General features: G+C 39.7%; 7 protein-coding genes across 12 annotated transcripts; 4 read left to right on the top strand and 3 right to left on the bottom strand.

Moving 5' to 3' along the window:
- Positions 1–5421: 5421 nt before the first annotated feature.
- Positions 5422–9913, top strand: LOC118820089 (T-box-containing protein TBX6L-like). The gene is made up of 9 exons (XM_036588218.1): positions 5422–5520; positions 5674–5830; positions 6075–6177; positions 6744–6908; positions 7684–7830; positions 7918–7988; positions 8085–8176; positions 8286–8490; positions 9049–9913. The coding sequence occupies exons 1-9, from the start codon at positions 5505–5507 to the stop codon at positions 9467–9469; spliced, it is 1377 nt and encodes a 458-aa protein (XP_036444111.1). The 5' UTR covers positions 5422–5504; the 3' UTR covers positions 9470–9913.
- Positions 9914–15501: 5588 nt separating this feature from the next.
- crkl (v-crk avian sarcoma virus CT10 oncogene homolog-like) lies at positions 15502–23981 on the bottom strand. Its single transcript, XM_036587891.1, has 3 exons — positions 22748–23981; positions 20837–21296; positions 15502–17353 (listed from the first exon to the last, which is right to left on the bottom strand). Exons 1-3 carry the CDS (start codon positions 23056–23058, stop codon positions 17219–17221), a joined length of 906 nt encoding a protein of 301 aa, XP_036443784.1. The 5' UTR covers positions 23059–23981; the 3' UTR covers positions 15502–17218.
- A 3852-nt stretch (positions 23982–27833) lies between these two features.
- Positions 27834–42912, top strand: med15 (mediator complex subunit 15). 4 transcript variants are annotated; one of them, XM_036588540.1, is made up of 18 exons: positions 27834–28013; positions 29749–29836; positions 29945–29996; positions 30100–30123; positions 30241–30402; positions 30593–30826; positions 30947–31246; positions 31459–31539; positions 33610–33714; positions 34267–34385; positions 35870–36003; positions 38030–38164; positions 38248–38311; positions 38398–38464; positions 38613–38773; positions 38949–39115; positions 39209–39307; positions 42523–42912. In XM_036588540.1, exons 5-18 carry the CDS (start codon positions 30370–30372, stop codon positions 42657–42659), a joined length of 1836 nt encoding a protein of 611 aa, XP_036444433.1. In that variant the 5' UTR covers positions 27834–28013; positions 29749–29836; positions 29945–29996; positions 30100–30123; positions 30241–30369; the 3' UTR covers positions 42660–42912. The 4 variants fall into 4 exon arrangements, with proteins under 4 accessions (XP_036444433.1, XP_036444431.1, XP_036444430.1 ...); XM_036588538.1 differs by having other exon boundaries at positions 30528–30826; positions 31462–31539; XM_036588537.1 differs by having other exon boundaries at positions 30528–30826.
- A 34-nt stretch (positions 42913–42946) lies between these two features.
- On the bottom strand, positions 42947–48505 carry si:ch211-222n4.2 (uncharacterized protein LOC101885505 homolog). Its single transcript, XM_036588542.1, has 7 exons — positions 48033–48505; positions 46508–46555; positions 46122–46239; positions 44326–44536; positions 44123–44223; positions 43301–43357; positions 42947–43210 (listed from the first exon to the last, which is right to left on the bottom strand). The coding sequence occupies exons 1-7, from the start codon at positions 48145–48147 to the stop codon at positions 43069–43071; spliced, it is 792 nt and encodes a 263-aa protein (XP_036444435.1). The 5' UTR covers positions 48148–48505; the 3' UTR covers positions 42947–43068.
- A 4878-nt stretch (positions 48506–53383) lies between these two features.
- smpd4 (sphingomyelin phosphodiesterase 4) lies at positions 53384–63837 on the bottom strand. 3 transcript variants are annotated; one of them, XM_036588506.1, is made up of 20 exons: positions 63740–63819; positions 63149–63251; positions 62978–63064; positions 62307–62443; positions 61756–61831; positions 61557–61653; positions 61397–61449; positions 61149–61300; positions 60869–61001; positions 59332–59403; positions 57974–58063; positions 57000–57145; positions 56762–56852; positions 56533–56633; positions 56206–56369; positions 55875–56080; positions 55412–55642; positions 54411–54542; positions 54184–54312; positions 53384–54079 (listed from the first exon to the last, which is right to left on the bottom strand). In XM_036588506.1, exons 2-20 carry the CDS (start codon positions 63191–63193, stop codon positions 53756–53758), a joined length of 2466 nt encoding a protein of 821 aa, XP_036444399.1. In that variant the 5' UTR covers positions 63194–63251; positions 63740–63819; the 3' UTR covers positions 53384–53755. The 3 variants fall into 3 exon arrangements, with proteins under 3 accessions (XP_036444399.1, XP_036444400.1, XP_036444402.1); XM_036588507.1 differs by having other exon boundaries at positions 53756–54079; positions 63776–63837; XM_036588509.1 differs by lacking the exon at positions 57974–58063 and having other exon boundaries at positions 53756–54079.
- A 1320-nt stretch (positions 63838–65157) lies between these two features.
- On the top strand, positions 65158–70448 carry exd1 (exonuclease 3'-5' domain containing 1). The gene is made up of 3 exons (XM_036588872.1): positions 65158–66407; positions 66471–66699; positions 70266–70448. The coding sequence occupies exons 1-3, from the start codon at positions 65158–65160 to the stop codon at positions 70446–70448; spliced, it is 1662 nt and encodes a 553-aa protein (XP_036444765.1).
- A 63860-nt stretch (positions 70449–134308) lies between these two features.
- On the top strand, positions 134309–259636 carry si:dkey-112m2.1 (transmembrane protein 132C). Its single transcript, XM_036589092.1, has 9 exons — positions 134309–135216; positions 180203–180346; positions 216083–216269; positions 232281–232424; positions 243650–243858; positions 246516–246527; positions 249726–249990; positions 253886–254077; positions 258209–259636. The coding sequence occupies exons 1-9, from the start codon at positions 134309–134311 to the stop codon at positions 259319–259321; spliced, it is 3174 nt and encodes a 1057-aa protein (XP_036444985.1). The 3' UTR covers positions 259322–259636.
- The last annotated feature ends 28722 nt before the right edge of the window (positions 259637–288358 follow it).

Here is a 288358-nt window from a genome sequence, read left to right as displayed (position 1 = left end):
TGTTCACATATGCAAAAGAAACCATGACTCAGCGGTCTGAGTCCACTTCAGACGCTGAAACGGCCCAAGTGTGAAAACGCCCTTACTATGGCTGCCTAAGACTGCTGCACAGTACTGTAGTCAGCCCAACACTGCCATCTGGTGCTCAAAAGAAGGTTTTACTAGTACACTACACACTAAAAATGCTATTTTAACTTTAAAAACACTAGTTACTGGGCTAGCTTAAATTTTAGAGTTAAATGAATTTCTAATAGTAAGTTAATAGAACAAGAATCTGTGTCTTAAGGTCAATTGACTTACTATTTGTAGTTTTTTGAGTTAAAACGCTGTTTTTACAGTGAAGCTATAAATAGCAAACTGCATGGGAAAACACACAGAGTTTTTATGTTCTTTTCGATTTGCACATCAGACAAACACATGACCAGTTTCTGGATTTGCCAATCCAAATATTTGTTAATGAACTGTTATTTGACCAGTGTCCAGTAGATGATGCTGTTTCTTTGAGGAACATTTGAAATTGGCAGCACCCTAAAAGAGCTCTAGTGTCTTCCACACCTTCTTGTTAACTATTAGCATACTTAGAAAACTTCACCACTCAGTTTGAATCACTGTTACTTTTCTCTGCCTTCATTTGTAACTTTAACAAAGCAGCATTTCTGCATGAGTCAGTTGGACCACTGGCCTTTGGCTGACTAAATGGCCCAACCCAGAAAACACTAGCCAAAACGTGTTAGAAGATGGCTTAATGTATGATGAGGCATGTTGAGGGTGGAGGGATTCATTGCCTCAGGCGCAGGATAAATTCCAGCAGCTCTGGCTGTGCTTAAGTCCAACAACACTGAGATGTCTCAACATGCTGCACCCAGGATCAGCTGTCTGTGTAGATGTTCAAACATTACACAAGAAACATTGAGAAAGGTAGAAGGCAACCAAACTGTTACTCAAATACCTGCCTTTTGTGCACTCTAGCCCATTAAACAGAACTATTTGAGACAAATGGCCCACATTAAAGTGTGATCATGACACAGAGACAGTTCTATGGGGACCGTTTTGAGTGCTCATATGTGTGAAATTGTCTTTTTTGAAATGTCCATTGTTCAGTGGAATGTAAGGGGGGCTGAACTGTGATTTTATATGGGTGTGGATTGTTTTGAATGGATTTGTGAATTAAATTTAGAATAAGTTTTATTTCACCAGGTATGTTATACATACAAGTAATTTGTACCTCAGGCTAAGTGCTGATGCACAAAATCCTTCTATTCTGGTTTTATTAGATTTTAGTGCAGCGTTTGATACCGTTCACCAAAAGATTTCAATCCAGCGTCTTGAATGCTGGGCCAGTCTCTTGTGCACAGTTTTAGAATGGTTTAAATCATATTTAAGTAATAGACAATTCATGGTTTCACTTGGAAATCATTCATCAAAAAGATTTGGCATTTCTTGTGGAGTCCCTCAAGGTTCATTTTTAGGGCCTTTGCTTTTCTCTTTGTACATGCTACCTCTAGGTTATGTCATTAGGAAGCATAATCTAAATTTTCATAGCTATGCTGATGGTACCCAGTTATACATTTCCATTCCATTAAAGAAAATTTTTCTACAATTAAATCACGAAAAAACTTAAATACTGATTGTTGGTACAAAAACTCAGAGGAAGCTGCTTTATGAGAAACTTGGTTCTTTAGCTTCATATACCAAACCTGAAGTATGAAACCTGGGTGTGATCTTAGACTCTGAGCTCTGTTTTATCCTGCATGTAAACACAGTCACTAAAGTAGCTTTTTATCATTTGAGAAATATCGCTAAAATTCAGCCTTTTCTATCTCAGAGCGATGCAGAGAAACTTGTTCATGTATTTGTTACAGCAGACTTGATTACTGTAATAATCTTCTTACTGTACTTCCTAAGAAAACAATACATCCCTTTCAACTCGTACAAAATGCAGTAGCGCGCTTCCTAACAAAAACAAAACAGAGAGATCACTTCACTCCAGTTTTAAAAGACCTGCACTGGCAGCCTGTATCTTTTAGGATTATTTTTTAAGGCTCTAAATGACCTTAAAGCACCACTTACATCACAGAATGTCTGTATGTTTATGTTCCAGCACATGATCCTAGATCTGCAGATACTGACCTTCTGCAAAATACAGGAAACATGGAGAGGCTTTGTTCAGTTATTCTGCTTCTACTGTTGAGCTCAATTCCACATTTTATTAGACAGTCAAGCTCAGTGCTCACTTTTAAGAAGCATCTAAAAATGTATCTCTTTATCTTAGCACTTAATTAAAACTCTACATCTTGTGGTATTTATCTTTCAATTTGATCTGTTATTTTCTTATGATTCTAAATGAATACTTATGAATCCCCTACCTGTAAAGCATTTATATATATATATATATATATATATATATATATATATATATATATATATATATATAATTATTATTATATTACTATTATTAGTGAGTGTACACATATAGCCATTTTTTGTCATCCAAAATGACTAATGAACCTACACGTCTTCAGAGTTTTTAGATGTTGCTAATGGTAAAGTAGAGGTAAATCTGGAGAAAAAAATCTTTGGGTAGTATTTTGTCCTACAACTTTCGATTTTTTATATGTAATGTTGTTCATGGTAAAATAGTGGTAAATCTTTAAAAATTACCACTATTTTATTTTCTTTGGGTACTACTTGCTTTCTGTGAGTTTGATAATGTTTTAAACACTTTAGACATCTGGTTCCTATTACTACCACTGTGAGCAATTCTATCTTTGTCTAGTTTCTCTAGAGCAGCGCATTTCACATCAAGCCACTCTGAATGACTTTGTTTACATCTTAACTTTTTAATTATGCAGAAATTTTGAAAAATTGGTGGAATTCCCCTTTAATGTTTAACATATTAGACAGATGAACTAAATACACTGAGATTTTTTTTTCAAGGATCCACAAGTAGTGGATATATAGGTCTGAGGAAACATATGATACATTATGAAATACAACATAACACAGAAATTGTTATCTGTACAATAATCCAGTGCTGTAACAAAAACTGAGAATATATGTTTTGCTGCACTGAGCAATAGAGCTCAGCAGTAAAGGGGGTTCCTTGAATTTCTCTGAGTGGTGTCAAAATTCATATTTATCAGTCTTTCATGTAGGTGTTTCTACTTTGCATATTATTATTCTTCCTCACCCTCTCTCTCTTTCTCTTACTCTCTGTCCTTTCATTTGCTGCACTCACACTAAAACCACCTTCCTTTTGCCACTCCTGTGTGGAGAACAGAAACAACAGCATGTTTTACATGCTCTGGGAAATAGTCTGAGAGATCAGGAGGTTGATGATCTACTCAGGATTTAAACAATTCCAACATAGGCAGAGTTATTAGATTCCAAGATATAGAGCTAACCAGTTGAATCTTGTAAAGCACTTCTCTGTCAGAGGTGAAACATGCTAAGGCAAGATTTAAGGCCTCAGATCTTGTCTAGACAAATACACAGACAAATGGATTTCCAAAAGCCACTCTAGAAACAGACCTCAAACAGTGATGAAGAAGTAGTAACAAAAAATGAGTATTGTCTGCACATTTAAAACACACTTTGTCAAAAGTGAATTTCAAGCAATGAGTCTTTAAAAATGATATTTACACAATACCCTAATTTGGTAGATCAGATTTTGTTAAATATACACCTCTCCACACCCCCAAAAATGGTCAATCAGCCATGACATGTTTAGTGTGCAAAGTTTGCTTCTTTAGTTGTGCACTAAAGCTACAAGGCTAATGTAGCTAACACAGTAATAGCCACTATTTTCATAACATGCACACTGCATGCCTAAATCATCACACATTTGTCTCAAAATATAGAGTTGTTAAGTGTACTTAACATACTTAATATCTCACATAGACTTATACTTATGTGGTTTCTGACACTGTATGCCATACTGTTACCTATAAGAATGGACAAATGTTGCACAGCTAAAATAGGAGCTGCAGTTATATGTAGCTTGAATTTTGTATTATATGTAGCTTCCATTTTTATAGTAAACAGCATGATATACAGTGTCAGAAACCTCATAAGTAAAATGTCTATTTAAGATTACTTGGCAACTGAGTTAAAGTAAGGTAAACACATCATAATTTGCATGATGCTAAATGGGTGGATATAAGCTTCACTTGTTAGCTATTTTAGCCTGGTAGTTGCAATGCAAACCTAAAGATGCAAACTTCTTACACTGCACGTGATTTCGCTCAACATACAATGGACTATATTTGGGTTAAATTTGAGGAAACTGTGCAAATAAAATGTTTTGAGCAACTGCTTTATGAGAAATGAATGCTCTCTGCCAAGAATTCAGTGTTGTTCTACGGAATGAATTGAACTGATGGAGCTGATTTTTCTCTGCTGTCTGGCTGAAAAGCAGGGAGGATATGCTGAATCTGTGTGAATGTTCTTCCATAGCTCCACCATCTAACCACTTTGCATCTGTATGGGCTGCAGACAGGGCATTTCAGGCCCAGACTGTCGTCACAGGACATCAGAGGACCCAGAGTGAGTTAGGCTACTTGTGGATAGCTCCCCACCTCCCCCCGGCCCTTGGGCACTAACTGGCTGCTAACTGCCAGCTCCATAACAGCTCTCTCCGGCCATGGCTGCATGCTTGATAGGATTAAGAGGGCCATCTCCCCATTGTCAAGGGCAGACAGTACCCAATACACAACCAGGCCACTCTGGAGGGGGTGGGGAACTGAACTAGAGACACTGCATTGCTCCCAAGCATACCTGATATGGGAGACTAAAGAGAAAAAAGATAAAGACAAACATGTCATAAAAGTTTAAGGGCAAACAACTATTAGCTTTAAGCTTACAGCAAAATACGTCTTGTAGTAGTGACCACTGGTAAACACTAGGGGGCAAAGTGCATTCAGTTTTCAAAAATAAACAAAAAATCTGTCAGCATAATATCCTTAGCATAGGAGACAATCTTACAGTGTCTTTGTATTGATATTAGGTTGCTCTGATTAGAAATGAGGGATTCCAGTGATGACAAGTGATTCCAACATGATGAGACATGTCTGTTCACATCCCTCCTCACCCCCTAGTGACATAAAAATATAGACTAGTCCTTTAAGCCATCCTTTTGGAGATCTTTTCAGGTTCCCTTTAACCCCCCCCCCACCTCCTGCTCTACCCTTAAACAACTACAGACGTTGACCCCCATTGCTAATACAGCACTTCAAAGTCTGCTAATAGGCCCCCCACTCCCTCTCACTTTTGCCAAGCTGACCCTGCCCACGTCAGCCCCAGGCCACACCCACTCAGTGAATGTCTTTAAACTCAAGGTTACGCCAAGCCTATGGCCTGTCATTGCTTTAGATGCTGACCAAACTTCTACACCTCCTGGAATCTTCTGCATTGTTTTAAGGCTTTTGGTTTGCTGATCCACAGATTTGTTTTACCACTGCCAATATTAACTCACATCGAAGGGTAGAATTAACCCTACCTGAAGAATGCAGCACATTACTGGTGAGTACCTTTCTGGAACACAATCCTCATTTTATTTTAACAAGAAACAGATATAGATATAAACTCTGGAGTTGACTCATTGGTGGTTTACAATGCTATGTCAGTACTGACCATGTTATCTAATATCAGTATTTTTTCTTTTAAATTATCTAGACTTAAAGCATTTATCTACAGTGAGTCCATCATCCTCCATGGCTCGTGCAGCTGACCCCTATCAGCACGGAAACATTAGGATGAACCTGGAGTACTCAGAGCTCTGGAAATCCTTTCATGAGATTGGGACTGAGATGGTCATAACCAAATCTGGCAGGTAATGATGTTAATCAGCAGTCAAATTAAATATCACAAGAAAAAAACGCCATATTACAAAGTGTACTTCTAAAGATCACAGATGTCTTAGGTGTGAGCTTTTCTCAGCTATGTGTAGCCATTTTAATAGGGCAACTGCTCAAAACACTTAATGAGTTAATGTGACTGTATCAGTTCACAAACCTGTTGAGACCCTCATGTCCACACTTTACTTAATGTTTCTGATATCTTTCTATACAATATAGGAGGATGTTTCCATACTGCAACGTCAGTGTGTCTGGACTAGTACCCTATGCTAAGTATGTCATCATGGTGGACATGGTGCCGGTGGACAGTTCTAGGTACAAGGTAAGCAAAAAGCAGTGAAAGGTTAATCATTGCTGCAATTACAAGGTCATCAGATGCCTCCAAACCTGCAGTTTTGCACGTAGGCTTGGAAATTTTGAAATAAACAAGCTAAGGTAGAAACTTTGGCTTTAACCAAACAGGAACTAAAGCCCCCAGACCTATTCCAGAGTACAGACGGCAGTCCTCCTGTGGAGTGGCAATCAGGGCAGACAATGAATATCAAAGGCTATTATCACTTCCTGTTTTTCTTCCCTCAGTTAGGGGTCCAATCAAGTCCAATTCCCCTCCACTCCTCTTAATGCCTTCCAGTAGAGCAATCAAAGTCTATATAGGGCAATCAACTTACTTTACATGAGGTGACCCTCCCATTCCCAGACGTTTGGCCATATGTCTGTTAAGCTCTCACTTTTTCACAGGTAGGCACTTAGAGCAGAAAGGGTAAAAAATACTTATTATGAAGCTTGTGGATTGCAAGTAGGCCTACTTAAGTGTCCAAGTGTATAATAAATCAAAATTATTTGAGTACAAAAGTGCATTTGTTAATGTTAGTATTTCTTTACCTGCAGTGGAATAATGAGCAGTGGGAGGTGGCAGGGAAAGCAGAGCCACAGCCCCCCTGCAGGACATATGTCCACCCAGATTCTCCTGCTTTGGGCAGCCATTGGATGAAGCAGTCCATTTCCTTTCTCAAGCTGAAGCTCACCAACAACCCATTGGACCAGAGAGGCCATGTAAGAACACAACTTTATAACAACATTAGAGGAATAATCCAGTATTTTCCCACTTAATCTGTGTTAATCTCTTAGCCTCTTAATCTCTAATCTCATCTGTTGTATGATTATTGTATAGTCAACAACAATATGGATAATACCTTCAATGTGCAAAAGTATAAAAAACCTGAATCAAAACATTGCTACCCAACGGACAATGAATATGCTGCAACTTCTATTATGGGTGCTATTATGATACATTCTTTAAAAAGATGGTTCTTCAAGGGTTTTTCGGTAAAGAAACGTTCTATACAGAACCATGAACACTTAAACAACCTTTTGCTTGATTACAGGGTTCTTTGCATCATGAAAGGGTTGTTCAGATTGATATTTTCTTTTTGAAAAAGGGTTCTATATTGCACCAAAAAGGTTTTTTTTTTATTATTACAAACTCATATCATAACAATAGCAGAACCCTTTTCAAAAAGGTTCGATATAGAACCATCTACAGCACATTCTCCATCAATCTAAACAACACTTTCATGAAAGAACCTTTTAATCATGCAAAGGTTTCTTTGAGTCTTCATGGATCTGTATAGAACCATTCTCTTTACTAAAGAACCCTTGAAGAACTTTATTTTAAGCTTGTATGTCAATTTGATTGTCTTTGGTAATCAAATATCTGCTACAGATTCAGCAGTTAGATATTAGGTTGATTAGTTAGATTCTAGTGTTAAATTCGATCTATAAACTGTATATAGAATGTATTTGTCTGACTTAATTTCACCCTCTCTAGATCATTCTGCATTCTATGCATCGCTACCAACCTCGCTTCCACGTGGTGCAGGCTGATGACCTTTACAGCGTGCGATGGAGTGTCTTCCAGACATTCACATTCCCCGAAACTACCTTCACTGCAGTCACGGTCTACCAGAACAGCAAGGTCAGTTCCCTCAGTAATATACAGACATAAATACCTCCCTGCTGAGAAAAACAATAACCTAAACTGATTTTCATTTCACTTCCACAGATTACAAAGCTGAAAATAGACCACAACCCCTTTGCAAAGGGCTTCAGAGAAGAGGGAACCCATGGCAAAAGGTAAGGAGAAAGGTCATAGATGCCATAAATGTCAATAATAACAAAGATTTCATCTTAAGGATAAAATGTAAAATATATTTTTTAATCCGCTTGAAGGCACAGAGCACAGAAGAGTCAAATTTGTCCGGAGAGTTCAGCTAAGAAATTGAAGACTTCAGACAAGGAGCCAGAATTTACATGCTTTTCAGGTAAGGGCCTTATGTCTGCAAAAAAACATCAATAGTTCCATGCGATTTGAAGAAAACTGGAGAAGAACTGAGTGATGTTAATTCATATCCATTTCTTCCACGCAAACAGATTTGCCTAGGCTGCCATATGACCCTCATAGAGAGGAGTCAGAAGGTTTGCTACTCTCCAAAGAGGTCCCCATGGCCCAGGATGAGCACATGTCTCCTTGGGGAGGGGAACAGGATCCTGCTCACAGTCTGCACGGTGAAGGAGCAATGGACTACAGCAACTCTGAGCAGCTAGTCCCAGGACAGGCCAGTTACCAACCTCACCGGTATGTCCACTATTATCAAACAGTAACTTCACATTCTTTGAGTACATTACATATATTACAAACTTCAGGATAATTAAATTGCTAAAATGTAAACAGCGTCATCCAGAGTGGTTTAATGTGGAATGGTTTATTGTAGAGAAAGCAACTGTGATTTTCTTTACAATGGTGGTGATAGGAACCAGAGGTCACAGTGTGATGTAGCTTCAGATACTTCAGTCATCTGGTTCCTTTCACCACTCTTGTGAATAATTCTGACTCAGATTGGCAGAACGGCACATTTCACAGCAAATTACTTTGAATGAACAACAATTAACAATTGAATTTAATTTATACTGGTCCACACATTCGCCCTATTCCAGATTAAGAACTGAATATCTAGTACGGGTGTGCTGGGATACAGTAAAACAGTGGACCCTCTGAAGGGCCCTGAGGATTGAATTGGCAACCACTGAGATCATAAAAAGCTGAACCATTTTAGAAATATATTTATTGCATTTCAGAGAAATGCAAAGACTTTTTTGTCTTCATCACCTCATCATATTTATGTTTTCCACACAGCATCCATGAGTTCGAGAGAATGCCTTCACCCTCCCCTTGCATAGATGGCCAAGTTGACCACCATAGTTTCGAGTCAAGATCCACCGACATGGCCACTGTCCCTGAGCAAGAGGTCTCTAGACCCCTGCCCACCATGAACATGGGCCCCACACAGTGCAGAGCTCTGGACTTCTCCATGACCCACAACATCCCTGCTTGCTCAAAAAGCAGGCCAGGCATTAGCAGTCATCCACTATATGGCCATTACAACACAGAGCAACCTTTAGGCCACTGGAGTGGTGCTCTACCCGGGCAGTACTCAAGCCCTGCTTACCCTCATCCACACCATCTCATGTCAGAACACAGCCTGCATCCCTCTGGATATCACCATGGCAATGTGGCTGAGTGGAGTCAGTACTCTCTCTTCCCCTACTCCTGCTGAGCAGAAGCACTGGAACAAAAAGACAATCAGTAACTAGACTGAGACCAAACCAATAGAAAAGAGCCAGATATGAAAAAGACTTTCTTTTTTTTATTTCTGTTATTGCTCCATTCTTCTCTTGCATCATCTGAAAACATAAGAGGACAAGGCAAAAAGAAACTTTTTTTCCCTTTTTCTCTTATGTCTGAAGACACCGATGACAGAGATACAATGTGAAGGACTAGTTTGAATGGACAATAGCAGACTTTGCCAAGGCAAACCACATAACGTGGCTGTATATGTGTGTGAAAAAGAGATTTAAAATGAGCCCAGATGTGCTTATCTTGTACATGTAAAATTAGCTCATAGTGAAGAATTACTTGTTTCATTGTATCTGATTAGAAATGTTCTAATTGAATATTGCCCATTCAGAAGAAATAATGCAATACAATATTGAAATAACTCTGTAAGTGTATTTGACTGTCACACTGAAAAGGTCTTGGTCCATACACAAGTATTGGTTTACAACAAGAAAATATGGGGTGGTAGAAAAGGGTAAGCGTAAGCAAACAAGACCTCATTGCAGTCAATGTTGTGGTAATTAGGAGCTTGGTGTTAGATCCTAAATAAGAGCCACAATTATGACCTTCTCTTCGGTGCGTAATTGTTAGCTGTGGCCGGGACTTTTACTGAGGACGTGGCTGGATGGGTCTGGCCTACTGGTCATCATTTAAGCAGAGCTTATGTCAGCCCACCAAAAGCCACCCAGATAGTTGTAATAGGAATAGTGAGTACACTTTAGCTTGAAGGATTTACAAGCTTGTTACATTTTACATCTTCAAATCAACTTAAATTTTTTTATACAAAATTAAATTCCCTGCAGCATCTTGTGTGCAACATACTACTTTACTAAGGCATAGAACTAAGACATGATTGGAAGATACAGATCAAGCCCTGTACAGAGTACTGTGCAAAAGTCAGAGACCACCATTTATTTATTTAATTTCTAGTTAAACGGCCATTAAGTACAAGTTATTCATTTTTCGGCACCAGGAAAAAAGCAGGAACATTAAACAGAAGCGTCAAAACCTAAATAGCAGTTGTTCAGGAGTTATTGTGTCCAATCTTTGCCTTTATTACTGCTTCCATTCTTTTTTAGAAAATGCTTTTAGTTTTTAAAGAAATCTGCAAGGATAGTTTGTAAGTTGGTAGCATTTAATGCTTCAATACAAGTGATCCCAAACACATTCAGTGATGTTCAGGTCTGGGCTCTGGGGTGGACAGTCCACTGTTCTGAGAACATCAGCAGCTTCTTTGCTTGATCTGCAAATGTTTTTTGTTTGTTTCCTTTTCTCAGTAATAGCTTCATGACAGCTACCCCTCCTTATAAACCCATAGCTTGATTTTCTCTTAGCTTCTCTTAAGCTTTAAGTACTGTTGATCTGATGATTTTCTCTATATCTTTTAATCATTTTTTGAATTGCAGTTTAAGAAACCTGTTTTATTATTATATTTTACCTTTCCCTTCCTTATGCAAGAAGACTATTTTATATCTAATCCTCAGAAATGTGAAAAATTAATAATTTGTACTTAATGGTTTTCACTGGAAATGAAGGGTGGTGTCTGGCTCTGGCTTCCTAGGAGCAGCACTCGGAACAGTGAAAAATGACTTGGCATATCTTAACCCACTTCTTACCTCGACTCCTCATTTTGAGCAGAGATAGTGACGAAGACATACTGAGGTTGAGCGACACCCAGAGATGAGTGAGCTCTCTAGAGGCTGATTCATGGCCCTGCACTGCCCCAGATCCCACAGCGAGCAAGCAAGAACCATGCTAACACAGCACGGCATCATTACTACAGCAGACGGCGGCAGCATATGTCAATGTAAATGTTTAATCGCAAAGGCTTGTAAATGGGGCATGAAGGTTCAGTAAGGACATTTAGTCCATCTACTACTAAATGATTTCACCCACATACAGTGGTACATTCATATGACACAGCAACATTTACCATTAACATAGAGCCTACACATACACTTATTAGAATACCAATATTAATTTGTAGGATTGGGATTTAAAATAACACACACTCTGAAGAATTGGTAACACCATGCCCGGAAGCTTCTAGAGATTCAACTGAAGCATGCGCTGGACTGGATGTTCCAATTAAAATGCTCTTCAGACTGCACCTTGCTCAGATGTGGCACAAGTTCAGCTGTTCAGCTGACCAAAACTAATTGAACAGGCTAAATATATCCTCATTTCTCATAGAAGCAGACGCAGGAAGAAAGTGAGAGACAGTTAACTGTTGTCTATGGGATTAAAAGGGAATTTTTATATAATTAAATAGTTAAGATGTAAACACAGTCACTCAGAGTGATTTGATATGAATTGTTCCATTCTAGAGAAGCCCACAAAGAGTTGTTCACAGTGATGGTGATAGGAACCAGATGTCTGAGGAGTTTAATGCCCCTGAAAGCTGCCTTACAGAAAGTTATTACATGTTAGGCGGATAGATATATGCTGCTTGATATCTGACACATTGTCTTATGATAGTTCTGTGATGATTGCCTGATGGGAGACATTGTTTTACAAAAGTTTTAAGCTTAATACATTTTTTAAAATCCATTGCAGGCAGAGAGGTGCATGTGGTACCACTATATTACCATTACCAACATTAGATTCCATTACAAACATAAAAATTCAGAAGGCATGTGTAGGTTCACTGGTCATTTTGGATCATAAATAAAATGGCAGCATTTATATAGCTCTTATCACCACCACTGTACAGAAAGCTGAGTAGTTTCTTAGTTTCTTACAATGTTACAATGCATAATTTCACATCAAACCACTCTGAGTGACTGTTCACATCTCAGTGATTTTTATAATTCAGTAGTGTTTCCCTTCAAGAAAAGAAGCAGCGGGAATACAGGAATCTGAAGAACCTAGTATGCATACTTTTTTTCGAGTACATCCAATTTATTACTTTTTCATTTCAATCTTCATTATGAGGTCTAATCCATGGCAATAGAATGAGACACAGAGTCTGCTAGTAATAGGCTACAAAATGCCCTTTATTGACCCATGTAGTGATGCAATATGATGAAGGCCTTAACTAAGACTAAGGATAAAGCATTTACATTGATTCTACATAAAAATATAACAGAATGAGCAGAATTTTCAGAAATTATATGAGGAGAATAATGACTTATTTGGTCTAATGTAGATGGCAACGTACTAAACGGAGAGCGTTGAGAACAACCAAATAGAGCTCAATGAGTGCAAACTAGTGGGATTTTAAGGAAAAATTAACATAAAGCATGAATTCAGCACAACCATTTCAGAATTTGGTGATTCCTCCAGGGACGAAACAAAAAGAGCCCTGGTTGGATGTTACATAATCTGGACCATCATTGAATCAGGTACATTCTGTGTTGGATTGTGTTAATGGGAACTAAACTCCTAGTGTAACTGTTTAAAAGCATGAGAAGAGTAATCTGATTTGCCGAGAAGATCCTAATTAATGACCACCCCCTCCTGTTTCTATTCTACTTCACTCTATCCTTTTGCTTATGTGCTTTTGGAGTCACCATCTTCATGTTTAGACATGCACCAGCTATTGTGCAGGTCTTTGACATTGCCTGATGAAGACAGTGCCCTTACTGCGGCATTAAAAAAAAGTTATTGCTAGAGAAACAACAGCTAGTGACATCCAGAAAATGACGGGATGCTTGGTATAGCAGACTGTTTGAGGACTGTTTCTTCACCGCAGCTACTGGCCAACTTCAATCTTAAAATCAACACTTTCAACCAAGTACCCAGGTGTGAGTGGTGGGGGTGGTGAGGGGGTGCAGAACACATCCTAGCAGGCTGAATGCTGGTGCCATTAGACAAATGGGGTGAAATTACCCCAAACTGAGAATGGAGGTTGAGAGGAGGTGTGAAACAACCTGTTTACTTCAGATTTCCTTTTGATCAAGTTCAGTTCAATGCTTGACCTTCCCATTTGGACACGTACCTCACTGTCTCTACATAAAGCATGAGTGGATATGTGAGTTTAAACATTACTACGGCTAAGATTTGACTAAGATCAATCATCACGCTACAACTATAAGTAGAACTGTCAGAAGGACAAAATCCATGTGCCTCTAATACTTTGTTGACATTAACTTTGTTGCTTGCTTTAACCTAAGAGTATTGGCCTTTAAGAGCATTGTAAAAAGGCAGGAGTTTGAAACTGCTTAGTCTACGTCAAAGCACAATTTACCAATTAAAATAAGTGGAGATGCACCAATGGTAGCTCATTGTCGCCTAAATGTTCCGCTCTTACAATTAGTGCAAACTTCAGTTTAAAATATCAGTCAAATCCAAACATCTGTCCATGCATGAACAGCAATTATCTTCCATTATCAATATCATTGTGCATCTATAAAAATAAGATCACAGTATTAAACAGTGTTAGGCCCCATAAGCATATAAAATGCACAAAGCAGAAGTGCGCCTTGTATCTGGAATGCCATTATTTAGTCTTCGAGTGACACCCAGCTCAGAGCTTCTGAGAAAAACTTGTGGTGCATCAGTGTTGCTCACTTGTGGTGAGTAAATGAACAGCCAGTGTGAAACCATTGTGAAAAACAAACACCAGCACAACCTCTTTTAGTGTTGGGCAATAACACTCAGTGCATTTTGTATTATTTGTTTCTCTGCTCATTAACTGACTGTAGAGCTAATCAAATGTTTGATTTTCCCCAAATACATTATGTGCTGGAGTGTTACCAAGCATAGATGTCGTGCTAACACCTTTTCAGAAACATGAAACAGCAGCCCCTTGAACTTATTTACCCACTAAATCGAAAGACTGAAAAGGCTGAGTGACAATTGCGCAATTGCTATTATTTTTAGATTCTCTAATGCAGCGCACATCAGCCTGCAAGACACCAGCCACATTCACAGCCCCACAGTCGGATGCTGTCATGCTTATCTGCACCTGTTTGTGCAAATCATCCAAGCAACGAGACCATCTGCAGCCCATATGTCCTCGTCTCACCCATGTCATCACATTAACTAGCTTAACAATGCAGGCTTATATCTTCAATCAAAAAAAGAAGCTGAAATCACACCTTTGGGCAATACTAAATCTAAGCACATCTATTATAACTAATTAGAAAAATCTCTCCCATTTTAGGCAGCACATACTAAAAGGTGTCAATGAAATTGTGGTGATGTGTATTTTGCTCTGTCATTGTTACATATTGGTTTTGTTAGTTTGTTTGTGCGGGAGGTGGTTTGCCACAAAGGACAAACCTATTTGTCAAATGACTTCTTGTGTCCTCCAGAGGGCAGTGCACAGACCCTCCTATGTATATTCCCTTTCTGTCACCAGTTGCTACACAAAGTTCTCTGAAATAGTTGAGGCACACTGCCATGATCTGTCCATGCCAGCAGTGCAGGGAACACAAGCACTGCCTTGACTCCCAAACAGCTCCTCCTGAGAGCCCTCACAAATAGCTGTGGAAAAGAGGATCAGCACGGCACCATCCTCAGCACTGCTTTTCCAACTAGCTGGACCCACACATGTATTTTGAAAAGAACATGTACGCAGATGCCAAAACATTAAAGCTTACAGCTATATTCCCATTATCCTAAAGCCCAATATAAGCCACCATCTCCCACATACAACTAAACAACTACTAATACAATTTTAACAACAGCACGAAAAAGAAGCAAAGTCTCTCCTTGAGAAGTTCCTGTAGGTCATCGGCGCATAGGTTTCTTTTCTTAGCAACTTCATTAAGATACTCTAATTACTTCCTTTCTCCAGGGCACAGCCACCATCACAAGTGGTGCTAATAAAGATTCAGAGATTGAGTAACTGTCCTCTTGTTCCAGATCCAAAACTCTGTCCGCAGACAGACACACAGACTGCCTTCCACAGTGTTACATCTTAACATCTTGTGAGGATCAATGTGTCAATAAGACAATCAAAACATGCCTCTCTGACAATGACATTTGGATCTCTGTCTACATCCATAAGAAGTAGGAAACAGTCAATTAAGAGAAGTAAACGTAAATTTTATTTACTCGCTCTGTACATGATGGGTCATACCAGCAAGGGTGTTAACCATGGGAAATATTAACATGTAAATGGTATAAGAAAATAAAAAGGCACAAGTTTCCATTTTCAACTAATGAGACCATGTGGATACTTAATGAAAAACAATGGCACAGTAATACTGTTAATGTCATTAAAAAAGGAAACATTTTGAAAACTTAAATTATTTGAGCATTCTTGAAAAAACTGGGGTATTGCTTGATAACGATTAGCCTAAAACTGACGCCAGGAGAGAGAAACTATGAATAGGTTTATTTCACTGATGCAATTGGAAAATAAGTTCAACACTGAGAAGAAAACAAGATGACACAAAGCAGCATTAGACCTAAGAGGGAAGAAACCTCTTGGCCAGGAGGTCATGCACAGAGGCCACCAGCAGGCATTTTATCCCTTTTTAGAAAATCACCTTCGGTTAAAGATTTTACAACAGTTTATTTCAAACACACAGTAAATGCTCGATTCAACGGCTTGCTTAAAAAGAACAAAATCCAGGGCTGAATGCTGTTGTTACTACACTAAATTAAAAATTTTACAAATGAGAAAATTACATACTGTATGTTGACTATTGTTTAGCAGAGAACTGCTGATGTGCAATATCAGCTGATGACAAAGCAGGTGATATTAAATTCTTCTGACAGTGGGGAAAACAGTGGGGGCAAAAAGGCAAGGCAGAAAGCCAACACAAAACCCAATTCTCAAAGGGTGCATATACTACCTCATGATTGCTTGTGCGAATGTTCCTGCTTGCATGAAAGGCATAGATTAGGTGGCGATTTCATCATAATATTCCAAACCTACTCTCATGTCACCGAGTTATCGTGACTAGACTCTCAGCTAAGCCCTTCACCATTCTAAAGTTAAAGCCTCCAAGCCACAACCATTACATTACACTACACCTGATATTTACATATCTTGTGTTATTATGGCACAAATGAAAAGGCTACAACTGTAGACTAGTTCCACATACTCTACTTGTCAGGAAACAAAGGAGCACTGAAAGTCTGCAACTAGACTGCTTGACACACAAAGGTGAATGAAAAAGAATTAATATTTCACTCAAAGGAACCCGTCACTGCAAGACTCACACCTCTCACCGCTCAGAGCTGTTCATAAACCTGTTACTCTCTGCAGCAGGGACCAGTCAGTCTCACAAGCGTTCAGCTTTACAGAGGGGAAGGGTGTGTAAATTGGACCACACAAGTTAAGGGCTGGCAAAAGCTCGTGTACTCCAGAAGGTTTACTCGTCTGCTTCTCACTTTGAAGAATTTCTATTCCCTTTCTTTTTTAACAAAATGTATTCTCTCAAATATGTTTGGCTTGCAAACAGTCAAAGCTAGCTTTTCAATAAAAGGCAAGAAAGACTAGGCGTCACAGAGTGAGCCACAGCACTCACATCTCACCTTGGCACAGGGACAGATGGCCGACGGCATGGGACTAACAGGACATTTAGGGCAGACAAAAATACTGATTCGCCTGTAACCAGGGAAAGAGATTAAGAACTGTTTGAGTTTGGAGCTGTAAACAGTCAAAAGCCGCGCAAATGGTATGCTCGAGAGACACGCTGTGGCAGAGCCTCAAGCAGGCAAGCGCGATTCAGATGATGACGACGTGGGGCAGTCAGCAGGTTGAGAGAGCGCCGACAGAACAAGACCCAGGTCATTCACTCTCATCTGGGTTTTGGGAATCCAATATTTTCACATGGGTGAATGGGAACAAGCCTCTCCGGCCATTTACTTCGCCTTCCCACTGACCACTGATGTTCATCCGTGTCACTTTCACAATGTCGCCCACCTGCGGAAACAGGACAACAAAAATTAATTACTCAAAATTAGCTGTTTACATTACCATGTGCTTTCCATTCACCTGAAAGTTGTGGTCACTTATCAGCTACTGAGAGAAATCTTCACTACTTTCTAGAACATTTAAGAATGTACAGATAAATGGCATCCTCACAGAACAGCTCTCTCCTCACATCTCAATCAAGTAGAGACATAAACCACTCTGTAAGTATTAGCCAAATTATAACATGTTTACATTTTGGGATAAAGATCTAGGGACCTAAATTCTGTGGGACAATGTTCAGAAAATCTGCAACCCTTACAAAAAGTTACAATTACATTTGTACAATGTACAATTACAATTACATTTCAACACCAAACACATTTTTAAGTATTGTTTTTTGAATCAACACTCATGATGCCCATAACAGAAACACTTGCTGGGGAGACTCCTCACCCTGACGGCTGCCGATTCAAATATAAATCATATATAAAATAAACGTCATTACACACTGCACTCAAACATGACACACTCAAAACACATGGTATAACAGATAACCCAGAAGAGACTGTTTTCTTGAAGAAAACAGATCCAAAAATAGTTGCTCTAATTTCAAGCTTTCTGCTTTAGACCAGGACACATTGGAGTGCACACACTCAAGAGAAAAGAAAAATAATGCAAAAAAAAAATACGCAGGGCTGAAACTACACAAAACAGACTGAATTTCTGGATCTTAAATATTTGTATCTTTTAATAACTTTACCTGTCCAGGTTTAGACAACACAAACTATCACATAGACAGAGGTTTTCCTGTTTTATGACAAAGACCCTATAAGGTGATAACTACCAAACCCTCCTCAAAAAAGCCCCACATTTTTTTTTTTAAATCAGTGTGTCATCAGACAAACAGTCAGCCCTTTAGTAGGCAATGTACCTATTTAGTGCACCATTTCCAGACAACTCAGAAAACAGTCGTGGCATTTATCCCCTTGGCCTTTTCCCCTCGTTTTGTGGCACCTTGGCGCTGTCTGCCAAGAAACATCACTACAGCAGTAATTTGTCAAAAAAGACCAAGCAGTTTTGTTAAAATGCTTTGTAACAGAGTTATAATAAATAAGGATAAAAAGCTAAAATCAACAGGAGGCATTTCTTTATATCCACTACATTAGCAATAAAAATGGCAATATTAAACCAATGTTCTCAACAATGGCTCATGTGGTGCATGGCCTACTCGTACACAGGTGTGAGTGGGATAGGACAAAGATTGAGAAAATTTTGAATGAGGGCAGACAGGTGAACATAATCAAAGAATGAAAAAACTGAAAAAGGTTTTGAGGTCACCCGAGATTTATTTTAAGAAACTAGGTAATAACTGGTCACAGCAAATATGCTCCACAATATTCCACAAAATATTTTCTTTTTATATTTCTCAAAGGAAAGTATTTATCAAATTAGTTGAGTTGCATCATGTTAGACTACTTATGGCCAAAATCAAGTCCTAAGAGAAACACACACTTGTAGCTATGATTCATTTTTTAGCCACTTAATTCATCACTTCCTCATGTTGGTAGAAGCAGAAATCTGTCTTCTTTTTATTGACTGAACTGGAACAGGGGGAAGGGAGCTGGAACTTGCCAGGTAAGATGATAGCCAGGTAGAAAGAATGGAATCCCACTCGGCACTCCAACTAGTCCTGAACTTTTTTTTATAACAGCAAAGCATTATCTTCAGCATGATTCAAAATATTCCATGCTCTACGGGAGCTTTTCTTGCTTTTTTAGATAATTAGTTGAAATATCTATAATTTATGGGAAAAATTTAACAATATTCACAGAAACCAGAAGCAAAAACCATTCCTCCGTTTGTCGTTGTTTATGCTGATTGAAAAACATTATTTTTAGACTGATAGCCAGTGCTAGTGGTGCAGAGCATTAAAATGACTATCCAATCACTTGTACTCCAGCTCATATTCTGAGAAGTTAACTTTTCAATTAAACAGTACCCAAACCTAAAATCTATTTAGTATGCTGTAGTTTTGCTATGTAGCTATTACTTGAAACAGCCATATAAAAATATACATAAGTAGGAACAAAAGGCAGTGAGAGCAGAGATTAAGGAAGCAGAACAACCATCGATATGACTGGTCAAAAGGACTTTCCTGGATTGGTACATTAGCTTTACTGCATCATAATTAATTTGCATAAGGTTAAGAACTTCTCGGCTTGACACTGTCGCATAGCGCCTGCCCGTCACCAGTGTCAGATATGGCGCAGACTTCCTGAGAGATTTGTAGATTGCTAGCACAATACACAGACAGAAAAACCAAATGAAGATCACAAGAGGCTACTAGGTCAAATTCATAGGGTCGATATATAATAGGCCACATAACGACTGAGAGACTGGACAGTATGCTTCACTCTTTTTACGAGGACGCACTCATGTGGAATTGTGGGCTGATGCTGATATTTTATATTTTTCATGTGAATATCTGCCGATGCTGATGCATGAGCATTACGAAAATTGTAATGCTTTAATACTAATTAGCCTAGGTTAGCATTACAGAGAAACATAGCCTTTATTTCTTTATTTAAAATCAATAAAATGCAGATATTTAAACGCAGTGGTGTTGCTTTAACACTCTGCTCTTTCGCAGCATGATAAATAACTTATCTAAAAACCTGTCCAATGCAGCTTTTTCTTTTTAAAACAACCTTCTGCCAATATCAATATGATTCTGATCGTGCAACCCTACGCTTCTTTCATGGCATTACAATACGATTCAACAGAGCACAAAAAAAAAGAAAAGCATACATGGATCTCACAAACATATGCTATGTGTGGTGTGAGTTTTTAGACTTCATTCTTGTTGTGTGATACAATGTCTTGTCAAACCTTTATACAAAAACTTTCCCTAACATACAGAAGGCATAAGTTCAATTAGTGTTTCTAGTTGAGAATCTAAATATTGCCAGACAGTGACCCGTGGGCAGGCAACCACAATCAATCTTGGCTCAACTGACAATATCTTGGGATCAAAATCATTTTCCCTTTCAGCTAAAAAACTCCTGAGCCACCAACAAAAACAAACAAACAAAAGAAAAAAAACACTGTTCAACACATCACTGCACCTTCTACACTCTCATCAGGAGGGCCAAACTGAGACTAGTCCCCAAGACTTGTATGATTATGAACATTCATGTTTCCTTTAAGTAGTGTAGTAAAAACCTGTGGAGATTTTATACACAGGGAAAAGCAGCAAGACACTGTGCAATGCTATGGTCAACATTCAGCTTCTACTGGTATGTCACATTCAGACATTAGAGTCTCAGATCCTGTTGCCTGTTAAAAATAACACTTCAACTTCCCCTTAGGTAATAATCACTTCTAGAGGACAGCATGAGAACGGAAAAGCTGAAATACACCTTCAATTATGACTACAACCTGTGATACTCTGAAATCATGTTATTTGTAGGGAATAATGGATAAAGGACCTACCTCTAGTGCTAAGGCGGTCTTGTCATAAGCACAGGGCACTCGTTTCTGGATGGCTCTGGCCATAATGGGCCCATTCTGCATGGAGGGCAGTGGGTTGATGACAGCACCAGGTGTACCAGAGGGTAAAGGAGATGGTGTTTGAGGCTGAGCATAGGCATGTGCAGGCTCGGGGATACCGTAGCTGTTAGAGTTGCGGGCACCATGGCCTGGCTGCCCAGGATGGGGCGATGGCCTTACCAGCTTTTCAACATAGGGTACAGGGATCATACCAACACGCCCTTCCCTGTTCTTGGCACTCCACCACTGCTCCTCAGGCTTGTCCAGGATAATCAGGATCTCACCCTTCTTGAAAGGAAGGTCCTCTGCATCACTGCCAGTGAAGTCATAAAGAGTCCGCACATACTCCGAATTCTCATCTCCAGGTCCACCGATTGTCTGTATAGGACCTGTGCTGGGGTACCTGTTGAAACATAAAATCAAGCTGACAAACATAGATAGGCACAAAGCTAAAATGTCATTTAACCTTATTCATTCCATGCGTAGAGGTGGTGCATCAGTATCAATTAGAAATTTAACGGCATAACGTATCGTATCGCAAAAAAGATCATTTTGTATTGTTGTATCGTGATCTGCATGTTAAAGCTTGTGGCTGATATGTTACCTTGGGGTAACATATTAGCTTGTGGTTTCAGAATTAGATTGGAAAACTAAGACAGCTTTTGTTTCAAATATATACTTTTCTAATGACGCATGCTCTAATAAACTAAAACATTAACATAATTTGCCACATTTCCAGCCAGTCTTAGTCAAATCAATCAAATCAAGACACCACTGTATCGTTGCAAAGTGAACTATGAATTTTGTGAATCGTTATGCCCTGATTATGGGTATTTGTATCAGGTCAATATCAGGGGAAATAAAAAGAATGAATCGAATCCGTTACTTTGGCAAATGAATCCTGAAATGCCATACTGTCACACTGTGTAATGTGATGCTGTTTCTTCCTGTGGGGTTATAGAGCGTTTGAGACTGATAGCCTACTTTTAGGTGCTCATCTTAAGAGATTCAATTAAAAATAGACACTTTTTGGGCTTGGTGGATTTTAAAGGAAAAATATATGATGAATATCAATATCGGCCAATACTCGAGTCTTAAATATCAACGCTGGAAAAGAAAATGCGGTATCATGCCATTTCATGGAATTGTGAAATTACTGATTCCATGCTGCACTTTTTATTGCCACTTCCTAAAAAAAAAAAGATTAATACTGTATGTGTATTTAGAAATGATAAGTGTAACACAACTGAGTAGTGCCACTAAAAAAATATACAGAATACATTATAAAGTTTCTTATCTTCAGTCTGAATATTGCACTACAGCCAATACAACGTATTCCTTTGGTGATGTATTGCAGTTTACCTCCAAGACTGCATTAACCAGGTCACTGGTGAATGAAAAGCCCATCTGAGGCCAAAAATATGCATCTAGATAACAGCAATTGCTGTACTGTGCTTTATGAGCATACTGGGCAATCTAAAGGGTTCCTGATGAAATTTCCATTGTGCTCTGCTTAATTAACACATGTAAATAACAAAAAACAAAAAAAAACACAAAGACCCGCCTTTAAATCATGCCACATGCAAATATGACGTGTTCAGCTGCATCTTACAATGAGTTGACAGGTAATCACGTTTTTGTCTATAAAGGGCAGCACCAATTTATGCAATGGTAAAGGAATCCACTGTCAAGTGCAAACGTGTTCCTATGAGGGCTCTATGAGTGAAAAATAGGTCATAATGTCCACCTCTGCTGTAAGTCTGAGAACAGAAATTTCCAGTTATTTTCACTGAAAACCTAAGAGAAAGAAACAGAAAACGTCACGGTTACAGTGGGCTAGCGTAACGTGCTTACCTTGGTGCAGGCTCTATCAAGGTAGTTGTGTCCAGGTAATGTATTTTGTAGAACTCCAAAAGCGCGGGCAGATGTTCAAATTCTTGGTCGCCTATCTTGAACCTCTTGCTAGGCAAAGAGTTGATGATATAGTGGGAGACTTTGGAATTCTCGGACACCGACAGCACGTAGTCACCAGGACAGGTGGACGAATCGCGAACCAAAAACATGCCATGTCTTTGTCCCTGTAACCTACTCTGCGTCTCCTGCCTTGAAAGAGACCCGAAATACCAACTGTTTCGGTCCGATGAATCGAACCGCGCCGACGACATGTCTGTTGTGAAATAAATAGACTCGAAGCAACAAAAAAGAGGTAACGTGTATATATATATATATATATATAATTAAACAATAAATTAATCCTACACCGTATCGAAAAGGTAACGAAAGCCTATAAACTGTGAATATGACCTAACGTTAATAGCTCGGACACTGAAGAGACAGCACAAGCTGAAGCGCAACCTGATGGTTCACAGACAGGCTGCGACTGGCATGAACCAACTTTGTTGCATTACCATCGCTGTGTTTTTGACGCCGACAAAGGCAATAGTTGTACGTTTCGCTTTGGTTAAAAATCAAAAAACAGCCGAACCGTTAGTGACACAAATCAAGAGAATACCCATTAAAGTTCCCCTTTTTCCGTTCCCTCTTCCGCGAAAGTAGCAGCTAGCTAGCTAGTTAATGAAACAATATTAGCTAGCTAGCTGTCTCAGCCACTGTCACTTCACGAAAGAGAAAAGGTCGCCATAATATTTGAATAAAAGCCAGTCTACATCACGGTACCGAGCGATACAAGGCAGACGCTTCCATTTATTAAGTCCTTGCGGAAATTTCACGAAAAAAGGCACAAAAGAGCGGTTTGTTACGCTTCTGCTCCGGCTAACGCGGCTAATCAAGACTCCCGACAGACTTCAGTAACGTTAGCTAGCTGTAACAAAAATGGCGGCCTGCAACACGTCTTCACACATACACACAAATGAATTCACAAGTTAAGTAGCTATTTCCTTAAAATATCAAAAAGTTTTCCACCGTGAAAGTATCACCCGCTGCGTACGCGCGTCTTTGACCCCGAAAAAGCGACCTAAGCACGGCCTTCTCCGCTGAATTTTGTTTCTCCGAGTTAGTATCAGGCGGCTTCAGCCTTCTCGTCTACCCACTAGATAGTGAGGTTGAGAAATGGCGACTAGAGGGCGGGTCTGCTCGCTCGCTCGCTCGCTCGCTCCCTCTCTGCTGCTGCTGCTGCTGCTGCTTCAAAACGAGGAAAATAGGCGTGTGAGGCGCGGCATTCCTCCCTAAATCACCATGCTGTAGTTGTGGCGATGGTGACTGACATCCCTGATAAACTGTTACGAATTACAGTAAATACACATGGTGGAGATTCAGGCCTAGACCCAACTTTAAAGCCTGTAACGCTTAAACTGCCACCAACAGTGTTACTCTACTGCGCTGGTTTAGGTTAACAAGGTTTTAAAAATCAGGGCATCAAGTTCAATATGGCTTTATGTCTACCCAGTTTTAATACGTAAAGTGGGCCCAAAAAAGCATTGCACCCAGAAACTTAAATAAACTGCTATATACATCAACCGAATATAACATTATCATGAGTTTTCACAAGTTTTTCATTCTCAGCACCACAAGAAAATGTTCTACAGTAATAATGTAAGATCTCTCCAGTGCTGCATGATGCATCTATTATGATCTAGTATATTTTCACCTATGTTCCTGTAGTATAGGCTATTTTTTTCACGAGGAATGATAAAATTGCTTAAAAATAAATCTTTAACATTCTTACTCTTATTATTATTGTTGTTACTTCGTTATTATTATTTTCTGAAAAGATGTGTGAATTATTACCCTTGAGCACTCGTGTCCTCTCACCCATAGGTTTTCATCAAGACTGCAGTGTGAAAGTAAGCAAGTAAGCAACCAAGCATTAATGAAGCACACTGTGGTAACACAGGTACACAGATGGGTGACAAATGAAAGAAAACAACCTTAATAAAATGGCTTAGTTAGGTGTTGAACCACTATAGGAGCCAGAGCAGCTTCAATGTGCTTTGGCATAGATTCTAAAAGTCCCTGGAACTACTGGAGTGATGGAACATCTTTCTTCTACATGATGTTCCCTCAGTGGGTGTTTTGATGATGGTGGTGGGGAGAGCTGACTAACATTTTGGTCAAAAATCTTCCATAAGTGTTCAGTTGGACCAAGATCTGGTGACTGCAAAGGCTGTTGGATTAGATTTACATCATATTCATGCTTATCAAACCATTCAGTCATGTTCACCAGACATGCACCCGCCCACTTGTGGAGAATATGGCGAAAAATGACTCATCTGACCAAATCACTTTACTCATCTCTGTAGGCCAGTGCTGATGGTTTTTACACCACTATATGTGCATTCATCTTTGTAATAAGGAGATTGCACTCAACACTGCTGTGATATCTGCTCTTGCTGACACAGTCTGATCACTTGCTGCATCACACTAATGCTCACAGAATGTGTTTTCAACCACAATTTCCAGCCCTATTTAGTGATGCCTTTTCAATAGATCTAAATGCAGATGTCACTTTAGTCACTGTTCCTGTTGAAACATTAGCCAGCTGAGCCGTTTTTGTGAATGAAGTCAATTTGAGCTTTTGTTGTTGCCACCTCAACCTAAAAACAAGGTTAATTGGACCTGCTCAACATTTTACATACACCATAGAACACAATGGCTAGTATGCTAATTGCTTAAATGTATCATGCAGTGCACCTGCAAGCATCTGCACTCCTTATGTTTCTATACTCAATTATTCAGGTTTTTTCTTCATCACTTGTCTGCACATAAATTCAAAAATACATTTTTAAACTACATTAACTAATTTCCCACTGTGGATAAAGCTAGAAGATTATGCTCTAAAATGTCAATAAAACAATTTAATAATACAGTGCATAATAACAACAACAACACTAATAATAATAATAAGAAGAAGAAGAAAAAGAGTTTTAAAATAAACCAATTTGTTTCTTTCAAATGTTTATTTTCTTTCTTTTGATATAATTAACACCTAGTAGAGACAAAATATTGAAGCCTTCATTCTCTTTTTTGGCACAAAGAAAGATAATAAAATATGTAGTATTGTGATACATAGTTAAGTATTTAATAGTTTAGTAACACTACTGTTAAAAATGCAATTAAATAAATCCAACCTGCCAACTGACCTATCTAGGCACCCCGCCCACACACACACTACCCAGTCCAGACTGCACATATGGATGCTATTCCTGCTGTAGTTTAAGTGTTTCAGGATGATTTTGATTCGCACAGTGGGTGTTCTCTCCCTACTCTCTGTATGCGACACAGAAGGCTCCATCCTGTCCTTTTTACAGGCTTGGAAAAAAAGTACCCAACAACCAGGGTCCCTGGGGTTGGTTGGCATGGTAGGTGCAAAACATCAGTCTCTAGCGGCCCCCTTATATGAGGCCTCAAAAGAGTTTCACTGTAAAAAAGGAGCAATGCTGTAACTTTGTGTCAGATGTTTCTGTGTGTGTGTGTGTGTGTGTGAGAGAGAGAGAGAGAGAGAGAGAGAGAGAGAAAGAGAGAGAGAAAGAGAGAGAGAGAGAGAGTGCAACAAATAGAAAAATGGAGGTAGAGAGTAGGGAGGTCAAGGAAAGAAAATGAAAAATCCAGTACATTTAACCATGCTTTATATCTGAGACCCTAAAAAGAAGATAATATTTTATTATTTACATTATAATTAATGTGTAGAATTTTCTGTAGAGGACTTACATCACCAGGTTAAAATCATGCTTATTAGCAGTTCTCTCAAAATGAGGAAAAGTCATAAAATATCAAGCTAATAAAATATTGCTAAGTATGTCTTTTGATATTTTAAAGATGGTCTGGACCCCAAACAAAACATTTTACATTTAATGATGTACACCCACTTTGAAGAAATTCATGTCAGCTAAATTCCCAACCCAATGAGCTGGATAAGAACATATGAAAAGACAGCTAGTATTAAAGAATGTAATGGTGTTTACTGTTGTAAGTAGGTATTATTTTGAGTCTATGAACATTACACAGCAGAGTAGTAACATCAAGTAAATATTAAATGTTTAATTTCCTATAGCAGCTATACTGGTTTGTCTTGTGTACAGGTGATGATTTATATGATCAAGTGCTGTCATAACAGTGATGGACTTAATGTAAAATGGATTTACTCATTATGTTTATTAGGAATGGTGATTAAATAGTCAGAATGAAGCAAGAGAATTCATTCATGCTTGTGTAATTGTTACATCAAAGGCCACAGTGGGAAAGGATTTTTTTTTAAATGTGAAAAAATAGTGTACTGCGCATTTGTTGTGGAGAAGGCCCATCTGTTTTTAACAGCAGAATCCAAAACCTTGATGTATTCTTTGAGTACTTGATGCAGTCAGTGTGACTCTCGTTCAATATACTGTGTGGTATGTTAACTGTACTTTATATTTGAGTAGAAGAGCATTCAGCCTTTCTTTCACATAACTGTACTTCTCCAAAAGGGCACCATGAAAATCATTAGGAAACTGTAAAGATTCACAAACATCACCCACATTTTGCCTGTGTTTGTTAATTAGGCCCAGTACTGTGACAGATGTATCATTTATTCTAAGGTAGACTTGCACATTGAAAATTTAAAAGTGTTTTAGCTAAATTTAAAGATGAAATAAAAAACACTAAAACATATTAATAATAATACAGAAAAATCTTAAGTATTGAGTAACTTCTAGAAGTGCAGTGGAACAGAACAGTGGAGCATCTATCACTGTAGGAAGGGTAATTTGCAGTACTCAACATAAAATATCGAAAGTAGAAGCGACAAAATGAAATAATAACAAGATGTGAATGAATCAGATGTAAGCGAGTAGAAAAGTAGATTACTTTTCTCATAGATTAATATAATAATTATATAATCGGGCAAGTACAAATTTGAGTACATATGACTGTGTAAACATAACGAGTTACTATCCACCTCTGGTAGAACCGGACAGAGCCAGTGGAGTGGGTGGGAGGGAGGAAGGAAGTTAGCTAGCTAGCTAGCTAGGTAGGTAGGTAACTGGCTGGCTCAGGGCAACTCAGTGGCTTTCGGGCGGCAGTTGATTTCACTGTACGGCCTGTTATCAGCTATGTCTGGTATGGAGGTCCCACCTGATAATGACTGGAGGAGTCCAGGATTTCGGCAGAAAGTAGTGGCACAAATGTAAGTCTTCTAATTGATGCACGCAAGAATGAATCAGTTCGCGCGTTTCAACTCTAGTTACTGGTCTCCCAGCTAACGTTAGCTAAAGCTAACAATATTGGCTAGGTTAAACTTAAATAGCTAAAAAGACACGAGGATATACGACACCACTAATAAAATATGACAATGTTGCACTCGCTACGGTTTAGCATATGTGTCGACGTAGATAATAAGCTAGATAACGTATTATTAAAAGCAGGTCTTTGTGAAGTGAGCTAGCGAACGTTAACGGTAGCTAGCCTGTTTGTTTTTCCAGTGCTTTTTTACGTTAGCTAGCTAGCTGTTAGAAAAAAGTACCTTCTTTCCTGAAACGATGTCTTTGGGGTAGTGTACAATAATTGTTATCTAGATTAAGATATGAGTTATTAAACACATGGTTTTCCGTGAAAAGATTCACTTGTTTAGCGTTAGGAATCGTTGGGATGCTAATTAGGTAGCAGCAACCTGACAAGAAGGAAACTACATAACGTTAACGTTAGAAGGAAAGTGTGAATCACGAATTCTAAACATAAAATATACCCTGTGAATTTTGTTATTTCCAAATTTGTTGACATTAGTAGCTTTTGCTCCTTCTGTGGATCTGCTGCTGAAACTTTGACTCACCTATTTTTTCAGTGTGAGAGAACGAATGACTTCTGGTCCAACTTATGTGCTCACATTTTTAACCCTGTCAAAATTACTTATTCCTTTAATCTCAAAGATATTATTTGTTATTACAATAACTTTACTAACAAGCCTCTTGAGCATATTGTTAATTTTTTCATTCTACATGCTAAATTCTTTATTCATAAACAGAAGTTTTCAAATTCTCAGCCAACCCTGTCCCTCTTTTTAGTGGAATTTAAATCACTACTTCAGTCCTTACATCTTGTAGAAACTAAGAAAAATAATAGATTTTTGAATTTCTATGACCAGCTTTATGGAGAGACACTTGATTAACTGGCTTTCTTCTTGTGTGTGTGTGTGTGTGTGTGTGTGTGTGTGTGTGTGTGTGTGTGTGTGTGAGAGTGAGAGAGAGAGTGTGTATATGTGTATGTATGCATCCTCCTGTATTGTTCACATATTTTTATATGGTGTCTGATAATGTTTTGGTCTGTATATATATTGTATATTTTGTATATTCTTTAAAATAATTAAAAAAAAAGAAGAGTGAGTAGAGGGGAAGAAGCTAACAACAACCAAAAAAAAAATCACAAATTCTAAGTTGGCTGTTGTGTCTCGGACAATAATAGGTGAAGTGCCTCATTTATTTAGATGTAACGTTAAACATATCTATGAAATATTTGCTAGGATGCTACTTCGCAGTATCACCCATCCATTCCAACCCTCGCAGTCTGATTTTCTATCCAATATATCAAGTAATACCACGTTTAATATCTTGATTTCAGTGCCGATACCAGTGGCTTTAAAAGTTTTTATCAGCCCGTCTCATGTGGCTGTAAGTGCCTGTATAAGAGGCAGAGGGAAAGGACGGTATTTCCTGTTCTTGATTTGCTTCATTGTTTCCCCTTTTCATCAATGACACATTCAGTTTCATAAAAAGATAAATATTCAATGTGAACACTGTCATGTGTGACTCAATTCTCAAACGTCAGGACTGGAAACATATATATGTATATGTATATGTGTATGTATATTGTGTGTGTGTGTGTGTTAATTCTGTCTAACACACGCTGTTGTTGTTATATTATTTCAGAGAGGAAGCCATGAGAAAGGCAGGGACAGCACATACAAAAACCAGCAGTGACATGGAGAATCACGTGTTTATCAAAGCTAAAACAAGAGTAAGTAACACCCTTTGTGGCTCATATGTGTTACAACCAAAGTCTTTTGATGTATGAACACTTTAAGATGGCAGTGGACAGTCTTAATTTTATTATGCATGTCAATAGGAGGAGTACCTATCTCTGGTTGCAAGGCTGATCATTCATTTCAGAGATATCCGTAAGTACACTTAAACATTTGTTTTGGAAATCTTACAATTTATGCAGTCTGTACTAATGTGATTGAGCTTACATAGGCTGTTGAACTCTTTCTTTCTTTTTAGATAAAAAGGCACAAGGTGGACCTGGTAGGTGAACTTTATCAGGAAATAAAAAAAAAGGGAAAAGCTAAATGTACAGCAGTTGTAACATAAAACCCGGGTTGATTAGCAGAGTTCATTTTTGCTCTTTTCTGTCCACATTAGATCCAATGAATGCTCTGCAGACACTAACAGGTGTTGGTGGAGGTGGTCCTGGTACTATTGGCATGGGGCCTCGTCCTGGAGCTCCAATGGGTGGAATGGCGGCCATGGGACAAATGCAGATGGGCCAGCATGCCATGCAGGGAGTTGCAGGAAATCAGCAAGGTGATAAGTTAACGTTTGTTGATACTGAATGTGCACATATACTGGTAATAGGCATGAAACACATTGTTTCTAAAGTTTCTTCCTAATTCTAGTGTGTATAAATACATGTTTGATTTCTGCTGCAGCTGGGGCACCAGGGCAGATGCAGATGCAAATGACACCACAGCAACAACAGTCTATGCAATTTCAGCCTTTTCAGGCACAGCAGCAGACAGCCATGCAGGCGCAGCAGCAAACATCCTTACAGCAGAGTGCTATTCAGCAGCAATTTCAGGCCCAGCAGCTGAAGCTCCAGCTGCAACAACAGCAGCAACAACAGCAACAGCAGCAACAGCATCATCAGAATCAACCACTGCAACACCAGAACCAGCAACAACAGGCCCAGGTGCAACAACAGCAGCAGCAACAACAGCAACAGAACCAGGTCAGGAGAGGATTTAAACAGTTTTCTCCTTAGTTCAAATGTTGCCAGTTGGTCAAGATATATTTGTTTCTGGCATTGTTTGTTGTAAAACTGACTATGTAAACGTAAATGTTATTCCAGTTGCACCAGTCTAGACTTCAGCAGCAGCAGCAGCAGTTAGCCCAAATGCAGATTCAACAACAGCAAGCTCAAGCCCATGTACAAGCCCAGGCTCAGACCATTCAGCATTTGCAACAGCAACAGCTACAGCAAGCGCAGGCCCAGCCAGGTCAGATGCCACACCACTCCCAGCCACCTCAGATCCTTGTGCCCCAGTCTCTGGCTGGACAGATGCCCCCTGGACAGCATCAGGCAATAAGTTCACTCAGCCAGCAGCAACAGCAGCATCAGCAACAGATGAAGATGCCGCAGGCATTCCAGGTGAAGATTGCCAAGCCTACATTCAAAAACAACCATTAACCTTGACAAAATATTTTGGTCAGATGTGAAGATTTGTGTTGGCAAATTTGATATAGATAACGCAGTGTTTTGTAAATGTATCTGTGCTTTTTTGTGTTGTAAGACCACCAGTATTCTTATGTCTTACATATCCTTCTGCGTGCTTGCTTGTGTTTTGTTTATGTGCATCTCAGCAGGCTAGAATGCAGCAGCAGCAACCCCAGCAAAACCAGCAAGCAACAGCTCAGGCCCAGCTTGCAGCAGTGCCCGGCCCGGTAAGAGCAATGCAAGCTGTAGTGGGGACTTGGATAAGTGAATGAATGAGCCTGGAGTGAAAGCATGCCACCAAAATGAACATTAATACTTGATGAATGATTTTCTTTTGGTTGTTGTTGGATGTTGACCTGTTTTGTCCTCTTACCTGGGTAATATTAATGTTTAAAGGAAGAAAAGAGAGGTGTGACACTGCAGAATTACTGAATTAGATGCTCTAGTCTTTATGCTTGGGTGACTGCAGGGCACCATCTTTTCCCAGGAATTGCTTTGAAAATGGTTGGAAGAATTTAGACAGTAAGATTTTCACATATCACATTCGCAGCTTAAGCCTCGGGCGTTTATGATTAGCTGCTAATGGCAGAAACTATAGTTAATGACCTCCCTGGTGCTAAGGAGTGGGACTACAGAAAAGAGCCTCATGAAAAGAGGCCTTTTCCATTAGTTTGTCACCTATATGGTAACTAACCCACCCAAATGTCACACTAACACACCTAAATGTCTCTCAAAAAGTTCCCCTGTCTGTGTATGTTCTAGCTCTGTCATTCCTTGAGGGAATGATAACATTCATGTCGCTTTCATGCATTCATACTGTCCCATATGTGTGCCTTCAGTTTGATCCAAACTCGCAGAGATGGAATGGTGTAAAATCATAGAAATGCCTCAAGCAGTAGGGAAAAAAAAGAAATACACAAACATTTTCAAAAGGTTTATAGGTTGAATAGGGTCTTATTTTCTCTTGCATTATGCGTGCTGTGTTTGTGACTAACAACATGACTGCATGCTTGCTTTTTTGAGTTAACAAGCTCTTGCTGCATACACTTCAACATGTGCTTGAAACAAGCATTTTGTGACGGAATACTTAAGGATTTTTCATGTTTAATAAACTTTAAGTAAGTGCTGTGATATTACTGTACTGTTAGTGATTGTATGCTTTCTCAGTCACTAAAATATAACTTAATTTGGGCTGGTTCAAACTGCATTTTATGGGCCTCGAATAGGTATTGGTATTTCTGAATGAGTACTCAAATACTCACTTTCAGAATCACCCTTAAAGCTGTATTTGTCATCATTTTTAAGAACGTTTGTTACTGCAATTCAAAATATATCCAGTAGGCGGCAATAGTGTATTTATAGTCAGAATGAAGCCCATCTTCTTACCTGCTGTGTGTTGCTTTAATACAGAAGTGTACACCTCCAGTCCTGGAGGGCCAGTGTCCAGCAGTTTGCCGATTTACCTACACAAACACTTAATTGCACTTATCTGTTAATTGCCAGATTTAATGGGTGTTTGTGTAGGAAAACCTCTTAAGCAGTGCTGGGCACCAGCCTTCCAGGACTGGAGTTGTTTGCCCCTGCTAGAATAGAATCTGCTTTTAATGCCCTCTCATTCAAATCAATTTATTTTATTTGGCTAGTTTGCTGTCTTTGTTACTTTATGAAAAGCAGCGATTAGGGCGACATACAGGCCATGTTGGTTCCAATGCATCATTGAGCCATGATTTCAGGCCCGCTCAAAAAATCCTGGACACAAACATGTCGGAAAAAAGTTTAACAATATAACTCCACAAGTACAAGTTCTACATGGTTCACAGTCTTTTCACTTTTTTAGCAGTTATTTTCTAATGTGTATAAAGTGTTTAGAAACAAGTGAATTTACTTTACACAAATTTTAAAAAAGACACAGGGATACACATTGCATCTTCCCCTTGTCTTGCATGGTAAACTGAGAGAGAGCATGCTGCCCATTGGCTTGTTGCTTGGAAATTTTGACCAGCACATATTCTGACCTGGCAGCAGTTTTTTTTTCTTTTTTTTTCTGTCTTTTGTGTTAAGGACGAAAGACACAATACTGCCATGCGGACTCATAATTCTTTTTTTAAGCATGACCATTTGCATATACGAATGTGTTATGTGTCCATGTTGCAGTATGTATGTGCATCTGTGCTTGCAATCTTCATGAAATGATTCCTGTTTGCATGTGTGCATGTGCTTCCTCTCATATCCGCTGATGCACTGCATTTATTGTTTTGCTTGTGACATGTCTGTTGTCCCCTCTGTCCTCCTCAAAGATGATGCCCCGTGTGATGCAAATTCAACCCCGGTTGCCCCGCGCCACCCCGAACTCTGCCATTCCTCCAAACCCTGCTGCCATGGGAGGACAGCAAATGCCACAGGTATTTACACCAGGGCTGAGTGCTGGCTTCCAGCACTGCAAGCCAGTAGGTGCCTACGTCTGTGGCTTTGGACTGGAGTTTGACCCCCCCCACAGAGGCTGTCCATGAGCCACCCTTGTCATTACAGCCATTTCCCTCCCTTTTCCCCCATGTAAACCCAACCCAGGTTCACAATGAGAGGTTTTTTTTTTTTTTAAGTCACAGGTGAAAGGTAGTGTGTGTGTAAGGGCTTGGACTCTAAGAGGGTTTGCCTCATTTTCTGAACAAGGCATGCAAGCAGTGTTATGTATACAACATTTTCTCTTAAATAAAAATTCGGTACAGGTAAGTGGAAGCGTAGATCTCAGATTGGTTGTGTCAGAAAGAGAGGAGTGAAACTATTGGATGGTGAGAAGCAGACTTAGACTGGTTGTACAGTGCCAGTATATGATGCTTCGCTGTCTGCAAGGGCTTATGACCTTTAGGTTTTTCATAGTAACAAATACAGTATCACTGTGCCACTGTTGTCACTTGTGCATGTGTTAATTTTTTTTGTTTCTGCCTTCTTAACAGAGTCAGCCTATATCTTCACCTTCCCCAGTTCAAGTACCGACGCCCCAGCCCCCTATGCCTCCTCCTCCTCAGCCTCAGCCCTCTCCACAGCCCCCCTCTTCACAGCCCAACTCTGTCAGGTAAGAGCCTCTGCACAGTTTTTCTAAGGCGGTCTGGTTTAGCTGGCCAGTGAGTGCCGCCCATTAGAATGTTGTTTCAGTATATACTAACTAGTTAGTTAGTCCCTCTTTATAACAGCGAGTCATTTGTTGCTGCATTCAGTGCTGAAATATGCATCCACTTTGTCCTTTTTTGAGTGTTGCAGCTACAACATACAAACAATGTTGTTGACATTACCACAGTGGTCAAAATGGTTTGTGGGCACTGAGCGACATCCCTTTTTCATGCACTCTTTTTCATGCACATTTCAACAACAGAGATTTATTCAGTTAGTTAGACACCACATGGTATCTTTAGTCCAGGACTGACTCTGATTGGCAAATTTTCACAATTGAAAATGCTTTTCAAGTGATTGACTGCATAGGTAGGCCTGTGCACAGTGACAGATAATTGAGTTATTATAGTAATGGCCCCCAGGGAGTGTAAAAACTCTTTTACTGCCAATTAAAAAATGTTTGTTTTTGTTTGTTTATGTGTTATTTATTTCATGCAAACCATAGAAAGACAGCAGTATTCCCACATGTAAGCATAACTGAACTTTTAAACATTGGGTGATATCCCATATAATACCACATTTATTGTACTTAACATAGACAAGATTGTTTTAGATGTTCTAGCTGGTTAAACCCACTGTGTGCGGCAGTCAGGTATCATGCCTGTACAAAAAGCCATCTCTATGGTACAGTGTTAATTTTAGGACCTCACACCACAGCAGTTAATATTAAGATTCAACTCACGTGGTATTGGTGTGTTTTCTACCATGTCCGCTTCAATGTAAAGGACGGTTGGAAAATTACAAGATGAAATGGAAAAGTAAAGCAAAAAAAAATCCCCCTTAAACCCGGTTTAACCATTTACTTCGGTTATTTTCCACACAGTTACATGAACAAGAAGACTCAGTTACCGGCGCAGACCTGGGAGTTGTTGATTTGGTAGAGTGAGAGGGAAACTGTCAATCTTTAGCCTTTCCCTCTTGCTCTAGAGTGATAAGAGGCCTCCTGATATTCAAATGTGTTTGATTTTTGATACAAAAAATATTAATGAATACTGTGCTGTAAAATGATAGGCAATGCAGTTGAACAAGTGATTCAGGCAAAAGCCAACGAAAGAGCTAGGAGAGAGCACAAAGGGATGTGTGTGCATGAGCTATATAAAAGAGCTGCTTGTTAAGTACTAGCAAATATGTTAGGGCTTTGTAATAACAAGATCTTCAAGGCATTTTGGAAAAGACGTTACGTGTGATATGCTTTCTGTTTTTGAAATCTGTTAGGATTTTATTGTGTAGTGTATGCCCAGCTTCGGGGACATTAACTAATCTTGGCTGACCACTGGACTAACTGCTGTAACTTTTCCTAAAACCAAAGAAACAATGTTTTTTTCACTATTAGTGTAGTTCTAAATCTCAATGAGATGAGGAGGATGATGAAAACTGTATCTCCTTTAGCTCTGGTCCAACCCCTTCCCCGGGAGGTTTCCAACCCAGTCCCTCTCCGCAGCCTTCCCACAGCCCAGCAGCTGCACGCACCCCACAGAGCTACCCCATCCAGGTGTCCTCTCCAGGATCTCTTAACACCCCAGGTACAGAGCAGTCTTAACACTACAGTTCTCTAAAAGCAGTTAGTAATTTTTTTAAGCAGGAGTTCTCAACCTTTCCCACTCCAAGGCGCACATGTCTATAAAACTACAAAGAAAACCAAACTTTTTTTTTAAATAAGTTTTCTTTTTCTTTCATTAAGTGCTGGCACTAAAAACCTGAGAATAAGGGCCTGAAAAAGACCTGGTTCTGTTATGTCTTTGTTAAGTTGACGGCTTTGTTTCACAAACTAGTCATAAAATCAAATAACAAACAAACAACAGTGTAATAAAGGGGTCGTATTTCATTTATCCAAATTTAAAATTTCCCATCTCTTCAACTGGAAATGTGCAGAGTGCACGTATTGTTGCTGAAGCACAGAAAACAGGCCTGCTCTGACATATTGGTATGTATTATGATATTACATTTTGTATAGATCTTTGTATATTTGACGTGCATAACTTTGCTTGCCAGATGCATAGTGGGGCTCACCAGATCGTTGCTGATGCATTAAGGTTATGTTGAGCTTCATGTTAAGTTGTACTTTGCTGGTGTTATGCTAAATTCTGACTCCCCATCAGAATTCAACTCGATCAACTTGATCTGCATGCACATCCCACAGGCATGTGGAGGCTACAGATTACATTGGAGATTTCTGTTGTTTCTGTGTAATTAATGGTTTATCTTTTACATTTTTTCTTGACACAAAGCAAACAAAAAGTCTCACAGTAATAGTTTAATGCATTGAACTAAAGACGTTGGTTTTTAGTGCAGCACTCAGGAGACTTAATGCCTTTCAGTCATAATAATAATTATATTAAGAACACTGTGAATGCAGCAGCAGTTTACAGTTTTAATTCTCAAGTCTGGAGCAGTAACACCCTTGCTATAATCAAGTTCACCTCTGTTCATGCGGCATTACAGTATTACGTTTTTTTCTTGTCATTTTGCCATGAAATGGTGAGAGTCCAATATGGGAGTCCCAACACCATACTGTTTCATTTCTTTGTTTTTGCAGATGGAGCAAAGTTGTGCATGTCAAATATACAAATACCCATACAAAACATAATATAGCCTAACAATATGCCAGAAATATCTTCTCAACACTCTTTTTGTCTTTAGCATTTTTTAACCATGACTGTCTGTTTTCTGTGCTTTTGCAGCCATACGTGTGCTTTGCACATTTATTTCCAATTGAAGTGACAGGAAATTTTAAATTTGTATATCTGAAATATGCCCCATTTATTCCATTGTTGGGGTTTTTATTTGATTTTATGATTATTTTGTGAAACTAAAACAAAGCTATATTTTGATTTCTCCACTGACAAAAACAGAACCAAAAACAAGAATCGGCTCATCTACTCGTTTTTCAATACTGATTTTTTTTAAATGAAAGTTGAATAACCAAAAGAACATGGACTAAGGTCCGTGTACCTTCTGTTCATTTGATTTTCATTTTAGAAACCAGTATTGAAAAACAGCAAATGGGTCGATTCTTGTTTCTGATTCTGGTATAGTCAGTGGAAAATCACGGAATAGCTTCATTTTACAATTTCACAACCTAATCACAAAATCAAATAACAAACAAACAGCAAGGAAATAAAGGGTCGTATTCTAATGATCCAAATTTAGAATTTCCCATTATAAGCGGAAGTAAACGTGCAGAGCGCAGGTATCTCAGAAACCACAGAAATCAGCCCTGTGGATCTGGTGTATTAATTTAAATCAGTAAAATCGACCCCTTATTCCATTGTTGTTGTTATTTGTATTTTTGATTTGTCTGTGAAACAGTAAAATGAAGCTATTTCTTGTTTTTCGACTGACAGTAACAGAATCAAAAACGAGAATTGACCCATATTCTCGTTTTTCAGTACTAGATTTTAAAATGAAATCAAATGAACAGAAGGTACACAGACCGACTGATTACCATACCCATCTTTTAGTATATACTGAGGTATTCATTTTACAAGAAAGTATATTATCACTGAAAATGTGGTGACATTTTATATTTATTTGCCTATTGAACTCCAGGCAACCCCAGCTCTGTGATGAGTCCGGCAGGTGCTCCACAATCAGAGGACCAGCTATACATGGACAAACTCAAACAGCTCTCCAAATACATAGAGCCACTGCGCAGGATGATTAATAAGATTGACAAAAATGAAGGTATTTTTCATGCATTTTTTCCCTTCTCCTGGTGTTACATTATCCTGTTTAACAATTACTCCATTTTCCTGCTACCCTAACAGACAGGAAGAAGGATCTGAGTAAGATGAAAAGTCTGCTGAATATTCTCACTGATCCCAACACAAGGTGAGCATATGTTCTTGATTTATACTTTCAGTTTAGGAGATGGAAGGTTTTGGAATAACCTTTTAATTACCCTTCTCTTCCACTAGATGTCCTCTAAAAACACTACAGAAGTGTGAAATAGCCTTGGAGAAACTCAAGAATGACATGGCAGTGGTGAGTTGTTTATTGTTCTGCCATTTATTATTATTTTTCAAAATATTTTTTTTTTAATTTAAGAATATTTGTAGCATAATCAACAATATATAATTCATTATATTTACTTTGTATGTATTTACAATTAATTTATTATATTGTTCCTCAGCCCACTCCACCTCCTCCAACAGTGCCCAGCACCAAAAAGCAGTATTTGTGCCAACCCTTACTGGATGCTGTCTTAGCAAACATTCGCTCACCAGTTTTCAACCATTCTCTTTATCGAACGTTTGCTCCTGCTATGACAGCCATACACGGACCGCCAATCACGTGAGTGAAACTAAAATCACTTTGCTTTGAAGTAATCTCAAAAATGCAGTAGCCTCATTTCATGAATTAACATTCTTACAATAGAGGTGATTAGGTAACAAGTTAGACTCAAAGGATGTTTGATGAACAACAATACTGTTATATAATTTCATCACCTCTCTCACTTCCCATGCAGAGGGCCTGTAATTCCTACTCGTAAGAGGAAGTATGAAGATGATGATCGTCAGACCATTCCAAATATACTGCAAGGGGAAGTAGCTCGTCTCAGTTCTAAATTTCTGGTCAACCTGGACCCATCCTTCTGCAGCAACAATGGGACAGTGCACTTAATCTGCAAACTGGGTGAGTCTGAATGTGAAAAAATGGTCCTTCATGCAGTCCTAGGCCCTTTACTTTAAAATAATATGATTTCTTTCTATCGTCTTTGTTTTTCAGATGACAAGAATCTTCCCAGTGTTCCTCCTCTCCAACTGAGCATTCCTGCAGACTATCCAGACCAGAGCCCTCAGTGGGATGATGACAGTCATCAGTATGGTAAGAGAATGTACAGTTGTACTTACAATTCATTAAGGCTACTAAAATACTGCTCAGACAGGATTAGTTTCACATGAGGAGGTGGAGTAATGTAATAATTATCAATGTTTTTCAGCGATTTTAGCCCTGTCTGCCATGTTAGTGATTTTCACAGACTGCGCTCATCAGTAAGGCTTTTTTATTTGTATTTTTTTTAAGGGTTTACCTACTATAGAAATAATGTAATGTTAATCACATGCGGACTGCCATGTCGCAATAAATATTCCATCATATCCTGTCAAAAAAAAAGTTATTGGGTTTTTTTCTGAAGTATAGAAGCACTCAAAGAAGCATTTACTCATAATCGCTGTGGCACATCAAACCCATATGTACTGCCCTACCTCAAGTGCACTTTGAATATTAAAATAGTTTTTTTTTATTTTATTTTATGCATCGAATTTTACTGTTGGTTCTAAATTCTCAAGATAATGACACACTGTATTTACTCAAGATAGATACATAGTTAAATTAAATTATGATTAATTTAATGCTTGGACATTTTTCTATTTGTGAGCAGATGAACGCAGGGTTTGTCCTGCATAGAGAATTAGGAGGCGGCCACCTCTGTTAGATTTTGTGCCGCCTTCTATGGAGTTAATTTTGTGCAAAAATGTATGAGAGAAGATTGTGATGTTTGAGAATGGAATATTACACTTTGAGAGGACAACAGTGCTCTGAGTGCGCAGCTGATGAACTTGAATGCACCTGTCAGCACAAAGTGTGCAGGTAAACACCTTTGGATTTTCTCAGCAAAATACTCAGGTTTCACTCAAACCTTGAAAATTGCTCAGTGGTGCTCTTCACATTGAAAACTCATACGTGCACAAACCTTTCTCAGGTTTCACATCTGCTCGATGTAAAACGTTTGAATATTTGTGTCAAAAGTCCAGCCAATCCTGTTTTTCCAACCAATTGCAACAGGGTTTACTGAAAACGTGCATGATGGTTGGTCAAGTCGAAGTACGAGGAGGCCAAAAGTGACCGCCCACTTTTTCAGCGGCTCTGCTACCAGAAGTATAAATCCCATTAATTTTCTGCAGACATTTTAAAAAATCCTTGTATGAAGAGTTTTAAGCACTCAACCGAACTAATCAGCTAAGACATAAATTATGACATTATACAAATAAAATCCTAAAGCAAAAAAATAAAAAAATAAAAAAAATGAACAAAAAGGTAAAGGTGCAAGACTGCCAATGGTTTCAACCAAATATTTTTACTCCTTTTTCTGTCAAACGTGTATTTTCTCTTTAGTGTTTATGTAGATAATAATGTTTTTTATTATCATATATTTAAGTTTTATGTACATAACATGTTTCCAATTCATCATTAAAAGTTTTAAAAGTCTGTTTATTTTATAATTACTAAAAGGAACTTGAAGGGTAGAGAAAGTTTGAGGCAACATTAATGTGTAAAGAGGATTTTTCTTTGGCATTCAACATTACGCTTCTTGTCTGTGTATTGACTGTGTCTGATAGCCTACTGTTGGATCAGGGTGGAGGAGAGAGAGGTTAGATCGCAGTGCGATGAACAACATATTTCCCTCTTTGCGAAAGTTGTCCTGTTATTCCTGAAACGAAGCAGATAAATCTGGGAGAGAAAACATACATCTTCCACATGAGCTAGTAATTTTAATATTACACAATTCAGGGCATTTTGTCGTCTAGATGATTTTATATATTTTGCAGCGTGACATTCCAGTTTGATCTGTGTGGAGTTCATGTTAATAATATTTATCTGTAAAAACCTTCCACAGCCCTGTACTTGCTACACTACAGTCCACTACATGGCCAGACTCTGATTTTCAGCTCTCTGAACTCTATTCTCCTCTATATCCTTAAATAAACACTTCATATCTGACAGTGAAACTGCACTGCTGCTGCTCGCTGACAGAGACCACTTTGCTTCCACACAGTTTGAATCTCTGTGGTAACCGCGACGTCAGATTAGTGATGCTCACTTTAGGATGAATGGGTAACATATATATATATATATATATATATGTTTTTTTTGTTTGTTTGTTTTTTTTTAACAAAAAACGAGGGCATAAAACGTGATTCTTCGAAAACAATGTTCAAATCAGACTACTGGAACATATCATCATCTCACAATCTCAGAGTTATGGTACGTCTACGTTGGCTGGATAAAATATTGTAGGTAAAAATCTAATTTCCACTAAATTCCAATGACTGAACGCAACTTGACCAATTGGCATAAAGCTGCTTAAGAAACAGTGTCATGATTGGTGTAATGACAGGAACAACCCATCGGAATCTCTTTTTGGGTGGGGTTTTGACACAAACGTTCAAATGTCTTACATTGAGCTGATTTGAAACCTGAGAGAGGTTTGTGGAGTTGGGAGCAAAAATAGTTTGTGCACACATACGAGTTTTAAATGTGACAAGAACAGCAGAGCAAGTTTTCAAGTTTTGAGTGGAACCAGAGTGTTTTGCAGTTAAACAGGGTAGCGAGTTTAAGGAACAGTAACAGCAGTTTATGGAAGACTGAAGGGATGGGAAAAGAAGTAATTAAAGAAAAATTACATAACAAATATGGTAAAAAAGGAGCAATGATTTGGTTAAAAATCTAATGGAGAATTGGTGTAATACTCATACTTGGCAGTTAATCACTGTGTGATGTAGGTCGTGTTTCTGCAAAATGGACCTCACCAAAATTTTTATCCTAGTTATGGCCCTGGGTAACACTTTTACAACAGCTTTACTCTAAAAGTTTCAAAAACTAATATAAAATAGTAATTTTAAAAAAATATTTTCAGAGCTAATTATTAGAACTAAAAATCGCAGCTTGTAAAAAGTGTATGCATGAGCCAGCTGAAGGCACATGTGTGGATGGTACCACATCTGCCTCATTTTGAGCCGCCAGGAAAAACCCTGGAACATATTGCATATGGAGCTTTTTTTGGTGTGATGATAGTGTGTAAATTAAGTAGCCGTTGCCTTTGTAATACATTACCCCACCTCCCCAGTTAATCCTGTCTGAAAAGTAGACTGACTACGTCTGTAATAAAGTAGTAATTTGGCGGGATTGCTAGGTAAAAGTGAAAGGTAGTTCTCACCAATTAGTTTTAATTGCATAATAAAAGTCTAAATACATTTTTTTTTCTCTCTCCCTCCCTCTCTCTCTTTCTCTCTCTCTCTCTCTCTCTCTCCCTCCTTCAGAGGCTAACCCATTCTTGCAGACTGTGCATAAGAACATGACCTCGAAACTCCTTCAGCTTCCTGACAAGCACTCGGTGACAGCCCTGCTAAATACTTGGGCACAAAGTGTGAGGCAAGCTTGCCTCTCTGCAGCTTAGTTTTGGCATTTTCCCAACAATAGCTCTTTTCATCAATATAACCCATTATAGTCACACCTTTCCTGTCTAGTTGTGCCCTTGCACCTGCTTCTGTGAAAATGGTGAGGGGAATTAGTTATTAGGAGTCATTTTTTGCAGTTGAGTCAATAGCAACTTCTAAATGCCAGAAATGAAAACTCTACCTTTGAAATCATTTGTGCATGAATGTTTTTTTATTTACATCAATAAATATTCTTTGCTTCACTAAAGTACACTTACGTGAAACCTTGAGTTTATGAATCAGCCATTCAGTCCAGTTTTAGCATTTAGAATTTGAACTGTGTGAAAGATTCTTCACATTTCTTCACAAACATCATGATTTACTTAGCTAATGTAGATAGCTTGCACATTTGTGACCTTTTTGCCTGTTTCATGTTACTGTTCTGCGTAATCGGCTCCTCTGCATAGCACGGGTTCTCCTCTGTCTCTCAGCAAAACTGATGCTGAGGCTTTGTTTGAGGGCAGGAAGAATCATTCTGTCCACCGTGTTGGCTTGGCACACTGGTCTGTCCCTACAAACGGGAGAGATTAGGTCAGTATAATAACTCTAGAGCTAACTTTAAGTGTACTTTGTATAGCTTTTGGTACAAACTGCAACTTACAGCCCTCTGGACAGTGCGTGAAAAGGAAGCTTTGGGAACTTCTCTCGTTCTTCAGTTCTGTCAAGAAGGAAATTGTGAAGAATAAACCTTTTTCAGTTTCTAAGTCGTCACATTTGGCTGTAAATAGTAGTGTATCAAACTTGCGCCTGCATCGTTTAACAAAGTGGCAGTGGAGGGTTGCCGGGAGCCTGTCCTTAAAAAATTGTCTTTCAACCTCAGCACAGTTATTAGGAGAGGAGAGTTTGACTTGGCCAAAGCACGTTGCTCAAAACAAACATTTGAACTTTGGGTGAGCCTGCGCGTCTTCGTGCCCTGAACACCACAACCAACACAGACACAGCATCGTATTTCTACATTACAGTAAACTAATCACCAGGCTGCTGTGGTGACAAGTTTCTTACGGTTTTTAAGCAAACCTCTGTGATGACAGGATTGTAAATACGCTAGTGAATAAATGTTTATCTTGCAGCTGAGTATTTTTAATCACAGATGTGAGTAAATCTGTCCTACTGTACAGCCCACATTTGCTCTCCAGTTCAGTTTTACCTGCTATTTTTGATCGGTTACCACATTGAAAGTGACACATGACAAGCAGAGCTTTTTAGCTAAAGTTAAACATTTTTAAACTTGAAACTCAGATAAGGCTGTTTAGATGAACTATTGGTGCATTTAGATTTGCAGCAATGATTTTGGGCATTGTTTACAGCATGACCGGAAGCCGTTTAACGCTACTATTTATTCTTCCGCATTAGCGAACACGGAAGTGTGAGAATGGTCTATAGGTTTTTGTTGTAAATAAAGACAACAGGGGAATTTGTTTACCTTTGATCATCAGCAAGATAGGCTTTGGTCAATATGTAATTCTCTGGAGTGATTCTCTTGTTGAAAACGATGTCCCTAAGTACAGCCTTGATGCGGAGTATCTGGCAGAGGCACAAACCATGAAGAATGCTGAGTTGTGAGACAGAATCACAACCTGCATACATAAAACAAAGAGAAATGGGAAGAAATATTACTGCACCCACTTCTTGGGACTGTAGGCTGTTAGCGTTGTAGAGCTGCCGTATAATGACTTCACACTCCTGCAGGGTGGGGGCTCTTGGGGGCTGGGATGGGTTGCAGTGGATTCTTAAAGGGTGTAAAGAGGTGATGAGGCCCCCTTTGGCCACTGAGACCAACTCAGGCCCACCTGCTGTTGTGGTCTCTGAGGCATCCTCTCCATGTTTCATCTGATGGCTGAAATGTTAGTTTCATAATCAAATAGAAAAACGTTCATCCTAAAAGAGGAATTCCTTTCATTTTTAAAAAGACAAACAGCCATTCAAAGTGGTTTGTTGTGAAACCATTGGCCCTGCAATTTAGTCCAAGACTAGGCTTAATCCATGTCTGGGGAAACTAGCCCTAAATGGTAACAAATTTACTACTCAATGTCTGAAATATTGTTTCAGCAAAAAAAAAAAATAATAATAATAATAATCCATTCAGGGCTACAGAGGCAGAGAGGTGCATGGTCCCTAAAGAAAACTTGTTTTTTCAGATTAACTACTTTGTTTTACCATCTTCAAAATTACATATTACACAGCATTACACTCAGAACTCAGAATATGAAAAAAGTCTGATATTTTCTCACAACAAACTCATCCAGAGAGTGTTGGTTACATCTTACCTATTTAATAATGCTAATTATTTACAGTTATTGTCCTATGTGCATCCTTTAAGATGGCATCAAACGGTAACTACTAGTGATGCTTGATACCAATACTGGTATCAGGCCAATACTGTGGTCATTTATTCCTACTCATAAAAATTCACCAATACCATCATCCGATACCCACTGATGACATAAGCTGAATGTACACTGCCACACCAATGAACAAACGACTCGGTGGTGAAAGAGGAGGGTCCTCTCAAATAGAGAAGTGTTGCTGACTCTGTGACAACTGGACACAAAGTCACTGGTCACTTTAAACATTCCTCTGTGGTATATTCCCGCCAGACCTACGCTGTCTGATTTTTAGCCTGTTATTAAACACAATCAAAACTGCTTTCCCGAAAACGGGGACAGACACAAAAACTAGAAAAACAGAGGCAAAAGAGTTGACATTTCCTACCAAAGTCCGTCTAGGACTTTACTCTGTTTGACTGAATAAATTAGGTATAAATGTTAATATGCTGAAATTTTTTTTTTTTGGAAAATAGGCCATAGAGAGACTGTATTGTCCTGCCATGTACAACACTGGCTGGATTAGCTTCAGTGCACAGTGTTCGCAGCTCTGCTCAGATACTCCTTGCTCAGTCGGTGCGCAGTGTGTTATTTTGGATGAAACAGCTTTATTTGAAATTGTTTATGGACAGAGCTGTCTGTAGAGCTGCATTTCACGTAGCATGAGTGTTTTCATACAGTCTGAGTATATAAATCATAAGCTTAAGAACAAGATTTCTGAAATCACCCAAATCTTTAGAGGACATTCAACTACAGCTCAACCAGCCAGACAAAAGTCTTCAGACATAAAACTCCACTGCTTGTCTGATGAGGAACAAAACCCGCTCTACTCCACTGCAACGCTGCTTGATCAGAGGTAACTAACATTGCATAGTTAGCCAATTCACGTCATTTAATATAAGCTAGAGTTTAATGATTTAACCAATAAAGTACGTTGCACTCATTTGCACCAACAATTATTTAATTCTAAGTAGGTTACTCACTATGGAATTGGATTCAGTATAAAAAGTATGTACTCGTGCTCGGTCGGTATCAATGCATCCCTAATAACTACTTCATGTGACATTAACATGGATGCACTGAGCGTGCCTTGCTTACCCAAGGTTTCCATCTTGGGGCAGGTGTATATCTTCTAGTGTCTGTTCAAAGTAGATTCCTTTCTGTGACTGAAATGTATTGGACTCTGGCCAGTGATTTTGTCCTTTGTGACTGGACCCTGAGCAATTGGTGAATACAAAAACACAATGGAACATACTTTCAAATAAGATTCAACTAAGCAGAATTATCTAGAACAGTGGTTTTCAATCCCAGTCTTATAGACCCTAATGGACTGTACTTGTGTGTGTTTTTGGGTTTGCTTCAAGTTATAATTAAGGCCTTTGGGAGCCAAGCCAGATGTGTTAGAACGGGGAAAACAAGTACAGTGCAAGGGACTTAGGACTAGGAACCAGTGATATTGGTAAAGGTAAGTGAAAGTATTTTACTTTTTCTGCAGGACTCTGGAGGCTCCATGATCAGCTTGAACTGCAGGTCTTTGACCCCACATATGGAAAGAGAAGGCATGGCATTGAAAAGACCATGAAAGACCCCACACAGCAGCTTTTAATCTCAATTAACACAGTGAGGTGTCATGTCACTCCTTTATCACGAGCATGAGAGATGATACTTTTCTTTTAAGCTGAAAAATGTCCTTGTGACGGTGGGAGGCCAGTCATTCACTGGCACAAAAGTGCCGTAAAGTGATAGCACACTCTGCCACCCGCTGAGGTTATATAACCCGTTCTTTCATTTTCCTCTTTTAAACTTGATCACCTGCAGTCACTGCTATAAGGTGTCACTCTGTCAACAGGTGCCACTTCCTCACAGCACTCAGGAGGCGATTAAATGTCAATGAAAAAAAAAATCTTTAGGGAAGGTCCGGACATATAGAACAAAATATAACAACAATACATTTTTCATGATTCACAATATGCATGACATTATTTAAGGTGGAACAGAAAAAAGAACCGGTAGTTGCATATTTAAAAAAATTGCCATCAGAAACAAATACAGTGATTTTTATTCAACAATTCTGCACTAATTTTGCTCTCTTTGTCATTAGACATAGTTGCTCAGTGCTCATTCAGTACTGATGATATCCACGATATGTTGATGTAATTAATCACAATAACTATCATCATATTGCCCATCCCTCTTTTAAGATGGATTAAAATATTCTAAGCTTTTAGACAATAGGTGATACTTTACTAAGTTCTTGTTCCAGTTTCCGACAGTGCCTATTGGTGCACTCCTTGAAAATAAAGATTTTAAATATTATAAATTGGCTAATTAGATGAAAATGGTAGTCAAATTCAATAGAATTCATCAGTTTTCCAATAATTGGCAGAAAAAAATGTAAACAATAGCCAAAGTAAAAATTACAAAAATAGCTTTTGTGAAAAAACTTCTTATTTTTATTTTTTTTATTTTCATTAAAAATGTCTAAGATCCAATAAGATTTATTTCAAAAGAATTTCTGCAGAATTTCTAGAAGAAAAAGTACATTTGGACAGTTACTGCAGTTTACTGCACTACAGAATACTAAACAAAAGTTTTACATGTAAGACAGTACATGAATATTAGACAAAGCAAATTTATCTTGGCAGAAACTGTTCTATGTATTACCAAAAAAGGTTCTATGACTTGTAGCAATAGTGGTGCTAGACTATACAGAACCATTTTAAATATATCCTTTGAAGAACCATGTACCACAGGTTTACATTTATGCACTTAAATGGTTCTTCGAGTTATCATGGTTCTCTGATAACTAATGCCTTTGCTAAAGAACCCTTGAGGAACCATTTTAAGGGTGTATATTATTACAGAAATGCCAAACAACACTACAGACTTTTGTATACAACAGTTCTTGTTATCGAGATCGTACAGTAGGACGAAACGAAACCAAAGTGTTTCATCGCTGCGACAGATACAGGGGTTTTACTCGTTATGAGCCTTTTGTAAAGAACTCACCCTTGTTTTGTCGTCTTAACCGCTCTATCTCCGAGTGCAGCTCTCTCAGGGTTTCTCTGTGCTGCTGCTGCAAGAAATCAATCTTCCTCTGCAGTGACACGGCGACCGCGTCCATTCCGAGGAAAGAAACAGCCTCTCCTTTACAAAGAGCTGTTCCTTTAAAAATCACAGCTGCGCTGATTTCCCCCAGTCTGGTCCCTTCAATCGCCTTCAAACTGCTCTTTGTTAACGCTGAAATCTCCGGTGTGACCGAAGTTCAGTCAAAGGCCTCTAGAGACGTTTGTAGAGTTTAATGCTCTCCACTGGTAGATTTGATGTTACTTTTCACAACGTTGTTTGCCAAACCACTGACAAGAAACGCGTAATCTCCAAAGCTGAGTGGTAACAGTGAAGTTCAAATGAAAGACGCTCTCATTAGAGAAGCTGATTCCAGATCAGAGGAGGACTGTCTGGTCTGAGCGCCTCGTTCTGGTTCCTTCCTCTCCTCTCCTGTCTGTTTACACACGTTTCTGTGGTGACATCAGGATCAGCTCCAGTAATCAGTGCCGCAATACACTTCATATACCTACAAACACAGTGTATAATACTACGGAGCCCCGGTGATGACATCGCTTATGAATAAAAATGTGTGGGAACGAGATCCTAATGCGTGGCCACGACTTAGTAAGGTGTGGGAATGAAGTAATAAAGTTGTGGCCATGACTTGGTAAGGCGTGGGAACAAGATCATGCTTTACTAAGTTGTGGCCATGCATTAGGATCTCATTTCCATGCCTTACTAAGTTGTGGCCATGCATTAGGATCTCATTCCCATGCCTTACTAAGTCGTGGCCATGCATTAGGATAGTATAATACGGAGCCCTGCTGGTGACATTCTGTATAAATAAAAATAATACGTGGCCACAACTTAGTAAGACATTGGGACAAGATAATTAAGTCATGGCCACGACTTAGTAAGGAGTGGGAACAAGATCCTAATCCGTGGCCACGGCTTAGTTAGGTGTGGGAACGAGATCCTAATGTGTGGCCACGACTTAGTACAGCATGATCCCGTTTCCACGGCTTAATTATCTCATTCCCATGCCTTCCTAAGTCATAGCGATGCTTTAGGATCTCGTTCCCGAGCGTTAATGAGGCATGGCCACACTTTTTTTTTATTTATATGGTATGTCTTGCCATCTCATTCGAGAACTCTCTGATTGTCCCGTCAGCAGAGGCAAGAAGTCTTGGTGTGCTTCTGGATGGCCAGTTATCGTTCTCGACTCACATTGCGAACCTAACTCGGTCATGCAGATTTCTGCTGTTCAACATCCGGAGGATCCGACCCTTTCTCTCTCGAGAGAGGCCACCCAGGTGCTAGTGCAGTCTCTTGTCATCTCAAGGCTTGACTACTGCAACTCGCTCTTGGCTGGTCTTCCGATGCAGGCCATCAGGCCTCTGCAACTCATCCAGAATGCAGCAGCAAGACTCATCTTCAATCTCCCAAAGTTCAGCCACGTCACCCCACTGCTGCGCTCCCTTCACTGGCTTCCTGTAGCTGCACGCATCAGATTTAAAACCCTTATGCTTGCCTACAAAGCCAAAAATGGACCAGCCCCTCCCTACTTGATGGCAATGGTCAAATCTCGAACTGTACCACGAGCCCTTCGAGCTTCGAGTACAGCTCGGCTTGACCCGCCATCCTTCAAGGCGCGTGGAAGGCAAGCATCTAGACTGTTCTCTGTGCTGGCACCCAGGTGGTGGAACGAACTCCCACTGGCTGTCCGTACAGCAGAGTCTCTCGCTATCTTTAAACACAGACTGAAGACACACCTGTTTATTCAGCACTTAAATGAGCACTAAATTAAGTATTGATTGTAATGTATTGTACAGCACTTATGTATTGTATTGTATTGCACTGTTCTGTGTTTAACTCTGTCCCTTTTTCACTAGGTGTCAATGACCTTCTGATTCTAGCAGTATCTGAGCTTAGGACTGGCTTTCTCTCTAACCTATTGGTAACTAGCGAAGATTCTTTCTCTGGATAGACAAAGCACTTTTTGTAAGTCGCTCTGGATAAGAGCGTCTGCTAAATGATGTAAATGTAAATGTAATGTCACCAGCAGGCCTCCATAGTATAATGTATTGGCTGTATATGTATTAACGTGTATTTCCCCACACACAATAACTGTAAAACCGTACACAGACAAACACAAAGAACAGGCCAATGCAAACTCTAAACAACATTCAAAGTAATTTGTTATAACACAGGGGAATTACACTGATTTTTCAAAATTTAAGGAAAATTCAGGGTTGTGATGTCTACAATGCAAACTTTTGGTAGCACTTTGGTAACTGATTTAGACACTTTGTAGATACTTAATTTACTTTGAAGTTACATTCAACTAAATATCTACTAAATTGACCATAGTTTCTTTAACTCTAAATCTGGCTCTAATCCTAAACCTTAACCTAAACCCAAAACCTAAACCCAACCCTCACCCTGATCCTAGCCCTAACCCTGATCCAAATCCTAATACTAACCTCACCGCTGTTTAGAATCAACTGAGTTTCAGCAGATAGTTTGTTAATAGTTTGAACATCTGTAGATAATCTACAGAGGACTACACTGTTAGAAATAAAGGTGCTGTGCAGGTACATTTTTCATTCAACAAGGTAAAAACAACATAAATGTGCCCTCAAAGGTACAACCGTGGTTTCAAGGTCCAATTGTGTACCTTAAATATGTTTTTCCCAGTGAAAAAAAAAGAATGTTTTAAAACGGAACAATAAAATAAAAAGCCTGGAGACGAGATGAGGTGTGTGGAGTCAGTACAACTTAGAAAATATAATTTCAATGGATTATGGTACAATTATGTTCCCTGACTAAAGCTTCTGAGATGTACCCTTGAGGGTACCACCCCAGTGACAAGAGGGGTACTGCCCCAGTGACAGTTTAGTACCTTCATTTCTGAGAGTGTATAGTGGACTATCCAAATAAAGTAAGAACAATTTTTTTTCTTTTTTTTTACTTTTTGAACTTTGCTATCCAAAATGACCAGTGAACGTACACGTGAGTTTATATATGTAATGTTGAATGTTGGTAAAATAGTGCTAAATCTGGAAAAAAAGAAATTTTCTTTGGATTCAATTTTGCCTGTTTTCTCCATGGTTTTTAAAAATAAAAAAAAAGTCTCTCAAAACGATCTTTCATTTCATGTAGCTTTTACAGGCATTAAACTCTTCAGATTTCTGGAATAGAGCATTTCATTGCACATCAAACCGCTCTCCATGACTCTGTCTACATCTTAACAGTTTAATTATACACATATCATTACAATATTTTAATGTTTTAATACTACTACTTCAATACCACTGGCTTCTGGAAAGAAAAAGAAGCATTAAAAAGCTGAACGGCTTTCACTGACTAAACGCCAGAGTGCAGCTCCTGATAGAAGGCATGGAAAAACCAGAGGGGGTTTGGACTCAGGTAAACCAGACAACACCAGATGAGGTCTGAGAACTTTAAGAGAGGTTAAAGAAGCTCAATGACAGAAGAGATGGAGGATTTGGTGAAGACAATGGCTGGAATGATGATATGGTTTCAGGATAAACTGACTGGATGATTTCAGTGTTTGAAAGAGTGGAAGAGGTCATGACTAAAGAACACCAAAGGATGCTCACCACACTGACTTTTGTCCAGCAGCTGCTGGAAGAGAATTCCAAACTGAGATGAGGAGGACAATGGAGAGAGGCAGCTCACAGAGCAGCAGGTGGAGGCACAGTCTGTTAAGGAAAGGAGAACTCCAGGCTATGTGAGAACACCACTCTGGATAAGGAGCCTGAAGACATCAAAACAAGTTTACACTTACATGCTCAACGTCCTCCTCTTTGTTAATGAATCAATACAAAATGTGTGCATTAAAATATGTTAATCAAAAATGTTGTAATGTCATGATACTGATTCTACATTTTTGACAGTGTAGACTACACATGTATACTGAGCTTTGCTACAATTCTATTTGTTTTTAGTGGTAGTCTCTGGTAGTGTTTAAAAAACTGTCCTAATAAATAACCTAAACCTCAGCCCGTGGGTCGAGCTGAAGAGATTTTATAAGGATGTATCGTCTCCAATCCCTTATTTACCCCACCTCATCCAGCAGAGTGATCTTTTTTTCCTCTTTGCTAAAGGTGCCAATACTTGTGTATCTGAAGGCATTGTATGTGTATTTGAAGTCAGTTTTTAACCTTCAGTCAAAATGCTGTAGATTTTCTGTTTATAAAATGAGAAACTACTTGAGAACAAAAAGAACTGAAGAACTATTAGTCCTGTGATATTCTAAGAGCCATCTATATGTGCAAAAACTGTTTTTTGTTAATTAACAGGCCATTTCAATTAGCAGTAATCGGGCTTCATAAAATGACACTAAACAAACACCGGCTCACCCTGTACATTTTAAAGTTTTCACTATAATTAAGACACAACTGTGAGGCATTAATATGAACATTTCCTTCACTTTTATGCAGCTTTTCTTAAAAATGAGCTAAAATGCAAAAACAAAGTCCAAAAATGCTGTTTTACTATCATGAGTATACAACACTGAACTACAAATGTACTTACGCATTTTAGCTTGTGGTGAGACAGGAATTTGGCCTCCTAATATGGGCCTCATTCACTAACCGTGCTTAAGAAGAAATTTCTTCTTAAATGCCACTTACGCAGTTTTCATGAAGATTCTGACATTCACCAGTGTTTTCTTATTTGGGATTTGTGTCCAAGTTAAGAACAAAATCGACACACTTAAGAACACAAATGATGACTTTTTCTTGGGACCTTTCTCAAGAACTAAGAAAAAACTTAGGAAGGTATTGGTGAATGAGGCCCAATGACTTCATTAAACAATTGCCTAGGTAGGCAATTTTGTAAATTCAGATCATTTGTTAGCTAATGTGCAGTACTGGATTAGCACTACTGAATGCTGTGAATGCCTCTTACAGCTTCATATTAAGTTAGTTTCACGTTTAGTGGTTTGATCAAAACAGCATTTATTACTTGACTTTCATGTTCTTGAACTACAGGCCACAAGTCATTAAAATAACTCTTTTCCACCTCTCAATGATATTTATTTCATTGTTGATTCATTGAGAAATTCATGAGATTACATGGGGCCTAAGCATTCACTTTTTTGTAGCTTATTAGAGTTGGGTGTGGGTAACGACAGTTCCTTACAATAAACTACAGACAGCCAGATCATTGTTGGATTTCCTAAAGACCTTGTTACACTTGGAAGCTTCAGATTGTGCACTGCAGTTTCTTTTGAAGCACAATCATAAACCCTCACAGTCCAAGTAAGACTCGTTTCAGAAGGCTGCTTTATACTGAAATCAGTTTATATCCAAAATTCAACAAACAGGACATTCATTAGGTATTTGTTAATACTGAAATGTTGAAAAAAATTACGCATTTGAACATCCTTACATGCAAGTGTACCTTACATGGACAGTAAGATTTACAAATGTAGCATCACACAAGAACATCTGGATTTGGTCATCATAGTTAAAAATTTACTAACAGAAACTGAGTTAAACAAGTGAATTTTCCCTCCAATTAAAAAAACATGAAAGCCTCAAATCCCTGTCTTTGACACAATAAATACTCATCCTCTCAATGCAAACGCTTGTAAAAGAGACACTCCTTCATATTTACAAAATTAAAAAAAGGACAAAAAATGTTTCATTGGACAGTTAATGAGCTTTGAGTTTATCAGCAAACACAATCAAAAGCAGCTCATAAACAAGGCTAATGACCAGTACGAGGGCAGTGCTTGAGAGAAGACCAAATGAGAGTAGTGCAAAGAGCAGGTAGAGTAGTAGCAGCAGGATGAGAGTGCGGTAGCTGGCTAGACCTCGCAGACTGAGACGTGCCCGCTGGGGACACCCTCTTGCTTGCCGTGTCGCAGGACTCCTTCGTCGCTGCTCCACAATAGCTGAAGAACTGGTTAAGTAATGTCTACCAACTCGACCCAGCAAATCCTGCCGAGAGCACAGCGCCTCCATGTGATCTCCCCACTGTGTTTGGAAAAAAATATATATAAACTGACTTTAATTGCTAGACTAAGGAGAAAAACAAAGAACACTTTCCAAAAAAGAAAACACAGGTATAACATACATACCCTATCATTAATAAAGGAGGAAACTTTGAACAGTAGCCGGACCAAAAGAGCATTTTCATAGCTTCTAATTGGCTGAAGTTCTGGATCTCCTCGATATTCGATCTCAAATCGGCGAAGACCATTTATGATCTGCAAGAAAGCGAATACGAACACAGTTATTAAATTCTTCTAAAAAGAAATGAAAAAGGAAAGGCGACCTGTTTTAAAAATGTCTATAAAAGTCAAACCTGCATCCGGCCCAAATCTGTGAGCACAAGGCCATTTTCACTCTGGATGCAATCAGGAAGCTGCTTGAACCCTCCATCATCTTCTGTAGATGCCAGATTTGCCATCAACTGAGACAGCTGCCCTGAATTCAGCTACATAAATAAACACCACCATTAAAAAATTAATCCAAGGCTACATATACAAGCCTCATTACTTTAAATCTGATTTTTCTCAGATCCAATCTTTCTAACTTGATGGTTCACATTTGCATGGCTAAGTGATTAATTTCTGTCATTAAGGTGAATGAACCTGTCCCATGAAATGATCTGCATGCACACAATCAACTCAGTAAAACGTAAATAATCTATGTACATCATGAACAAGCACACTAACTAGCAGCTAGTCATCATAATTTGCTCTGAACAGATTTCAGCTATTCATTATTATAGTGAGACGAAGGAAAAATTGGTCAGACTCATTGCTTTTGCAGCATTTACTGGCACTCACTAACTTGCCACTAGGGCTGAATATTTGACCTTTTACATACTTAAATTGCAATTTGAAAGAGTGCAATTTTAATTACATTCTAGATTATATATTTTTCAAGTTTTAATCTAATAATAGAGCTCGTGAACTGGAAGTCTGGCACACTACATTCAATGCATGTGCAGTGGGGAAGACACAATTTCTGATGTGACCATTCTCATTAAGGTTACATGGCCATGAATCAGATATGTATTTGATCTAGAACCACATATGCAGGCCTTAGATAAGATTTGTCACATTAAGACAAAATATTAGATCTGTGCCACTTTAGCCTGGTAATACGAATGTAAGAGAATCCAACTAATCACTTCATCTATAACTTTTCATTTGCCCATGGGGAGTTACTGAGGGCTTCTACGCAGGAGGAAAAAATGGTCCAAGAATTTTTTTTCATTTTATCAAACATCCCATTGTGCATAGATGTGACTGTTATAGCTTTGTGTATTACATGACCATAAGTGATCAACAGACTGACCCGAAATATTTGACACAGGTAGTCCAGGGCTTTGTCCAAGAACTCATGAGTCTTTTTAACACATTCTCCCATGTCATCAGCCTCTCCTCCACTAAAGGTGTAGCTGGGATCAGAGGAGCCCACGCTAAACCATGAGAGGAATGAGTTGTTTGCAGCCGCTTCAGCAGAGTGATCCGATATTCGCTTGGCTGTCTGACGGGCCTGGGCTATGATCTGGATCAGCTTTAAAACCTGCAGAACATCAAAGGAATCATAATACAAACACAATTTCACAATCCCCTGCATATCCTGATGCCTGTCTCAATCTCAATGGTCCATGCAATGCTTTGTAAAAATGATGTAATTCATCATTAAAGCCTCTTGTCATTTAGGCCACAGAGAGTGTTATGTAATATGTATTACCATTAGCAGAAGAGATGCTAAAATTATTATTATTACTATTACTATCATTATTAGTGCTCACCACTGCACGCAGCTCACTGCCAAACATCTGCTTGTACTGGCAATCCTGCCCTTCCAGGCCATACACATGACTTTTGACTTTAAACACGGCATCTGTCCCTGCAGGCTGGCGGGAGGATAGGAAGCTGCCACTGTGTGCAGGTGTGAGGAAGACCCGTGGTTGCCGGTGGTGAAGGACATGCTCTGGCTCGAGAAATAACTGCTCTCCTGAAAGGATAAAAAGCATTCAGAAAGGGTAATGCACAGCCTAGACAGAGACAACTGCACAGCCAAGCCAAAGAAAATGCAGACTCCCTTGATTAATAGTCTCCAAGTAAAATCTATACATTTACCTTTGTGGATCATTTCTGATAAGTTTGGCTGGGCAAAGACTTTGGCTACCCTGAAGACCATCAGTGCGTTTTTGGCATTGACAAGATCTGTGCGCATAGCTCGATTGAGGAAACCCTGAAAGAGCTTTGTGTACATGAGCAGATTCTCTTGAACAAAGGAAGCCCTGTTATTTAAAAAAAAAAATGATTAGGCCAGCAACATGACTGGACGCAACCTAAAAATATGTAACTGAAAAGCAAATGTTGAAGATATTTGTTGTACCTCTATTTCTCTAATCAAAATGCAACTTATTTTACAGTGAAAGTATCCACAAATGTAGAATTTACCATTTGTCAGGGACAGTTCTGTTTTGGACATCTGTCTGGGGATTGTTTTTCTCTCCTGTGTACCTCCAGGGCTGGATGTAACTCAGCCATGTTTCCAATACCTGAAAACATAAGACCAATAAGCCATCACCTATCAGACATCTAACTGTTAACATGACACACCAGTCAATATTAATGCATGTTAAACAACATAAGATAACCAAGACTGAAGAGCACAACAAACACTCACTGCTCTGAAAGAGGCATCCAGAGGCCAGTGACCAAAGCAATGCTGCAGGAAGACATACAGCTTCTGCTGAACAAACCTCTGTATTACCACCCTGTGAGACCCAAAAAAACACAAACTGAGATACTGAAGATATCGGCAGCAGGGCTATTTCAAGCTGCACTCAAACCATCTCCCTTTAAGACTTATATAGTTATAGCTTCAGTTTGCTGATAAGGCACAAGCTGGCTGTGGCGCCTACCTCTTGAACTCTTCGAGGGGACTGGCATGAGAGTGAGTGGAAGGAGAGGAGGCCTGCTCCTGTTTCAAGCTGTTGGAGAAGGCGTGCAGGTGTTTGACGAGCAGACGGACCACCAGTACGTGCTCTTCTGTTGGGCTGAAGGGTTCCTGTTACATCATGCCCACCAATACATAATCACAAAATTAATACTGGCTCTTATTGCATCATAGCATCTGAAATGTACATTTTGCCTTGAAGATTGTATAGCCGGGTTGTCAAACCTGAGTTCCTTCCAGGCCACAGCTCTGCAGAGTTATTGCTCTGCCTCACTGAAAGCACTTATCGGCTAATTAGCATTCCTGGGTTAAATTTGGTGTGTAAGAATAGGGAAAATAATCTCTGCAAAGCTGTGGCCTAGGAGAGACTTAGTTTGACACCTCTGGTCTATACATTTAAACTCTTGATAGCAAGTTCAGTAATTCAATATTGCATAATATATAGAACCTTTGCAAAAATCAACAGTCAAACTTATTTGGTCATTATTAAAGGACAGACAAAAATGCATCTGTCTGGGCAATTTAGGCAGTATATTATGTGAAGTGTAGTAGTGTTTGTATACAGGCTACAGTTGAAGAGGAACACTGAACACAAACCACAAACACATAAGACATGGCACCACACCTTAAATAAAACAAGCATGCATTTTGAAGAAAGAAATGAGATACCAGAAAAGCCTCTTACTTATCTTCAGCATCAAACTTCTTATATAACTTGAGCTCCACACCAAAAACAAATTTGGTCATCTCTCCACAATGCTAATTATAGCAAGCATCACAACTACAGGAACCTTAACTGTACCTGAAAGGTCACGTCTATTTTGCATTGCTCATGAATAATACCACTATTCCCTGGCCTTCCATCAGGACCCCTCAGCTATTTTCCCCCTTACGTTACCTCCAGGAAGCCCATGGAACTGAATGAAAAGGTAAAAGTACTTGGTATGTGTGGAGGGTCCCAGAGCCTGGTGGGGCAGGGGGTTGGCACAGCATGCTGGACATATTGAGGCGGTACTGCAGCAACGCCAGCTGAAGGACCCATCACAAAGTGGGAAGAAGGAAGAGGAGAGGAGGAGGAAAAGAGGAGAGAGGAAAGGAGTAGGAAGGTGAACATGAGAATAGAAAAGAAAAAAAGGATAGAGTGCAATCCAAGAGAAAAGTTGGACGAAGTAAGAACCAAAATGGGGGTGAATAAGAGGGAAAGAAATACAAAAAAAAAAGGACCACAGAGACACAAATGCCATGAAAATTAGCTTGATGCAGAAGTCCTTTTCACAGATCAAAGTAAATATTCACAAAGGCTTTGATGATGCCAAAATTATATAGATTAAATACAAATTCATTGTTCATCCTCAATAAACCATTAAGCAACTACTGTCCTTTAGGACAGGTTAGGTTTAAAACACAGAACAGGAAAAGGAGATTCTGCATCTTATTTATTTTATTTTTTTTTTTTTTACAGATGAGTCATTTCTGAGGCAGTCGCCAATTTACTGTTTTGATACTGTGTCACTCTGAAAACTACTGATAAATTATTTTGTCAAAAATGCAATGTATATTCTAGAGTAAACTGGCGATTACCTATTAACCTCTGTTAAAATGCATACGAAGGCAAAACATCTACAATGCTTAGGGCTGACTGGAGGCAGGCTAATTTTGATAAACACTTAAAATACTATAAAAGCAGACTCACAGAATAAAGTTCACCATAGCAGCTCAGAATCCAGAGAAGCAAAAAAGCTTACAAACAGTCTACAGCCACAAGAGAGAAATAGAGACCAGGGAGCCAACACAAGACATCATGCTTAAAAATGCCTTTGCCCACATGACCAAAAGTAAAAAGGAAGGGGGAACAACTAAGCTGACCACGTCATAGCAAGCCTTTGGATGCTCCAACATCCAGTTCATAGCTTTGTATCCCACCCCCTTAAAGAAATCTAATCTACCAGCAAAGAATTGAAGAAAAATGCAAAGGGATATGCTCTATTCAGCAAAACAAACCCAGGCCCGTGTAAAGGTTGAAGGGAAAAAAAAAAAACTGCATGTCATAAAAATCAATAACCTAGGCATTACACTACACCAGCCACTGACCAAGAGCAAACTGAAGTGGAAGATTCACTCTGTGTTTGCATGTGAATAAGTGTGTCTTCATTTAGCTTATGAAGTGGGTGAGGGATTCGTGCAGCGATGCCCATGTAGCAGAGGTTGGGAGCATGGTTGTAGGGTGGAGGTGCTCAGCCAGTCAGCCGTGCAGTGGAGGAAGAGTGGTGGAGAAAAGAGCTGTGCTACAATCTTACCTTCACCTGAGGGGACTGTAGCTTCTGGTACATCTCCAGAGAGTAGTGATGAAGCCACATCTCCACAAACACCTGCAGAGACAAACAGGAACAAGCTCTGAACTATCCGAAGTTGGCTTGCTTTATCTTCCCTTTCCACTGTTAATGTTAAATTACTTATCATACCTTTAAGCCTTTTTCCACAGACACCATAATATACAATTTCTGCCTGTTTCGGAGTTTCTTTCATAAATCTATGCATTTTTTCTTCAATAAAGTTATATGGAATATATTTAAATGGAAATGTGTGACTTACAAAACTGAGAGCAAACTGAATTATCATCTTTGTCAGTAACTAAACACGTCAACATTAACAGTGTTTTTTTGGGTTTAAATTTTTTTTTTTCTGAAGTTGTACACGATTTTTTGAGATGAAGAAAGCTGTAGTTGTGTTTTCACAGCAGGGGATACTCATCCCTCCCTCTTTACCCCTCACTGCTCACTAGCAGCTCAACAGAGTCACACCATCACACACAGAGAGCCAAGAGTGTCGTACTTAATACGATAGCAGAGTTACGGAGAAAACATTTTATTTAGTTATATTAATTCAAATAAGCTCAGAATCATTCTTGAATACCAGTGCCACCATAATGCCTTAAGTTAATGTGAACCAGTAATCACAATGTGTTTTCCTCTCATGACAAATTTCTGAGTGAAATATGGCATTGGGAGGTCTTCCAGCTAGCTCAGCATTTTCACTTGATAGGTGGGCATATTGGAACGGGAGGTATAACAAGATTTTATTGGTTAATTACTTCACTGAAATAAAAATCTAAGATACTGAAAGAAAACCCGGTTCACACATTCATACAATAGCCTCTAACGTCAAAGAGTCAGACTAGAGGTCTGCTTCCCAACCGACTGGAATTGTATAATTGTAGTTATACAATTTTTTACTTTCAACTTGGCTCGGGTTTGTTTTCTAATGACATTCGTAGTAGATTTGTTTGTATTTGAAAGAATATGCCTACGTAAATTCTGTGCTTTCAATCACCTCTCTTGTGCATGTTCTCTCCCTAATACAGTCTAGTTTGTGCACAAAGTCAATCTGACCGTTAGTCAAGGATAGGGAAAAAAAAAAAGAAAGCTTACAAACTGAACCAAAGACGTTTTCATTGTGTAAATGTGATGATCTGGTCGCTAAGTCAGACTAAAGGCACACTGTGTGTCTATAGCGTCAAGCTCATGATAGTACTTCAAGCTATGACAGCAGGAGGACTGTCACTTTGTCCCTTCAGTGACACACTTGCCATGATGCAGCCATTCCCCTGCAGCCACCAGCGAGAAGCAAATATCAATGTCAGAATACTTCCTTGCAACATTTAACTCAGAGTCGGCTACAGCAAGCGCTTGGCTTTCAGAACATGCCTGTAATAATCCATTTGGGTTTCAAATTTAGCAGTACCAGTTGGGTCAGGTCTCAAAGTTGTGGGTATGGGTTGGGTTTGGGGTTAAACTGCATGTCTGTGCAGACCTCTGTAGTTGCATGAGCTTTTACCTGCAAAAGGGTTTCAGATCTCCAAATCTCCTGAGCAGCAGGGTCAGCATTGACTGAGGGCTGATGAGAAATGTGACGCTTCAGTAGACTGGTGCTGTGGACACCATAACCAACATAAGGCACAGAGGGAGACCTAGGACACAGAACAATCCAAATCAAGTGTGTTGATATAATTTTATTTAGATACATTTCACAGCTCACCCAATGATGTCTAACCTAATGTCACTATGACCTGGCAATGCATGAAAGTACTTTTTATACAAAAGTGATTAAAAAATACCTTGGAGCAGGAGGGGCCACAGATCCTCTGGGATCAGAGAAAGGAGATGGGGGCACGTTTCCCTCTGTGGGTAGGAAGTGCTTGAGGTAGGCATCAACAAGCACAAAGTAAGCACTATCTGAACAGCTCCCATGCTGGCCAGGAGGGTAAGTCTGAAATTTCAGATTTAAAGCCGTTTAGACAGTAAGTTAAAAAAAGTAAAACAGTTAAATTACATCTACTCAATAACAGACAACAGACAAACCTACCTTTGGTACAATGAGACTGGAGGCAAAGTTGAACATGTAGTATTCAAAGGGATCTTGGAAAGATTAAGGATAGACAACCATGTGTGAATTTTTCAGAATGAAGTGCCAGTCTTGAAACATTAAATATACAAGTGGTTTATGCATTTACTAAGAGACATACTGAGTGTTAGCAGGCCTGACATGGGAAACTGAAGTTTGTTGTGAAATAGGGGGCAATCTGGAAGAACACCCTCCTGAATGGATGCTTTCACAGGACCCTGTAGAGAACACAGCACTGTTAATACAGCATCTTTTGAGATGAAGTGCTAGAATATAGTACCAGATGTTTGCTATCTAAAGTCTCTATTGTTTGTACTTACCGGAAGATAACTAATTGGGATCTCATATTTGTAGTCCTCTGCCTGCAGCTTGTACACAAGCTTCATCATGGGGCCGCTGTTGGAAAGACATTACAAACCCTGTCATGTAAAACGATTATGCAAAGACTTTCCACGCTATATTTTCTAGATCAGGGCTGCCCTAAGTGTGAACCATGAGCCATAGCCTGTGAGGATGTTTGATTTGGCCCGACAGAAAGTTACCCTAATCCTACCCTCTGATCCAGTGAGAGAATACACATATTTTGATTTAAGACCGTAACAAATATTTACTAAATTCTTATTTTCTTACTTAAATTCTTATTTGAAAACCATATTCTTAAACTATTCCAACAATAAACTGTAGCAATATACTGATATTTATAATATGACAGAATTCCTTCTTGACACATACCTACCTTCTTTATTTCTATATTGTTTGGCCCTCAGCCCACCAAAAATACTGTGTGTGAGTTTGGAAACCCTTGTTCTAGATTGATTTCATTCAAACAAACAACACTATGAAGGAAACTCTAAGAACATGCAAAGCTGACCTTGGGTCAAGGAAATCCATGACTGTGTTGTACTCATTCATGCGAGTATGCAGAAATCGCAGATTCCAGCCGACAATGACCCCATCCAGGCTGCCAAAGATGCTCTCAACCAGCCAGGGAAAGATGAGATGCAACTCCTGATTGGACAACAGAGTCAAATTTAAACTATCAATGTGGTGTACACAACATTTCAACCACTGAGAACAGAGAGTCTACTTATTCATGTCATGAATGAGCCTCACGAACCTACATTTCTAACCTCTCCAAAAATTTCACCAATATGGGTTGAGCATCCCTCTCCTAAAATCAACCCCAAACTACTACAACACCAGACATATATTCTAATCCAATATGAATTTTACTGTTGAGGTCCAGATTTGATTAAACTTTCAACAACAAAATAAGCCACAAAAATTACAAACCGTAGAATTTCTGAGCAACTTAAAGTACTCATTTGAGTAAGGTTGTGCATAAGCCCCTCTCCGTCTCCGCCCACTCTGCTCCAATTACAAAGCACCCAGATATCTGCTTTTGATTACTGACAGGTATTTCCACAAAAGGTAAATCACAGACCCCCAGATGAGACTGGGCATCTCAGCGATAAAGTTTTTGGCTAAAAGGTAACACTTGGCTATGTCACAAATACCTTATGTGTATGCAGTGTAACTAACCTTAGCAGGATAGTCATCTATCACTTTCACCAACTCCTGGCATCGCTGAAGAAGAGGCTTGTTGGTCCAGTCTGCCTTTAGATTTGCCTGCCCAAAACGTTAATACAGTGAGTGGAGCATCTATGGAACTGTTGTTTCACAAAAGCAAAAAAATACAACCTTCATGCCTACCAGGAGATAACTAACGTTAGGCTGCTGTATAGCTGGCGCAGCCATTGCTGTCCTCGCTGCTGGTGAAGCGGCGCTGCTCACAACCTGCAGTCCAACAGCGCACCTGAGGAGGACGATGTGTTCAAAGTGTCAGTGAACGTTAATCAAAACACAGAGCGAGTTAGCTAAGCTAACTACCTAGCCAACAAAGTTTGACTGAAACCGCATCTATGAAATAGGGTGCTAACGCGGTGCTTGCTAACTTCTCTAACGTTACTTTTCTGAGAGTCGGCCATTATAGTCCGAAATACAGAGGGGAAACTTTCCAATTTTTAGGTCCAGTTTTACTCAGACAGCGACGAAGAAAGTGTCCACATGCGCCATGCCGTTAGCGAGTTAGTTAACAAGCAAGCTAACATAGCTAACACAGCTAGCTGAGCAGCGAAATTACGTTCAGCACTGGTACAGTTAATATCAGCTAACATTAGCTTAGGTTAACCAACAGTATTATAACCTCAGCCAAACAAGGAAGCTCGGGAGTAAAACCAACGATATAACCACTTTACACGAAAAGGGAAGGAAAACAAATATTAATATGAATATATTTATTACCCCGATCAGTTCACGGTACAAGATTAGTTCTCTTACTGAACTCCAGTGAACCGCGTCTACAGCCACACAGGTTTGAACGGGTGGTCTGTACTGTGGCGTCACGTCCTGTGCAGGACGACGGAGCGTTCTGTGCAACAGCGACACCAACCGACAGCACAGTAGAGTGCAGGACGGACGACCTGTGAAAACCTGGTGTTGTTTATTTCCCTCTTTCTTATAGCACACCTTTTGAGCCTTTAATCCAAAATCTCTTGATAACTACGGAGCCCTGATGATGACACCCTGTATAAATAAAAATAATGAGTGGCCGCAAGGCGTGGGAATGAGATGATTATGTCGTGGCCATGACTTAGTAAGGCGTGGGCAAGACTTAATCATCTCATTCCCACGCCTTACTAAGTTGTGGCCACCCATTATTTTTATTTATATAGGATGTCACCAGCGAGGCTCCGTAGATATCCAAAATCCACTCTGAAAAAGTAAAACTAGTTGCCTTTAATACAAGTAAAAAAGTAATAAAATGTTCCTAGTAGGAAACATATTTTAGCACATACAAGATTTGTTCTCACCATGGACCTGTGCTTTTCAATGTTTTTAATTAATTTAAAAAGGAAAAAATATTATTATTAAAAAAATAGATTATTAATACAATAATACAATAATTTAATGTTAAATTAAAAAAAAATTTACATGTAAAAAATTATACACAATTACACGTTTTTACTTGTAGATAGAGTAGGGCAGAATTTGCATACGTAACAAATGAGTTTTCACTAGTGAAGACCAGGATACACTGACGGCACAAACACCAACATACTTCTGTTTGCAGTTGTCCTTTATGTTGTAAGTTCAGGAAAAGAATTCACGACTAGAGTGAACAGGAAGAGTAATCAACAAGTATGGCACACCAACCAAACGTTTGTGTTTGTTCGTGTTTGTCCCGTTGGTGTACTCTGGCCATCAGAAATGAATTTGAACATGTAATAATTTAATATTCAAATTTTTACTTGTGATTTTGTTTTTCAATATTTTTACTACTCCTAACATTTACTAGCTCTAATTGAGTTTCTTGTTCTAAAAGTGCTTCCATTTTCTCTACACGGAGTTTTGCACTGAAGCTTTTGTTGTTGTTTTTTTTTATTTATTTTTATTTTATTTTTATCTCCAACCTTGCAGAAATGTATTATCTAATAATTTGTGACGACAGCGCCTCAAAGAAACGGACACGGGGTCTCTCAGCAGTCGGGTCATAACGTGAAGCTGAACGTTGGAGGAGTCCCATTAGCCTTTTGCACAACGTTATTGTAGATCTGTTTCCCAGCGGTTGAAGATTGCTAACCTAGTGTACTAGTGTTCAACGCTCTGCTCTCCTGTGAAAACATTTATCTCCACTCAACTTCCGTCGAACCATTTTTGAAATGGCGTCTTTGGACGACTACCATTTCTTGGAGGGCTTTAAGAGACAACAAATAAAGCTAACTACGAAAGGTAGTACGTTCATTGGCGTCGTTCAGCGCATTAATCTGAACAAGACAATCATTTTAGAGGACGTGGTCGAAGTAGAAAGTGGTAGGAAGCTTCCCGGAGCTAAACTCTTCTTTGGACACGAAGTCCTGAACATAGAGTTTCCCAGCGTTTCCAGAGGAGATAATGTGGGCAACAGTAGAGACCCTGCCAGCCTGGGCCAGCTGTGTGTGGCTGAGTTCCAGCCATACAGGCGCAGACTGATAGTGGATGATGAAGATGAAGAACATGTGAACTACGTGGTCGTAGACGAGTTCCATGAGAAGTTTGGTCCTGCAGTGATGCACATTAAGAGACAACAAGTGATTGGGATTGGAGCTGATGGAGTTGGTGTGTTCCAGCACGAGAGGCTCTGTTGGCTACAGATTGCCACCAAAAACAAGGTCTATCTCTTTGACATCCTACTGCTTGGGGGCAGAGCTTTCAAGAATGGGCTGTCCATGATTCTGGAAAGTAACCACATACTAAAGGTCACTCATGACTGTCGCTCTATTGCAGGGTGTCTGTTGGCTCAGTTTGGAGTGAATCTCACCAACGTGTTTGACACCCAGGTTGCTGACATCATGCACTTCTATTCAGAGACAGGAGGGTTCCTGCCAGACAGGGTCAGCACGCTCCAGGAGGTGGTCAGCTTTCATCTGAAAATGCCCCTCAGGCACCTTTCGTCTCTCAGGATCAAGACCCAGCTCACAAGGGAGGATAAAGAGGTTTGGTATGTTCGTCCTTGCCCAGTTCCTCTGCTGAAGGTCATGGCCTTGTCAGTGATCCACCTGCAGCCTTTGCGTCTAGTGCTCCTGGATGCCCTCATGAGTGACTATACCAGCCTTGTGGACTCCTACCTGAGAAGCAGCCAAGACGAGCCTGTGCACACGCAGCACATTGGCAAGAGTGGCTTGGAGCTTCCCAAGGAGCTGCGAGAGCTGGAGGTGATTAGGGAGGAGCGACAGGAGTGGGCTGTGAACCATTACCCTGTTACCGAAGACGGCCTCCTGGAGCGCTACAATGTCAAGCCTTCCTTGGAACCACCAGATCCTCAGAGTGTGGAGTGTCCTGGGCCAGAAGAGACAGCCTGCCCTAGGCCATCTCTGCTAGAAGGTGAGTCAGCCTTTCCTGAGACATTTCCAGCCCAACTCACCAGAGCTAGGTCAGCGCAGGATTTTACTGATTTCACAGCACTGGGTAGAGGGAAGCCACCAGATAAAGAGAGCGCCCCCATCACCACAGCCGTCCCTGTGTTAGGAAGAGGGTTTACCGTGTTGCCGCCAGTAGAGGCTCCCAGAGAAAGTCTGCTGCGCAAGGAGAGTGAGCCAGTAGTTCCTGATGGTCTGGATTCAGTCTCTCATCTCCCTCTCGTCTCCCTCATGGCAGGTGTGGCCCAGAGGGGGTCCCATCCAGCTACTGCACTGTCCTTGGGCAGAGGGCTCTTCAACACACCAGTAGGCTTGGCCTCCGCTCGCAGTCTCTCCTTGAGTTCCTCTTGGAAGCCATGTTAAAAAGGAAGTGTGGAAAGTTAATGACTTTGTTTTAAACATCTTGTGCTTCAGTTTTTAGTTCGTTTGGTAAAAACTGTGAGGTCTGACATAGAAGCAGTTATTTTGGTTTGTTAATCTATGTGGTTGCCTTTTGTAAGTCATAGCTTGACCAAAGCGTTGAGGTCATTCTTGTAGTTCTAACAAAATGACATTTAAAGCACTTGTTGGATAAAACATTGAGCCTTGGCATGCCATTTCTCATTATTATTTTTATTTCAGATATATTAAGTCAAGTGCTTCACTTCCTTGGAGAGTACATCTGAACTGCAATGCCTTGTTATGTAGGTAGGTGGCAGTGTTGCCCACAGAGTGAAAAAGCATCGCTTTTCCAGAGTTTAATCAGTTCAGTTAATGAGTGAGATTCTGATAAATTGCTTTGAGTGTACTGGAGTTTCTCTGGAACATATCACAGCATAATGTGAATCCTGTGATGTACCCGTTTTCATTGTGATCTCTCATTACAATAAACATTTGACTTCACATTCAATGACGAGCCATTCAGTTGTAGTAAATATAGCCAGTGGTCTACAGCTGCCCAACAGGAAAAATTTATTTTGATGTCTTTCATTCTCTCACAGAGGAGCCTGAGTTCGTGGCTGAAAAAAGAGAGTCCATTATGAACCAGTCCCCGAGGCATGGTCATTTCACAATATAAGCTTCCTTTCACCAGAAAAAAAGAGCAAAAGAAGGAAAATGTCTCTGCACTTTAGACTATTCTCCAAGTCTTTATGCCATTCTAAACTGTTAAGTGCCTATAAAAAAAATTCCATGTACAGGCACTTTACTGCATATAGCGCACCCCTGTTTAATTCAAGTGTATTCATCCTTCACAAATACCCTTGGAGCATATTGTTCGGCTGAAAAATTGCACAATGTGTTATAGTGATTAATCAATGACTGGTTAATTCCATTACATTAAATTATAGCGCTTTAATCATCTCGTTTTATTGCTGTGATATTCTAGTTCAGTTGACCAGTGGACGCCTTGGCTTTGATGGACATTTAAAATTTGATGCTGCTGTGTGAAGTGTCTCTCTATTTTTAGTCTCTTCTGTTACAAACTAATTTGCTTTGAGCCCTTCAGTTTCAATGTTGAGGGGAAAAAAGAAATAGAAAAAAAAAAATATTGTCAGCAGTGTGATAGCGCTGTGATGACGCAATAGATGTATACAATATTGAAAGTTAACTTTGATTCTGAGCTGTAAATACTTTGCTGCTGTTGCTGTGCCTTTGCTTCACCCTTATGGGAATATGGAGCTTGAATTATGAATCCTATGGCTGGACATGTTGAACCAAGAGTTTATATAAGCGTAAATCTGTCAGGTTTGTTTTCATTGGGTTTTGTGAGGTGTGGGGGAAAAAAAATCTATCAGGTTATTTTTATGACCGCAGGCATGGCTGGAGACAATTCTCCTGTCAGGAAAGCATCCCAACCCCACAGAGACTATACTGTACTGTTCTTTAGGGATAAACAAAAAAGCAACAAAACAAACTCTAATGCAGATGAGCAGCTTACAGTGTCTAATCTGAAGCAAGTTATGAAATGGAATGAGACAAGTGAGTGAAAAGTTTGTCAGCACAATAACAGCCTTCATTACACACTTGATGCTGCGTCAGTCAAGCTGATGTCATCAACAAAGCCACTGTCTACAGCACAGAAGCCTGTCAGATCACACAAAGCACCAAAAACTTTGGTAATTAAGAAAACAGTTGATTAAGCATAAAGAGGGTGACAGATTTGAAGTTTTGGGATACATTATCATTACATAAATTATGAATTCAGCACCTGCAAATACACCACCATTCAAAAGTTCGGAGTCATTTGTCATAATTGTTAGCAAATAATAACTTTATTTAGATTAAAATGTATGTTATAAACTAGACACCAACATGTAAAGTGTTTTGGGAACAACAAGAAAGCAAAAACTAGCAAATTATTATTAATATTAAATAATATGCTGTAATTTTCTATTTCTAGTTTTTTCTCCTTACAAAACAACTAAATTGCTTTTTGATCAGTGAGATTTGGTCACTGGTTTTTGAATATAAGGCACTCTATATAACTTATTGTAAATTTATTCTCATTCCTATACAGCATATGTATATGTGTGACTATGTATACCTGTGTGTGTGTGTGTGTGTGTGTGTGTGTGTATGTATGTGTATATATGTATATATGTGTATATATATGCGGAACAAAGTTGGTTTTACATTATTTAAAATCATCATTCCAAACTTTTTTACTGTAATACTTCACATAATATATCTTACTATAAATTATTTCACATAACATAGTAAACAACATGACAAAGAATGAGAGATGCTTTTGTAAATTGCAAACTTTATACAAAATAAAGCATTTATTACACAGAAGCATCTGTAATTGGCAACGATAGTGATAGCATAATTAGACTAATCATTTGTTATAGGTATTGCATTATTAGGTACAAAAAAAAACCCTATAACCTAACCTATAGGTTAAAAAAAGCAAGCCTAAATGGCCTTGTTCATACCACAATAGACTGAATGTCAGCCCTGAAATAGATTAAAGAAGTGTCAGATTATTTCCTGTATGATAAAATTAGCTATAGCTATAGTGCACATACATGTATGGTGACTATTTGCCATTGTGTAAGACACTACATCAATATGAAATTACACATTATGAAAAAACCTGCTTTGAAAGGTTGTCACAGAAGCAAAAAAATAAATATCCTCTCATTCTGCCCTTAATGATTGTTTGAGACCCCCTAGTGACCCCCTAGTGCTTTCAAGACAGAGCTCCTTTGAGAATCAAAAATAATGCTCACAAAAAGGACAAAAGAGAGACATGAAATATGAAGTTGCTCTTTTATTCCTTATTTCTTTGTTGCCCAGCACATGTTTGCCACATCTTTGGCTGCTAATCAGCTAATGTTAATGCAGGCTGTATTAAATTATACTGTGTAAACATAGAGTAACAAGACAGTCAATGACACATTCACTCTTCCACAACGCCTTCAAAGCAAGGACGGTAATAACGTTTTGTGTCCATAGATGGCCTTCTCCTCCCTTATGATCTAATTAGGAAGATAGGAAATTACATACCTCTGCGCTGTCATGTTTACTCCGGCAAGACTTGTACTTCCTACCACGGAACGATCCCCAAAGATTTCCACTGAGACGTGTTATCGCATGGTCTCACTTGCACAACACTGTTATTTGTTCGCCACGCTTCGCTCTGCTGAGGGTTAAACGTCTGCAAAATTCCACACAAACTAGACACTTAAGTAATGAAAAGATAGCTTTGTCTTTGGCACTGATAAGAAGACAATTGTAATTTAAGTTTCCTCTCTCTCTGGCTTTGTGTTATTTTCTCTCTGTTTTTCACCTCCACTTCTTTCTGAATTGTGGAGCAGACAAAATAAAGGCATCTGCTGCAATTCCATCCCCATTGCCCCTGTGGCAAATTGGCCCTTTATCAAAGGCAGGCCTCATCTATCAGCGCAAAGACGGGTATTGAAATTGCTCTGCTGCCCACAAATCAGGCCAATGGATCAGCCCTTATCTGGAACAAGGCCGTCATCACTCTGGTGCTGGGCAGAGCACAGGAGGGACAGAGGAGGACGGCACAGAGACCTTTTTCACCACTGATGGATGTGACCTTCCCTTGACCCTTGGACAGCAAGATCACTTGATGTGGAAGCTAACCTTTGGTTAGTAATGAGGCCTATTCACTCTTTCTTTCTGCTTTGTCTTCTCCTTGTCGATGCGGAAAGATAAAAAAGACATTTGGCACAGAGGGCAGGGAAGGATATATATATATATATATATATATATATATATATATATATATATATATATCAAAGCAGAAAGGAATGCACTGTCATTTTAATCAAATGGATTTTCACTGTAATTTATTTATGATCTATTTTGTACTTAAAGAAAAAAGATCTGCACATCCATCTATGTAAAGCACAGACGAAATGAAGACCAAATCTGTAATGTAGAAACTTTGGAAAACGGAGAAACTTTGCAGTGTATAGAGACATACGATGCGACTTGTTTTTGCATCCATCTTCCTGGAGTTCTAGATAGCTGTAAAAGGGCCCTTATTCTGCATTACTCTTGTATTTTTTTTTTGTTTTTTTAACCTGAGGTTCACTTACAATGTTTGTGCTGGTACCAAGAGCAGTCATAATTCCTTTATACATGACCATTTTCCAACCTCTTTTTATCCCTTGGAATTAAACAGACTGCCTTTAAACTGCTGCAGGCTCAGTAGGTGTATATATGTAAATATGATGGTTTGCATAACATCACAAAAACGGTGAATTTAAAACAGGCTGATTTTGCAGCTTAGTTTCATATATGGACTGGGGAGTGAATGGTTTAGAAACCTTAACAATGTGTACATGCTAAATCAAACTCTTTTATTAAAATGAGGAAATTCAAGTATTGAATGTTTGAGCAAACACAGGTACACCATGATTTTGAGCTGTAGTAAAATTTCTTGACATAAGACTGATGACTTCCCTGATTTTTTTTTTTAACTTCATTACATGTAATGCCTACAAGTCCTGAGCCTTTGTGTAATGATCACATTACCTTTCACATTACCGATCGAAATGAATGCAAATTGGTAATCAGAAAGCATTTTTCGTCCTTACAGTGGTGTGAAATGGGGTATCCGGTGGGGTGGGTCATGATGTAAACATAATTATTGGTTAATATTCTTTTTCCATGCCAGCTGATGTATGTGATGCAATCAGAACTTTTCAAAGGAGGCAAAAGTTACATCACTTTGATCAAAGATTACGGGAAAACAAGAATTTTGCCATTTAAAGATGAAATTGGGGAAATGAACTAACAAGGTGAAAAATGTCAGATTTTAGGTTGACTTTAATTTTGTACTAATCTCACTTGACCTCATCCCATCTTATCACTTGGTTATTGTTATGTATTATTTCATTATTATATACACCGATCAGGCCTAACATTATGTCTTTGTTTCTATGCTGATTGTCCGTTTTATCAGCTCCACTTACTATATAGGTGCACTTTGTAGTTCTGCAATTACAGACTGTAGTTCATCTGTTTCTCTGCCTACTTTTTAGCCCCCTTTTACCCTTACCTTTGTTCTTCAGTGGTCAGGATCCCCATGGACCCTCACAGAGCAGGTACTGTTCGGGTGGTGGATCATTCTCAGCACTGCAGTAATACTGATGTGGTGGTGGTGGTGGTGTGTTAGTGTGTGTTGTGCTGGTACGAGTGGGTCAGACGCAGCAGTGCTGCTGGAGTTGCATGATGTCATTAAATGCAGCTGTTCAGGTAAAACGTATCCCAATGAAGACTTTCAAAAGCAACCAATAAACGTGACACATCTCTGTAGAGGAGTTTCTGTAATGTACTGTTTGATATTTAATTACTATTTGATAATTTATTTGATGTATAAAAAAGTTTGATGTAAAATATAAAAACTGTTAAAGTTTCAAAACATACCAATCACTCCTCAGTCCATATATGAAAACTAAGCTTCAAAAACAGCCCATTTTGAATTCACCATTTTTGTGATGCATCTGAAAACAATGCATGTTATTATGTGCCTGTTTAGCCCCTCCCATTCACACTGAAGTTATAAGGAGTGTTCCAGCCCAAACAGATTTTTGAATGAGGCACAGCACAAACAGGCCAGCCAATCAGAACTGAGCTAATTTACGTATATCATTCTTAAAGACACAGTAACATAAGCAGTCTGTTTAATTCTAAGGGATAGAGCGGTTGGAAAATGGTCATGTAAAAATGCATTATGACTCTTTTGCTACATAAAACCACACTGTGGAACTCAAGGAGAAAGATAAAATACAGGACAAATGTAGGATATTGGTCCTTTAAAGTCAGTTGCTGAGACATTTTCACACCCCACTTTCCACAGTCCATCGCAGCCAGCCACAGTTGTCGCCTACTTGAACTAAAGTAGTGAAGCGCAGCAGGTCCCTCACTTGCCCTAGGTGCTCAGAGATCAGTGGAATTATAATGGAATTTGAAACAGGCCATTCTAGGAAGCTGTAGCCATTTTCCCCACTTTGTGTGAGGCGTTATCAGCCTCATGGGAGTGAAGAGGGACCTTCCCACTGTTCAGAGTGAATGTGGCTGGCAGGGAAATGTGTGGGGTAGAATTTGACTGGCAGCGGGAGCCTGCAGAGAGTTAAGCGGGTTGTGACTCAAACTGGCTGATAAGAGGTGGGATTCATAAATGGGAGCATGGACCAAAATACATCTATTTTCCCTTTCTATTCTCTTATCAGCACCACGGGGTGCCACTGAAATTATCAGCTGGAGAGCTGATAGCAGTCCATCAGGAGCTCGATTCACCACAAGTAAATGAAAAAGGGCATAAGTTCAAAGAAACTATGACACACTTGCATCACTCTAATGTGCAATGTATAGAGGCAATTACATTGTCACGAACTGTAAGATATTCAAATTTCTGCATTTATCCATATTGACTCTTTTTCTTTGCTTTACTTTGACACAGTGAGTAGGCCCATAGTGCATTATTACTACTGCGTGTAGTCAGTGTCGGGACAAAACTTTGTATCTCCAAAACGGTACGTTTATAGAAGAAGGTAAAATGTTTTAGTTTAAATATATCTTAACTAATGCATTGTTTCTTCAGGAATGCTAATGGAATTTACATAATACGGCCAAAAATATGTGGACATCTGACCATCACACCTGAATAAGCTTGTTGGGCATCCCATTCCAAAACCATGTGCGTTAATATGGAGTCTCCTATGGCTGTAACAGCCTCAGCTCTTCTGGGAAAACTTTCTGCAAGATTTTGATGTGTCTTTGGGAATTTGTGCCTATTTGGTCAAAGAACATTTGTGAGGTCAGGCACGAGAAGGCCTGGCTTTGAATCGACATTGTAGTTCATCCAAAGGTGTTCAGTGGGGTTGAGGTCAGGGCTTTGTGCAGGCCACCTCCAAACTGTGTCTTTATAGACTTCGCTTTGTGCACAGGGGAACAGTCTTGGTGGAGCAGGAAAGGGCCTTCCAGAACATGTTGCCACAAAGATAGAAGCATATAATCTAGTCTAAAATGTCTTTACATGCTGTAGCAGTAATATTGCCCTTCACTGAGTGCAAACTTTACTGTTCATTCCAGTAGGTAGCGTTTTCCTGGCGTCTGCCAAACACAAATTCATCCATCATGACTGCCAGATAATGAAGCGTAATTAATCACTCCAGAGAACGCGTTTCCACATGAGTTCAGTGGTGCTTTACACCACTCAAGCCAACACTTGGCATTGCATTTAATGATCTTAGGCTTGTGTGCAGCTGCTCAGCCATGAAAGCTCATTTCATGAAGATCCTGATGTATCATGAGTTCTTGGACTTATGTTGCTTCCAGACTCCGTTTGGAACGCTAGTCAGTGATGCAACAGAGGACAGGTGATTTTTACGCATTACGTGCTTCAGCACTTGGCAACCCTGCTCTGTGAGTTTGCTTGGTCTACCACTGCATAGCTGAGCTGTTGTTGTTCCTAGATGCCTCCATTTCAGAATTATAGCACTTACAATTGACTGGGGTAGATCTAGCAGGGCAGAAATTTCATTAACTGACTTGTGGCACGTTTAAAATCACTGAGCTTTTCAGTACAACCCATTCTAGTGCCAGTGTTTGTAGATTGCATGACTGTGTGCCTGATTTTATATACCTGCTAGCAGTGGTGTGGCTGAAACACCTGAACTCAATTAGGAGGAGTGTCCACATACTTTTAGCCATGTAGTGAATTTTGGAACTGTGTATGATTCATTGTTCATTGTTCTCTAGCAGCTCAACATAGAGACTTAACAATTTCCACACAGAGAGCCAACAGTGTCCTAGTTAATCTGTAACTAAGGATAAAATATTTGAATATGTTAATGAAAAATATCAGAGTCGATTTCCACTCCGCTGGCAGAATGGCCACTAGGTGGCCTGCAAAAGAGGCTACTGTTCCAAGTAATTTTAGACCCTTTCTATTGGCCCATTTGTCATGAAATGTTCACAAAATGTAAAGAGCACTTGAAGACCTGGTATGAAAAAATTGGGGTCACAAAGTTTTAATAAGGCAGCAAAGATATGCAGGAGCATATACAACACGTGAGGGCCCTGTCTACGTGAACATCTGAGACAATGTTTATTACTATTCCTTATGTAAAATATACTAAGTTTGATGAAAGAGCAGTTATGCATAATTTTCAGTCCCATTATGTTTCATTGCAAAGATTAAAACATAATCATAAAACAATATATCCCCACCAGTTCTGCAGGCATGACACTGAATAAATGAAACACATGTTTTATATCATGCCAGCTGAGGAGCGATAACTGTGTGCAATCTTCATTAGTGATACGTGAGGCTGCATACAGGTTCATTATGCAGCCCCTAATCCCAAATGAGCTGCATCTCTGAATGAATTAAAAGCAGCAACTTCATTTACTGCCTCTTTGTGGAAAAAATGAAGATCTTGGTTCATCTCCTTTCTTCCAATGGTGAGGTGCAAGAGTGATAATGCAGTCTTAATGGGACAGGAGGGGGTCGTCACAGAGCAGGCGGTTCGTCTTCAGGTTCTAATGATTATTTTAGCTGAGTGCTGTAATTGGGTCACAGACTGCAGTAAGCTTGATCTGGAAGTGTGTCGCCCTTTGGATGTTGGGGAGCAGGGTGGTTGCGTTTAATAGTAACTAATTCAGACCACAAATCCACTCCACCTCTGATTGTAGCAACAAAGATCAGACGGAATGATTGCTGAGCATCAATAATTAAGGTAACACTAACAGCTGAGCTTTGAGGCTCTTTTCTGTAGAGAACAGGCTGCTTTAAAATCCATAAGCCTAATGAGAACTGCATGTCATAATTTGCGAGTTATCATTGCCTGAAAGCTTCCAGGCCTCTCATATTAAAACACTGTTCCAAACAGTTTGCAAATCTTCTACCATTATCCAGCTTGCTGAAGGACAAAACAAGGCCATGATGAGTACAGACTGTTCACTCTCATGTCATTGTTAATGTAAACATTTGAATATTTGATTCTCCTGTCTTGACTGCGCAACTCCCTAAAGACCAAACATGTCAGCAGACGATGCTGTGAGCATTGATCTGTATTTCCATATAGGACAAAAAGGTTAATGAATGATGATGTAAGCAAGAACCTTCATCTCATTCTGTAACACATGACCATATGCTTCAACACCAGCATGCCATCACGACATCATAAACATTTTCTGTTAGAATTACATATATATATAATTTTATGACAAACTGGAGAGAGGCCTCATGCTTGCTTTAATATCAGCACAGATGCACCATTTAATTGGGTGTTACTGTCTTCTCTATTGCCTTTATATCAACAGCTGTATCTTAACAGTAATGAACAGCAGAAATGTCTTTCCAGCTGCTTCCAACCAGTGTGATTGATCCTTTAATATTCATTTGAGACCTGATCTGGGTAGTAACTAACTACATTTACTCATTTACAGTGACATAAAAAAGTAGTTGCTCCTATTCCTATTTGTATCTATTGCTGCGTATTCACAGTGAATGCATTTAGATCTTTAAACAAACTAATATTAGATAAAATGAACCTTATTGAACACAAACTACAGTTTTTGTTTAATTATTATTGCAGTATATAAGGAGCAACATGTGAATCAACCATGTGAAAAGTAACTGGCCCCTTTAACTTAATGAGTTTTGTGATCTTTAGCAACCAAGTGCAACCAACATTTCCCATTTGATATCAGCCTCTCACAGTGTTGTGGAGGAATATGAGCCCACTCTTTAATTCAGACATATGGGTAAGGTTTTGAGCTTGAACTACTTGTCTGTGGCCCTTCCACAGCTTCACTATTGGGTTCAAGACAGGTCTCGACAAGGCCACTCCATTTAATTTTGTTTCTTTTCAGCTATTCAGATGTGAATTTTCTTTTCATTATCATAGAATATTGTCTTGCTACATAAACTAATTATGTTTCTGCTTCAGATGAATAGATGGTCTCCTTAAGAATGCTCCAAATCAAAACAGAATTCATGTTCTTTTTTTTCAAAAACAGCAAGTTGTCCAGGTCCTGAGGCAGCAAAACATCCACAAACCTTCCCACTCCACCATGTTTGAATATTAGTATGATTAGTATTCCTTGGTTTACTTGCTTTATGGCAGATACAAAGGGATATGTGGTGTCTAAAAAGTTACACTTCAGTCTGGTCTGTCAGTAGAACCTTATCCCAAAATGTTTAGGGGTTTTCAAGGTGTTTTTTTCTTAAAATGTGAGACAAGCATTTATGTTTCTTTTGATTAGCAGTTTTTTCTGCCTTGCTGTTCTTCCATGAACACCACTTTACTCCAGTCCCTTTCTTGCTGTGGAGTCATAAACACTGACCTTAAATGAGGCTACAGAGACCTGCAGTTCCTTACATGTTCTCCTCAAACATTTGGTGACTTCCTGGATGATTTGCCTCTGTGCCTTTTGGGGGAGGGGATTTTGGCGGACGGGCCACTCGAGAGAAGATTCACCAGTGTTCCTAGGGTTCTCAGTTTGTATATAATGGCTCTTACTGTTGTTTGGTGATGTCCAAGAGACTTGTAAATAGTTATGTAACCCATGATATATTTCAATGACTTTTTTTCTCATCTCTTTTGTATGCTAGTAAATGGTTTGTGGCAACTGTATCACTCTGATGGCAAACCTCAATACAAGTGAAGTTTACAGTCAACAAGGCTGGCTGCATTCAAGCCTTACTCTTCAGCTTGGTGCATTTGTTGTAACTCAGGGGGCAATACTTTTTCACACCGATGACTCACATGGACATCTTTGCTTCTTAAATAAAAAAAAATCATGAAAGAATCATTTTTAAAATGAGTATATGTGTGAGTAAAGTACATTTTACTCAATTACACCTCAGTCATTCACAGTTAGTTTCAAATTATCTTTTTATTCTGTTGTGTTAGTTCAGCACCTGTTCTGCTTTGCTGTGGGGCTGTTGGACATCTCTTGCTCTTTATTTTAAAGCAGAAGGATCCGGAAAGGGGAGGAATATCACCTAGCAAACTTCAATTCCTATGCTGATAGATGCTGGATGTACTAATAAGTTCCACTGCAATTCTAGTGAGACTCAGTACTTGAGTAGTTTTTTTGGCCTGGTATTTTTGTACATGTCCTTCTACTCAAGTTGTTTTTTGCTGGGCTACTTTTTCTACCACTCGAAACCTTATTTCAGTCAACAGTAACAACAGTGGATTTAGAGTACTCTACCCACATATTTGATAAACAGGCACAACCAAACAGAAAAAATGCTGCACATATTTTACAAAGCGCCATTGCATCCTCCAACATTCATTATGTGGTATGACTTGGTAACCGCCCACTTTACTGTCAAATTATATATGTATTGTTGGGTCCGCTGAAAAGGTCATCAAGGGCAGTATCCTGTGTGTTGAGGAAGTGAGGAAAGAAATAGGTTTACCTCATTTGTACCCTGTTGTAGTCTGTGATGGGCAGCAGTTTCCAGGTTCTGTTGAACAAAGGGGCCTTTAATTCTACATATTTCTATTGAAAATGAAGGAAATTTCATGCACATTTCAAGAGTTAGTAGGTAAGTAGTGAGAGCGAATGAAAGAGGATTTTTTTTTATGGAGTTTTAGAAGGTCATCTCGCTGACTTTGGTTCTCTTGACGGACAAACAAAGCAGGGCCAGGCCTGAGGGACATTATGAGTAAACAGCCTTTGTAATGGGCTCTTAATCGGACCAGGCAATCTGGAGAGAAGGGCCCCAAGCTGTGCGGCACCAGTGGCGAGCCAGAGGTGACTGTGTGGCGGTTATTATTAGTGCTATCATTGATCAGACAGGGGGAGCGCTGTGGATGAAGTGGAATGATGGATTTCATGGCTGCAGCCCAGTCACGGCAGCTGTCAGGGCCCAGCGAGGGTAGGGGGAGGGTTAGGAGGGGAAGGAGGAGGGACCGCAGACCTATGAGACGCCCTCCATAAAGAACTGTGGCAAACTTTGGAAGACATGTTTTCTCCAGACTCTCTGAATTTTTCATCCTCACCGTTTTTTCTGTCATACTTGACACTTAATGGTTTTCCTGTTCATCTTCTTCTTTCACCCCCTTGTCCCCCATTCAAATGGGAAGCGTAGTAAGGCATTTGCATCAGTATCCGACACCTTCAGCCAGTCCAGAATCTTTTTGTGATGTCGCTCAATCTTTAGGATTCAGCGACATAATGGATGGCATGGACAGAATTATGTGGTGACGAGCCTCTCTTAACTTATCTGTGCGGCTAGTTCAGCTCAGGCAGCTCCCTCAATCACTGTGTCTCTCAAAGTCACCTTTAAACTCCAGCCACATGATTACACAACTGTCAAACTCAGCAGAGTGTCATTACAAGATTTATGAAGCAACTAAAGATAAACATGACAGCTACAACCTAATTAACTGCATTGTTTTGAGGTCCAGAATGTATGATAATGAGAATATGAAATACACTGGAAAAAAGCATAAAATAAACAAAGGAATAAGCTGTGATAATTTCAAAATGGTCAAAGTTTCCAGCTATGGATATGCATATCATTTAAGTATGTAATTAGCAAACGCATACCATTACTGACCATTGATTTGCTAAGACGTGTAGGCCTGCTAGATGCCCTCCAAAGGAAATGGTTAAGGAGTGCCCTGCCCATTAAAACATTTATGACCGAAAAGTCTCCCATCCACATCAGATTCACTAGAGCGAACCGAGCTTAATTTATATTAAACCAACTCAGCAGTTTGATAGCTAAGGACAAAGGTCCTGGATTTCGAACGGCTGAGTTTTGGTCACTAAGCAAGAGATATTCAGACCCCATATCTCACATTCTTAAAGGAACAAAATTAAAAATGTAACCAACACTACATCTACTCACATCCCACAGCAGTACTGCAGTAGTCTGTAGTGTGAGATTCTGTGGTTTAAAGACTGGGATACCTCCTCTGATCATGGTGTGCTGTGGGTTGGACTTTTGGTGGCATCCATTTTGTCCTGATTAAAAATAGAATTGCTATTGTCTTTATGATTTTGTTTGACAACTGGGGTAAAAGTTACATTAACATTAGCTTGGTTGTATTTGTTAGCCTATAGCTTAGTGGCTAGGCTAGCAGTCAGGATTGGTTGACAATAGGCCAGAATACCCTTTTAGGAATAAAGGTGCTAAAAATGGTTCTTTTGAGCAATGAAAATAGTATGGGGCTCTTCAAGTCCATTCCTGGCGTCAGTGTCCAGCATAGTTTGGTAATTTCCTTGCTCAAACAACCCTCTTGGACTGGAATTGGGGAACCATTTTTGGTTCTCTGAAGAGCTTTTCTGAATGAGTCCTTAAACATTTTCTTTGTAAATGAGTTTTATAAAGTTTAATGAACTTCCACATACTGTAGATTATTTACACCAATCAAATCCAAAACCCAAATAAGAACCACATTTTGTTTCCTAAAGAACTTTTTTAGAAATGGTTCTTCATAGAGCTTCATTTGTAAAGAAGGTATGAGTGTGAGGAACATTTTAAAAATTTAAAGAACTTCTGCATAGTGTAAATGTTCAACACCATTAAAGAAGAACCACTTTTGTTTCCCTAACGAACTTTTTCTAGAAATGGTTCTTTAAAGATCCATGTTTGAATGTGAAGAACCTCCACAAAATGTAAAGTTTTTTTTCCTATAACCATGAATCCAAGCCAGGAACCCTTTGGAAAACTATTGGATTTGTCCCTTATATTCCTTATAAATAAATGAACCATGTTAAATATTTTAAAATAAAAATGTTCTACCCTGTTTTAGTTAATAGAACAGACTAGCTCATTGTTTATTTTACAGTAAGTAAGTCAGGCTATGAATGTCGATAATTGTTCATTTCTTACATCCAAAGCGCAATCTCTATTAATTTTACGAGGCAAGCACACCAGCAAGGCCTTCTGTTTTACAGAGTGGTGTGGCTGTCATTGAATCATTGTAAAATCTGCCCTACTATTCCTAACTGTTAGGATACAGTTTCTTAAAATCTTGACAATATTTAGCACACCCTCATGGTTATCTACGCTGAACTCAAGTTGATTTAATGTGCTACAAGTGGAACGAGCCAAAGCAGCCACTCGCGTCTGTCCTTCAGCAATATTTAACTATGATAAGTGCCGAGTTTCAAAAGACCTTTTGAACAGCACATATGCATCAGTGTAGTTAATATGGAATGAAAATAGGCCCATTGCTACTGAAGGAGACATCAAAGTGAAAGGGAAACATTCAAAAAGAGGAGTTCATTCGGGGTAAAAAAAGAAAGAGCTGATTTTATTTGCATGCAGTCTCCTTTTTGAAGGCCACTTCATTATTTCTCCCAAGGGCCTCCTCTTGTCATTCAGTAGAGGGGGATGTACACTGTAATGAATTAGAATCTTAATTACACAACAACTTAGCAACCAAATTAATCAAAAGATACATTGAAGCATGTGTTAAGGTGTCATCTATGGGTGAATGAACAATGGGCATGATTACCCCACTATTTGTAATGGTGATCAGGCCATTCGTGCACATGAACGTGGTGCAGTGCTGCTCGGACCTCTAGATATCATCCCTGATTTACCAGAAAGTTTTCAGCTGTAGAAAGAGAGCAGGAGGGCACAATCATGTATGCAGTCATACATGGACCAATCTTCTGCTAATGCTTGGGCAGATTATCCGCGTTGCTCAGTGAAATGAAAATCGAAAAATAAAAAACAAAACCCATGTTGCTAATCTGTGATAGCCTAACTAGATTTCCTCCCAAGGCCCTCATATGCTGTCTGCATGCCAGTAATGTGGCCTACCTTTCCGCTAAAAATGCTTGCCGAGCTTATTAGCATGCCAAGTTGAGGTATATCCTCAAAACTTTTTCTTATTAAGATCAGTTAGAATGTGTGCATTTTGTAATCAGGTAAATGGGCTTCGGCTATGATTATCAATAAAATGCCCTCGAAGAAAAAGAGTGGAGAATGTGATCTTGGTCTCCTGAAGGCTTGAAGGATGGTATTTTCTCTGTGAATTTGATTAGCCAGGCAGGAGTTTATTACCCTCTGTAAAACATTCAGCAGCTTAATGTGCAATAGACTCTCTTCTTTATGTTCTGCAGCAGTTCGCTCCCCTCATTATAAACATGCAAGCCCTGCAATTCAACACCCATTGGGTTCCCCGCAGTTCCTTCAGCTCACCGAGGTTAAACGCTTTCATATTTCACCCTGACAGCGGCCTGGACCAATGGGTAAACACTTCATCTATGTTCGACTCTGCATGTTGGATCCAAACTTTTAATGAATTTGTTTGATTGTTGAAGACAAGGGAGAAAACAAAATGCCAAAGCAGAAATTAACTTCTATAAAAGCGTTCCTCGGGGCTAGCAATGTTATGATATTGCACAAAAATGTAAAATATATCTAAAATATGATTCACAAGTACTCTTTCTGCACTGAAGAAGTGAAACTAAACGTTCCCAGCTGGACACCTGTTCCCCTTCTGCGTATTATTCCTCTATTTCACCTCTCCAGTCCTGTTCTCTAAAGTGCTCGGCTGTTATCAGCAGAGTCCTTCCGTGGTTTTAGAGGTGTCTCCAGTCTAAGCCGAGTGTCACTGATTGGGTTAGCTGGGAAAAGTTTTTAAATGTGAGGAAAGGCTACGAGGGGCACACTGCAATCTATTTGTGTCTGTCTTAGTTACTTTTGTGCTGGATTACAGGCTGCGCGGGGTGAAAGGCTTTTATGACTCAGAGAGCACCACCAGTGCTAGTTCAGAGGAGAGCAGTAATCCGCTCTCTTACCTTTTGACAAGGCAATAAAAAAGGACCCATCAAGGGCTCGACTGAAGTCCTGAGGCAGGCAAAAGAGAGCCCATGTCCCTTCCCTTTCCTGAAAGCAGTGCAAGCCTCTACTTCCGATTAGATTCCTCTAAACGGGCTTGTCATTACAATAGGAATATTTTCTACTTAGGCTAAATGCTGTGTAACATTCACACATTAGTGTCATTGATCCTACAGTAACTCCGCCTGATGTAAGTGGCAGATCCACTGACCCAGTCATCATAGAGATACAGAGCTGTGCAAAAGTCAGAGATCACCCTTCAGTTATTTAATTACCAGTCAAAACAGTTACTTACTACAAAATATTCATTTTTCAGCTGAAAAATATTCATCATTCACGCTTTCAGATTTTCAAAGAAATCTGCAGGGATTTTTTTTCCACACCTCCAGAGTTCAGTCTTAGAAGTTGGTTGTATTTTCTGCTTCTCGCAATATAAAAAATGCTAAACACATTCGGTGATGTTGAGGACTCTAGAGCAGCCAGTTCATTGTTCTGAGAACATCAGCAGCTTCTTTTTCTCTGCAGTCGGCAATCCCTAATTAAACCTGAAATATTTGAAGACATTTGTCTCAGAAAGGTTAGGATCTGTGACTGCTACTGTTGTCATTAAAAACATGTTCAAAACATAGAGCATGAGCCAAAACAACAATGATCCTAATACACATCTAAACTGAAGACCTCACAAACACTTCAATCACAGCATTTTGGTAATTTTTAATGATTTATTTCCAAGTCATTATCAAGTCTCTTTCTCACTCTTTGTACAAATTAATTTAGCCTGAGAGACTGGATGGTAACCTAAACAACATTAGCCTCAATTTGCTATTCTTGTGCACAGCTAGGAATAATATCATCCCTGTGGGCAAAGGTGATGTTGCCCAAAAAATAGAAATCATGCTCTTTGGTAATTATTAGTGTACTTATTTTGCCCATGAGTGTCTTTTCCTTTAGCTGTTCCCACAGGCATCACGGTAATTGGCTTGTGTAAGTTCAGAGATAAAACGAGTGACTTCAGGGAGTGATGTGTATATTAAACCCTGAACGTGACATCACATTAATTAGCTAATGTCATTGAGGTTGGCTATTTTTAAATGACACTGATAAAACAAACAAATTCAAATGTTGGGCAAAATTATGATCTCATTTATTTCCTTGGGTACAATTCCAGTGAAATCATAAAGAACCCTAGGGAGATCTAGCCAATGTCTATTAAAACAGATGGATGAAACATGACACAGAGACCAACAGCCATTATAATTGTATTATCATTGCCTTAACATGCAGTGGATGGTTATCATAGTCTCTCGCCTCATGGGGCCTGGCATATAGCACTGTGATGCTTCTCAGCATGCAATTATGCAGATTAATATTGGCATATACTGTTTAATATAGATTATATCATTTAGCTGCACTTAGCATCAAATTATTTATCAAGCCTATGAACACAAAAATCAGAGCACAATAAAATGGGAAGTTTTGTATGAGGTCCTGCAGAGTTTATGTCACTCTGTACAAATTCATTCAACTCATATTTTTACCATGATGACAATTAGTATTTCAGATTCCTAAAATTAAACCTCTGAACATTTTGTTCTCATTATGCGTGTTTTTGTAGTATGAAACTCTCTATATGAACTATGTAATGACCTTCTAATAGTTCTCTATACTACATGTATACATATTATGAATTTGACTTCACAGTGGTTCTTCTTTTCAAATTGTTTATCCTTACATAGAAATCATTCTGTAGTAAAATGACCAGAAATTTGCAGTAGCCATAACATCCACACTCTTAAAAGGCCCATATCATTTTTCTACACTTTTCTGAAATAAAAGACTTTGATTAGGTATGTAAACACTACTAAAGGTTTAAAATATATAATCCATTCCCTAGTCCATATATGGAAACTACGCTGCAAAAAGGCCTAATTTTGAATTAATAACCAGCTACATTTACCTGCCTTTTCAGTGTACAGCAGTGTAGCCCCACCCATTCATGCTGAAGTTATAAGGACTGTTTCAGCCCAGACTGCCTTTTGAATGAGGCACGATACAAGGCAGCCAGTCAGAACAGAGCTCATTTACATGTGTCAGTCTTAAAGGTGCAGTAATAAAAATAGCCTGTTTAATTCTAACAAAAAGAGGTTGGAAATGGTCATGCAAAAATGAATTATGGCTGTTTTTGGTACATAAACCCACACCTGTGTTAGAAGTGGTCCTCAGGAGAAAAAATAAAATGCTATAAAATGTAGGATATGGGCCCTTTAAAAGATATCAATTGAATGATTTAAGAGTATGGTTCTTTAGTAGTCTTATGCAGCATGATCCTAAAAATGTTACTGATCACTGTCGCACTCTCATTCTCTGACTTGTAATTATAGTGGAACAACCACGCCAGAAACCGTTTAAGCATTCAAATGGTTCTTTGAGTTGTCCTGGTTCTATTATAACCATTGCTTTTACTAAAGAACCCTTGTAGAGCTTGTTTTCAAGGGTGCATGACCTGCTAAGTGTGACTCTTCAGAAAAACAAACACCACCATGGTGGCATGATGGCGAATAATAAGTCCAGAAGTCTCTGTGTTCTCAGTATTAACGAGATAATGAGATCTCTCTGAAATCAGACCAGCACTGTCATGCGGTTAATGTGTGCATAAGACAGTTAGCAGCTCTCCTCACTCAGAGCCAGGCAAGTAATGAGTGAAATGCAGAGAGAGGATGCTGGAAAAGAGCAGGTCAGTCGAGACGTCTCTTCGGGGGAAAGGTCTTGCCCAGAGACTGATAAATGTTAATTACCTGACATTAGCGTTAAGAGGCAAGGGTCGTGGCGATCAGGCTGGAGAATGCAGTGAAACAGGAGAGAAGATACAGCAGTGGGAGCTGAGATTGAGTATGCAGAGACGCAGAGAGAACCACTGAGTGCGTGAGAGGTTAATTTCTTATTTCCGTTTTTATGGTCATTACTGTCATAAAGTGCATTACTTCACACAGTGAGAAGCAGATCTTTTCATTACATAGAAATTTTACATGGGCCTTGCTGCTGATCATTATAAGACAGCTGGTATTGCAATGCACTAGCAGTCTAATTTTGCTAACATCTAAAGAAGAAAGATCTCTGCACCCTCCGCATGGCCTATTTAGTTCATCTAAGTGACTGCTTGAGAATGTGATTCTCTTTAGAAGCCTCTTTTGCCCAACTCGAAACACATCCTTCCTCTATGACCTGACAGTAATTGTTGCCTGTGGTATGGGGTGGCATCAGATGTTTGTGCCAATGTATTCAGCACCATCTAAAATAGCAGGCTTTCAAGACTAAAACTAGGTTCAGTTGAACAACCAACAATGACAGAGCCACTCCCTTCGACTTGTGCTAAGTGACCACTAAAGGCCCCATGGCAGCTGTGTGTCTTTTTTGGTACTTTTATATTAATAATTGATATTATGGGTAATAATCAGAGGCAGTAATGCTTACAGCTCTGTAATAGGCTACATGGGACCATACATATGCCCACACATGTGCCCATGTTCACATGAGACCTGGTGTGTTTGTTACTCTAGACTTGCTGGTTTGTTTATTACACTTACATCTTGGCACTATAAAACTATGATATACTAATTTTTCAAAAATTCCGCATAATTCAGTCATTGAGATGTAAACAGGTTATCCATTGGTTTACTGTGAAATACAGAGCCAGTTGTTCACAGTAGTGGTGATAACTGGTTGTCTGAAGAGCTCAATGCCTTTAAAAGCTCCGTCAAAAAAAGTTATTGCATGGAATGGTTATGAACGCACTGCCTGATGCCTGAAATATAATTTAAGAAAAGTTTTGGGATAAAGTTTTAGACTAAAATGTGTTTTTTTTTTTATCCATTCATGGTGGAGGGGTACATGAAAGGCGATGTGCAGCAAAGTAGTCCCTCAAGATTTTCAGATTTGGCACTAATTTACCATCTTCAGCATCACAGAAAAACTGGTTATTTTGGATGGTAAATTAAATGGCTGTATTTGTGTTGTAGACATCGCGACCCCCATCATCACCACAGAAAAGAAATCTGAGTCAGTACGTTTCTCTACGGCGAACCACTTCACTTCAAACCACTCCGAACGACTCCTCTGTCGTCAGAGCAGAGCCGGTCGGGCAGAGCACGTTATGGTTCCCGTGATGCTTTGCTCACGCTTAACTGTGCTGGATTTAGTATTTAAAACAGTAAGTAGAGGTTTTAAGTTGCATTTTCAACTATGTGACATTAATACTTACAGGTTATATGAACTGTTAGGGCTGGGAGTGAGAGGCGACCCTCATCCAGGTTTGGGTCCTGAGTTAAACACCACCCCCACACCCACCCCCTAGCCCCGCCCCCATCCACCGGCGGATGCTAGCATTTCGGAAGGTAGCCCGCATTTTGCTTTGGACGTAACAGCAGTTGTTTTCTTTGGTGTTCAGCCTGTCGAGTCGATTTTAAATCTATGTTTGATATGGAAATGGGCTTCGAGTTGGCTAAGCTTCTCCTGTGCTTCCCAACTCTACACTTTGTCCACATCTCAGCAGCTTATTAATGCGGAAGTTTGGGAAAGTCGGTGGAATTTCCCTTTAATTTATATTAAAACGAAAGCAAATGACTTTCTGCTCGATTTGAAACTGTTTTTCAAGAGGATCCAATCTGTTGGGAGATCTGTCTGCTCTGTTTAGAGCTTATTAGTAAAAAATACAGAATGAAAAAGATTTTTTGAGATTAGTCTTCATAAAGGCTATAAACACAGCACAGCCAGTTGTTAATAGCCAAACGGAAATTTATGAAAGCTCAGGAAAAGCTTGTGGGAAAAAATAAATAGAGTTGCAGTTCATAGATGTGTCCACTAGAGGGTGACGTCGTTTCTTAGTGCGCCTTGAGCGAACGGTACCCCAGTCTGATCCCTCATTCACCATGAAGCTGTTTCAAATCGCAAATGATACGCTACAATTACTGACTAAGTGCATTTATGGATTACATTCATGGTCTTTCCGGTGAATATTACCATTACTGCATTTATTATTCTCACCAACTGAGCCAATTTCCAGTCTAGCGTGTCCATGCGTGTCCATCCGCGCGTAGAAGTTCAGCTCAGGTTGGTACAGAATATTCTGTCCTAATGAGAATAGGCTGCTAAAGGCGTTATTCATCGGTGTGCTGTGTGTGTGGACCCCCTCCCGCCCCCCCACCTCACCCCTCGTTCGCACACTGTCCAATCAGAGCGCGGAGTCTCCCCCCTCCATCCAGCTCCAGTGGGGCTGTTTTTTTGTGCCGAGCCCAAAGCTCGCTCTCATGGCTGTGGACTACACGGTGTGGACTTCACCTTCAAACCTAAGAAGAGTGTTCTGAGAAGAGAGGACAAACTTTTTTTGCACTGTGCCAGCTTACGTCCACCCTAACCCGCCCCCCGCCCCCCCAGTGCACCTGGAGTGAGTGGAGAGCAGTAGCCTCATTTCTTGAGACGCGCTGAAGGAACGACAATTAAAGGTCTGCTTTTGTGAACGCGGCTCTGTTTCTGTTCTCAGGCTGCGACGCTACCGGCTCTTTAAACGCGCCTCGGATGTGTTTCTGCATGGCACGGTCGACGGCCACATATTCTTCTCGCGTAAGTCTGCGCTACGCATCGCTTTCTCTCTCTTACGGCAGGACATTCCTTCGGTTGTTGGAGTTCGGGGGCTCTGTAGGCTGCGTATGAGGCGCTGGCAGGTTGGCGTTAGTCACAGTACTCCATAGCTTTTGCGCCACGCTCCGTGCGTAAAGGCGCACAGGGCGGCCGGACACCACCACGGAGGGACGCGGAACATCTGACCTGCGGACACCTGTGGCTCTGAGCAGCTCGAAGAACAATATTACCACAAACGAGGCAGCAAACTTATCTGTGTTTGGAATCAGTGGTGCTGCTCTCACTGCTTCCGTGGAACTAAACTGCTCTGGACTAGAAGACTGTAGTACAAGCAGTGCCCGTACAGACCTTGGAGTTTAGGCTAAGACTACAATGAGCTCTTCTTAACATGAATCCAACATCAAACTAATAATTTTCAAGTGCAAAACAGCCCTTTGGTCACTGATACAGAAATGCAGGCTCGCTGCATCGCTTTGTGACCAGACTCGGAAGGAATAACGCAGTGTCCAGAACCTTCTGACCTGTTCTTCTAAACTTCAGAGCGAAGATGAGGTGCACCTGCACGGCCTGGATCATCCTCTCTTTCCTTTGCAGAGGTGAGTTTGCTGAAGTGCTTTTCTACTGTAGCAGAAGCAGAGCCTCCTCTACTGTACTGTAGCTTGTAGCACTTAGGGGTAGACTTCATAACTCATAATCTACTGAACTACAGGGAAAACACACCTTTAGGTCTGCACAATATATAGTTTATCTGTTATCGCGATACTAGCAATACTGCAGTGCTGATACTCACAGGAGGTAATTGAGTGATACTTAAATATGAAATTGTGATGTGCATGTAAGCCATATAACAGATTGTGACATGCATGTTTTATTGTATTTTATAAGCATCCTAACTAAATCTAAGACCTTCCAGATGAGGTTTTTATGAATCAAGGCATTCGCATCAACAAACTGACTTAATAATGCAGGCCAGTCTTCATCCACATCACATCTAGGGCTCATTGATGTGCTTTTAGTATATCGTAGGGTATATAGCAATTGCAAGACATAATGCAATATAATTGCAGTATGATATATTGTCCATGTCTGATATTTCCTTTAGACTTTCAATTCTGACAGATATGCTTTCTTTTTGGTGTAAAGTGCTGGTGCCTAATCATATTAGAGAGTCCTTATGTTATAGAACAGGGATGCATGAATATGGGAATACTAGATATGGGGATCTCATATTTCTCATGTACATATTTGTTGATTTTTATAAAAATTAGGACTTAGCATACCTGGATTGGCATTATAATTTATCTGCGTAGGGTTACAAGTGCAGTAAAATTAATAAAAGTGATTTTAGCACCGAAGCCCAGTCGCCTAAAAGTCCTGCTCTTCAGAAGTACATTAGTATGTCTTCAGTTATCACTTAGAATTATCAGTCTAATCTATCCTGTCTAATCTGACCGCTGCCTTTGTTTTTTTCCAAAAGCAATTAACTGCTGATACCAATATGATTCTGATATCATCATCGCTGTAATAGAAGCCAAATGGGCTTTCCTACAAAGTGATGGATTCATTGAAGTTGTCTGATAACCTCTTTTTCTGGTAATTACTGTATTCGTTGGCAGAGGCGTATTGCAACTACATGCTGTTGACTTTCATCAATTTTTATCACCCCGTAAAGCAATCTGCCCTGTGTCTGAGGGAACATACTTTTCCTCAAGTCTCTCACCTAACAGCTGTAGTAATGAGACAGGGTGTTACCTCTGTGTGAGTCAGCCTGGGTGAGCATCACCAGAAGTGTTCATATAATTGATATTGATGATATACTTCCTTCCCTTCTGGCTTTAGCAAACGGTCCTGGTGAAGTTGTGGAAGATGCTATATAATTATTATATGGCATTTGAGCTATAGGTCTGGCTATAGATCCTGTGATACAGATGATAAGTCCAATGAAGGCCATGTTTGTAATGTAAATGCGATTTTCATAGGCAGGGGTGATTTGCCATGTGAGGAATTTTCTATGTTAATAAGATGAAGCACAAGAACGGTGGCTTTTCTCCAGAGGAGCCTCTACAAAGATAGATTGTTTTGGTGGAATAGGGGCCAAAATTAGAATTCTCATAAACAGAGAAATGTCATTCTGAGCCAAAAACAGAAGAAGAAAGAATAGTTTGATACATGGTTCGTTTTCAGAGAGGAAAATGTATAGCCTATATGTTCCTTTAGACATCATCACTGCCTCGTTCCAGAAATAAATGTGTGAATCATTTTCTCTCAAGGCTTGAATCACACTCACATTATCGAGTGCCCGTTTCCTGCGCTGTGCTTTGATTTATCAGCTGCTCTGAGCAAGCTGAAGAGCAGCACATTTGCTGTATTGGAAGAAAAAATAAAAACCTCAGATAGTTAAATAAGTAGCGGTGTGCTTTAAAATCGAGGGCCATTACAAAAAGGTAAATTAATTATGCGGAGATAGTTTACATGAGAGGAGTATATAAAACAAGTGCATGCAAAAAAACAGATTGATTCCCATCATTAATTTAGCAAACAGCACTACCTGCAGCAGTGAAAGCGTTTATGAGCTTCATAATATGGAAATAGAGGCCATAAACATGGGATCTGGAGAATAGCGGAGTACATTACTGTGATTGGCCCTCTTCAGATTAATGCGGAATCATTACAGGTTGCTTCTTCCCACAGTGAGTGATTAAACCACAAAGCTTCCTAGGTGATGAGAATGGGTGAGAAGAGAAAGCAAGCAAACAAACAAACAAGGCCCATGTTGGGAAAAGAAAAGCAGGTTATTGCGTTGGCCGTCTGCAAATGTTTTAGTGGCACCTGTTGTGTTGCCATTGTAAAAAGCAGTGAGACAATGAAAGGATAGTGGCTCCCCTGTGAGCTGGAACCGGGGTGCCAGCGTCATTACCGCACACGCTCGCCCAAACAACAAGGCTATTAAGAGTGATTACAAGAGCTGTCTGTCTGAGTGTGCGCTGATCTTTGGCTATGCAGAGACAGGGGCTTTAATCACCTTCCTCATAATGCAGGGTGGCTGCCAGCAACCTTCTGCTGCTTCCTGCTCGATACCAATAAAAACAAACACACGGACAGTGTGTGCTTGGACCCAGCCCAAATAAATCAGCAACCTCCTGACAGCCTGGCTAAGCGGAGCCGTGTAAGCTTCATGCTCCACACTTTGTTAGCTTTCTCCACTCTTTTAGCTTCATCCGGTCTTTCTTGTTAGTGTAGTTTTTTCCCCATCGCTTGTTTATTTATTTATTTATTTTTTTATTTCACCCAATCTGGAGAGCATTATATTAGGATGCAGTGTTGAGTTCACGCCTCAGAATTTGCATTATTATATCAGAGAATAGGTACGGTTTGCTGCTTTCAATTTGCAAAGCTTCATTGAAAGGAATCTTTTTCTCCTTCATGGATCTGTAGTAAAAGAAAGAAATTCCACGTTTCCTTCCATGGATAATGGAAGGGGGTAGGGGTTCCAAATGTGCATGCATTAGCATGAAAGTGGGACTAGTGCGCACAGCTTCTCCTCGGGAGCGGGCCTGGGTGTGCATAGCACCAACACACATGCTCATCACCACTACAAGACAACATCAGAGCCAGCGAGACGGGCGGCACTCAGCAGGCGGTCCGGACACATTACCATAGCTAACAGAGCATTAGTCAAACAGCTTACCATCCGCTCTCAGCTTCCTTGACTTCAGTGTGGCCTGAGAGATGGTTCACGCTCATCCCTCTCGCCCTCACTCTCTGTCTGCCTGGCTCTTGGGATGGGACTGTTATTCGATTGTATGATATACGCTTATCCAAAATAATTCAATATTTTTATAATTCTGTGTATGATTACTGTCTTTTAAAAAAGCCATAGTGGAACAATGCCTGCTGCTAGTCTCCCGGCAAAGCAAGAGCTAGGACAACGCATCTTTACATAGTAATAATTTGAATAGTAAACAGTTTATTCTGAACTAGTGGTTCTCAAACTGTGGGCCGTGGCACCCTGGGGGTGCTAAGTGGACTTCAGAAAGAATCTCTGAATTTGTATCTCTATTTAGTCATTTTTAATTTATCAGGTTATTACACTTAATTTGTCCATATCTATAAAAGGTGGTACTTGTTTAAAAGTGATAGATGTTATGAACTGTTAATAAAATGAAATGTTAATAAAATAAACCTCTCTTTATTCCCTAGAATTAAATGAGATATTTTTCTTGTTGATATATGTAAATGAGCTCTGGTCTGCAAAAAGAGTCTGGGCTTATAACTTAAATGGCAGGGCTAAACTGCTGTAGGCTAAATAGGTGCATATATGTTGGTATATTTTGGATATATGTTGGTACAAATATGGCGGTGTATGTTGTTTTTTTGGGAGGGGGTTAAGGGGAGAGGGTAAGGGGGAGCGCAGTGGCACTAACTGTCCACAAATAGCCCTAAAGACTAAAGACGTTTAGGAAATGCTGTACTAAACAATATAGTCAAAAAAGTGAAGCCATGGTATAGAGCAGTAGTTCTCAAACCAGTCTTCAGAGACTCCTACGTGGTCTGCTTTTTTGCACTCTCCCTATTAGGTAGGAGCAAAAGTCTGGACCATCCGCGGGTCCCTGAGTTTGAGAACCGCTAACATAGAACAGCCTTTTGTCTTTATGCATTGGCTTCTATTATAAATATGTTTTGAATCAGCAGGTTTTCTGTTCTCTTACAAAGTACAGGGAAATGCAATGAAGCTATTGTCTGTGGTAATCGTATGCTACGTTTTAATAAAGGCACTAAAAAAAGGTAATAAAGGGACTGAAAAGGTTCTTTGCGCGATGCCATAGAAGAATGGCTTTTGATTCCCTAAGGAAGCTTTCAGTAGATGATTCTTTACTGCAGTGGTTCTCAAACCAGTGCTCAGGAACCCCAAGATGGTCCACATTTTTGCTCCATGTCTGGGTGCTGGGTTGGAATTGAAAAAAGATGTGGACCGTCTTGGGGTTTCTTAAGGATCTGTTTGATATCTACTGCTTTAGAGAATTGTTTTTGTAAATGAGATGGGTGAGTCTGAAGAACATTTTAAAGTTTGAAGAACCTCCACATAATGTAAAGGTTCTGGAAAAAAACTTTTAAATTGGTGCAAAATGTTCACATTGTGTGAATGTTCTTTAATCCTTTAAAGGTTCTTCATAATAACAAATCTTTTATTTCAAACATGGTTCTTTAAGGAACCAAAAGTGGTTCTTATACGGCATCACTCAAAAACCCTTGGTGGCACCTTTTCTTTTTTAAGAGTGTAGCAGATGATTGACATAGAGATGATGTTACATGCAACAAATTGAGTTGAAAAGGGTTATTTATTTTAAAGAAACATCCATCGAAAGGCTTGCTACAGTATTAGTTCTCGAAACTGTCCTCAAGGACTCCCAGATGGTTCAGATTTTGCTCTATTTTGAGAGTTGGGACTGTCTGGGTCTCTGAGGACTTGCTTGAGAACCACTGCTCTTCTGTGGTATTGCTTCCAAGAACCCTCTTGGCATCTTTATTTTGAAGAATGTGGTAGTGCTGATGAGAATTTCATATTTATTTAAATTGTTCATTTTCAAAAGTGAGAGTCTATCAATATCATTCCTGTGGTGAAATAATTTTAGTGCTTTTAAAAAAAAATAGTACATATTAACAAAATTCTGATAATACAGATTACAATACAAATATATTTTGGTTACTAATATCGTCATAGAAACTTTTTATACTGCCCCATCCCTGCTGGCAGTGTGTCTGTCTGTCTCTCTTTCACCGTGTAAATATATTCTGCTCCTTTTCCCCACATTGCCATTCTCGCTTCCTTCTTCCTCCAACTCTCTAGTGATTCTGGTTCAAACACCTTGACTTCACTGGGGGAGTGTGCCAGTTTTAAAGAGCATCTGTCATCCTCCTGGCAGCGAGATGACACACAAACACCTCAGTGTCCTTTGTTAAGGCAATTAAGTTGCCTCAAAAGCTCCACTAAAGTCTAAAGTAGAGAATCTGGCAGAGAGATGGAGAACCAGTCCCATGACAGCTGTCTCTCCAGAGAGGAACTGCTGGAGGTCAAACTCTGTGTGTCCGGGGGGCTTGGTGGTGGAGTCAGGTTTGAAATGTTTGAAGTGTTTTGATTCAAAAGAGTCAGTCTTTTCTTCTGGGATTCACAGACAGTCCCCTTTAAAAAGCCTTCAGTCTAATCTAAAGGTTTATTGAAACATCTAGACTTTCATGTGTTTTAAAAAATAGATTATTACGAACTTCATTATTTGTAGATTTCCAGTCTGGAGAAGGATGTCCACAGTCTAATAACTTGGATCCCTAACGAACCTTCTAATGGATAGTTATTTAAAGAAGGTTTTGCAAATGATTTGAGAGTGAAAAACCTTTTTAAAGTCAATATAATGTGAACGTTCTGTATTGATCAAAGAACTCATATCATAGAAAACTGAATTTCCTTTACTTTTTTAAGTAAAAGAGTGTGATGTAGTGTGTAAAAGAGTTTGATGTGGACCATAAATGGAAACTACGCTGCAGTAACAACTCGTTTTGTATCCATTGTTTTTGTGATGTCACAAAAAATGATACATTTCCATATATTTGCCCATTCAGCCTATAGCAGGTTAGCCCCACTCATTCACATTGAAGGATTAAGATACATTTCCGGCCGGATTTCTTTTTAAATGAGGCACAATACACGGCAGCCCATCAGAACACAGTTCATTTACAAATATCAGTCTTAAAGGCACAGTAACAAAAAAGTAGGTTTAATACATTGGGACTAAGAGAGCTTGGAAAATGGTCACAGAAAAAAGAATTATAACTGTTTTTGGTGCATAAAACCACACAAACATGTAGACCTCAGAGGGGAAAAATAAATTACGAGAAAAATGTAGGATATGGGCCATTTAAAGGTTTTTCCTAGAACCATGCATTCAAGCCAGTAACTATTTCTGATCCTTTATTTTTAAGAGTGTACTGCAGCGATAACACAGCAAATAGGAAGTTTAACGTTCTCTATGCGAACAACTGAAAAAAAAAAAAAACAAACCACAGGAGACTATTGCAGAATATTAAACCTGTTTCCCAATTTTCAGCAACACTGCCTAGAGCAAGTGAATAGTGCCTAAAGCTCCTCCACTTTAAGCTGGAGAAATGGGATTTCACTCAGTAAAATCGTACAAATTAATTATAGACGTCTCTGGTGCCAAAAATAGCTGCTATGTTAGCAAACTTACAATGTTTCTGAGCATTTAGGAAAATAAAACTACTATTCTAATTTAGCAGACCTAGCAGACCTGGAAGAAACATCCAGTCTCTGAAAGTGGAAAGGTTTAATCTGCAGTGTCACTTTGACTCTCACTGTGCCTATTTGTGGTTCAGGTTAAATCTAAGGCTTGTGAAGGACCCTGTATTGTCCGAAAATTGCAATCTCCTCCTCAGACAGATTACATCTAAGAGTGAAAAAAATGATTCAGATTGTTTTTCTCCTCCATGCACTGTACCTGCGAGTTCTTTTATACGTGTGTGTATGTGTGTGCGTGTGTGTGTGGATGCACATTGTCTAATGGATTTCAAATCATAACCTGGGCTTGATTGCACCCAAAAAAACAAAAGACCTGTAATTGAAGTGCCATTTTATGCCCTCCTCCCCTTTATTTGTCGAGTCCTTGACTTTGCACAGCAATCACCATATAGTTCGATGTATTTTGTGGTCGGGAGGATTTTGACCTTCCAGCATATTCCTTTCAGTTGCATTTTTTGGCATTAAATAATATGTATACACCTGAGACAAAGCACATTAGACATTATTAGTATGCAGTTGCTCAGAAAAAGCATTTTCTGAAGGTGTAACAATTTCCATACAGTATTGAAACATAAGAAAAATGAATGTTCGAAATTTAAAACCATTGCCAATACGCCCTTTTCTGAGGGTGTTTCGTTTGGTAATAGCGCTGGAAGTTGATCCCAAAAAGCATCCTGCCCACAGTTTGCCCGAACCTGCATGCGCATGAGATATTCTGTCACTGTCTAGACAGACTGTATTAAAAATACATCCTTCCACAGCTGACAGACATTAGACAAACTACAAAGATGTAGAAAGTACATCTTATACTAAGTAAGATGTAAAGTTTGTAATGAAAAATTGGCCTACAATCAAACAACATTGCTAGTACCGAAATATCTACCCACCTGAAGCAGTTCACAGAGGAGAATCAGGTACAAACCAGCCTGAATTAGCTCTCCAAATTTTCTTATCAAGGTCAAATGTAATTAACATTTTACTCTTTATTTTTGCCAGATGTCCTTCTCTATGTCGTGGTTTTGGAATTGAGATTACAGGTAGAATCAACTCTTGGAAACACCTCCATCGATTCCTGCCACTTGGAACCAGAATTTTTGGAATCAAACAGCCCTATACACCAACTTTAATTGAAACCACTGTCAGTGATGAAAACTACCCATCTGGGTGCATCCTAACAGAGTGAAGTGGGTAGGGCTTTTTTATGTACCCACCAAAAGTTGTTTTTTTTTAAGTTACTAATATGTTTTAGCAGTTATGATTTACAGGGCTTATTTTGTTAGGGGGCTGGCACTGCAGGCCAAATTCTGTTTGAGCCCTTTTATTTATCTGACCCAAACCAATCTATGTAGTATTGAATTAGAGCTGCGTAGAATCAATACATTTTTCACACATGAAATATCATATATCGTATTAAAGGTGAAAATCTATCATTATATCTCATTTACAAGGATATTCCTGGCAATGAAGGGCTGCCCTCGTTGGGAAATCTTGCTGACATTTGCATCATTTGTGTTTTTCTACGTGGTTCATTCACCCTGATAAGACCCCCCATCCCAATTCTTTCTCTGACCCCCATCTGCCCTTCACCTCCCTCTTGAATTAAATTAACAACAGTGTGGAGGGTGCCGCTTAGTTGGAGCCTGGCTAAATTTAAATGGAAGCGAATCTGCTCTGCAGCTTTGCTCCTTCCAGCTCTTCCCCTTATATTACAGCCGACAGATAAAGCAGCACAGGCGGTGCGCATCTCACACTGCACCAAGCAGGCAATTTCCTCTCCCACCTGCTTCCTCTGGATCCCCCATGGTCAGTGTACCATGCTGAATCTCTCTAGCCCTGCATTTCTGTCTCTGCGCTACAACCACTACCCCACGGCTCTGAGCTTGCTTCCAATTAGGACAGTTTGCTCAACGTTTTGCTAATGCACACAATGCAGGAGGGGCACAGGTGTGGCTTTGAACCCTTTGCTGTCTTGATTACCCGATTAAACTGATCGTACAGTTCTCTGTGAATATGACAGTAAAGAATCTGAACTGGATTAAAAATCATACCTTCTCGATAAATCTGCGCTGATTTGTTGGCAGTTGGCTTGACGATAGCGCATGCTGGTCTCTGTTGTAGTAAGAAACAGAGCCTGATGGAAACACCCAATTATATGCATCGTTAGCCACATGTATTTTTTTGTAGATTAAAGCTTTTTAGAGGGATCCTCCTTTATCTTTTTTCCAATAAACTCTTTTGGAATCTTTCAGAGGCACTAAATGTTTTTTTTTATTGTTCTGTTACATCCATGGTTATTTTTTTGCCTTGATTACATTATTAATTGTTAAATAATCTGTAAATTATTCAGTTACTAATATGATCAACTGTAACAGCCCGCTGTACTTGCTTTTCGTCTCATTTCTGTTCAGCTGATCCACCAACTGTAACAACTTTTTCATTGACTATCATGGTTACTTTCAGCCTGACCCATCAAGACTGGATGACCCCCAGATGCTGTACTAAGCATATGGCTGTGCTGAGTCTGGCCTGTCATCAGGTCAGCTTTAAAACCTGGGAGATAAATCAGATTCTAAAAGCCCACACAGAGGGGCTGGAGGCCGGGGCCAAAGCCCCTGGTTTTAAATTGAGCCATAAAATCCCTTTTGTTTCGCTATGGGCTGTGGTGAGCTTTGAGCTTCATGCAGTGCATTTGCTGCAGGTAATTGGGCTCTCTGCACCAGTGTATGTGATCTCCATAAACAGCGTTTTGGCCTCTCAGGACGATGGAAGGGTTTTTTTCCAGCAGGTGGAGAGACGTCGCTGTGTCTTTGTTCCTGCTGACTGATGAGGAGGATGCAGGGTTGTGTGTGCTGGCCACTTATCCTTGATTGTGAGGTCTTAAACAGCTAGGCTTGGTTTAATTGCCATGCTGTTAGCACATTTTTTTTCTTACATGCTTCATATCAGATTACAGTTCGTGTTCACATTACTGGAGCATACATGTGAGGAAAGCATTAATTTGGCGGTGTTCTCACATGTAGAAAGCTGTAAGTAAAGGCTTCAGGAGTGCATAATGTAGCTCTGTCACGCCAAAAAGACTCTCTATCTACGGGAACAAAATAATAACAGATCTACAATGAAGATAGCTCTTGCACCAGATAAGAAATCACATTTTAAATTCACTTTCAGATGGACGGACAGATAAATACTTCATGCGTTTAATTTTTATTCAGTGACTGAAACGAAGTACTATACTGTGCACTTCAGGAGTAATTACCCTCCCCCCACCAGTCCCCCCCCGCCCCAATCCCATTGTCATAGATTTGCTAGCCTCTTTCATATGCTAATCTGATTAATTTACCCCTTGGTGAATTTGTCAGGTGAGATTTGCATCCGTGGGAGATTGACTCATCCTCTGCTGAACATTTTGAATCTGCACAGGAAGCTAATGACCACAGCACTCAGGGCCGCACTAAAGTCACACAAATGCCCTTTCTGATGTATGCTAATCCAAACACAAGCAACATAAGGGTTTTCCCTCTGGCTCTTTTGCAATTACCTTCCCCATGATATTATTAACAAATTTGTTCCTTTTTTGTGTGCGGAAGGTTATAATGGGCATTTAGTTGAACAGCTGTCCCCCACCAGTAGAGAAAGTCGTGTGCACATGGCATGCGGATATGTTTATCACAAGCATTTGTGGTGAAAGTACTTTAGCCTTGTAAATTAGCATCTAAATTAGAATTAATGGAGACTGCTGGTTGGGCAACTAATTTGTCTGTATATACTCACTTTTAGCCAATATCCCCTTCAGCTGACTCAAGATTATGATGCTGTCATATTGCTATGTTTGTCTAAAACAACATTATTTAGGGAAAGTTGACAGATGTGCAGTAGGGTGTGTGAGTTGAGTGTTTGGATTGCACTGCAAACGCAATACTTGTGCTGTCACAATAGATTATATTAGTAATTGATTAACCTACTGATTATTTTGATGATTGATCAGGAAATCTGAAAAGCCAAATAATAAAAATGAACATAACTGAACAATGACAAACCATGCTCAGCCTTTTGGATTATAAAATTTGCCACATGTTCGAAAATTTGTAGACATGTGCTCATTCAGCGATTCTTCTGAAATGAAGGTTGTTAATAGGGAGTTTGTCCCCTCTTTGCCGAAGCAACAGCCTCTGTTCTTCTGGGAGGGCTTTACACTAGACGTTGAAACATTGCTTTGAGGATTTGATTTCATTCAGCCTCAAAAGCGTTAGTGAAGTCAGGTACATGGTGGATGGTTAGGTTTGGAACTAATGAATGCCCATGGCAGCAATGGGTGCACCTTAAAGTAGCTGAATTCACTATTTAGAAGTGATGTCTGAGTATTTTTGGATATATAGTGTAGTTTATGGGAAAAAACAACAAAAAGGAAGCCTTTAAAAAGCTGTTTCTTTGTGTAAAGGAGACCAGAGAATTTAAACTTGCATTATTATCATGCAAATTGTTAATCGTTGCTCATTCATCATAAAGGTAATTTTGAAATAATGATTTTTTAAAATTGAGTTTAATTGAGCAATTGTGACGGCTCTCATACTAACCAAGGTTAAAAGAATAGTTCTGTGCTATTGTATTTTTGCTAACATTAGAACCTGTTAGCATTCATGGGTCCTTCTTCTTGGCATTGCTTTGTATGGGGCACCTCAGTGACGTTTCTGGGCTAGCATTTGAAGATAACTTCAGAAATATTTTCAAGTCCTCATGCAGTATGCTTTGGCTGGATGAGTTAAGAGATTGTATCAGATATCAGAGGCAGGCATACTGTTGTAGACAGTGGTGGACTAAAGAATTCAGATACATACATTAACACCTTTGCCCACATCAGCAATACTTTCTGGTGAGCTTGAATAGTGATAGCCTATGGCATTCAGCGCTGGCACAGGCATTGACTGCATGCCTGCTTTGCTTTGTGAGCTGGTGACACTGACTCTCCTGAGCACTGAAAAGGCTTTCGTGTCCATTGAAATGTATCAGAAGGACTGAGAGTAGGGAAAGAATAGGATGGAGGCGATAGGCTGTCCCTGAGGGATTAGCGCCCAGTGCTGCTCCACAGGCCCTCAATGAGGAGACAGACAGGTAGCGCAGGGCTGAGCCCAGCTAGCTGTGACTCCTGCTGCTTTCCCTCAGCCAGGAAGAAACATGAACCCTGCTGAGAGCAGGGAAGAGGATGTTGATTTAAAGAGGCATGAAGGATAAGCTAAAATTAGGGATGCACCGATCTACTTGTTACTCTACCGATTCTGAACTCAGGGTATTTGGTACTGAGTAGTGATCCGATACCAGTGCACTCATGTTTCATAGTAGCACAGCACATCATAACATTACATTCCTGAATGGCTCTTCATGTGGTTAAATTTGATTGATGGAGAATCTTTACAATATGTGGAGGTTCTTTAAACTTTGAAAAAGTTCTTCACGCTCGCACACTAATTTACAAAAATGGTTCCTCAAAGGATCATCCACTTAAAGAAGAACCAGACATGGCACCTTAATTAGAGACCTTTAGTGGGGTCTCTTTAGTGGGGTAAACTAACATTTGTTTTAGGAATGTACACGTTTTTTAAAACAATACTGCTGTAGGATGTTTACAAAACTGCATTGTGACAATTTTTAATGACCATGATGAAACATTATTAAACAGTTGCCTTTTCATTAAGGTTAGTATTGATGCCAGTACCAATTCAGTACACTGGATCGGTGTATCACTAACAAAAACTGAACAATATAATAAAAAAACCCTCATATTTAACAAGCGTGGCACCAAAATTTCAGCCACTGAAAATGTGGCCAGAAGTGGCCAATAGGAGAAAAAAGAATAATCAAAATCCAACTCTTAACAAGTAATTTTAATAGTGATGAAAATGAGAAATAGTGATTAAAAACTTTGTTTGTTCCCTTCACTCTCCTGTGCTGGTCAGCACATACATGTCCAAACAGTTTGAGCAGCAGAAGATCAGTGAAACACCCAACACAGTCCACTGCAGTTTTGACCTGTATTGCCTACAGTTAACTGATTTAATGAAGATCTTTAATCAAATTCACACAAATAATACTGAGTAACTTAGTGTGCGTTGGTAATAAACTTTTCACCTCTCATTTTGAATGTTGCCACTGCAAACGCGTGTGGCTGTTAAATCCTGCTGCGGTTTATGGATGTTGCTTCTTGAAATGACGAACAATAAAGCGACTTGCTTGCTCATAGCGCTCCCTGTTGGAGAAACTTCAGACTATTAGGCAGGAGTTCCAAAGACAGTTCTACAAACAAAACCTGGGAGTTTTCCATTGCTGTAGCAGAGGTGCTCTGGCATTCAGCTTTAGATGTCTTTTTGAAGCCATGAAATATTGTATTTTCATAGATTTAAAACCTAATATCTAATATTATTTAATAAGCTGTTTAAAATTAAGTCACTCTTCCAGCTCTCTCTGTCCTCTTTCCCAACATGGCTATTATAGCCTTTGAAGCATCATCATCATTGTTACATTGATTCAAAAGCAAATTATCCATAAAAGATGCCTTTTTTTGGCTTTTGGTTTTAATTTTTGGCCAAATGTGTCCTGGATTTCTGTTTCAGTTTCAATAAAGAATTATCACTTTGTTGCATCAGTAAAGTTAACCCTTTATTATCTTTATTTGATCTAATGCACATGTCAGGCTTCAGTCTTCGCAGGCCAAAACACTGCAGACTTCAGCCCACTGCCTCATTAAACACAACTGATTCAGCTCATCAGTTAGTTTGCAAGGCCCTCATGAACTGAATTCAGAGCGTTAGATGAGGGTAAACGCTAATCTCTGCATCACGTTGGCCTGGAAGGTCCCCAGTTTGACATGCCTAATCTAATGTGTCAGCCCCCAGAGTGAAATGAATCATGTGAGATTGGGCTTTTATATCACTATGTATTTTCTATGTTTTCTCTTACTGTATAAAAGAAGCACCATGCTGCCTTTATTGATTGATGCACTGCAATAATTACTGAGCAGGTGTGTTTGCATTCAGAAAAGAATTCAGATCATTAAGAGGTTGTTGATTTGTTTCACCAGATTTCCATAAGAAGTGAGTAAAATGTGAAGCATTAACATGTTTACATGCTCAAAGTGGTAGTTTGTGACACAAGCAATATAAGCATCTTCTTCACATATTAGAATAACCACAGTAACAACATTGAGAAGTCATTATTATGGTGTGGCTGGGGTTAATGGGTATTAGCAGATGCGTTATATATGACTGGTTGAAAATAACTGCATGACAGGAGCAACAAGTCTCATCAAATGTTGTTGTGCAGTGATTAGTGGAAGGAAAACAGGCAACACTGAGAATTATTTTTGCTTTGCCAGTGTAATAAGGTCTCGTTTAGGTTTCTGTGCTCATCTGAGCATGACTATAAAAAATTAAATTGCTTTATGAATGTTAATGTCCATGTCACCTTTACTGTCAACTGTTGCGTGTAGGCAGTTTTTTTTTACATTCTAAGTTCAAATGCAATGCATTGTAGAATATGTTGATGCTGTGAACACACTATTAGTGATATTTATTATAGAGGGTCATTACAGATGATAGACTTTTTTTTAGTAAAAGCTACAGAACAATATTATGGTCCTTATTCAAACGATCTGAAGTATATCAGGTGTTTTGACCAATATACAGGTCTGTGAGTTTGTGACACACAAAAAAAAACCTCCAGCAAAAACAGCAGGAAAAATGAAAACAATTGTAATAGTAAACAAAACAGAGCTATGTTTTCATCATAGTGTAATTATATTTCAATCATGCAAATGAGTCAGTTTTGGTAGTTAGGGGGGTGTTCATGTGTGTAATTGAAAACGGGAATATTGTCTCGCATCAAAATCTCAGGGAATGCATTTGCTGGCGTCTAATCAGAGCAACCACCATGAGCAGCTTGGGTCCAATCGGGGCTCAATCTTTGCAGAATTGAATCGTTTTATCTTAATTAACTGTGCAGAATCCATCCAGGTTTTTTGAGCGTGCCAATTTCAGTCCCTTGCACACAGCAAAAAATTTTTCTCCCCCATTTAATAAACATGTCTCAGGCTCCCTGTGATATCGACTCACGAGCGGTGATGGACTGATGGAAAAGCACACGGTCCAGTGTATACTTTCTATCTGAAATAGATTATCTTGCCCTGTCAGGCGAGGGGAAGGGAAGCATATGCCTTTGCTTGCTAACTGCCTGGCATACATTCAGCAACACTGCTGCACTCCTCGCCTCTCCTTTAGCTAAAACACCTCCCAAACCTTTCACTGCAGATTCAGGCAACACTTACTAAGGCTAATTTCACGTCGTATTTGCCACATCGTCGAGTTCAAAACTGTAATTTATAAAGCAGGCCACAGCATGCATAGATCCTTCTCTCCTCTGTGTTTGAGTCGAAAATAATGGAAAATGCTTTTGGAAAAAGCAAAATACAAAAGCAAAACAACAACAGTCTATTCCATCCCTCAAATCTTAGTCAGTTTAATGTATGCCCATCAATCCAATGACACAAAATGTTGTCTCAGCTCCAAACAAGGGCTCTTTTTCCCCATAAAACCAGCACACAAGAAAAATAGATGAACATTATAATAGTTTTAACAACTATTCCTCACTGTCTCTCCCTCATAAAACCCAGTGCACACATAGCCAAGATTATTTCCCAGATAATGAAGGCCAATTATATAAATTATGTTCATACTGATCATGCAGGCTGGGTCTGTGTGGACATGCTTCTCCTGGGTAATTGCACTGGCCATTTAATTGCCATCACTTTTTGCTCCATCAGGTTCGCATTTGTACATAATCAGTGTGAATATTAGACTTTTTTTTTTACATAATTCAATTGTACATGTTACATATAATATGCTTAATGGGATTTTCTTTCTGAAGGTAATGACCATGACGCAATGTGTGCTTGATTTTACAGATTTGTTATTCTGGCAGGTTAGTATATTAAACATTCTGAGTGACATTTCACCTGTCAGAGGAGGTTTGCACGTGTGTGTGTGCACTGATGGCTCCAGGGGGTCACTACAGGGGACTGCAGCCACATAGCTACCACCGGCATGTGCTTATATATAGAGCTTCCTCATAGAAGTTGTGCGTCATTCTGTAGTCACAGTCATGCCTGTATTAGGAACGTCGGGTCTCTCTGACAAAAAAGAATGGGATTTTTGAAAATCACTTCTGTCGCAACCTGTGGTAAACAAAAAACCCAGTGTGTTTTGTCGTACGTACATACACTATATGGCCAAAAGTATGTGGACATCTGACCATCACATCCATATGACCTTGTTGGATATCCCATTTCTAAACCAAGGGTATTAATATGGAATTGACCCCTGCTTTGAGGCTATAACAGCCTCCACTTTTCTGGAAATAATTTACACAAGATTTGGAGTGTGTCTGTGGGAATATGTGGCCATTCAGTCAAAAGACCATTTGTGAGGTCAGGCAGTAATGTTACACAAGACGGCCTGGCTCACTGGCCTTCTGTTAGGGAAGAGTGTGCCTGAAACACCTGCACTCAGTTATTAGGAGGGATGTCTACATATATACGGTCATGGGCACCAACTTGGGTTGAACAGTGTGGTGACCAAAAAAAAAAAAAAAGAAGAATTTTGAAATTACACCCTAATCTGATGACAGACGTTTAATTCTGTGGGAGGATGTTGAATGAATATGTGTAAATTATGGGAGAATGTATGTGAAGTATTATTAATTTATTTTATTTTCGTTAACACATACTTAATGTAATCGCTTTGCATTTGCCGATCACATTCTGGGAAAATAATATGTGATCTGCTCATGTTAATCGATAGTATCATAATTAAGTGAAAATATTTTTATTTTAAAACTGTACCCCTGTCATTTCAGCATTTGTGTTAACAGGCCAGAGATTTCACACAGACAGTGTGAGTGGAGTGGCAGAGAGTTCTTGGCCCACACTGAAGAACGTAGTATTTACAGATTAACAGATGAGGAGCCAAGTTTTTCAGCATGCTGTGTGCAGCAAACAACAAAATACAGTGAAATAAGCCCTTAGAACAAATGAAACAGAACTAAACAAAACTTTAAAAATTCTTTAATTCATAACCATTATCAAACAAAATACACATACACATATTTTCTAAGCTGCTTATCCTTCTGGGTCACACGGGGAACTGGAGCCTATCTCAGTGGTCATTGGGTGGAAGGCAGGAAACACCCTGGACAGGTCACCAGTCCATTGCAGCATCAAACAAAATACTAGCCTAGTTAAACATTCCGTGCTGCACACAGATTTCACGGTTGGTCCACCAGGCTTGAAAATATTGCCCAATCACAAGTCTAAATGCAGCCGAGGATAAACAAATGTACCATGCTCTTTTAAGAATTACATTTCAATTGAGTAAAGTGACTGATTTGACTATTTGTCTATTTGGATAAAGGATATCAGTAAACCTTTCTTGCTGCTCTGCCCTGAAGCACTATTGCTGTATGTGTGAAGGGGCAGCACGTGCAAACCAGAGCAGTCACACAGCCGTATCGCTCCGGCCCCACAAAATGAAACAAAACATCTCACAGAAAGTTTACTTAAAACCCACCAGAAGCTGCAACTGGCCCTAAACATACCCAAACATAAATGTCTGAAACAGGGTTTTAAAAAACACAACATATTTATTAGAACAATCTCTCTAGGTCTAACTAACCGTCTATCAACGTCTGTCGCTCGTGAACACTCTTATTGTCCTTATAACGTGAGTCTTTTAGTGAATAGTTGTCAGTGCCGCCTTACAGAGATCTGTTTTTGTCCTCCTTCAGGTTTTGAATGGCGTCACCACCAAATGAGCCGTGGTCTTCTGCCGCTTCTCTTGCTCTACCTGCCTGTGTCCTTACAATGCCAGCTATAACACTAGATCCAATGTATATTCAGTGTTTTCATTTTCATACCCTTTTCCATGGTTGCAGTAGATTTAGAAAGTAGTCCACACAAAAATGCACCCCGCAACTGTAAAATGTACTTGCACGCATTGCGACTTTTGTGGAAGATGTTTTGACATTCAAATACTGGAAACTGTTCCCCCTTTTGATTTCATACACATCAGATGTTTTAATGATATGGTGCTGAACTGGAAATGCCCCTGTTTTCATTTCAGAAATCTGGTCACCTTATCTTACTCTGAGATCTAGCTAGCTTCTTCACTGCAATTCACAGCACTCGCTCTGCACCGCGGCTGCTAAACAAGCCTTGACTGCTGCAGCTGCATTAAGGAATGACGAGCTGACTGCTGAGGTTCTCTCAAAGAGCACATATATAGTCATTGTTGTACTCTCACTACATCCCTCTACTAAATTCTGTAAAAAAAATACATTCAAATTTACTAACATTGCAGATTTGGATAGGACTAAAATCACTGAGAAACATTGGTACACGATGTAGTTTTACACCATTTAAAACTAATCACTCCCAAACAGAACTTCAGTTAACTTAGCTAAGTAATTTTACTGGCTGAAAAACATCTTTGTTATTGTTAATTATTGGATTTCGTATGGAACTAAATATAATGAAATAGGGAATGATATCTGCCCAGTCATGAAGCGTGTGTCTGCACAACTTGTCTGTATTATGTGTTCTGCTGTGATGCTAAACCACTCTTTACAAACCAGTGGACATGCTTGCACGTGAGAACATGGGATGACAAAGGAAACAAAAAAAGGAAAAGGAAAAATTAGTGGATCATTAATGTACTGAGTAAAAATGACATCCATTCTCTGAGGTCGGAGTGTTAAACCTGGTGCAGATGTCCATACATTAGTCAAATTTCAGTTCCACTTGCAGTAATTTAAACTGCATTCTGACTTACTAATTAATAATATTTACATTTTATTAAATTAAGAATGATAATTTATATTTAAATAATGTAGGTCTTGGAGCTGTCTATATGTTAATTTAGTGCTAGGTGGTACTGATAAAATTCAATATCATGATATTTTCAAACGTCTGACTGTATCACGTTATCAGTTGATATTAACGTTTAACATTAATGAAGTTAATAAACTAATGCCTCTCGAGTTTCCTCATTTTATAGATTTTATGAGTTAATTGTAAATTACTTTAATGAGTTAATTGTCAGGGCTTGCATACCATGAGTAAAGTGCACATAATAAAGTTATCTATAAAATATATCACTAAACAATCACTACAACAGGAAAGCATTAAGTATGTCAGTATCACGGTATACTGCTATAGATGATATATAGCCCAGTACTATGCTAAATGTTTGACATGGAAAATTCATTTTACGTTATGGAGAAGTTCTAAGAGTATAGTGGTGACTGTGAGTGAGTGTTTTTGTTTTTTGTTTTTTGTCAATAATGGGTTATCTGCTTCATAGATTAAGCTAGATCCCAATTTTTTTCCCCTCTGAATCCAGCTCACATCTGTGCACCAGCCCCTGCTCTAGATAGGTCAGCGACCCCAAATCCACTATAAATGATTCCTGGCATTGCCACTGTGTGTTGGGGGCTAATAACATTAATAAGATCATATAACACATGTCCCTCTCAGCATGGTGCTGCTAGTAACAGTAGTAAGCAGTCTAAACTAGCTCTCTGCTCGCTCTCATTCTGTATGGCTGCTGGCTCAGAGCTGAAGAGCCTACGTCTGATTTCCACTCCGCAGAGGCGTTCCATGAGCGAGTGAGGAAATGAATGAATGATTCTACCGCCGTCTCTCTTTGACACTAAGATCATTTAGCCTTGCAAATTTAGCCCAGCTCAGGGTTCAGAAGAACAGCATGCTGCTCCTTTCATTTTTAATAGCCTCACATCAGCCGATGAGCGCGCAAGGAGAAGGAACTTCTGAACATCTTAAAGATAAAAAAAGCTCCTGTCTCTAAATGTTCTCTCCAGCTTTTCTGTACTTACGCTGTAACTTCAGTCCTGAAGTTGCGCTGGGCCGGCTGGATGTGTTCCTGGGCTTCAATCACCCCTAAATGAAAGACAAATGTACCCAATTAGTCAAGCAGCCGGTGCTTGCAAATGGTTGACTTTGGCTGCTGGCTTGCTCTTCTGGCATCCTGTAAATATTGACTGTTGCTGAAGGAGGGTTGGAGGGTGGGGGGGGGGTGTGAGTGAGTGTGGATTTAAGGGAAAGTAGAGTGAAATCAGAGTGAAACTAGTGTTGACCAGCAGCTGATGGAAGGGTGAGTATGTGTTTTTAGGTTGCCCGATTTCACCCCTGGCAAAACCGGACAGGGTAAGGGTGGAGGACACATCCTTCACAGGAACAAACTTAAATATGGCATTGGCAAATAAGACATAAAACATAAAATATGCCATAACTTTTGCACAGGCTACATTTTATTTTTTTTCACCCCAATTTATGAAATGCAGAAAATACACCATAATTGTGCATTAACATGTGCAAAAATGTGTTCTCTGTAGATGATGTGTACCTGTTTTCACAAAACATGAAATTTGAACAGGGGCACTCAAAGTTTTACATATGAGTGGATAATGAAACCCTTTTATCACATCAACATGCAGCCCTATGTTGTCTTTTTAGGGGTGTCACTATTGATTATATTGGTAATTGAGTGATCTAGTAATTAATTAAGTAATCCTTTAGGTTTTTTGGTTTGGGTTTTATTTTTTAACCCTTTCTAGAACACTCTTTAGGATTCCTGCCTCTTTTCAGAGTTAGAGGCTTATTGGTCAGGGAAAAAGATGCTTACAAGTTTATTTTAGTTGAAATGGGTTTTAAACACTAAAATAACTTGCCAAGTCATTGATATTAAGCAAGAATTATATCCACTGACCAAAGTTATTTTCCTTGCAATGGAACAGGAACTAGTAAAATAATTATTTATGAAAACACATAGCAGGAAAGCTTTTAAAAGAGTGACATTAACTTTAACCCTGCTGTTTTAGGAAAGCAGAAGTCCCGATTCACCTGTCTCCTCCTCCATCACTGAAAGCCAACTTGGGCATAAATAGCGCCACTTGTGGAGAATGTTCAAATGTTCAAATGCACAGCTTTATAATGATGTCTTGACTCTGTCTCGCTCTCATTTGGACTTTGTCTTGACTCTGCCTCACTCTCATTCTGCCTCACACTCATTTGGTCTCAGTCTTGACTCTGTCTCGCTCTCATTTGGACCCTGTCTTGACTCTGTCTCGCTCTTATTTTGACTCTGTCTTGATCCTGCCTCGCTTTCATTCTGCCTCACTCTCATTTGGACTCAGTCTTGACTCTGTCTCTCTCTTATTTGGACTCTGTCATGACTCTGTCTCTCTTATTTGGACTCTGTCTTGACTCTGTCTCGCTCTTATATGGACTCTGTCTTGACTCTGGCTCGCTCTTATTTGGACTCTGTCTTGACTCCCTCTCACTCATATTTGGACTCTGTCTTGACTCTGCCTCGCTCTCATTCTGCCTCACACTCATTTGGACTCTGTCTTGACTCTGTCTTGCTCTCATTTGGACTCTGTCTTGACTCTGTCTCGTTCTCATTTGGACTCAGTCTTGACTCTGGCTCGCTCTTATTTGGACTCTGTCTTGACTCTGGCTCGTTCTCATTTGGACTCTGTCTTGACTGTCTCACTCTTACTTGGACTCTGTCTCGACTCAGTCTCGCTCATATTTGGACTCTGTTTTGACTTGGCCTCACTCATATTTGGTCTCTGTCTTGACTCTGTCTGTCACGCTCTCATTTGGACTCGATCTTGACCTGGTCTCGCTCTCGTTTGGACTCTGTCTTGACTGTGTCTCACTCTTATTTGGACTCAGTCTTGACTCAGTCTCGCCCTCATTTGGACTTGATCTTGACTTGTTCTTGCTCTCATTTAGACTCATTTGGACGTCACTTGGTCTCACCCCCTTGAGACTTGATCTAACCCTGTCTCAATTAGTCATAGTCTTGGACTTGTCTTGGACCCGTCAAAGGTAGTCTTGACGTGTGTGTGATGTGCTGTGTGTGTGCTGCTAAAGCATGCTGTCGCTGGCATGCTGCTGCAGCAGTGCGGTGTCCTCTGCTGATGCCATCTCCATCGGCTCCCCCTGCTCATTACACTGCCACCAGTGTGTGACAAGTGTGTTCCCTTCTCTACATGCATGGAATATGTGGACAGGTGTGTGTAGGAGCGCATAAGAACATGTGATTTAATGATAAGAGTATACCACCAGGGGGGTCCAGACTCATTTTAAAGTGGGCCAGAAGGGGGCATATAAAAAAACCTGAGGGCCAGAATCTTATTCATGAATGATTCAAATATTAAGTATTTGATACCGTGTTACCTTAGTACCATATTTCAGTCAGAAATACCTCACTGTGTGGAAGAAAAATGCATTAACAATTCACATTGACTGTAATTGCAGTGTGTAATTTGCTGGGTGCTTCAGAATGTTTTGACAAGAAATTCACAGTTTATAAAAACTAAATAAATTATAACTTTCCTTTCTGGAAATGTGATGTGTCTAACATTTATAGTGTTGTGAAAGGTTCCACTTGGTGTAATTTTAAGAGAAGCAAAACAGAACAAAACAGGTTATGTTAGGTCTGCAAAACATTCTGTCAGCACTGAGTAGCAGTACAAGAGAAGTATGAGGTTATTAGCTTTGATAATGTAAACTTTCATATCATAAAGTGCAGTGATATATTTGAAAAATAGGATGACTTTTGTCAATACCACCCAGCACTAATACTGTGAAAATTTGTATTTTCACAGTATTATAATTACAAAAACAGTAATCATTCTGGTCACTGATTTCATAACAGGAAATTTTAATGTCATTCCATCTCTAGTGTGTATTATGTATAAAGTACTGTACAAAAGAGAAAACATATCGCTGCTATCAGAGCAAAGCCTTGTATCTCCAAAATGATACCAGTCAATGGAACCGAACGTTTTTACAAGTTATTGTTGGCCATTTCTTTTGGTGCATTCGTCATGAAATTTACACACAATGTAAAGGACAACAGGTACTTCAAATTATGTCAGAAACTGAAAAACGACAAAAATTGAGGTACAAGGTTTTGTTCCGCCAGCAACAATATATTTAACAGAAAATTACACAGAAATTTTAACAACTAAATATATTATCATATTTTTCGGTATTTAGTATTTTATTGCAGTTTTTTGTTCCAGGAGAAACCTGCAGGGATATTTTTCCACATCTCCAAAGTTCAGTCTTAAACGTTGGCTGCATTCTTTGCTTTTCAAATTCCAAGTAATCTCAAATACATTCAATGATGTTGAGGTCTGGATACTGGGGTGGTTAGTCCACAGTTGGAAGGATGGCCAGAAACACCTGTGGATTTTTTCAGATATGAAGCAAGAGTGGAGTTTGATTTTCTGCTGTCTCTCAAGGATGAAAGCTTTAATTACTATCCTACCAGGTGTTGCACAGTTGTTAGGAGTCTCATTTTTTATATCTTAAAATGTCTGAAAAATGGAAACCTTGCGCTTAACGGTGGTTTTGATTGGAAATTAAATAAATGGAGGGTAGTGTCTGGCTTTGACACAGTCCTCTGTCCTTATAATTCTGTTCCTGTATCACACAGCACTGCCGCCAGTGTGGGAGGTGGAAGGCTGCACATACTTCCTCTGAGTTGTGTAGAGTCTGCCAGATTGTTCTGAGCCATCTGCCAGACAGCATTGCTGAGTGGCTTGGCATAGTTTGATGAGAGCACTAACTGACCAGTGTCTTATTGTGAGCAAGTGACTGCTACTGACCGGTTCTTCTCCACAGATCCCCCAGTCGCATTCCTCCACAGTTCGAATAGACACGCACATGGCGTCGTTTAGATTCAGACTGAGTCGTAGGGCATGTCTGTACTGCCTCTTTTAAGGCAGCTGAATTTTCACCGGCGTGCCACTCAGGAGCTTTTTTATTCACATTCGGTTTACAGAAAAAGCTCCTCCTCCTCACACTCCTCATATTTGTTCTGTGTAAAAGGAGTACAGACACAGGATAGTTCAAAGATAGCCTTCAAAATCAGTGAGTCGCAGTGGTAGACACCAAGGCCCTTGAACCAATTTGAATGCCTTTATACTTTCAGTACAAGCAAATAATAATAAGAACATGGCTCTCAATATTTGTGTAAAAGGACTGATTTTTTTTTTACACTTTCTTTTTTTGCCTTACACAAAGAATAACACCCAAAGCACACACGTTCCAGAAACAATAACCTGCAGACATGCTGAGTTGCGTGTGTGTGGACGTGTGGAGTTAAAAGAGACCGCCGGTAATATGTCCTCGGCTCATTTCGGTGGAGGTGTTGGGAACAGCCGGAGCTGTCAGCGCGTGCAGCAGAGGCAGCACCGCTACTGAACTGTGAAGTCTCTGTTGTCCAGGCCCCGCAGCTCGCATTAGGAGGCAAGCGGTTGCTGGCGGATTTGCATGCAGCGCACACTGTGTTTCTGACAACAGAACTCCAGCCACAGCTCGGTGTGGCCCCAAACTATTACATCCATCCTAGTGCAGCCAGGGAGAGAAGCTGAAAGGAGCAGCGATGACTTTAGGGCCAGCAGAGGGGTCCAGAGGAGGGCATGAAAAACAGCATGTGTGGCAGTTGGCTGGGTGAAACTCAGTAGGGTAGAAGCTGTGGTGGGCAAAACCGATGGAGGAGATGGAAGAAGAACTGATGGAGGCCGTGGTGGACAGCACTAGTGGAGGCCATGGTGGGACGATCTGATGAATTGTGGTGGACAGAACTGATGGAGCCTTTGGTAGACAGAATTGATGTAGGCTATGAGAGCACATTGGCAGAACTGATGGAGCTGTGGTGGACGAAGTCCCCTGTAGACACAAAAGGAGGGTCATGAAAGTAGAGCCTGCTGTGGGTGTGAAAGAGCCTGATGTGGTGCTGTTCAGCCTGAAGGAACAGTGAACAGAGATTCTGCTTGTTACAGGGCACCATAAGAGCATGCTGCACAGCCAGGACAACCACTCACCAATGACAGATTTCTTGAGATTTCTTCCCTTAACATTCATGCACCCACTCCTTACTCCTCTACAGTGTTAAAAATAAGTATTCCTAAATGGTTATTGTCTTGGACATACTGTTCCAAGAAAAAAAGAACTTTAATTGGTGTAGAAACTTTTCATTATGTAGAGGTTCTTTAGTAGTTCTTTGCATTCATTTAAAAATAAAAAAAGCTATGAAATTGGAATGAGCATTTCAATCAAATTTCTTTTTCTTGTTTTATCTGTTTTCAGCTCAGGTAATGTTACTAGTCATACTATATTTCACCAGCAAGTTAGTGAACAGTTATTCAGCCAATTCCAAACCTCATAAATTCACTAAATGATGTGTAAAGTATTCCATTGACATTTATATAAGTAAAATGGGACATAAACTTGAGCTTCTTGTTTCTTGTCTCTTCCTATTTGAGAAGTACATGATCTGCTACCCACCACCAGGGACCTTGTGGTGGTACAGTACGGAGCTTCTTGTGGCATGTGCGGTAGAATTTAAGCAGCTACATCAGTTTTCTGTGCTTCTTTCTTTGGACTAAACAGATTAGAATCTTTGGACCAAACCATAAAATACAGATTCTACACTGGCATCTCGCTGAGTATAGAGTTCCGACATTTCCTGGTTCTTTAATATGAGAACATCTAACATTGGAGATAAGCTAGTTTGTATATCAAAAATTCCAAATATACTATTTGATTTTTTATGACCATTGCAATATTAAAAATACTGACTGCCAATAATTGAAAGGTTCTTGGAGAAACCAAAAGTGTTTTTTCTGTGGCATTACTCCAATTTACTCCAATTACCCATCTTGAACCCTTTTTAAGAGCATAATTTAATAATAACTCATTTTGCATTGACTTGCGTGTAGCTACTGAATAATAAGGCTTAGGACGTGGGTTAAAGCGTAAATGCTTACTATGTTATTTTGTGAGAAGCCAAATGGATTTACGGCTTTGGTGATTATGAAGCCCTAAAAAAAACCTGTTATCCTGGATAAAATGCATTTGAGACATTCAAGTGGATTTGTAGGCCAAGCCTCTTTGTGCCTAATCGATATAACCACAAACATGAAGACAAAGAGCTTTTGGGTGGGTGTTAGTTGGAACCGCTGTCTAAATTTGAGTGGAGCAGTTAGGGGGTAAATTGTGCATGGTTTTAGACTATATTAAGAGGCTTAGGTATTGATCTCATCATTTAGACCTTTATTACATCTTTGAGAGCTTAAAGGAGGTGAGTAGAGTAGAGAGGGTATCTGTGCAATACCACCAGTCAATACTGGTCCTGACCATGGGGTGAAATAACATTACTGAGAAGGGAAGTTGACCTAGTGTTTGCATATTTGACCTAACGCCATGTCACCTTAACCGTGGCCACTTGTTCTTTGCTTCGTTGCAGTTCTGCCCTTTATTCACTCCATCTTGGAGCACAGAGGGAGTAAGAAGTTTAGTCCTTGTGCAGTCGCCCCCACTCCTTCTGTCCTGTGAGAAATGGAATAAAGGAAGCCTATTGTGGGCTGAGCTATTACCTGATAAGGGGCTGTCATTTTAAAACCATTTTGAAGTCATTTTCTGCTCTTTGTAGTGCCATTGTAGTGCCACTTGTACACCCACTCAACCTCAAAACCTCCCCACCATCCATATGCAACTTTCTATGTCTCTCCCAGCTGCTTTGTATAACTGATGAAGAAAATCATTCAGTGTAGTGTTGGTGATTACAAATGAAATACATGGCTCAGCACAAAAGTTGTCATGAAATCCTGTATCCTTAACGCTTAAATAAAAAGAAAACAAAGCTTTCAGTGAACAAACGTATGCATATTAGACAAAACATGTAAAATTTCACACCATGCAGTTAAAGAAATGCTTTTATGTGAAATGTGGTTTGTTTGAGCTCTTGACTAGGGCATTGATGGAATGAGCACTCTTATCCGTAGAATATTGTAGCAACAAAATTTACTGCAAAAATATCCTGCAGCAGTGCTGGCATGTGACTCCACTGCACAGCATCGCTCCAAGTTTATGAGAGACAACTGTATTTGCCAAGGGACGGCGCATTTTAGAGGTGAACTGAACATTAATATCATGAGTCAAATAAACAGACTTAATTGCAGGTCCTGAGGCCCATCTACAAACCACATCGTACTCGTTGGGCTGCATTTGATGTTGTTATTATTATGGTCCTACTTTCAAAAGCAGACTGTGTATGCTTGTCTATTTTGTTTCATTTGTGCCTGTATATTTTGTTTCATTTGAAACCCCTACAATGATGCTTAATAATACAGCATTAAGCTGGCAGGCTACAGCATCGTCTGTGATCACTCTGCATAATAAAACTTGTACTATGCTACAGTCTGCTTTTGTCCCTAACCTGTGTATGAGATAAGTGGCCATACAGCCGATGAGAGGTGGCCAACATGGCAAAAATATAATACATAGTTGTTGTTTACAAGCTCTAAGTTTTAACTACAAGCCAAACTTAGAACCCACAAGCAAAATATCAACTATCAAGTAGCAACATTTAAAAAGTATTTTGCAAATACAAATAAACAGAATTAAATAAAACTTCATTTACATTTTGATAATATTTTGCTTGTGTATTTTATTGATGCATCAAGAGGCTTTGCATTACTGTGATTTAGCAAAGCAAACTAGTGGCTTATTGCTGTTATAAAATGACAACATAAAATATAATAAAATACACAAATTTCCAATATACAGTTAAAAGTAATAAGAACTGCAAGAAACAGTTCTTCCACCAGCAAATCTAGTTTGTTTACATGCTGTGTTCATGACCAAGTCGGAACTGGGAATTTTTCTGATGTCCATATGGGAAAACATTCATTTAAACATCCCTCTAATTTGTAATTGCTTGTAATTGTAATGCAGAAAGTTTCTCAAGAGCTCCATCTTCTCTAAGTTGCCGTTCTGAGAGTTCTGATTAGAATATAGTGCGCTGTTTATTTAATATATCGCTAAACACAGAAGATATTTGGAAGTTTATTAGGTTAAGCCATTCTGTGCACACTTTGCAATCAAACTGTGCGGTTTCATGTAATTTTTAATATTATATTAGTGATGAATATACCATTCTTTTAAAACGAAGAGCTTGCTTAATGTGGGCGTCCATTGTTTTTCTTGACCTTAAACAGCTGAAGTTGCATAAATGCTTTTAGTTAGGAGGTAGGGAATTCTGAGTTGCATAAGTTCCCAGTTCCAATTCTGAGTTCCCAGTTGTCATAAATGTAGTTAAGAGTACTGTTTCTGTTCCTTCAGCAGTCCATAGTTGCTTGGCAAACAAGAACTTTGTCGCCCGTCATATTGAAAATATTTGGTTAACTTTTTGATTTTTTGTCATGTAATAAAAAGATCATAATATAGCGGTGTTTAATGCACACATCTTTACAATGCCATGCGTTAATTTTCCCACACTGGGTTTCACAAATTAGATTTACCAAACACACGGATTTACAGTTTTACAGTGAACCATTCAGTAAATACTTAAATTCAAAGACTGATGTAGGAGCACTTTAGATTGTTGACTATCTATCAACCTGTTCAGTCTGCTAGCCTTCAGCCTAGTCGTTAAGAAAGAAGTTGTCTGCTCCTGCTACCATCTATCAATTCACTCGGTGGTTCATGTGAGTAGCATAAGGGGGCGTTCAGATGATGCTTTTTTTAAACTCTCCAGCATGCTGCTTCGTTTATGGAGCAACGCACACTGCGACTTAAAAGTGCTCCTCTGGCCTGCGCATGCATTTTAAACCTATCATTATACCCTACAGAAAACACGTTTTCCCCAAATCCTTTGTATTTATCTTGCACAGAAATGCTTCTCTAGACCATTTTGAGGGCACGACACTGCCAGTGGTCTCTCTTGATAAATTTGAGCTTCACTCTTGATGGTCAGTTTGAAAAGTTTGCCAATTCGAGCTGGGGTTCAGCCTGGCTTGCCTTACAGCACTGGAAGAAAAGCCATCCTAGGCAATCTCTAAAGTAAATTTATTTGGTCGCCTATGTGCACAGTGACCTTGTGTAAGGTGCCCCTATAAGTCATGTTGGACTGATGTTCTGTCAAGAGACAGGTTTTTAAAGAATGCCACGGCGATATGGAGACGTTTTATGAGGCGGCGCCTTATTTTATGACTTGCAATAAAGAGAGGGGAAACTCTCTGAAAAGCTTTTTCTCAGCAAAACTGGAGGCACCGAGAGGTAATTATCTGGCTCTACTTTTTTGCTGTTACTTACAATGTCTACAGGGCATTAAGCTGCATGGGGGGCGGGGGGGAGTGGAAGCTGATAGATAACGTTATTCTCTGAGTCGAGTGGAAATGACAGGAGGACATTTTATTCTGGAACAAAAGAAGCTTGACTCTGGCACTGCCTGAGACGCCAGCGCATGTCCGAGCTCAGAGCCAAGCATGCCGGAGACCAGGAGTTCATCTCTCTCCGGAGAATACAACTGCAGAACATGCTCTCCATCTTTTTCTGCTCCCAGCATGATGCACGATTACTCAGAGCTATCTGAGCCATGGCCGGCCGTGCAGGCCTGCTTCATTGTCAGAAGCACACATTTCACACATGTGCTTTTGCACATCAACAGTTTGATGTCTGAGTGGTACTGTGCTGTGCTGAACTGTGCTTTGCACGCGCCTACAAATGCAGGCCAGTGCATTTCTGGTAGAAAAACAGAATCTCCACTCTCCAAGCACGTTCCTTCTGCTGTTGATAGGAGAACAAGTAAATGAAAACTATTGTTGGTTGTGGTCCTTTTTTCAAGCAGTGTTAACCATATCATGTCACGTTCTTGTTCTGTGAGAATGTGTCCCTGTATCTTATTTTTTCTTGTGTTTTGTACACGTTTGTGTGGATTTATGTAATGAAAACAGTCCTAATTCAGTTTTACGTGGCCTCCAACAGCTTTATCTCTTAGAATTAAACGGACTGTTTTTGTTACTGTGGCTTTTAGACTGATATACTGTGTTATCACTGTCAAAGTCTTGCATCTCCGTGATGTTTATTTAATTTTTTCAGAATTTGAAAATGCCAGCTGACCTTTATAGTGTGTTAAATTTCATGATGAAAGGAGCAACTGATTTTTTTTTTTTTCTGTTTATCTTTAAAGTTACCAATCTGGTGATACAAAGTTTTGTTTCTGACAGTGAAGATAAACAAACTCTGTTCTAAATAGCTACAAAAAGCTATTCTGTCTGAAACACTTTTTGAAGAGGCAGATATTGGTTAATATAGGTTGGTTATTGTGACGTCACAAAAACAGCAAATTCAAGATGGGCTACTTTCACACCTTCGTTTTCATGATTTTTCAAACTTTAACAGTGTTTACATGTCATATCAAACTTTAAAAAAAGCAAGAAAACATTGTTTTTCCAAGATATAGGCCTTTAAGAGCACATTACTATCTATTCTATACCATTCATGTATCTGACAAAAGAGCACAAGCCCATTCTGACACATTAATATTAGAACTGGAGAATGAGCCGATATCAGCAACAGGGCTATACTGTGAGATTTCTAGCCTACACATTTGACTCTATCAGTATACAGAGTGACTTATTGTGCCCTTTGGCCTTTTTCTCTCTTTTTGGCTGATCAAATATCCGAATAAACAGGTTCTGCTCTAAACAAAATCATAGCTGTCATCCTCATTTATGCAAACGCTAAGTGCTGTGAGTGGGTTGCTGCTTGGCTGACCTGGCTTCACAGGCTGTGACCCACATACTCCACTGTGTGTGTGTGTGCGTGCATTTGTGTGTCTGTGTGTCTGTGTGTGTGTGTGTGTGTGTGTGTGTGTGTGTGTGTGTGTGTGGGTGTGTGTGTGTGTGCGTGCACACATTTGTGTTTGTGTACATATGTTGATTACCCAGAGGCCCAGAGTCTTGACATGAACCTGATGGAGGCCTGGAGCAGCTTCAGTTTATGTAGAACTGCATTTTTAAGACTGTACTGACTTCTGCAGGAGAATAAGCAGAGCTTGGATAAAACCAACTGAACTGGAATGATCAACATACTTTTACAACAAACTTTGCAGACTGAAGTACTATTTGGATAGCATTAGTTTTACATGGGAAGGTGAGCTAATCGGACCCTCCACGAATTGGCAATCACAAATTCAACCAACACTCGCAGTATTTCCAAGGGCTGACTTATTTCCACATTAAACATGTAAATCATAATCACCTTAAAAGCACATGGTGCTTTCACAATTATGTAAGCATTCAGCTTTAGTGCTACATGCCGAAGCCATGGAGAATGCAAAGTTCACATTTGACTGGAAATGTTTGTTAATGACAAGGCAAACCAATTCCCGAATGTTTTACATGAAAGCACGATGGAAACCGTTTAGTACGCCAAGCAACACTGTTCTGGACCAGAAATAAAATAAAAAAAGAACAGTGTTGCATGGCGTACTAAACAGTTTCCATCCTACGTTAACTTGTTTTTCTCTGCACTTTTATGGACAATTTTTTACTGTGTGACCCAAACCCAACAAGTACTGGATGCTAAACATTAAATTCAGAACATTCAGGGTATGTGTTGCTGCTGGTAACTTTAGAGAAGATAAAGTAGCATAACTATAGATTACATAGACATTATAGACATGTTGCTTGCTAATTTTGACCAATAGGCTGGCTGCAGACATGCACTCTCAGACAGATGCACCCTCAGCCCCTGTGACATCACGTGCACATGCACTCTCTGCCACAGTGGCAGTTGGGCTGAGATGTGGACACTGCATCAAGCGTTTCATTGACCCCTTGTGCCCTCCGAATTGGGGCATTGTCATGCTGGAAGGCACCACTTCTGTCAGGATAGAAATGTTTCATCATAAGATAAAGGTGATCAGTCTGAATAACTTAGTATTGATTTGCAGTGACCCTTCACTCTAAGAGGACAAGTAGACTAAAAACCATGGGAGCAAAATTCCCCTTTAAGAGCATAGAAGAGCAACCTGACCACCTCTCTGTGTACACCACACATGCACTCACCCACTTGTAGAGTATATGGTGAGGGATGACTCTGGCCATATCAATTTTTCCAGTGTGTTTGGTTTTTACACCATTGAACTCTTAAATAAGCATTCATCTCTGCAATGAAGGGTTCATGCACTGCAGCCCTACTATAATACCTCTCTCTATGTAGTTGTGAATGAGCTGTTCTTGCTAACAGTTTGATCACATCATGTAGTGACCTTCTCAGTTACCTGAGGAACAGTTGCTCGTCTGTTTTCCTTACTTTTCGTACTAAGGCATGAGCATTATGGTCACTGTGCATTTTCAACCACAATTTCCAGTCCTATTTACTGATGTCTTTCCTATACATCTAATTGCAGATGTCGCTTTAGTCACACGTCACTTTTTTGTGACTGACCCAATAATGCAGTTACTTAGATCTTTTCCTCTTGAAATCTTGATGTAAAAAACGAGGTTGACTGGGCCTGTTCAGCATTTTTTCTTAAACATGCCAGAGAACATGGTAGGATGTTAACTGCTAATTGTATCATGCAGTATTCAATTTCTCCAGTGACTTATTCAGGTTTTTCCCTTAATTTGTCACCAGTCTGTATATCCGGAATAGCAGTTAAGAGCGTAGAATACAGAGAATATCGAATGGATGGAAATTATTATCATAACTGCAATACTATCAGCTATTCATCCTAGTAAACCTCTCCTACCCGCTCAGTTTTCCAAAAAGAGGTTCAAAGAAGTTCTGAGGAAATTTCTGTTCTTGGCATTTGAAACTCAGGAGAACAGTTTAATTGGTGCTAAATATTCACACAGCATGCTCAATCCGTTTGAGGCTTCACCAGCATTGGAAATTGCGCGATTACTGTTTTAAAGATTTAGTGTGTCTGCTCTGCACGCTGTAGCACACAGCTGGAGGCTGGTTAGCAAAGAAGAAGCCTTTCATGATACATGTCTGTCTGATCTTATGGGCATGAAGCAGTTTCTTTTTTTTAAATTTCATTTTCAAATTACTGCGTGAAGACATTTATGTGAGAAGGATCCCAAAAAGACTTCCCTAAGATTTCATGGGATAAAAATGCTATTTAGGCTTTCCAAAGTTTTATCCTGCCTGGTTTCATGAGTAGTTCAATTTAGCGTAGAGAAATCTAACTCTGTGCTCAATAGCTTGTGCTGGCTCTGGCCAATAATCAGTCTTCTATCTGTGCCAGTTGCCTAACCGTCCAATTCAGCCCATTAAGGGGATCTACAGTAGTAATGACCAACAAAAAATCAATCAGGAACATAGGGTAATAGCAAAAGGGGACGGCAATAAAGTCTAGAGGCCGTTTAAAATTTGACACATAATGAAGTTAAACTACACTCTGTTGGCATCACGCATTCCTAGCACTAGAGTTGACAGGTATGATGTGTTAATCATCTAAGATATATGTCGTGCTTGGTATATATTTATAAGATTTCAGAAAATACACACACACACACACACACACACACACATTATATATATATATATATATATATATATATATATATATATATATATATATATATTAAGGGTGCGGGAAAAACTCGGTTCTTAGATGCATCGCGATGCGGACGTGAACGATTGTGAATCGATTCATTCAACGTCAAAATATTTAATTTATAACGTAATGTTGACGGAACGCAAAAGGCTGAACTGGAAGTGGGAAAGTGCAGCGCCCGGACAGTCTGTGGCGGCACATAACAAAAACACTACTGGAGGAGCGAGAAATTCAACCGGCTCCCTCTGCATTAAAGCCAGGTTAGGTCAGGAGTCACAACACAAATGATAAGAAGAGCCATTTTGCCTTTCAACGAAGTCAAACCACCTCGGGAGCCACAACATTTAATGCCCAGTATGTCTCAGTGTGTGCTAATGTCCTAGTATGGGCTAAAACTATAAACGAGAGCGCAGATTTACTTTGCTCCGCTTTAAGCTTTAGCTACAGCCGCTTTCCTTCCATCTCCGCCAGAAAACTTTTCTTTAAAACTAGAAGAGTTTCTTGTAAAATGTCTCAGCGTCCGGCTGTTTTACGAGGCTGAAGTCGCTTCTCATTCGCCAGTTTCTCGTTCTAATTTTCCTTTTCCACCTTAAATTCTGCCTTAGGCGCCGAATGTAACTGCTGCACCATTTAAGGTGGAACGGGAAAATACGAAAGAGAAGTGAGTTCATTTTCGCAACTTTTTTTAGAGAAAGAGAGTCTCTTATTGTAGATTTAACCAACCGCGCTGCTTATAAATGCGAGTCCTCCAAATGTTCGTCTTAATCTGTTTTTTCGTTCGCTACTGGCGAGGCCAGACTTCGGGGCTATGTTGACCTGCTGTCCTCAGTCGTTGAGAACCAGGGCTTTCGCGCTATGCTGCACACTTTGGAGCCGAGATTCAGCGTCCAGTCTCGAAAATACCCCCCCACTCTCTACAACCAGACCAAAAGGGTGGCTGTAACGTACTGCGTGGACACCCATTGCCTCTGGATCTTATTTCAGGGCAACAGCGCATTTTATCGCAGATGAGTGGCAGCAGCGTCTCTGAATGAGAGCCTTCTAGTTCACTTGCCACATCACATCGATTTGATTTATTAATAAAAGATATTTTAGATAATTAAAGCAAAGTATTTGTAATGATCTGTGATGCATTTACATTATGAATCATTACAAATACTTTGCTTTAAAACTACCAAGTCCTCAGACAGTAGGAAGATAGAAATCATGTATAGAGAAAAAAGATGCATCGAGATGCATCGATAATCGTTTTATCATCACATCGCAGCCCTCTGAATCGTAATCAAATCGAATCGTGAGGTGCCTAAAGATTCCCGCCCCTAATATATATATGTATATATATATATATATATATATATATATATGTATGTACACACACACCCACACCAGTCAGCCATAACATTAAAACCACCTCCTTATTTATACGCTCATTGTCCATTTTATAAGCTCCACTTACCATGTAGGTGCACTTTGTAGTTCAGCAGCTACAGACTGTAGTCCGTTTGTTGCTCTGCATAGTTTAACCCCCCTTTTACCCACTGATGAAGGATGTCTGATGTGTAATGTCTGACATTACAACAAGGTGGGTGTATCTAGCAGCATGGACAGTGAGTGGATACAGTGTTTAAAAGCTCCAGCAGCACTGCTGTGTCTGATCCGCTTGAACCAGCGCAACACACACTAACACGCCACCACCACGTCAGTGTCACTGCAGTGCTGAGATTGATCCACCATGCAAACGATACCTGCTCTGTGGTGGTCCTGTGTGGGTCCCGACCATTCAAGAACAGGGTAAAAGGGGGCTAACAAATTATGTAGAGCATCAGATGGACTGTGGTCTGTAACTGTAGAAATGTGGTAAGTGGAGCTGATAAAATGGACCATGAGCGTAGAAACAAGATGGTTTTAATGTTTTGGCTGATTGATGTATATTTAAGGAAGACTAATATTCATTCTGTCTGAGGTTTGCTTGTCTTTCTTCTTTCTTTTCCCTTTCCCTGTGAGCACGACCTCTGATGCTAATAATTCTTGCCATGATTCATATTTTCATTTGACTTCCACCGGTCTCTGTTTTCAGTGTGTGCTGTTTTTCATTTGTCTTGGAAATGCAATCCCTGGAGGTATGATTTCAAATGAAAATTTACCTTCGTATTATTGCATCATGCCTCTGGACATTGCTGTCTGTGACAAGGGGCCGTCTCACTTCCATTCCGTCTCATCATAATCCACCAGAGTTGTGCTCAGAGTTTGACTGTATGTGATCTTTGAGTTGAAGTTGGAAAGACCACAGGGACCTTACTGTTTGGGAGAGTGGCCAGTCAGCAGTGTCAGATGGGAAAGTAAGCCAAATCTTTAAAGTAAATTTGAACCCTGCAGAGTGCCACCAGTGCTCCTGAGGATGGGCTAACGGCTATGCTGCCCAACTCAGCACATTTTGCTTCTCTACGCTGTTCTGTAGTTCATTTCTAGTAAATGACCAGATGCCCAGCATGTATTTCTTCTTTTCGCACTTCCCCCCACCTTCCTGCAACACTACAATACACTTGAGATCAACAGGCACTAGATAGGATTGAAGAGGCATAAAAATCCTGTTGTGGTCCCAAATGTACCTTATGTGGAACACTTAATGTCTCGTCCCCAACTGCTGGAGCTCTTCCTTTTCTTTGGTCACTTTACCGAGGGGCAATGAGCTCCCTGCAAGCTTTAGCGTGCTGTGTGATTGCTTTCGTTTTGATAAAGATGCTGGGGTAGATGCTGGAAGAGCTTTCTGCAGCCGAGCATGACTAATGCCAACCAACCCCCCACCCGGCACCCCCTCCCCAAGTGTTTCTCTACAATTCCACAGCATTTAATACATTATGCCTAACTAGGAAAACAGGGAGGAGATAGATTTTCAGCGTCCCGCCTAAAAAAGCAATTACTTCTGAGCCTTAATTGAGAGGATTCCATAATGAGATGAGATCATTATAAAAAACCTCAGTAATGTCTACAGAATAATCTGGCTTTATTTATTGTACATTTCCACCTAAAGCCATCTTATGTGCTTTCGTGGTAGTGGGCAAACATTACTGAAGGCAAACATTTACAAAATATGTTCCCCAATAGCATGAAAACAACTTTATCCAAAACACTAAAGATGGCTTTTATATCCAGAGGAGAAATGATGAGCCACATAACTAGGTTGTGTGTACTGCATTTGAATATAAGGCAGAGGCTAATTCATTTTCTGAAATATGTCTGTCACTGGCATTCCCTCTGGAGGTTAGAATTTTTCATTTTCCTTTCCGCCTGTTTCACATCTAACAACATTTCAGATCAGCTTAATTTTCTTCCCTTCGCTCGTCTTAGGCTTGTCTCAGACGAGGCTTACATGCTGAGATTCCTGCTCCCTGCTACATCGGCAGTTGGAGCTGGGCGTTTGAGGGCCGGCTGGCTGGGGGAAAGGGACTGCGTCTCGCTCGATCTGTCAGTCTGGGACTGGAAGGAGATGAAGAGTGAGATGATGAAGCCAGAGGGACTAGGCTAGGATAGCGTTGCATTGAAGGGCCCAATTTCAAACTGAATTGTTTTTTAAATGTAGTGTATAAACATCTGAAACAAGTTTTCAAAATGTACTGTTTACTCCCAAGTCAGTACAGTGCATATGTAGAAACTAAATGGCCCTTTGTGAATTTCTTGGTGTTTTTTTGTGATGTCACAAAAGCCAGCACAAATGCATATATCTGCCTATTCAGCCAACGTCTATCTAGTCCTCCCATAGACGCTCAAGTTATAAGAAGTGTTTCTTGTGTTTTTTGAATCAGGCACAATACAGGGCAGGCAGTCAGAACAGAGGACATTTACATGTGTCTTAAAGACGCGATTATTGAAATAGCTTATTCATTTCTAAGAAATAAAGTAAGCCAGACAATGAACACTATGGCTGTTTTGGTGCACACTATGCATTATTTTTATTAATTTTTTTTAATAACATTAAAATAATACTTTTGAAAGAAATGTCTTTGTTTTTGTAGGTGGGCAAGCAAGTCAGTATTTATAAAATTGTTTTTATTGTGTTTTTAAATGCTGCAGTTGTGCTGTCCATTTTACCTTGATACGGCCGTCTTTGTGGAGAGGTATGAATTGTTTTCACAGCAGGGATCCCCTTTCACCCATTATTGTTTGCAGCTCAATACAGAACCACAAGATTACATACCAGTGAGCCAACAGTGTCCTAGTTACAGGAAATATATATTATTTGATTATATCAATTAAAGTGTCAATTTCCATTCTGCTGCTGGAATGGCCACTAGGGGGTGTGCACAAAAAGGCTAAAACAGAGTGTACCACGCTGTTTTAGCAGAACATCTAGAGACTTATTAACCGTATCCATAAAAGATATTGTTTTGAGCCTCATCCATCACTGTGTGAGCAAAATGTTACATATTCCATTATTTTTCAGACTAATGTATTATTTTGCTTATTGATTGTGTTTCTAATATGTAGCCACAAACAGAAGATGCATTGTGTGTCTCTGCTTGATGGTATTGACTTGAGACACTGACCACTGTTCTCTGATTCACCATGGCACTGTATACAGTCTGGACCTTCTGAGTGATTACCATTAATACCTTTTAGCTCAGAGCTTGGCCATTTTCCAGAGCGACTCACACATTCACTTACAGTAAGATTATATAGATTTTTATTGAGGCAATTGAGAGAATGGTAGCCCAAGGGCACTCCAATTACGTTGGCCCAAAACCTGACTCCAGTAAGATTCCCTGAAGGCCAAAGTCGGCAGCTGGAGGCACTGCTCCACTCGGGAGCATATCTTAAATTAGTTAACAGCTCCCCTGCCTCCACTTACTGTGCACTCGTTTGCTGTTGTCAGCACATATTTCAGTTGCTTTGCGAGTGTCTCCGACAGGCTTAGCATCCAACAAACTCCCTTCAAATAGATCTTAGTGCATATGAAGTCAAACTTATGGTGTGGACTACCACGCTTGCAAATGCAAACATCAAACATAAATAATTTAAGCTGTTTTTTTTTTCCACTTTCTGTCGGTACATGCTTAGTCAACCATATCATAGCACAAAACTGAAAAAGTCTCAGCCAGCCAAACAGCTTTCTTGAGTTCTCTTCTTAAAATCTTTTCATTCACATGCTCAGAGTTTTTTTTCAGCAGGGACTTTTTTGAATGACTCAGTAGAATAGAAATACATGATGTCACACTGTCACTTGATTGCTTGATGGTCGAATTAAAAAAGTACCATATAAAAATGTACATTACCAGTGATTGGACAGCGATTAACGGGCAATTGTATGATGATAATGCATGTAGGAAACCTTCATATCAACACCGATTTATATGAAATTTTTGCTACATAGTGTTTTTTTTTCAGTGAAGTCTTCCTAGTTTACATTTTCCAATAAGTGTTTTGAAAGCTTGAAAAGGCAATGCATTGTTGGTTTTTTTTGGTATCAATACAAAAAACAGTCAATGTTTTCCAAATATTGGAAAATGGTGTCATGGTGTTATGGTATAAGATTATATTTAATGGAGAATTCCACCTATTTTTTCCCAATTTCTGCATAATTTATATATAAAGTCAGTCAGAGTGGATTGATGTGAAATGGTACATTGTAGAGAAACTTACCAACTGATTTCTTTACAGTGGTGGTGATAGAAATGAGGAGTCACGATGTCTGCAATGCAAATATTGTCATTTTATTTATGATTCAAAAACAAGCAGAGGTCAGAAGACCTTCACTGGGCTTCTGAGTTTTTGTGTGTAATGTTGATACTGGAAAAATAGTGGTAAATCTGAAAAAATCAGGGGAATACCTGATTTAAAAATGTTATTGGGAAAATCACCAGTTTTGGTTAAAGGGGAATTCTGCATAATTAAACTGTTAAGATGTGAATAAATATATTGGTTTAATGTGAAATGCTCCATTTCAGAGAAACATACTGAGTCAGAATTGTTCAGAGTGGTGGTGATAGGAACCAGACATCTGAATGTCCAGACATATTATTTTAGATTTGTGACTATTTTACCATTACCAGTATTACGTAATAAAAAATGAAAGTCTGTGTACGTTCAGTGGTGGTTTTGGATAGTAAATGGCTATATCCTGGTTCCTGTCACCTGGAAATAAATCAGTCAGTAAGTTTCTCTACAGTGAGCCATTTTACATCTAACCTCTCTGAATGACTTTACATTTCAATCACTGATTTGGTGGAATTCCCCTTTAAATTTGCACCAGTAAAGTTAATTAACTCATTCTTTTTTTACTGGTATTCTCTGCCAAAATAATGTGACGTGGCTTGTTTTGATTGGTTTTCTTCTCCTAAAATTCAGGATGCAATGTTGTTGGATTTGTGGGCCAGTACTGCACAGGGTATTTCTACCAGTATGACAACAGGGACACTGCTATTTTGTAGAATAGAATGTTATCATAGACAGAATGCTTGTCATCTATCAATGATTAAACTAAAAGTCAATATGTGACCATATTGGTGGACCGTTACAAGTGATATATTGCCAAGCACTACTTTTTATTATCGGTTTATTTCTCATTTACTAATAGAGTTGGCAGTGACAATTTTTAGAAAAAAAAATCTTTATTGCTCAGCATTGCTGAAAGTGAATGAAAAAATGGACTCTGAAAGGAGCGGAGAGCAAAACAACGAGGCAGAGAAGGCCAAATGGCTGAGGCCGTATACACCATTCCGTCCTCTGAGATTAAGGCTTTTTGGTTTTTGATGGTGTTTTCGTTTCATTTCTTTGAATACTGTGGCCTACAACACTTCTTGTATATATTTTATCAATAATTCACTCCAAAGTGCTTCTCATATGAATAAATTGCTTGAAAAGTCGTCATACAGCCTAAGAGCAAAACAGCGAAATATTCCAAACTGCGCGCAAGCCATCAGCGTGTCCTTCAGAGAAAGGCGATACTGAAAGGCTTCACTTTGCCTAACTACTGATCTGCCTTTAAGTAAACAGCTTTTTTCGTAGCGTCTTGGGCTCCTTGTTGTCTTTGTCTGACTGGCACCCAAACGTAAGATGATTGTAGAGTGTACATTAGAGCCACTGGGTGGGATGAAGATTTGTGAAGATTATCGTCTAGAGAAAATGTCCCTAATGCACTGATGTAGTGTTTAATATAAAAGCAGGAAGACATGGGCATCTGAATATATCATTCAGTTCAATTGGAGATCTCTTTATGGACTCAGTCCGCTTATTAGGCGACAGAAGATGCTGCACAGTACACACAGTGAGGGACGGATAAGTGCTATGTACGATGAAGATATACTGTTAAGAAGGGTGAAATGTAGGCCTCCTTTTAGTGCATAGAATCTCAATGGCTTCAGAATTGTTTTTGGCTCTTTCTGCCTCAGTTCCCTCCTGTAGGAATGCAGTCTGAACCACATACAGTATGTGTGCATGTAGATCTTTTCCTACATTCTCGGGACAAAAAAGTTCAGACTTTTAAACTGGAGCAAAACACAGATAACCTTCAATGGCTGGACCAACAAAATTGCCCTGACTTTGTAAAGTGCTGTTCAGAATTTCTTTAAAAAACTGAATGAGCAAAAACTACTTTCCCTACTCCGGTTAAAGTAAGGCTTAGGCCTGGAAAATTCTGTGTGTGTATGTGTGTGTGTGTGTGTGTACAGTGTACACTGACTGAGAAACCCAGCAATTTTAATTTTAAAGTGAAGTTGAAAGATTTAGATCACACATTTTCATGTCTCTATATAAACCAAAGAGTTTAGTCCATAGGCAGAGCCTTATTTTAGCCACGCCCGTGCACTTTAGCGCATGAAGTGAGACTGTATCCCTGTCCCTCATGGCCATATGGTGAGCAGTATACACACAGAACTGTGCAAAAGTCTTAGGCATGTAAGCACATTATGTAAAGCCGCTTATCGGAGCTGTAAGTGTTTTTGCTTGTACAATCACCATATATCAAATGCAAATAAATGTAAATACACTAAAAGTAATGAGAATTTCTTTTTTTTTAAGTAGTTGGTTCCAGATGTGTCCTCAACCATCCCATACATTTGTTCAAATCCAACATCGGCACAACTGATTTAATGTAATGATTTAATGTAACATAACTGCCGCGAGAAGAGGTTTGTGGATGGTTATACCAAAACATGGACATATGTGAATTCACTATTTATTGTATTAATATGTTTGTATTTAATACTTCACTTAGTATTAGCGTTTTTCTGAGCAAATAAATGCTTACTGCCCAGTTAAGTAGCTTTTTAAGTATAATTTTCCTGGGTCACCAAATTTGTGCACAGTACTGTATATGGAAAATATTTTAATAATACTGAGGATGCCTCTCAGTTCACAAAAAATGTTTGAAAATAGGTAATTACAGCATATTATTTCTCAATTAGTAACTTCCTGAAGTATTGAATAAAACATTTGAAAGTACATAATTTTGATATATATTCAGAGTAGAAATGTCACAGTGATAAAGCAATGAGTTAAAAATGCCACCAATTTTTTTTTAAATGCATTTCCTAGCTTTTTTTTTTTTAAGGTTTTCCCTAGTTCCTAGTTTGACTCTATAAAGCAAGCATGTGAAACTGACCTTCTGGGTCAAAGTGCTGCGGATATTAGCGTTTACCCTCATCTAACGCTCTGAATTCAGTTCATGAAGGCCTTGCTAATTAGCTGATGAACTGACTCAGGTGTGTTTAATGAGGCAGTGTGCTAAAGTCTGCAATGTTTTGGCCCGTGAGGACTGGAACCTGATACATGTGCTATAAACCATTCATAGTAATGCAGGCTGAAGCCCAGCTGTATGTTGATATGAGTTAATGGTCTTAAAGGAATATCTTCTGCAGACTATGCTGGACAGTGCTCATGGGAGACCAACGGATAAATCAACGAGCAGCAATCTGCCAAAAGTAACAGCAAAGTGAAAAATAAAAAAAGTGAGAACTCATTTACAGCAAAAGTTTGAACACCCCTAGTCAAATGACGTTTTGTCGTTTTCTAAGAGAAAATAAGGTCCTCTACAGAGAACACACCTTAAATATATGCCATTACTTTTGCACAGGCCATATTTGATCTTCTTTCTCCAATGTGGTGAGTTCAGCAGATGAACAGTAATTGTGTGCAGAGGTTTGTTCTCTGTAGAGGATGTTTTGACTTATTTTCACTTAGGAAATGAATAAAACATGCAATCTGACCATGGGTGTTCAAACTGCATACGACTGTATCTATAACAGAATGCACTGCTTTTTTAATGGAAAACATCTTCACAGTCATATTTGGGTAAATAAGACGATGAGATTACATTAGATTACATAGAGATTGACTTAACTACACTTAAATATAAAATAGCAAAGATTATTACAGCATTATAGTAATTCCAAACTTTTGACTGCTCCTGTATATCACTGCTGTCGGAACAAAATCTCGTTATCTCCATTTTTGTCGTTTTTCATTTTTTGATATAATTTGAAAATGCCTGTAGTCCTCTATATTTTATGTAAATTTCATGAAGAATGGACCAAAAGAAATGGTCCAAAAAGTCTGGTTCCATTGACGTTTTTTCCTTCTCCTGTAAAGTTACCATTTTGGAGATAGGAGGTTTTGTTCCGACAGCAGCGATATGTACTACATATAGGGCATATTTATGACATTATGTCCTGACATTGTATAAAAACAAGCATGTGTATGTGTATCCATGTGTGTGCACTGCATAGAGACTTGAGTGCCGTTGCTCTGAAGTGATTAGGCATGTCACTACAAGCGGGCACACTCACATGTAATTGGGTTTGAGGATAAAGAGGGCACTGCCTGCTGATGAAATGCTTCTCTCTGTGGTTGTCTCTCTTTCTCTCTTCCTATCTCTCTCTTTCTCCCTTTCTCCCACTTCCTGCTGCAGTCCAATAGGCCACCAGCCTACAGACCCAGAGCTCCTAGCACTAGATGAGCCACTTGACTCTTTCTCCTTATTAGCAGGCCTTTGCTATATTTACATATTTGATTTCAGTACGAGTTACATGGCCAAACATTCTGAAAAGAAAAAAAAACTGTTCTTGTGTTAAAGTACCACCGTGTTAAAATGTTTTGGCTTGATCAACGATTCCGTTTGCCAGACAGTCTTAGGAGGATTTGCCAGGTTAAAACCATTTCTTTAGCAAATAATAATTGCTGATTCCTTCCAACAACCCACTGAGTTCCACCAAGCTATGAAATGCTGTCTGCTGCCAAGAAAGAGGACACACTGGGTGCCGTGTCTGTGGAATCAATGTTACAGATTGTGCTTACAAAAATAAATCAAACTCCCTAGCTCCAAAAATCATTACTGTCTAGTAGAAGTTGTTGAAATGCTGTCTTTCTCTCTCTCTCTCTCTCTCTCTCTCTCTCTCTCTCTCTCTCTCTCTCACTCTCTCACTCTCTCTCTCTCTCTCTCTCTCTCTTTATTGCTGCCACAGAAAGTTAGATGATGTATCAGTTTTCTTAGGGGAATTGTCTCTGTGCTAACTATTCCTTCAGCCTCCCCTACAGATGTTTCTCTATGGATTATCGTTATCAGTTACAGTGAACTTTAAATTCATTATTTGTGTTAATTAGGTCTCTGCATTCATGTTGAGTTTCTAATTTTGGATGTCATTACATAAAAGAGAGAGAGAGAAAACAACACTTTAAAATATCAGTTCAAATCCACTTCACAAACAGCCACCCGGATATCCAGCAGAGTATGTAGGCTTACGTTCCGCAGCCGTGTTCACCACCCATAGTGTTTACAACCCATATGTGGAAATGTACAAGGAGCAGAAAATACAACCAACTTCTAAGACTGAACTTTTGGGGTGTTTACAAGAAGCATGAAAAAATAAACAAACAAAAAAAATACATGAGTGATAATAGATAAAAGTAATTGCAATATTTCGGCATATCATTTCACCCTCCTCCACCTTCACTTGTAGTATACCTCTCCAGTCTGTTTGCTCTATATAGCGTCGACAGGTGACAGCCAGTAGCCAGGTGTGGTCTATATACATATTTGAAAATAGCTGTTCTTTGTGGTTGTTTAATTTTTTGGTTATTATTTTTATTATTTATTTATCGTGTTATTTTAGGTATTTTATTAAGTAAAATTGTCTCACCATGTCGGCAGATGATTTGGCTTGTTTCAAGCAGATTTCTTAAAATTACTTAAAATGTGTGTAAATAAGTTAAAAGGGCTTTCACTTGCTAAGATATCATTCATTTTCAGTCTAGATGGTTGTGCCTCTAGGGATTCCAGAACCTCAACTAATTTGAAAATGTGCATCCAGGGAGCCCCTTTCCTGCCTTTTGCCTAGAGCACCAGAATCACTAAATCCACCCCTGATAGTAGCACTAATGTTAGCTATGAAAATGGGGCAAGGTCCCAAAACTGGGTGCTGCAAAATTGGCAAGGAGAGACCTCAAAAACTGAAAAAATGCCTTTCAAATGGTCTTCTTTTGAAATTTTGCTGCTATACCAGCTGGTAAAACAGCAAAGGACGGCGAAGTCAAGCCTGAGTGAGCAAGTTTCTGATCAGGCTGATCACTAATATAACATTGAGCTAGCAGCTCTGCGACACCGTGAAAAAGTATTTCGTTGTCATTAACAGGCAGTTTTAGGGGTTCTGAAAACAAAAATTAAAACCAAATTACGCATTTTACTTGGTTGACTGAATAGTCCATCTATTTAGGCACAGACTCGATCCATCTGCGCAAGCAAGACTGTTAAACAATCCATGTAATACTTTCAGGCCAACGAGATGCTTTATCACTGTATTGCTGTTGTGGCCTGGCGTCAGGCCTGAGTGTGCGATCAGCGTGCCTGCCACCAGCCGTCACAAATCTCCTGCACCTCTCTCTCACGCTGGCACAGTGACGCAAAATCAATAGGGCCTCTCGGGTCCCTCCATCAGCCCAAATATCTGTGGCGAGCTGCTCCGGGCAGCAGGCGGTCGATAAAGGGGTCTGGCTTTGCCTGAGATGGGATTGTGGTGTGGAAAGTGGACGATCAGGGTTTGCGCACAGTCAGAGACAAATGACTCCCACTTTGTAGCATGCTGAGAGCTTCTAAGCAGCTGCTGCATTTAGGGTCTGGGGGGTGGAGGTCTCACTGTATAGGAAATGAGCGTAATAGAAGGGTGACTGATGTTTTTTCCTGTCTTCTCTCCTCTTGTGGCAGTGATGGATGGCAGACTGCTGCTGGAGGGCCTGCAGAGGTTTGGCGCTGTGCCTACGTACCTGCCCGTCCAGTACCAGGTTCTGAACGCTGAGCTGGCCTTCTTCCTCAAGGAGGCTAACCAGGATATCATGAGGAACTCCAGCCTCCAGGCCCGAACTGAGCTCTTCTTCATCCAGCAGGCCAGGAGGATGCCTGTAGTCAATGCTAGCTATGGACCACTCTCAGTGCAGCAGCCTGTGCCCATGGAGCTCCTCGGACCAGGTCAGTTCAGCAACCCATCTTCATCTTCTTCATCATCGTCATCATCTTCTCAGCTCTTTACGTTCAACTGGAAGGTTCAGACATTCATCATAAGCGAACGCATTCACCCAAACTGGCCCAAAGTACAGGTCCTGTTCTACGTGGTGGGCCGAGACTGGGACGACTACAGCACCGTGGACAGGCTGCCCTGTGTCCGAATGTTTGCTTTCCATGAGACCCAGGAGGTCCGAGGAACATGCCGCTTGAAAGGCGATCTAGGGCTGTGTGTCGCTGAACTGGAGCCATTGCCCAGCTGGTTCAGCCCACCTAGTGTGGTACCTGGTAGACAAAGAGCTCCGGAGCAGGCTGAGGGCACCCCTGTGGAACTCTACTACATGGTACAGTCCACAGACACTGGCGACTGCAACTCTGAGGACTCCCGCAAGGCCGGCTCCATCCACACCGAGCAGCAGGGGCCAGCAGGGTACTTTTCAGGCCCCACACCCATGCGCAGGATCGGCAGCGTGCGACTGTTCCAGCCATTCTCTGAGCTACGACTGGACAGCAACTTTGTGGTAATGGTGCCCTCCAGGCCTATCAAGCAGAGGGAGACAGTATCAGCTTTCCTGGCTGCTTCAACGCTTTCCTCTGTGGAGATCTTCACTCTCAGGTGAGAGACTTGCTCCTCTTACATTACGTTCATGACCTTATCTGCTTCATCACACATCAAACATGCAGCATAGCTATTTTCAGAGAGTTTTATTATGGTTGATAATTGAAATATAACTGTTAATCATACCAAAATAATCAACTCCAGTGTTACATAGAGTACTGTGCAAATGTCAGAAACCACCCTTTTATTTATTATTCTAAACAGCCATGCAGAAAATTAAATACAGAAAACTACACAGAAGCCTCAACTCTTAGTGTCCACCCTTTTCCTTTATTACAGCTTCTATTCTCTTTGGGAGACTTGCTTTTAGTTTTTCAAAGAAATCTGCAGGGATATTTTTCCAAGCCTCCAAAATGATGTTAAGGACTATAAAAGTGATGTTAAGGACTATAAAAGTTCACTCCACATCCCAGATGTGCAGTTTCGGCATTCTCTTACATATATATATATTTTTTTTTGCCTCATTTCCTTTTCTCAGTAACAACTGCTCGAAAACTACACATTCTTTCAAACCCATAGCACTGAGTTGTCTTCTCCCTGTGAAAAGATGGCCAGAAGCAAGACTGGAGCTTGATTTTCTCCTTTCTCCTATCTCCAAGATAAAAACTCTAAAGGAGCAATATGTAAGATGATGCAACCTGTTGACTTCATACTCCCCACAGTCACTCCTCCTTACTTACCAGTCTAGAAGAAACATTGCGAGTTCAGTGTCAGACTTCATACCTTTATTTGCTAAGAGCTGTCTCCAGTGGTGGAAAGTAACGCCAATGTTAACTCTTGTTTTGCTTTTATTTATGTCACTTCTTTTCTTTGTGGTTTCTTGCTGGGAGCGTGCATGCTACTTCATCATCTCATGTTGGACTGATGGCAGACACAACACTACAGTGACTCACTATAGCCTCTTGAGGTACAAAGTGTTATTATGAGACAGGACAGCCCAGGGCTAGCTGGTTAGCATGCTAACCTTAGTGGATATCTCTCCAACATGGTACATTGACATCTTTGACATAACGTCAAACCTGTTATTTCTTCACATTCTGTTGATAAGTTTAGTTAATTCTGGAATGTTTTAAACTGAGAATCTTACAAATTGCTCCTTTAAGCAATGTTTATCTGATGGTGACAGTTGTGGTGATCTACCAGGTCTTGTACAGTTGTAGGGGTCTTTTTTTCTTCCATTTTTTGAACTCCAGTGTTGGAAACTCCTGCTTATTTTCCTTTGACTTTCCTCTTCTTTAGGCAAGTACATTATCTTATATCTAATCCTCAGAAATATCTCTTTTAGCATTTTGAGATGCACAAAAGAATGAAATGTACAAGGCAGCTAAGGTGAGTTTGTGTAGTTACTTGTGTGAATGTTAGTGTCTGTTTGAGGTGGTACATAATGTCAGTGACTCCTTTGGGAACAGCTTTTGTTAGGAGGACACAGTCGATTGGAAGGATGAAAGAATTGTATATTTGATATTTTTGATGTTTTAGAGTTGGTGGGTTTTGTGTAATTTTCTGTTTAATAAATGCTTACTGCTTTTTTTCTGACACTAAAATGAATAAATTGTACTTAATGGCTTAGAAATTAAATAAAAGTGGCCTCTGACTTTTGCAAAGTGCTGTATTCATGGCAATTACAGTTTAAGAGACTTTGAAATACACGTTCCTTTCCAAAGTACTGTCTTTTGGTATTTCTACACTGAATTTATTGTAGGCATGTGCTGAATTATGTTTAATTTATAAGACATTCTGATTCAACAGTAATGAATTTTCCTCTCACTGCCTAAGTGCAAAAATTTACTATGGAGTTTTGAGCTTTAATTACAGAGTGTAGATTTGACGCAGCGGCCAAAGACATTAGGTGTGCGTGTAAATGAGTGAATGAGGAATTAGTATTAATTTCCAGTTGTGCCTCCTCACGCCTGAGATCTAAATCACCATGCGTGATACCGGCGCTGCGCCTTGAGTTATGCATTGACAAAATGCTCGGCCAATTTGTCAAGTAGGGCGAGCATTAGCTTAAAGCTTAACTGCTTTCTCTCGCATGAGTGATGATGAACTTTAAGTGTTCAGCTCTCAGTGGGAACCTGATGTGCTCCCGCTAAACATATATCAGATCTGTGAGTGCACTGGAGGAAGTTTATGTGGTCTTTAGCTTTTGAAAATGTAGATGTCTTTCATTTTAGAAGGAGCTGCTGCTGGGATTTGTGCATGCCTGTGTACATTTCAGATGGACCTACACCCCTAGTCACAGCTAATGAAGCTCAAAGTTGTCTTTGTTGTCTTTGGAGCACTTCTGAACTGCTCCCATGGAGTTCTAACATCGGAAATTTGTTTGTAATATGGTTATCAGGCAGCTTTTAATTAAAGCAAAAAGAGAGAAAAAGTCGACTCCTCAGTAGCAGCCATGTTTATATGAAATGTATTGATGGGGTTTTAGTCGGGAAGTCTTCAGTGATCGAGGCCTCCTCTGTAGTTTTTTTTTTCTCCCGCATAGCTCCTGCGTTCGCCTTGTCTGATGATAAGATCCTTTAAAGGGGTTTGTTCTCTTCTTTCATCACTTCTCCGTGATGGCTAAATGCCTTTGTGACGGCTCCAAGTCCTCTCACCCCCCTAGAGATAGGCTCAGCTCTGTTCTTGTTTCAGGCTGGGCTCCAGCTCTATGCTGAGTGTAGCAGTGACCAGCTGAGCACTGCTGATACGGAGGTTTCTCTTGGGTTCCTGGCCAGCAGATTGTGTACATGGTCGTTATTCCTCCTGTATCCAGATCTTTTCATCAGCCTTATGAACTCTGTAGTCTCTACCCTGTCCAGATTTTTCCTGCCCAACAGCTAAACAGTGGCAGTCTGTCCTGACCACAAGCTGAATCCAGCAGAAAATTAGCTTCTATTTTATGTAGGGCTGCAAGATACACAAAAATATATAATGTTTAATAAAGCGTTTGGATATTGTGAAAACTATGTGATAACGTATCATTAAAATAGTGTCTGTGGGTTTGAAGTACAGACCATATATTTTTTCTCTAACTAACCTCTCCTTTAAGCATATAGGAAAAAAATACAAAATTACAAAAAGCCCCTTTTGTTATTCTGTAAAGTGCAAAATAAAAATAATAAAATACTAATAGCTACTTACATCATAATTGCAAGCACATTTTATGTCCTGTACCACTGTTAATAAACCACTCAGCATTCCCTGAACAACTTTTTCTATTGAGGCCTACCGTCATAGATAAATACATATTGATTTTCTTATCCTTGTGTTGCTAGTTTGTTGTTGCTGTAGTCATTACTGATTCACACATTTTATACACAACTCTGGGAGTGAGAATAATTATCATGTTCAAAATATTATTACAGGTTAGTAGTTCATGATTGAGCATCTTTTGTGTGTGCTTTCTAATTGGCTCTATAGCAGAGTGGTTAAATCACTCACTCTACACTCAGAAGACACTGCATTCCTTCCAATCTATTTACACAACTCTCATGCTTTGTGTATGTCTTTCACAGAAACTCATATGGTGATGACAGTAAAAATATGTTGGAATATGGTATGAAATATGATATGGAATATTCATGAAGCCCTAACTTTATGCACATCAAAAAAAAAAACCTTCTTCTTGGTACTTTCCACACCGCTATGATCCCGGAGGAAGACTGTAAACAACCATCTACAAATTCCAATGTACTTTGATTGATACTGCATCAGTGTCATCAATGAAAAAACTGTCCTCCACTATAGGCTTTATAAGACAGTACCAGTGTTCAGCTCTGTCAGGTTAACTGATAAATCTGAAGTATGTGCATTCATATTTTTGTGAATATTACATTAATTTTGGATTACTGTTAGTAGTGCAGAGAAAAAAAGGTTTATCAACCTTTAGGAATTATATGAATTTCTGCATAAATGGCTAAAAATGTGATCTGATCTTCATCTACATTGTAATGATAAATGAAGACAGTCTTAATTAGCAAACACAGCTTATTAGAGTGCCATATCTATATTAGACAAATGGTTTATACAGTACATTCAGGGTCAAACATAAAAAATAGTATGTGAACCCTTGTATTCAATAACTAGTAGTACTTCATTTGTTGGCAATAACCTCAACCAGATTCTTTGTAGCTGCTGATCAGTTATCTGTAGTCAGGAGGAATTTTGGCCCATTCCCCTCTATAGAACAATTTCGTGAAATAATATTTCATACAAAATGAAGAAAGTAGTGACTATATCTGCCATAAACATGCTTGCTTGCAACCTAATGCAGTGTTGCAGAAACCTATAAGGTAAGATTTTCTGGTTTAAAGACTAGGAAAATCCCTTTCTGATGAGATATCATGAAGGTGGGAGAAACTTTCGAAAACATACAGCTGCTTTGGGGTGGGTTTTATGGAGGCAGGCTGTTTAGAATGTTTTGTGTTCACTTTAGCTGGTGAATGCAGAAGGAAGGCAGATAGCATTACTGCTAGAAAGATTTGTCTTATTGCAGTCGTGTAACAGTGATGACTGTCTTTAAATCATCACTACAATGGAGAGAATGGATTACTCAAATGCAACAAAATATGAAAAGGATATAAAATCAAGAATTCTGTCAAACTGGTGAAGCTGAGGAACAAAATGCTGCACTACATAGTACTGCATAACACAACAAATAACATATTGGGCCAGTTTCCCAGACCCAGATTAAGCCTAATCCTAGACTGATTTCTAAAGGAGATTCCCCATTGCAATTTAGTCCAAGACCAGGCTTAATCCATGTCTGGGAAACCAGTCTATCAAGCTGTAGTGTTAGACTGGAAAGCCTCTTTAATGTATTTTTATTGCATGTTGCTTGTATGACTTGCTTTAGATCACACCTGAGCATTACAGGGCTTTGACTCGGTCCTTCTGAAATGTGAATTTCAGATTCCCTGACATTCTGCTATGGAATTTCCTAACCCAATTTAGAATTCATTGGGCCTTCAATGACTACATTTACATGCAGCCTTATAATCCTTTAATAACCTGACTAATAGGTTGATCAGAATAAAAAAAAACCTTAATATAATCACCTAAATCAGAACAGAGTAATCCGATTGAGCTTAATCCGAATCAGTTTTTTATCTGAATAAATGAGGTGATGTACACCTTTAATAATCCCTCACATGGAAAAATAATCACCATGGAAACATTTTAATTCATTGAAAATCTTGGCATACATTCTGGGCATGTCTATTTGCTTCATGACAAACACAACAGGTAAAAAAAATCAGGCCACATAGGGAAGAAATGCTATGTTGCAAACTTTGAAAGACTTTTGTTCAGTAAGTACATAATGACAAATCTTTGCTGGGACTAACATATTTTAATAAATCTTAAAGGAAAAGCGACTGAGAGCTCTGGAAACAGCTGATAGGACTCATGAGCTTTTCATGGTTATGGTAACAATTGATAACTAAATGTCATTCCATGCATAAAATACGTTAGGTTCACATAGAACATGCGTGTGGACAGATATTTTCATCAGATTACTGGGTTTAGGGTATATAAGCACTGAGCAGTTCATTCTAAATATGCAACTGGAATGAATTCATTTAGATTGACAAGAAACTCTGCGTGCAAACATAGCCAATGACTCTAAGCTGCTTGGCCCTGAGGCACAGGCATTGGTATGTAGTGTTATTTGTTCTAAACATGCTGTGTACATTTACTGAAAAGTTCAGCTTTTGTTCCATCTGTCCTCAGATATGTAGAGGTAGATTTAAGAGCACTTATGGTTTCATATACAGGGTAGTGGTTGAAATTTTCGAAATGGGACAGCCCTCAAATAAAAAAAGAATATTATGTCATTAACAGGCTACTAGTGGTGCTCTGTAGGCAACTCTGCCGGTCTGCATTGATAGCAGAGGAGGGCTTTAGTTACATTTAGGGCATCCTATGCTTTCACAGAGGGGCATGTGACAATTATTTATTATCGCCCACCCCTGATTCTTTGGTGATATGAAGCTGAAGTCAGCTATTCAGCAGCTTCTCGTTTGAATTTTTCTTTTCCACCTTAAATGGAGCAGCAGTTGCATTCTGGTGCTTCAGGCGTCAATACTGCTGGACTTTTTAAGGTGGAATGGGTAATTTAGCTAGCTAACTACCGAGACATTAGCATACTACTAGCGATTTTTTATGCTTGTTATGAAGAAAAGGACCGTAATACATTGAAACGACGTTAAACTAAGATAATACAATGGTTATCGTAATTTTTAACGGTCCAAATACTTACATTTGTGGGTTTCTTTGGTCTCTTGTTCAGCCATCTTGCCAGTTTTTCTTTTTTTCTCATTTTGTTTGGAGTGTGCCTTTGAAAAACCTCTGTTTGGAGGGCCATGTAGCCCTAACACTTTGCCCTACCCCTCTATCTCAACAGAAATTGGCACACCCTACTCCTAGGCGTGAATGCACAAAACTGAGGGCTAAGGGGTGAGTGATAGGGGCAAGGGGTGAGATGGGATTGAGCCTAACACTGCTAAAAACACGCTATTGTCTACACAGGTGTGGCTGCCCACTGCATTTAGCTACATTGTGGAGTTTTGTTCATTTTTATAGCTCATAGTAAGTCACACTGTGTCCTAAACCAGATCAGCAAGTCTGCGTGACCTTAATGAAGACCTCATTGATTGACATCTGGAGTAAGTGGAAAATTGTATTCATTAGGTTTTTCACTGAACCGTTCCTGGGAGCACATTTCTCTACGCTCTTTCTCTACAATTTTTCTCTGTGTAAAATCAAGCTACTAAACAACAGAGAGTCTTTTTTGTTCACCTTTAGCACAGGCAGCACCAGGTGTGGAGGACACTGTCACTCCAGGATTTTTTGTTATTTGTTTGAGGACGTCTGTATTGTGTGCCCTTGCACTGTTCTTGTAGAACACCTGCTCTTAAGGAGAGCAGAAATGGTGCTGAATTTCTTCCGTTTTGTAAACTATCTAGCTCCAAGTCTTTAGAAATCCTTTTGTAACCCTCTCCAGGTCTTCATCCTCTGAAATCACTTTTGATTGATTCTTTTGTGAAGAGCATATTACCAAAATCGTGTGACATTTATGTAAGGTAGCACAGGTCAAACCCTCAATCCTCGGTCCCCAGCTACTGTGAGTTTGTGAGTTTCACATACTTTCTATATCTATGACCAGGATTGTGCAGACCGTTTGTTCAGTTAAGGCATGACAGTGTAAATGTATTGAATTTTTTGACTTACTATGACTTTGTTGAGGATCGGATAACATTTTAGAAGCCATTCATGTGAATTTTTTTTTCTCATAACCGTATTTAAATTGCACAAGCTTTTCTGTACTGTTAGATCATCCGCAGTGTCCTTAACAGAAATAAATGCTCTGTCCTTGAATAAAGTACTACGCACTCATGCCTCTGTTGATGAACAGCATGTATTTGGATTTATGAACTATTTGTCAGGCCCATGGATTCTTTGTGAAGGTATGCAGCATCCTGAATCTTGGCTCATTAATGATTTGGAGAACAGTAACAGGTTGAAAATGCGATTTACACCTCATTCATAATGCAAATGAAAACATGTTCCCTCATGAGCAAATTAACACCCTTTCAGAAGATAAATAGCCCCTGCTGTATTCGAATTTTGACTGAACAGTCTTACATATTTCTGCATGTCCCTCTAGGATGTATGCTAATGAATGCAAATACATAATGTTCCATTATAGAGAGCATTTTTCAAAAGAAGACATTGATTTTGTCCTCAGTATCTTGTAAGCCTAAACCTTTCATACTAACACACTACATCCCAAATCATTGCTTTTATTGATTGAGTTTAATAACAGTTTCACTTGTGAAATGACAAACTATTGCAAAGTACTGACATGTATCAGTTGGAAATGGAAAGAATAAAAAATAAAAAATGACAATCTAGACAAATCACATATTATATTAATATTATATGAATGCACTTAGCATTTTTTTAGGAAAAAACAGGTCTAAAAGCTTCAATTACTCAAAATTTTGTCATCATATGAAGTTACTAATGGACAACATCATTTACAGCCTGTTGACACTTGGACTTTATGGTCATCTTGTTCTTCTCAACCTGTTGCTGAAGTTGTATCTCGTGGTACAAGAAGGATGCGCTGTTTTGAGTGCAAAACAGCAGGACAGCAAAAGTGCAATCTCTGTGTTTATTAGCACAGTTGCTTTGATTACAGTTCAGGGAAATGCTTTAAATGATGTATGGTAGAGCGTAACCGTTTTCTGGCTTACGAGTTCAGCCCTTGTCCTCATCTTGCTTCTGCCTTCTCCCATTTCTCCTGCTTTTGTATTGCTCTTCCTGTCCAATTCCTTGGACCCCCACTTCTTTCTTTTTCCATGTATTTTTCAGCACGCTCACTGAGCGTGGATCAGAAAATTCCTCTTTCCCTGGGTTTCATCTATTAGCTGCAGTAGCAGCCTGGGAACCTGATTAGCTTGCCATCACAGTTTACAGAGCGATTCCTCCCAATTTCCCCCTGCCCCTCTAGGCTTGCCGCCACATGTTTACTTTGAAGGCACAGACTCTCTTCATCTGGCCATTAATAAGTAATTAGTGATTTGTGCACTGGGGGAAACTTGTTCGCTCACAAGCGCCAGTTTGATTCGCCTGCCGCACAGACTGCCTTCACAAAGCAGGCAGCGCTCGCCTGCAGCGCATAATCTTAGTGCACACATTTCCTAGTAATGATTTTTAATAATTCTCCTCCTATGATTTTCACTCCTTGGCTTCAGCACTTTGGCTGCTTTTATCAGACTGAAGGGGCTACATGGTTCTGCGTCTATTGATGATGCATCAATTCACACCCCTCCCCCCCAACCTAAACCTTTCACACACATGCATATGTTATCCAGGGCTGTCAAATGATTAAAATAATTAATCATGATTAATCAAGTTGTTTTGTGTAGTTAATTATGATTGTCTGATTGTCTTGATTAAAGAAAGATTTCCATTTAAAAGCAGTGTATTGTTATAGCTGTGTGAGTGGACAAAATAAGTTTTATCAGAATTTATTTATTACTTTTTCTTTAATGCTGGTTTTTCTGTAAAGCTGCTTTGTGACAACACCGGTTGTAAAAAGCGCTATATAAATAAACTTTGCTTGCTTTCTTGCTACTTTCAGTAGATTAGTAATATTATTTCTATGGTGTGAACACAGAGTTCACATGAACTGAACATGAAAATCGCATCATTTCCACTGAGTGAATGTAGTGTCCAGTTTTCATTACCAACGTCCAGTGAGATCAACAGTGGCTGCATGTTTGAGCTCCTCTGTATTAATAGCCCTCTCATTCTGTTACCACTTCATTGTCATGTCTCGATGATAACAGGAGCTTTCCACTTTGCTTTTGCTTTTATTGGTTTGTTGATTTATCCATGGCTTTTGTTGATTTGCTACTTCTTGATTTATCCATAGCTTTTGTTGGTTTGCTCCTTGTTGATTTATCCATAGCTATCTGGCGAGCACTGTCCAGCTTCATCTGCCAAAGGCACATTCTAGTGCTAATGAGATGATGTATGACTAGTCAATAAAAAAAAAATTTGTTGACTTGTCGACTAGTCATCATTACCATTAAAAAAAAAAATGTGAATGTTCCAGCGTGAAGCCAGTAAAAAGTGTTTTGTTAGTAGTTTCTTATAGGGGCTTGGGTGGCAGATTCTGCATGTTTGAGGTGTGAGATGAGTGTTTTGTGTTCCTCAGTAAGTTTCAGCCTCAGGCACTCTGCCCACAGTAGTACACAGACTGTTTGATGTAAACCACACGCTAAAATCACCACAGTTCTCAGAAACTCATCTATTATAGAGAGTTTAAACTTGCTCCTGCTGCTGTGGACTGGCTTTATCAGTAAGAAGCAAAATGCGAATAGCAAGCAGTTGCATCTCCAAAGGTTTGCTAACCACCACTCCACTTTATCTAATGCCTGTTTGTTTTTATTACTGATATATTGCACTAAATAGGCTGTGATTGGATGATTTGCTTGACAGTCAAAATGGCCCTTTTCCATCAATGATTCTTGAAACCTACCCGGTCAGGCTCACAAGCCTATCTTTCAGCATAGTTTTACACAGCTTGCAGTGGAAGTGGTTTAATATCCTGCAATATTTCCACTAATAAAGTACTTTTTGTTTCACTGCAGGCACCGTCTTCACATAATCTGCTGTTGCCCACAGTGCCAACTAGCTGATTTGTTAGTTGACGAGTCTATGCAACCCAAGAGCTAATATTACTGATATTACTGACAATGCCAACCTCAGCATTGTGTTTTGTTAACCTTAAAATCCCAGGCTATATTACATACTAAGGCTTATTATTTAGTAACTATTCAGTAAAAATCTGTTGGTCCACCAGTGTGCCCTGGCCATTTAAGGGGTTAAATGACACTTCAGACTTAGCGTACTTTGGTGACAAACAAATTCACCAAGGCAGTAGTTAGGAAAAATTGTGGAGGGAATACTTTATTGAGTTAAATTCGGTGTCCCTGCCCCCAGCCCAGACTGAGGGTACATATCTCAGTAACAGTTTCATGGCACTGCAGGGACTCAGGCTGAGCTGGAATCAGTGTGGCAAGGTCAATCTGAAGTTACAGAGTTACAGGATATGCACTGTTTCTTTCCTGCTGTTCACCACAGGACACTGCTGTTGACTAAATCCACCTGCTTCTCAGGACAAGACGTCTGACATTTTCCTCCAAAGCAGGAAATCCAAAGCAATCTTATGTTGCACTGCAGCTAAAATTAGTATTCTGTACAAAACTCCCAAAGTCATTTTTCTTAGTCAAAGATTTTTTTGGTGCTCTTTTATAGTCCTACAGAGGAGTGCAAGATTTATCATGTCCTTTCGATGAGAAAGCTAGCTCAATGTCCATTGTTAACTTTACTTTCATCTACTTCTAAGCTTGAATTTCCCGCAGACACATTTGTAAATTCTGCTTATGTTTAATATCCCACTACATGGTTTGATCACTGGTACAAAAAACAGAGAGAAAGAGAGACTAAAACTGTGCTATTAATTGTGTTGGATGTATTTCCAAAAATGGAAACTATCAGAATTGAGCTGTTTTTTTTAAGACTTGGCAGTGGCCTCATTCTGACCATCAGTGGGGCTGGGCCTGGTTGGGTGTTAGGCCTTGATCTCCCACTGGAAGCAGGCTATTTGGAGCAGAGCTCTCTCTCTCCCTCTCTAGCCCCTGGAAGAGCATGCAGTGGGTGGTTAAGCCTTGATCTGCTCATGGGGAGCTCTTGTCAGGTTCACTAATCCCAGAATCATCAGATAACACTACATGCATTGATGATCTTACGCTGTTGTGTGGTCTGTCTGCTAGTGATGAAACATTAACAGAAGAGAGAGCTATTTCTAAGAGCCGAAAACTTCTCCAGCACAGCAGAACTGTGGAGTATTTCTCAGCGAAAAGGGTGTTCTGGCAGTTGTGGAGGTGTGAAACACCACTCTGTAGTTCCATAACTCTCTACCAGACACAGCCAGTAGCACACACGCAGGGGGGTGGGGGGATATCCCCACTCTGCCAATACCCTACTGTTTCATCTTTTTCTCTGACTTTAGCATGGAAGTCATAGAAACAGCTTGTTCAGCTGGATATCCTTTTTGATAAACTTGGTATATTGTCTTCCTTAATGTAGATCAAATTGTTATCAATTACCGATATCTGAGCATCTAGTTTACTTACCCTGTAGCATCTTCATAAAATGTGTGGTACTCTATGTGCAGACGCAGGTGGTGATACTGGCAATACAAACTGCAGCCGTTGTAGTCACTGATGAGGGCAGCCAGTGTTTAAACATAAACCCCTGAATGCACTTGAGCAGCCATGCGAACTTCCAGCCAGCAGTCCAGCCTTACAGGGAATTTGACTGAAATTTAGTTTTTTTATATATCTCATCTTTTAGATAATACAAGTATATGGGTGCCATGTGTTCCTTTATTCTCATGGCAGAATTCACTCACTGACTCTGCATGATTGTAAAAGGTTACTGATATACAAAATACAGAGTTAATTCATGTCATTGTAAGACTGTCCACATGGTTGGTGCCTGGATGCAGGGACACACTGGTTATTAGTAATAGGGAGTTTGATTCAGTTTACCAAACTGATTCTTTCAACCTGTCTGCTTTAGTTATTCAAAACAAAACATCCAGAGATTAATGTTTTGTTCTGAGGACTGATGATTAGCATGGGGCATCCAGAAATATTGTGTAGGTAGCAGTTTATTACTTTTCGTACAGTAACCCACCATTGCACTTTCGTAACGTCATTTTGTGGATTTCTATTTTTTATGACATTTGTGTGATGATAGTTTTTTGTGATGATAGTGATTTTCCTGCTTTTCTAATTTTAGTCATCAAAGCAATGCATTACAGTAATTGCAATGTGATTTGCAATGGCCCTCCGCCCAGTGACTGCTGGGATAGGCTTCAGCTCCCCTCTGCGACCCAGAAGGATAAGCGGCTTAGAAAATGTGAAAATGTAAGAATCTGTAATACATGGTGCACATTAAGGTGCTTATCAACCTAACATAAAAATTCTAAATGAAAAAAACCTCAAACTACTAGCTTTCTTGCTTGCTAACCTAATAGCTACATTAATTAATGTTTGCCAATGTTTCAGGCTTATTGATACCCCTGCTAGAAAAAAAAACAGCACATGTTGTATTTTGGAAGTGAAGCAAGAGAAACTGTTATACTGATCACCATCAAAACCAGCTTATGTTGTTTTGTCTGAAGGTGGCGTGCTAGTTGACCAGCTAAACCAGCACTAGAGCTGCATGAAACAGCTCAGAGCAGCTTGGAATTCATGCTGTTCTGTGCTGTTTTTTTTCACCAGGGACTGAAGTTACAATCGTAAATTAATACTGTACAGAAGTTATACAATTGCCAAATTACTGAAAATATATTTGAATATATCACAGTGGCGAAATATTTGCTAGATACCCTCTCATACAATGACATTTTCTCTTGTAATTTTATTCTATAGCCACAATAAGGTGAAGTACCCAGCATCCCTGCAAGATGATAGAGGGCCACTCTTGGCCCACTGATGGCAAAGCTGGTGGTCCACTGGCATTTTGCTCAGCATTTTCCAGGAGCTTGTATGCTGGGTGGTCTGAGGTTGGACCATCAAGGGCATACAGTCCGCAGGGTGCCGACCTCATTGAGTCAGCGGACCAATACATGCTTGCTATCTGGGATAATGCATGCTGGGGAATTTTACAGGGAATTGCAGAAATTGATCTGTTTGAATTGTACAGAACAATAATCCATAAAAAGATATTTTACTGTGTAGTTGCATTTAGTCTCATTGTGCTGAATAAATCATGTTCTTGTTTATCAGTTTTTTTTTGGCAGAAATGCTTCTAACAACAGAATAGTTCTTGACATTGGCAAGCTAATCAGTCATGAGTTTGATTTAGTTTAATCTGTAGATATCCAGTGATTAATGAGGGAATCATAAGTGAACAAGAATCATTAGAACAGTGAGTGGAACAAGCAGCTCTTGTGCATGTGCTCTTGTTAAACTACACTCTATTGGCATCACGCATTCCTAGCACTAGAGTTGACAGGTATGATGTGTTAATCATCTAAGATATATGTCGTGCTTGGTATATATTTATAAGATTTCAGAAAATGGTGATTAAATGTTACAGAGCCTAACAATGTGGGTGATGTTGTGGAAAACATATTAATTAACTTATCAAGATTGTGTGTATAATATATGACAATATCTGATACTTTAAGTAATTGTTACGATAGATGATATGCAGAGTGATATTTAGTTTTTCTGAGATTTGATAAGACAAAAAGGCAGTGCCACAGTTGAAAGATACTATCAAAAACTTTGAATATAATGACTTTTATTTAAAAAAATGTTAACAAATGAAATATGAATAGCATATTGTGATAAAGCATAATGTGCTGTTTGTCACTATGTATGTATATATATATATATATGTATGTATGTATGTATGAATGGCACATTAACCGCTTCGGTCGCGGTAGCAGTTGGGAGAGCAGAGAATCCCAGACAACACTGTCCCCTGCAACTTCCTCCAGCTCATTCTGGGGGATCCTGAGCTGCTCCCAGGCCAACTTGGAGGTTTAATCTCTCCAGTGGGTCCTAGGGCGACCCCGGGGTCTCTCTCTCTCTCTCTCTCTCTCTCTCTCTATATATATATAAATCATATTGGCCTTCTTTACATTAAATTACATGCTTATACTTAATAATTGGAATGTTAGCTGAGACTTTGGAAAATACAAAGCAAAACAATAGCAAGGTAGCTTAGTGTAATACGCTTGGAGAAAGACTGAATTAATAAACAGAATAAAAAGTTTAACATGCAGTGGCTACTAACTTTTGGTCAAAATGTAAGATGTATTGTGAACCAGTGTGTAGTGCAGTAACTTTTGAAACAACCACACACAGCACAATTGAAAATATTTTACAAGGAACTAAATTACTCAGGGTCAACTTTCCTTCACTGCACAGACAAGGGCATCTGATAAGGTGATGCACTACGGCAGAGATCTCGATTAGAGGTATCTAGCTAGTTGATATATTATTATTTACCAACAGGTAAAAATGTTGGGTAGTGTTGTAAGTAACTGCTATCTTTGTTTTAAGGATGGTGTTATCCATTACTAGTTAACTAGTAGACCAGTTAACACTAGCAAGGTGGCTACATCATAGCCACACATTTTTCCAGATCTGACCTTGGAGCATTCAAAGACATTTTACTGCCGGTTTCTTCAAAAGATAAATCCCCCAAGTCAGGTATTGTAAATAATGTGGTTCACTGGATATAAACATTCTAGGCCCTCCCAAGGGTGTGACATAGCTAGGACACTGGAAGCATTATTGAGCTAGGAAAATGAGTCACTTTATATTTAAGGTGATTAAAAAGATTAATCCAACATGGAGCATGAATCAGAGCAACGGGCGCAGTGTCATATCTGGGAGCTCAGGAACCACTCAGAGCATCAGATGTGCAAACTGGACCACTACCAAATTCTATTATGTACTACAGGGATGTGTTGAATTATGTGCAGAGACAGTGGCTAACCGGCTACATTTTGGAGAGTTGGGTCCAAAGTGCCTGGTGTAGTGTTTTATGTAAAAGTTCTCAGTAGTAAAGTAGATGTCCAGATAGGAATAATGTGTATTGTATGTAAAAAAAAAAAAATTGTAGAAGAAGTGTGAATTGATATTGTAGGCATATTATGTAAATATACTGACAAAAGTATAGTGAGAAAAAAGTCTATGAAGTTCTACTGTTAAAAGTAAAACTTAAAAACCCTATGGAATAATCTTGATTTCTGTATAAATCGCTTCTAAATGTTGTCTGGTCTTCAACTCATTTTTAATAATAAATAAAGAAGTGTGTTTAACAAAAATCACACACAACATTTTACACTACTGTATCATCATTGAACAACATGCAAGGTCATTGATGGTAAAAGGATGAGCCTGTAGAGTACTGGCTACTCTTATTGGAGTCGGATGCTCCAATCAATTCAGGAGTGAGTCTCACCTGTTCTACCATTTGAAAATGAGTGGGCGTGCAAGGCCGTGCCATACAATCCTTAAAGAAATGATATACAACTCTAAGGTGATGGCTACAGTGCTGTCCAGAAGTATTGGTACCCTTGGTAAAGATGAGTGAAAAGACTATGAATTTTTTTTTTTTTTCATTAATCAGCTTGGCCTTATACTGAAAATATGAGAGAAATCTGTCCTTTCATTAAGGTTCTGAAAGAGGAGAAGACCAATGAATCCCAAGAATCTGGAGAGATTTTGTATGGAAGAATGTTCTCAGATCTCTGTGTTCTCCCACTTCACCTCGCACTATGAAAAAATAGTGCTGCCATCATGTGAAAGGCTTTTGTCCAAAGTCTCGGAATAAAACAGGGTTGCTAATAATTGATATGTTTTGAAAAGTTTTTTCCACTTCAGTTTTTCTCAATGAAAAGTTTGAAAAAACAAACTAATAAAGCTGACTTTTTCATGTTTTCCAAGGTTGCCAGTAATTGGCACTGTAAGGATCTGCAGGGATCTCTTGCACTTTGATAGCAGCTGTGTTAATAAAGACCACCAAAAAAGGCTGATATACAATGACACACAATTCAAACCTTTGGTAAATGTACACGGCAAAATAGAGTGTCTCATACCTTTGTAAAATGGGGTAAATTGTGTCTTAAAAAGAGAGTAAATGGAAACAGGTATTCCAATCAGCATAGGAGAGGGTTTGACCTGTCTCACCAGTTAAAAAAGTAGCCAACCTTCAAAAATTGATGCAAGGCCATGCCATAGAATTAGAAGAATTTCAGTGTTTTAAAATAATCAAGTCAAAATTTAATCAGTGCCATTGAAATGCTGTGGAGTGTTCTGAAGCCTGAAATTGAAGCCATCCCAAAAATATACATGAACTCACTTCTTAACCACTGTACATGACTGGTCACCAGCTGCAGCTAAGGAAATCATAAAGGGGCTCCATTAGTCACAGAGACAAGTTGAAGATGTCGGTAAGGATATTCGCAAGCTGGTCAGCACATCCCCTGAGCACCCGGCCAACTATGTTATCAGGGCCAGCACCCTTTCAGGGGTCAACTCTGAAAATGGTGCCCTAACATCTGTTGTGGACAGACTAAATACTTGGCACCAGCACCACAGATGTTTGATGTCAGTGATGGCCTGAATGCCCTGCCACATACGCCATTTGTCTTTGGTGTCTTGAAAGTGTCCGTTGATTCTCTGCAAATAGTTGCACTTTGCTTCTTAGATAGCCCAGGACAGGTCATGCTGTGCTATGAACTGCCTTGTCATCTAACCTGAATGCAGCATTCCGGGTTTTCAGCATCTCCCACACCTCTGCAGTCATCCATGGCTTCTGGTTAGCATATGTGGTGATGGTCTCGAAGGAAGTCAAATCATCTATGCGCTTGCTAGTGTAGCTAGTTATGGATGCTGTATGTTTCTCCAAATCAGATGAATTATTAAATGTAGCAGCCTCTCTGAACATGTTCCAGTCTGTGTGCTCAAAACAGTCCTGAAGCTGATATGGTCCCCTCAGATCAGGTTCACACCTGTTTCAGAACCAGCTTGGACACTTGGGCAGAGCTTTGTATGCTGGAATTAATATGACTGAGATGTGGTTTGAGCAGCCAAAGTGTTGCAAAATCAATATACTGGTAAAATTTAGGCAGCGCTGACTTAAGATTTGCATAATTAAAGTCTGCAGCGGTGATAAAAAATGCATCAGGGTGAAAACTCTGTACGTTACTAAAGCCCCATAGAGTTTGTTCAGCAGTTCCCTCGCATTAGCGCTGGCTGGAACGTACTCTATGACAAAGAGCATGGTGGTAAACTTGGGTTACAGTCTCTATCTTTACTGTCTTTGCAGTCTTTAAATCATAAATTCCACCAGCGGTGAGTGACTCAATATTACTACAGAATTTCTGCATCATTCATTGTTAGCGTAAACAACGTTACCAGACAGTGTTGCTACACTACTGGTAGGGTGAGTGGTTACCCCACTACTTGAATGGCCACGTTTGAAATGCTGTCACTGATCCACGTTTCTGTTAAAATAAAATGCAGTTCAGTCTGGGAAGTTAGCTGAAGTCTGAGGTGATCCAGTTTATTGTCAGGATAGCAGATGTTGGAGAGGTGATGAAATGGTAGAGTGAGGCAACTAGAGTTAGGTTTTAGCTTAGTGTGGATGCCAGAGCATTTATGCTGTGGCAGCTTTCTGGCGCACTGTTTTCAATGCACCCTCTCCCGGCCAGCGGTGTCACACAGTTCCGAGGTCCTGAGGCCTGTGTGATGCACATCTTGGGTAAACTTGTTTCAGAAAACTGACTACAAGAAACAAAATCTCCATATTTTAAGGACCCAGTGTGGTTGCTGCATCCAGATTTTTCGTTTAGAACTGGAGCCTTGAGACTATGATTGCTATCACACACTAGAACTCAGTATTCACCCAAATAGCCCATTAATTAAGAAAATTTATGTAAACTATAAAAATGGGCAAACTGCAGGCATCCACTTTAGAAAATACAGTCTACCTCAGGAGTTGGAGTGCTGATCTAGAATCAGTATTTGTGACAGTGGCTGTGATAAATACAGATCCAAGATTAGTCGTGCTTTGTGAACGACAGCCCTGGTGTTGTTTTGGGGGCGTATTTACAGAAAAGTTTTTGGCTATTTAGGTGACTATTGAGTTCTAGGAAAGCTCCCAACATGTCTTGGCTGATTGATTACATCTGCAGTAAGTGGAAAATTCTGTAAATTAGATTTTTTCCCCCAAACTATTCCTTTAAATAAAACTAAAAAGACCAGATTTTACATTAGGATCTGATTAATGCTGAAATGCAAACGATCCCAAAGGCTTCATAGACTTTTTTTTCATAACTGTATGTACAGTGTGTTTGAGCCTTTGCATTCTTGTTCTATATGCTTGTGAAAGACCAGGCAGAGATTTTTGAGGATTGGGCAGAACCTGAAAGCCATAAACCCACTTTTTTCGAGTCCCTATCTTACCCTGAGGAGTGTACAGTGGTCCCTGCAAAAATATCCAACAGCAGAGGTGGGAAACATGTCAAACGTAAGCTGGGCTGAAGGCATTTCAGCCTCGAATAAGCAACACATGAGCATATGAGGTTGGATACCTTGTTAAAACCCACAACTGCCTGCGGCCCTCAGCCTAATGCTTTTCTGAGATAGGCCCCTGGAGAGGAAGATAAATAAGCTGTGATCCCATGTAGAGTGGTCTTCTGCTAACACACACACACTCAGTCACAACCTACCAACACTTCTGTGTGCTAAAATGACACTATAACCAAATGCATGGGTACTTGATTGCTGTAATACCTCTTATATGAAGACACTGGGGTTGTTTATTTGAGAGATAAACTATCCTGACACCTTGATAGTTTAAAGACCTTGTTGAAGGGGGATGAATATTTAATGGCCCCATCACTACAACTCTTCTCCATATTTCTTTTGACCTCCAGACTCCCTGGATATTACAGGATTTTGTTTTCCTTTTCCTTACCTATGGTTCTAAAAACTGGTACAGAACCTTTACATTTTGTGGAACTTTAAAAAATTTAACCCATCTCATTTCCAAAAATGTCCATTGAAAGGTTGTTTAGGAAACCAAAAGTAGTCCTTCTATGGGGTGATGAGACTTTCCTGTTTTCCCTGGACAGTTTTTGGTGTCCCCAGAAATGTCCCCAGTTTTAAACACACCCACAAAGTTCTACGAAAGACCTGGCAGCAGAGCTCTGTTGGCCAGCAGAGGGGCTGGCTGCTGCTATCTACTAAACTCTTCTACCACTTGCTCATCTAGTCTTAGAGAATACTGTGTAAAACTCAACCAGAAGCTAGCAAGTGTCAAGTGAGTTCACAACATCACCACAAATGTCTTTTCAAGACACAAGGTAACCCAGGGATTAACAGTCTCTTTTTACTGCCGAAATATTTCAGACAAGTATGAATTATGGGCTCATACAATCACTGAATCTTTTGAGGTAAACATATCCCTGCCTCAGCTGCTAGACTTAGTGACTTTTGAGACCGCTTTTACTCTATGTAAACTGACTTTATTTCTAAAAAGTGACGAGTAACAAAACTTGCAGTCAGCAGCTCCACTGGCAGCAGTGTCTTTAGTTTGCCATAGCTTCACTCACCATGGTAGGCTACTGATTTTCTGACATAGTTTACAAAGTTACTTAGTTGGTGCCCAATTTAGTTTATTACAGTACAACAGTTACCATGGTAAAAATATGTGAAACTGGAACTGTCCCGGTTTTTATTTCTTAAATAAAAACATTGGATATTTTAATGATATATTGACTGCTGAACTGAAATTGTCTCCAGTTTTCATTTAAAAATCCTTATCCTTCTATGGCATCACTCTGAAGAACCTTTTATTTCCCCTTCTTTGTTAAGAGTTTGTTTTGGTCCCACCTTTCTAGGGTGTTTCCTGCCTCCCACCCAGTGAGCACTGGGACAGGCTCCGGCACCCACCCCACACCACCCCAACCCAGGAGGATGAGCGTGTTTGTGTGTTTAGTCCTAACATTAGTAATCTTTGGCAAACCATTGCAAATGTGACACAGCATGGGTTTCCATCTCATGTCTTTACCCACACTCATCCTTTTGAGTGATGATTTTTTAGTGCGTCTTTCTGTCCAGTACTACTGAATTACTCATGCTTTAAAGAAGACACCACCGCACATACGGAATGCTACTGGACCAAAACATTAAAAGGGCATTTTGGCCTAAGCTAGCATTTAATGGGATTTGTCATGTTATGCAATATTCTGTAGTGCAGAATCCTCCAGCCTCATCAGTTTGATAGAATTCTTTCTTATGTTGTCGTCCATCAGTGTTCTCTAAGTATAATACCCAGCATGCATTGCACAAATACGTCATACAAGCATTGAGAATCCCCTCAACCTGACTCCTAGTGTAGCCACTGATTCAGAGGCTAATCGATACAGAGGTGGCATCTGGCTTCCTTCTCCATTAGTCATCTCTCAGGAAAAAGAGTATTTCAAACAGCCTGTCTTAAATCCCCCTAAAACTCCTCCCACCTTCAAGATTCATCATCAGAAGTGTGTTTAACTAATCCTTAACTGGAAAATCTCACTCTAGAGACTACTGCATCACTGCTGTACACTCTCATAAAAAAGGTACGAAATTATTGCTGGGGCAGTACCCCTCTTGTCACTAGGGTGGTACCCTCAATCGTATGTCTTCAGTGTCTTCAGTTAGGGTACATAATTGTGCAGTATTCCATTGAAATTGCATATTTTAAGCTCCACACACCCTGGCTCGTCTCCAGTCTTTTTATTTTATTGTTCTGTTTTAAAACATTCGGTTATGAAAAGGTACAAATATGTACCTTTCTTCTAGGACAAACTTATGTAAAGGACACAGTTGGACCTTAAAAGCATTGTTGTACATTTGAGGGAAGATTTACATTGTTTGTACCTTGATGAATGAAAAACGTACCTGCACAGTACCTTTTTATCTAACAGTGTAGGTTGCAAGAAAGCATGCTTACAACAGTGTTGCAATGGTTACATTTTTCATTTTGCCTCTTTAGTTTATAACCTATGGTCTCTTGCTGACTATGAGAATATTGTCACTGTCATATCAAAACCTTGTAACATGTTTTATACACAAAAAGCCATCTGTTCTTTACATTATGTGAACATTTTATGAGGGATGGATTGGTAGTGGTTAAAATTGCTTACTACTATGACATGCAAATGAGTTTACAGGCAAACTGTAAACTCTAAAATGTTTCCGTCTTACACGTTCTTTTTTTTAAAAAAAGTTATTTATGGGGAAATAATCAAAAACTCAAAACCCTGATGAAATTGAAGGAACATACAGCTGCTTCAGGTACCCAATCCCCACCACAGTCCTTAAGAACTGAAAGTTGAAAATAAGTGGAAAGAGAAGATCTCCAAAAAAGGCAAAGGTTTTTGAAAATGTAATTTAATGTAATCCTGGTCTTGCATTTCATTTCAGTAAAGGACATCAGAAAGCCCAGTGTAGGTCACGTACAGGTCCTTGTACTTTCTTTGTCAAATGCAATTACTCAAACTGTGAATCATCAGCCGTACCACTCCCTTTGAGAGTTCATACACACACACACACACACACACACACACACACACACACAGTCACACATACACCTGCCTGTGGCGACTGTGGTCTGGTTTGCACCTGCTGATGTGATTGTTCAGCACTGCCCATCAGTGCACATAATGAAGTGCAAATCAGGCTAATGTGCTCACTGATGCGCTGGCTTTTAAAGATCAGCCCAAATTGATTTATTCCCAGCACCGCTGAGGCATTAACAAATAATAAAATGGAATATAGCAAATATGTGCGCCGAGGGACCAAAATCTCATTCCCACTGCCAAACGCAGCAAGCGGAACCGCTCCAGCACTCCTTTCATCAGTGCTGGAGGAGACTGCTGCTACCTGCACTATTTAGGAGATTTGCTCAGAGAGATCTCCGAGGCTCTCTTAGCGCTGATGATGTTTACAATGCACAAGCTAGTAAAGATCATAAGACCTCAGTTGTTTTCCCACAGATCCATTCAGATTATATAATCACTGCTTTATTTCCTCACTAGGCACCTTAAGACTGATTTCATTCCGTGCTTACAAATCGCTGTGGTCAGTGCCTGGGGTCTCAGGCTGAGTAAAGGCCACCGACTTCTTCCGCACTTGCTCCTCTGGCTCTCCACATTCTAAAACAAGGATGGACTCAGATAAATAATGCATCAACTGGACAAATACCACACAGCAAACAGCTTCTATTTGTGAATTTTTCCTGCGTAGACTTCTGAACTGTTACTAATGCACACTCATGCAGGTTTATTGTTATTCCCCAGCGAGACATATCCTTCCAGCCCTCGTGTCCGTATATCTTTACAATTTATGATCTAATTACTGAGCATAATGAACAGTCAACGAGTTGTAACCGTCCTCATTAAAGTGTTTCAATGATTGCAGCGATTAATTGTTATAGTAATGACTTTTATTTGCATATCTATGTCTGGTGAGTCATTTCGCAAAGGCTTGAAGTTCTTGATGTTCACTTTAGCCTCATAAATAGCCGTGAAAGAAAACAGACTTTAGTCCTGTTAAGCTAAAGGTTTGGTTGTTACTCAGGTATACTTTTGATTTTTTTTTCCCTGTTTAATTTGATCATTTTGTTGCCAACTGAACACAAACTGCCTGTTAGTAATATTACTAGAAGCTGTTTTTTGAATCGTGGTAATGATACTGTAAAGTTTATTTGTATTTTGTTTTACCTTCTACTTTTGTTCACCCAATTTCTAGGCTCAAATAAAAGAATAATAATTTACTAAAGTATTTTAATGTGAATGCAGCCAGGGACACAGGAAGGAAGGGTGCAGCAATCTCAGATTTCAGGATAGCTTAATGGCCAAAATAATATAAAAATAATATTTTTTGTATAAAAATATAAAAAATAGATTATTTAAAAAAATATTTTTTTATTTATTTGATGACTTGTGGAATGTTTTAACCTCAGATTTTGAATCAAACCACTTTTGTTAGCTCTGCTGTCATCGGTTAACTTCTATTACTATCTGTCATCAGATTGTCCAAAGATCTTTCAGCATTCTCTATGGCAGGCAGGGTTGTCAGGTCTAGCAAAAATCTACAGTTTGCTTAAAAGCTGTCCACCAGAAGCTGAAACTTTAGCATTTTCTTTTGTGACTGCTTTTTCAAACTAGCCCAATTTAGCATAAAACCCCAAACTTGGCAACCCTGGTGGCGGGTGCGTGCTGCACCAAATGCTCAGCAGCATTATCAATTCAGAGTGAACATGCAATTCCTCTGCATCTTCTGTAGGTCCAAGTGCCCTGCCCAGATCATGAAGAACTCTGTAGTGAGATAATAGATATCTTAAGTAGCATGGCATTAATTCAAAGGGAATGGAAAGGGGGAACAACTTCTAGAGTACCAAACAGTACAGGACTGAGCAGTGAGCAGTGCACACCTGTGCATGACATCCCTGCTGGTCCTCATGGTCCTGCCAGCACTCATCTTATTGGTCATTACTGTTTTTATAATCTCTTCAGTCGCTATTGCCGATAATCTACTCAGCTCTTCCAAACCGCCTTAAATATTGGATCTTTTTGGGATGATCTTAACCCAGAATGTTCCATATGAATTGTAATTTTGATCGGCTTGGCTGCAGACCCAGGTCAGGGAAGACTTATTGCAGCTGTACGGTGAAGGCGGCTGGCCTGTCCCAGCCACCCCACAGGGATATGAAGGATTGGCCTGATGTGGCAGTACTTAGAGCACAACACGTGCTACTTCCCAGCTGGTTATGACCTCATTTTGGAGGTGATTTACTGGGCGTCAGTCCCGTAAGCCCTGTAAGAGCATGAAAAACAGCATGTTTGTGATTTGATTGGCAAGAAGCGTGTATGATTTTTATCATCTCATAAAGAAGACCAACTGACACACTTTTGATTTATTTATTTATTTGTCTTAGTTCCACTTGGCCCAAAACATTTTTCAGCCTGTAATACTAGTACTTGTGCAGGGCTGCACAATATAGAAAAAATACTAGTGTTGCGGCGTATTGTGATTGTGAAGGACCTTGCTGTGCATAAAAATACATTGGTAAGTCAGTAATGGCACACGATTAAAAATTGCATTATTTTGACCATAATAGAGTACATTTGTTGTTTTAAACGAATAAATGTTAAAACACAAAAAAAGAAACACTTATCTGGAACTGATTAGTCAGGAAGCCTAAAGCACACAGTAGAAAGCATGTGATTGGTTAGAGGATTCATTTGCATATTGCAGCCTTTTATGAAATCAGTATTGGGCAATCTTGCGATAACAACAAACAATATGTTTTGCAACCCTACACTCTTATCAAAAGAAGTTGTATATAGCTGTGTTTCTCATATCAGTCCGCATTATTGCTCCAACCCAACACGAAATGCATAGAGATCAGGGTGAAAATGGGAACCGTCTGGGGGTCCCTGAGGACTAGTTTGAAACCCTTTGATGTATAGAACCTAAAAAAAAGGTTGTAACAATAGCGGAACCCGTTTTAGGGTTATATCAAATCATTTTTAAACCATTGGTTTTCAAATCATTGGTTTTTTGAGCTTTTATGGTTCTGTATACCATATACTATAAGTCTCTGATTAGCTCGTTTACACACTGTTTGATTTCCACATGGCTGAATGGTGGGGGATATGTTTGATATAAGTATTTTTCAGGCTGTGATGCTTCTGTAGTTCCTGTAGATTTTCTGCATACTCTAAGTATCTGAGTTATGGCATCATAAACTTCACAGACACTATATGTAGGAAGTACTGTGCACTAAAGTAATGGTATGTACCATGACAGTGCAAGCCCCTGCCACTACATTTAGTTATTTTTCTTCTTTTTTCCAGATATCATTTGACTCAGTGCTACTCTTTTCCCTGTGTCAAGTCAACACCAGTCCAGCTTAATTAACAGGCCCAAGATGACCATGAAATAGCTTTCATTTGTAATATTTCAGCCTTTGAAAGAGAGAAAAACAAAATATATGACAAGATGAGGCAGGTTGACTCCATGCTGATTTGAAGGTCCCGAATGTAATTCTCTGCAAAAGGCTGTGATTCATTTCATACGGTAATGGAAAAATCAATTGTTAAAAAAAGCGAAGGAAATTATCGTGATTTTTTTTTCTCTGTGGTGACATTTTATTACTTTTGCCAGGCAGCACATGCCATTTTGGTAATAGCTTGATTTCATATTTACCCGAACAGATGCTGCCCTACTGCTCATTCAGTCACTCTCTTGTTACCATAGCGATAATGCCTGCATGACCGTATCTCTTGCAGATCTTTTTGTCAGTCCTAATTGCAAGTTTGACAAGGCGATCCAAGCCAGCATGAGCCAAGTGCGAACATCTGTCCAGGTTTCGTAGGTCAAATGCTCCGGTTCGAATAAATATTATGAAGATGCATGTGACCTCTGGAGAGATCAAAGCATTTCACGATGATAGCTTAATATACTATTGAAATGAGGAGAGCAGGAAGACTACAGGTCATTTTAATGCTAAAAGGCAAAGTTTTTTCATTGAAACATTGTTGGAGTAAGCCTGTGGTTAGTGTGATGTCATTATCACTGTCCCTCATTCCTCAGAAACTCCATCAACAGCCCTCAAATCAGCCATCAGCACAACTAGAAACATGTTAAAACATGAATCATAGGTCACTTGCAAATATCAAAAGTAGGTGTTGTATCTCAGAAGTGAAAGAAATCGAGGGCAACATAAAGAAGGGATGTGAATTGTCTGCTTTTCTGTGGTTTCCCCTAGTCGAGTAGGTCTGGACTCTTCTCACTGCACCAGTGGAGGGCCCTGTCCATTTAGTCCATTTTAAATATCTCTAAGGACCTATGAGTGACAGGTAACAGCTCCCCTGACCACATACTGTAGCTTCAACCCTTCTGCTTTACTCCATGTATTCTAAATGCCGCTGAAGCTCACCTCTCTGACTCCCAAGACTGATATACTTTTGTATTCTTACAGACCACTTTTTTTGGCTGATTTTTATTCTCTCTTGAAGCTGAAATTGCCGTGGTGGAATAGATAGATAGTCCGCATCACTTTTCTCGATTTAAAAGGTTAATCGAAGCTCATCTCTGAAGTCTCGCTCTGTAAAAGCAGTAGCCAGGTTGGAACTGCACAGTAAAATGAGCGTGAGTGAGGTGAGGCAGGGTTATTGGTAGAGCTGTCTGCCTTTCAGTGGCTTTACCTTTTCTGCCCTACCCCGCCCCCGCCGACTCGCGTGGTATGAGAAGCCGTGTCCATTCTGTACAAAGCCCTGATATGATCTGAGCCTGTGGACTGCTTGCATTTGAACATCTCCTCATTTGAAGTCTTCAGTGTTTTTGCCTGCTCTCCTCACTCACTTTTTTTGTTCTCTCTGTGTCTTCTGTAAGGAAGAGCCCTGCTGTCAGTAGTGAAATTGAGGGCAGGCCAGCACTCTGCCACAGATATGTTAAAAAGACAAAAGGAACAAGGCAGGGAAAAAATTGGAAAAAAAATGGAAAAAAGGAGCAAGAGACAAAAGTGAGGGTGAAAAAAAAGGAAGAAAGAACATAGGAGGCATTACTCGACTCTGCTTGAAGTGTGTTTCTCTCTTTAAATTACATTAATGAAAAAAACGACCACAGAGAGCCTGTTCATTTCACTTTGAATTGACCCCTAGGCTATTTATGCCCCTTCTTTATCTGGGCATTTCATTCTGCATTGTAATGGAGTACAGTTTTTGATATACTCCTTAGTAATTCCTAAAGCAAAATGGTTGTTTTTGCTCAGATGTATTTTATTTGATCAGTGCACTGCCTCTGAGAACCTGCTTTAACTAAATGGGGCAGGAAACAGGTGTTCTAGCTCCTTTTGCATAACTTATACTAGAGTGTCTTGTTCAGGTAAACAGTAGCAGTGCTTCTCTGCTTAGTTAATATAAATAAGAAAAAATAATAATCTGAAAATGTATAGAATATATAGAATAATATTGTCTACAAAACAGTATAGCTAGAATTGCTGAGACAGTGTTTTCACTGGCTACTAACTTGCCAGAGTGGCGCTGATGCTTCAGTGGCAACAAATTGTTTGGTTTAACAGTTCGTCTTCTGTAAACGCCCTTTTCTAGTTCAGTAGTGCGGTCTTCCACACATTAACTGAGATCTTACACATCCCATTTTTTCTGTCTTCTAGCTATGAAGGACCAGCTGGGTGAACCAGTTTGCTACAGTGCCACCCTGAAGCAGACCAGTGCTGCAGCTCTAGTTAGTTGAGAATACCAAAGACAGAAGCTCACAGATTGTGGGTGAAGCCGCTAAATAATGAGCTCTCCCTGAATTTGTATTTGAGCCTCTGTTTTCCCCTAATGGACAGCTTAATGTCATAAGAATTTTGATTTTGAGACATTCACAGGGTCCAAGAGGTTAATTAGGGGATTCCAGACCTCCAGGACTCCCTGTATTTTGTGCCTTACCCATATGTACATTTAACAGTGTATACAGTACTGTGCAACGTGAGGAACCACTCTTGACATCTTTAATTTTCAGTCAAAATGACCATGTTGTTTCTGTCCATCCCTCCAAGAAGCTGCCTAGAAGTCATTTCTGAGAAAAGAAAATAGACAAAAAAAGGTATAAAGAAGCTGCTGATGTTCTCAGAAAAATGGACTGACCACCCCAGGGGCCAGACCTCAACATCACTGAATGTGTTTGGGATCACTTGGATCGCGAGAAGCAGAAAATGCAGCCAACTTCTAGGACTGAACTTTGTAGGTGTGGAAAATATCCCTGTAGATTTCTTTGAAAGACTAAAAGCAAGTCTCCTGAAAAGAATGGAAGCGGTCATAAAGGCAAAGAGTCTTACCTAATACTGAAAAAAACTGAAACTATATTTACTTGCTAAGGCTTCTGTGTAATTTTTGTAAAATATAATTTTCTGCTTTTTTCCAGAACTGAGAAGTGAATAACATGATGGAAATTTATTCAGTGAGGGGTGAAGTCAGAGACTTCTACATAGTACTGTACTCAATGCTGTAACCAGAGTGTTTATTTATCTCTAAGAACCATAGTTTTCTGTAGTAGAATGTCCATGTGGCCTTATCTGTCCCACACAGTAAGCTTAGCAATACTTAAAGAAATTTGCATCTAACTGAAGGTGTGAGGACACTTTATCCTGTTTTTTGCACATATGATGTTGACATATGATAAGAAAGAATCATGTATCCCAATCTCAATACAGCCGGAAGATAACCAGCTTTACCACTAGATTCAGGATTTACAGGGTATTTTACTTTAGCTCATCATCTGATATGAAATGCCACACGCGAGCACACTGCATGATGAGGCTGGGAGCTGACTGCCCCAGCACTCTGTATGGCTGTTCATGTCATGCAATGTATAAAAAGCCTAGTCAAGGAGGTTACCATCAAGCTGGAATCATTATGCTAGCAGAACACACTTGGGCCATTGTTGTCGAGGATGATTTAAATCAGCACTTGTGTTCTTTCAGTTGCATGACTGAAATCCACTTTGCTATAAGAAGCAGACGTCTGCTCACAGAGCAATGATACTAAAGAATAATACATGTGTGAGTAAAGAGGAAATTAGACATAGCTAAGAAATAATTCATGCAAGGCTAAAGTGAGAATTCAGTTATTCTGCTTGATGCATGCTTGCAGTTACAGTGGAAGGTAGCTGTGGCTCAGGGTCTCGGAGCGTGATATTCCTGAAGGCTGTTTTTTTTTTAGACGTCTTATGATAGCTTGAGGAAATATGAAGTTGCCATGTAGGGTTGTCACATTGCCATGTTGTCAAAATTCTGGTAAAAACAATAGTCGCGTTCCAAAGCCTAGGCTGCAGCCGAGGTAGTGCGGGTCCTCGGTAGGACTGTCCTATGAAGACTCCTGAGAGAAAATGGAGCCTGTTGCATAGTGTTTGTTGCTTTTCGTTGTTGTCTGAAGAAAACCTTGTATCTCCAAAATGACAACTTTACAGGAAAAGGAAAAAAACTACTTTACTTTTAATGTAAGTCAATGGAATCAGACATTTTTCCAAGTCATTTTGGGCCATTTGGTCCATGCTTCATGAAATTTACCCTCAATGTAAAGGGCAACAGGCATTTTCAAATCATGCCAAAAACTGAAAACAACAAAAATGGAGATACAAGTTTTCTTTCGACAGCAGCATTTTTCATTTCTTTACGGAAATGGAGATGTTCTTATGTAGTACAAACAATACATATACACAAATACTTCTAAATAAAATACGATGTATGGACGATATATGATATATGGAGGAATTATCTAATTAATCAGTGATTTTACACTTTATAAGGTAATGAAGACAAATTCAAGTACGTGCACAGCTTGCATTTTAAAACAGACTCAGCTGCAGCAGCTGTTTTCCCCCATTTTCATGGTGCTGTTTGTTTTTTTCCTTCTCGTCATTTGTGCACAGAGAACTGTGGGTAACCGAAGGCCTGGAAGGATACATCTCATGCATCCTTGAAATCTCTCAGAACGTAAGCTGCATTACTGGGCTGTATACGAAGGGTCCTTCACTTTGGAACGGCCTGCTGTGACGTAGCGGACGAGAAATGTAGCGTACCTCGGCTGCAGCCTAGGCTTTGGAATGCAGCTAATATTACAATACTTGAAGACATTTTCACGATACACAATATGCATAGTCATGTTATTTAGTTCTGGGATTTGATCAGTTGGAACAGACAAAAAAGAACCAGTAGTCCTAAATTTTAAAAATACTACCAAAGACTTTGAGGACACTGATGTTTGTTCAGTGTTTCACAAACTGTGCTACATTAAATCCAGTTAAACAAGACTAATTATGCTGTCTTTGTGATGAAGCATGAAGCTGTCAGTTGGTCATCTTCATCAGCAAGGTATACAAAATATGGTAAAACCTCACTCTGTCATCCCGTCTTTTCCACAAGTTGGAAGAAAGAAAGATCTCTTGGTAACACTAGGTAACACTTGGCACTTAAGGGTTCACAAGTCAAATGTAAGTTAGTCTTGCAGAGACTCACAGAGACTTATCGGAGGTTCTGGTGTGTTTGAGAGCGCACATTGTCTAAACAAGGGATCAGTAACCCAAATCTTAAGAAGGGTCATTTTGTCCTTTCAACGAAAATCAAACTACCTTGGGAGCCACATCATTTTATGTCCATTTTACCATCTTGGCTGTAAATATGACTCAGTATGTGTTACTGCACTAGTATAGGCTAAAAAATCTAAGCGAAAATGCAGATTTTCTTTGCTCTGCTTTAAGCTTTAGCTCAGCTATAGCTGCTTTTCTTGCATCGCTGGCAGGAAACTTTTCCTCAAAAGTGGAATAGTTTCTTGTAAAATGTCTCTCAACGCTCGATTTTTCGAAGCTGAAGTCAGCTTCTCATTCACAAGCTTCTTTTTCGACTCTTTCCGTTCCACCTTAAATGGTGCCTGAAGCGCCAGAATGTAGCTGCTGCATCATTTAAAGTGGAACGGGAAAATTTTAACAAGAAGCTGGTGAATGAGAAATGACTTCATATTCGCAACTTTTGTTTGACAGTTTCTCGTTGCAGATTAAACATATCAGGAAACCAGCTGGAGTGCTTATAAATGCAAATAAGTCCATTCGTCTTCATCAATGTTTGTCTTAAATTTTTCTCTTAGCCTTTTCGTTATCTACTAGCTAGGCAAATGTTTAAGACTGTTTGTTTATTGTTAAAACTGTGTTAGAATGATCAGAGCTTCATTTTACTGCAAAGGATTATTTTATGTTTACCTAAAAATCTATTTCTGCTGTGGAGCCGCAACAGGGCAGTAAAAGAGCCGCATGTTGCAGACACCTGGTCTAAACAGTCTGTCTGGTCTTCCACCTTTTCCCACTCGCTCCAGTCTACACCCCAGTCTTCGTCTTCTGTTCCTCTTTACTACATCCCCTGAGGCCTGTCTCAAAAGCAGAATTTTTGCCAACTAACTTTAAACTTTAAGCTTGATCTAACTTAAGATTATCTATCTCATGATACTGAATCACTTTTTACTAGCCTACATCACCTTGGCAACTTATGCTCTAGGGCAGGTTAGGTTCAGGATGATAAGCCAAACCTTAGTTGGTGCAGTATATTGTGGTGGGGTAAAGAACGTGCTTTCATGTACACACACAGTGATTGTGTATTTCAGTCTGGGTTGACAGAGAAAACTGGTCACTGCTGACACAAAACAAATTAATTGCAGTTGCATTTGTTAGGGTTTGTGAAGCTGAAACTTGGTCAGGAGCCCTGCCTAAGCTGAACTTGATTTGATTTGTGAGACAGGCCCTTGGCAGAAAAAAGCAAAAAAAGCCACCTTAGTTGCACCTTTCTGCTATTCAATTAGTCATTTCTCTAGCTAGCTTGTTTTGCTTGTTGCTATTGATTGTATTCTGGACATTAAAAGAGCACAGACCTAAGGAATTTGGGGTAGGTTTTAGCAGGAGTTTTCCCTTCTTTGTGGCAGGTTTCCAGATTTTTTTTTCACAGTCCAGCAACAAATGCTTAACAAGTTGTCCCCTGAGATGTATTCTTGTTTTAAGACCATATCTGGCCCCATGAAACTACCTTTCAGTTTGCTTGTACTTCTATTTCTACTTTAGTAGATATAACGTCACCAGATGTAGGGTTTGGTCGCCATTTTTGTTTTGTCTAAACCAAATGGTAATAGAATTTGAGGCTCATCCAAAAACTTTCAAAACTTTGTGCAACCTTATTACCAGGCTGTATTGCAAAATGCAAGATTTATTTCCCAAATTTTATGAATCGTGTTGCTTATTTGTGGCTTCTTAGCAAATAGTTTGTGTTCTTTTTTGTTTAGAGTAGTTATTCTTGTAGATTACTGAGCAGCTTCATCCCAGAGTTTTCTCATTCGGTGATAGATAACTCACCTCTTGAGACTCTGAGTCTGCCAGCTGTCTGAACAAACGCTCTGGAGGCACCACTCCACCTCCTCTTCCTCCTCCCCTTCCTCTTCTCCGTCTCAGAGACAGAGCTCAGGAAAGCTCTGTGCTTTTGTTCGCATTGATTAGATGGAGCTGCGTGAGTTCCTCCATCAGTCTCATTAATGGGCTCCATTAGCCTGGCTCCCCAGGCGCAGAGAGGGCGAGTTAGTCAGATGGTAAACACAGATGCGCTTGAAAAGGCAGGTGACAGTTCCTCCCTCTTAGGGAACATTCTAATAGCAGCCACACCGCACACTCGTCCACTCACTCATTCCACATTGCAGACGTCTCTTAGCCATCAGCGAATCATAGAGATACACTGGAACAAAGCCACATGCTAGATTCCAGGGATCTAAATCAATTTGATCAGAAGATTATAATGAGGGATATCGTACTGATCCCCTGAGCTGTAAAATCGCACCGATTATAGGTTTGTGGCACATTCACGTGAGGTCAAATCCATGAAAAAGCCGAACTACAGCACCGTGTCATATATTCTGATTACACAAATACAGCAAAGAACTCTAAAATTGTCTGATCGTCAGATTGATTTGATTTGTAATGTAGTGCATGCCTCAATCTCTTGCTTTTTTAAAGACTACAGAAAAGCCTGGCAGTGAGCAACCTTTGTGAATACTCAAGAGTTCTATCCCATTCACATTTTTATAGTAGCTTGTATTATATAATTTCTGATGTCCAGTTTTCATCTCTTTCTGCAGCCCTCTTTCAAATTATTTGGAGGACAGATTTTCGTTTGGACTTCATGGTTTCCCCTACAATAGAAATTAATGAGTGGCCCACCCAGTGATCTCAATCGCTTGCCTACTAATCCCATCAATCATTTTTACTCAGCAAACATGCAGGCCCACTGCAACTGCAACAAAAAGACACTGTTGTCACTGTTTTTGATTGTTTACTTCTGTGCAGTGCTGCTGTTCTTATTTATGTGTTCTATACATTGATTGGCTGTAGGCCTGTGTCAGTGACCGAATCATCTTACTCAGGTAACAGTAGTACAATGAATGTAAGTATTAATGTAGAATATCACATCGTCCAATAAGATAATATGTTCAGTTATGTTCACATATGGGAATACTAGTTTCTTACTAGGGTTTACATGAAACAAGTCAAGAAGTGAATAATGCATTTTTTTTTTTACCTGGGGGTAGCTGTGTTTTATCATGACTGGGGGCAGTTATCACGGTAACTCCGTTAACTATCATTGGGCCCTGGGCCCTGGATGCTTAATGAGCCAGAAACGGGAGCGCTAAACCAGAAAATGTGCTGCACTGATTGCCACAAATGCTTCATGGGAATTCATGCTAGCAGATGAGCTATATTTCAGCTTAGCCCAGAGAAGGGTCATATAGGCTAGGGATATGCATTTCAGCTAATTTTGATATTCAAGTATCCGTAAAAATTAACGAACAGTGGCGGAAAAATAAGAAAAAATGGACTTTGGCCGACATTAGCGCAGAGCTGTGGACTTACCTTTTTGAGCTGACAGTACCGGCGTACCAGCATGCAGAAGAACACATGGTAAAACATGCCTTATTATTTGAAAATACCACAGAGAAGTAGGTTTTGATGTTTTAGGAGAAACTAACGTTATCTCTTCAGATAGCTAGTGAGCTAACAGAGCTAAGCAGGACAGCACTGGATAGTGATGAGGACTCGTCATCGCTATCCAGTGGACAATATGGTGCAATTAGTTTTTCAGAGAAATATATTTTCATTATTTCTGGACCTAGCTGACATCAGCTAGAGTAATGTATTTAGTGCCATACCCAGTCATGCTCTCTTTGCTTTCTCAGTCATGTCCTTATCAATGTGTCCTTGGCAACAGGCTCACGTTAAGGCACTCATGTTTCGTAGAAGCAGAGTGTAATATACTATACCTGTTAAGTAATTTTTTCAAAGCATTAGGTTTGCATGATTTTTAAAATCTGATTGAAGTTTACAGTGTTGAATGGTTAACCAAATATTTGAGGATGACCAATTCCATACACTGTGACTTTATTTGTCAGTATCCACTGTCCTCATTAACGTTGGCTTGTTCACTTTTGCGATGGAGAGAACCCATAATAACCTTCCTAGGCTAAGAGTGTGTGGCAGTGTTTGGCCAGAGCCCAGTATGTTCCTCTATCAGTGTCTCGCAGAGGCGCTGAAGCACAGCTCCAGGCCCGGATATTACATTCACCTCCAACCCAACAGGGACCCCGGCTAATCACCTCCTCATTATTCTAGCAGATAGAGAGAGACCGAGGGAAAAAAAAAGAGAGAGTTTGTGTGTTGGGTGTGTATTTGTTTTCAATGAAAATTGTGTGAGCGCGCGAGACAGACAGAGACTAAACGCTTGGGTAGAGATTAGCTTAGTCTGGTGAGGACTATGAATCCGACAACATTAATCTCATTTCCCATTTGCCATGTTGTCATGCCCCAGTACGTTTAACAAGGACGATAATGAAAAGAGTGGCATCGGACTCATTAATTAAATTAGCTCTCTTATCCGCACATCTTGCCAAGTCCACTCATCACGGCTCTGATTAGCTTCAACTTCCTGGATTTTGCTCAGGCGGACGCAACACATCGAGCGCTTTTATTTCAAATTGCCTGGCCTCTCGCTGAGCTTACTTTTGACACTCTCTAATTCAGTTGTGCCCCAGGCTACGGGAGGTCCTTCGCTTCCTGGGAGAGCAGAGGAAATTTCTTCCTGTCGGCCGGCGAGAGTCATTGGAGAGCAGGACGTTTACTTTTGATGGGCTTCACCTGCTCGACTGTGGAGAATTAAAGAGTGCAAGGACGTCAGCCCGCCGAACGCAATTTCGCCTTTCTGAGACTTTTGGATAATTCAAGGAAAATCCATTTAGCTGTTTAAAAGGAACTTGGGAAATCTAATTTCTTCACTTTCTCATGTATGTCTTTCGAAATATGCTGAGACTTGGCTCACACCCACCTCTTGGACCTAGGCTTGCTAAGTCTAAGGCTAATGCTTTTACTGTGGATTTCTCCCCTTTAAACTAAGCTATCAGGAGAGCAGTAGATATATTTTAACTCACCTGCTATCTGTGTGTGATGCTTCATGTTCAGGCCTTTCATTTACTTTCCCTAAAGGTCAGCTCTGTCCAGGAGCAGATCCTACACTTCCTTTCTATCAGATAACTGGCAGGGGGGGTTAAAGAGAGACTCCCCACTGTTCTTTACCTGCACTGTTCTACCGTCTCTCCAGGGCTTGTCGCTGGAAGAAGTGTAGATCAGGATATTTTATTCTTTTTATCCCCTGCCTCTTCACGCCACTTGTGATTTTATCATTTTAAATAGTGAAAGGGATGCGGGAAAAGCAAAGCTTTTTTTTTTTTTTGGTGCTTGCCGAGCATGTTGAATGATCTCTGCAAATATTGATATTTTGCGTTTCTTCTGAAGACCAAAGCCCACCTGCTTTCATGTCAGTATGAACAGGGAGCTTAACCATGTTGGTGTAAGAAAGAACAACACAGACAGGCTGCTCTTTGAGGCTCATTGATTTTAAATGCGCAGCTTGACATTTGATGTCTCTGGTACTGTTCTCATGCTTGCCATCACACCTGCGTGTGTGTTGCCACTAGTGGGGATCTGGGGACTGCAGTACCTGGGGTTTGTGGATCAGCTTCTCCTGGGAATAATCTTTGGGGTATTATCTCGAAGCTTTATAACAGCAGAAGCGTCTGTAACCTATTCTCGTGCGTGTTGATGTTGGTCCAGCTGTGGTGATGCAGGCTGGATGAGTGTGTGCGGAGCAGCCAGACTATCTCACCCAATCTCAGACAGCAGTCTAGAGGGAGGCGTTTTCCCTCCCATCCATTCAGGCAGCCTTTAAATCAACCGTCTGCCCAGCGCATACCGTCAGCCTTTAGGTCTTCATTCAGGCTTCCGTTTCTATCCCCTTCACCCACAGCGGGCCGCTCTAATCAAAGCACTTATAGGTAAGTCTGTTCACTCACCGGCAATCTTGGCAGCGGCCTTGGGTAATTATTTCCAGTCATAGAAGACCAGACTCATATCTACTTGAATGGAAAAAAAAATGACATGCTACTACACATGTACAGTACTCCACAACCTACGACAAGTGATGCTTTTTGCCACTCAAGTGGCACTGTTTATTAAAGAGTGGGGCTTCAAATTATATAACTGCCGTAGCATTACAGGCTATCCCGTTCATAACCTGACCCAGAAGATGTCCTAATCCCTGTGGTCTTCATCCAAGTGGTGTCAAAAACGTGCAATTGTGGAAAGCAAGAGAGCTCAGTGGTGCTAGATTTGAAGTGCTGTGATACAGCATTTGCTGTATCTGGTGATATTATGTTATCAGTCATACTTCATTTTGTTAAATGAGCTAATTAGCTTATCTACAGTGGCTCAATTCAGATTATATGCACAATGCAGCTAAGTTAAATTTAAAAAAGTTAAATTTAGAAAGAAGTGCATTTTAACTCACATCTGAATATGTTCTTCTCTGCAGTGTTGGTCAGACAGCTGTAAACAAACCTGTGGTCCTTGCTTATATCTTAAGGCATTTTAGGAAAGAGACTGCTGTTGAATCTGCGCCAATGCAGTTCTCACCAAAGGCCACAGAAAGGGCGTATAGAAAAGTGGGACACCCTACAGCAGGCGTCTCAAAGTCAAATTACCCAAGGGCCACTAGCCACGGGGTCTTTTTCAGCTGGTTGAAAAAATGCAGTGGGAAAAATGTCCTTTTTTAAGCATGAATTTATCTGTGTAACATTAAAGAGACACTCATCTAAACACATCTTGGTTAATGAAACCATTGGTACCAGGGTTGGCTTTTTTGTCCACCTGCCACTGTTGTGGATTCCAAAATTTACCAACCACTCTATTTTTTTTTATTTTTTTTTACCAGCCACTTTCTTGCTTTAAGCAGCAGTGTGCGACTGCATGTGAAAATAGTACAAGTAAATAGACAAAAAAAATGGCGATTTATTTCCATTGTCATTTGTAATCTTGAAATGGCCTTCCTTTTTTGTGATTGTGTGGGCATTAATAAATAGTATGCTCATGTTTTCCAACTGGACTGTCTTCAGGCTGGCAAATGACTTCATGGCAGCCGTGTCCTCCACGGCTGATTTTCCCTCTGCTATCTTTCTTACCTGGATGTGGCATTCAGATGATTTGTGGTCTTTTATGGTTTCTAATTGTAGGTTTTAGTCCCATATCTCCTCGTTAGAGAAGTGAAACAAGCAGACTTGCAAAAAAATCTATATTGTGAAATGTCACAGATCACTCTGTTACAATTGCATTATTTGTTTGTTTATGGTGGTTTTATTTACCCACCACCGTGGCTGATAGGTTGAGCAAATTCACTGGCCACTACACAAAATCACCCGAATTTGCCGGGTGGCGGATGGTAATTTCCAACCCTGATTGGTATCCGTGTTGAATACATCAAGCTTTGCTAATCAAGTGCAAATGATGATTGCTCTTTGATGATTTTGATCTATTTCATTTGCTGCATTGTCAAGTCATCTAATGCTATGGATGATGGTAAATTATTTTTTTACTAGTCATGTCATTATATAGGACTTTTATTGTGACAGCAGTTGTGAAAGAGATGAAGTTATGCACTATAAGCAAATACATCTATGTGGATATATTTCATGATTCAATTTATATTGTATTTACTGCTATGTCATGGATTGATCCACAAAAGCAGATTTAGCTACTGGCCAAAACTATGCCAGCTTCAGGCGGTTTTGTGTGTAATTTTTTTAAAAAACAATGACAATGTTTTTACTTCTTACTACAACTGAGTGTTGAGGAAAGGATATGTTGTGACTTTTTTGTGTTTTTAAGTACAAATGGCAAAAAGTATGGTCTGTTACATTAGCTTTGGCACATCATGTCTAACATATTTGAATTTGAAATTGAAATATGAATATGAAATATGGAGTTGTTTTCGAGTGTAACTCAAAATACGTTAGTTATAAGCACTATGGTAAGGACACCTAGAAAATCCTGAATATGAAAAGATGTTACTTACTTTATAGATATTGATACTGATACACAGATATACTTTCTTTTGAAACAAGCTTTAATTTAGGTGACTTGGTGTGTATGTTGTGTGTATGTTGACATAGAAAGGTGGGAAAGACATATTTCTAGAAAAAAGTGACATTAATGGCTGATCTACAGCAGTACTTATGTAATAATCGATTAATGTAAGATTTAGACAATGCAGTTTCAATTGAAAAGATGTAATTTTGTAATTCATTAACTTCATTTTATGCATTTGAAGATTAAAATCTAAATGAAATGACATAAAATTGTCATTTTGATTAACCCAGTACATATAGCAACAATTTTAAATGTGTTAAGACACTATTAAACTGTTTAATATACATCATTCTAAAACGTTTGTGGCGTCCATGCTCTGCTATGGCAAAGAGACCACTTTGACGTAGCCACTAAAAAGCTTAGGTAAGTTATATTTATGTCTTATTTATGTTGGATAATAACACTGCTCCTTCAGTGAATTCAGAGAAAATCTTTCAAATTCACTGGTTTATTTAGTCGATTTTTCCATTTTTATTTCATTTATTTTATTTTATGCTTTCTGCTCATGTTGATACCAGAGTACAGTGAGTTTAGTGCAGAGTGATCACAGTAAATCAACTTTGATATCTCCATTAATGTTCCGTTATTTTCTAAGCACTTAGTAGTTAATTAGTGAGCATAGACTTTCACTCTGGTACTCTGACTCCGTTCCGCCATTGTGTTAGAGTTGTTGCTTAGTGACCTTGATTTCTGCGACTACGACATTAACGCATGTTTATTTCTGGTCGCTGTAGCCATCGCTACAGCCGGTGATGCTTAAGGCCCTGATGTCTGTGTCTAGGTCCTGTCATCCACTCATTATCAAGTGAACCACACATTTCAATTAAAAAATAATGTGCTTTTCTAAAGGAATATTGCAAAGTTCTCTGTTCTAATATTAGCCCAAGTAATGTGTTGATTATTGTTGATGAGGAAATTTTAATGCTGCAGATTCTTTTGAAGCGTTTAATTTGATGAATTATACCATTTTATTCCCTCAATTTCTCACTTGCAGCTTGTTTATCCCACCTCATTTCTGTGCTCTGTGCGAACTTTGAGACACACTGTGTGCTAATTCAGCCATTTACCGCAATTAAATGCTGTTTTGGGTAGAGCTGTGTTAATCGCGGCCTCAGGCCTGCTCCGATGGCCTGGTTAAAAACCTCCATGTTTGGAGTATATTTGTATATTTGTCTATGAGAGGGTGTCTGCTGTGGTGGAGGTGTGTTTGTGCTCAAACGTGTGGTTGTGTGTTCTCATGAGGGATTCCTATCACGTGCGGGGGGATGAGAGTGGTCTCTGTGGGTGGACAGAGAGCTGCAGGGGTTGGAGCAGAGCCAGTGTTCGATGCCGTCTCTCTCTCTTTCTGCTCATCTTCCCTCTGTGAGACTCACTCAGCAGAGAGCAGCTGTAGAAGAGCGTCTTGTCTCTGCCTTGCAGCAGAAACAACAGGAGTGGACACTTCCAAACACATACTGCTCACCATCATTGGCTTTTTCCCTGCTGCACAGTGTCCTTGTGTACATTCTGACACCAAACAGAACTGCAGAGATACAAAGATACATGGATAGACAGAGAGATCCAGTGAGGAGGCAAAAAGTATTCAGACAGTATTGTTTTTGTTATTTAAGATACTTCCAGTGCATATATCCACTTCAGATTTACACACAGTGTTTTTGTTTCAACCTTGTAACTGCAGATAGAAACACAAAAGTATGGATTCATAAGCATAAACTGTTTAAAGAAAAATAAAGTACGAAAAAACAAAATTGATAGGGAAAGAAGTGTTAAGACAGATGTGTTGCCATTGATTTCGGCAATCATGGTGAAGGTGAAGGAGCTTCCTGAAGTTCTCAGGGACAACATTACCAAACAACTCTCCAATGGAAAAATGTACAGAGCCCTAGCAAAGACTGTAACATTCCATGTTAATACAAATGGTCCAATAATATTCAAGTGGAAAGTGGAAAGAGCCGCAACTACTTGGCTTTGGTCAAATGAGTCACGTGAGATTGTGTGATTTCACAACACGCTCTTAGACGAAAGACAAGGAAGATACGAGACAAGCCAGCAGTGACCCGGAAAGAGTTGCAGGACAGCCTGAAAGCAGCAGAGAACAATAAGCAATGAACTGCACCACAATCGTACCCATTCCTGCACCCCACACAAAACTCCTTTGCTAAGGAAAACGCATAGAGACACATGTGTAAAATTAGCACTCAAGCACTTTGACAACAATTGGTCATACTTCGGTTTGTCATGTTTGGAGAAAAAAGGGTTGCATATATGATCTCAAGAACACCATTACATGTCTATGAAAGAAACATGAATGGAGTCATGTAATGGGACGCATTAGAAAATAATTTAATCTTATCTGCCAAGAAACTGAGAAGATTTCAACAAGACAGCACACCCAAACAGACTACCAAAATAACTCTAGACTCTGTTTTCTAAAAACAGAAGGTGAAGGTGCTTGAATCCCATTGAAAGTTTATGGAGGATTTTGAAATTCCACCAGAGGAACCCTCATAACTTTGGGGAATTGAAGACAGTTTGCCAAGAGGGGTATGCCAAATTTGAACCACACTGCTTCAAAAAGCTAACTGAGTCTTGCCGTAGACATAATCACCAACAGCAGCTTTGCAAGAAAATTGTAATATTATTAATTTGTGGTGTCTGAGTACTTATTTTGCTATCAGTCTTATTTTTGTAAATAGCCTATCCTTGTTAATGCTTATAAAATACTTTTGTTGATATTTGTAAGTACAGAAGTCAAAAGAAGTAGATACATGCTCTGGACTGCAACAAAATGTATATATATATGTGCGTGCGTGTGTGTATGTGTTGTGTGTATGACAGTGATTCCCCATTGTCAGCTCATTGTCATCTTTTTTCCCTCCTTGAATTAAATCAACAATTTCAGATGTGACAGTTTATTGATTCACTCATCTTATGGAATTCACCTGAAAGGTGACATCAGGCTCTGAAGCAATATGGACATCATTCACCAAAGGGAGAAGACATGTGGACTGTTGTGGAGTGGAATTTGTAGGAGAATCACAGTTGTGTGTACATCCAGAACTGACTCATTATTTCACACGGCTGGTGGAGGCCTGTGATGGCCTGTCAGGATTCTGACACATTCTCTCTATCTGTTATTAAAATCCATATCTCTCTCCCTTTCTCTCTCTCTTCCTCTCTCTCTCTCTCTCTCTCTCTCTCTCTCTCTCTCTCTCTCAGGTCCTCCCGACAGTCGTCACATTTGTAAATACTAATTTAATTGATACTCAGGTTGTTTCAGAATTAATGAGCTGGCATCCTTGTGCTGATGCATGGGGAAAGAGGGGCTCTCCTTAAATTGCTTTCTGGCCTTTGTTGCGTCTCCCTCCAGAAATCATATTAGCCAGACCAATCTCATTAAAATCTGCCATTTCCTAATTAACCCTTGATGCTTGTTTTTTCCCCTGGTCGTGTGTGTTTCGCTTGAATTTGTGCACTATTGACAGACAGAAAAAAAAATTGGTCTTGCTGTTTGGTCTTTGATTGTTTGTTTTCATTCCAGTAATGCACATATGGCATATTCTTACTGTAGATCCGATTTGTAATGCAGCTTGTGCACTATACACGCTTGTCTGTTCCGTTGTGCCTTGCTTAACTGTCGGCCTGCTGGAAAATGAAGCAATTATAGTGAGAAAGGCCGCGTTTAACACGGGGCGAAAATGAGTCCAGATGTATTCATCTCTGGCTGTCAGAAAGCCCAGAGTCCAGCTATTACTCCAGATAGTGCGGCTGGCTGATATGATCAAAGACGGGACAGAGACGTAAGACGGAGAACTACTTTGAACTGTGAGCGGTTTGTCGCACCATTATCATCTGGATTGCTGGGACTCGTTAGCAGCATTAGCTGCCTTCACTGTTGCAGACGGTTGCTGGGAGGTTCTGTAACATTTTCTTCGTGCTCTGCTCGACACACAGCACTTTTCAGGGCCTAATTTTTTCATTTTGTTAATTCTGTGACTATGGTTTTGCTTCTATTCATGCTTAATTTTAAGACTGTTTGAGTCCATTCTTAGGTGGACATTAGGCAGGCCAATTTGTCACGAAGCCCTGCAGAAGTCTGAAAAGCTCTCCATGTACGTCGGGGTAATTTTATGTGACAAGGTGAAGAATAAAAGAGTAATGGGTGCATGATGAAGAGCGGTGAGGGTGTGTGGCTTCTCGTCCTTCTCCACTCTCCTGCCCCGCTCGCTTCTTATAGCCCGCTGCAGCAGTATGAGCAGCGGGAGCTGCAACTAACAGCACATTATGTTCACAGTGAATGAAAGGGCAGCGACTGAGAAGATTAGCAAAATAACTGCTCTGAGTGCTCCAGGGGCATGGAGCCTTCATGCCTGGCAGCTTAGCAGCAGTAAATACTGTATGTGGAAAACAACCGCAGACCCCTATAGCAAGAGAACATTGATTATATGCGGCAGGAGGCATACATTCGGACGAATCTCAGAAGGTTATACGTGGAAGAAGAACAACTTGCTTTAGAATGTCCCCTCCAAGGCAAACGTATCATAAAAAAAATGTAGCATGCGGGGCCCAGTAAAGCCTTCACAGTTCTGTTTATTCTGACTTCCTGCCTAGAATAAAAGTGATCTTCACGGCTAAACTGCTCCTCAGTGCACGATGGGGTTTTCGGACAGTCGTATATTGAGTGTTTTAGTACAAAATAAGGACACTCCAATCTTTTACGCTCACAGGATAGTAATTGTTAACATATGTTTTAAGCAAGACATCCTAATTCATAAAGAATCATCAGGTGAATGGGAATTTTTTTTAAACAAAAAAAATCACATTGCATCTTTGTCAGTTTAATACTGATATTATATACCGATAGTATTTTTTTTCTTTTTTTGCATTTGATGCATTACAAAAAAACATTTTCCTGTAAAGTTGTTATTTTGGAGATACAAGGTTTTCTTCCGACAAGATATATATATATATATATATATATATATATACACACATTTGATTTGATTCTTAGCAATGCCATAGAGAGCAAGAGATAAAGGCCTCGGTCTATGGGTGGGTGGAATGGCCCTCCCTCCCCTCTATTTCTCAGCACAGTGCCAGGCAGCGAGGGTGTCTGTTAACCGACATAACACAATAGGAAGTTAGTGTTCTCCTCTAAGCGTGATGAGCTGTCGAATCACATTGTGTTAACAGCAGATTGTCAGTGGAAGTACAGGCTAGCTTGCACCCTTCCAGCTTGGTAGCATCATGCACTGTTGCATGAAGGTTCTGTGCAGGTACATTTTTCATTCTAATGGTACAAACAGTGTAAATGTTCCCTCAAAGGTTCAACGGTGGATTTAAGGTCCAACTGTGTATCTTGTATAATTATTTCCCAGGTGAAAAAGTACATATTTGTACCTTTTCATAACCTAATGTTTTAAAACAAAACAGTAATATAAAAAGCCTGGAGACGAGACGGGGTGTGTGGAGTCAAGCTTAGAAAATATAATGTCAATGGATTAGGGTACAATTATGTTACCTGACTGAAGGTCCTAAGATGTACCCTTGAGGGTACTACCGTAGTGACAGTTTCATACCTTTTTTTTCTGACAGCGTGTGATAGAAAGAGATCAAACAATTGGCTGCAGTTGGACATGAGTAAACTATAAAATACGTAAACCATTAATCATCAGAATTGTTCTGTAATGTCCTTCAGAGTATGGCAAGGATTTAATATGTACAATAACTGAATGAATGTGTTCTAAAAACTGAGATTGATCATTCACTCAGCTTCAAAACTGCATTAGCCAACGAGATCTTGGAAAGCGCACTATTTGTGTGAATGTTGTCATTGTTACAAAGGAAATGAACATATATGGATATACTAGTCATATTCTATGGAAAACAGGCATGTATGACACAGTAATGTATGACACAGTGTAGTTGTGCCAAGTGTGGTGGAGCTGAGTCTATTTTAAAGATGCTACCTGTCAAACAATGCCTTTTGATAAAACATGCTGAAATAAACACATTTGTGCTGAGTTTTGACATTTTTGTGATTACAGTGTAATAATAAAACAGTGACAGTAAAAGAAGACATGTTATAGAAACAGCTTGTCCAGAAAGCTGTAAAATGCTTGATAGGGCCAAAATGAATTCAGTCATTTGTCATTTCTACCTGCTTTGGTCTTGCTCTGTTTCTGGATGAGTACTGTGGTTATTATTATCATTTATAATTTTAGGCAGTAATTAGATATGGCATGATACTACTTTTTCCTTTCTGATACCAATGGCAATATTAAAATCTTGACCATTACCAATACTGATCAGATATTTTTTGCTTGAACAACTACTAAACTTTAAAATTAGATATCTTTTATTGATGCTCTTTACTTAAGATGAGCATAAAAACAATCATGCTCAAACTGCTCAAACTCTCTATGACTTCCACAACAAGACTATTTCAGGCTCAGATTCATTTTCTTTTACCCTTCAACATCCGATCCAGTATTTTCTGCTAATGTTAGCTCTAGCAGTGTTATTAGTGTGGAGAATTGTTTGTCAGCCTCTAGAACTGTTTGAATTTTGTATTTTACCTGATCATCATAAGCTGTAAGATATCTACCAGGCTGACAGGATGCAGCTGCACAACTGGCACACAGCCAATCTGTACACAGGTATTTCATCTGCATCTATTACTGCTGAATCAATTACACACGTCAGTGTCTACAACGTGGTGATCCTGTTACACAGTGCACTTTCACTAAACCTCTGCTGTCTCTTTGTCTCTCACCCAGGGTGAAGCTGAAAGACGGCGTGGCCTTTTTAGGAGCGAGAGTCAGCAATCCTGCCCAGTGGACGGTCAGTCAGGACGTGAGAAGTGAAGGCCACAGAGTGGTCACACTGCACTGCCGGAGAAAGGATGGCAGCTTTGCGCAGAGGTCTGTGTGCTTCTCTGGTATTCTCCATTGACCATTCTTAATGTTAAACTGCTCACTACATTTCAACTTTGAAAGCCCCATTGAGTAGTGTGAGTGGAGCTATCAGGCAAAGAGAGCTATCAGAGAGCAACCGCTTTATAGCCGAACTTTCTGACACTAAAGTTCAAAGTTTAGGATTTTAGCCTCAGGCAAAAATAGAAAGCATTGCTATTCTGGCTGAGGGTCTGACCCTTGGAGCTTTGAAAGTTATGAATTCAAAGTTTGTTCACAGAGATCTGAAGGCACCGATCGTGTACTTGTCCTTTTGAAAATGGTCTATAGTAAAAATACAGGAGTTTCTACAAATCCTAGAACCTAATTAAGGTGATTGATTTCTAGATAATGTCCTGATAAGATTTATCTACGTCACATTTACATTAGGCCACATAAGTGAGCCCATATATATATATATAAAACATTGCAGTGAGGATTTGACTGCATTCAGCCTCAACAGCATTAGTGAGGTCGGGTACTGATGTTGGATGATTAGCTCTGGATCACAAACGACACTTCATCTTATCCTAGAGCTGGTGGATGGTGTTCCAGAGAGTGCAGTTATACTGCTTCACAGCCCAGTGCAAGGGGGCTTTGTACCCCTGTAGCTAACGCTTGGCATTGAGCATGATGTCTCGATACTTTTGGATATACAGTGTAAGTACTTTCACCAACAGTTACTATGCTATGCAGCATTGAAAATAGGATTTTTGAAGCCCGTAGCTCAGGTACCATAATGTGTACAAATTCACAGTGTCAGAGAAGCACTTTCACGGTCATTAGGCTAGTTTAGACCTTACTGAAATACAGTTAGGAGAAATGGCTGTATCCTGAGAAGTGCATTTTGGTCATTTCAGCTGCGGATGTTTGAGTACAAAACATTTGAGTCCAGCTTTTAACATGTTTAACCCCTTTTTCCAGTGATTATGGTTTCTGCTTCAGTCATAAAACGCTTCAGCTCACTGTTAATCCTGCCAGAGCATATAAAAATGGGTTCAGACAGTGTGACCTTGTGGAGCAAAAAGGCTGAGAAACATATCTAAATCATCTCCTTTTACAGGACTAGCAAAGATGACAGATAAAAACTAAGTCAGGCAGCAGAATCTTCCATTTTTAAGTATAACTATATGACAGTATATGGTTTAACAAGGGGAAAATACATTGCTCAAGCTCAAAGGACAGTGCAGCAATGATGCTTAAAACAGTGGTTACCAGTGGACTCCTGTAGAGTCAGCCACAATCTGACACACCTTCTCTTGCTATTTAACCTCTTTAGAGGTCCTTGACCTCATCAAAAAGTGCACACTGCAGTGCTAAATGGCACACCACCATCAGAAGTACATTCCTTTGTTTAATATGTACAGTATAATAGTATGCAGTTTTGGATACAGCCCGTCATTGGCTGGAGCAGATGCATTAGTGTTAGGTAAGGGAACATTAGATGCAGGACCAGGAGGAGGTTTGGTAATCAAAGCTCTAAAGGCATAAATTAATTCTATAAATGAAAAAATTATGTTTATATGTAACTGACACACCTACATAGTATTGTAAATGAAATTTAATAGCTGAAAAAATGTTGTAAAAAATGTTATTGTTGTGAACTTAGCACCACAGAAACCTTTAAGTATTACTATAGTTAAGGGTAAACGTTGTGTAAAACACACTGCTGAAAACTCTCCTGCCTCAGACTGTGGCCTCTTTGCTTAGTGACCATTCATAGAGCAGGCCAGTTCGATTCCAGTGCACTTTCCACCTCATAAACAGACTTTTAGCCTCTGCCAGCTAAGTCTAGGTCTGTTTCTCTGATTGCTAGTGTTCCAACACACACACACACCTTCCACTCTCATAAGGATTAGTAGAATGGACTCCTTCCCTTGATGGACAGCTGTGCTCTCTACTCTTATAGGTCGTCCATCTCCTCCAGGGCTTCTCCCTGGTGGCATTTACATACGTAAATTAATCTCATGAATACGCAAGAAACCCCATTCCCTCTGACTGAATGGGAGATTGAAAAAAAAACAGCTCTGATGTTAATTAAGTGGAGATCTTTGTGCTTTACTTTCCCCCTGTCAAACTGCAAATACATTACTTTCAAATTTCCTGACATGTGTCAGTTTGTAGATTAGGTTCACAGGGGAGAGGCGCACTGACGCTATGCAGGCAGCTGGAAGTCATCACACACTCATTTTCAGCTAAAGGAGGAAAAAATGATGAACATTAACAGAATTTGCTTCTTTGCCTCTAGTAGTTCGTATAAATCATATTCTAATAAAGCACAGTTATTTGATTATATTCTCTCATTGAAATTCTTATTGCACCTAATGTGTGGGTACCTCAGAAACATTCCTGTTAGTCTGACATGCTTTCCCTTATTGAAATTTTAGTCCAGGGCGAGCGGAATGATTATGTTTTTATTTTACGTGAGTTATTGAAGTTTTAGAATTTCGCCTTAAGGGTTGACTGGTTTATAACAGCATCAGAAGTATTAACAGCAAGTACTACAATGTGCAGCACTGTAAATATTTAAGTATATGGCATGTTTTCCTGGAGCTAAGTGAAGTTATCACAGCATGACCTATGAATACCCCAAAGACCCAGTACCAACACAAAGTTCTTGCAGAGAGCTTCCGTTAGACCCTTTGGGTCTTAAACCTTTGTATAATAATTTGTGAAATGCCATAGGGTCTGTGGAAATTATGGGTGTTAAATGGGATTAACTATAGGGAAAGGGTGAGATGGAATTTGCTCTGTGGTGTAAGAGGTCAGGAGATTATCATGAAGTTTAAATTAGCCCAGCTGTCAAAGAACATGTGCTGGCTCTGGCCTACAGGGACGAAGCCTCAGTAATGAGTTCTTGTGCTTCCTTTTTGATTTTTCACTTTCTCTCCACCATGTCACTAATGAGATTCAACAAGATTTGCCTTTTTACTTTCAGATAACAGAATTCATTACTGTGTTTCTGTGTAACAGTTCCATCAGATTATGGTAGATTGAAGTCTCAATTTAGCATGATGTCTTATTGCTGATATACAATAAGATTATGTATGAAGGTCTTTAAAGAAAATCATATTAAACGTTTTTTGAAAATTTCTTCACCTCAAATTGAAAGTTGTTTCTGCACATGCATGCATTCTTGAGATCTTGCTTGTGTGGGTTCGGCGCTAGCTCCCCCTTGTGGAGAAACTTCAGACTGCTAAACAGGCACGAGTAAATGAGTTCCAAAGCTATTGTCCTTGTACAGGAACTAGTACTGTGTAGGACCCCCCCTCTAGCCCAGCGAAGTGCAGCAACTCAACGTGGCATCGATTCCTCTAGTGGACAGAACACGTCTGGTTGAATGTTGAGCCATGCCATCTAGATAGCCACCCACAGCTCTGTGGTATTTGTAGTTCAGGATCTCGTGTGCGAAAGAACCTTTCCACCACATCCCATAAATGCTCGATTAGGCTCATGTTGGGCGAACATGCAGGCCACACCATTCGTTGAAACTCTCCAGAATGCTCCTCAAACCAGTTGTGGACAGCTTTGGCCGATGGCACAGTGCATTATCCTGCTGGAATATACCATCATTGTAGGGGTACAGGAAGTCCATGAAGGGCTGCAAATGGTCACCAAGCAGTGAAACGTAGTGGTCACCAGTCAATGATGTGTTTAGGTGGACCAGTGGACCCAACCCATGCCGTGAGAACACACCCCACACCAGTATGGAACCACCACCAGCCTGCACAGTGCCTTGTTGACAACTGGGGTCCATTGCTTCAAGGGTTCTGCACCACACACAAACACTACCATCAACCCAAAACAATTGGTACTATGTCTCATTGGACCATGCCACATGTTGCCAGTCCTTTAGGGTCCAGTTAGCAACCTCATGAGGCCAGGTGAGGTGCTGTGTCTGATGTTGTGATTTTAACAGAGGCACTCTGGTGGGTCTTCTGCTCCCATATACCATGGAAGCTAAATAATGCTGCACTGACCTGTGGCATATGCATGTGGGGTCTGCATTGAATGTGGATGTGATTTCTGCCTGAGTTGTTTGTGTGTTTGCACGGAAAATTGTAGCCAGACGCCGCCGGTCACGATCATTAGGCACCTGTAGGCGGCCACTGCACTGTCCACAGTGGGTGGTGATGCTTTCTATGATGTTTTCCCAGTACCCACGTGACACTGTGGATCGAGGAATAATAAATGCCCACACAAATTTGGAAACACAATGTCCCATCCGTCTGGCGCCCACTGTCATGCCTCGTTCGAACTCTGATAATTCATGTCGCCTTGCTATGCTGGAAAGTGTTCAACCTCACACCCAAGATAACACCTCACTACTTATACAGGTGCAGGCGTTCCCAAGCCATCCCCTGAGGTAACGTCACTTCATTATCAATTTACATACTGCTATCCCATGACTTTTGGCACGTCAGTGTAGTAGCAGAGTTATGCTGTGTACAGTGCTGAATATATGGAAATTATTCCCCTGTTGTGTTGTTTATTATGATTATTCTGCTGTGTTTGATATAGTTTTATACTTCATACATGATGGCCATAAAAGTAAACGAAAAAGCTGACACTATCGAACCAAAATGTATCATACCCAACCTGCCAAGGACTATCAAATTTACCACAGCATGTCTGTCAGACAAGAGATTACTGTAATGCTGGAGAATTCACAAGGTACAAGTGCACGGACCTTGCCTTTTAAAGTCCATTTCACTCTGTGTTTTCCTATGCTCTTTCTAGTGTAGCCTCCCCCTCTCTATCTCTCTTTTCTTCTTCCCCTCCACTCCATCTGCCTTATTCAGTGAGGCTGTGAAAGTTTTTTTTTCATATTCCTCTCAAACGGTGTGTGAAATGAAAGGATCAGTTCCTCCTGGAAGGAACAGACTTGCTACCAATGAGGCCCTCATGTGGAATTCAGGAATCCACCGCCTATCCCTCCAACTCCACCCCAGCTCTGTCTCTGCTAGAACTCCACAAGAGTACAGCCAGCTCTTTCTTCTTCTCCTCTGTAAAGACAAAGTGAGTGTAGCCTCCTTAAGACCAAGAACACTCTTCAGTGCTGGGAAACCTTTTGATTTATGTAGTATAAAATGAGCTCTCATGCTGCCTTCATGTGCTATCAGACGAATCATAAGTAAGAGTTTCTGGCCCAAAAAGTTACTCATGAATGTCCTAGTTATAAGTGGAAGTTTTGGAAATGATTCCGATGCTCAGTTTTCAGTTTTTGATTGTTACAAACTTTTAGCCTATTCCTCATGCTGGAGGGAAGGATGGTTTCAGTAAGCAATTTTTTGAAATTACATAAAACTACAACTCTTTTTTTCAAAAACATCAGCTGTGCTATTTTCGTCTTGAGAAATGGACCAATAGGAATGACCCAGAATTACTTGAAATAAAGTCTTGTGTCATCTTACATTAAAAGTTGAGAAAAGTTTAGCTTCTCCTGTAATGGTACCATTTTGGAAATATGAGGGTTTGTTATGACAGTGACAAATTGCATCTTAGTAGTCACTGATTGGGCCATAGACATTTGCTTACAGCTGTAACAGTTGATTGCAGTATGTAAAATATTAATGCTGGGATGATAAGCTATTTTGAAAAAGTAATAAATCATGACAAAATTATCTATAAATATCTTTTTTTAAATAATTTAAACTATAGGTACTTTCTCATCTTTTTAATAATTTTAACGCTTGGAGCTCCAACTGAAGCAGAGCCTCAAGCTCCATCACACCCATGTGCGCTGCTGTAGAGCTTCACCTCCTGTGTGTTTTTTTTTTTGTTTTGTTTTTTTTTTTAGCAGAATGGGCTGTTGCTCAGAGTCTGTAATATTCAATTATTTTTTCTGGTTACAAGAAAAAATTATCTACTGAAGGGATCCATTTCTTCTCCCTCTGCGTCTTCTTCCCATATTGTAAAAAAAGTGCATTGGACTTGATGTGAAGGTTTCAATGCGTTATGCCACTTTCCTGGTGCGCTGTTCTGTGAGGTTAATGTCAAGCTGTGACACCAACTGAGAGTAAAAAATGTTAATTAACATTGTTTAATAAAAACTTACAAACATTTTTTTATTATGTTTTTTATTGTAAAGATTTAGGTTTTGGTATATTAAATGCTTTTAAAGTGTTTATGCCGGATTTTTTTTTTTGCTACAAAGGTGTTAACAGAAATATTTTTGGCTGTTGAATGTTTGTGCAAATTATATGCTTAAATGCCTGTATAAAATGCAAATGTGTGTTTGCATTTTAAAAATGCATATTTGAGATATTCTATGCATATACAGTGCAAAACCTGGTTAATAAATAATTTTTTTACGTTTATTCATATTTATAGTTCTGATAAAATTATTCACTATTGAGCTGCATTACTTTTGCAGTTGTTCTGTAAAAATACAGAACTTTGCTATATTTTAATTACTGCAATACTACTGTAAGTGTACACCATCTACATCACAGTAATCATGTTGTCCAGATGTCTGTGGAGTGTACAGTATACAGTATACAGTAGCTATTTTACTGTCATGTTACTCTGTACATTTATTTTAGTTAGCTATCAAAATAGATCATTTTAGCTAGCTAACCACGTTTCCACGATAGAAGGCACTGGAATTTAGAGACTTTGTAATTACTAGTTTGCAAGTGGGCCTATCTGAAGAGCATGTGAAGGCAGCATCTCTTTGAGGTTGTTATGGATTTTAAGCATCACTCCATCGTCTCCAGGCGCAGCAGGTGAAGAGGCAGTAATGGTGTACTGAGTGCTGGATGTGTCCATGTGGTGAGCAGCACTATTCTGCTGTTATTGATTGAGCTGTGTGGAAGGAGAAATGCAGCGCTGTGACTGTAATCCTGGTCTGGGGGCTCCACTCAATGGCCCAGGCTCTAATCCTCCAGCCATCAGCACCACCGCACAAAGACAGGGATGATTCTCGCCTTAAGGACGTTACACGATACACTTTCATCGCTTTATTTATTCTTCCCATTCAGGCTCGGCAGCAGGGGGATTAGAGCGAGCTGTCTTGCCTTTTGTTTAGTGTGTGTCCTTTCTTTGCTCAGGATAAGGCTGGGTCGAGAAGGTGGAATCAGGTGAGACTTCTTGTCTCTCTCCTCTCTTCCTTTGCCTCTCTCTCTCTTTCTCTCTCTCTCTCTCTCTCTCTCTCTCTCTTCTCTCTCTCTCTCTCTCTCTCTCTCTCTCTCTCTCTCTCTCTCTCTCTGTCGCTCTCTGTCTCTCTCTCTCTCTCTCTGGAGTGCCATGCTCCCCCATTCACAAACTGTCTGTGCATTTAATGTTCATTCATTTAGCAGAATCGTACGCAGAGGGACTTACAAAACCGTGCTCACAGTAAGATGGCAAAGTGATACGAGGGTATGAAAGCCCTTCAAGGACAATTAGCATAAAGACAAGATCTGTATAACGTAAATTAGTGCAAGGCCAGACCACACATGCTAAACAGGAGTATCATTTTTTTTTTCTCTAGCATGAATGAATTTTTCAATTTCTTACAGTCTTTATTTAATATTCCTGTTCATTCCAGAGCTCAGTTCATTGTTTTATTAATAAAGGCACAGAAAACCACCCATATCAGAATATATGAGTGGAGTATTATATATTAGTATGAGTAGATAAAAAGAGTACTGGTCTGGCTTTATTGGATTTGAAGTATCACAGAGAAAAATTACTGCAACAAAGAAACAGTAAAATTTGAATCAAACATTTGTATTTTTGATCGTTCTGTCTTAAAAAAAAATGCTTTGCAAACTCTGTTTTTTTAAAATGACCTAGTGCTATTCGCACAGGATTAGTTCTCTATGGTGTGGTGGGTAATGTATTTTTTCCCTGCTATAAAATGAACTGCAGAAATAACCCAGCTTATGTTAATCTTGAGTGAATTGTTATGTCAATAAATAGTCCATCATACCATAATATGCTATTGAAAAGAAGTTTTCGAAGCACTCAATGTGTTTACTCCAGAAAGTAAAATGTAAAAGGACAGAAAAAAAGTTGTAAATAGTTGTAAATTCCCAAGTTAATGACTGTGCGAACAATGCATTGCGTTCACTCAAAACAGCTAAGTAGACCACAAATGAACTTTTGAATGTATAAATTGTTTAGACATGTTTCTGCTAATGATCACCCAGACATTCAGGGCTGTCACGATTACTCAGTTAAAATCGATAACTAGATTAAAACAATTAATCAATTTCAGTTTCTGTTCTCAGTGAATCAGCGTAGTGATTAGTCAGCAGTTTGAATGATAAATAGGATATACACAGGTCATTATGAAGCTGTTTTTAACAGATTCTCAACAAGGGGATGTGATAACCACTCAGGGTCGCTTTTGTTTACATCACTGAAAGAGGAAACCGACACCTGCAGGTTCTCACTAATACACATATAGGGCTTTCAGGGCTTGGCCTAGGCCCCTTAGTTCCAGGGAAGGGACTAAGAAGAAGAAGGGAACTTTGTGGGAACAGTTTGGGGAAAGCCCTTCTCTGTTCCAGCATGACTGAGCCCCAGTGCACAAAGCAAGGTCCATAAAGGCGTGGCTGGGTGAGTTTGGTGTGGAAGAACCTGACTGGCCCACACAAAGCCCTGACCTCAACTCCATCGAACACCTTTGGCATGAACTAGACTGGAGACTGAGAGCCAGGCCCTCTCATCCAACATCAGTGTCTGACTTCACAAATGCTCTTCAGTATGAATGGGGAAAAAACTCCCACAGACACTCTCCAAAATCTTGTTAAAAGCTTTTCCAGAAGAGTGGATACAATTATAGCTGCAAAAGGGGGGGACCAACTCCATATTAATGCCTATGGATTTGGAATGAGATGTCATAAAAGCTCCTGGAGGTGTAATGTGTAGGTGTCCCAATACTTTTGTCCATATGTGTGTATGCCCTTTGGTATAATTACATCACCCCACCTCTCTGTATAAAAGTAATGCAGTCCAAATAGAGTGTTTAACACAGTAACCCTGCTGGCACATAATGGGCTGTTAGCAAGGATTACTCTCATGGGGTGGGGTGGTATTGAAGTGGTCTCAAAGTGAGAGAGAAAACCAAGGCTACGTTCAAACTGCAGAAAATAGTGGCCAAAATCAGATTATTGTCTTCATATGACAAATCTTTTGGGTGGCAGTGTGAACAGACAAGAATTCCGGTTTGGACCACTTTAGGTGCTGAAATCTGATAAGTATCCAATACTTGGCAATGCAGCCTCTGTTTGAACAGTCAGATTGGAAATCATGCGACTTCTGTGTCAATCCAACTCAATCTTTATCATAAATTAGTGAGCACACCATTTATGGCAACACCATCAAAATGCCTGTTACTTTAGTGATGCTCTGCATCTTTTGTTTTTGAGGAGGAGCAAGACAAGCAGATGCAGTGTAAACGAAAAAGCATAGTGCTTCCCGTGGGAAAAATCATACTAACAGCTTTTTCAAAATCAGGTTTACTTCAAGGATATTAAAAAAAGAGAGAAAACAAAGTCAAAGGAGCTTCACACAGATTGAGTCTCTTTATCCAGTATATTTTACTGTTTTTGCGCCAATTTTGCTTCCCTTTACTAGCATTCTTCATCACAGCAGGCAAACAAAGAAGCTTCCTCACTCTGCTCAGCTACCACAGTTAAAACAACCACAGAAATTCCCCTCTTGCTCTTTCTGTAAACTTTGTTTAGTGTAATTTTAGTGTCTACTGTTTGTCCTCAAAGTTCAAAGTAGCAGGTTGTACAGCTCATGTTGAGGTCATGTGAAGGGAGTCTGTTGACCTTAAGAAACGACAAAGGACAGCTATGTTCTTTTGTGCAAGTGGGTCAGTTCTGGAGTGTTATCTGTTCAGCCTAACGTCACGTTAGAATGGTAATGAGAACAACCAAACAACAAAATCAGATTTTACCTGCGGTCTGAAAGTAGCCCAACACTCTAAAGAGTCATTCTTTGCTCTGGGCAAGATCATGCCCACCCACTCTAACTCTGCAGCACTCAGATACTCAGTTAGGCCCCCAACCAACGTATGGATTGGCTGGTTATAACACAATAACACACATAATGTGCTAATTTATATTACTGAAGAATTCCTGCTGTTTAATTGAGTTTAAAAAGTGTTATAAATTAGAAATTTTAAGCCTAGTACAGTATTGGTGTTGGTCTCAAAATTATCATATTAGTCAGACCTAAAACACAGTTTAACAACAGAGAGAATCTAAGTAGATACACACTTGTTGCACTGTCTCTCTGGTGAATAACAATGAGTCATTCTTCATGCACCTTTTTTCCCACAGCAGAGCTGTTCAGCACCTTTAAGACATCAGACATGGTTTTGTTTGAATATGAGCCGTAGGTGTTTGATTTGAATTCAAAACATGCTTGTGCTAGAGTCCGTCTGTCAAGGGCCTGAGCCTGGCTGTGTTTAGATAAGAAATCTCTAACAGGGGAATGCATGATTAGGGACAAAGAGAGAGCACACACACACACACACACACACACACACACACACACACACACACACACACACACACACACAGCCATGTGTCACGACACACACATAGTCACATCTACACAAATCAGCCATTCTTCACAGCCAGTGCATTCTGATCATATTCTGATTCCCACCTCCAGTCCAGCACCCTGCCCTCAGCCTGCAGCTCTTAGAATGAGCTCCACAAAATCACAGCTCTAAAGCCTGTCAATCACACAGGACTGTGTTAGAATAAACCCAAGCCTGAATGTTAATTTGTAAAGCAAACAGAGCACGGCCGTGTGGCTGTGTTGCAGTGGCCCTGGCCTCCTCCCTGATTCATTTCATTAAAGCCACGCGTCTGGACCACTTAATGAGCCTGCTGACCTGGAGTTGACTCTGCCGTGACCTGTAGCCCTACCTCTGCCTCTCCACCTCATTAATCTGCCAAGGACACTGATGCTCCACACACATGCTCATATACACACGCACACACAGTCTTGTAAATCTGTCATTGTAGGGTATTTCTGTTGACGCATGTAATATTGTACCTGAATAACACTGTGCCTGCACCTAAACCTGACCCATAACCCTTAGAAGTTGCAGTTGCGACCAGCATCAACAAAAAGTGTAATGTGATGTGGATTCTCATTCATAGTTCGTCAGAGCTATTTTATTATGATTTGAATTTGATGGACAGTTATTGTTGTGTGTACACATCCTTTCATTTTTATCGTGATACAGTTTATTCAATTACATGAAAGTCAGAAATGGAAACTCAAGCCTCAAGTTTAACACTTTGAGTTACGATACCATTGCACCACACTGTTAATTATTACCAGAGATTTACAGTATATAACACTCATTTTCACACTGAAATACTGTATTATCATTTCATTATGAAATCAACTATTCTTAAGCTATATCCTGTCATAACATAGCACATTACTGTGAGGTTGATATTGAGCTGAGCTGCACAACATTATGTAATATGACAGCAACTGGGAGTTAAAAAGGCGTAAACATTTTAATAAGAGCATTTTATTTTGACAGTTCAGGTTTGGCACTTTTTAAAAAAGAAATTTTATGCTAGATTTTAGTTTTCTGTTGTTGACAAAAATATTGTTGTTTCTTGGTATTGCCAAGTATCCGTTTTTGGTCATGTCCGTGCAAATTTGAAATATTCTTTGCATATACTGTGAAAAACATGGTGGATAAATATGGTAATTGATATTGTACATTTTGAGCATTTATTATGTGAATTTACAGTAAATTAGTAGATACTGAGTTACATTGCTTTTACAGTTATTAGGTAAAATAACATTCAGTCCAGGTATCTGTGAAGTCACAATATACAGTTGCTATTTTACTGTTATTTACTGTTCAGGTTCCATAAAATACTGTGAAAGTAATGCAACTAGTAGCTAGTATTTTACTAATTGGCCAATACAGGGACTAATTAGGCGACGTGACTCCTACATAAGCTCATCAATTGAATTAAACCTACCTGAACATTTATAGGCTTTTTTGGTAGCTCTTTACTGTAGGGTACTGTTCATAAGGCTACATGACACCTACATAAGCTTGTCATGACAACTGTCATAACCCTACATAAATGTTTATAAATATTTGTTCCAGTAGGTGTCATCTGTCATAAAGGCTACTTTAGCTAACTTTAATCAAAATTGGCAAATGTAACCTTTATGATGCCTTTTGGAATAAGTATTTACATGTTTATTTATTTACATTAACATAAACGTGTTATAACAGCTGACTTAATGTATGGATGACGTGACATACCTTAAATCTTCACTAAGTGCTTATAAATGGTAAGATGAAACTCACTTTACCACAGGGCCACAAAAAACTACTTTTGTACAGCCAGCCTGACTTGGAAAGCTGCGTCATATTATCAGGATTATGTCACTGTCCATGTAATGACACAGATAAAAAAAAATACATAAGAGATGTAGAATTTGAATTCAATGCTATGTTAAAGAGATACATTTTCAGATGTGCATTAAATGTGTGCACTGAGCTAACAGTGTGTGTGTGTGCTATTTCAGGCCTGATTTATTACAGGATTGGATCAGATTCATTTTTTTATCACCACCAATATCCAATCTAGCATTTTCTGCTGTATTTTCGAGCTGATGCTGATAACCAGCAATACCAATTAACTATTGAAAGAATGAATCATAAGGATTTTTGTATCCCTACATTTTCACCTTGTATTGGAGATATTTGCCCCTGGTAACACACACAAACACACACACACACACACACACATAAACACACTAGGTCTGAGCTGATTGATAGTATAGTCAATCACCGATAGTTTCCATCTATTGCAACTGTCAATCAAGTTGGACAATTTAAATGACTGAAAAAACGCACTCCACAGCTTTAAGACACACAAAGGATATTATGTCTCGCAATCAGTTTTCAAGGTAGACCTTTTTTGTCTTACCCGTAGTCGTGTTTGTTAAACCAATAAAGCTGTGCTGCAGCTTTCCACACATGGAATGGTTTCCCTCATGAACATAAACAGGTTCTTAAAAGAATTTTGTGTTCTAATTACATCAGTTATTAAAAACAAAAACACATAGCTACAGTAACAGCAGCCTTTAGGCTACTTCACATGGCAAGCTTTAGCCATTTTATTATTTTAACAAGAAGCAATTTATAGACTGTAAACGTACAGCAAAAACTACCAAATGATACCAAAAACTACCAAACCATACCAAGAACTACAAATGATAACAAAAACTACTAAACCATACCAACAACTACCAAACCATACCAAAACCGACCAAACCATACCAAGAACTATCAACCGTACCAAGATCTACCAAACCATGTCAAGAGCTACCAACTGTACCAAAAATGACCAAACCAAAAACTACTAAACCATCCCAAAATCTACGACACCATAACAAGAACTAGCAAGCCAAAAACTATGAAACCATACCAACTATGAAACCGTACCAAGAACTACCAAACCATACCAAGAACTATTAATTGTACCAAAACATACCAAAACATAACAAGAACTACTAAACCATACCAAGAACTGTTAATTGTACCAAAACATGCCAAGAACTATTAATTGTACCAAAGCCTACCAAACCATACCAAGAACTACTAAATCATACCAAGAATCATGAATGGTACCAAAAACTATGAAACCATACCGAGAACTACCAACCGTACCAAAAACTACCAAACCATACCAAGAACTACTGACCGTACCAAAAACTACCAAACCATACCAAGAACTACCAACCGTGCCAAAAACTACCAAACCATAGCATGAACATAGTTAGCTCGCAAGTTTCTGATCATCAAGCGTGTTACACGGCGGGTAATGTGGTGTTACCACATAACTTGCCACATTCGGTCCATGATCTCTCTCCCTCTCTCACACACGTGCACACATGCTACCACTGCCCCACAGTTCAGCCTGACATCAAACGTAGCTTTTAAGTGCTCAACAAACTAACATTGCTGCCTGCAGCTGACTGCTGTTTATGATCATTTCTCTTTTCCCCCTCTTGTTTGGAAAAGCCGATGCACTCTTGTACTGCACTGTGCCAGTATGCTTGCTCGTGTCGTGTGCAGACATGTGTTCCTCTTGGATGTCCCACATGTTCAGCCCAAAGGTACATGTGTAGCATTTGCAGACAGAGCCTGCCTCACTCTCCTGCCATCTACAACTCAACACACAGGGTCACTGGCTGGAACTCAAAGTTCTGGATGTGGAATTTTACTCTGCATCAATCTTTGTAGTATTGCTGGGTGGTATTGATAAAATAAATCAAAAATGATAAAAAAAAATGATGAAATAAATCAAATGCTATCCAAATATACAGTGCTGTGGCCTATTTGCCCCTACCTGATTTTGTCTGTTACTGCATATTTGTCACACTGAATGTTTTTAGATCTTAAAACAAAATGTAATATTAAACAAAAAAAAAAATATTAAACACACAAAAACTTTTATTATTTAACTTATTTGACTTAAGTAAGAAAAGTTATCCAACATGTGAAGCACCCGTCTAAAAGTAATTAAGTAATTAAGTAATTACCCCTCTTTAATAAATTAATAAATCGTTTTATGATGTTTAGCAACAATAAAAAGAAATCAACATTTCCTTTAATTTAATATCAGCCTTTCACATTGTTGTGGAGGAGTTTGAGCCCACTCTGCTTGGCAGAACTGCTTTAATGCAGATGTATTGGTAGGTTTTCGAGCATGAACTTCTCAGTTGAGACTCTGCCACAGCATCCCTGCTGGGTTCAAGTCAGGTCTTTGGAGGCCACTCCAGGACATTTAATTTTGTTTCTTTTCAGCCATCCGGGTGTGGATTTGCTTTTCATTGTCTTGGACCATTGTCTTGCTGCATAACCCAGTTAAGCATCCCCAAACCTTCCCACTACCACCACCATGTCTGAATGCTGGTATGAGGTTCTTCCTGTGAAATGCAGAACTTATTTTTCATCAGATATAAAGGGACCCAGGTTGTCTAGGTGCTTTTGCAAATGTGATATGAGCAGTGGTGTTTCTTTTGGTTAGCAGTTTGTTTAGCAGCTCTGTCTTGCTGGTCTTCAGTTAATGTCACTTTTGGCCAGTCCCTTTCTTATTGAGCTTAGCTTTGGCTAAAGAGACCTGCTGTTCCTTGGATGTTCTCATTGAACCTTTGTTGACTTTTGGACGAGTGTCCATTTGTGGATGATTTGCTTTTGGGCAAGTTTTAGCAGGCTGACCCTTTTAAGAAGATTCACCAGTGTTCCTTGGGTTCTTTCATCATGCTTGTACATAATGGCATATAAACTTGCTACTGAAACCCTCTGCAGACTGATACATTTCATAAGCTTTTTTTCCCATTTCTTTTGGATTTTCTTTTACAGCCTGATTGTGTTCAACTGAATCTCAGAATCTCAGTATCAATAAATTGTCTGTTGGCTGACATAACTAAAATGGCAGTTAGCATTCTCCTCAAGACGTTGCATTAATGGCAGACTGAAAAACATGCAGTGGCAGGCTTCATGCGTCTGACCCTCACAGCTATTGAATTGTTTTTATTCAAATCTCAAACACAGCAAATGACATGCACTGCAGTTAACCACATTTCTGTTATCCATCAATAGTGCTAAAGCTAAAAATCAATACTGTAGTGGAACACCAATGTAGATAATGTACCAACAATATGGTGTAGTAATGAGCACATCTGTATCTACTGCCTTAGATTTACATAATTCGAATCCTAACCTGAATCTATCTAGTGCTTGCCTGAGACGACTGCTCTGCTGCTCTGCACGACATTCGTGGGCTGATTCAGGTGTGTGCGTGTGTGTGTGGAGCAAAAGCCCTCTTGTTATGTTTTTTTCACTGCAGAATAAAGTCCTATCCTATTAGTGGAGCACTATTGTTGACATTGAATTCCTTTGCCTTCCAGGCTGTCTGAAGTTGAATGCCCTGTAAGTACAGAGAACCTTATTTCCAGTCTCAGTAGGGACTCCTTCTATATATACAGTACCAGAGTGAGTGCGTGTGTGTGTGTGTGTGTGTGTGCACAGTTCTCTTAGAGGCCTTGGCGCTGTTAGTTGCTGCTGGTGATATGAAGTGCTGGAGGATGGCTGGGATTAAATTGCCACCCTGGATTCGTACCCTCTGTCTTATCACATGAGGCCAGCCTGGCCTCGCTGACAAACCCTCTGCACTATCTCCAGGCTCTAGGCTGGCAAAGCAGCCACCAGCACCCGTGTTGCTCCTGCCGATAAAGCTGGAGAGGAGAAGGAAGGCGTTCCGGGGTGAGAGCGAGGAGGAGAGAGAGAGAGACAGAGAGAGAGAGAGAGCAAAAGAGAGAGAGAGCAAAAGAGATAGAACGAGAGAGAGAGATGAGGGGGGTGCCAGTAGGCCTGTAGAGAAAAAAAAGAGATGATGCCATAGCAAAGGCTGAAGAGTCTATGAAGTTGGCCCTGGGTTAGAGCAGGCCAGGATGAATAATACAGCAAGATATAAGCAGTTTTATTACCTTAAGAGGAGGGACAACATGTGCTGGAGTTTCATTAATGATGGCAGGCAGAGTCTGTAAATAAATCACATTTCTCTTTCCATACACTTTGGCCAGCCCTGGTTATGGCTTGTTTATGATTGCATAACTGCGCAGGACTGCGACGCATTTAAGATTCATACGCCACTCACACAAATTAAATAATGTGTGATCGATGTCTTAAATCCATCGAAGGATCGTGCCTGGGTTGCCGTGTTTTACAAATCCCCTGTTTTATCCGAGATGAGAGCTTGTCATCTATGCATTAGGGTGTGTGTAAGTACGTACGTGAGTGATATAAGGATGATTGTGAAAAGCAAGACGAAAAAAACGATATGCAAAAAAAAAAAGAGCCAGAAATAGCATCGTTTCAGACTTGGTTCGAGTACAGCTCCAAAGACGGAATAAATACTGTTAGCCAGCAAAAATTAGTGACATGCCTTCGCTTGTTTGAAGACAGATAGGTACACTTGACTTGACAAATTGATTTGACCTTAGACAAAGAAGAAGACCCGCACATACAAACAGGCACACAAGCGCACTCCTGCTGTTGATGAAGGGTTGAAGCATGCCGCTGTAGAGAAGTAATCACATAGATTACAGCTGAGGACTATTAAAAAGACTCCCAGTCCTCAAGGATACAGCGCTAATGGCGTTAGGTTTTTTGGGGGGGGTGGGGGTGCTTGCTTCAATCAGTCATTAAAATTCTGTCATCTCCTGAAGTTGTAGCACAAATTGGATTGCACTTTGGGTTGTTTGATTTAAGAGCAATTTACTGTGTTGGTATGAGGCCGGTGGCCTTGTGCTTAAAACCCTGTCATTGATTGGATGTCACTGTTGGTGGATTTGTGTAAATTAGTATACGGCTCTTTGCTTAAATTGAGGAGAACGGGGGAGCCTCCAAGGTAAAACCGTGGGAGTGCGTTTCTGCGAATATTTCCATACTGTGATTTAACAATGGCTCCAAAGGAAGCTGTTGCATGCCATTATAGTAATGATGTTTGTTCTGCGTTGAGGGAGAACTTTTTTTTCTTCCTTTTTTTTTCTTTTTCTTTTTTTTTAGCTGTGGCTCCCAAAATAAATACGGCCTCGCTTGTTCCTGCAGAGGCAGCATGAGCTCATTTCCTATAATAAAACATGCACACTATGATATATTAAAATGTCTTTCTTTTCTCTGTGCTGGGGGGCTTTTCCATATGCTCTATCCTATATTGACTGTCTGCTTCTTCGCTCAAAGGAAAACGCACGATGCAAGCGCGGGTGTTGCATTTCATGAAAATGCCCTCTGGCCAGCATTACCATACCCACAGAACAATCCATCAGTTTGGGTTAAATTGTACATGCCATTCCAGCACTGCGCACACATGCATAATGAGCTTACGAATGTGGCGTGTACTGCAATGGCACTGCTGCAGAAATCTGCATACATGATCCAGCACATCCCCAAATTACATTTGACTCTGCATGAGCCCATTAATCAGTGTAGAAATAGCCCCGTGGTGAGTGTGAGAGTCCGGTATTGTGAGGGAGAGTGCATGGTTCTTCAAGAGCGCTGAAGTAAGTCATAGCAAGTGCACCTTTTCCCATTTTTTAGCAAGTCAAATAAGGACCATAAAGAGCTGATCTTCTGATCTTCGAGCCCATCTCTTTCTCTCAGCTGTGCAAACTAAAGAGAGCCGAACTGATATTTTGATGACCTGGAACTCTAGAGGTGGCAAATGAGATCACTTGAAATAGATGATTCCACTGGTTAGAGCGAAGCTCAGAATAGATCTGCTGGACTGTCTCCAAAAGTGAGAGACGTTCTTTTGCGAAATGTCACAGTGAGGATAACTGCAAAGTAGAGCTCATCTGATATGCAACTTTTGTCACCCATTCCCAATTCAAGGAAATGCCAATTCCAACTATGTTGGCTGATGTATTTTTTTTCATAAAAAAATATTTTTTTTAGAAATTAAACATACAATAAACTTTAAATCCCAGAAAAATAAAATAAACGAAAATAGAGAAGAAATAGAAGAAACAAAAGTGCCTTATGATTTATGATATGATCGTCAGTTGCCAGGTAACAAATATGACTGTCAGTTCTCAGTTTTCTTCAACTCAAGCAAACAGAAACTCAGTCTTAAAGGGCCCATATCATGGACATTTTATTTTTTAAATTTTTAATTAAAGGTTTTACGTTATAATAATGTTAAAGTTTCAAAACATAAAGTTCATTCCACAGTCCACACAATCTATATATGGAAACTAGGCTGCATGTTTAGCCCCATCTATTTGCACTGTGATAAGTAACGTTGTTACTGCACATTTTTGATTCAGGCAGAATACAGGACAGCCAATCATAATTTGAGGTAATTTACATAAATCAGTCTTAAAGGCACAGTAACAGAAACAGCGTGTTTAATTATGAGGGGTAAAGATAGGCTGGAAAATGGTCATGTAGAAATGACTTACTGCTGTGTTTGGTAAGGAGTTTTTGAAAAGAATAACAGCTGGTGTGTAATGGAAATCTATAAAGGAATGGAAATTAAAGACATTTTTGCTTCCTTTAATAAAGGTGACATCAATCACAATATAGTATTGATATTTCTTGTATATGAAAAGCCCTCTCCCAACAGTGTACAGTATTTCAGGAAAAAAAAAATCTTGAAAGTGGTGTATAATGAGCTTTGGAACAAAACCCTTCAAATATAAAACAAGCCACTTATGAGTAAATGTATAACTTAATCTTAAAGCATAACAAGACAGGTAAATGCCTTTCATTTCATACAACTCAGAAGATACATGAAGATTCACTGGTGGTATTTGATAGTAAATAAAATGTCTATATTTGTGTTGTAGACGTTGCGACCCCGGGGTGGCACGGTGGCGCAGTGGGTAGTGCTGTCGCCTCAGAGCAAGAATCGCCTGGGTTCGATTTCCGGCTGGGTGACCAGGGTCATTTCTGTGTGGAGTTTGCCTGTTCTCCCCGTGTCTGCGTGGGTTTCCTCCCACAGTCCAAAGACATACTGTATGTCTGTCTGTCTGCCCTGCGATGGACTGGCGACCTGTCCAGGGTGTATCCTGCCTTCCGCCCAGTGACAGCTGGGATAGGCTCCAGCACCCCACCGCGACCCAGAAGCATAAGCGGTTTAGATGATGTATGTATGTATGTATGTACTTTGCGACCCCTGGTTTCTATCACCACCATAGTAAGGAAATCTGAGTTGGTTTCACAATTAAACCCCTCTGAATGCCTTTTTTTCTCTCATCTCCACCAGGATTTTCACTGAGGCTGATAAATCTAAAGAGCCTTGAGCATTGAGCGATTTTATTGACCAAACGATTTATCGGTTGGGCCATAATGCAAAATAATAGAATGCCCATGAGGAGCTATAAGTCCTTACTTTCCAAACCTAATTAGCCAAAAATGCTCTTATTTACTCATTACTTTCTCAGTGATGCATTGAGTCAAATACAGAAAAGATAGGATGGAGGAAAACACAGATTCAGTCAGGCATGTCACCCTCAGTGCTCATTGCACTCCTCAGTCAATATCAGTCAGACTGCAGGTGACTGACCCAGCTCCACTATGTCTACATCTGGTGAATTTATCAGTAAACTCTGCTGCATGTAATGTTCATTTTTTTGTCCTGGAATAATTATATTTTCTTGTGGATTGAAGCACATACTCAACAAACTGAACACTCCAAATGATGAACTCATGTCGGTGGTCCATCGTTACTGGAAATGGATATACAATCAGATGAGAGCTTGCAGCCAGAACTCTTGACATTATGAGTATTGAAGCAGGCCTGCAGCCACCAAACTGCTTGCTGCCTTAGGAGACCAGTGTTGCCAAACAAATCAGTGTCCACTGATCAGCCTGCACTCCAATCATGCATGTGTCAGATTTATTCCTTTAGTGTATGTGTGTGTGTGTTATTGTAAATGTCATCTCAGTTTGTAATGACATGAGTGTTTGAGGGACTCACTCTTTTGGGAGCAAAGTACATTTTGCTGTTAGATCCTTTTAACCCTTTGCTGAAGTGTCCACCACCATTCAAAAAGCGTTGCTCCCATAATAATATTTTTGTTTTGTAATCAATAGAAAATAGGAATATTTAAAAATGGCCAACAGAAAAAAGCAGAAAAAACCCAAAAGGTTTTGTAGACCTACGATGAAAAATATATGTTACAGTATATCATTATATATAATCTACACACATTAGGGATGCACCGAAAGTTCAACTTATGAAAATTCTTGGCTGAAAGTGGCACTTTCGATTTTCGACCAACAATAAAAAATTATGGCAGGATAAAAAAAAAAAATTAAAAAGTCAATGACAATCAAGTGTCAAATTCTAACACTTAAAATCCAAGGCTTATTGATTTCAAATATGTTTTTTTAAATGTTAAGTTGTCCTTCAGTTTCAAGTATTTCGGTCTTCCCTCCTTCAAAGAGAGAGGAGCCTGGTCTTGTATGACTGGCTGGTGACATTGCAAAGATGGCCATTGAGTGAACAGACTTTCCTGTAAGGACTTTATAAACAGTGAATTTACTGGCTGTGTGAAACTATTTCTCGGTTTCTATGAGGGACATTAGGCAAGTAATTTATAATCGAGTATCAAGTGGGCACAACACCCTCTCAAGAGCTTGTTTACAGGTTTGACACCACTTGAAGACCAGACGTCCTGCTTAATACATAGAATACAGCAAAACAACAGAAGCAGAAAGGAAAGGAAAGTCAGTGCTAGCATTCATATGTCATCTGTAGCGTCAGTTCTTGAAATGCACAAAAATTCACAAACAACAGTGCCAAAGTGTAGTATAACTGTAAAATAATGGAATTTATTGCCTTGGATGAATAGCTGTTACTTTAGTTACCACACTATACAAGTAGTTATTATAACTATTAATATTACTAATAATATTAATAATACATTTAGCAAGTTTGTTTTATGTTAACTGTTTCTATTTATCATCAGCTTTTTTCAGTTTTTGATTACATTTTTTGGCCAAATGTATCTTGAATTTTGTTTTGGCATTTCAGTGTATCACTAATGAAATCTTATTACAAACTAGACACCAAAACAAATTGTTTGATGTTTTACTAAACATTTCAAATATTGAAATATTGGTTTCGTCACAAATTTTCTGGATGTTAATATTATTATGACATTATCGAGGTTATACAGCTTTCTCAATGATTTTAGAGTCATCTTCAGCTCTGTTCATCACTCTAGACAAATTTAACATATTCTTCATAGCTTCATAGCTTCTCCCTAATTATACGAAATCACCAGGGTTATTAGTGTTAACTGAACCTGTTACTAAAGAAAAACTAGCAGTGAAAAGATGTACTTGTTAACTGTAATAAAAAAATAAAAACAGTGTAAAAAAGAGAGGAAAAGATTCCAAAAACATGAACTACATCAACAAATAAAGCATCCACTACAAGAACAAAACTACATAGTATTGAGGAAAAAATGTTGTTTTTCGTGCTTTTACCTGTATAAAGGATGATTTCAAAGTAAATTCCTCCTATGACAAACCTTAAATACCCAGGAGCTGGTGATGTCTTTGGCGATAACTGTGTGCTGATTTAGCATTGCAAAACAATGGTAAAGGAAAAAATAAGATTTGGTTCACAATTTATGCCCTGGTTTCTGTCAAAATATTCGCCTTAATACTAAAAACGAAAGCTAAAATTAAAACCAAATAAGCTAAAACTCTTCCTTTCCAAAAATTAAACCAAAACTAACAGCATTTGAAGCTCTTTTAAAACTAATTTAAACTAAACTTAAATTGAAAAACCAAAATAAAAAAAAATGTAGTTTTAAAAATTATTTAATAATGTAAAAACTGTAATGACTTTGATCTGGTAAGTTACACAGGGCTAACAATCATTTAATACATTTATCTACAACAGGACTGCCCAAAATTTATGGAAATTTAATTTGGCCCACTAGAAAGTTACCATAAACCCAATGAGAGAGCGTGTTTGTTTTTTATACTTAAGCTTCTTATAATACATGTTATAGAATATGTTTTTTAAATTGTTAAATCTTTAATTTTAATTGTATCTTTTTTATTTAACTTTTTATGTTTTGTCTTTTTGGTCCTCGATCCATTCCAGACATTACACTTTGGGCACCAAAGACAAATCATTTGGGCACCCTGCAAACAAATTGGGCTTATATTATTGACAACATTTCAGGCTTTTCAACAGTGATTCCAAATTTTTGAACAGTTCAACAGTGACTGCATGAATTTTGTCAGTATGTCAGAATCACTTGTCAGATTAATAATTGCTGTTATTTTATTCAATAATAACATACTCTGTGTAGACTGAAATACTATAAGCTAGACATGAGAATGTGTTGTCAGAGATTGTATTGAATATTTTAAGTGTTTTGGGAACAGAATGCAGTGATTAAAGGATAGAAAATCTAGCGTAATTAACTATTTATAGCAATTCTTTGATAGTTTTCTGCCTTGAGATCACCACTGTTCAAACAGAAGGCATTCTGTCTGAATATGAATTTGATTCTCAGTGTTTTACAGTTTTTTCAGTCATTATGGAATTATCTCTGTTCATCATTCTGGCCACATCTAACACTTTTCTTTTTTCATAGCTTCCTACAAATGAGCTGAAAGTTGTGGGGTAGTAGCATCAATAGAATCATTTTATTGGTTTTATATTACTGAACATAGTTATTGCAAACTTCTGAATGGTCACTCCAACTTTTGAAGAGTATTGTATAAATGTATAGATGCCGTTGTTCACACCAGTGGCTTAGAGGGTTAATTAGTCTGCAGATATTATGCTTGAATGCTTCCAATTAACTCTGGAGGTCTCTGTCCTGCAGTGCATATCAGGATTGGGAAGTTCATCAGTTAGAAAGTGATCCAGTGCTTTTTTGCATTCCTCTCACCGTCAGAGACGTGAACAGCAAGTGATATCATGTATCATGGAGGGAAACTTAAGGCATGAAAAATATGAAACACATGGCAATAGGTTTAATCCAATTAAGACAAATGACTTGTGCAGTGGAGGAAGGAGGAGTGGCTCACAGGCATTAGCTCATATGTGCACATCAGTAAGCGTGTGGTGTGGCATGCAGCGTGCGCGTGTCCCGTGTGAGGATGCATTCCCATGCTTAATTACTGCAGCTCTGTGGAGGATTTGGACAGCCTGCACGCAAAGCGTGACTTACAACATCACTAATGACTGCTGTGATCCTTCCTGCCACTGTATCCCAGTGGAAATAAGTCCATACTGGCCATGTATGCCAGTGTTGAGCCCTTTTGCCTTTTCATAGAAGCTGAAGGTGGGAGCCAGGGGCATGCAGACACTCTTAGTGGGGCAGGTGCTCAGAGTTTAAAAAAAAAAAAGGGACACAAGAATCAAAATGTTAAAACTACAGCACAACCAGCACAGCAAACAATATTTGAGCAGAGCATAACAAGGAATCTTTCAATAAACCACATCATATTACATGATTAGACTGACATTTATAATTATTTTAAGATACCATCAGTCAACCAATATAAATGATGTTATTATATAATGTAGGTTCACTGTAGCTCATCTGTTTCTCTGTGTACTTTGTTAGCCCCTTTCACCTTGTTCTTCAATGGTCAGGACCACCACAGAACAGGTATTGTTTGGGTGGTAGATCATTCTCAGCACTGCAGTGACACTGACATGGTGTTGGTGTTTTTAGTGTGTTGTGCTGGTTTGAGTGGATCAGAGTTTTTAAACACTGTGTTCACTCACTATGTGCACTCACTGTCCACACTAATAGACACTCCTACGCTGTTGGTCCAGTAAAGTCAGAGACAGCTCGTCTGTTACTTCACGGTTTGTGTTAGTCAATCTCTAGGTCCTCCATCAGTGGTCACAGCCCACAGGATGCTGTTGGCTGCACAGTTTTGGTTGGTGGACTATTCTCAGTCCAGCAGTGGCACTGAGGTGTTTGGGAGTCTTAACCATTGGAGAACCGGGTGAAGGGGGGCTTTAAGAAGGAACCTTTCAGTGGACTGTTCTTTAAGGAAATGTTTTAGGAAATGATGTGAGTGTGAACATCCTATTTTCAAGTTTAATGAACTGCTACATAATGTAAAAGTTTTACACCAATCACATTTTTCCCTAGAAGTGTGCATCTGAGCCCAGAATAATTGATGAACCTTTATTTTTAAAAGTGCATAGTGTTATTGGCAGGAAATTCAAAAACACTGTGATAAAAACATGTTTTCATATCGTCCACCCCTACGAGAAGCTACAGACAGACAGCTGAAGCTGAGGCAGGCTGGGGGTGGGGGGTGTCAGTTTAAGTATTCATCAATAGTACTGCGAAAAGAGAAACTTACACTCATGTAGGCCTACATAAACATGAGCTGTGTAAATGTTTAATGAGTCTGCATGGAGTTCAGCCTAATTCGATCAGCCCACTTCTATTCAGCAGTCTTGATTTAGTTCATCTTGCTTCGTTTTTTCTTGCTTGTAGTTTGAGGATTGGAGCAAAGCGCCAGAGGAGTCTCCCGCAGACTCTTGCTTTTGCTGCATGAATCTGAATGTGCTCTGTTAGGCTGGATGTGGTCAGCTCACCCAGACTGGGCTAAATTGAGTCGTTCTTATGAGCTGTCCATTGAGTCAGTGCGGAACTGCAAACAACAGGAGGCTGTGATGGAATTCTCCACCCCACGCCTCGCGTCTACAACTGTGCTAACAGCCCTAAATGGAACCAAAGGGTCGATCAAAGCTTTATAATGGGCTTAAATTGTTGCCCCTTTTGAACAGCCATTTCGATGTTCCTACGTCCAGCCCCTGTAGCTGTACATTCTTCTTCAATCTATTACGTTTCCCAGTGAAGAATGCTAATCAAATCAGCTGCAAAAGCACCATGAATATTGCATCAGCGCCCCAAGGTCCCTGAGATGATGGGCTGCAGACGGTTCGGAAGGGCATTGCTTTAAGTTTTCCCACTGCTATGGAATTTGCATTGAACACCCATCCATAAATTCAGCAGTTCTTGAAGAGGGTGGTATTACCGATGTCACTGTAGGTGGGCAACAACAGCCTTGAGAGGAATAACGCAACAAGTACAGATATTAGTCAAGACTGCCTTGGACATATGAAGAAACTAGGAGAAACTTTGGTAACACTTTCTATGAATATCTTATATAACATAAACTATGAACACTTTAATAACATGTAATGCATTTATAAGGCATTAATAAAGATGCATTACACTTTATGGCTATGTTTTTTTATTAACAAATTGTTTTATAAGTACTGTTTATAACATGTTATATTGTAAGTGCCAAATATAACATGGCCAGTTTGCATAGTGCATTATACATGCTGAGCTATGCTATGATTTCTTTTAATAGCTTATGAAATATAGGCAATATATTGGGAATGGAATAATATATTGGGAATGGAGTCATATTTTATAGTTATTTTTAAGACATTGTAACAGCAAGCTTCAAGTAAAGTGACAGAATTGATATTCTTGTCATTATGCATGTTAGCGATGGACCAGACCACCAGGACTACCAAAACTGAAATTTACACACTCATACTAAAAACTGAAACCAAAAAACAAAAGAAAGAGATTTTTATATATAATTTGCCATTTTATTTATGTTTTTTAATCATTGTAATAATGCTGACAATGCTTCAAAGGCAGTAATCGCCAAGTTGGGAAAGAGAACTCTGAGAGCTGGAGGTCTAATATAATTTTAAACAGCTTGCTAAAAATATTACTAAATATTAAAGTCATAAAACTATAAAAAAAATATAATACTTCATGGTTTCTCAAAGGCATTTAAGGCTGAATTCCAGAGCACCTCTGCTATAACAATGGACAACATATAGTTTTCTTAGTATGTCACAAATGGAAGTGGCTTTGGAACTCCCACCTAGCAGTCTGAAATTTCTCCAGCAGGGGTGCTGAGAGCATTAAAGCAAGCTGCTCATTTAAAGAAAAAATATCCATAAACCTCAGCAGGAACTAACAAACGCATGTGTTTGCTTTAACAACTTTCAAAACAAGGGCTAAAAAAAGTTTATTACCAAAGCACACTCAGTTACTCAGTATTATGTGTGTGATTTCTATTAAAAGTCTGTATTAAATCAGTATTGCTGAAAAGCTTGTAAGCTAAAGACTGTAGAGAATGAAGGTCAAAGCTGCAGTGGATCATGTTGGAGTCAGTGGATCACTGTTGATCTGCTGCTGCTCAAACTATTTGAATGCATATGTGCTGACCAGTACAGGAGAATGAAGAGAACAAACAGTGTTTTTAATCACTATTTCTCATTTTCATTACCATTAAAATTATTTTCTAAGTGTTAGATATTTTTTCCCAAGATTTCCTGCCTTTTTTCTGTCTCTGTTGAAAACCAAAAGCACCACTTTCAACCAGTTTTGGCAGAAAATTTCCGTGGTCGAAATTTCAGCGCATCCCTAATGAGTATTATTTTTATAGATATATGATGTTGTATCTCATTTACAACAACATATAAGTTGTATTTGAGAACTCCAAGTATGATGGAGCATATTTTATACTTTGTCCAATGTGAAAATACCCACAGTCCAGCAACTTTGGGGGCAGACTTTATTTAGACTTTAATGACTTAACGGAGACATTGCCTTTAATATGTATTACTCTCAAGATGTTAGGTTTGAGAGTGTTAAGGGACCCAAAAGTGCTTTGGCCCAGCTACTCTGAGGACAAATTTTAATGAGCCAGAGGGGACATTACCAAAGTCCCTGAATGTACTAATAGCAGTGTGTTTGGTTTGAGAGAGTTAAAGGAACACTTTCTTTATTGGCAAAAACTCTTTTTTGGCACCTTTATACTTTTAATAATGTTTAAGTCAGTGATTTGTTACACATCTTGTCCCCAATGTCAGACCAGTGTTCATGAATGCTGTTCACCACCTTGAACACTGTTTTAATGTATGCACTAACAGATGTGGACAAAAAGGCTTCAACTCCATGCTATAAGCAAATCTCTGGGGAAGTGTTGCATAATGAGAGCTTGAAGATGAGTGATTAAAGCTAGATATTGCCAACAGGGCACTTTCAGAGATGTCAAACTACAAAGTGATTTATTCTGTGGGCTGCTATAAAAACCACATAAGCTAATCCATATTACAGCAAGTTGGTTTACCATTATCATATATATATGTACTTTGTGGGTGCCCTTCTTGACCTCCGACTACATAGGCCTGATAAGCAGGACTGGTATTCACTGCATGGCTGGAACTGTCACATCTTTGTGTTAGGCAAGGAAGTCTCCTGACAGTTGACTTTATGGATTACAAGAAGCAATACACTAGGCAACAGCATGTGGGAGTATCTTTCCTGAAGATAACAAAACTGATCGATAAACACATGCTTACACTCAGCCGTGTGCAGATACACATGCAAAACACACTTAAACATGCTGTTAAAACAGAACCTTGTTCAGTCTCCCAAATGGTAAATTAAGAGAAGGAAGAATGTTAATGCACGTTTATGTAACTAGATTTTATTCTGGGTCATTTTGGACCATTTCTATTGCTTCATTTCTAATTTTCTGTTTACACATAGTAAACACTTCTACAAAGATTACGAGGGTTTGATATAATATGACAGTATACATGAATCACATTATAAATTATATTTGGAGTGCCTTGGATATTTACTTTGACAATGCCATTAAAAACTGTTAATGTCCATGTGCTCAGTGGACAGTGAGTCAGTACACAGAGTGTGGTTTGAAAGACAAAGACTGTGTCATTGTTTTCTGCTAAGCCATTTTCATCTAAGTGTCAAGTCCTTCCTCCTACACCTTTCTCCTGCTCTTGCGCTTTATTGCGGCCCTCTGTGTCTGACGTCTGGCTCCCAGCGCGGGAGCTTCTTTAGAGAGAAGGCTGAGGGTCAGGGCCCCCATGCCAGCTCTGTGATTGAGTTTCATGCTCTAGCTGTGGGGGTCCTGAGTGCCCAGCACTGCCCCTAACAGACAGACAGAGAGAGAGTAAGGGAGAGAGAGACAGAGAGAGAGAGAAAAGAAAGAGGGTGAGATTAAAGGGAGAGGGGATCAAGAGAGGAAAGAGAGGGGGGAAGAGTGAGATTGAAGAGCTAGAGAGAGAGTGACATGGAAGAGAGAGACTAAAGGAGAGTGGAGCATTGAGGAGAGAAAGGGAAAAGAGTGAGGCGGGGATAGAGAAAGAGGGAGAGGTATAAGAGAGAAAGAAAGATAGAAAGGGAAGAGAGAAAAAGAGGAAAAAGCGGAAAGAGATATGAGGGGGAAAGAAACAGGAGGACAGTGAGGGATAAAGGGGAGAAAAAGAAAGGGTAGTGTTGTAGAGAAAGAAAGGAGGTGAGATGAGTTGGAGAAAGAGAGGAGAAAAAGTGTGAGAGAGAAATAATGAGAGAGAAAAGAGAAAGGGAAAGGTTGTGTGTTAGAGAGGGAAGGAGAGAGAGACTGAAAGCAGCACCAGGAGACTCCAGCTTTGGCGTTTTTTTCCCTCCAGCAGTGAAATGAAATTCCCTCACAGCGCAGTCCTTTACTCAGAGCCGACGGCCGTTACCATTGCTGCTCCACCCCTGCTTTTTATTTCCCCAAGCTGCGACGTGCCGACCACGACGGCTTTGTAGTCGAATTGATTCCATTCTTTTGATGTATCATTGTTGTCACTGCTAAGCAAAGCACTGCCGTGCATGAAAATATCCACCCTGGAGTCTCCAAACTGAGCGCCCGCTTTGCTTTACCCTTTTTCCTCTCTATTTTTCTCTCTTTCACACCATTCATGATCGGCCGTAAAAGTGAAGAAGCAGCACAGCGTCATTTAAGACCCTTCAGATTCTTCTGTCAGAAGCCCTTTTTTTGAAATAATGGAACTCTACTTTCATTGCTTTAAATATTAATCCCCCTCCTCTTTCTGTCACCAGGTCCTTCATCATCACAGTTATGCGTTTCAGCAGAAATTCCGAGCCTGACAGCGTGTGCCGAAACATCGGCACGAATGTGTTTCAGTGAATAACACTCTTCTGGTCTTTTCTTTGCGATGTGTTACGGAGACAGATTTTGATACAACAGTGCATTCATCCCGGAGATAAAGGCTCAACTGCAACCTCGACTCTCAAACACTCAAAAGCAAAGCCCTCGCCAAGGTGTTCTTGAAGAAAACTCCATTTTCACATACTCTCACATTTGTCTTTTTTTTCCACAGCTGCAATTTTCTATCTGTTCCTTTGCCGGTTCCTTTTTTCATTTTAGAAGACCTGTGTCACTAATCTGATGCCCTCATGCCCACAGGTGCGTATCTGAGGCAGCTGAACCCATTGGCTGTGGAAAACAAAAGGCTTCAGTCTAGCAGAGTCTACAGAGACTGTGTAGGCTGGTTTTATCCACATGCTAGGTGGGGACTTCTCATACTTGTAGGGATGAGGAGGGGGCTTTTGACCCATTAGGATGAAACTATTAGCCCTTTGATCCCCTATTAGAAGTGCTCTTCATTGGAAACAAATCACATAGAACAGAGTCAGAGCCCTCTACTGGCCACACCCTGTCACTGCATTCGAAGGAATAAACAATCCGATACAAAGCTCCCCCTACTCCGGGCACGCTCAGAGTGCCATAAGGGCGAATGGTGAGAAGGAGTATGTGCCTCCTCACTGTAAATGTCAGCCATAAAGAGCTTTATGAGCTAACACCCTGCATGCTGCTGGCCCGACGAGGTGTGTGAGGATTTCTTATGAGTGTCCGCTATTTACCCACCGCTGTTGAGCTGGACTGTTGCCGGACTGTCACAGGAGGCTCTTCACACTCAGAGCGTAGGTGTTTGTGTTGCATTGACTGATCCAGGTCCAGAAGAATCAGTGAAAGCTACACTAATGATTTGCTTTCTCAGATGAGTTATAGAGTAATTTAACCCTTAGAACTTTAAGGTGCCAGCATTTTTTCTTTTCCGACACTGATGTCGATATTGAAACTTCCAACCAATATTGATACTGATCCCATATATTTTTCTTCTTGAAAAACTGCTAAGATTTGGCTATTTTTAGTTGAAACACTTTACAAGATGAGCAACATGCTCAAGCAGTTTAAACACTCTACTACCCCGCTAGATTTGTTCCAGGATTTAATCTGATTCTTTTTTTTTCCTCTCTGATATCCGTTCCAGCATTTTCTGCTGATATTGGTCCAATGCCCGTAGCCATCTATATCAGTGTGCCATCTCTAGTTAACACTGGTGATAACAAAAGCATGGTATGATTCTGTATTAATTACTTATCACTCATAGATCATATGAAAATGGAGAAATGCTGTTGAACATGTAGATTCTAGACTTTCAATACATACCATATTTATATACATAAGTAGAAGGAGAGACATTTTATTATGTTATGAATTTGCTGAGAAAGTTGTTGTTTCATAGAAATATAAACCAATATTTACATTGTTTCCATGTTTGGTTGATAAACAGAGAAAAATATCATGTGCCAAGTTGTAGCTGATGGTACTGAATGTGAATCTAACATAAATCTAATTAATCATGTAATGTATTATGTATCTAAATACAGAAATACATGATTACATTTTAATAGTATAGAATAAACTAGGGATGCATGATGATATCAGAATGATATTAGTATTGGCAGGCATTCTCTTAAAAAATATATATAAAACATATATATATGGACAAAAGTATTGGGTCACCCCTCCCTATCATTGTGTTTCAGCCACCCCCATTTCTAACAGGTGGATAAAATTAAACACATAGCCTTGCAGTCTCCATAGACAAACACTGCCAGTAGAATGGGTCATACTGAAAAGCTCAGTGACTTTAAACATGACACTGTCATAGGATGCCACCTATGCCTACCTTCACAGTTTGTGAAATTTATGTCTTGCTAGATCTGCCCCTGTCAACTGTAAGTGCTGTTACTTAGTAATGGAAGCACCTAGAAGTGACGACAGCTCAGCCAAGTATGTTGGCCTAGGCTACTTAGTTCCAGTGAGGGGTAATCTTAATGCTTCAGCAGACAAAGACATTTTGGACAACTGTATGCTTCCAACTTTGTGGGAACAGTTTGGGGAAGGCCCTTTACTGTTCCAGCATGACTGAGTCCCAGTGCACAAAGCAAAGTCCATAAAGGCATGGCAGGATGGTAGGTGTAATGTGTAGATGTCCCAATACTTTTGACCATATAGTGTATCAGAATGAGGCAAATATGTGGATTTGACCAATATTTTAAATCAATATTTCGTGACGTATTTGTTGTACTCCAGAAGATCCGAATGTTTAGATGATGCTGGTATTCTGTGCTAAGATCTCTGCATATTATTCATTTTACTGCCTTTGCAGCCCTACAGATATGAATGTTCTGTTTCTCTGTAATGCTAATACAGGTAGATGATGTCTCAATTTCTACATTTTATAAACATGCTTGTATAGGTATCTGCATCAGCAGATATGTACAGGAAAAATACTGTATACTGGTATCACCCTGAGGAAAAACAAGTAATAGCTCTTGACGTCTAAGGGTTAATGCTGAGCACTCTGTGTGCTCACTGCATTGGGTATTGTGGGGGATTTCTTTGTGAAAAATCAGGTCATTTCAGTTTTTCACAGCTTAAGCGGTCTCAATCACCCTCAAGGATCCATACATGCGGGAAATGCTGGAAATGTCATTATGTCAAGGATGTGTAAAAAATGTAAAAGAAATGAGCTTTCACAATTCATTGTGCCCTATTCTTGTACTGATATTTTATAAGCACACTGATGACTGTGTTGACATGTGCAAGCTGGTGATAACTGATGATGCGCAATTATTTTTATAATAATACTGTAGCATCTGTGAAGAAGAAGATGTGGGAGACATTGCAGTTTAAAGGAAAATGCTCCTTTATTGAACAGATAGCACAAAAGAACCGCTGCTCAGCGCTAACCAATGGCAGGCAGGTCTCTTCTAGCCATACAGTTCTTCTTTATAATAGACACTAACACATGTTTATGTGTTAAGCTTTTAGCAACAGCACATAATAAATGTCTCTCCCTACCACGAGCACTGTGCTTTCTAAAGGAGCCTCTTTGCATGGTCACTTAGCATGGCCACGCCTCCTGTGCTGCTAGTGGCAGGACGCCACCATATCACAGCACAGAAAAATCAAGAGGAAGTGAAACATAGAGGGATGTCTCAGATTTGTTTGATTAAATATAGAAATATGGCAGGGTGGTGCTACTGTTTTATTGACTGTAATATTACAGTATCAGAAAAAAGGACACAGACTTACCTGTGTGAAAAATTACAAAGTGCACAGTGATCCTTGCCATTATTTTTAGCAAGCAGAGGCTTTGGCTTCTTTCAGTAGTGACTCTTTTTGTGTAAGAAATGAGCCTCCATTTTCTGGAAGTTCTAGGGTTCAGCCCATATATGAATGATATTTATATCCCATGGATTTAGTGTTGGCTGCAGATAAAGCATAGATACAAGCACATACAATACATTTTCAATTTGAGAGTACGCTGTGCATGTCTGGCAGCCACTTCTAAAGATTTTTATATGCTTAAAGGGGAATTCCACTGATCTTTCATTGTCATTTCTTCTGCCTAATTCAATGCGATGTAAACAAAATTGTTAAGAGTGGTTTGATGTGAGATGGTTCATTATAGAGAAACTTACTGAATCGGATTACAGCATTGATGATGGGAGCCAGTGGTTGTAATGACTATAATGCAAAGCTAGCCATTTTGTTTAATCAACCAGTGAACCTACACACATCTTCTGAATCTTTATGTTATGTTGATAATGGTAAAATAGTGATAAATCTAAAAATCTTTAGGGACTATTTTGCCTTACATTGGCCTACAAATGCCTCTCTACCATGAATGTGTTTTAGGCCAATCACAAAACTATCATTCTCAGGCATCAGACAAATTCATAACCATATCATGTAATGACTTTCTGTACAGCAGCTATTAGAGGCATTAAACGTCTGTTTCCTATCTCCATCACTGTGAACAGTTCTGACCACGGATTCGAGAAGCAGGGGTGCTGAGGGTGCTGCAGCATCCCCAGATCTCAGGACTGTTTAACTGAAACTGCTAAAAACATCAACAGAAAAATTACAAAAAGAACACAATTTATCGTTTTCATCAGAAAATTATTTGTACATGTTCAAAATCTGGAGTAGCTGGTAAAGGTAACACTGCAATTTAGTGTGAAGAAAATCGCTTCCCTCACCAGCTGTTGGCTGCTTTGGGGGTTTGTAGCTTGGGCATGTTGCTTTGGGCGTATTGCTAAAACATAAGCAGGGGGTATAGGCTAGTTCTGTGCCCCGAAGTGGCCTAATATTGTTTGAAAATCTTTCTTGACTAAATTTTAATTATTTTCCATTCCCATCCATTTTTCAACCATTATAATAATCTCCCACTAGATGTGTGCATGTAGCTGGATTATGGGCATGACACAACCGTTTTTCCGCCTCATATCAATAATCTAATTGGTTGACGCACAGCTAATTTGCATACAGTTCATCCAGCAAGAGGGAGCAGAGACAGGAGCGTGTGCATTAACTGGGACTGGGACTCAGATTCAGCTGTACCTTGTGGTCTCTCTCAAAAAAGTTTAAAAGAATTAGATACATTGACATATTGTAATTAGCATAACGTTACTGTGTTTGTTACATATATGCTGCTACAAGTTTCACCACCCCAAACTTAAAACACCTTCCCACGTCCCTGATTCTGACTCAGTAGGCGTCTCTAGAACAGTGCGTTTCACATCACCCCACTCTGAATGACTTTGTTTACATTTGAATGATTTAATTATGCAGAATTCTTTTTTAAAAATTGGTGGACATTCCTTTTAAGCAATATGGGTATGAGAAAAGTACTATAGAAATGGAATTAATAAGTAAATAAACAAAACCATTCAGTAAAGCATTGTTTAACTCAAACTTTTGGACCATATTAACTTAGTACTGGCCGATATTGTCGACTATTGGAATTTTTAGCTTTTAAAAATAGCTTTCAGTAATGGTCAGTTCTTATACCAGTGGCTTATATTATTTATATCTGGCTCTAGCCAGATCCCATCATGTATGCTCAAACTCCACTGCTGGCGTGCTTTATGAATACAGACTTGCTGAAGCTGCCTTTGAATAGCCTGCTACTGTCTCCAGCGCTGAGCAAACTGCAAATGCGTGTTTTCCCAAACCTCAGACGTCGGCTAAACGCGCAGCTGAGTGTTGTTATCTTTGAGGATCTTGTGACAAACTTTCTCGCCAGCCTGTGTAACTGTAAATCTAGAGGCTTTGTGTGTGTGTGTGTGTGTGTGTGTCTGAGGGACATTTGAGGATAAGGGCTGAAAAAGGTGCTACGGCAGGGTGGTGGAGATTGAATTTCAGCGGTGTATAAAAAAAGAATACTTTTGCTGTGCTACCGGGTGTGAATTGCAATTCAATATTCCACATTCGTCTTTTGTTATTTTGAATATTTCATATGTGATTTTGTTTTAACTAAGTACCGTGCTGTGGAAAGCACCCAGGCTGATCAAACCAGAGCCCGGGCAAATGGAATGAGTTTGGTTTTATTCATTGTTTTTCTGCTTTGTTTGCATTACAATCACCATAGAAAATGTTACGCTCTGCTCTGGAGATCTTTTCTGAGGAGAGTGCTGTGGCACTAGAACAAAGCTAAATTGCTTTTCTTGCCATTGCTACTGGGATATGTGTTTTTTTTATGGAGCTGGAATGATGGGAATGAACATATATTGCTCCTGACCTAAGCTAAGTCCACATGTACATGCATAGCTATGAGGAATTTGATGTCTATATTTTAACAGTCAATAATCATAAAAATCTGACTCACAAAAGTTTCTCTGGCTACGTTTTAAAAGCAGATTTTTTTTCTTTAGGGTGTTTAGACTTCTCCAGCACCCTTCATGACCCAGGAGGGTAGGCATCTTAGATGATGAGTGAGCTTATGTGTAGACTTCACTATCAGCATATAATCATTTTCTGAAATTGCTCCATTGGCAAATGAAAGTGGTCTAAATTGGAATAGGAAAGATCTGATTAGATGGGATTTTTGCTGTTTGTACTTCAAAGAAGAGATCAGATACTTATTACGGTCACGTAGCCCTCATACATGAGGGGAAAAGTCTGATTTAACTCCCCCTGCTTCTTTTCTGTGTGTTTTGCAGGATGGATGTGGGATTCCAGAAGGTTTTGCAGGTGGATTTGGAGGTGAATGGCTTGCTGGACCCTCTGGGCACTCGATCGGTCACCTGGCAGGTGGAGTACCCCATGACCCGCACTCTGTCTGAGGAGATCTACACACTCATCCGCCTTGCTCCTCATGACCTTGGGGGCATCGTACCACTGGCCATGGTGAGCTTAGTTCATCAATACTGCTATGTGTGTTCATGGCGGGGGCGGGGGGTCTAAGGGAAAGGGTGGTGATTGTGAAAGATTCACACATAAATACGTCTATACACTTATATCGATGTTGCTACACCTAAACCAAATGCTACCCTTAGCATAACCAAAGGGCAGTGTTTTGGTTGCATTCAGATTGGATTGGATTGGATTTCTGTTACACAGTCACATTGCACTTTTACAAAACTGAACTGTGTGAGCATTTACAAAGCCTGCTTAAAAACAGGACGGATAAACATTAAAACCCTCAAATAAATACAGTCCTATACAATAGTCAGGAGACCACGTGTTTGTTTATTTAATTTCCAGTTAAAATGGCCATTAAGTCCAAGTTATTCATTTTTCTGGAGATATTTCTGAGGTGATTTAAGATATTAGATAATCCACTTACATAAGGAAGGGAAATTTTAAAGGAAAATTAGTGAAGAACTGGGAGTTTCCAAAACTGGAGTTCAAAAAATGATTAAAAGATGTAGAGAAAATGGGACTCCTAACAACCATGCAAGACCTGTTAGACCACCAAAACTGTGAACATCAGATGAGCACATTTAATGCTTTCATCTTTGAGAGAGAGGAGAAAATCAAACTCCACTCTTGTTTCAGATATGAGAAAATACACAGGTGGTTTTTCCATCCACTGTGAGGACAACTCATAGCTATGGCTCTGAAAGGCTGTGTAGCTGTCAAGAAGCTCTTACTGAGAAAAAAAAATAGACAAAATCAAACAAAGAAGCTTCTTGTGTTCTCAGAACAATGAACTGACCACCCCAGAGTCCAGACCTCAACATCACTGAATGTGTTATGGATGCAACCAACTTCAAGACTGCTTGAGAGGTGTGGAAATATATCCCCACACACTTCTTTGAAAACTGAAAACAAGTCTCCTGAAACACATGGAAGCTGTAATAGGGGCAAAAATGTATTGTACTTAATGTTGTAGGCTTCTGGGTAATTGCTTTTTTTCTAATGCTGGAAAATTAATAACTTGTATTTAATGGCCATTTTGACTGGACATTAAATAAATGGAGGGTGGTCTCGCTCCTTGTGAATTCTTGTTAGGAATGGGTGGGTAACTGTGGTGGAAACATTATATTTTCATGTTAGGACTAGGAGAAAGTCCTCATTCCTGTCATTTTGAATACATTTGCTTCACATAAAGTGCCTAAAACAAATGCACACATTTAGTGCGAGTTCTGTTCTGTCTGTGCCCGATTGCTGCAACACGTTATCGATCATCTCAGCCGCGTTTGATGTCTTTCTTCTCTTCTTTTGTTTCTAGAAATAGTCAAATCCAAGGTTTGAACCTTCTTCTCATGATATTCTTATTATTTTCATTGATTCCATTTTGAGGCATTACCGTGGAGCTGTTGTATGGCAGAAACAGGGAGAATGAAGCGTATCTACTGAAGCAACAGCCACACGAACCCCTGCGTGTGCACATTTTAATTAGCTCTAATTTGGCTAATAGAGCATGAGGTCCTTCTGATGATTGAGAAGGTAATTGGGCTGAGGCCAAGAGTAATCTCCTTAAAATGGGAGGAATCTGTAAGTGACGTCAGGAAGCTAAATGTAATGAGGCAGTGGTGATTTGTTTCATGGCTTCTCTTTATTGATATGATACAATGATTACGTTTTATTTGCCAGCAAATAACATTTCAGTACTGTATGAAAAATGTGCCTACATCAATGAAACGAGTGGAAAAGTAAAGCAAAGAGTAAAAAAGTGCTCAGGAGGGACTGCAGCTTGTATATACTATGCATTGGCTTGCTGTTTAAAAGGTCAGTAGGAGGTGCACATGATTTTCATTTTTCGCTGTCAGCCAAAGGCTAGTCGCTTATCTTGCGTCCACTGCTGAATAGGCAATGGAGCATAAAGCTGGACACATGTCACTCTTCCTTAGCTATTATCTATCTAGCTATTACCTGTCTCTTTCTCGCTCCCTCTCTTTCTCTGCCTTTCTCTCTCATTCTCTCTATTTCCCTCCCTCTCTCTCTCATTCTCTCTGTTTCCCTCCCTCTCGCTTCCTCTCTTTCTCTCTCTTTATCTGCCTCTCTTTCTCTGTTTCCCTCCTTCTCTCTCCCTGTTTCTCTCCCCCCTTGCTTCCTCTCTCTTCCTCTCTCTCTCTCTCTCTCTCTCTCTCTCTCTCTTTCTTTCTCTTTCTCTCTCTCTCGATATCTGTCTCAGTTTATCTTCCTTTTTCTTTCTTCCTCTCTTCCTCTCTCTCTCTCTCTCTCTCTGTCTGTCTCTCTCGTTTTCTGTCATATTATCCAATCCCACCCCTTTTGTCCCTTGCTGTATACAGGCTTATACATGCTGTCCCATGCACGTATGCTGTACACATGCACATATATAAACACACGCACACACACATGCTCCGCTGACCCCTGTTCCACTGTGTGTGTGTGTGTGTGTGTGTGTGTCATGAGTTATTACGATCTGACTCATATACGGCTTGGATGAATTACTCTTCACTGCTTATGTAAAGATAAGGGTCTCCAGCAGCAACAAGAAAGAAACAGCACGACAGCTCTCAAATGTAGACACACAAACTTCTTTTATTCAGTGTCAGAAATGAGCCTTTGGCAGTCTGTCCCTTTGCCCATGCCACTGGCACTGCCACTGCACCTTGTTAAAGTTGATCATGTCCTCGTTAAGCTTCTGTCAGAGGCTGTGGCCAGCCTCAATCACTGCAGGCAAATGGACTCGCTCCCCTGCGAGATCTGGGACACGCTGGCTCCGAACAAACAATGGCATACGATAACAAAAGCCAGAGACACCAATCTGTGCTATTGGATGCCGTTTCCGCATTATAATTTGCTTTTTTGTCTCCCTTTTCTTGGCGGCACCTGTCTCTGCACTCTCATTAGAGCAGACAGCCATTGTGGGCTCATCTCTCAGCATACAGGCCTACCAACCAGCGACATTAGACTTTCTGCTCCTGCTAGCCTGGCGAGAGCGGCGGAAGTGCTCTGTCCCAGTCCATTAAAGCACACCCTGCTAAAGTCCAGAGCACTAATGAGGGGGCAGGATGATGAAGCAACCCGGTGAAAACGAGCACGGCCTTTCGTCCGACCACTTCAGAAGCCAGCTGCAGTGAGAGAGCGAGAGACTCTCCTGCGGCTGTAATGTATTCACTAGGGATGCACTGGAATTTTGAATGCCAGAAATGAACTTTCAGCCTTTAGCCAAAGAATAAAAATGTTTTGACCAAAAGTTATGCTGTTTCCATTGTTCTAGAGCTGCAATGACAGTGTTGATTATTAAAACAATTTTGACATGTAGCTGCTTTAAAGAGTGCGCTACAACGCTCTGTAATGTTTATATCGTTGCTGTCAGAACTGTTGTAAATCTTTTTCTGTGCGGAGCCCCAGTGGTGACATCCTGTAGAAATGAAAGTAATGTGTTGCCATGACTTAGTAATACATGAGAACAAGATAATTAAGTCATGGCCATGACTTAGCAAGGCGCGGAAACGAGATCCTACTGCATGGTCACAACTTAGTAAGGTGTGATCTTGTTCATATGCGTTACTGAATGCCAAGACTTAATTGTCTCATTCCCACACCATACTAAGTTGTGGCCACGCATTATTTTTATTTATATGGGATGTCACCAGCAGGGCTCTGTATAATTTGAAGAGCTCGCTGTCCATCTACAACAGCTCAGTCTGACCAACAGGTCTCCATGTAAGACTTTACACTAAGTATTCACCCTGCAGCTATTGGTTGATCTGTTAAGGATTATGCCAGGACAACGTACATTCTGTTGTGAGGCATACAAGTACCTGTTATGCCTATACTAAGGACAGCAGACATTCTGTTGTAAATTCATACAAATAGCTGTTTGTGCCATTACTAGGGACACAGGAAACACCTAATTGAAGTGGATATCTGCTAATGCCTGGCCCACACTACAGGATTTTAAGAATCCTAACCAGTGTTTAAAATGTTAGAGACCCAGCACATAATGACTGGAGACAAAACTGGAGATACAAAGTTTCATTCCAACAGAGACTATATGATACACATGGGCTGCATCCGAAACCTCATACTACCAAACTGAATTATTGTGAATTGTTAAGCGCCATCATTTCAACTCCGATTCCTAGCATTTCCTGTCTTCTGTTACAGTCCTTAGGCTTCTGAAAGGTTGTTTTATGATTCCTCTGATTGCATCCAGACATCTTGGTGATGGTCAGCCTTTTTCTCTTTTAGGCTCAACTGTTTCAAGCACAGAGGTGTTTCCAGTGAACTGGTTCTTCTGAGGATATGTTCAAAATAAGATATATTTAGTAATCTGAGCTTTGAGGGGGAAGTGAGGCTTGATTTGGTTGAGGACCCATTTTGTTTTTTTGCTTTGCCTTCCAAGGTACCCTCAAAAGCCTTCACCAACACCAGGATTCAAATATGCCAATATTTTTCATGTCTCACTTGTTTATTTTCCAGCTTTCACATCTTTGGAGAACCACAGCAACTAAATAGTATGTCTAAAATAGAACACCACCAATAATATTGCATGCAGCAGTGTAGTATGTAGAGTATGATTGTATGCAGTTTTGGACACAGCCCCGGTCATTTAGACAGAGTGCCGTATACTGCAGGTAGTGTATATTGTTTGGTTGCACTATTAAAGAAGAAATCAATTTTATAGCGTAAAGGCAGATTTGCACTATGGGGGGCATCCTTAGCCAGAGAGAGTCAGGCCTGTTATGCTCTCGTGGACTCTCAAGCACTAGTGCATCTATAAAGTAATAATGGTTACGAGGATCAGAAATAAAGGTTAAAGGATGCTTTCTTTGCTCTCTTTGCTGATGGATTGAAACAGTGTCAGCAACTTGCTGTAGACAAAACCCTGTAATACCCTCCATAACTCAAGCCAAAATGAATTCATATAATTTCTGCAATGGTACAAATAAGGATTTCGGTTTCAGTTTTCAGTCGTGAATTTTCATTTCAGTGCATCTCTAGTACTCACATAACAATCAAGGGAGCAGGCAGGCTCTCAACAGGCTCCAGTCATTCAGCATGCCTCGCTCTCAGATGGAGAGTATTCATTTTGGGTTTTCCGCCCCACTCTGGAAAGGCAGGCGAGCTGAATGCAGTGTAACGCAGCAGGAGGAGATCAGGGTGATGGCATCACTTTCAACTTACAAAACGAGGAGATGCTCTAATCGGATTCGGGTTGCGTACAATATCCTCAAAATGCTGGAAATCTGCTCTGAGTCATTTAAGATGCACCCGTTCTTTCCCCCTCTTTCCTTTTCTCTCTCTCTTTCCGCTGTCTCTAGTAATTCACCTTGCGAGTCTCGAGCCAAATTTGCTCACGCAGCTTGTAATTGGCTGTTCAGGCTTTCTGCTGGTGGACGGCAGCCCTCGCTGTGCTTGTTTTGCTGTTGACTGCCGAATGTGCGGGCCCTCCCTTTGTTTGCTCGCCCCGTCCTCCCTCGGCCCGTCTCCGAATTTGCTCAGAGAAAAGGAAAATCAAACAAATTACCACGCTGAGGCTTCTCCCTTCAAAGCCACTCCAGATTTTTGTAGGGGATTTGTTTTGTTCGGCTGAGAGGGCTTAGCTCACCCGCTCGCTCGCCGCAGTCTCTAACCCGAAGCCTTCACTTTCCCTGCGTGTCAGGTTTGGCCCAGGAGCCTTTGAGATCGTTCTCTGTTGCTGTGTTATTTGAAGGTACGTCTGCTCTGTGTTCTTCTTCTCCCTGTCTTTTTCAATAAGGGCTCATGCTGATGGGACGGGGTGAACGCTTTCCCTCTCAGACCTCCACTATGACACTATCGTTTTCTCTGCAGCACCCTGCAGTCATGTGGATTATCCTCTGACATGCAGAGCAGACTGTCATATGCTGCTTCTGCCTGTACTTTTCAATGCATTTTGTCATCTGTTCTTTACTTGACAGCTCTGGTGTTTATGGGCTGAAGTCTTGCAACAGGAAAACAACGACCCTTTTCAATATTGCTTATTAATGTTTTTTTTTTTTTCCCTGAAACTTTGTTTTGAAAATCCTTCTCTAGTTATGAAGTCCAAACAGTTTAGGCCCATGAAGTGGCGACGTTGACAGCGGCCGCGCAGCAGAAGGCAGCGTGCTCTAAACCTATTCTGACTTTACTCATTATTATTGCTTTATTTACTGTGGAGCTGGCCGTTTCTCCTGGAGTCCCCGCGGCGCAGGACTGCGTAGCAGACGTAAACAAGGAAAAATCAGAGGAATGCAGAGAGAGAGAGAGAAAGAGAGAGAGAGAGAGAGAGACTGAAAGAGAGAGCAGTGGCTCTGTAAAAGAAAAAGATGTTAGCGCAGAGCTGGAGAGATTAAGATGCAGACGGGAGAATGTTATTGTGTGTGACGGCCGGCTGCAGTAAACGTGCGCTGCTCCCTGCCATGGAGCTGTGGGGATCGATCAGCTTCTCCACACGATCCCTCATTACCTACACCAGAACATCTCTCTCTCTCTCTCTCTCTCTCTCTCTCAATAACTCTTTGTGTCTCCCCCTTCTCTTGTCTACTTCTTTCTCCCTCTATGTATCTCTTTCTCACTGCATCTCTCTCTCTCCCTCTCTCTCTCTCACCATATATACATCTCAATCTCTTTCTGTCGCTCTGTATGTCTCTCACTCATCTTTACCTTCTTTCTCTCCCTCTTTCTTTTGTGTGTCTGTGTCATGCACTATATTACCTTCTTTCTTTCTTTCCTTCCTTGTCTCCATCTCTTTCTTTCTCTTCCTTTCTGTCTCCTTCTCTCTCCTCTTTTATCTCCTCCCTTTTCTCTTCTGTCTCTCTCACTGTCTCCCTGTGTCTTCCACTTTTTCCCTTGTCTCTCTTTCCTTCTCTCTCTCTTTATTTATTTGTCTCACTCTCACTCGTACTCTAATCCTCTTTCTTCTCCCTCTCTCTGTATCTCTCTCACTCACTCACCTGTTCCCTCTTTCTTTTTCTTTGCCCCTCTTGCTCCACTTCACCTTCTCTTTCTCCCCTTTCTCTCCTTCTATCTTTTTCTCTCTCCTTTTTTCTCTGTCTGTCTCACTCCCTCTTTCTGCCTCATTCTCTTTTCCTTTGTTTCCCTCTCTCTCCCTTTCTCTTACTCTCTCCCTTCCTCACTCTTCTACATTATCTGTCTCTGTATCTCTCTCAATCCCTTTTTTATTTTTTGAAATTTTATTTAATCCCTTTTTATTCTGTCTCTCTCTCTGTCCTTCTCTCTTCCCCTCTGTCTCTTCTTTTCTATCTTTCCTTCTGTGTCTCTCTGTCTCTCTCATTGTCTCTCTTGCTCTTTTTTTCTCACTTTATCTCACTCAGTCTTTCCCTCTGTCTTTCTCTCTCTCTGCCTCTCTCTCTTTCCTTCCCTCCCTCCATCTGTCTTTCATTCTCTCTCTCCATTTTTTTTCTTTCTCCCTTTCTCACTTACCCTTACCTTTTCTTCTCCCTCTCTCACTGTAACTCTCTCGCTCACTTGTTCCCTCTTTCTGTTTTTTCCCCTCTTTCTCCCCTTCACCCTCTCTTCCTCTCCTTTCTCTCCTTCTATCAGTTTTCTCTCATTTTCTCTCTCTCTGCCTCTCATTTTCTCGATTTCTCTACTCGATTACTTCCCTTCTCTCTCTCAATCACTTTTTTTATTTTTCTTGGTTTTTCTTTTTAACCCCCCCCCCTCGGCAGGTGCTGCTCTCACTCTCAGTGTGGTCCTATCACCCTCATCTGAAGTACTCATTATTTGTCCCCGTGAGGCTGCCGCTGTGTTTCTGTGTGTATCCGTGTGTTCTGTGTATGGAGCCTCTCTGGGTCTGAGCCAGTGATGTAGCGCTTCATCAGGAGAGTTCAGGAGAGACTGGCTCAGGAGCACATGTACAGCATATAAGAGGAGCAGAGAGAAGATAGGAGCTCTACTTTACAGTTTTTAAAGAACATCGCTGACAGTTTGGCAAGTAATCTCATATTTCACTAGTCTGACATGCAATAAATGCGTGCAGGCACTTTTGGCTTTTTGAAAAGAACATTTACAGAAGTAGATCATCTCCCCCGCAGTTTATAATGGCATCTGAGGGATCACAGTGTGACAGCTTACGAAACGTAATAACTTAATGTTGTTTATTTATTTATTTATTTTCATATGAAATGTCCAGTACTGCATGCCTTCAGAGTTTTAGTACTGTATATCTGTGACCTAATAAAGATATGGTGTAACACTCCAACTCTTGGCACTGTTTTAGTCTTTGGCTAGTTGCCTTGTGCCTTCCAATGTATGACCCATCCATCGATCCTTATCTTACACAATTGTAAGAATATAGCCATCAGTTTATATGAGCAAGTTCCTTACAGAATTAACCTGACAATGAAAGAAGCATTAAATGCCTAATAAAGAAAGAGGAATTACACACTTTCAGTAGAGCAGCATTCAAAGACCCTCATAAATGTATTAATAGCATTATCCTTCCAGCGCAGACTTACGTTTCTTTTTGCAATGTCTATTATAGAATTCATATTCAATTCTCTTGGCAGCCGTTCTAAATTGCTGTGGGGAGATCCTGCTAAAAAGACGCAGTTCACTTTGAAGGTCTCTTATTTATTACACATCAAAGGACTGAAACATGAGGTTATTTGCCAAAATGTCACACTTGCCCTTTAAGCGACGGTGGGGCTTCATACAGTATGTGGGAGGAGAGTAGGAATGTGTCAGTTAGTGTATAGAGATTGAGTCACAGGGTGGCTTATGGCTGCGGTCGTATTGAGAATTTGTCAAATCCTGGTGGGCTGCAGATTTCCTGTCTGTTTAGGAACGGCGCCCGCATATGAGGGAGGAACCTGCGTGAATGGGCTGTTTAATGCCAGCTGTGTCCCTGTGGAGCGCTGTGTATGGTAAGCGTATGAATAATGCACCAGGGCTCAGCCTCCCTCTGCTGGTCAAGGGTAACGTGTAAGCACGGCCTGATCCCAGATCAAGGCTCTGCTTGGCCAGGGGAGGTAATTCCAGGACAGAAGGGTCCACTTAACCAAACGGCTGAGACGGAAGACCTCAGTTGAACTGTTGATGTGGAAGCAGTAATGTAATGCAATGATTATCCTCCTGGCCACAGGCTACTGTGGGGCATTTAGCTGAACTAGAGCCTGTGAAGGCCTTAACAGCACCTGAGCATTCCCCTCCTTCTCTTTGTGCTATTACCAAAATCAATAACCATCTTCCCCTTTGCTCTGCTTTTTGTCTGCACTTTTGTGAGGCGTTTTCTGAGCGATTTGGAGCAGCCGCGAGGCAGCCGTCACTGTGCAAGCCCTGCGAGCTCCCGTGGACTCCAAAGAAACACAAGTGTGGATCGATCGATCTCTAATAGAGCGACTGAGAGTGCCCACGGCATGGGCTGCCGTAATCGGCATGGGGAGCCTGTGGGTTTCTCTCAGTCTGTCCTTGAATGTTCGACCCTGTACGAGCCTGCATATGCCCTCTGTGAACCGGTCAACTGCCTTCAGTCCAGCTCGCGCCCCTGGCCTCCGCCACTGCCCGGAGGCTGAAGGGCCTTTTATTGATTCTTTCTTTTAGTCTCATATGCTGGAGCTTTTTAAGGATAAGTGCGTGCTGTAAAGCTGGCGCCCCAAGCCAAGCCTCTCCGAAACCACCGTGCTAAACACAGCTAGCTATGCATTGCTAACCACGAATCAGCTAGCAGCCCGGGGAGCGGAGTGTTTACCAACCGCTGAGACACAGGCACGAGCAGAATGCATGAATAACACTGAGAGTTTGGAGCTACCGTGTTGAGCTCCCGCAGGAAAGGACACCTACAGGAGCTCCAGAGGGGAGGCCATGGGGTCACACTGAAACCGCAGCAACTGCATCAGGCCTGGGGCGGAAAGAAGTAGAGTGACGAGGGGGGCAGAATCAGCTCATTGGCTGCCTCTGCTTGTTCTCATGCCACCCACAACAGTCCCACTGACACAGTAAATCTCACTTAATTTTAGACCCAAGGCCAGATGGGCAAGGAGATTGTACTGCTGCTCTGCGCTGAATGCTAACTTGTCCCTGAAGTATTAGCTCACACGCGCACGGCATCGCATCTCCCAGGCCTAGAAGAACAGAGAATGCAGCCCTAATGATGGCATGCTGGGCTAGGAGCTGCTTCAGGGAGCTAATTCTACACAGCCTGTCTGCTTTAGACTGCACTCCGTGGCTCAGAAATGAGTTTAAGATGACGGAAGCTGCATGCTCCGCTCCTAATGACACAGGATCAAAATTTAGTCATCGTTTCTTATCAGCTTTGCCCACAAACTTAGAGTTTTACAGCCAAACTCATCCAACTCCACTGCTGCAGCCCTAATTTCTTGGAGTTGATTAATATAGAAAACTGGCATTAAGGAAAAAATGGCATTAGCAAGCTTAGCATTACTTAGCAGCAGTTTTTTTAACCACAGAGATGTCTTATGCAAGCTCAACATTCCAAGTGGTTTTGCTTTTTATCGCTTGCTTGACATCATGGTGGCTTTTATTATACAATCTTGAATATGAATGTACATGACCAGTCAAAAGTTTAGACACACCAAACTAAATGTGCACTTTTTCATCCTAAAGACATTTGATGGAAAGGCTTAAATTTAAATAGAATTTGTTTCTAAGACAAATAAAGATGTGAAGGTGAAGTTGATGACATACAAAATTATTTTCAAAACAAACAATTTCAATTCAAATAAAAAAAAAAGGAGAAAAACACATTTCAGAATTTTAACTGACTTGGACGTTAGATTAAAATCCTTGTGTTTTGAATGTATATAATATATACATCAGCACTCTTTGCTTTTCTTACACCCTCTGTTCTTTTCAGGAGGCTTATTTTCAGGTTTTCAAAGAAATCTGCAGGGATATTTTTCCACACCTCCAAAGTTCAGTCTTAGAAGTTGCTTGCATTTTCTGCCTCTCACGGTCCAAGTAATCCCAAACACATTCAGTGATGTTGAGGTCTGGGCTCTAGGGTGGTCTAGTCTGTTGTTCTACAGCTACAGATCCTTCCAGACCCATAGTGTTGAGTCATTTTCTCAGTGGAAGGATGGACAGAAATACCTGTGGATTTTTTCAGACCTGAATCAAGAGTGGAGCTTGAGTTTCTCTCAGAGACGAAAGCTTTAAGTTCAGTTCATCAGATGATGATACCTTTGGTGATCTACCAGTTCTTCCATGGTCATTTAGGGCAATGTATCGTAATCATTTTTTTAGTGCTGGAAACTGTTGTTTTTTATACTTTTCTTTAGACTTTTTTATGCAAGTGCTTATCATATCTGCTCTAAAAATTTGCCTGAAAAATGAATACAGAATGAATAACTTGTACTTATTGGCTGTTTTGATTGAAAATGAAGTAAATATAGAGTGGTCTCTGACATTTGCAAAGTACTGTATATTTACTTTTATAAGAAGGTGTATCCAAACTTTTGAGTGGTAGTGTAGGTCTATGATAATCTTTCTGCCTGCTAAACTGGAAGAAGAAGAAGCTTTTACAGCGCATTTCCTCTCATCAAGCGCAGTGGCATCACGCTGACAGGCTTTCCGTCCTCCCTCCCTCGAGACAGCTTTTCTTAATTTGTCGGTTAATCTTCAGGCTTGACTGAAAATTACATTGTTCATTTTTAACAAACTGTGAATGGCCGCGCTGACAGACGTTTGAAAGCAGCATGTGTGATGAAAAGTGGGGCGGAATTCTTTGAATTTATTTAGGCAGAAAGAATAAGGGTGGGAGTACAGATGGAAAAGGGAAAAGAGAGTGAGAGAGGAAAATGGTGAACGCTTCATCCACCCCGTTTTGTAGAATATTTACCAGCGTCAATTTCCAGGTCCCAAAAAATTAATGTTTTGACAGCAAATCAAACACGGACGATAACTCTCTGTCAAAGTGTCTCAGCATTACGCTTGAATACCAAGCTCTTAGCACCAAGGCTGCAAGGCTACTGCATTTCCATAATTTTGGATTCGAGGGAAATTATATATTCAAATTCCGCTTCAAGACTAGACTCTACAGCAGGCCTTAGATAGGAAAAAAACGATCAGCTTAAAGTCAGACAGGGAAAGAAAGGCGTGCGCCCATCTTCCCCTCTGCATTGTAGGGAGAACCAAGGGAAAATGATTGAAATAAGAATCACAAGCTGGAAGTGCCATCATAAAGAGAAAAAGGAAAACCTCAGTTCCATTAACAAGCTTGAAATTCCATTATCCACAGTTCGGGATTAAATAATGTTATCTGTTTTCTCCAAAGAAGACTGGCATGGGCAATAACAAAAAGGGAAGAAAAGAGCCTCCTGTGAGGAACAAAAGGCTGATGGGGGCCCTTGCTTTGCCTCTCAATGCTTTAGCCTTCTTAAAGTGCTTTATTGAAAATAAGCTGTGATGAGCGGAGTTGTGTGCAGTCTTCTAGCCCGAGCTGGCAGCCATAGAGAGCGGAGGATTACACGAGTCAAGCTTAATTGATCTAATTTTCTCACGCTCACTTTGTTTGAGCATTAGCTAGAACTCAAGATAAGCTTTTATTTTTAGATACAAGGTTACACAATAGCGGTTGTCTGGAATGATGAGGAAAAATGATGTTGGTGAGTTGTACTACATTATATTTATGATCGTGGGCCTGTAGCTTAATTCATGTTTATTATGCTCATATTTAACCGCTGTGATAAATTGAAATGGATGTTATCTGATAAAAAGGCATTTAAGTGCTTTAATTAAGTTCATTATAATCTTCCTGAGGCATCCCTGAAGATAATCCTCACTGCTGGTAAGTCAGTCAATGAGGGTTACTGAAAACCAGTGGTGAACCATGAACTAAGGCCTTCAGTTTGGGTCAGAATTATAAATACTTATTTGAAAATGAGGGGAAAAGTGGTGCTAGCACTCTTATGGGCTTTTGGTAGTATGATAGCTGATGATTCTTATGATTCTCATGAGTCTTACATTTTTTGACTGAAATTTGAAGCTTGTAACAGATATATTAACCTGTATTTTACTTTGTACTAGTTTTACAGTGTGTGCATTTCCAATCCAGTCATAATCAGATTTCTGCAGTTATCTGATTATTCAAATGGTCATGTAAACAGGATACTCCAATTTCTTTGATGGAAGTAAGGTCTAGAAATCTGATAAATTGAGCTGGATTTTAGTTCAGTAATCAGATTTCTCAGGACATGTAAACTCTTACTCTGATTTCTTTCCACTTTCTCAGTCTGCGCATGTGTGAAACAGACCGCGGTACCAGACATAAGCAAGCAGTGTTGCTGTGAGACGCAGCAAAACACTTTTAGAGCGGCACTGAAACCAAATACACACTTGATGAAATGAAGGATTTACATATTCTTCATCTTGTAGATAATGTATGTTCATATTTTCAGGTGGGGCTATGTTTAAAAAAAAAAAAGCCGCAGCATGAAGTTTGAGTTTTACATTGCGTTTACGCCACGTCTTCTTCTGTGAGTTTATTGGCTGGTTGTAAAGCAGAAATCTGATAACTGACTCATATAGACCTGGAGTTTCACATTATCTGATTACTCAAGTGCATATAAACACTTTGATCGGATTACTGACAAAATCTGATTTTCTGCAATTATCGGACTATTAAGTACATATAAACGCACTCAGTGAATGTTTCAGAACCCTGATACAGGGTTGCCGCTGTATTCCGTCAGGCTACCACTCATATTCACAGGTGTATCTAGACTACCATAGTTCTTAGTGCTTAGACTGACATTTTATCTCACAAAATTGGTCCCACCCACTGGAAATGAAAACATGATTGGTTGATTCCATTTTCAGTTCCTATTTATGTTAATGGTTATTCTGACATGGCAGGCCTTCAGTTCAGCTCCTGGGACCATATTACAGAAACAGACTGTAAGAGTATAACAAGTTCCTTAGCATTACCTAGCATTACATTTATTCATATTACAAACCATATTACAACCGTGAGTGATTTATTCATTAATTGACTTTTTTGCATCTCTGCAGTTCAAGAAAAATCCCAGATAGACACATTTTATCTACATTATAGATATACAGTCCCACCTGTGACTGTAGATGAAAACTGGCCAAATAAAATGCTGCAGTGATGGCGGCAAATAAAGAGGCGACCGAGTTAAACACGTGGCTGTTTATTAGTAGTAACAGCAGGACATGTAGGGCTACTAAAACTTCCAGGACGTTGCACTTTAGTTTTTTTTTCCCTTTTATTTTACACATGGTAGTTGCCTATACTGTAACTTATTTTGATTCTGCATTTATGTCTCAGCTGTGTGCATTGTCATGAATTGCTTGGGATTTTGAGATATAATATAAATATATATAAATATATAAAATACTGTAAGATTGAATTCCCATATATATGATTTGCTTCTTAATATACATTTGTGAACAGTTTTGAATGTAACTTTTTTTTCCAACCAAAACTTTACAATGAATTAAGGGAATTACTACAGTACATGCAGAGATTAAATCCAACATATATAATGATTATACTAAACTAGGCTGACCATATTTTGGTTTTCACAAAACAGGACACTGAGGGCAGGAGGGCAGCACAGGGCTGACTGTAGAAAGCATATGTCAACATGAAAGCAAAGCCAAATCCCAGATATTTTAATCAATTTAAAAATCCTGATTGGATGCATTTTTAGGTCTCAAAAAGAGGACATGTCCTGGAAAAAGAAGGCATATGGTCACCCTAATTCAACAACAACAAACTAAAACCTACAGACATTTATTTATTTTCAATTTCATAGAAATCATTAGGACTTCTCTGAAGGCCTAGAAGGCCTTAAGGGTTCCTCACTGGCCAAAAACTCTGCAAGTGTACTTATGATCACGTTTGTGGCACCATGTTAAATTGGTTTTACTAACATGGTCAGTAATGGGATTATTTCTAATTGACGAAAGTTTCGACAGCCAGGTTTCCATGAAATTTTCTCCGCTGCTTAAAAACCAGACAGAAATTAGCAGCAGTGTCTTAAAAGCATATTGTTGAGAGACCTCATTTAACAATGGTAGCAGTTATCGCAGCTAGTTGGAGGCACAGCCCTTGAAGATGTACTGAAGGAGTATTTGCAGAGGGGATCCCTCAGGGCCTTCTAGGCCTTTAGCAAAGGCTTAATGATTTCTTAAGACTAAAAAATGCTGTAATGTTTTTGTTTAATAGATTCACCCTGCTTGGTGTTTAAACTCTGTATGTGTTGTGGTAATACTTTTATTTTATTGTTAAGTTTTGGTCGGAAACAGTAAAATTAGGATCTTGAAATGTATAATAAAAAAACTGTGAAATGATGATCCAGTTTCCCTGTGGTGTTTTGGTAGATACAACCAGGCTCGTTCTTTCATTGGTTTGGCTTTGAGAGGCTGGACTGAAGGCCTAACGCATTTGATTACCTACCTACCTATCAGTCGTGTTTTGATTTACAGTGCATGGCACCAATTTCCGGTGTAGAATTACATTCCTCTAGAATGTTTTGGCGGGCTATACTATTTCACTGCCACCCTGTGTAGGCAGTTCTGTGTGCAGTTTGCATGATTAGATGCAGCCTTAGCAAATTGAATGTTAATTTCAGACACACTGCAAGTGCATATTACAGCAACATCAAGGCACATTTTGTTCTGCACCTCCTCATATGTACATTTGGCCCTCAGCGATTCTCCTGATTAAAGTATATCATTACCTAGAATGAAATTCATTTCCACTAAAACAGCATAAACATTCAGTATATTCAGTGTGGTCGTAATGGTTCAGGCCGAGATTAGAACCACAGGATAGGCTTTGAGGTTATGAAGGCGTCACTCTTGTGTCGCTCTGAATGGCTCTACAGTTGATGATTCTAATTGAATGATGTGACTCATTGGGTTAATAAGATGATTGAACGTTGGTGCCTAGGAGTAGGAGCTGACAGCATGATGAATAGTCCTGAATAATGATTAGTGAATTATCCTGCATTAAAACAGCCTGATTGATCTGGCCTTTATGTGCAGGAGACAGAAATCCTCAACACTGCCGTGCTCACGGGGAGAACTGTCGCCATACCGGTGAAGGTGGTTACTGTAGGAACGGACGGGGCTGTGACCGATGTGACCGAGTCAGTGGAGTGCCGATCGACTGATGAGGACGTTGTTAAGGTAAGAACAACTCACGCACCTGCTAACGCAGATACAAAGACATACATTCATTGTCCACTTTATTGTCACTGACCAATCTTTTTGTTGTCCTTTGTTGACCACTTGTTTGTTGTCTTTTTTCGTGAGAGCGCTCACACTAGACGACAAGTCCAAGAGAGAGTATAGCGCACATAACTAGTTTGGGCTATGAATAAGAACTCAGACTCCCAGATCTCCTCAGAAATCACATGACACAAATAAAGCTATACTTACTGGACTGGATCTGTTTGGGCTTTTACGCGCAGTGAAGGTGCAAACCGGGGATTAATATGGGATTCAGAAGCACTGATACAGTGAGAGCTGGAGAAATATCTCATTACAAACTGGCAGCTGAGCTGAAATTGTAAAGAGCGTGTTTTGACGTCTGGAGCCAACATTATAAACATGAAAACAGCTCTTATTTCTTTGTGTTTCTGTCTCTGCACTCTGCAGTGTTCATGCATGTCTCTTCGCCTGTTTCTACACTCTTCTAACTCTCTGATTGGCTGTTGTTTGAATCACTCGTTGAGTAAATCTCTGACCTTCTCACACTACATGACTCATGAACATTGTGAGTTGTAAATATCAAACATGTTTGCTAATACCTGAGGGTCTCCGATCACTTCAGAGTTTGATCAGAGGGCTAAAGATTTACTTATTTTTCCGCTCACACTACCAGATCATCTGCGCCGTCAGCGGCTTCCGATCAAGCTCCTGACACAAAAAATCACTTTAGATTGTAAAATTTGTCGCAAGGGGCATATCGGGGTTAAACTCGGGCAAAAAATCATCTAGTGTTGGCCCAGCCTTACTGGTAAACTATGTAAGACAATAAATGCCTATTCACTCAAACAAAGTAATCCATTACAAATTGCTAATTACTTCTCTCAAACTGCAGTGTGACTACTTAGCGTATTGTTTTGTAAAAGAAGTAATCTCATTACTTCTCTATTACTCTCTAAAACTCATACACATTTGCAGCAACTGGAAAGTATAAGGGAAAACTTTTTCATTAAGTTCACTGTAACAATCACAGTAAATATTAAAAGGCACTTCATTGACAGCAAGCTATGCTTGATTAAAATTATGAACAGCTAATGCTGTTTGAAAACCTAGAAACTATCCATAGCTGCCTAAAATCTTCAGGAATAAAACGTAAAGCCTACTGAGCTGTTCCTGAACAGAAAATCAAGTCTAGCCTGTTTAAGTGACGTCGCAGTTCACTTTTCTTTTGGGGGTTTTTATCCATCAGTTTAATAGTAACATGATTAGATGCTTCAACAGATTGGTCATCAAGTTTATGGTGCTTCCCACTGACTCAGCTGATATGAGTAGCACACGCACAAGAACAAACATGGATAATCTGTACAGAGGAAGTTCACAAGTTAAATGCATCCTGCTTAATTAAAGTAAAATTCCACTGATTTTTCAAATTTTCTGCATGGTTCAGTCCTTGAGAAGTAAGCAGAGTCATTCAGAGTGGTTTGATGTGAGATGGTATGTTGTAGAGAAACTTTCTTTATAATGGTGATAATAGGAACCAGGCACTGTGATGTCAGTGGTGCAAATATAGCCATTTTATTTACTGTCCAAAATGACCCTTCATCTGAGTTTTTATGTGTAATGTTTATAATAGTAAAAAATACATTTCTTGGGGGGGCTACTACTTTTCCTTACAGCTACCTGCATGTACTTCTCTGCCATGGATAATTTTAAGGCCAAAACTGTATCTCAAAACTATCCTCAAACAACGTCTCAGGCATCAGGCAGTATATGTGTAACTATTTCATGTAATAACTTTCTGTGAAGTAGCTTTTAGAGGCATTCAATTCTTTGGACATCTGGTTTAATTAACGACCGCTAGGAACATTTCTGTATTGATAAGTTCCTCTATAATGGAGCGTTTCACAGCAAACTACTTTGACTTTGTTTACACTTCAAATATTTAATTATGCAGACAAAATCAGTGGAATTATCCACTTTATTATCACTCTGTCAGACACGCTTGAGTAATATCCATCAGAAAAGTCAGTAACTGTAATGTGTTTACAGAAATTTAAACTGTAACGTTATACGACTTTGTTACAGGAATATAAATAACACATTACTTTGTACTGTGTTGCCCTCAACACTGTTGTGATGCACAGTATGTCAGCTGCCCTGTACTCTTCATCATCGTTACTGAACACAGGACTGTTGATCACATGTTATTCGGGTGTTGGACCATTCTCAGCACAGCAGTGACACTGTCATTGTAATGTGCGGTGTTAGTGCATCAGACACACACATGGCCTTGCTGTTGGTTTTTCTTGTGTCACTGCTAAGACGTGAATGAGCAGCCACCCAAAAAATGTCCAGCCAAGTGCAGCTCTGTGGTCAGAAACTGACCACTGATGAAGGGCTAGAAGATGGCTAATATAACCTGTCAGAAGAAGAACTGCAGTCTCTAACTATGCACCAGCAAGCTGGATGTACAAGGAAAGGACTTAAAGATCTGCTCTGTGTATACTTACTTAGAAACACATTGATGAAGAAAGCTTCATCTTTCATCAGTGCCGTTCAATTAATAGTCTACATCCATATCCATGACTATATATGTTTCGTAATGAGTACGACTGCAGTTTAATATATTTTAATGTACTTTTGACTTTCCTGTTCTTTATGCATTGCCTACAGTTTGCATTTTGAATGCAATATAAACAAACGCAGAAGCTTTGGCAATTTTGTCTAACAAAGAAGAAGATGGTGAAAAAGAAGAAATAAGAATAATCAGGAAGTGCTGACAGAGGTGGTCTAATAAACGCATACCACGTTCCCCATCCTGTATCAGATTTGATTTAGACACCTCTCTTCCCTGCCTGCGTGCTTTTGTCAGTGGAAGGAAAGTCTATTATAAATGATAAAGCCAGGGGCAAAAACAAAGGAAACATTATTTTCTTGTACTTTTTTTTGCTTCTGTCTTTTGCATTTGGGGAACAGCTCAATTGAGAGTTTTATTGTTATGGAAATGGTAGTGTTGTGATGTTGAGTGAATGTACTGTATGCATATATGTGTGCGTATGATTTGTGTGTGTGTGTCTGTGTCTTGTCGCCTGTCTGGGTTGTGTGTTTGCTCCCTCTGGGTTTAATTATCTAGTGAACACCTCACACTGCGACTGTGACCTCTCTAGAGGAACTACACATGCACACGTACACACATGCTCACATATATTCGTCCCCTTCACTCAGAGCACCTGGAGATGCCAAACTGTCTTCACTTTAACCTCCTACGCTATAATCCAATTAGCCTCATTTTTTGAGTTTCCTGATGTTCTCTATCAATGTAGCACTCAATGTCAGTTTTTTTTTCACAGTGTTCATACTGGCTGCAGCCCTTAGCTACAGGTGCCTTGGTCTCATCATCACCGCAGTCTTTTGATTTGAATTGAAAGAAAAAATAAGGCAACTAAAGGTTTCTACACTTTATTATTCTCCCTGAAGACTCCTAATGTTTATATGTGTTTATGTACCAAAACCAGTTATATTTCATTTCTACATCACCCAACTTCTCATTATCTCTCAGAATTAAACAGGCTGTTTTAGTTACCACAGTTATTATAAGACTGATATATGTAAATAAGCTCTGTTCTGACTGGTTGCCCTGTATCATGCCTATTAAACTGGTCTAGGCTGAATAAGTAAATGTGTTGCTTTTTCTGACATCACAAAAACAGTGAATTCAAAACAGGCTGTTTTTGTTTTGGCCTCCAGATAAGGATTGTGTGGACTGGTCAGGAACAGTATGTTTTGAAATTTTAGCCATGTTTCCATACTTCTTCATTTCTAATGAGCACTTGTTGTTGTAGTTGCTTATTGAAATTGAAGAAAATATATACCATAAAAGTTGAGCAGTATCATAACTAGAGACTTATAGGCCCCAGTGCAAAAAATAATGCCTATAGTGCCAAAAATAATGCCCCCTCTTTACAACACTACTTTGTTACAGTAGTAATTGGGGTATTGTTTTGCACTGGAGACCATAAGTAACAAAGTTAACAAAAATTACAGATGAAATTTACCTTTAATTAATATGACAGAAAAAATGACTGTGTAACTTGCATTCACTATTGTTATGTCTCAAGATATTAATGCTCTCGAGGGCCACTGCACCCAATAGAATCTAACATTAATGTTAATTAAGGCCTTATTTTAGGAGTCCTGATCACCATGCTCACCATGGGCTTCAGAGTGATTGCCTTCCCTGTACCCCCTAGTAGTTATGCCACTGAAGCTGAGAGTTATTATTGTTTTGCTACACTAGTTACATGGTTTGAGTCTGCACTTTTGATTATGGTATGGTTTCAACTACTGATGTCTGATTTGTGAGTGAATCATTCTTTTAAACCGGTTCTGTTCAATGTATCATTCAAACGTTTCTGCAGGACCTTTATATCTGTATTATAGACTGATTAAATCTAATAAAAAACCAATAATAATCTTTAACAATTGAACCTCATAGAATCATAATGCAATACACCACATATGAGAAATATATTAGAACTGACCTCTTGGAATTAAATTTTATTTTACTCTATGTGTTTCTTAGACACGCTGAGCTGAAAGACAATATAATAAGACACTGTGGTGGTTCCTGATCAAGCCTGCGGTTCCTGTTAATAGAGAATAGGCTTGATACTTGAGTCGGCCTGCTCCACAGCGCCAGATCCCGGCAAGAAAATGAATCAACTGAATTAGACATATGAATCATTAAAATGAACCATTCCAACAGTAAAATGAATGAACTTCCCATCACTAATCTCAACAAAGGACGAAAACGTGGCGACAATGTAAAGGATGTTTTTTTCTTTCTGTAAAATGACTATATGCACAAAAATAACTTCTTCAAATTCATGATCTCCTTTTCTACTAACAAAAACAAATGTGGTATGGTTGAAGCTTTAGAATCTGCACTTTCCATAAAATATCTCCACTTGTTCCACTGAGCTGCAGGTAAATAATGAACATTGAACTACACTGTGACTCCTAAGGGTTAAAAAGACATTTTTACGATGTGATTGTGCTGGATGTTTATCTGCAATGCAGTAGGCTATTTCACACCAAAAGCCTTTCAGGTCTAAGACTTCTAATGGAACAAATAAATTGATCCTGTGCTTAGGCAGCTCCAGCATATAGGCAGATTCAGAGCGAGCAGTGATGCGAAGGCAGGGTGGCACGCTGCTGAACACCTACGGGGGGATAGTACGCGGAGTCAATGAGGGATGAAGCTTATTCTTTTAGGCACACTGGATGAATGCTTTAAGAACATCACACCAGAAAGAGAGGGATGTATGGTGTGTGTGCATGTGTGTGCGTGCACATGCTCCTGCGTGTGGCTTGGCTCCTCTGTCAGCTGAAGTGAGTAAGCGTGGCTGATCAGGGACATGCCGTGCTTAATTCTGTCTGCTGAAGACTGAGTGTGGGCTAGCCACCGTCAAGCCCACGTTGGGCCCACGTCATGCTCGGCAGCTTCAGTCTCAGTCTATTTCTCTGGGCGCTTCATTAACTCCCAGCAGCAGCCCTAATGTCCTCCATAAGTGTCCTCCTATCCTGCACTCTGAACGCTCCTGATTAATGCCCTCCTCGGCTGCTTATGACGCAGACGGAGTCACCCTGTGATGCGGAAGGTGTGTTTTAGCAGAGTCTTCATACCCTAGTCTCAGCTCAGTGCACAGGATTAGTGTGTGAGAGTGTGCACAGTGAAGGATATACACCACAAGTATTCAACTCTCATAATTACCAGATCACTTGAACCGTGTATTTTACTGTACATGCACACCATTGGCTCAGCATCACTTGGGCAGCATTTATGTGTATTTGTGAGTGAGAGCAGGCAGGCAGTTTGATTGGATTGTGTGGTCTTGCAAACTACATTTTTTAAAAGCATAGACCACTGAAGTTGTGTCATCATTGTGTAATTGGTGTCATGTCCGTGTTAGAAACTCTGGGTCTAAGCTGGATGTCTCTAAGGCCACTATAAATGAGCTTTTTGAAAATCGCCACTATCATGGGTAACAAACCCATTTTGTCCTATGTACATTTTTCCTCTGAATGTGACTGGATACTCTAAATTATGAGGTCATTAAGGAACTGAAATATGGGTTTGCTACATATGAGCTAACACTGCTATACACTGAACTGACATCATAAGACTGACAACCTCACCAAAATACCCCATACAAACCAACAAACTTTGTCCATTGTGGTTGGTAAATTGCTTTGGCAGTAGCAAAGGTTAATTGTGCTGCTTTCATGCAACATCAATGCGCAGGAGTGGTAGCGAGCTGTTAGTGTGGAAGTAGCAATGTTCATATTTAGAGTCTTTAATGATCTTGTAATTTAAGGGATCCAGTGACATTCAGGGGAAAAAATATATGTAGGAGAAAACGTATCAGGTTTGTAACCTTTTTGTGTACCGCAGGGTGCAACAGCTGTGATTTTCCCATTGCGAAAATCCCTTTCATTTTTGTCATACAGAAATAGAGCTTAGACCTGGAGTTGCTAATATTGGCATGACACACAACTTTAGAGGTTTATGGGAGTCACTATCAACTGGGGATGTGCACAGGTACTCAGATATTCAGTTAATCATTCAAAGGGCCTGTATTCGAGAACTGAAATCACTGTTTGGGTGCTTGCTCCATCCCGGGAAGTGGGAAAAATATACAGGCAAAAATTTTGTCAAATGACAAGTTTGGTTTAACAGTACAGTAATTTATGGTGAGTTTGCTCATATGTTTGAGTATGTAAATGTATTATATTACACGTTGCATCTGTGAAATGCATATGTCTTAATGTGAGTTTGTTGCCAAGGACACGACTGCGAAGGCAGAGACAATTTGGCCTGGCATGACTTCAGTGCTAAGTAAGCTAACTACTCTAGCTGACATTAGCTATATCTAGAAACAGTAAAACATAATTCTGACATATTAATATTGACACATCGTCCACCTGTAGAAAGACAACGAGCGCTCATCAGCATCCAGTCTTGTAATGGTTAGCAGTAGTTTCAGTTCCTTATCTCAACTGAAGAGGAAGCCTTTGTTACTCACCCAACACGAAAAACCTAATACTTTCTCTTGGCTTCTTGGCGACACCAGTGCTGACACATAAAAAGGTAAGCCCAGCCCTACAATAAGTCAGTTTTTTTCCCCAGCGGTTAACAGTACATGACACAAAGATTTGAATGTGGATATCAACATTTAAAAAGCAGAATTCATAATTTTACAGTTTCCAGCATTTTTTCTCTCAATTTAGACTCTGACCAGAAATGTTTACTAAACAGTTTTGCTTACTTTGATAACACTAATTATGAGTGATCTGGATCTGTCTCAGGAAGCATTCTAAATGCGTTTCATCTATGCATGAAACAAAAACAGTTAACTTAGCCTATAATATTGGCTCAGTTCACAGTACAACTGTGCTAAGCTATCACTTCACTAAAGTTCAGCTCCACTTACTTCTTTCGTTTCTCTCCTCATATGCCAATTTAAAACTCTCTCTTATGGCCAACCTCTGTGCTGATTTAACGTGCTCAATCAGGCAAAACAGCACTGACAAGAGCCAACTACAGCCGACACACCACACAAACTACAGGCAGCGGTCAGCCACTGGCACTCACCACCTGCCTGATGCTGTCCAATGGCTAACTTTCAGCTGGTGTGTCAGGGCCTAAAGGCCAATTCAAAAAGCATTTATGAAGCCTTTTTCCCTCTGATCATACAGATATTACAGATCATAATTATTGTTTCAGTCCATACTGGCTCCACTAGGTGTGTGTTTTTTGTCCATCAAAACCTGAGCCCTTCAGTCCTTCTGTGTTTCTTTTATACACAGAGTCAACATTTTTTCACTTGCATGAGTGAGTGAAGTGTAAACTCCAGAGAGATGCACACAAAAAACAGGCAAACTTTCTGTAGAATTATGATCTCTACTTAAAATCATAATCTACTAAAATGTTGTGTCTTTTTTGCCTGATAGTTGCCAGATATCTATTTTCTAGGGAAATCCATTTCCACTAATTGTTTTTTCAGGCCAGGTGTTAGACCCTTCGAAGCTACCAATGTGGTTGTGCTTTTGTGGTATCATCAAGCGTGTGTTTGGCCGAAGTAGCATCCTCACACAGAAATATTGTTAAAAATACAGTGAATACATTATGCATGTGAAAACACCATGGTTTATGTTCTCTACACTTATTTTCAAGATGTGTAACTGAGTTCATTTACATTCATTTACAAGATTTGCATTTGAAAAATGAATGTGGATGCTTTTCAGTACTCGGTCAAAAAATAATTCACATCTTTCTTTGGAGATGCAGAGAAATAGTGTTTAGTAGCTCCTTCAATACTGCTTGGACTGTGTAGTCTAAAACTCTGTCAAAAACTGTGTACTACTACACCGTACATACTATACTAATGAATGGGCTTCTAATGCTGGAGTGCTATATTTGACTTATGATTTACTATGGTATATATACGCAGTTGTGCTGGGATTTTATCTGCTTTTGATTATTAGGGCTTGAAGAATGCAGTAATAAGTTGATTGATTATGTTTGTGAACATCCAGAAGGGGGAGCTCCTACTGGTTTTCTCTTGAGAAAATGACAGAGATGAAACCCCACACTTCAGGTTTCACATCTTTTATTAGTGTTCAGTGGTATACAGTATTTCAATAAAACCACCCAAAGTAATATTTTAGTTTGCAGAAAAACTAAGAAACCAAGAAATTTAATGATTGAAGTCTACTGTGACTAGACTAGAACTAGACGCTGTACTCCCGACACAAGCCAGCTCGCCTTTGCAGCATAAACCTTGCTGGATCCGTGCTGGAATATAGTATGTAATATAGTAAAATGTGTACCACACAAAAACAGAGCGCTAGGAAATAACATTAGCCCACTAATTGTATCCTCATGTCTCAACAAAGCCGGGTAGCTTGTTTAATGATTGGGGAAAAGCTGCTAACAATACGTATACAGCCATGATGATAACTAGGCATTTTACCTTATATTAAAAGAGGTAATACCTGCAATTCTGATTCGTTCCAATAAACAGATCTTCCCATCTGAAGCTATGTGACAGAACCAGACACAAAGGCAGTGTGGACTGGACAGACAGTCACTTGCACTTTGCTTACACTGTCACGTATGTGTTACGGATGTTTCATGTCCACTTTGTGTGAATTCGGGGTAACACCCTACTCTCGGTTCAGTGCATTGGTATAGGGTGTGATGATATATCATGAAGAAGGTGTGTTTCAGCAAGTTCTACTCACTCACACACCCAATCCTCAGCTCAGTACAGTGAATTGGACAGGCCTCACTTATTAGTGCTCTTCAGACTCTGTGGTAGATTTGTATAGGATGAATAGGGTCTATCAGTTTAGCCCAGTAGTCTACTCTTTTTGTACCCATACAGCACTGAGATACATTTATGTGTGTGCTCACTGTGCTTGAATCACATGTTGAATTCTAATGTGGTCATTATGCCTGCACAGTCGTTTCTTTTGCCAATCATACTGTGTCTAGTGTGAGACATGAGTTTAAAAAGTTTTTTTTCTTTTCACAAAAATACACTCATTGTGAGAGCATTGGAGCTCTAGTGATTGTGTAGTACTGCGCAAAAGTCAGAGACCACCCTTTCATTTATTTCATTTCTAGTCAAAACGACTGTTAATTGCAAGTTATTGTTTTTTCAGCATCGGGAAAAAAGCAGAAATTCTATATAACAGAAAATTAAATGCAACCCTCAAAAACTAAATATAATATTTATTTTTTTCAGTTTTTAGTGTTTCTACACTTTTCCTTTATTTCAACTTCCATTTTTTTCACAGAAATCTGCAGAAATATTTTTCCACATCTCCAAAGTTCAGTCTTAGAAGTTGGATGCATTTTCTGTTCATCACAATCCAAGTGATCCCAATGACAAATGCAGACTCATCAATCCGAAAGACCTTACCGCACATCTCAGGTGTCCTGTTTCAGTGTTCTGGTGTAAATGTTCTACTTTTTGGTCTACTTTCTTTTCTCAGTAACAGCTTCTTGATAGCTACACATCCTTTCAGGCTGTGTTGAGTTGTCTTCTCACAGTGGAATGATGGACAGAAACACACAGAAACAATACAATTTTTCAGTTTCAACATTTGATATGTCGTCTTTGTACTATTTCCAATTAAATATAGGGTTTTAATGTTTTGCCCATCATTGTTTTTCTGTTTTTATTCACGTTTTGCTCAGCAACTGAACTTTTTTGGGAATGGGGTCGTAATCAAAATCTGAAACCTGCAGTTAGATGTTTTATATTGTATATAAATAAAGTGGAAAACTGGGTGGTCATCAGCACTTAGAGCAGCTTTTGCTAAATGAGAACTTAATGAGGAGGCATCTGCTAATCAGTTCTTCTGAGGGCCAAGTTAGAGCTGAGAAATAAAAGTAAAGATGACTTGGATGAAGTCATGCTGCTGAAAATGGCAAAGCATAGAGGACATCTGTTCTCGCTAACAACTGACATGCTTGGCCACTTGGGTTTTCAGCTTAGAAGTGTGAGAAACACTGGCCACCGTTTAGAAAGCATTGCACGGCTTTGGTGCACCTCCATATTGCTCGTTCTCTAGCTAATGGCCGATGGAGAAGATTGGGCGTTCTTGGCCAATCCCGGGTTGGGTCTCTCTGAGAGCGATATTGATGTTTTGCAAATGAATCAGTGCACTGTGAATAGACACAACCTCTTCACTCCGCCCCCTCTGCCTTGAGCTCCATCTGCCGAGCCGCTTTCAACCCGGAGGTCTGGGAGATATCCACCACGTCCACGCTCGCTCATTACTCACACACACTGTACCCCGTCTCTCTCCCACTGTGTGTAGTTAGAAATAAACACTTGGACAGGCGCACCAAAGTCTGCCTAATCTCTCATCCCCTTCATTACAGCCAGGAATGAAAGCGAATATCGGTGGCACAGACACATGAAGGCCGGAGCGCTTTTCACATATTGTGCTGATTAACACAAGAAGAGGGGCCTTGTTGTTTTCTCGCTCTTTTGAAATTCAAAATGGCACGAGGCAAATCGGGGAAGGAAAGAAAGAGCACAATGTACGCCGCAATTATCTTTCACCGCGAGCTGCCGCGAGGGCTGTGCGATTGTTGATGGTGTGATTTATGTTTGTTCTGTGATCAGGTGTCGGAGAGGTGTGATTACGTGTATGTGAATGGGAAGGAGACGAGAGGCAGGGTGAAGATGAATGTGAACTTCACCTACAGCTACCTGAGTGCTCAGCTGGAGGTCAGCGTGTGGATGCCCCACTTGCCCCTGCAGATCGACATGTCCGACCCAGAGCTCAGCCAGATCAAGGGCTGGAGGGTGCCCGTCACCACCAGCAACCAGAGGTGAGGCTTATATTTGGCTAGGAAACAGCTCAGAAATGGCCTTAATGAGTTAAAAAGTTTTTTTTTTCATTGATGTGCATGTATGATGCCATGCTAATAGTCGGGCCCATGTCCTACATTTCTCTTGTATTTTATTTTTGCAGCTGGTCCTCTTTTAATATTGTGTGTTCATGTGCTAAGAACAGTTACAATTCATTTTTACATGATCATTTTCAAACAACTAGCTGTCCTGTATTGCACCTCATTCAAAAAGCTGTCTGGTCTGAAATACTCCTTATAACTTCATCATGAATGCGTGGAGCTAAACTGCTGTATGTCGAATGGACGAAGATTTGTAAATGCACTGGGGAGAGAATGGTGTGTTCTAAAATTTTTACAGCGTTTATATACTAACTCTTATATTTAAAAAAGTGAGGAAAATTCCGTTTTCTATGATAGGGGCCCTTTAAAATGTAAATATAATAGTAATATTCTTAGTGCTAGTATGCAAATTCTTCATAATTGATTTCATAGGCTTACTTTTTGACTTAGGAGCAGCTACCCTCAACTCTTAACTCTAAATCCTAAGGGCCCTTATGTGGGTGCACATTCTGTAGCTCTCATAACTACATAACTTCCAAATTAGTTTCATAGTTATCAACTAATTCACAGTAGTTAATAAATAATATGTCCTAAGATTAATAATTAAATAAAAAGCCTAGAGTCCAAGGGGTTAGTAAGCTTGCTAGTGCTAGTATCAAGAGCCTTCATTAGTAAATGCATAGGCTTATATTTGGCTTAGGAAAACTCAGAAACAGCCTTAAACCCTACGGGTCTGTATGTGCTTCCACACTTCAGTTCCTCATACTCAAAAGTGCATAACTTACATGTTAATTTCATAGTTACTAAATCATTCATAACACTTACTATATAGTAACCTTGGAGTTCAAGGGGTTAATGAGTTGATTTATATTAAATACTTCAATTGATATGCATCTATATTTAAAGATTTAAATGCATTTACATTTTTTTCTAGTGCTTGCATTGCTAGAGCTAGTTAATGTATAGGCTCATTTTTGGCTTAGGAACACCTCTGTACCCCCTGATGGCCCATATGTAGGTCAGCAGTCACATTCCACACTCTCTTATATCAGTTTCATAGTAGTTACTAAATCATATATGGTAGGTACTGAGTCATAAGTTTTTTAATTAATAACTGAATAATAAGCCTAGAGTTCAAGGGGATTAAAGTTTTTGATTAATATGCAGAGTCTTTGATCTGTGTTGCAATGTTAATGTTAACAGTATTTCTTAATATAGGAATGCAGTAATGATATTCCCAGTACCCGAAGCCTCTTTAAAGGGGAATTCTACCAGTTTATACCAAAATGTCTGCAGAATTTAATCATTAAAACAAAATTAATCAGTATGATTTGATGTGAAATGGTTCGTTATACAGATACTTGGATTTCTTCACAGTGGAGGTGATAGGGACCAGGGCTTGTGATACCTACAACACAAATATAGGCATTACATTTGCTATCCAAAATGACCAGTGAACCTATGCATGTCTTCTGTAATATTTATAGTGGTAAAATAGTGATGAATCTATAATACATACATTTTCTGGGGTCTATTTTGCCTTACAATGCACTACATGTACCTCGTCATCCTGAATGGATTTTTAGAAAGCATGTTTTAGGTCAAAACTTTATCACAAAACTAACACAAAACAGTGCCTCAGGCATCAGGTAATGTATTCATTACCATTTTGTGTAATAACTTTCTCTGAGGGAGCTTTTCGATGTATTAAATGCTTTAGACATCTCTTTCCTCTCACCACCACTGTGAACAATTCTGACTCAGCAAGTTTCTCTAGAACAGAGCGTTTCGCATCAGACCACTCTGAATGACTTTGTTTACATCTTAATGCTTGAGTTACGCTAAAATTTAGACAAAATGTGGACTTCCCATTCAAGTAAATGTGTGGGCTTAGGAATATGTCAGAAAGTCACTCCTAAGAAGTGAAGGTAGTTTTTGATTAATATGCATATAGAATACAATATTAATAGGAGCTTTTCCTAAAATAGGAATGTCAGAATCATATTGCTAGAAGTCTTCATAAGTAAATGCACAGCTAGCAGCTGACAGATGCAGTTGGCTCACTTATTTGAGTCTCAGAACATGTTATGAGAATAATGACTGAGAACAGTATGGATGGGGAACACCTGATCTTAGATAAGCACTTCCTGCTCTGAGAGTCTTCATATAACAATGACACTGGCCTTTTTTCTCAGCCCCCCGACTCTTCTGTCCTCTGTGCACTTCGCTGTAGCCGTATCCTGGTAACACCAGCCACACGCTACTGTTCTGCTCTGAAAGCATGATGGAGGAGCGGGGAGAGGAAGCTGATGCTGATTTTTAATTACCGCAGGGTCGTTCTCAATCACATCTGCCTCTGACACGGTGCCGTCAACCAACGCACAGGTTAATACTGGCATATGCCGTGAATATCCACAAGACAAGTTTTAATTACGCTTCCCTGGAAACAGCACGCTGAAGTTGAATTCATGCATGACAAGTGTGAGCGAGAGAGAGAGTGAGGGAGAGAAATGACAGAGGTAGAGGTGGAAGGTGTCAGCAGGAAAAGGGCCAGAATACAGAGATGAACGTGGGAGATATTTCAAGCTGTCAGCATTTGTGTGAGGTTAAAAATACACTGGGCTGACCCTTGTTGCTCTAGGAGGACATATTAAAGCTCTAGCCAAAGGCCCTAATGGAGGATGAGGGTATAGCTCAGTAGTCTCAGTATCACACCCTTTAAGTTCCACAAGGATGACTGGTGACAGTTTTAACTTTGGAAATGAACAGGCTGGATCTGACAGACTGGGTCCGTGGCTTCGGTTTCAATAAGATCCCGCTCTAAAGTCCTGCCTATGCGACTACCAAGAGTCCATCCCTCACATTGGCCCCTGTAGTGACCAGTGTAAGCTTTAGTTAAGATCATTTTCAAATGGACATTAAAATGAATGAATTTGAAGTTGTCCTTTGATTTGATTCATTAAATTAATTCAAGTGAACCATTTAGCAAACTGCATGAATCCGGTTTGTATCCCCGCTTCTTTTTTGAAACAGCTGTGATTTGCTAGGAAAAAAGAAAGAAAAGAGGGCTGATTACACAGCAGTGGCTATGTGTATCCAGGCAGTGTTGCTGCATTCATGAACTGTAAAGTTTCTGACCTCAAAGTAGAAAAAATCCAACAGCCCTCCAACTGATAATTCGTACTCTAAAAGTCAGAGTTTCTCAAGAGCTCCCACTTCTCCGAGATGCAATCTCGTACCTTTACTTCAAAATGGCAGTGCCTTTAGAATCAGAAGCAATAGCATGTTTTAAAGCAGACTTTGGGGTTTTTATTTCTGTATGATATATTTGTACATGATTTCTCTAAATACAGGGAGCTACTAAGTATAAGTCACTATGGGCAAGATTTTTTAATGAAACTAGGTGCTACCATATAATTCATGGCCCTAAATTAAGTGTAAATTGCAGCAGCCTACATCCATGTTTAAAATAAATTAAGCATTAACTAAACTGTGTCTTCTGTGTAAAAGCTATTTGAGAGCTTTTTAGCCTCACTCTGCTTCAGGAAGTTCCAGTTTAGACTTTAGAGCATCATCCAGAAAACAAAGGCAGTCTGAGCAGCAATATCCAATCTTGCCACTGAGGGGCGCTCTACCACATGTGCCCTCTCTCTGCAGCTGCCCTGTTTGTGGTCAACAGGCCTCTGGGACAGTGGAAAACATGCAGCATTCCTACAGCTGTGTTGTGTGTTTATGCGTTAGCCAGATTACTCCAGAAAGCTTATCCACCCTGACATTCCTGCCTGTTCCACGCCACCTACTGCAAATGTCATAGCGACTCCGTATATGGCCAGCTGTGCACGGCTGGGTTGCTGCTGTTTAGAAGAGCGTGGCCTCTACCTGTCATGAGCACCATGTTAAGCTGCCACTGCCTCCCCCTTTTGTGGTTTTTCGAAGGCCGTGCCTCATTAGGCCTAATGGATGCTGTCAGGCCCCATCCTCGGCTCACCTGGCCGGGCTGTGGAGGAGAGGCAAAGCGAGCATGCAGTGGCTAGGCTGTAATTGGCCAAGCTCCATGTTTACACCCTGTCACACTGGTTTGAGCCTTAACGTCATCTGTGTTGAACTGACCAGACCTCGCAATAGAACTGCAATAGAATAGCATGGAATAGATTAGAATAGGTAACATGATTTGCCTCAGGTGATGCTTCAAATGATGTCTTCCATTAGTCAAGGTTATTTTTAGTAGGCCTTAATAATAACTGAACAGTGTGGTTATATCTGTATTCACTGGTAGTGCTGGTCAGCCTTCATCATATCAGCCAAGAAAAAATAAACAAAAATATTCAATCGTTAGCAAAATATTTTGCTGATTAAATCAACTGATAATGTAGTACGACACATCATACAAGTTATTGGATTTGGATAGTATAAAAAAAAACTTTTCTACATTTAAGCGATAACAAGGGGATAAATTGGGCCTCCAGCATCTTTGTTTCATTAGAGTGTTAAACAGAGCTCAGTGCCTGTAATCTTTACTGTAATTTAGTAGAAATAGTAAATTGTTGAAATTTTTTTTCATTAACTGTTATAAACTACAATGACAGACTGACAGATAACCTCTAAACAGTTATACATTCCCCCACCCTGCACCCAAGTTTGTTCATATATTGGCTGCATCATGTTTAAGTGGCATTTACTCCTCTCCTCATTCTGATGTCTTTCACAATCATGTAAATATGTAGTGAATCCTTGCTGCTGTTGATGTTTTTACCTGTTAAATAATTTGTTCATAATATCTCAACTATTAAGTAACCAAGATTATTCTCATTATCTTGTTAAAGCCATACTGATTCCAGTATATCCTGTCGCATGTCCAGATTCAAGTTGACACGACTAAAGTATCTAAGTCAAACATTTCTTTGTTCCATTTAAATGAGATTTTACTAAATGTGACCACTTTGCACAAAGTTAAACTGTTTAGTAAACTGGTTCAGAGATAAATTGGTTATGTGAGGCAGGGAGGCTGAGAATTCCAAATCTGATTGGATGGCATTGAACACTTTACAGGCTTTCAATATAACTGTATTGTCTGTATCAGTAGTCTCGTTACAACAGGAGTCATCTGGTCCAAGCATACCCTTAAAAAAGGACAGGGATGATGGAATGATTATTATGTTAGATGGGTGTTATCATTGTTTGGAACAGTTTGTTTTGCTAGTTTAAAGGCTTTGGTGTAAGATTCAGAAAATATTTTTTATATTATTTTAATGCTGAAACTGACAAACAAGTTATACTAAAAACAGACAAGTTAATAAATTCTCTTTGTTAAGCCAAGACAGAAACATATAGGCTGTCATTTTCTTTCACATTTTTATTATATCAGTCCTCAGAACTCTGTATAATATCACATAAATTGCACAACATTGTTCTCACCTTGTTGACACCCATGAAAAATATTGCAAATCTTAGTTTAATCCCTGGTGATAACCACAGATACAACCAATTAAACTCAACTCAAACTCAGTTAATTTCAGTCCAGTCCTAAAGTCAAGTCCAGCACTCTAATGATGTTAACAACAGTCACTGTTGCAAAGCAGCTTTATAGAAATCCATATCCTAACCCCTAATGCACAAGCTGACCAGATGTTATGATGCTCTTATAACTTCCTGGCAACCTATTGGGTCACATAACCAAAGGAATACTGGTCAGGACACTACAAATATGTAAAATACTACAATAAGATTATGACTGTGTGCTGAAGACTGTAGGTCATTAATTCCTTGTTTCTTCTGTTCAGGTCCAGCGTGGAAGATAATGAAGATGAGGGGTCCAAAAGGGATCGTGGCTGTGGTCCACAGTACCAGAGCACCACTGTGCGTGTCCTCACATACTTTGAGGCAGAGCCAGAAGAATGGCGGGGCCAGCCAGACTTTTTACTGGGCAGTGATTGGCAGGTGGACGTAACAGAGCTTGTACGGGAATCAATGAGAGTGGACGACACACGTGTGGCCAGTCTGCTGGATGGTCAAGTGCTGATGGGCCTAAACACAGGGACTGCCAAAGTCCAGGTAAGAGAGGATGTGTGAGTATGAATGAGACAATTTCAGCCACACTGATCGCTAAGAGCCTCGTCATCTCATGGATCTCATATCTGGAAAATGTCCAAAAAAGATTTAGCCACATTTAGTTTACACCTGACAACAGTAATATGCAGTTCGGTTTGCATCAGTGCTGCTTTTCTCGTCTCACATGCAAATTTGAGAAATTTTCATAAAGAATCTCCTGAGATCATGGCAGGTGCCACAGAAATTTTGTCCTATGCAGTTGTTAATTTTAAAAGAACAAAAGAAAGAAAACAGCTCTAGTCTGATTCTGCTTCTGCAATGTAGAAGGTGACCAGAGCTGCTATGTGCAGTTTTTATTTTGACTTACTTGCTTAAATACACTAATGAAAAGCTCTGTATGCAATGCTGACATAGTTCCATTTTGAGAGATCATGTATGCAGATAAAAGAAACCATTACATTTAACATTTGACTCAGCTGCGCCTCCAGTGCATCTCAAACCACCTCTTGCAGTGGCCTGAGTGATTGGATAGCACCTCGTCTCCGATATGTCTTGGTTTTATGTGCATGATCAGGCCAAGACACATGAAGTGGCTAAGTGTAAATAGGCTTTAAGTATGCCGTGCTCTGCTCAGAATCAACTCTTAATGAAACCACAAATGAACCTTAGCCTGGCCTCGAATTCTCCTGGAACCTCATATAGTTAGAGAAGCTGCCTGTCAGCTGTGCAAAGGTAAATATACCCTGCTGTGCTATAAAACAAAATTCATCTATCTTTCTCCTGGCCGCGGCACCTGCAGGGTCGAGCCCGTGGCAGGCCGGCAGCAGACGGATGAGCTGCACTTTCCCTGTGCTTATTCGCTTTCTTTAGGAGAGACAAATGAAAGGATGTCAGTGACGTCTCGGGAGCAGCACCCAGTCGTTTGTCTGTCTGCGTGTGGATGAGTGGAGAATTACTCGCAGTGGTGATGTGGCATGTGTATGCTGTCACGCTGAAGCCAGATGGCACACCATCACTCTCTCTGCCACTCGCACAGTCCAAGCCCACTCATGACTTCTACATTGCCTGTCTGCGCAGTGGAGCTTTATTTGACCTTAAGATTAAAGGTGGGTGATATGGCAAAAATATCAAGTGTCACAATACTTGTGAGGGCATTTTTGTAATACACAAGTTGCGACAGATGAAAGGCAGCAGCAAAACACATTGAAAAAAGCCTACAGTCTTAAATATTTGTGAAGGATACTTGGCTTAGATGTGTAGTTTTAGAAATAACCCTTTAATTGGTATAGAATATTTATTTTTAAAGAGGTTCTTTAAACATTAAAAAGGTTTTTCACACTCTCATGTCTCAGAGAGTGAGGGCCATCCAGAGAGAGTGATTCTGCTCTCTTCAGTTCTGCTCTCTTCAGCTCCTGGCTCTGAATGGCTGTGGCATCGAACTCGCTGTCTCTCAGTGACAGGGCCAATGCTTGAATAGTTGTGCCACTCTGGAGCCCCTGGAAACTTTATTTTTAAGAAAACATTTAAAAATTTATAAGTATAATGACTTTTTTGATTCAGCATTTGCAAAAAATAAACTCTTTGAAGCTGCGCTATGTAAGATTTTTTTGTTGAAAATTGAAAAAATTCCGTAACAGATCTGGCGGGTGGTGCTTTTTTACGAGCGCGTTTGGCTGTCCAGTGACATTGCGCGAGCAGCAGTTGAAAAGATGCGGTGGTGCATAACAGGTCTCAGAGGAAGCCTGTGCTAGCTTTCCCCCTCCTAGCGTTTTAGTGTGAATGGGGGAGTCCAAAATAGTGGGTGGAATTGGAAACGATTAAGTTGTGGAGAAAAGTGGGGGGAAAATCTTACATAGTACACAATTTGCTTATATTTCGGAAGACATGTCCTTCACAAAGTGTTGGCTAAGTTCTCTTTGAATACTCTTTCGGCTCACTCGCAATAATCAGATTCAACTGTTCGGTGAGAGAGTCTGAAGCCCAACTTTACAAAAAGTTCTTCTGCATGTGGCTTGTAATTACGCATGTCCACCAGAGAGGTCTCCAAATCCCCAAAACTTTCATAGTGCAGCTTTAAGAAGAAAAAGGAGGAAATATTAAACCAGTTTGTAAACATATATGAATGAAATAAGATAATAGGCTGCTTGTTACTGTGCCTTTTATGCAGTTGTTGTTGTTGTTATTAATGTTGTTGTTTGCAGACTGTATAATTGGTCTATAATTGGTCCTTTTTATGAAAAAATATAGTTATTCAGTGTTATAGAAGCAGTTAAACAATACAATTAGTATATGATGTACTCAGAAAAATATATTGTTCCATAATTTATTTCAATAACGATAGCATACCATTATAATGTCCACCTTTATTTAGGACTGAACGGTGTGGACAGTTCTTCTGTCGTGGGTAGCCCTCCATCTCTGTCCTCGTGTGTGCTCTTGCTTCGTCTGTCTTTCTCTCTCTTTTTCCCCATCTTACACTCTCTCCATTTCTGATTCTCTCTCGCTCTCTCTTATACACGCACACACACAGAATGATAGTTGAAGGCTAATCATATCTGACACTCTACACATCACACACACACTGCAAGCTGAAAAGACTATTGACAATACTGTTAGTCCGCTGTGAAGTTTTATTTGATAGCAAAATTGCCTCCCTCTCTCTCTCTCTCTCTCTCTCTCTCTCTCTCTCTCTCTCTCTCTCTCTCTCTCTCTCTCCCTCTCCCTCTCCCTCTCCCTCATTCTCTCGCTCTCTTTCTCTCTCTCTCTCTCCCTCTCCAGTGTCTCAATTTGAGCCTACATCCACAAACCAAGAGGGCCTCCAATAGGTGGAAATTAAAATCAGATAAAAAAAAGCCAGTAATGGCTGCAATAGGAGGCATGGAGAGGCTGAAAATTGAAGTGCTTCTGTGAGAGCCTATATGGATGTGAATCACAGCCTGCTCCCTAAAATAAAAAATCAAAAAGGCTTCGAATAGATCTATCCTTGACCTGAGCACTTAGCCATGACCAAATGATCAAAACGTCTCAAACCAAACGCTCTATTAAGCTTCAGTAATGTTCACTGCTATTTTCACTTCATTAACGATAACTGAGCGACTAATTACACTAAACAATGCAGGGAGAATTGCAATTAGAGTTGGGAAATTTTTGTCTGCACAAAACACAATGAAGTCTGTTTCAGTGTGAGTCTTGCTTTTGCAGGGAAAAAGCAGCAGGAACCCACTTTAGTTTCTTTTTTACTAAATACAGTATAAAACTGGAGCATCAGGACAGCATATAATAAAATACAGAGCATTGCCTAAGGCTTTCTCTGGATGATCCTATGTCTAATTAATAAATTTCACATTTAAGCTCCCAAATTAGGCAATGGAGGGCAAAGTTTTTTGGATAATAAGTAGAATTTAACATCTGAGCTTTTTGCTTTTTGCTGTCGTAGACATTCATGTCATATAGCGTAAGGGAAATGTGCTGTAAACCTTAGATTTGAGAAGCAGTGGGGATGAGGTTTAGAGGCAGTGAGTGGAGCTGTAGGTAGGAGGCAGTGTGAACTGTGTCGGGCTGTGACAGTGAGCTATAGCTTCTGCCGATGAGGAATATTCATTATGACAGAGGAAATGTGGAGAAATATGGAGGCAGCTAGATTTCCCTTAATTGATCTGGATGGGAAGGCTCCTCGTCACTTTGCATTTCACAATCCATTTCCATGCCTGAGCATCATGTGAAGTTTGGGAGGAGGGAGGAACTGTCATTCACTCACTGCCGCTTTGTTCGCAGAATTTGCTGCAGTTATTTTTATCACGTTATTGACTGCATCAGTGCATCTTACGCTGCGCGGTTGTGTAAGAGAAGCACCTGCGGCTGTGTGTTTTGACTGTCTCTCCTGCGTTCTCGGGGCCAGGTGATGTCTCCTCTTTCGGACGCGGTGCTGGCTGAGAGGATGGTGCGGGTGCTGGATGATAAAGTGAGCATCACGGAGCTGGGAGTGCAGCTGGTCTCGGGCCTCTCGCTGAACCTCCAGCTCAGTCCAGGCAGCAACAGGGCCATCGCAGCTACCACCACCACTCAGGACACCATGCACAATGCCAAACAGGTACAGCACTAACCCAGTGAATGAATTGACCACAGTCATCCCACTTGTAAAACCTTCACTCTATTTCCATCCACTTCAGATTTATGCCATTATATCCTAATGCTGTTATATCCTATATCCTAGGATGTCTATCACAGATCTTTAAATTCTGTCTATATAGCATTTACTAACGTCCATGAAAGAACAGCACAGTCATTGTAAGATTCTCAAGCTATTTATATTCACATTTGGCTGCAGTTGATAGCCCAAAATTGGTTCTAATACCACAATATTACAAAAGCCTGATATTGCTTTCTAGGCAACCTAATCACAGTATAACATGAAGCTTTATTTCCTGGTTTAAAAGTGTAAATAATGAAGTATACGTACAAGTCATAAACACCATAGCATCCCCCCTCTTGCATTTTTTTCACAGTTCGACTTCTGAGAACTTCCACAGCACAGTTCCTGGAGGATCACACCAATGCAAAGTTTAGCACTCTACCTACACATTATACTAAGATACCTGGACAGTTAATTAGCAGGGACATTAGTGGTTGATTTCACAGTGTTAAGCCCTATTTGAGTTAAATTAATTTTACCTGGGCCGGTGCTGTAATTTAAGTGATTACTGATGAGATCTGCAAATTTAGTCCAGTATGAATCTACAAAGCTTGTAGTTTGACAGTATTCATTTCAGAGAGAGTAACTGAACAGAATTCTGCAACTGGCTAAACCCAGAGCTTCAGCAGTAGTAATGTTAGAACTGACCTCATGTTAATATAATAGCAAAACCACTTGCAACAGGCAGGTGCTGTGTTGTTTTTGTTACTGAGTGTGACACACTGATGTGTATGTCCAGGATATGCCCTTTCAAATTGGACAAATTACAAATCAAGTCAAATCCCTTAAAAATGACATCATAGCACCTCCTCTGTTGAAACTAATCCAGCTAGAATAGCGCTATAGACAAAGGGAACCACTGTGACCCTCCACAATCTGGGTCCTGACACCCTTGGTTGTACTCACCTCCGCTGTTAGTTGGTTTGTTAGTTAGAAACTTGATCTGTCCCAGTTAATGAAATTATTTGAGTTAACACTTCCTTGAACAATTCTGCGTATTGCCTGCCCCAGTGCAATTCATTGACTATTTATCATGCCCTCCATGAACTGGACCTGGTGTGTTGGGGATGGCCCATATCAGGGAAAACCATTTTTCTTGTTGTTATTGTTATGGTTTTTTTAAAACAAATATGTTTGAAGTAGTATGTAAACACTGTCCACTATTCAAAACGTACCATTTACCAGTCAGTCTGTACAGTCCACATATGGACACCACGCTGCAAAAACAGCCCATATTGAATTAATTATTTCTGCGATGTCATGAGAACCAACTCTATTGCATATCCACCTATTCACCCTAAAGCAGTTTAGCCCTGCCCATTCATATTGAAAGCCTAATGAGTGTTCAGCTCTGAGGGGTATGCTGAGGGAATGCTAAGGGATAAAGATGTAAAAATGAATAATGGTACATAACCACCAAATGGTTTAAGTGGACCTCAAGAGAAAAAATAAAATTAAAAAAGGACACAAGCCCTTTAAGACAGGAGCTGAGAATCTCTGGTGTAGAAATCTCATAAATAAGGCTTATATTTTGAGTCATGAGACCAAGCTCAAAACTTTTTTAAGCAAAGAAGCAGAATGCTGACAATTTAATCTGCACCTGTGCAAGTGCTTGAATTAGGTATTCATTGCTGGAAGAAGAGTCACAAAACAAAAACACTGTGTCTTTCCTTTGCAATGGGCTTTTGTCTCTTGCTCATAAATACACGTCAGGGGAGTTGTGTTTCTTTGACCATCGCCAGGTGCAATCACTATAATCACAATCACTACAGGCACAAAGCTGTTGCACAGAGGACATGTGTTGATGAGATGCTGCGGTTTGTTATCACATCAGGGCTGAGGAAGAGCAATTCAGGCTGCCTGCTCATTGTGAGTCATTTCGGAACCTCCCTGATTAGTCTGATTCTGTCGTTCCTTTGTATCGGCAGGAGTTTCCTCTCCCCTCCATCTTGATAGACATAAAACGAGCAGATTGGCTAAATCTCCCGCTGATCAGAGTGTCTGTTATGCAGCAACAACATTGTGCTTTTTCTAAAAGGGAGGGGAAGTTTGAAGTGTTTGAAACTTCCTGTGTAGTAAATTTCTCCAGGGAAGTGTTGTGAAATCCTAAATGAATGTTTAAGGAATCCTGTTTTTTCTATTCTTAGAGAAAACATTCTCTGTTTTCAGTTTTCTCATTAAAAGGGATTGTATAGCGTTTGGCACATGGATGCTGGTCTAAAGGCCTTTAAGTGTGATTTATTCACAAATGTGGTTTATTCATGTGGTTTGTACTTGGAAATTGAAATTGTTTGTGGAAATGTATTTTGCTGGATTCTGCATGCAGATTTACTTGGACCTGGATGTATAACTGAAATGAAAAAGGGCTTGAAGGCAGGCTGCATTTGCAGAGTAGCTTTATTAGGGGCAGTTAAAGGCTGCATTCGGCCCTGACAAAACATAGCAAAACGTTTATTTGAATGGAAATGATGGTGTGTTGAATACTCTGTTGTGTTACACAAGCATTGCAGCAGTGGCAGCTGAGAAGGCCATTCTTGGCGTTCTTCCAGCTTATTCTATTAAAAAAATTACAATAGAATTCTTACAACAAACATGTCTTTTAATATCTTCAGTTGTTGCATACACCAAGCTGCAGCGCACGCATTTGTAGAGGACTTAGAATCCATAATGTGCACTGCTTTTTAATATGGTGGGTTTATATACTCGTTGCTGCTGATTGGGTAACATCTCTGACACGCCCATCAAACGGGAGAAATACCTCAAAACCTGGTGCACATTTCGACCAAACATGTCGTTCAACCTGGAAACCGTAGCAAAACGGTGCACAGTGTTTTGAGCTTGCATGTGCCCCACGACTCTGATATCACAGGAAGGGGTCAAAAACAGGTAGGTACACAAAGGGCAAATCAAATTATCAGAAACCAGTAAACAGAGCAAGAGTCAAACACAGCAAAAGACTAATACAAAGGAACATGGCACTGAACTCAGTTAAACATACAGAGGCACAAGGCGTTGATTATCTGTCATCTGACATCTTATCTATCTGTAGGTGTGTGTAATGAAGGAGGGGTGGAGCTGGGGAGTAGCAGGAGCTAGAATGAGCCATTCCAGGCTGGGCAGGTCCAAACAGAGACTCCCAGAGTGGGAAGACATTGTGATAATAACTAATGAAATTTTCAAGCAAATATGATTTTTCAGACAAAACATGTTATTTTATTTACTCCCAGTCTGCTTTTTGAGAACTTTCGCAGGTGACGTGAACTCACTCAATCCTTGCCTGTGGTGTTGCCATAGCGACAAGGCCTGTTGCTGCTGTAGGCCTACTCGCACCCTGTAGTTGGTCGTCAGATTCGTCAGGTATAAGGCTAGCATCTCCCAAAGGAACTCAGATTTACTCAGGTTTAAGGACATCCAAAAGTATGTGAACGCTCATTATAAAGTTTCTGTTTCTAAATGATGTGGTAAAACTCTCCGGAGAGAGATGTGCCTAATGTCAGAGTTTGCTTTTGTGTGTGGAGAATATCTTCCTCACTTAAGGAAGATTTGTTGTTCATTTTCGGTGTATAAACCTTTTGAACAGCATGGTAAAATTCAGAAGCAGTCGCATCATTTCCGACATGCTCGGTTTTGGTGTGAAAAAATTGGGTCCCATGTGCTATGAATAATGACATAAACATGCCATAATCATGTCACCCCAAATGTCATAAGCTGTCATGATTTGTCATGACAGATTTTGTTTGGTAATATAACAGAGTCATGTTACTATTACTGTTAGTTGTCATGACACTTGCCATAATCTTTGATGTCATGACAGCTAACTGGAGTACACAATAAAAATCAGGATGTAAAATAGACTTTAATGGCGTTAAACATAATGGCATCTCTCATGACAATTAAATTACCTGTAATGGTAACATAACTTACCATTACTGAACAGAATCTCCCGCTGACAACTTATTATAGCTTATGATGTCTGCCGGCATGGTTATTCAGTGTTAGCCTTCATGTTGTGCCTTCATGTTTCTGTAGGAGTCTCTGATCAGTGCTTGGCTGCAGTTCAGTGACGGCTCCATGACCCCTCTGGACCTCTATGACCCGGCGCACTTTGTGCTGACGGCCACCTCACTGGATGAGCGAGTCGTTTCGGTTCAGAGGGACTCATGGTGGAAGTGGCCGGTGGTGGTTGTGCGGGGCGAGGGCCAGGGCCTGCTGGTGCGGGTGGAGATGTATGGCGCTGAATCCTGCCAGACCAAGACCAAGCGTCGTGCTGTTCTGGCTGCGGGCAACGCTAACATCCGCGTCAAATTTGGCCGCAGCGAGGAGGGCGAGAACAGAGCTGGTGACCGGAGGCACAGGCCCAATGCACCATATTATGGAGGCTCCATCTCAGACATGGAGGCTGGGATTGTGAACAGGGGAGCCACCACCATCAAGACAGCCGCTCCTGGAAGGCCCGGTGGTGACAGGCATGCAGCTAGGGAAGTTCCTGCGGACTTTTCGGACTTTCCTGCCCAGGCTGACCTGCCACATGGCCGGAGCACAGAGGAGGACCTGCTGCAGGCACGCCGCGGCCTCACGGACTTGGAGATCGGCATGTATGCCCTGCTTGGGGTCTTCTGCCTGGCGATTCTGGTGTTCCTCATCAACTGCGTCTCCTATGCCCTCAAGTACCGCAACAAGCAGCTGCCTTTGGAGGGCCAAGAGACCATGGCCCACCACGCACATGACTGGGTGTGGCTGGGGCACGAGGGCGAGCTGCTGGAGGGTCACGCCGGCCTGTGTCTGCAGCAGGAGGAGCCAGGAGGCACCATGGACTCTGGTCTGGGCCTGGAGGAGGGCAGCCAGCTCCTCAATGGCCTTTCAGCCCAGAAGAGCATGCACAGGTCAGCCTCAGAGTCAGGCTGTTCGGGCAGGGAGCACAAAAGCGATCCCCTGAACTCGCCCACCACCAAGAGGAAACGGGTGAAGTTCACCACCTTCAGCCACAGCAAGCCCAGCAACGGCTGCCCCTCCATCAGCCCGCTGGTCATCGGGCAGAACGACATCAAGTGGGTCTGCCCAGACATCGAGCTCGGGGACTCCAAAGAGCTCCGAAACTACATGGAGAGGCTAAACGAGAATGCTACTAAAAACATTGCGTAGTGGGATTTGCACTCGTTTTGTTGATTTCTGGACAAAGTGTAGCTCACCCATATGCCTTCAGGGTAAGGAGCTGGGGTTCAGACCGGCTCCGCCGCTTTCAGACAGGCTCGCATCTCACCATGAAAAGGCAGGCCATTCATCTGGTCTTGTTTCCATGGCAACTGTCATAAGGGTTCATCATCAGGAATGAAGGAAAACAGGGACGGCCGTGAAACTGCGGTGAATATATCATCAACTTGGAGTATGAGGAACGTATTTGTTTTGTTGTCTATTTTTAATTCCTTTCATTAACAGGAGTTAGTTTCATTTAATAATGTATGTGTTTTTGTTGTTATTTGTTTTGTTTATTTAACTCTGAGTTGTTATTATTATTCTGTATTTGATGTATTGTTTTTTTTTTCTTCTTTTGTAGTGTGAATGTTTGGGGGGGGTTAATGTACACACATATCAAACATAGACTTTATGGCAAATTGATACATTTACGCACTGTATATAAGGAGGACATATACTGGTTCTGATGAAGTATGAATACATTTTTGTAAGGTTTTACATATTTTTATACATCTCTGTTCCTACCCATGTTGCTGTGTTTCACTGTATGCTCCAAAGACTAACTCATATGTGGATGCATGTATGTTCTAGATATGGACACAAATGTTTATTTTGGGACCTTTTTTCCGCCAACAGTGTGAATATGTACAAACTCCAGAGGACTACCAAGGAACAGTCGCACAGAAGACATATCTTCTCAAGAACTGTTGAGCAAACTGTTATGCGGTAGGTAGTTTTATCCTGTACAAAAAGACGTTTACGGTATAATAGATCGGTAGGAGGTATGCACTCGACCTGTAACTGTTGTCTATTGCTGTGTGTTGCTTTTCTTATTCCTCATTTTCATATTGTGTTGTTTTTTTTTTCCTTTTTTTCCCTTTCAGAAAATAAAATGTTTGTTTATGGTCAGACTGCAATGAAAAAAACAAGTGCTACATAATGAGGATGATTACAGGTCTTAAAATAAGCAAGCAATTTCTGAATGAATCAACAAGTTTGTAATTAAGGCTGAAGTTAATTGGGTTTTAAAGAGTGCTTTCAAGTGAAATCCTCAGGTAAAGTGGTTTGTGAGACAAAGAGAAGCGCAAATATAGGTAGAAGAATTACACCTTTCAAGTACTTTAGATTGGCTCTTTTGTGTTCATCAATGTTTCTAGCATCTTTTTAGAAATGACTTAACAGACCAATCATTTCCCCACAGCAAGGTTAGGGAGATGCTACGCTCCACACCCTCTGATATATTTACTCTTACACGAGTTTGCTCTATTTTATTTTTGTGTTCCTGTGCCCTTCTCATAGTTCCGTTAACAAGGCCATCACTTGTCTCTTTGATGAATGCACAGATTAAAGTCATTCTGTCACAAGATGCTGCTTCCTGTTTCATTTGCATTCTGCATCAGTTCTATTCTTAGAAATTATTATACTGTACATAGTCTTAGCTGCAGAAATGTTATGCCAAGATATTGTCTGTTTATGCAAACAAACAAATAATTAAAGACCCAATATGCAGATGAACAAGTGCACTTATGCCAGCACAGCCCCTGTATGGGAGCCTGTGCATGTTGTGCTAGACATAGTCTGCCCTGATCAATCTGTTTATTAACACTCTAAGACCTATTATGTAGCTTATATGTTATAAACACATGTTATTTTCTAGGACCATCTACCCTGGAATGTGTACTTCAACTAGAAGCTAATCTTCACATCTTCAGTAGCCTTCACGCTTGATCAGTAGCCCTTCATTCACCATTTCCATTGTTTTTCTGTCTTGTTGGGAAGGCTTGAAGTATTGTTTATTAATGATGCATGTCAGCACTGTTCATGAATTACATAAAAGAAGAATTCCACCCATTTTTCAAAATGTTCTGCATAATTAAATGGTTGAGAGGTAAAGAAAGTCATTCAGAGTGGTTTGATGTGAAGTGCTTCATTACAGAAACTTACTGACCCAGATTTCTTTACAATGGTGGTGATAGGAACCAGGGGTCAGAATGTCTATAACAAAAATATAGTCATTTTAATTACTATCCAAAACGACCAGTGAACCTATTCTCTTGCGAGTTTTATATGTAATGTTGATGATGGTAAAATAGTGGTAAATCTGCTTTCTTTGAGGACTGTTTTGCCTTACAATGCCCTGCATGTACCTCTCTGCCATAAATGGATTTAAAAAATACATTTTAGTCCAAAAAATCTTTGCAAAACTATCGCAAAGCAACGTCTCAAGTATCAGTAAATGTATTCGGAACTACTGTAACCATTCCTAACTATATAATAAATGCTGTAATGTATGTTTTAGAGGTATTAAATGCTTCAACTGTCTGGTTCCTAGCACCACCGCTGACTCATGCGGCTCATTTCATTGTGCAGAATTTTTTTTAATTCTCCTTTAAGATATTAGCATGTAGTGCTGGACTGTATTGATAAAATTCAATACCATCTTATTTTTATAATATGTATGAGTATATTTATAGTATATACACCGATCAGGCATAACATTATGACCACTTCCTTGTTTCTATGCTCATTGTCCATTTTATCAGCTCCACTTACTGTATAGGTGCACTTTGTAGTTCTACAATTACAGACTGTAGTCCATCTGTTTCTCTGTGTACTTTGTTAGCCCCCTTTTACCCTGTTCTTCAGTGGTCAGGACCCCCATGGACCCTCACAGAGCAGCTACTATTTGGGTGGTGGATCATTCTCAGCACTGCAGTAATACTGACGTGGTGGTTGTGGTGTGTTAGTGTGTGTTGTGCTGGTATGAGTGGATCAGACGCAGCAGTGCTGCTGGAGTTTTCAGAAAGGAAACAGACTTTATGTAGGTTTTTTAATGTTTTTTAAATGTTCTTTCATAAACATTTGAAGCACTCAGCAAATTATGGATATTTATATATGTTTATATCATCTAACACTAGCACTAAAACTAAAAATCAGTACTGCTGCTGGCACTGTTATGGTATACCAGCATAGATATATCAGTCAGAACTGTTAGCATATTTGATAAGAATACATATTGTTGTTTCCTCTTCGTGCCAGCTGATGGTGCAAGTTTTCCAAACACATTCACTAAATGAGCCTTTCAAATGTGACGATTGCTCTGACTGACTAGGCAAATGTAAAGCGCTTAAACATTAAATATATACATCTGATGACATTGCATTAGATGCTGTAAAGCAAACACATTTTCGAGTACTTTAGACCAGCTATTGTGTGATACACATCAAAGTTACTAACATCAGTTTAGTACAGTGGTCTCCAGCCCTGGTCCTGGAGAGCTACCTTCCTGCAGAGCCTAGTTCCAACTACGGTTTGCCACACCTGCTCCAACTAATCAGCCTTGTCTCAAGTCCCTGATTGGCTGGATCACATGTATTAGAGTTAAGTAAGGGGTGGGGCAGCTTACTGGATACAGGTTGGAACTAAGCTCTGCAGTAAGGTAGCTCTCCAGGACCAGCGTTGGAGACGTATGGTTTAGTAATTACTTAACAGACCACTTATTTCTCCATAGCAAGATTAGAGTGATGCCACACTCCACAGTCTATGAGGGTCCTTGGTGCTGTTACTCAGCTTAGTCTGCTCAAATTTAGTTATGTGTTCCTCTGCTTATTTGAAAATATTGTATTAGATATTGTATTAGCATCGACAAACGTCTGTGAGAAACTCTGATCTAAAATACTTTCTCCAAACATCCTGTCCCTGAACAGCGCAGCCAAGTTATGTGCAGCCAGGGACCCTTCCAGTGTGAAAATAAATAAATAAATAAATAAATCCATGGACCCCCACAGATATTTTTGAATACAATCCAACTGCTTATGATTAGGCAAATATGCACAGTTGTCTTCCTTTTCTAATCCACTCTGCTACCTAATGAGTAGGCCTGAGAGCTTTCTGTGAGCTTGTGGCCAAAGACTGTAGCTCTCACTCTTACATTTGAACATTCTTTTGGTTTCCTGGTATAATTGGGACGCTCTGTAACACAGCTAGGCTGGCTTCACAGCCTCGTTAGCTAGCACCTTCAGACAGATGGCACATTTTGGTCTACTGTCTGTCTTCTCAATTAAACCTAACCCAATGTACTTGTCATTGTACTTGTGTAATTTTTCTGATCTGGCTCTAGAGTCCTCATCCTTCTCACTACATGAAACAGTCTGACTATTTGGCTCTTTCAAACGTTTGTTAGAATAGGCAGGTGATTTAACATTAAGCATTAATAAGTGATGAGCATGGTGTCATAGTGGCAAACAGTACTGAACAAAAGTCAGAGACCACCCTTTCCACCCTTTCATTTATTTAATTTCCGGTCAGGTGGCGGCCATTTAGTAGGTATTGTTTATTTTTTAGTGTCTGGAGCAGAAGCATAAATTTAACAGGTGTTTCCACAACAAATAAATATATCACATTTTTCAGTATTTAGTATGTCTACCGTTTACCTTTATTACAGCTTCTATTCTTATTGAGAGACTTACTTTCAGTTTTTCAAAGAAATCCCCGAGAGATATTTTTCCACACACTGCAAAAATAGTATCTTGTCAAGTGAAATGATTTTAAATCTAGTCAATGTATCTAAAATGTTCCATTTCGAGATGGTTGTGCACTGATAATATGATTATTTAGCTTATTTTGAGGTCATTTTATTAAGTAAAAGTGTCTCACTATACTGGCAGATAATTTTGCTGGTTTCAAGCACATTTCTTAAAATAAGCAAAATAATCTGCCAATGTACTGAGATAAATTTACCTAATAAGATCACTTAAAACAAGTAATAAATGTCTGGAAATAAGTTAAATAATCTTAAATTAAGCTTACATCAATCTCAACAGGAGAGATATTAGATTTATTGACAACATTTAAGATCATTTTACTTGACAAAATACCGTTTTTGCAGTGCACCTCCAAAGTTCAGTCTTAGACGTTGGTTCCATTTTCCTCCTTTCACTGTCCAAGCAATCCCATTTACAAATGTAAACTCATCCAAGCAATCCTATGTATAAATGTAAATTACGAATGTAAACTGGTGTAAACTCACCAGTCTCACCAATCTTACTCTACATCTCAGATGTCTAGTTTCAGTGGTCTAGTGTACCTTTTTCTATTTCCTTTTCTCAGTAACAGCTTCTTGACATCTACACATCATTTCAGACACATAGTGTTGTTGTCTTCTCACACTGGAATGATCGACAGTAACACCTGTGGATTTTTTCAGATCTGAAGCAAAAGTGGAGCTTGATTTCCTCTCAAAATGAGACCCTCAAGTACTGATGGTGACAGTTTTGGTGGTCTACCAGGATAGATGGTTGAGATAAAGTGGTAAACATGTACACAAAATAAGTGACTTGAACTTATACACATCATGGATCCGTAATGCAGGAGGAATAGCTCGAGTGAAGAAATGGTCTGTGTCTCAGTCTGGAACATTAAAGCCTCATTAATAGTGGTCAGTCCCTCTGTTGGGGGTGTTCTCCTTTGAGAGAGACCAGGCTAATTAACTATAACTGCAGTGAGTCTTTGCTCCATGTTAATGTGACATTTCTATGCAACCTTTCAAGCTAAATTATTGTTTCCATTTTACCACCCAGCTGTCCATGATGTTCTAATTAACACAATCACCATCACCTGCGCCATCCATCAATCCAAATGTTTGGGCTGCTGTGTCAAGGCAGCATAAAGCAGCCTATGATGAAAATGGAATTGGAACTAGCTTATTATTTGTCTGAGCATGATCTTTTTTTTTTATTTTGAAGTGACCGTGACAGGAATTTTTTGGAGCTAATACCACAGCTATCCCAAGATCATATCATCTTCGAAGTTCAAAATATACTTGTTTGAGCTTGTTTAATCAAATATGAATGGGGCGCATGAGTTGAGATTGCTATAAGTAATGCATTAATGCACGATGAAATAATCTCGCCGACTTGCCACTCTTTCTGCTGATAAACAAGTTTGGCTCAGTGTGTCAGACTGAATAGATCAGGGCATTGTCTCCAGAGAGAGGCTTTATCTAAACACTATTAACAATGCAAAGAGAGAAGCAGGCTTTTTTTGCACACTGGCTGTATCAAAAGGGGAGACGGAGACAATATAAGTTCATTAACGGAAATGATACATGGCTCTTTCAGATGCGCACGGTTAATTTCGTTCCCAGCAGGGCCGGCCTTTTTGAGATCCAAATTGAGAGGCTGCTAACTTAACCCTCGGAGGAATTCCTCTGAAAGTGGGTCTGTTTTTCTTCTTTTATCTGAGCTGGTATTTCTGTATTTGGGTCTCTGTTTGGGCTGTCCGAGGGGAATAAAATGAGCCCATGAGCCCTCTCTGTCTTTGATTCTAATGATGACATTTGCGCTTGTCTGTCTGGGTTGTTTTTATTATTTTTTTGTGTAAGTGCGTTCAAAGTATCTGAGAGGTCACTGTTTACCTCCACAGGATGCTGGGTCTATCTTAGAAATCTTGCTGCTTTAATCAGTAATAGAAACTGAATGAATGTCAGTGGAGCTGTCGGCACAACACTGAGATGTGGTCATGCAAAGTAGCCATAGAAAGAGGCTCTCGGGAGGCTCATGTCATTCTGAGCTGGGTTTAGGGGTAGTTAGGTGGGTTAAGTGTCTACCAGAGTTGTATGGTTAAAAGTGACCTGCCTGCTTCTTAGATGTGTCAGCTAGTCCTGAGAAGCGGTTCTTCTTTGCTGCCGGTTAAATAGAAGAGTGTTTGCCTTTAAAACACAGTGTTTCTTGTGTCTTTTTATTTACTGATGCTAAACTGGTGTCAGAAGTGGGATAGCCCCCCCCCCTCATGTTTCATTCCACACCAGCTCTGGTACACACAGGTCTTAAGTGTAATGTAAGCGACCTACCCTATTTAAACTTTTGTTTGTGAGTGAAACATACAGTCCATAATTACACATTCTCACTTCCTATAGCGTTCTAAATTATTTAAAAAAATAGATCTGCTGTTTATGCTGTCAAGTTTTACACTTGCTCTAAAACTTTAATTAGAAGAAAATAAAGCTGATATTACTGCTGGAAGTGATTACGCAACGCAGCTGAGTCAGATACTCAGTGTGATTGAACTTGTGATGGCCACTCATGATTCAAATGTGTGCACTGGTTCCACGTGAATCCAATATATTACATCAACACATTTACTGCTGTTTATTTTATTTACTTAATTACTTATTTACACTTCTGAATCAAGTAAATACAAAGCTGAATGGGGTGTGTTAGATATGAGTTGTAGGTCAAACCTGCAGGAAGTTAGATCTCATGAAATGTCACATTTTCTTAAAAATGTTATGTCAAGTGGTTTCACGCAACTGTGTTAAGTAGCTTCTAAGATACTTGGTCAAGTTATATGTACTCACTGAGTCCAAGTCAATCATAAGTGAGTCAAGTAAAGTTCTCATTCACTGAACTGATCATTATATGTAGGCTATTACTCTAACAATCAACTTAATATAGTTATGTTTGACTAATTAAAGTAGAAAAGCAACGAAAAGTTTTAAGTTAGTTGAAGTTAACTACATTATTTAGTTTTTACTGTACTGCTGAGCTCTTATAGAATGATGTGTAGTAGTAAGTTACATGGTGACTTGCCCTTACAGCCAAGAACAATGTGGCTCAGTGGTTCATTGTGGAGTATAAGAGAATGGAAGGTCAGATAGGCCAGGGAGAAGGACAACATGAAGAGGGTGAGTAAAACAAGTAAAACAATAAGTAGAGGATGCCAGGAACCAATGGGGAACAAACAGTTGACCAAATTGACCAAACAAACACCTATAAAGTAATTCTGACAACTCACTTAACTTTACTGAAACAACACATCTGACTCAGTTTCACTGACTTACATACATTTGTTAAGTAATATTAACAAGAGAAAATGGATTAAAACCAACAACAGTCAGCAGGGGTAGAAAAATGTAAGTAATTATACATGGTACTATACATAAATATTATTTAGGAAGATTTGTACTTTAATCAGTGATTATTGAAGCTGAATACTTGTATTCTTACTCAATTATATGTCCAAGAGAAAAAAAAAAACATAGTCTTACATTTTCATTTTAATCTTCAAAGTAGTTGTTACAAATTTCAGTCAGGAGATTTTTTTCCTTGTCAGAGTTCCCCTGTACATTATTGCTATTTTTAAATTCATAAGACTGTATAATTAAACTGTCCACCACTATGCTAATTTGTGTTTGTACAAGAACCAGTACCATCCATTTTCCACTGCATCACAAACAGAGACTGCTGGAAAGGGTTAGACAGCTGGACAGGTGTGCTCACTATTCTGGGTTACATAACATGTTATGTTATAAAAACTGGGCAGAGATTGATTTGAAGAGTTTATTCATCTACACTAAAATGTCATACAATACAATACAATATGTATCTAAGTTTAATAAAACCTGTTACCTCTTAAGTAGCCATAAAATGCAATTTCAATTGTTTTGGAGGTTCCTCAGTTAAACTGTGCAATTTTTCAATATAGCTAATGGAATAAAATTTGATGGAAATATGTATAATTTACAAAACATCAAGCAAACTGGATTTTCATCTTTGTAGGTAAGCAAGCAAGTCATAATTTATAAAAGCATTTGTATTGTGTTTAAATGTTATTTTTCTTTGTGGGAATTTTAACAGATTTTTTAATCAAGAAAGCTGCAACTGTGCTGTTTGCTTTATCTCTGCTTGGCTGTGTTTATGGAGAGGTATGAATTGTTTTCACAGCAGGGGGTTCTTGCCCGTTTTTACCCGTCATTGCTCACTAGCAGCTTAATGTAGAGTCAGAACATTTCACACACATAGAGCCAACAGTGTCCTAGTTAATCTGATGACTCTGGCAAAATGGAAAAATAATACATTTCATTGTATATCAATTAAAAATATAAGTCAATTTCCATTCTGCCAGCAGACTGGCCTGTACACTCGCAGAAATAAAGGTATGAAACTGTCACTGGGGCATTACCCCTCTTGTCACTGGGGTGGTAACCTCAGGGGTACATCTCAGTACTTTAGTCAGGGAACAACATTGTACCATAATCCATTAAAATTATATTTTCTAAATTGCATTGACTCCACACACCTCATCTCGTCTCCAGGCTTTTTATTTCATTGTTCTGTCTTAAAACATCAGGCGATGAAAAATACAAATATGTACTTGTACCTGGGAAAAACTTATTTAGGGTTCACAATTGGACCTTAAAACCACTGTTGTACCTTTGAGGGCATAATTAAAGTGTGTGTACCTTGATAAATGAAAAATGTACCTGCACAGAACCTTTATTTCTAACAGGGTTGGGGACCTGCGAAAAGAGGTTACATTGTTTGTTATCACTACAGGTTGAACTGACAAACCATTTTTGCAGGCCACAAGATTTTGACACAGTGCACATATTTTGACTTAAGTCTAGTTTCGCTGTATTTTTTGCACCCCTGACTGTCAACATCTCCATTTGTGAAATTGCCAGCATTCAGTTACCTCTCATGCTTTAATTAGTTATGAAATTAACTCCATGGGTAGAAATTTCGCATGCGGCCTGTTAAAAGCGAGCACATTTCTGAGAAGTGTTCAAAATACTGCAGGAATGCAGTTCATGATTGTCTGTTCACTGTGTGCTTGGAGATAATGCTCTCATGCTTTTATGACACGCTCTCATAAGTATCAGCTGATAGATGGCAATTTACTAAAAAAGATACGGTAGAGACTGAAAAGTCTCGAAATAATATTTGCAACCTCCTGGTGTGAAATGGCACACCATATAGTGTAGCAGCACAGGTGCTGTACTGAGCATGTACAGAATGCCTTTTCCACATCTAACGGCTGTAATAGCAGCATGCCTCTGCACACACTTTCATCTGTTGTTCAAAGAGCAGCCTCGAACATGGAGGTTTTCCTTCTCTTTCCCTTCTAACTGCAGTGCAGCAGACCACAACAGATGGAGACAAGAGATACAGGAGACAAAAAGGGTCAGCAGAGAACAGTTTCAATATCAAAGCCAAGTAATGCATCTGAGAGAGGTCTTATATTAAATGGATTCCTTTAGGACCCACTCCAGTCATTACCTGTTGAAGAGATTGACAGTAGACACTAGTATTTGAACACCAGAAACTGGCCTGTTAAAAGATTCAACTGACCTATCCATGCTCTGCCCACAACTGTGCTTTTTCGTAGCAGCTGTTGTGAAATTGGAAGGTTTATAGAATGCTGACAAAAATCACATTCAACCTAAGGAGGACATTGGCATGGTGGCAAATTCGTTCAATCAATTTTAACCTGCCTAGTTTTACGTAGCTACCACAACACAGTCCAGCACAGCATAACCGGCAAACACCAGCAAACTGGAAATGTTATGTAGGAAACTCAACTTTACGTAGGAAACTTAACGTTGTGTTGAAAAAATTAATGTTACGCTGGAATCTCTATGTTATGGTGAAACTCAATGGGCCTCATTCACCAACTGTTTTTAAGAAGAATTTTCTTTCCTAAAACCCACGTATGTAGTTTTTAATGCTAATAATTCACCAATGCTTTCTTATTTGGGATTTGTTCTTAGGTAAGAACAGAATCTACACACACTCACGACCACAAAGGTGCAGTTCTGCGGTTTAAGAGTACATCATGAATCTGACGTAGACTATTTCTTAGGACCTTTCTCAAGAACACATCACACACACATCATCTAAACCACTTATCCTCCTGGGTTGCGTGGAGGGGAGCCTATCCCAGCAGTCATTGGGCAGAAGGCAGGACCTTTCTCAAGAACAAATTTAAGAAAAAACTTCAGAAGATGTTGATGAATGAGGCCCATTGTTATGTTGGAAATGTAATGTTATGCTGGAAACTCAAAGTTGGGCTTCATTCACCAACCTCTTCCTAAGTTTCTTCTTAAAAGTGTTCTTCAGAAAGGTCCTAAGAAAAGGTCTACATCAGATTCATGATGTGTTCTTAAACCACAGAATTGTTCTCACCTTTGTGCTCCTGAGTGTGTGTAGATTCTGTTCTTACCTAAGAACAAATCCCAAATAAGAAAACATAGGTGAATATCAGAATCTTCATAAAAACTGCATTGGTTGGATTTAAGAAGAAATTTCTCCTTAAGAACAGTTGGGCATGAATAGGTCAGTTTGGTTTGTTTTGATCAGTATACACACACTGGCCACTTTATTAGATACCTTGTATCTACACTCACTACCCATTTTTAAGCTTTATTTACCATCTAGGTGCACTTTGTTGTTCTACTATTACAAATCAGTTCACCTGTTTCTCTGCATACTTTGGTACACTATCCCTCCCCCTTTACTCCATCCATCAATGGTCAGGACCCCCACAGCACCATCAATGAGCAGGTGGTGAATCATTCTCAGCACTGCAGTGACACTGACATGGTAGTGACATGATAGCGAGTGTTGTTACGTCACCTTGTAGATAAAGTTAGAGACCATAGCTCATCAGTTGCTGCACAGTTTGTGTATGTAAAATGGACAGTGAGTGTAAATACATTGTAGGAATAGGCAGTAAAGTGGCCAGTAAGTTAAAATCACTGCCATACACCAAACAAAAATGCAAACATTTTGTCATTTTGTGTGTCCTGTCTTAATGCCCACCTCACACTGATTTGTCATACTTTTGTCAAGTTTTTTAAAGGTGCGATAGAATGGAAACCTGTATGTACATTGGCAAAGTTGAATATTGAGAATTCAGTACATGGAACTGACATACCATGAACCTCAAACACTGTTGTCTCCTCCTTCAAATACAAATCCTGCATTTGCAAAAGCAAAATTGCTTCCTATACATTCTTCACTGCTGTCCACAGACCATCCACGGTGGTCGGATTTTTCTTATCCCATACATCTTACAGCCTCATCCAAGAAGTTCTGACTGGGATTTAAATGTCATGGTTATGACATCACCGGAATTTCCTCCTCTATAAACTATTCTTGACACTTGTCTTGTTAGAATATAGCAGTTTGAGAAGGAATAAATTCCTTCAAACACATCAAAAGTAGTTGCTAAAAAAATGTACTTTAACAGTTCTTTTTGACTGCCAGTGTCAGCATAATAGGGCAATATAATGATGGAATTTAGCCCAGCTTTATATACAATATATACATTGTTCTTTTTTTATTTCTTTGTTAAAACTTGTTCATTTCATTTCTTTTTTTTAAATGGATGTCTTCATAAGTAAAACATTACACTCCTCACTCTTTTTGACATTTATAAAACATAAGTCTAGAGTGGGAGGAATATTTGAACATCGAATTGTTCACATATGTAATCCTTTGCAGTTGGATTTAGACAGTAAGGCCTGATTCTTCCTTTGTTTCCCCTACTGTAGCAATTATTTGCAGATGACATAAATTGTCAGCACATCTCATATTTGAGCCCGTTGGCAGAAAATGATGTCTTGGCATTTAATGGACCATATAAAAAGATCAGATTATCTGTGTCACAGTGGCTTTGCTCCATAACTGCACCTCCAGGTCCAGCCAGTGAATCATATTACAGTGCTCGTCTGCCAAAGAGGAGCGCAGCTCACTATTAGCTGGAGAGGAAAAAGGTAATACTCACTGCAGTCTGAATGCAGTAAATGCTGCTTGTGATATTGGGCTATTCCTGTCCGCCTGTCTCTCTAATGCCAGGGTCTGGCTAGTTGAGAGCAGCTCGTTAGGAAACCGAGTTTTTGCTGCTCGGTGTTGGTATGTAGTGAAAGAACACAGGGGAATGTCTGGCAGCTCCATTACTCTGCCTCTGTCAACCTGTCGTGCAGTTAGCTGCTCTGCTCTTTGTACATGCTTTCAAATGAAAACATTTATTTGGTGCCGTGTCACCGCTCACCGCTCCCCTGCCTGTCAGCCTGTGGACAGATAGCACTTATGAGGTGCACTGCAGAGGCGTCAGCCACGACCCTGCTACTTCTCTTTACAGCGCAGAACCGGTGTAGATGACAAGGCCTGTAAAGGCAGGGTGATTTGATTTTCGTCAGAACTCTGCCATTCACAACAGGCCAACAATTTATCCCTGACAGGTGCGACATCGAGCAGGTTTTTGACTTCGTTTTTTGACTTGTGGCTTTTTCACAATTTGACATAATTAGTTGCACTGCGAAAAAAATCAGACACCACCTTTCAAACACCCATTAAGTACCAGTTATTAATTTTTCATGAGATACTTCTGAGGATAAGATGTATAATTCACCTGCATAAGGAATGGGAGAGTCAAAGGAAAATAAGTTAAAAACCAGTTTCGGAACTTTCAAAAATCCACAGGTGTGTTTGTCTATCTTTCCACAGTGAGAAGACAACTCAGCGCTATGGGTCTGAAAGGATGTGTAGCTGCCAAAAAGTGTTTTCAAAGAAAAGAAAATAGACAAAAAAAAAAAAGAAAATTTGCAAGTCAAACAAAGACTGTTCTTAGAACAACAGAAGGACTCCAGACTGCCTTCAACATCACTAAATGTGTTTGGGACGCAATTTCTAAGACTGAACAGTGGAGGTGTGGAAATACATTCCTGTAGATTTTTTTCAAAAATTTTTGTATATATTTTGTTGAGGCTTCTGAGTAATGTCGTGTTAAATATATGTTTTCTTCAGTCTCACTTAATTTAGCCCACTATAGTCCCCTTTAGATTATCTACAGATGCTCAAATTGTTAACAAACTGATGAAACTCAGTTAATTCTAAACAGTGGTGGGGTTAGTGTTAGGATTTGGACCAGGGTTAGGGCTAGGACCAGAGTGAGGTTTGGGTTTAGGTTTTGGGTTTAGGTTAAGGTTAGGGTTAGGATTAGAGCCAGGTTTAGAGTTAAAGAAAACTTTGGTTAATTTAGTGGATATTTATTTGAATGTAACTTGAAAGTAAATTATCTACAAAACATCTGAAGTGGCCTATTTCTTCTATTTTTCCCTGATGCTGAAAAAGAAATAACTTGTACTTAATGGCTGTTTTGACTGCAAATGAATTACATTAAGGGTGGTCTTTGATTTTTGCACAGTGACATGGTTGGGTACATGATAAACTGCATTTATATTCCATTTACATTTTGTACCAAGACTCAATTTCTGTCTTTTTTCCATTTGTTTTAATGTCAAAGATGGACAAAAATGTGGAAAAATATGCCTTGGAAAGCAGGACAGTATTCTTCCATTCATAATAATATCACAAGTCTGTTCTTGTGCAATGCTCTTGGCACACCCTGAGCTTATTGTTTTATTGGATGTCTCACGACTATATTCACAGCAAAGAGAAAGACATCTTAAAAGATTCAAAGCTAGAAGCCTAATTCAAAGAAAATAAGTAGCAGACGAGGCCATTAAAAGACTTAAGTGATACCTCTCACCTAGCCCAGACTGGCTTGACCCAGCTTGATGAGGTGTTTTATAAGTAGAGATGATGAGAGGCAGAGAAGCTCAAAAAACAAACTGGCAGCTCTAATCAGATCACAGTCAGTAGTAAAATTCTATGCTTTCCTTTCACTCGCTTACATTATTTATGTTTAAAGCATGTATATATATATATCTTTTCTATATCCTGGGTAACTGAGTTTGATGTGGTATATAAACATTGTTTAAGTTTTAAAATGTACCCCTCCCCAGTCCATACAGTCCATAAATGGAAATGAAGATATATTTTGAATTCTAGGTTCTTGTGATGCCACAATTACTAACATATTTACGTATAACCACCTATACAGCCTATAGCAGTTTAGCCCCACCTATTAACATAGAAGTAGTAGGTTGTAATTTTTAGGGATGAAGAGTGGATGGAAAATGGTCATGTAAAAATTAATTTTGTTTTGTTTTGGTACATAAAACAACATAAATGTCATAAGCAACCCTCAAGAGGAAAAACACAGAAGAAAAATATAGGACATGGGCCTTTAAGACTTTAGCATAGCCATATTATACATCAGGAGTGACTGCCAACGAGAAGCTACAGGAATGTGCACTTTGATATGTGTTCATGACCCGAATTTGCAATTTCTTCGTGTAACGCTCCAAGAAAGCAAGAAAAATTCACCACATCTCACAGATCTCTGCTCGCACGTCACAAAACTCAAACGAGTCCCAGAGCTAAAAGCATTCTGAGACAGGCTTCAGTCAGCAGTCAGCCCCAGCAACACAAGTCATGCAACAGAATCCACGGAAATGTAATGCTTTTTAAGAATTTAGTTTAATGGAGAGTGTTCGTGAGAGAGAAAGGAAATGAGAGAAAGGGGGAAAAAGGGAGATAGAGAGCAGTAGAGAATGATCAAAAGCCAGGCCCTAACTTACAACAGTTCACAACAATGGACAGTGGTATACCTAATTAGGTGACAAAAACGTAGGAAAGAGTGCAAAAATATAGCATCATGATACTTCAAGACATTTTCAAGATACACAATATGCATCACAATATTTAGGTTGGATCATGAGGTTCCAAGGTTGAGGTTGGAACAGCCAAAAAACCAATAACCAAAGAACCAGTAGTCAAAAACTATGAATACACTGATTTGTAATCAACAATTCACATTCTATGTTGTACTAATTAATTCATTTGTTGTTCTGAAAGCAGATGATAATTGTCCAGGCTCTTCTTAGCCAGCCAGCCATAATTACTCCCCTGCACAAGCTTGCAACCTGTTGGCTGTTTATTCGCAATGACTGTAGTGCCTGACCATAAATCCCGCCTGAATGAATTTCGCAGAAGGGTCATTCTACAGAAACATCCATTTTTTATCTATCCATAGGAGTCACTGGTGTTACCAATCCTCATTGGTGTTACACATAAGAAAGGTAACACCAGAGACGGTAACACTAGTGACATTGTTAATGAAAAATGCAACAGAGCATCAAACCATATGTTGTCAATCATGGAATATTCACTAAAATATGTAATTTGATCCATTTGCATTCTATTTTTTTCACAATTACCTAAGAATAAAGTAGGTCATACCAGTGACTTCAACTAAAAGCTTCATATGAAATCATGAGCTAAATGAGAAAACTTCTGATAACTGAAAAGACACAGTGGACTTACCATGTGCTTTTCTTCATAGATCCTCAGAAGAAAATTTGTAAAAGGAAGTCAAGTGATGTCATCAGTGTGATTTTTATTTTAAAAATAGATTTTTTTGTCACACAGTAACACCAGTGACACGATTCCAGGGGACCACAACTTTGATTATGTATTTTATAACATTTATTGGACATTTGTTTTCTTTATGTCTTTTAAATCATATATTTCATAGCTATGTATAGATTATTGCTGGTAAAATTGCATTAAAACATGTTTTTACCTCAAAATATGGCACTCACCCTTTACACATGACTGTGAGGACAGGCACTTCTGTGGTGCTTGGAATTCTATAACATTTATTTAAAAACCAACATTGCTAAATTGGTAGCTCAAGAAGATGTAATTGTTAAAATACTTTATTGTTTTATTTTAAAATATAAATAAATTGTAACCCTAACATGTTTTCCAAGTGTAATATATCTGTACACACTAGGGACACAAAAATGGACGTTGCTGTAGGAAGACCCAGAACATGCGGGACCTGCTGGTGAACCCACCTTGTGCAGAACACTAATCACATGCCCCACAGGAAAATCAACAAAATCAACATTATATTAATGACAATATGATGACGGTGGTAGATAATTCACTTGCATCCTCAGAAGTCATGTTGCTGTGACTGAGTTCTCTTTGATTATTCTTTCAGCTCACTCGCAATCATCAGATTCATCTGCTTGGGGTAGGGGTCCAAAGCACAGCCGATGTTGCAGAATGTTCTTTTATATATTGCAACACTTTTCCACAACAGAGGTCTCCACATCTCCAAATCTTACACAGTGTAGCTTACAACAAAACTCGTCAGAGTCAAAGTGATACTCTCAGGACTTTTTTCTCCAGAATCCTCAGCTGCTCATCATTTTGGGCTGCTTCATTCTTCAGACATGGAGCTTCCTCACATTTTGTACTTCCTTCAACATCGTTCACACTGTGTTCTCCTCTCTCCGCTGCAATGTGAGCTGAATTACATAAATTTCAGATCAGAGATCTCTCTGCTTTTTTTTCTACAAGACAAATCTCTGGCCTCACAAAAGCAGCTACAACAGAATGTCTGGTGTGAAAAAGCTAGGCTCAGCTTTTCCTGCAGAAGTGCAATAGGGGAGATGCAATGCAGTGCAATATTACAGCATACAGTATTAGAAAAAAATTACATTAATTTTGTCTAGGAACGCAAAAAGCAGCCACCTACAAATGTAATGAAAACTAGCACTTACAGGATATTTCAACATTAAGCATTTGCTACTAACATTCTATAATCTACAGTACTGTGCAAAAGTCATCACTGTGCATTCATTTAGTTTATTTCTAGTCAAAACAGTCATTAAGTACAAGTTATTCATTTTTCAGCATCAGGAAAAAACCTGGGTTCCCCAAAATGGTAACTTTACAGAAGAAGGACAAAGCATTCATAACTTTCAATGTAAGTTAATATAGAAACATTTCATTACAAGCAATTTTGGACCATTTCTATTGCTCCATTTATCACAATTTGTTCACACGATGTAAAGGGCAGCTGGTGCTTCAAATTATGGTAAAAAATATAACAAAAAAATGGAGATACACAGTTTTGTTGTGACAGTAACAATATATTGAACAGACCATTACTCAGAGGCCTCACTAACTAAATGCAAAATCAAATGTTTGATTGTTGTGTCCACACTTAGCATTTATTATAGCGTCCATTCTTTTTAGTAGAAATCTGCAGGCACATTTTTCAAGAAAGATTAGCCTTAGAAGTTTTCTGCTTCTCACCATCCCAATTACAAATTTAGACTATGAAACCTTACACCACATCTCAATCTCAGGTGTCCAGTTTCAGTGTTCCAGTACAAATGCCCTCCTTTTCTCAGTAAGGGCTTCTTGACAGCTGCACATCCTTTAGACCCATAGTGTTTAGTTGTCTTCTTACAGTGGAAGGATGGACAGAAACACCTGTGGATTTTTTCAGAGCTGAAAAGTCTTTGCTACATGCTACTATTCAGCATGTTGCATGCACTAAGGATATACACTATATAGACAAAAGTATTGGGACACCCCTCCTAAGTATTGAGTTCAGGTGTTTCAGTCACACCCGGGGGGGAGAACCACCGCTGAATTCTGATGGAGCATTCTGTGAAGTGATGAATCACGCTTCTCTATGTGGCAGCCTGATGGATGAGTCTGGGTTTGATGAGTGCCAGGAGAACGTTATCTGTCTGACTGCATTGTGCCAACTGTAAAGTTTGGTGGAGGAGGGATAATGCAATTGGCCTAGGCCCCTTAGTTCTAGCGAAGGGAAATTTTTTTGACATTTTGGACAATTGTACGCTTCTTACTTTGCGTGAACAGTTTGGGGAAGGCCCTTTTCTGTTCCAGCATGACTGAGCCCCAGTGCACAAAGTAAGGCCCATAAAGGCATAGCCGAGTGAGTTTGGTGTGGAAGAACTTAAGTGGCCTACACAGAGCCCTGACCTCAACCCCATCAAACACCTTTAGGATGAACTAGAATGGAGATCGTGAGCCAGACCCTCTCATCCAACATCAATGTCTGACCTCAAAAGTTGCCACAGACATACTCCAAAATCTCGTAGAAAGCTTCCCAGAAGAGTGGAAGCTGTTATAGCTGCAAAGGGGGGATAACTCCATTTCAATGCCTATGAATTTAGAATGAGATGTCATAAAAATGGTTTAATGGGTAGGTATCCCAATATTTTGTCCATATATATAAAATCTTATCTTGTTCATTTATTCTATTATTTATGTACAATTGTGAAATGAAGTGTTTTGGGTTTGGAATTTTCCACAAAGGTGATTTGAAACGCACAGAGCAAATCCAAAAATGATCTGTAAATGATATATGAAATACATCCCACCCCAGACAACTGACTGGCTTCATCAGCTCAGAGAATCAATCTCTGAGAAAACAACAATCCAAGAAATGCTGCATGTATAAAAAAACTTAGATTTGATAATAAAGATTGTTTATATTTTCATTTATTTATGATGTAAATAAATATGTGCTCTCCTGGCAGACTGCTGTTCCTAACCTGCTGTGTTTGGTCTCCTGAATAAAGCAGCAGGGAAGGCACTCTGTCACTCTGCTCTGGGCTCATTAAACTGTACTCACCTAATGCTGATTAGCCAACTTCTAAAATCCTGCTGTTTCTGTAGACCATCCACAGCCTGACTCACACTGCAGCACGAGGCCAGGTCACTGCACTGACAGCTTTCTGTAGGCTTAACAGGGAAAGGAGAAGAAAGCTTGAAAAGAACTGGAAATATGTTGACACAAGTACATGACCATGAGAAGGAAATATTTTCACATTTCTGCTTTTGTTTTAGCAAAGGTACATCATTGTTTCAGATCCCTCATATGAATCTAAATTAATCTGATAGATGATCCCTTAAAGGGTCCATAACAAGACCCTTTTTTCTGGCTTTTTTGAAACAGAGTACATTAATGTAGCCTGTAAATGTAATGTAGACTGTTGAAGTTTTAAAACATGTTAACTTTTCAGTCCATACAGTCCATGTGTGAGAACTAAGCCCCAAAACAGCCTGCTTTGAATTCATATAATTAAAAACCAACACATTTACATATTGCTGCTGTCAGAGCAAAACCTCATTATCTCCATTTTTGTCATTTTTCAGTTTTGGACATCATTTGAAAGAACCTGTTGCGCTTTACATTGTGTGTGAATTTCATGATGAATGGAAAAGAAACAGCCCAAAATTACATGGAAAAACGTCTGGTTCCATTGACTTCCAATTAAAAGTATAGTATGTTTTGTTTCTGTAAAGTTATCAACAAGGTTTTGCTCAGACAACAGCGATATGCTCACTTATTCAGCCTTCAGCAACTTAGCTTCACCCATTCACGCTGAAGTTATAAGAAGTGTTTCAGCCCGCACTGCATGCAGCAGCTAATCAGAAGAAAGCTCATTTGCATATGTATCAGTCTTAAAGGCACAATAACAGCCTATTATAAGAGGACCTCAATGCATGAAATGAAATGCATGAAAATATAGGAACTGGGCCCTTTAAGTTCTGAGTAGTAACTAACTAAGTGTGAGGTACAAAGTCCAAAGTGCTATGGAATTATTTTGAGTAACATGGTGGTAAGGTTCAAACTAAATTACACTAAAATACACAACAGGTGTTTTAATTGAGTAAGTGTGTGGTACAGTTTCCATGTACTGTGTAATTATTTTGGGTAAGTGGTAACGTATAGTTACATGACATTAAAGATTGTACATGAACAAAGTAAAAAGAGTCTTACAAAGTATGAGCCTGTTTATTACCTAAATATAACTGAATCTTGGCTGTAAAAGGAAGTAGTTATTTATACTATGGTTTTACTGGGTGCTTACTTTGCAAAACTGTCTTTGTACATTGAGTCATGATTTTATGCCATGTAACTACATGATACTTGGAGTTGATTCCAAATTACTTTTCTGCTAAAATGTGAGATTACAGTGAAATTTAGTCCAAGCATGTGCTTGGTACTTATCATCTCTACAAATAACTATGAGATATTTTACTATGTTCTTATCAGCTGAATAGCTAAATGTTTCATTTCACTGTAATTTCGTTAGACTGTCTTTGTACTTATGTTGATTTTAACCAAAATAATTACACAGCACTTTGGAGTTTGTACCTAGCTCTTACTCTTACATAGATGCGGTTTTGCATTTCATCGTAATTTGGTTAAATTATGTTGGACAATTCATCATGTTACCCAAAAAATGATCTACTACTGTACCTCACAGTTACCTGGCTATTATCTAGAACTTAGAAGACCGTAAAAGAAAGCATTACCCAAAAAGGAATAAAAGAAAAACCATTAATAAGAATGCATCCCCTGCACAAAGAAACCCTTTGATAGATCTTCTGGTTCTGTCTAGAACCTTCTGTTTTTTTTCCAGAACTTCCTGCTCTGATTCCACCCATTATCATCTGTTTGACCTGCATCTCCTAGGTATCTAAGGGTGTGTCTCAAAGAGCCTTCTAGTTCAGTAGTCAGGGTACTGCTCAGGGAATCAGCCATTTTCTAGAGTGTCATCATCAAAATCGTTTCAGTGCCCTGTAACTTTTGTTCCTTGAAAGTTCTCACAATAGACCATAAAACTAGTAAACATCAATGGTTCGCTATGCTCCGTGACCAGAAACAGCATCACACCTGCAGCTCGATGTTTAGAAAGCTTTAAAATGGAGGATGAAAGCTGTATGCTATCTCACTCACCCCTTCACCTGGAAAAGGTATTAAATGTGTATTTTTCACACTTGTAAATAAAAAGCCTAAGAACAATGAGGGTTTTGGTCTATGAAGACACTTTATCACAGTTTATCACAGATTTTCTGTTTTTCTACTATGAGTAACTGAAATGTTCATGGCAATCTGTTAGCTACTTAGTTACCCTGCCAAAAAAACAGCATAGCTGTCTAAGCTGGTACATGTTGGTTCATGCTGGTCTGTTGCTGGTTTAGCTGGTCATGGTGATGGTCATGCTGGTTGACCAGCATACCAGCATCCAAAACGCAACATATGCTCGTTTTGCTGGCTTTGCTGGTGACTATATATTAACTTCTATTGCTGTTGACCAGCATACCAGTATTCGATACACAACATAGGCTGGTCTTGCAGGTAACTAGCCACGCTTGTCGATGTTGGTTCTTCTAGCTGGTTTTTCAGCTTTGTGTTGATTCACTACAAATAGACCTCACGAGCGAACTGAGACACAGCCCAAGTTTAAGGGGAGCTTGGCCAGAGAATTGTAGTGAGGAGGACTGCCACTCAGTAATGTCCTCTGAGTTTGTCAGGCACTAGAGGGTGCTCTTGAGTGATGAATGGTTTACTATGGAGCATTTGAGCAAAATCATAGTTTTCAAATGCCTAAACATTTTACATTCATGACGTCAGCAAGCATACTTCACTCAGGCAATGAGCTCACCAAACAGCACTCAGCAGCAGTAATGCTGGTGTCCTACTGCCCAAAATCTGCTTCCTGTGGAAAGAAAAGAAATATACAGGTAAGTTTTGTTTGCTTTTTTAGTGAAATACATCCTTCTAAATTCTGGACAAGTGGTGAGAAATTATTTTAAGTTATTTAGCTCTATTCACACACATTAATTTAGGACTAGCTTGTGGGTGCCCTCTGGCATTTTGCAGTCATTTTTGATATGACAGGAGAATAGGAAGTGGCCAGGCTCCCCTTAAATCAGCCCTGGCTTGGCCACTTCCTGTTTCTCTCGTTATATCAAAAACATGACTGCAAATCTCCAGAGGGCGAGCAAGTCCTAGCTGACAAACCCGGAAGACATTATTAAGTGGCAGTTCTCCTCACTACAAATTCTATGGTCATGGTGAATTGAGATTGAAAGTGAAAGTAGAGAATTTGTAGAGAGAACTGCCACTCAGTCATGTCTGCTTTTGTTTTTGTTTACCCTGTTACCGGTGCTTTTGTTTACCCTGATGAGCTTTTAGGACTAGAGGCTGGAAACCAGCTGGAATCCAACTGAGCCGTCTGGGACACTGAAAGAGATAGGCTGGGAAATTTAAAGTATGCTTGAGTGGGTAAGTAAACGAGGGGTTGTGAGATTTAGGGCAGCCTTGGGTGGGTAAGCTCAACTCTGCAAATATTTTATGTGTTGTTTTGTTTATTTTTATTTTAGCGAATAAAAGTTTAATGTATGTATGTATGCGTGTATTTATTTATTTATTTGATGTTGATATGATGGTAAATGTTTTCTCACATGCAGAGGGCTGAGTCACGTTTTTGTTCCCCTACGTTTTTCTCTGTGTTTGTTCCCACAGTAACGGTTCTGATAGCGTAGCTTGAGTCTTATTCTCACTTCGTGCAGCGTGGGAATCTTTTTAAAAGCACAAACTAATGTTTTATGTGTGGACTGTAACTCGTGTGTATGCTTAGTGGGTTGTGTTGAAGCCTGTTGACATTAAGACTCAGAGACATTTCATCTTATTGAGTAATATTATTAGAGTTTGCTTCGATAAAAGTCTGTTTGAGTGAACTCTGGTTTTGGAGGTGTTGCTTGTTCACAGGGCACAAGGTGAGACCTGTTACAATAGTAAATGCTTCAACATTTTTATTTAGAAGAATTAATTTCCTGACTACAGAACAGCACAAAACATTGTAAAAACACTGTATTGTTGAGCACTTTAAAGCTAGATTTATAGGACATTATTATACAACAGTTAGTTCCGGCCACGCAAGCTGATTGGTTAAGAAGTGTTTTAACCGCGCCATAACATCACGGGTTTTTCACAAACACGGTATCACTCCGCTGAGACGCCGTTGCGAAGCAACGACTTTGACAGCCGTAGAAGACGCTAAAGCCATTTGAACGTTTTTACTTCTTACTTTGCGCACAGACAGAAAATGGATACTTTTAAGATCACATTTGACCGACAGCTGATTTTGTCAGAGTCTCTGTCAGTTGGTTTGTGTAAGGAACTGGAGAACGAACTGCCTGCTGTGCAGCGAGTGAGCGGAACTCGTTACTCTGACGTCGCAACAAGCTGGTTGTTAAGGAGCTATAATTTTGTTAGAGGGAACTGCTGACATTAAAACATTAAATGCCGCGTTCACAACCCAAATTATTTATTTCTTACTTTATTTCTTTAACTGTTGTATAAAAGCAATAGAACACTCGAGGTCGCGTGTTATCGCAAATAACATCACGATTCACCTCTTCACTCAGCCAATGAGCTGCTTTACTCGCCAAACAATCGGCACTCAGTAGCCGTAATGCCAACCAATCAGCACTCAGTAGCAGGAACACGAGCCTCCTACTTCCCAAAACCTGTTTGCTGTAGAAAAGAAGGGAATATACAGGCAAGTTTTCTTTCCTTTTTTTATTGAAATACGTCTTTATACATTCTAAAATTAAAGTAAGGTCCTGGATAGGTGGTTAGTAACTATTATAACTTTTTGTTTTAGCTTCATTCACAGCCGTTCATTGAGGACTCGCTCGCGGGCGCCCTCTGGTGTTTTGCAGTCATGTTTTTGATATAAGCCGAGAAATATAAAATAGTCAGGCTTCCCGTAACGGCTCTGGTGAAACTACGATGAGAGCTGACAGACTGGAGTACAGTTTTCAGCTGATATGCATTAAAGAAGACCAGTGAGTAAATCGTTTGTTTTGTTTTTCAGTCAGGGTTTTATGGAGAGTTTTGATAGCTTGTTTCTGTCATGTTGAGCAAAGCTTGCTAGTAGTAGGTAGTTCTGTTAGCCTACTGTATGCCATAGTGCTGCTATTCAGTATTTGTGTGATAAACACACCTGTGTTGTGCATATTTCTGCTACTATATATAAGTCAACAACTGACACTATTGTTTAACGCCAGTATGTCAATCATGTAGTAGCTTATTAATGTATATTCTTCTGTTTATTCTTTTAGACCATGTCCAACCATTCAAGTCAACAAGGCATTAAGCCTTTTCAAGTCATGTCAGCAGCAGGAAATTTGCTGAATAGTATTTGTGCTGGATGGCCTCCAAAATTCCAGCTAGGCCATCATTCACAGTTGATGTATCTGGAAGTGACCTACCTTTCCTGCAGTAAACCAAGTTCATCTTCCACTCACTGTTGTGTTTTCCTGGGCTCTAGCAGGCCTTCCCAAATTGAAGCCTACCTTTTAACCTTAGTTGAGACAGTCCCTAAAGTGTTCTTTAGGAAACTTCCCAACATATATTGTTAAAAATAAAGGTGTCCAAAGGGGTTCTTTTGGTTTCCTAAAGAACCTTTCATTGGATGGATTTTTTTAAAGAAACATTTTTGTAAATGAGGTGGATAAGTGTAAATAGCCATTTAGTAACCTTTATTTTTAATGTATTGTCACAAATAAAACTTATACAGTTTACCCCTGTTTGGTGTTTGAAATTCGCTTCTTTAATTTTGCACTGGAGAAATGAGGCTAATGTGGCTGAAAAGTAATCAAAGTTTATATCACCAGAATCTTTTTGGGTCACATAAACTTCCATTATATTAGCCTCATCGCTCCACAGCAAAACTAAAGAAGGAAACCTTAGACACCAAACATGTCATGGCCAGTCAACTATACTTAGTGTAAATTTGATTTTCAACTGAACATCAAGACTGTATTTGTAGCCCCTGTTGTGCCAGTGTCTGTTCATGAAGTCTGGCCAGTGCACTTGGTGTGTGTTTTCATCTCTTAGGTTTACTGTGTTACTGGTATTTCAGCTGCTTTATCTGTTCCTGAATTCTGAATAGTTTGTTTTTACTAACACTGTCAGCCTCTATTTTACCCCCAGCTGTGTAATATAGATATGATTTTTGGAAAAGTCTTAAAAAAACCACTCAGAGTATCAGGACACAGACCTCTGCTCTGCCATCTCAGGATTTGGTGAACATTCAAATCAGCTCTAAAAATCAAATGCTAAAACATCTGTTGAAAGAATAGTCTAAAACTGTCAGAACTGTTCGATCACTGGTGCGCCTGCTTGCTGTGTTGTTTCAAAACCTCTCCTGATGAGAACATCAAAACACTGTCAAATTTCTTTCACAAACCAGATTCTAAAAAACCTTCACACAGCTTGAGAGAAGAAGCTTTAAATTTGGTAGCAGCTCAGATGAAAGCTTTTCTTTTAGCAGTGTAGGAGAAAAATATATGTTTACAGAACATATTGTTGGCTTTTTACTATGGTACCTGAAATAGTTTCACTTTATATATTTGTTTTTCTAAGAGAAAAAGACATCTTCATGATGCATTTTCACTCGTCATGCCTTCAGAGATCATCTAAGAATATTCACGTCAGTCAGGATTGTGCAACAATTGATTGCTGTCATTCTGAGTGCATGCTGTCAAGAAGAGAAGCACAGTCAGCCTGAGGCTTCTTAAATGCATAGTTACAATATACACCCACACTCACATACAGCCTCACAGTACACTTTATTCAGAGTTTAGTGTCTAGAACGAGCTCAGTCACCGTATATATATATATATATATATATATATATATATATATATATATATATATATACATGTGTGTGTGTGTGTGTGTGTGTGTTTGTGTGTAACGTGTCTGGCTACCAGAACAGCTTCAGTGCTGTGGAAAAGATTCCCTGAAACTGTACTGGAGGGATGAGTGTTATGATGATGGTGGTGGAGAGCAAAATGCTCCCTCACTGGACCCCCTCACTGTAGGGGTCAAGCATTCAGGCCTGCACCTTTCTTTGTGTGTGCTGCACATGCACTCACCCACTTGTGGAGAATATGGTGAAGGATGACTCATCTAAACTTATCATGTTTTTCCACATCTCTGCAGACCAGTGCTGATGGGTTTTTTTAAGTTCAGACTCTCTCTCTCTCTCTCTCTCTCTGCTTTTGTGTGTTTAACTATGTGAGAGGCTGTTTAGCTATTTAATTTTAACTGTCAAGTAATGTAAAAATAAATGTCTGATTCTGTATGAAGTAATTAGTATGATTACCAGAGGAATAAATCACAGTAAAGAAAATCAAAACAGGATACATTCCTGCTACTGTTAATGATTTTAACGGTAGAAATGTTCTATACAGGTATCAGTGAATTTGCATAGTTTGAAGGGTGTGAATATAATGTTTACTGACTGTAGATGTTTACACCTATGAGGTAATGTAAGCTAACTTTCAGGAAGGGCTGTCATTAAAAATTATATTATTAATTGAGTAATCTATGTGTTATTTAGATTTTTTTAAATATAGATTTTACTAAACAGTAACAAACTCTGCAGAGCCTTTCAGAGATTCTGAACTAATTTATTAGAAACAGATATACTAGGAAGCCCCATATAATCATCTAACCACGAAATACATATATTGTAATACAGTTCAGATGTGTAAATGTGCATTAGCAGGGCATACAATGATTAGTTACGGAAACATTTCTCAAGACTAGGACTGATGTTGGTAATTTATTGGGCATTGTAACATTATTTAAAGGGTATACTTAGCACAAGTTTACTGTTTGCCTGCAAGAATAAGATGAACCTAATTAGAAAGAAAACACAGATTTATGTTTCCTGGGTCTTTCATTGTTAAGCTGTTAACTGAGCTCCTCTGTAGAGTTCATCTAACATGCGTGCTTGCTACATGCCATGCACTGATTTTAAAATAGGTAATAACCAAGCATTGATAGTGTGCCATTTAAAGATTTTATCTCTTTTTATTTCTTGGATAAGTATTCTAAAAGTATTTTCCTAAAATTTTAAAAAGTTACTGTATTCTGAATACTGCCTTTACAAAATGTAACTTGGACTGAATACAGATCCCTAATTTCTGTATCCTGAATATGTATTTCCATTATTTGTATTCCATTACATCCCAACACTGCTTCTATGTAGCTCCAAAAAGAGTTCCACTTACATTGTTACATTTGCTATCTAGAACTCTTTTTGCTTAAAGTGTGTTTTTTGCCCTTTTAGTTTTAATAGATGCAGCTTTTTTAAAAGGCACTTTAAAATATTCAGGACTATTTCATTTTCTAGTTCTCCTGTGAGGTCAGAATATTTTTGTCCTGAGAATGTATATAAACAAGCACACAACCGCATGCACACCCGCAGTGCAGCATAGATTCTATAAAAACGACTGAGGAGAAGAAGGATTTGCAGAGCTCTGCAGTGTTTACTCTTCATATAGGTGTTAATGCAGGAGCTCTAACCCAGCCTCTTCCTCACCTCCAGCCATTAACCCTGAGCCAAGCGCAGCCTGGATCCACAGGTCACCCTGCCGCCCCATAAGCACACATACACACTGCCCCTAATCCACTACAGCACAGCCTGCAGCGTCCACACTGCAGCGGGGAAGTCCCAGCCTCACCCCAACAAAGTTTTATCTTTTTAAGACTCGCAGCGGATTTGTGCGCCAATCCCTAGATCCTGGGATTTTTCTCTCCTCTCTGCTTTTTTTATTACACGGTGCGGGGAACAGAAATCGTCTGGAGTTAAAGCATCAGGAGGGACTCCCCTCACTGTAAAAAAAGGATTTGATGTTTTTAGCTTAAAAAAGTAAATAAGCCAGCTGCCTTTTGGGTAGACTGAAGTTTTAATAGTAAGTTAGGGGAATAATAAATGGTCTGTTACACTATATTGGTTTATTATTCAAATTAAAATGAAAAATGTAACAATTTGTTGAAAAGATGCCTGTTTGCATTTTACGGACAGTACCACAGCAGTTCAGAGAGTGAGATTTTCTGCTTTTAAGACAAGAAGAAAAACCCTCTCAGATGATGTCTTGAAGGTGGGAGGAACTACAAGTTCTTTTGGGTGAGCACACAAGGGTGGGCTGTTGTTTTTTCCTCCACCAGTTGGCTGTAGAAAGAAGCCAGTACAGTATCACGTCTGTATATATTAGGCTCTAAATCAGAGCATTTTTCTATTACTGTGGAGAAATATCCTAGTGGTTGTATAATGTAATTGCACAATGCATGCTGGGCATTGTAGTGAAAGAACGCTGATGGATGAAGACACAAGAAGTATACAAAATAGTGAATTCAGTCAAACTGATGAGGCTAAGGGATGTGCTACAAATGCTACATACCATAACAAATGCTACTTTCAGGCAGGGATGCCCCTTGTAGTTAAAATACCAAAGAATTTTTACAGTATTGTTCCATGGTTTTGAGGAGTCCTGATGTCACCCCTCATCACCATAGCGATGGCCAAGGGCAGCCCCATGGCCTAACTGCCTGAGAGAACCGCGGTACATTGCTGTTTATCCGCTTAAGCATGGGGGGGAATGAGCCATCATCATCACCATAATCAACATGCAGGAGCGTTCAGTCTACAGTGAGGGTGGTGGAGGGGTCAGCAGCAGCGTAGGGATGAAATAAACAGCACGCAATTACCAGTAGAGTCAGACAAGGTGAAAAATGGCAGATGGTCCCTTAACTGAGACCAAGCGCTGCTGCGTGAGTGGATTTTCAACACGGGCAGGCTGGAGA

Source organism: Colossoma macropomum, unplaced genomic scaffold, assembly GCF_904425465.1.
Source record: "Colossoma macropomum unplaced genomic scaffold, Colossoma_macropomum, whole genome shotgun sequence".
NCBI lineage: Eukaryota > Metazoa > Chordata > Actinopteri > Characiformes > Serrasalmidae > Colossoma > Colossoma macropomum.
The sequence above is the reverse complement of the archived record's forward strand: the minus strand, read 5'-3'. Positions and strand labels throughout refer to the sequence as shown.

Excerpts from the sequence above, each read along its gene's own strand:
- LOC118820089 (XM_036588218.1), top strand. Across the intron at positions 5,831-6,074 it reads GTCATAACCAAATCTGGCAG|GAGGATGTTTCCATACTGCA; the intron begins GTAATGATGTTA and ends TATACAATATAG. Across the intron at positions 8,491-9,048 it reads GCCAGTTACCAACCTCACCG|CATCCATGAGTTCGAGAGAA; the intron begins GTATGTCCACTA and ends TTTTCCACACAG.
- crkl (XM_036587891.1), bottom strand. The coding sequence starts at position 23,058 with ATGTCGTCGGCGCGGTTCGATTCATCGGACCGAAACAGTTGGTATTTC. Across the intron at positions 21,297-22,747 it reads TTGATAGAGCCTGCACCAAG|GTACCCCAGCACAGGTCCTA; the intron begins GTAAGCACGTTA and ends ATGTTTCAACAG. Across the intron at positions 17,354-20,836 it reads AGACCGCCTTAGCACTAGAG|GTGGGCGACATTGTGAAAGT; the intron begins GTAGGTCCTTTA and ends CTGTTTCCGCAG.
- med15 (XM_036588537.1), top strand. The coding sequence starts at position 27,940 with ATGTCTGGTATGGAGGTCCCACCTGATAATGACTGGAGGAGTCCAGGA. Across the intron at positions 34,386-35,869 it reads TCACAGCCCAACTCTGTCAG|CTCTGGTCCAACCCCTTCCC; the intron begins GTAAGAGCCTCT and ends TATCTCCTTTAG. Across the intron at positions 38,465-38,612 it reads TCAAGAATGACATGGCAGTG|CCCACTCCACCTCCTCCAAC; the intron begins GTGAGTTGTTTA and ends ATTGTTCCTCAG.
- si:ch211-222n4.2 (XM_036588542.1), bottom strand. The coding sequence starts at position 48,147 with ATGGACGCGGTCGCCGTGTCACTGCAGAGGAAGATTGATTTCTTGCAG. Across the intron at positions 44,537-46,121 it reads CCCCAAGATGGAAACCTTGG|CCATCAGATGAAACATGGAG; the intron begins GTAAGCAAGGCA and ends CTAACATTTCAG. Across the intron at positions 43,358-44,122 it reads TATCTTGCTGATGATCAAAG|AACTGAAGAACGAGAGAAGT; the intron begins GTAAACAAATTC and ends CCTTCTTGACAG.
- smpd4 (XM_036588507.1), bottom strand. The coding sequence starts at position 63,193 with ATGGCTGCGCCAGCTATACAGCAGCCTAACGTTAGTTATCTCCTG. Across the intron at positions 62,444-62,977 it reads TAGATGACTATCCTGCTAAG|GAGTTGCATCTCATCTTTCC; the intron begins GTTAGTTACACT and ends TTGTCCAATCAG. Across the intron at positions 57,146-57,973 it reads GGACCCTCCACACATACCAA|GAACCCTTCAGCCCAACAGA; the intron begins GTACTTTTACCT and ends ATGATGTAACAG.
- exd1 (XM_036588872.1), top strand. The coding sequence starts at position 65,158 with ATGGCGTCTTTGGACGACTACCATTTCTTGGAGGGCTTTAAGAGACAA. Across the intron at positions 66,408-66,470 it reads GCCCAACTCACCAGAGCTAG|CGCCCCCATCACCACAGCCG; the intron begins GTCAGCGCAGGA and ends AGATAAAGAGAG. Across the intron at positions 66,700-70,265 it reads GAGGGCTCTTCAACACACCA|GCCTCATCTATCAGCGCAAA; the intron begins GTAGGCTTGGCC and ends TATCAAAGGCAG.
- si:dkey-112m2.1 (XM_036589092.1), top strand. The coding sequence starts at position 134,309 with ATGGATGGCAGACTGCTGCTGGAGGGCCTGCAGAGGTTTGGCGCTGTG. Across the intron at positions 135,217-180,202 it reads GTGGAGATCTTCACTCTCAG|GGTGAAGCTGAAAGACGGCG; the intron begins GTGAGAGACTTG and ends TCTCTCACCCAG. Across the intron at positions 232,425-243,649 it reads CTGATGAGGACGTTGTTAAG|GTGTCGGAGAGGTGTGATTA; the intron begins GTAAGAACAACT and ends TTCTGTGATCAG.